This window comes from Falco peregrinus, chromosome 8, assembly GCF_023634155.1.
Source record: "Falco peregrinus isolate bFalPer1 chromosome 8, bFalPer1.pri, whole genome shotgun sequence".
In the NCBI taxonomy this organism is placed as follows: Eukaryota; Metazoa; Chordata; class Aves; order Falconiformes; family Falconidae; genus Falco; species Falco peregrinus.
The window spans coordinates 14,759,196-15,047,553 of NC_073728.1; the positions used below are offsets into that span (position 1 = coordinate 14,759,196).

General features: G+C 40.7%; 7 protein-coding genes across 25 annotated transcripts; 3 read left to right on the plus strand and 4 right to left on the minus strand.

The window, feature by feature from the left end:
• The first annotated feature begins 4,916 nt into the window (after positions 1-4,916).
• KLF7 (KLF transcription factor 7) lies at positions 4,917-117,243 on the plus strand. 6 transcript variants are annotated; one of them, XR_008748412.1, is made up of 8 exons: positions 4,922-5,439; positions 35,619-36,231; positions 54,528-54,651; positions 62,392-62,784; positions 63,428-63,512; positions 71,536-71,634; positions 76,421-76,583; positions 117,126-117,243. XR_008748412.1 is itself a non-coding variant. In XM_013298811.3 (4 exons), exons 1-4 carry the CDS (start codon positions 5,338-5,340, stop codon positions 62,441-62,443), a joined length of 891 nt encoding a protein of 296 aa, XP_013154265.1. In that variant the 5' UTR covers positions 4,922-5,337; the 3' UTR covers positions 62,444-70,584. The 6 variants fall into 6 exon arrangements, 3 of the variants coding, with proteins under 3 accessions (XP_055668037.1, XP_013154265.1, XP_027642015.1); XR_008748411.1 differs by having other exon boundaries at positions 62,392-63,512; positions 117,126-117,242; XR_003554268.2 differs by lacking the exons at positions 71,536-71,634; positions 76,421-76,583; positions 117,126-117,243 and having other exon boundaries at positions 63,428-70,584.
• CPO (carboxypeptidase O) lies at positions 104,841-119,708 on the minus strand. The gene is made up of 11 exons (XM_013298793.3): positions 119,562-119,708; positions 116,221-116,296; positions 115,676-115,800; positions 113,025-113,139; positions 111,151-111,252; positions 110,270-110,374; positions 109,504-109,614; positions 108,243-108,333; positions 107,464-107,666; positions 106,456-106,540; positions 104,841-105,237 (listed from the first exon to the last, which is right to left on the minus strand). Exons 1-11 carry the CDS (start codon positions 119,642-119,644, stop codon positions 104,969-104,971), a joined length of 1,365 nt encoding a protein of 454 aa, XP_013154247.1. The 5' UTR covers positions 119,645-119,708; the 3' UTR covers positions 104,841-104,968.
• Positions 119,709-131,839: 12,131 nt separating this feature from the next.
• On the minus strand, positions 131,840-144,265 carry FASTKD2 (FAST kinase domains 2). Of its 2 annotated transcripts, none has more exons than XM_055812653.1 (12): positions 144,192-144,265; positions 142,863-143,603; positions 142,350-142,453; positions 140,769-140,877; positions 139,169-139,292; positions 136,793-136,932; positions 136,314-136,486; positions 135,765-135,928; positions 134,596-134,817; positions 133,611-133,695; positions 132,416-132,530; positions 131,840-131,979 (listed from the first exon to the last, which is right to left on the minus strand). In XM_055812653.1, exons 2-12 carry the CDS (start codon positions 143,505-143,507, stop codon positions 131,860-131,862), a joined length of 2,001 nt encoding a protein of 666 aa, XP_055668628.1. In that variant the 5' UTR covers positions 143,508-143,603; positions 144,192-144,265; the 3' UTR covers positions 131,840-131,859. The 2 variants fall into 2 exon arrangements, with proteins under 2 accessions (XP_055668628.1, XP_005237127.2); XM_005237070.4 differs by lacking the exon at positions 144,192-144,265 and adding an exon at positions 143,863-144,015.
• On the plus strand, positions 144,210-175,418 carry MDH1B (malate dehydrogenase 1B). Of its 4 annotated transcripts, none has more exons than XM_055812655.1 (14): positions 144,210-144,351; positions 144,781-144,893; positions 145,837-145,971; positions 146,135-146,277; positions 146,937-147,439; positions 148,507-148,648; positions 149,573-149,736; positions 150,807-150,946; positions 151,662-151,746; positions 153,481-157,094; positions 158,050-158,162; positions 158,531-158,577; positions 160,720-162,622; positions 164,301-165,073. In XM_055812655.1, exons 1-10 carry the CDS (start codon positions 144,210-144,212, stop codon positions 153,510-153,512), a joined length of 1,599 nt encoding a protein of 532 aa, XP_055668630.1. In that variant the 3' UTR covers positions 153,513-157,094; positions 158,050-158,162; positions 158,531-158,577; positions 160,720-162,622; positions 164,301-165,073. The 4 variants fall into 4 exon arrangements, with proteins under 4 accessions (XP_055668630.1, XP_055668629.1, XP_055668632.1 ...); XM_055812658.1 differs by lacking the exons at positions 144,210-144,351; positions 144,781-144,893; positions 145,837-145,971; ... (5 more) ...; positions 151,662-151,746; positions 164,301-165,073 and adding exons at positions 165,293-165,378; positions 166,267-166,355; positions 167,036-167,107; ... (4 more) ...; positions 174,601-174,671; positions 175,318-175,418 and having other exon boundaries at positions 153,531-157,094; positions 160,720-160,794; positions 162,421-162,622; XM_055812654.1 differs by lacking the exon at positions 164,301-165,073 and having other exon boundaries at positions 160,720-164,286.
• Positions 175,419-175,757: 339 nt separating this feature from the next.
• Positions 175,758-179,375, plus strand: LOC129785039 (dystrotelin-like). Its single transcript, XM_055812659.1, is given in 5 exon segments — positions 175,758-175,816; positions 176,785-176,938; positions 178,186-178,666; positions 179,231-179,319; positions 179,322-179,375. Coding segments are annotated over 4 exon segments (774 nt in total). The 5' UTR covers positions 175,758-175,816; positions 176,785-176,788.
• A 2,492-nt stretch (positions 179,376-181,867) lies between these two features.
• FAM237A (family with sequence similarity 237 member A) lies at positions 181,868-189,192 on the minus strand. The gene is made up of 3 exons (XM_055812660.1): positions 189,127-189,192; positions 186,535-186,950; positions 181,868-182,372 (listed from the first exon to the last, which is right to left on the minus strand). The coding sequence occupies exons 2-3, from the start codon at positions 186,941-186,943 to the stop codon at positions 182,233-182,235; spliced, it is 549 nt and encodes a 182-aa protein (XP_055668635.1). The 5' UTR covers positions 186,944-186,950; positions 189,127-189,192; the 3' UTR covers positions 181,868-182,232.
• Positions 189,193-200,894: 11,702 nt separating this feature from the next.
• Positions 200,895-276,645, minus strand: ADAM23 (ADAM metallopeptidase domain 23). 10 transcript variants are annotated; one of them, XM_055812645.1, is made up of 26 exons: positions 276,280-276,645; positions 274,956-275,182; positions 265,322-265,398; positions 253,204-253,267; positions 248,675-248,757; positions 247,915-247,978; positions 245,524-245,596; positions 244,927-245,000; positions 243,955-244,020; positions 240,061-240,132; positions 238,285-238,451; positions 236,179-236,263; positions 235,286-235,376; positions 233,637-233,685; positions 231,537-231,636; positions 228,857-228,928; positions 228,003-228,089; positions 227,777-227,857; positions 225,909-225,959; positions 225,381-225,444; positions 223,667-223,772; positions 222,123-222,242; positions 221,012-221,180; positions 219,046-219,157; positions 215,782-215,872; positions 200,895-204,169 (listed from the first exon to the last, which is right to left on the minus strand). In XM_055812645.1, exons 1-26 carry the CDS (start codon positions 276,458-276,460, stop codon positions 204,121-204,123), a joined length of 2,475 nt encoding a protein of 824 aa, XP_055668620.1. In that variant the 5' UTR covers positions 276,461-276,645; the 3' UTR covers positions 200,895-204,120. The 10 variants fall into 10 exon arrangements, with proteins under 10 accessions (XP_055668620.1, XP_055668619.1, XP_055668622.1 ...); XM_055812644.1 differs by lacking the exon at positions 215,782-215,872 and adding an exon at positions 210,503-210,593 and having other exon boundaries at positions 276,280-276,644; XM_055812647.1 differs by lacking the exon at positions 215,782-215,872 and adding an exon at positions 210,503-210,593 and having other exon boundaries at positions 276,295-276,643.
• Positions 276,646-288,358: the final 11,713 nt, after the last annotated feature.

The following is a 288,358-nucleotide window of genomic DNA, read 5'->3' on the forward strand; positions in this document are numbered from 1 at the left end:
AGAGATGCTTCACACTGGGAAAGGAAGTTGTCTCCCTTTCGGCTGCTTGATATTTGTTGGGATTTTGGTTGTCGTCAGATGTGGACATGGGTACAGATGCACAGACACATTTGGGTATCAGGAAGTGGCAACTCTAAACAGCAGGGTGGCTTTTGAGCTCTCCCGCTGTGCCTCTGGCAGCCTCTTCCAGCCATGCCACCTGGCCATAAACCACCACCATGAGTCCTCCACTCCCTGGCAATAGCTTTCTGCATCCACTCCTGGAGAGGGTGCAGCTGCAAATCCAAGCACGCTCCAGCGGGCTTCTCAGTGCTCTTCCTCCCCTTTGATCTTTGCAAAGCTTTACCACCAGTGGCAACCTCAACCCTACCAACCTGCAGGCACAGGCACAGCCTCTTCCTCTCCAGGAGGAACACTGAAGAACCATCTCATCTGAACATCCCCATCACAAGCTGCAAGCACAGAAAAGCTGTATTAACTTTTGATCTGAGATGGGGGAGAAGAAGTGATGCAGCTGGCAGTGTAACATGCAGATGTGATGGTAAAAGAAACTGATAGCCTGGACACCTGGACCAACTTGTCTCTGCAGGAGAAATTGCTTTAGCACTTTTGTTGACTACACAGAAACCATAGGGTTTAAAACGGCATCATGAGCTGTGCACAGAGGATGTCTGTAGCTGTTTCACTGGTACCAAAGGAGGCGTATCCAGTGAAATGTTTGAACTACAAACTGATATACTACCCGATGGCTTTATGGCACCTTGTCACTGCCCAAACCAGAGCAGTGAAACACAAACCCAGCACCCCAAAGTCCCCTGCAAATCAGCCTTCCCTGTTAGGTCCTCACTACGTACCCCTCCCCATTGCTTCCGGGGGCAGTGGGGCTGGGAATATCACAAGAGAAAGCAACCAGAGCAACCAAAATTGTGATTCTGTGCACACCACTGGCTTGTAGGGACCCAGCAACTGCAGGGGGTCATTCTGCACTGCCAGCTTGGAGGGAGTAGAACAGCTTGTTGCCAGGGCTCCTGTGGCAGGCAATGAGAAATTCAAGCTCATCCCAGAAAACAGTGAAGTCACCTTTTCTCTTTCTCTAGAAAAGCAGAAGGAACAAGGAAATATTTTCTTTCCTTTCACTAGGACTAAGCACCCCCATTGCCCCTTGATGCCAAAAATACAACCCCTTCTTCTTCCCAGGTGCCAAGACCTATTGGTGCTATTGCACAACCAGCCATACCACCACCCTGCATCTTCCCCACATTTCAGAAGGTCACAGGAATGATGAAGTTTGGGGTCAGCCTAAAAAGTCCTCCCCCCACCCAGGCTATTCTCTTTACCCATTGCAGGACAAATCTGTGCTATGGCCAAAATGCCTGTCCTTACTCCCTGCAGGTCCAGCCTGCACCCTTTGCCTGAATTTTTGTGTAGTCCTCTGTGCCCTTGAGCCCAGCTGTGTAGCAGTGGGGAGGTATGGCTCCTCCTCCACATCTGATTGCATTGCTCTCTGTGATGGGTGGCGTGGTTGGGCCGGAGCAGGGAAAGTGGCTATCTGCCAAGAGTAAGGTCAGTACAGCCTGGGAAAAAAGAGAGCACTGGGCAGAAATTGCCTTCGGCTACCTCTGGGTTAGCGCAGGTAGATGCTACCTCAGGTGCTGGGCTGACAGCATTATACCCAGCATATCACCACATTCATTTTTTGTACAGACTCTTCTATTTCTTCCAAGTGACAACCCCATTCTGCTTTCTCGACTGACCTCCAAAGCAGAATATCCAAGACAATAAAAATACAATGTCTGCCTGGAAACCACCCAGGCAAGCAGCCAGATCTGTAGCCCAGCTCTTCACCTCAAGGCTCAGAGCCAAAATCCTGCCCTCAGACACAATTCCTCCTGAAGCCAGCCAGAGCAGCAGACCAGCATCTGCTCACCGGATCTGGCCATCAGTTACAGTGCAACGTGGGCAGAGTCCGGGCTCTTCGCTGGTGTCAAGCTCCACAGCTAAGAACAACCTTCACCCTGAGGGTGGAAAAGTTGCTGTCCCTACCGAACATGCGTTCAGCAGAAAGTTCAAACCAGACAAGTAGAAAGATTTTAATTTATTCAAATAAGAGCTGCTCAGTAGCAAGCAGAGGTGACTCCCATGGCAGAGGGGACTCTGGGCTGCCTGTATACACCAAGCTTTGCAACAAACCAAAGCGTGAGCAACCCACAGCTTGCACAGGCCAGGTCTCCTCTCATGCCAGTGTTAGAGGAGAGCTTGGACATCAGAGCACTAAACTTTCCACGTATTAAAATGGTAATTATGCTAAGCAAGGCCAGAAGTATAGCACCAAAGTGTTTTTCAGCCACAGGAATTACAGAATTTGAAGACAAAAATGCAAGTTTAAGTAGCTCATACCATAAACCTTCACTGCTTTTGTCCTGTATTTCCCTGCCTAGGTCAGAAAAAGCCTCTGCATATGCATATGGCCTTGTTCTGACAAGCTCTTAAAGATAAATGCTTATTGAAAGCTTTTTCTGAAACAGGTGTTTTTTACATAACCCTCTCAGGATGGGAGCTGTGTTATGATATCCAAGCGCTGCTTCTTTCCAGCTCCGATCACCTTAGTCCATTTCTCTCCTCTCCTGTCTTTAAGTTTTCCCTTCCCAAGGTGCCCAGGAATGGTGTTGCTTTGCCAGATTGAGGCATGCTTGGAATCGGTAACGATGGTCTGTAATACCTCTCCAGCAGTGTTTGCTGCACTAACTAACCTTCCCTCTCATCTTCCCACTAAAACATACATTTATGGGTGTATTTATGAGAAAGAGCAGTTTATTATTCACATCCAGCCCCACACCTAGCTTTTCTGCTAAGCTAAGGGTGCTGGAGATGCTCCTGTTGGAGACAACCTAAGGCTCCGTAGGTGAAGGCTGTGAAACAGGCATTGTTTATACAAGCAGCTCACAGGAGACAATCATCTTCAAGTGAGCTGCCCCTGGATCGTCAAGACCTGCAGCCTCAGGGCCAAAGCCTGAGCAACAGCCTCCACAACCCACCCAGCTGCTTCTGCAATGCAAACACCCAAAGTGTGTTTTTGCAGAGGTGAGATCATTTATTTGAGAAAACCACCTGTGCCCAGCCTCTCATGACGACTGCAACTCCTTCAGCAACTGCTTCATTTCCCCCTTTCCCTCTAGATTTTGACTCCTCAAACTAGAGCGTGCTGCTTACTCTGCGTTATTCTAAACTCACGGCAGCATTGCTTGCCAGCACCTAAACAAATTTGGGGTTGGTGCAGCCATCGTCCTTTAGATGTTTATTCTGAGAAGCTTTCTTCAAACATGGCTTTCAAAATTGTTAATGTGGTCCCAGTCTTGGAAAAGGCAATTTGTCTTCATCACCAAGAAAACACACCATTAGCACTGATGAGTTTTGCTGCCTCATACTTTCACATCAGAGTGGGACACCTGGGATGAGATGTGCATGTACTTGTGGCATTACACCAATTTATACCAGCTGAGCCCTGGCCCAGGCACCCTTACCTGGTTACAGAAGGATGACAATAGCAAGCAGAGACATTTTAGTCACTTAAGAAAAGTGTGATGCAACTACTCTAAAACCAGATAATTTTACCCTCCCCGGCAGCACCTGCTTGCCCCAATACCCAGTTCAGCTCACACTTGGTGACAACCCACCACAAAGGGGCACCAGGGCAGTGTTTGTTCAGCAGCCTGGAGGCTAGACAGAGCCCTGGCAGTGCAACTGATGGGACTATAGGACCCTCCAAATTCAAGAGCAACAAAGAGAGCTTATTTCTTCTATTACTGGACTTCCCTGCCCCCCCCCCCATCATCTTTAAGTGAGCACACTCAGTTTTGCAATCCTGCCAAAATGAGAAATGCAACTGTGCCCAGCGCCAGAGCAACTTTGGGGAAGCTTTGCATTGCACTAACCATTTAAGGTCAAACAGCCCATTAGCCAACCGACACTAACATCCAGAGTGCTCACAGCTAAATCTGGTTAAATGCCATGGTAGATGCCTTAATGAGCACACAAGCATTTCTGGAGGTAGCCTGGGCAGAGCAATGCTGAGGGCTGCCCATGCAGCCTCAGAAGCTGGGCTGCTGTGCTCTCCATGTGTGGGCACCAAGCACATGCTGCTCCCGCTCTGCGGGCACTCCCGCTCCAGTGCCTTCCAACACCCTCACCAGCCAGGCGTCTCTCCCCAGCCACCTGTGACTGGGTGAATAGAAAGTGCTTTTCTTGGCCCGGCCACCCCCAGGCCCTGGTACTCCAGTGCCAGTGGCGGGACAGAAGCTCCGCACGCACGGGATGGGCAGGCACCGCGCGGCCCCTTCCTTAGCGCGGCGCGGGACAGCCCGCCCGCCCCCCCCCCCCCCCAGGCCAACCAGCCCCTCAAAAGCAGCGGTCCATCCGCCGAAACCGGCAACCGCGGCCGGGCCGCGGCGCACTAACACCGCCGCGCCTCAGCCCGCCGCACTACACCGCTGTCGCGCGCTCCGCCGCCCTCTTATATAGCGCCCTAAAAATAGCTCGCCGCGCACCGCCTCGCGGGCCGCGGGGAGGAGGCGGGAGCCGCGCTGCCGACCAATCGGCACCGCCGACGGCGACACGGCACCGCCTCCCGCACCCCGAGCGGCGCTGCCATTGGGCGGCAGTGACTTCAGGCGCGCCGCGGGCCCGCCCCTCCCGCCCCGCCGTTTACCCTACATGGTCACGCGCTGCCTGAGTGGGCCGCGCGGCTGCGCGCTGAGGCGGGGGGGGGGGAGGGGGAGGGGGGGGTGCCGGGGGCGGGGCGGCCGTGAGGCGGCCGTGAGGCGGCGGTGGCGGCCGCGGGCGGGGGGAGGGTGGGGGGGGTTCCTAGGCCGGGTTTGCCGAGGGAGGGTGAGAGGAAAACGGGGAGGGGGATGTGGTCACCCGAAAATAAAGAGGGGAGGGGGCAGGGGAGGGCGGGCGCGAGCGCGCATGGCCGCGGCGCGGGGCTGCGCGGTGCGCGGCGGCGGGGACGTGCCCCGGTGCGGCGGCCGCGGGGTGCTCGGTGCGCGGCGGCGCCTCCCGTCCTCGGCCCGGCCCCCGGCCCTCGCGTCCCTCCGCGCTGATCCTCAACCTCTCTCTCTCTCTCTCTCTCTCTCTCTCTCTCTCCTCTCTCTCTCCTCTCTCTCTCTCTCTCTCTCTCTCTCAAGTGTGACTGAAACAAAACAAAGCCAAAGGGACGCTGGAACTATCATTGGTTGATTTTCCTCCTCCTTTTTTTTTTTTTATGATCAAAAACAACCCCCCACCCGAGCAAACAAATACACACAAAAGCAGAAAGAAAGGGTCTTGCTCAGCAGCAGCATGGATGTCTTGGCTAGTTATAGTATATTCCAGGAACTCCAGCTTGTCCACGACACCGGCTACTTCTCAGCTTTGCCATCCTTGGAGGAAAACTGGCAGCAGGTGAATCGTTTAAATTACTCCTGTAAATCTCTTAAGCGCAGACAGTCGATGCATTGGGGCTGCATTTCTGACTTTATTTCATTTTTGTTCTTTAATTCAGGGTTGGGTTTGGGTTTTTTTTTTCTTTTTTCTTTTTTTTTTCCGCGTGGGTAGACCTTTCAATCTCTGTATTTTTTGCCATGACAAACTGAGCAGTCCATTCAAATCTGTCCGCCTTCAGCCCTTTTTGAGCACACTCGGCAGCACCTGAGATCCAGTGGCATTCTTCAGGGTTTTGTTTTTATGATGACTACTATTTTGATTTTATTTTTGGGCTTTGATTTTTTTGTTATTGTTGTTCTTTTAAACAAGGCTGATTCCTTCCAGCCAGTGCTGAACAACTGGCAGCTGGTGGAAATGGAATAGATCATTCTTATTTTCAGGTAATTAGTATACGTCAATAAAAATTGTAGCTTAAATCAGAGGTGGGGGGTGGGCAGGTGTGTAGAAGCACTAGCAAAAGCTTTAAGGCTAAATTCTGTAACTAGGGAGGTGACTTATTTTTCCTTTTTGGTTTTTTTTTTATTTTATTTTTATTATTTAGAAGGTGGGGAGAAACACACACTTCTTGCTGTATCTTAAAACAATGATACCCTAGGCTGGTTCCAGTCAACCAGAGTGTTTTGAGGCACTGTAGGGTTAATATGCAGACAGAATTAGGATGAAGATGGAAATCAAGTATTATGAATGCATTAAAGTGATGACTGGTGGCGTGAATAAATAAGACCAAGGAGAAGAGTAGGTTACAGAGAAAAGAGTTGTATAAAATGAACTATGAGGCCAAATGCATAGATCTATAAATAGTTATCAGCTGGGATACTGAGGAAAAAGCCAAGGCAGGATTTCTTGTTATGGCAGGACATTGTGAGACAATCCTGTTTCTTGATGTGATTTTTCTGGCAGAGGTGATATGTGAGGTGAAATTCTGGAAACTAGTGTCTCTTTAAAGGAAAAAAAAAATCCGCTGGTGGGTAAGAATAGTGGAGTGTGGCTGGGATGACATGTGGTGCTAATGCAGTGCACGGACCCGTGGTACTATTGGTATAAGAATAACGAGCCACTGGATTTTATCTTGCCAACATTCACCTTAGTCTTGGCTGGCATAAGGGTCTCCAGTAAGTGACAGCTTGGGGTGTTCATTTAATTTTTCCTTAGAAGCGTGTATGGGGAGAAACATGGATGGTAGTGCTTCAGGAGAACACTCGGGCTGTAGCATTGTCATCCAGCTGGACCGGGGCTGGATCTTTAAAGGTTTACCCTAATAAAATTGTTTTGGCTTCAGCTTTGTGCGTGCATGTGCACACACAGGAGTGATTTATAGACAGCTACAGTGTGAACACATTCAGGATTTAATTTGCAAAATGACCAATCCAACTTTGCTTTATCCTCTGAGGGGGAGGGGATGCTTTTTGTTATTAATATTCAGCTTGCACATCCATGATGGTCACATCTGCTTTCCTTTTATATTTGTAACATGCTAATTAAACTGAAGAGGTTAATATAATTTCATTTTAAAAATTAATTTTGTAGCATCATTGTTGGGTTGGTTGCATATTCAGTTGCACATTAGTAACAGTCCAGACAGTCCAAAGCGGGATAATCTGTTGACATAGCCAGCATGCTTTAGGCAGTACTGTGTGTGATACTCTATCTCCTGCTGCCTTCTTTTATGCTTAGAAGAGTGGCAGTTTGTTTTATACAGTACAATGTGCCTACCCAAGCCCACTGTTACTATTGCAGAATTTGGACTTGCACTCTCCTGGTTAAACCCCACTGATTCTCCACGTATCTTTGAAAAGAGAGGTTGAAAATAATGTGTTACATATTCCCTTATCCCCCACAAATCCTCCAACCAGTCCATGATGTTTCATAATACATCCTGTATTTACAGTTTGTTTTTATTCCCCTGTTGCTGCCTGGACTCTCCTTGCAAACAACAGGCAGCAAAACATGTATCAGTGGTGGGAGCAGCTGAAGCTGGCTGTACAGAGCATGCTGTCACGCAGGCTTGGCAGACCCACTGACACAGAGACCCCAATTTCGTTCTTCTGAATCACTTGCAGATGTAGACAGGCCTTGGGGATTTTTTTATATTAGGCAAACTGTAGCAACTTTGGGACAAAGGATGTGTGTGCATGTGTGTGTGTTTCTAAAGGTATCCCTTAAAACTGTCGGGGATCCCTTAAAACCCCAGGGAAGAGACCTGACAGGGCAGCAGCTTACCCACGGGAAGCATCAGAATTGAGAAGCGGCAGCTTTAATTTTGTGTGAAAACACTTGAATGGGTCTTGCCTCTGCTCCTATGAAGAGCTCTGATGCCGTACCCGAGCTCCACAGAGGCTTCAGAGCAGTGCTTCTCCCAGCAGCAAAGCAGCACCCCAGGAGATTACTTCAGTCTCTTAAAAAGGGGGAAGTAGTTGTGTGGGTTAAGATCAGGCTTCCTTATCATGTTGTGAGCTCCAGTTGTGTTGTGATTAGTAGCTACTAGTGCTTGATGTGGTGAGGGAGGTTAGTCCGTGCCAGTTCCAGCTCCTAGAAACGGTGTCTACTGTGATACCATAAAAGATGCATTTACCCTACTGAAAATCAGAGCACACCTTGGGGTGACAGTGTTGACACAGTCCTGTCTTCCCCTGAGTTTGGACCATGCTTTTGAAGCTGCTGGTTGAGGACTACACAGCTGGGGCAGTTGCTCATGTTTCCAATTGTGAAACACCCATCACTCACAGAGGGCACTGACAGCACAGGCAGGTTGCTAAATGCTTGCATGCAGTCAGCTGATCTCTCCCTTTTTTCCTTCCCACTGCAAGAGAAATGTGAGCAAGTTTGGTGTCTGTTCTGACAATTAGCACTGGAGTTGAATGAGAGCAACCCAGCAATATGTACAAAACAAACAGATTTTATGTAGGAAGAGATTGTCATCTCTTGTGTAGGCTTTTTTTTTTTAGGAGGAAAAAATACAAACAAAAAAATCCTCACTCCACCTTGGACATAGTTTACGTTGTAAAAGTGGAAATACCAGAAGTGGAAGCTGGAACTGAATCTGTGATGTGTATCACGTTATTTTAAAACACATGTTTGGATGGGAGGGCTTGGGTTTTCGGCAGCAAAAGCTTAGCTTCACTATGTCCGCTTTGGGCGTACTCCTTCAGGCAAAACACTTTTGAGGTCAGGAGGATTTTTTCTTGGAGTGGGGAGGTCAGAGTCTAGTGAGTAATTCATAGCACAACTGCATCAGGAGAGAGAGAACTTTCTTTAGTCTTTGTTTAGCTTTTCCAGCAGTGTTGAGCTGCCACGGCACTGGGAGAGATTAAAGGAAGAGGTGGGCTTTGTGCATCGGAAAATGAAGCGTTTGCTGTATGTCAGCTGGCTGGTATCTCAGCATCTGTGTGTTTTTGCCTGGTGTTTCATCCTGGCTCTGATTGAACTGTCCTAGTTGCTCTGTCCCTGCGAGCTGACTCTGCAGTTCAGCACCAGGGTGCGGGGAGATTCCAGCACCTGCGTGGCTGCTGTGATGCAGCGGGAGGACCTCTGGCCACATATGCCATTGCTTGGGGGTAGCTGTCTGATGTGGCATCCCCGGGATTGGAAACAGACTGCTGGGAGAGACAGCACGAGGCTGAAGAGCACCTCGTTACTCTGCAGAGGAAGGAAGTGGGTAGGAGGCTGTTTCTCAGGGAGGCGACTGTGAGGAGCACAGCGCGTGCAGCTGCACGTGGTCCCACTCTCAGTGTGCCAGGCTGTAAAGGGGGAGAGCAAGGCTGAGAGCTGGGAAGGGCTGGAGATGGGGCTTCAGTCTGTTCTTCCTGCCGGGCCTTCACAATGTTATTGGGGGGGGGGGCGGGGGGGGTGTCACTAAAAGATCAGTGTGCAGAAGGCATCTTTTGTAGTCAGATGTGTCTTCCTAGGGGTAACATTTAAAATCATCCCTATTCTCCTCCAAAGGCCCCTTGAAGGACTCTGGACTCATCATCCTTGTGTGGAGAAGGGCTCTCTGATCAGGAGGCATTTGGGGGCTCTCTTCATATTCTGTGGGGGCCACAGGGCAGCCTCTAGCATGGCAGTTGCTGTAATGTCAGAGCACGGGAGCACAAAGAGCAGGGAGATGCACAGGGTCACCATGTGTGTAGCTGAGGCAGGTGTACAAAATCAGCAGGGTGTAGGTGCCAAACCCTGGCTTATGCTAAAAGAGCCAGCCTTTCCCACATGTGTCATTAGGCAGAACAGGTCTAATTGTCTAATTGGCTGGCAGAAGTGGAAATGGCATTATATTGTTTGCATGATAACAGTTGCCCGATAACATTTCCTCTTGCCTTGGCTGACCCAGCTGCTCTCAGCTGCAGCAAACAATGATCCTTCCAAGGAAGATGCACGTTTCCTGTAAAGCATAGGATCAAGGAAGCCTTTGTTTCACTCTTGACTCTGTCATGGAGCCTTGTTTGCATATTTTTAATCAATCCTTCAAGCCTCAGTTTTCCTCTTTCTGAAATCACTGACAACAATGATGCTAACACATGGTCTCTGCAGGGCTTGGGAGGCTGAATTTTGACCCATTCTGGCAAAGGGCTTTGAGATCCCTGTGCTGTGAGAGAGCAGAGTATCCCGAAGTGACTAATCTAGCAGAACTCTTACATCTTAATGCTGACTTCTGCTTGGCAGACAGGGTCATTTTCAGGCCTATAGGAAAAATTTCCACTGCTACTGGAAAGGAATAAATCACACCGGAGAACATTCCTGCCTCTCCATGCTCTCCATTGTTCTAGTTTAATGGCATAGTTGGCCACTACATAAACTAAACCATCTCTTTTAATATTGCTATTTCATCTTGGTTCCAGTCACAGTGTAACACATTTCTTAAGTGCTTATAGTACATCATACCTCTTGAGAATAACTTGCAGAAATGGTTGACTTCCAAGAACAGCCACATGTGTAATGCAGTGTATTTCAGACTCTGACTGCCGCTCCATTTATGCTTGCAGGCTTTCTGCTTGCTCCATGTGCTGAACGCGTGCTCCTGTCACCTTACAGAAAGAGACGGAGAAAGAGAGGAAAGACAAACTTGAAACTGCTCCCTCTATTGTTTCATGATTCCTTAATTACAGAATCTGTTGTTATAAGTGATTATTTCTTGGCATTAGGGAAGTGTAGAGCCCCACAATCCATGTTACATGTCTTAAACCAGCTGATTATGGGTGTGACTTGTGTCAAGTGATTTTGAAATGGGGTAAATACCTTTAAGCAATACATACATAACTGTAATGTGGGTACTCAACTAGAAAATACTTTCTTACTTGCTTGGGATGCTTAAACCCTCCATCCCCCAAGCCCACACATATCTGTATGTCCTATTGAATAGGCGATGTGTAGATTAGAGTAGGCTACATAAAAATCATGATCTGTAGCTAGTCTGCAATGTAATACTTCCATGTGGAAATGGCAGAAGGTCTCCAGTTCCAGGCAGTAATTTCACATTTAAACTCTCCAGGATGGAGGCAAATGGTATCTTCTGGATATTGTTGTATTTTCTGAGGCCTTGTCAAATGACTCTCCACTGAGAAAAACCCAGTGTGTTGCTTCTCCATTCTGCATTGAGAAACATGTTACAGAGAAGTGAGAAGGAAACTGCTTCTGTTTGACTCTGTAGCCGCATATGAACTACCTTGATTGCAATTGTCCTTACAAGACAAAGGGATTTTGCTCACTGGCTGAGCAGCACTGGTGTTCAGTACATTAAGCAATGGCATAATAGTACATCTCATCTCCTGTCAAGTTTGTCACATTCTGCAGAGGGAAGAAAAATGTTCAGTTTTGATCACCCCACTCAAAACCTCATAGAAAGTGATCCACAGGAATTGTAATTGGTGGCGGTTTTCCTTTTTGATGGTAAACCTGAATTCTGGAGAGTTAATAAAGGTGTTTTCAAGAATGGTGCTGAGTCCTTCTTTCCTTTCTGTTTCCTTGGACTCTCAAGTGCCTCCTACCTGTTCCCTTATGTATTCATCTATAATGCCCTCACTCCTTCCACACTCCCAGCAACACTCAGGAGCTGGGAGTGCCGTTTTTGTAGTGTCTTTCAGGCTCAAGTTGCAGGAATCACCCTCCTGAATTGCTGAATTTCTTCTCCCCACAGGTCTTCTTTGTACTATGGGTGATTCTGCCTTGGTCTAAGTGAATCTGGATTCACTTGAACTGCAGGTTTCAACTGATTCTGTAGCAAACAAACAAAAGAAACCTGCCAGGGAAAGAGCCTCCCCTCCTCCCAAATTTTCCTGGGTAGAGAACAGGTTTGGAGTACAGATGTTAACACAGGTGTATTCCTGAGCTTGATGCTGTTGTATTTGAGACCATCCCAGTTTTCTTCCATTGGCTTCAGTCTTGATAGGTGCTACACATGTTTTGAGTGTCTGAGTTTGGTACTCACTTGGCTGTGTGTCCTTCCCAGCGTTGCCACTTTGAGTTTAAAAAATCATGTGCCTGGTTCACAAGACACCGAGATTGTCTTTAAAGTCACAGACTTTCTTTTTTTCAGTTCGATGTTCCTTTTACTTTCCTTGCTTCTGAGCCACTTAAGGTTTTTTTTATTGTCTTTTATTCTCAAAAATAAACCCCTGAGGTTTCCAACACTTACTTGATTTCAGCAGCATTACGAAAATGCCACCATTGTGACATTTTCAGAGCTGTCAGTACAGAGATAGGTGTGTACATCAGAAAAAAGCCGGCGTATTGCTGTGTTCACCAGGCTGTATTTGCCATCCTTGCTCTGGCAGCAGCTGGCAAGGAAGGCTGCCTGGCTGTTCAGATTGTAAGGGTGCCTGTACGAGCAGAGTTATGTCTCATTTCCTTTCTTAGAAGAAGTCATTTCAGCCTTTAATACTGAAAGATAGTTAGACATCTTGGATTTAATCAGGACACCAAACCTTTGCTTCTCAGTTCTTCAGGTACAGGATGAGCTGGCAGCTCTTCCGTTCTCATAGGGCCGCTGGGAGGATTCGTACCAGGGGTTTGCGGTACTCGGGCACGGCGGCTGGGGCAGGAGAGGGTTGCGCTGGGCTGGGGGGAGATGGGCTGGGGGGAGATGGGCTGCCAGCCCCTCCGAAGCTGCTGGCCCAAATCCTGCCCCACGGGCTGATAGGTGCTGAAACTGCAGGACAGCTCCTGTGCAGGGAGCCCTCAGCGGGGTGCAGCGTCACCTCTCCAAAAAAATGGAATTAACGATCTGAAAGGTAAGCTTAAATCCCCCTTTCCAGAAGTCTGTGTTGTCTTAGAGACAACGTGTGCATAGCATTAATTCGAAGTCTTCTCTAGGTTTTTAAAAGGTGTTGGAGTTGGGTGCAGGGAGGTCAGGCAGGAAGGAATGGCATTTTTTTTGTTTAAAAGGTTTAATATATCAGCTCTGATATATTAAGCTGCTCTGATGCTCTTAATCCTTTTAAAGCAGGTACCCATCCTCTCCATGTTCTTACATGTGAAGGATCCTTTCCAATCCAGAGTGTTTCCGCTCACTGCAACTGTGTATTCATTAGATGTGTTCTTGTTTGGAGAGCTATTAAGTTCGTGTGGTATACCTTACAACATACACTAAAGACTCTGAGTCATTTATGCACAGACTGCATATTAATGCTTGCTGAAGGTCCAGCAGGCATACTTATTTAAGTCTCATAATGGTTTTGAACATGGTGTTTATAGGCCATGTCTCACATGTCCAAATCCTCTTGGTTATTTCCCAGCATTGTGGACCTGAGTGCAAAGCTGGGATTTAAATCATGCGTGGGGGTCAACAGCTCCTATTCTGCAAGGGATAGAGAAGTAGGCAGTGACACAGTCAAGCTGGGGAGACAGCGTGATTGATGGGGAAGGATGCAAAGGAGAAGGACGCTGGCTTGCGAGAGGCATTTTTGAGACATTCCAATTAGTGTCCTGATTCACAAATCCTGCCTTTAAACCTGCAGCCACTGAAGGTCAGTTTTTCAGGGACACTGACATAGGGTTGATGTTTGACCGTGATGGACCTTTGTAAACCAACATGTTCTGACAGTAACTGCAATCAATGGAAGTATCTCCATCTATATAATTTAAAAAGCCCTAGAAGCAGGGTTTATGATTTTTGGACAGGGTTGGCTTGCCCACCTGCTGCCTTTGCAGCTCTTGTGCTGCAGCTTCCTTCTCGTGCAACTGAAGTGACTGGAAATCGAAGTGAAAATGACTGTTTGGATTGTGCAGTAAGGAAAAATGCATGTGGCATGACAAGTAAATTAGATTTTTAAAATGCTTTCACTGCTAATAGGCTACTGTGCTGTTAGGCATTTGGTTTTAATCCTGACTCTGGAGTGGGCAAAGTTCACTGTCAAGCATAACGAAAGTTCTTTGTTTTGTAAACATTTGCAATTTTTGCTGACTTGTCTGCACTCCAGCCCAGGAGGGGAATCAGCATTGTGCTGAATTGCTCCGTGCTTGTGGGGGTGAAGTAGGGGACTGCCTTTAGTTGCCTGCTTTTATTCTCCACCAGGGCTGGATGGAAAACAAAGATTCCAGCCAGAAGAGGTCATGGTAAAAATGTTCAGAGGGTGGAAGAGTGGGAGGGGTGAGAGGTGCTCCTGTCTGCCTGCTTTTTGCACCCAAAATGGACACTGGCCACATCACAGCGCTTAGGTGTGATGTTAGAGACCCAGATCTGAGTCACTGCTTTGCTTGATTCTGGTCTGCCCTTGCAGATTACATCTTGGATGTGTGAAATTTCAGTGGATAACATGGTGGCTCCAAACGAAATGTATTCCAGTAAAATACTTTAGACAAAGCATTTGGAGAATCTTTGGTAGAAATATTTCAACCAGTTTTGCAGGCCCTGTTTTTGGTGTGAGAGACTTGGTTTGGCTAACATCGTGGGCTTTTGTTGTCAAATGCCTTCTGTTTCAGGGCTTGGGCCCCTAAAACTCAGTTAATTTTCCCCAGCTATTGGCAATTTGGCTAGTAAAAGGTATCCAGAGTCTGCATTCCTGGGACTCTTGCATCTTTTGAGAACTGCAGCCACAACCCTATGTGATGCCGTAAGCAATGTCTGGATACTTCTTGTCTCTAACCTGGGTGCCTGCTCTCCCTCCCTCTGGGCAAGGGTCTGGCAAGGCATGTTATTGCACGAGATGCACAAGAGTGTTGCAATCACACTTTTTCCTTAGATCCTTGCAACTGCTGGTCACTTCTCTCTCCTCTGCTCAGCTGCAGCCAGCAAGGTGCCGTGCAGGTTTCTTTGCAAGGACTCTGTGCACTCACCCTCCCCTAGCACCTTTGGCTTACTGCTGGGTCTGAGGTGCCCCACATCCCGGGGTGCAGGGTGAGGTGAGTAGCTCAGGGGCTTTATTTCTGTTCCTCTGGCTGCACAGCAGTTTGAAGGGTGCCAGCCCTGCAGAGCTTGCTGCCTGCTTCAAGCTGGTGAAAAGTGCTAAATAATCCTGGTGTGGGGCTTGTTTTTTTCTTTTCTTTCTTTTGGCCTCTCCTGTCAGCCTGGAAAATTTATGCTGCTCTGAAGAAAACATTCCACTCATCTGCAAGCTACTACAGCTGCCGTGTGAGTAATAAAGTATGGAAAGGAGGAAGGGAGAGGGGAGAAGAAAGATGGGAGCTGGTGTTTCATATGGAAAGCATCAGGCCAGGAGTGGCTTTGTTTCCGACACGTGGACAGTGGAGAGGCTGCATTTGCTGCTCAATGGAAAATTGATGGCAGTGAAAAGAAACCTCCCTTATTAGTGACTAGATCAGATGGGGATGAACTTCAGTATCTCTTGCTTTTATTTTTAAATTTGTCCACAATTTAAAATAATAAGGAAGAAGCAAAGGACACTGTTCTGACTGATTTGAGAATACAGCCAGTTTGGGCAAAGTGGCTTTTTTCTGTCTCCATCTGATGCTGCTGTCCTAGTTCACTGGTGGTGTCACAGTCCTCCTCAGCTGTGCCAGCACCTCAGAGTGGTTGCGAACATCTGAAGGTTGCTGTAAATCAGGTTCTTAGCAAGGTGCATGTTCCTTCTCTTTGCCTTTGGTTTCTGATCTTTTGGGATAGTGTGAAGTCAGGTTTGTAAGCTTTCTGCACAATGAACAGGAGCTTGGTTTTGGTGCTGAGAAAGATGGTTCTGATGCAACCAGAAGCCTCTGAGAGTTGGGACTTTAAGAAACATGTGAAAGAGCAGTGGGAGTTGGAGTCAAATAGAGTAAAGGGTGTTTCTGTCTGATCAGACCAGAGGAAGGAAGCACTTACAGTTTTGGAGGTCTCCAGTATCTTGGAAGAAGAGGCAGACTGCTGTAAGTGCTGATGTGACCCAGTGAAAGAGCTTGTAAGGTGTTCTCTTGCAGGTTTGAGAATTTCGGGGTAAATAGATGCCTCCTGGGGTAGTTTCCTACTGTCTACCGCAGGAAAACAGGGTAGACTTCTCTTAGCAGCACATCCCTTAGCTCTCCTGTGTTTTTCAAGTGAAAAGAAAGAGTGTGTATACATTGTTTGAAAACAGAAGGGCCTTGTTTAATCTGTGATTTTTTTTCTGGAAGGAATGAGTCTTTGGTGTTTGATTGTACAGTTAAGGTCAGGAGAGGCTTTCCTATTTCTTCCGTTGATTATAGGATGAAACCTTCCCAGACACAGGCTGAAATCTCTGTCTCCAGTGCTTCCCTGGATGAAGATGTTTGCTTGAATCAGTGCCTCAGGAGCTGGGGTGATTTGGGGGTTAAAGAAAGTAATGCAGGGGCCTTGCTCTGCTCCATTTGTGTGCCTCCAGAACAGCCTGGTCCCATGGCACCACACTGTACAGCACCATGCTGTACTTCTGAGTTGGCTGCAAAGCTCATGCTTTCTCTTCAGACAGCCCTGATTTTCTACTCACTCAAGACAGTTTTGTGTTTTCCAAGAGTGACTCCTTTATTAATCTTTCTTGGATGCTGGTAAATGAGTTTCAGGGTACTCAGTTGAAATACTCTGCTGAGTGTGCCGAGCTCATTTTGGGCTTTCAGAGCTTTGGTGGTTTGTTTAAAATGTGAATAAGCCTCAGTTGTTTGAGGGAGAACAGAAGAATGCCAGTGCAGTTACTTTCTGGTGTGAAGGGCTTGGTAGATGGGTGACTTCCCAGCACAGTTTCTCAGTGCTGAGAGGAATGGTAGGTGCACAGAGCCCTGCAAAGGCTGCATTGGGTTTTCTTTTTCTGACATGAGAAAATCATTTTACCTTTTTTTGAAGGAAATATTTGAGGGAGAGCAAGGGAAACAAGGTGTGGGTGGTTTCATACTCTCAGAGACCTCCTGGCACATGTGACTTTCAGAAGATGCTGAATACTTATCTTCCAAGTCCTGAGTGCCTGTCAAGCTGGACATTGAGTGGATACCCTAGGTTGAAGAGGCCTCCTCACTGGGACTGTCTCACATGGATTATCTTCATGCAGTGAGAGCTGTATCAGCTGCAAGGCCTGTAAGTCAGTCAGTGTTCTGTTTGAGCAAGCTGCATCTCTGGTCAGATGTTGCACTGTGGTATAAGATGGGAATTTCTGTCTCCTTTCCATTTCTTCATGTTTAAGTGGAAAAGGTCAAGGAAACCTTTGACATTCAGTTCTGAATGTTTTTTCTCTTTGTAAATGGGAAGAATAGTACCCACATCACGTTGGAGATTTCACATCAGTCAGTGAGTCACATCCTGGGCTGATGCAAACTGATGCAGATCTGCCAAAGTCACAGTGGTGATATGCGGATTTACACTGGCCTCGTGTCCATGAAGTTACTTGACACCTTGAAGGAGACTGGTCTACACAAATCCCAGGTCTTGTCAGGATGTGGAATAAATATCAGGATGTGGGCAGAAAACAGCACACCCATTTTAATGATTTGATTAAAACAATACTGCTGCTCTATGGCTCTCGTAAATGTATTTCCAGTGGTGTTGGGGGAAGGAGATACTCTCAAGTGCCATAATGAGAGAGTACATTTTTTAAAATGTTGCACAATAGGCCACTAAGTTGTGCTCTAGCTATATTGGCTTATTTCTGTTTTATAGTGAGCATAGCCTTAGGCATCCTATAAATACCATTTCTCTCCCCACCTTCAGCTAATAAATAATAGAAACTGTGCCGGAAAGAAATTTTCTTTCCGTGAAAGAGTGGGAGGTCCTGAGCTGCCCTCTATAAAACAAAGGATGTAGCATGATTTGCTTTCTTTGGTTTTTGGAATGAAGAAAATGTGGGGGTGGGAGGGAATGAGAAGGTGTTTCTAAGCGCTAAATGTGCTTCCCCAACACTGTAAGGTAGGATGATGTCTGGTGTGGGCATTGCTTCCCCCAGGACAGTAATACCCATCTGTGAAATGAAGACAGATGAGAGAGGTTTCTGAACAGTCTCAATGCATGGGAAGAAGGAAGGATCCCATTCTGATTTACCCTCGGGCTTTCACATCCAGCAGTGGAAACCAACCTGAAAGTGGGTGTAAATGAGCATCTGAAGGAGCCCTTTGTGTAATTCAGTGGGCTGTGTTGTCCAGGGGTCAGACTGAGTTATCAGAATGGCCCTTTCTGACCTTAAAATCTGCTTCTGAGTCAGTCCTCTCTGAGACCTTTTTGGTCTGTTTTAATGATGTCAAAAAGCTGTAGGGTAAATGTAAGTCATGAAGGGTCCCTGCATGTGCACATACGGCGGCCAGATACATTTCATTTCGAGACTCCATGACATACATACTGTGTATCAGGTTGGAAATGTGTCTCAGAGGATAGAACAGGTTTGTGGAGGTGGGGGCTTCCTCCTGCGCTGACTAGAATCAAAAGCAAGTCCATGTCATGTCATGTCACGTCATGTCATGGAGAGGGTGTGGGGACATATTCTGACTGCAGTTTGGCCACTAAGGTCAGAGGGGAGTCAGGGAAGACCTTGTGTTCAGCAATGGGGCCTTACTGGTTAATTTTGAAGTCAAATGAGATTCAAGAGCAGGCATTTTCAGTCACCATCATCATCCAGGAACTGTGTATATAAGCAGATCTGGTCCAGAAGCAAATAAGCTTGGAAATTAGCACTGTTAGATCATAAAATTCTGCCCAGGTGCCATTTCTTATTGTATGCCTCAGTGCTGCTTTCCAGTCTCATTTGAAATCCACCTAGCATGAAGCCCTGCTTTCCTTGGAAGCATGTACCTAATTTAGGGGAGGAGTATCTAACAGGCTGTTGTGCCTCCAACCTGAGTAATTCTTCCCCTTCTTATATCCTCTCTCTTCTCCATGAGCAAGTCTATTTCTTTATTTGGGTTCACCCTCTTCATAGCTGCATGGTCTGTGATGCTTTTCCCCCCCTTTATCGATATTAACTCTTTCAAGGATTTTTATCTAAATGTAAAATGAGACCCCTGCTCGTTGACTGGAGATTATAACACCGACTGTGGAACAGATGTGATAAATAGTAATAAATGTGCATGTCCCTTTCAATTTTGTCATACTTTCCATCTCAGTGTGCCTTCCAGTTTTGCTGTATATCAGATGCTAAGAATGTGTCCTCAAAGCTATATCGGTCTTCTCTGTGTCTTTTCTGTTCTAGGTCTCTTTTCAGCCTTACTGGATCTCTGCTTTGTACTGAGTATGAGTGTTGTGTTGATGTTTCTTCCATAAATGCATTAATTTGTCTTTTTCCAAATTCAATCTCAAGGATTTATTTCCTGCCCCTGCGTGGTTTTCTTTATATACTGCCTCTGTCTCTGCTGGCATCACATGAAAATTTAGCATTTCCTCCTTAAGGCCTTTTCCCTGCTTTTCTTCACAATGAAAGCTTTTTATCAGTTTCCTTAGTTTTCCAATTTGTTTTTATTAAGCATGTTTTTATAGTGATGGCTGCGATCCATCAGAGTAAACAGAAACAAAAAAATTTACGCCAAATTTTTTTTGTTTGTTTAAGGAAACAGATCAGACTTTAAACGGGATGAAGTCAAATTGGGGCTGATGACTTGGTGGTAGGTGGTTCTAAGTGCTGGCTATTGACAGAGAGTCGTGGAAGATCTCAGCATTTTGAAGAGCCTAAAAACACAACACAACTGTGGGCTTGAAAATCATGTGGTGGTATTAGTATCTGGAGGAGTAGGGTTGCTGTGAGTTGCTGCCCTTTGTTTGGGAAACAGTATCTATGTGCTGGTTGGTTAGTTAGTTGAAGCCCACTGGTTTTGTCATTGATGGATGCGAGGTGGGTGTTTAACCTGGATCAAGGGTAAAGGACCCTTGAATTTTGGTGCACACCCAGCACGCCTCTGCCCTTCTCTTCAGCAAAGGGGAGCTGCTCCAACGCAGGTAGGGAGCAGGCCTGCCTGAAACACTGCAGGGTCAGTGGCAGGGTCCCACCACCATCCCTCTGGAGGTCCCCACCTCTCCCACCACCCACTGAGGTGGGTGGCTGTGGTGGCCTTGAGCAGGGTGGCTCCCTGCCACCCTGTCCCCGCCATCTTAAAGGGGGATTTGCCAAAGCTGCTAACGTAAGGCTAAGGAGTCTGCCAGAGCTGGGGGGAGCATTAGCTGCTCTGTGCTGCAAGGCACTGGTCAATTCGCTTGGTGGGTCACCCCAGGCTTTGGACCTTCCTGCTGTTTGTCTGCTGTGCTGCTTTTAACCATCTCTGCTCCTTTGAGTCAGCTTGGGCTTGCTTGCACAGCAAATATTTTCCTGGTGTTTCAGAAGGTGGGTGATTCCCTTTCCTTCCTGTGGAGGAGAAAAGCCGCTTGTCCCATACAGGGTGTGCTGAGGTTGTAACAGAACAGCGGGGCCTCGTCAAATAGCAGTGAGATGCACAGCTGGCTGTGGGCAGCAGGGCTCTGCTGTTTTTGCTTAGTTCTGCCTCTGAAAACTTCTCACAGAAACTGTCATCTTTCTCCCCTTTATTCAGCAAACTCTTAAGCTGTGGGTATCCCTGAGGGGATTTTGTGTGGAACATGAAGACTGTAAAAAAACAGGTCCTAAACCATGTGCTGTTGCTAATGATCCTGCAGACCAGCACTTTAAGAGCAGAATTTTTTAACAGAAATTAAGGACTGAAAACAAAGAAATTAAGGACTGAAAACAAAGAAAGGACCTGCTACAATGAGGCATCACGTTGCACCATACATACAACTTGATGGTGTGATTGTGCTGGTCTTCATCCTGGGTGTATTCTTCCATCTAATGACTTTCTGGAAGAGTTGAAAACAGAGAGGTATGCAGAAAATCCACTGTCCATCCAGATGTTAATCAGTACAAAAGTCAAAGTTCAGAAATAAAATATGAGGAAATTGTGGGAAAGCAGTACTCTCTGTGCCTACCTCTATTTCAGTACCAGAGATTGTGCCAGCAAATTTGTGCAGTATGGAGCAGCAAAAATCCTCAGCAGTCTCCCGATAAGTCAGAGAACCTGACAACTACAGTCTTGGAAGCAAAACGTACAAGTTGCCTTTTTGAAGCTCGAGTTTTCCAAGAGCAGTGACCAAGCTCCGAGCTGTTTCAGCAGAGAAAAATGCATACCCTTTCATCCAAAACCCAGAGGTTTAGAGCATTCAGATGTCTGTTTGATTTGATGGTTGGGCTTAGAACAGATAAGATGCTTCACAGCCATTGCCCCTAGAGAGCAGGGAAGCTGTAGCACACCCATTTTACATTTTACATGGGAAACTGGGGCACCCAAGAGCTCCGTTGTCGGAGAGAGGAAGTAAGAGCAGAGTTTGAAAAGGATACCAGATCTCTGATCTCCATTTTAATTAAATTGTTTCTGCAGTTGTCTTCCCTGGCAGTTTAACTGGTAGAATGTGGTCTAGTGGAGGAATTTTTGGCTGCAAACTTGACAGGAGTGTTTTTCTGGGCCAGATCCTTGCTTAGTGTAAATTAAGATGACTCCACTAGCTATGATTGCGGTGCTAGCGATTTACTCCTCCCTCTGAGAGTTTGCCCCAGGTTTGCAGGCAGTGGGCAGGTGGGCAGTGTCATATAATACGTTCTTTTTAATTTTAGTCTGTCTAGACACTTCTGCAGCACCCCATTCTGGGAAGACTACGCCAGCAGCTCTGGAGCAGCACCGCGTTTTTCTGGTGAGAAACGCTTAGCAGACAGTGTGGAGGTGGCCTGGTGTGCTCAAACTCAGCGTTTCAGCCCCCTGGTGCAGGGTTTGGCTTTGATAGTCTCGGTGTTTTTTGGTGGAGAGATGGCAGAAGGGCTTCATGGCAGGATTTCTTCCCTGTGGACAAGGAGTGAGTCTGTCATTTTCCCTGGTTTTGGCGATGTGTTGTCCCAGCTGAGTGCTGGAGAAAGATGGCTGTTGCCGATGCAGCATTTCTGTGGTAGTTTTTCTTTCCAGCAATGGATGACACACCTCTCTTTGTGGCTAAAAAGGTCTTTCTCCTGGTTTTAAAGGCCATTTGCTAGTCTTGTGTTTATTATTACAGTCAGTCCTTCCTGCCATGCTGTCGGTATTTACCACACAGCCTTTAGTTTCTCTGCTATATTTTCTGTCATGCTGAGTCACCTGGCATAGGGGTGGTACCTCCGTAGCATTTTTCAAACTTGTCATGAGGCACACACAGGACCTAGTTTTTACAAAATCCTCAGATTTGCTGTTTGTGGTTAAGCAGGTCATTAGCTAGGACTGTTTTTCTTCCCCTTCCATTCTTTTACCAATTCCCAAGTTATTCACCAAGATTGTCTGAACTGTTTTTGTCAAGAGCCAAATGCAGGAAGGCTATGACTCTGGCTGGGGCAGCGATATATACCCTGTAACTAGCATTACTTCTGCCTGAATCCAAAAGCATGTAACCGAACCCCCTAATCCTCCTAGCCATTTTACAAAATTTTCTAACCATAAAGTCCTACCTTCTGTTGTTAACCACCTACATTTATGTGTCTATGCCCAGCCCCTAAAAGGAAGTGGCTTCATGGCTGCAGAAAACAGCAGAAGATGGGGATCCTGCAGTCATTAAAAACAGCATTTCTTTTTGAGAAAACCATAAAGCAGGCACTATTTCTGGGATTCTACCTGAGCTTGATCAATACTAATGAAGCAGAGCTCTCCCCAAAAAGCAGCTTGCATGGCAATGGGTAAGAGATTCTTTGTGCAATCTTAATGATTTTGAGAGAGACGTTTCCCCTGTGAATTGCTGTAGGAGTTTGCACCCCTTCCCCCACACTCAGCAGAGGGAAGAACATATGACTATCCTCATGTAAGGTAGCGCAGTGTTAATAATGCTGCTGTATTGATCAAACCGGACTACTTTGTCACCAGGGACATCAGGGAGGATTATTCTGACTTCTAAGGCTGTGCCTCCTAAAGTGTGTTTTCCAGTCTTTTCCTTAGGCGAACGAAGGGTGTGTTGTGCTTTTTGTCTTAGCCTGCAGGAGCAACGCTTTCAAAAGATTTCATGGTGTTCCACCATCCGCTGTCTCTATCATTGTTGCTCTCAGGGCTCCCACCTCATTCCCACTCAGAGCTGGACTGTCTCAAGTTCAAAAATGCATTGCGGTGAGATCCAGTTGTTTGCCCTTGGAAGGTGCCTGGAGGAGCAGCTGCTGGCTGCTGGAATGTGGATAAACACAGGGTGACGGGAACAGGAGAGGCTTCCTCTTTGCTTAGAAAGTGAGCAAAACATCAGTAAGGAGGCAGTGTAGAAGGAAAAACATGTGCAGGGTGGTTTTGTTCCCTCCGCCGGCTGATATTCATGACCTTGTTAAAAAGATCAGTCTGCTTCAGAGACTGCATGTGGTCATTTTTAAGTGTAGGGAGAAACCAAATGTGGCTTTTATTTTTCCATCTGATAAATTGCCAATTGCAGGTTTTACTTACAGAACACTCTGAGTAGTCTGAGAAGAACACGATCACCTTGATATTATATTTATGAGTAAAAATGGTATGAGGCAAAGAAAGCTCTTAGCTCTCATGTAAAGAAGACTTTTAATGCAGTTTTTGCTTCCAGGAATGCATCATTACTCGTAGCAGGGAAGGGACACATTAGCAAGCTTGACAGGAGGACTGAAATGCCTCGGGGCACTCAGGGGCTTGCAGGGGCAATTTGACATCGTGCTTCTTTGACAGGTGTCGCAAGCTTGGTGCTGGATAGTGATGGGACATCTGCAGAGTAGGGAAGGGTTAGAGACATTTGAAATGGAGGAAAACACCTGAACCTTGCTCTGATGATGGTGGGAGCACCTCCGGGGCTCTCTGAGCAGACCCCACGTGTTCAGAAGTGCTGTGATTTGTTCTGCAGGGGCTCAGAGTGGCAACCAAGTCATGAGTCATGTCTGGAAAATTCTGTCCTGAATGTGTAGGCTACCAATAGTGCCAGCCGTAGCTAAAGCAGCACGGTTTGAGTGCATTTCTCTCCCTTTTTGAGTCCCAGTTCCTGGACTGCTGGGTCTGAAGGAGATCCCTTCAGCAGCCCTGGCCACCACAAGGCATTTTGGCTCTTGCTTCAGCTCTGAAATCATGCAACTGCTTGGGAAGCACAACAGCTTGGGAAGTGCAACCACTTGGGAAGCGGAGCTGGCTGGAGGCAAAGCAGCAAAATGCTCCCAGGAATGTTCCCTGTGAAGCAGAGACTCAGCCTGTGGTCTCCTCCTCTCCCAGCATAAAGGTTACCTTCATATGTTTATAACCAAAATAAAATTGCTGCTCCTGAAAGCTGTAATTTGTATTTGGGGGAACATAATATTTGTGTTTAGCTATTACGGGGATTGTACCAAAGCACAGTGACAGAGATCTGAAGTGTTTGGGATGATGATAGCTGGCAACAGACTCCACCTTTGGGGGCTACTAAAAACAATTTAGTTAAGCAGTATCGATTGTAAACAAAATGCCAGGGAAGATTGGTTGTACTGTGAGGAAGAGGACCCCCCTCCTGCAGTGGGAGAGGCTGTCCTTCCTCAGTTCCTCCTCTTCTCCTTCCCACAAATCAAGCCAAGAGAGCCTGGCCACAGTCTTCCAAGCCGTGACACTGGAGACTTCCATCCCATCTCAGAAAGACAATAGAGGGAAGGAATGGTATACAGCCAACACACGGAGGCCGTCTTATCTTGGGAGATGTTGCATAGGCATAAATAGAGTGGAAAAGGGAAATCGGGGAAAACAGGACACTTAAGGTAAACTAACTACATTTTTTAATGTCTGAGTTGGAAATACGCCAGATAACATGTCCACTGTTGGGATTACAATGGCTACAATATGTTTCCTCTTTTCCTTGTTGGTAAGTGGGATTTGTTTGTTTCCTTTCTGGAGAGTGGTGAGGGACCGCAGTCAGTTCCTTCTAGTGCGTGTTTGGTAGTGAGCTGGAGCTGTCTATGGCAGTGTAATGGGTAAGGCTGTAGGGCTGTGAACGTGACATCTTCCAGTTCCTTGCGTCATCATTTGGGCCTTTTTGTCTCAGGGAAAAACGCAGTGTGGAGTTTCATTTGGTTTACTCATGGGGGATGCTTATGGATGGGGCCGGAAAGCCAAAGGCCTCACTTAAAGCCTCTCCGCAGCGTGGGTGCAGGCAGAAGGGATGCTAGAAGCCTTGCCAGCAGAGAGATGCCTTCATCTGGTGTCATCTCTGCAAGGTGATGCTGGGTGTTGCATTTGGTGATGTACCTGGCATTAATTTGGGAACCCTCCCAATTAATTTTAGGGGGAAAAGTGCCAAGGTAAACTTGAAGCAGGGTCTGGTGGTTTTGCACAGTATTCTCCAATACATTTCCAGGGATATTTTTCCAGGAGAAACAGAAGGTTTAACAGAGAGCGTGGAAGGGGACAGTGACTTGGCTTGACTGTGAGGCTTCTGCCCAAGTAAAGAGGGTTGTCAAGGAGATGCAGCATGAAGAAACAAGAGAAGGAAAGGGTGCTTGTAGGCAAAGATAGGCTGAGAAGAAGAGCCTCTTTGAGATCCTGGAGTCAGACAGATTGCTGAGCAGGGCTCACACAGGTCCTGTCCCATCCTCCACCTCCTTCAGGAAGGGCAGAGCTTCTCCTGGCCTCTGTTTCTGCTGATGCTTCATCACAGCCCCCAGCCCCTGCTTTTTACCAGCCTGTTTAGAGTAACAAAGTACCACCCTTTGGGCCTTTCTGCACTGTAGTCTCTGCACACTTGGGACTCTGCAGGTACCCTACAGGGCATCTCTGAAGGCATGTCACGATGGCTTATCATATAATTTGCTCCTCTAACAAAAGGCAGTCTTGTGCACAGAAGCATCTTGAATTAACCGTGGTGGCTGCTTAGATGCTGGGAAGTCGCCGTATCTTCCAGGAATACCAAGACATTGCATTCCTTCTAGGCTATTTTCTGTCTGCTTTGCTATTAATAACTTTGTCCTGAAATAGCACTTTCATATTGCAGCATATTAAAATCCATAACAACTGGGTGGGTGTCCACAGTCAACAGACCGAAGAAAGTGAGCCAGCGCAAGAGCCGTGGTTGTGTAAATTGGCTCACAGAGGTGTGCTGACTCTGAGCAGCTGGTGAGCTGACCTGCTGGGCTTTCTCAAGTCAATAAATGGCAGGGCTCTTAATGGGATCTCCCAGCTTCCTGTGCCATGCTGCAGCTGGTAGCCGTACAGCCTGCTGGAAATTGTGCTGACACATGGCTGATCTCGTGATCCTTTCAGGAGGAGTGAGCAGTGCGTGTTTGTAGCCCCATACAGTTCTGACAGCACACCTTGAGTTGCCGATGATATCCACAAAACACCCTGCCGGATCGACTTTTTGTTTGATCTAATGTGTTTTGGGGATACAGGTCTCCTCAGATGCCTGCAGGCAGCTGTCTGGGATGCTGCTGAGCAGTTGGGACAGTACTGGCAGGCACTTTACCAATGTGCTCTAGCAAATTGCTTTTAAAGAGGACCATGCTGCTTTTATTAGGGAGTGTAGAAGCCCAAGTGCACTGCCTGTGAGATTTGAGGCTGATCAAAATCCCTGGTGGCTAGGGTTTTGGAAAAAGAACCTTGGCAGAGCAGCATAGAAAAGAAAAGAAATGGAAAAACACAATTGGCTTTAGGGGAGCATCCTTTGGAGGGCACCTGGCTTTTGGGGGAGAGGCAAGTTTACCTGCAGTGGGACATTCAAGCATGAAGGCTGTTGTTTCTGTGCATAGATGATGAAAACTTTGGCCTAGAAGTGGCACAAACCATTTTTGTGAATACCTCCATACAGACTGCCCAAATAAAAATAATAAAAAAGGGGGAAAAAAGAAAGAAAAACAAGTATCAGGATGTCTGAAGTTGGTGTTGTTTTTAAATTCTTCCCATTTTTCCATTTGGGTCACATTGTTCCTAGTAAAGTAGGCAAGATTTGTAATATAAAATAACCATCTCCAGCCGTCAAAGAACATGTCAAATTCTGCTTCACATAAGCCACAAAATTAAATGGTGCTAATCAAGAGCAAAATTTCATGGAGTTTGAGTGTTGGCAAGGTCCTCAGCTGATGTAAACAGGAACCATGAAATCAGGGCTGCGCTGTGCTGATTTACCCCAGCTGAGAATCTGGTTGTGCTTCCCATCACTTTGTTTTTAGTCTGAGGTTTTTTTTTCTGAGTGCAATGGTGAAACTCGTCTTGTCTTTTCTTTTCCTTGCCCAGACTGGCATATTTATCACAGTAGCAGATGCATCTTCTTGCTCTTGTAAGATAACAAATTGCCCAAATTATTTAAAAAAAAAAAAGAAGAAGAAAAAAGCAGCAAATGGCTTTTTGTAAATGTGCTTGGACAGGTCACGTTAAAGTTTAAACTTCAGCCAAACAGCCTACTGCTCCCTGCGTGGCTGGAGGTGCACTTTGGTCCTATATGTTTATTATAATTTAGAAATGTTATAAATGCTTTTATATTCTTTTTTGTTCTGCCCTTGTTCTACAACACATTCCCCTCCTTCCTCCTGCTTCCTGTTTCCCAGACAGGTCCCCACCTCTTCCTCCCCACAGCCAAAAATAATACAAAAGGGAACACACAAAAGGCTTTTTGAGCCATGAGATGTGATAATGAATGGGCATCATGTACAGGGTAGATACAGTCGTCCCAGTGCAAAAAATGTTGATAGCACAAAATCGAGATGAGGAATTGTATGGTTTTGGGTTAGGAATTCAGTGTTATGCATCCACTTGTTTAATATGTTTTTAGGTCAGAGCAGAAGAGATGACTCACAACCCAGGACTCTTATGAAACATACCGTATGTTGAGTGTATTGATCACTTCTCCAGGTTTGATTTAATAAGCTAATTGTGAAGAATTGTGCTTATGAATGTGCTGTTGCCTGAGAGTGCACGAACACAACTGGTGTGTACATTTGTGTTGTCGGATGCTAAGGAGGAAATGTTAAGCTGTTGCTGGATGTTAATGAAACATCTCCAAAGAGTACATTTTTTCATTCATGATCCTATTCAGAGTAATTACAAGGAACCCAATTCTGCTGTGTAACCCCACTGCAATACTTTGTAAGGATGAATCTTAATTGAGGATCGAGACCTAAAATATTGCTCTGCTTTGTACATTCCACAGCCATCAGCATTTGCTCTTGCATATCCATTTCCTGTGAGAAGTTTACCACACTCTGGGGCATGCTTTGAACCTGATCCTTTGATTTCAGTGGGAGCTACGACTGGCAATTCAAGGAGCTAATTGTGCCTTTTTCTATTTATGATGCTAAATTAAAGCTGGTTCCAAACCAGACAGCAACACGTGAAATACACACTTCATGAAGTTTGGAGAAAAGTTTGCAGTGAGGGCCACTGGCCAGCTCATTCAAAGCCATTCAAGGTTGTTATATAAATAAATTATCTCTTCAGAAAGATTTTGAAACACACTTAGGTTACCTATATATCATTTCTCAAATTACATGGCTACTTGCCGTCTGGACTCATGGCAGCATGCAGGGCAAGTGCTGGTGCGCAAGCACACATGGGTTTTATCATATTTTCATACTAGCACAATGGGCTGCCTGCACTTTTGAATTCTTGATTTGGCTATCCTTAATCCTTTGCTGACATTGATGCTATTTTTTGTTGTTGTGGCTGGTTGCAGATATTTTTTCTATCTTTATTAAACAGTCAAAAAACAACAAAAGCCCTCCAAAGCCCTGGTTCAGTGTTTGCAGATTTCTTTCATCCTTTTTTTTTTTTTTTTAATCTAGATGCCTATCAAATTCAGCCACGCTTAGCTGCAGTCCTTTGTTCAATATCTCACAACCAGTGCACTGAAATTCTGTATGCTTAGAGCCCAAATACCACAGATTTTTAGTGAACAGATTTAACTTGTCCATTTAAAAGAATATTTGGTAGATAAGATATATTTCATTATCACTAAGTTTGGGAGCAAATCTTGATTTTTGACTCCTTGATTTTTAACTCCTTGGAGTTATGGGTTCAGACACTTTCTGTTTGAAACGTTAGTTTTACCACCTATTTCTGCTGGTGAAAATTTATGACAAAATTGGTTTTGATCCTTTGAGCTTTAGGGGCTGATTAAAATCTTTGATAACCCTGGTTGCATCATGCCCCAGAGCAACAGGAAAATGGCTTGTGTTTATATGAAGGTAGTGATTCTGTCGTAAGTAAATCAGTTGAATTTTTTTACCTTAAAATGTATCTTTTCTGAATGTGGTTGAGGCTTCTGATTTCAGCACCATTTATGCTCTGAAGAAAAATGCTGTGGAGAACATCCAGGGAGAAGGCCATCTGGGTCATGGTGGGAGAGTGTTCATTGAGAGTGCTGTTGTGCATGAATAACAGTGAATGGGCTGGTTTGGCTAAATACATTTCCTGGAAAGTTCATTCTTTGGGCTGAGACCAAGGGGGAAAATGGGCACAGGCCATTATTATATTGAAGAAATTTGCTAACAGGGGCTTGAGTCCTGTGTAGCATACTTAAGCGTTAATAGAGCTGTCCATTGTAGACTCTGGGGGCTGGTGAGGCCCATCCAGCCAGTGTTGGAGTGGACTAGCCTGGCAGCTCAGGCGTATGGTGAAGTTACCACAGGAAAACAAGTCTTTGCCTATCAGATTGTCTTTGCTGACTATCTGTGTGCTGCTTTTTGCTTTTGGCAAAAGCCTGTTTGTTGAGTATATAGTTAACTTGATTTGCTTCACATATACAAGAGATTAAGAACATGCATGCAGATTTTTACCACGAGTTAGCTGTCATTAAGTGTCATCATCTTGTACCTGAAAAGTGGTTTTAGCTGTCTTTTTTTTTCCCCGTGAACTATGTAATACATAGTGAGGTGTGCTGGCACATGACTAAGAGTTTTGTCTTAAATCTTTTGCAATAGAAATTATTAGCTATTGCCTGAAACTTTTTCTTACTATTCATTCATTTCAGACTGTGGTTTTCACATTTTCCCAAGTGTATTTTGCAAAACTACTTATTTTAATACTAAAATTCTGTTTATTTTATGCTGTCCCAAATGCTAAGCTTCTGATGTGCTACAGCTTTTTGACAACTAGCAACTGCCCAACAGAGGCTGCCAAGAGGAAAAGCTGGAGGTTTTGGCAGCTGGGTGGGAACAGATGACAGTCTTGGAATAGATGGGCAAGAGTATTGGGTTTTGTTGTTGTTCAGGAAGTAATGAAGGCTTTTTGCAGTGGAAAGAAGATGCGTCTTTCAAACCTTGTTTTAGAGTTAAGGACAAAAATAGCATGGCATTTCAGGGAGGGCAGGTGAGTTTTGAATCTCTTATTCCTCCTCAGGGCTGCCCCACAATACCCAGTTCAATATCTACCTCTGGCATCAGCAATGCAACTGCCACTGTAGCTCAAAGCTTTCGCTGTTCTGCTGAAGAATGAAATACTGATGCCGTGTGCTGGACCTGCTGCCACTGTTTGCTGTGAGCTTGAGTGAACTGTGGTGGCACTGACCTTAGAATTAGTGTTTTGGGTTGCCTTCAGGTTGGTGATGCTTTCTCTTCCTTTGCAGTCTTAATTTAAAGATGAGGCTCCTTTTTTACATGACAGTGGAAAGCAATGGGGTCATGATGGAGGCTGGAATTTGACCTTCACTATTGCATGTATAATTCCACTTTGCTCATATAAATTATGCTGCAAAGAGAGTCCTTACAAGTGCTGTAAACTAGTAGATCAGACCTGCTTGTCAACCACATTCAACATTTTCATTCTCTGTCACAGCCTGATCTAACTTAATTAGGTTTTGGATAACTTCCAAGATCGGTGCTTGATGTCCAATTATATCTGCAGTGAAATGGCACTTAGAAGTAACTAGCACTTCCAGATAAGAACTTCCCATGATCTGCTAGAAAAATCCAAATCAAGATGTTACAAAATACCTCAGCATCAATAAAACAGAGAAACCTAGTGAACATGTTGATAAGGTGTCTTCCCTGACTTTCTGTCCTTGAATAATTTTAAGTGTTTGGGCTTTGTTTTATCTTTGGCAGAATTTTGATGTTGCCACATAGTCTTCAGCTGTGCAAAATGCCCAGGAGTCTGAGTGCTGTAAAGACTTCACAGCACAGGCAGGTGCTTCTGAAGTGATCTGTGATTTTTCAAGAGCCTGTACGTATGGATCAAATCCTGATACATAATGTGGCTGCCGATCAAGACCAGTTCTTTGCAGTTCATTGGAGCAAGTTTACGTTTATATGCCGGGAACTGAGAGTTTGTGTTAGGTCATCAGTTGGAATTAGGTTTACCAGAGCTGTCTGAACCTGAACCCAGATGCCAAACTTGTGTCCCGGCAGAGGCCTCTGGCCTACGGGCATATCTTTCCCCCATCATTCTCTAAAGGGGAGACAGAGACATCAGGTACCTGCACTTCCTTGAGGCTTGGCACATTGATGGCAGTGGTGGTCCCAGTTAGAGCCTTCCTGCTGGTTGCTCTTGGGGGAGAGTGGAGTCAAACATCAGCATCCTGAGTGGTGACTCCAGCTCCTTCGTATCTGGATTTTGAACATTCTGCGTTGCACTTTAACCTCAACAGCTGGCAAGCAGCCTGAAACTTAGGCTCTCTGAGCCAAACCAAGTACCTGCAAGAGGGTTTTGTCTTCTTGTTGCATTTAGTAGCAGCACTGTCTTGATTTCTGCTGGCTGCAGAATTAGGTGAGTGCTAAGCTCTGCTGAAAATGGTACACATGTATCACATCTCTACTATCGGAGGCACACACTGGGTTTCTCCTGCTTTATATTTCATAGCGGTGAGCATACTCAATGTGTTTGGTAAATAATCTTTACTTTCACTAGATGGGCTTTAGATGTGCTCCAGAGGTAAGAATAAGGTAGATTAGAGGTCATACTTTTCTGAATTGACAGACATACTGAACACTGAATTTCCCTGCATCAGTGCTACTGCAGACTTTGAAAGGACAAGAAGTAGGTCCTTACCAGGCATAGGACAGCACTACAGTGGCTGTCTTCTGCTGTCTGAAGGATCTGGTGCTGCGCATGGAAGTGTCGTGGTGTGCAGTTTACATGTATTCTGCTGCTGTATGTGCCTCAGAGGACTGAGATGGTAGTATAATGTGGGGAGCAAAGGGGTGTTGAGTTACCGCCGTGTAGGCAGGAAACACACATCGTTTCTTGCAGGTGGTGGAAATGTGTTGCTGCTGGGAAAGTACGCCTTTTTGCAATTGTATCCAAAATTGTAAAATTAGACTGAGGCCTTGTTGACATTGTCCACATGCCAGACTGCCATCCTTTTCTAGCTGGCTTTCTGCAAGTATGTGGGGTCTCGCAAAGTCACATCCTATTATTTGTCAGCCATGAATCATCATTTCTTTTAACTGGCTAAATTGAGGCACAAGGTGCAAGGAGAATGACCCTTGTTAATGGGGGCAGATGGGTTGAAGTAGTGGGTCACTTTTTATCCTTAGCCTGTGAAACCGGCTTGACAGCAAACAGCACTTATGGATCTTCTCATGTTCCTGAAGGGGGCCGTTGTCTTCTTCCCATTGCAGTTTTTGAAGTCTTTATTGCTGTAAATCCTACAGGCACTGGGGAAGAAAGTTTAATACCCACCAAGTTGCCTGCAATGTAGCAAACAAAGAAGAATCAAAACTTAATGTCACATGTGACATGTATTACATCCATTACACAGAGTCTCCCCCCTCACGCGTGAGTGGTTAAGGAGAAGCTGGACATCCAACAGAACTATGACAAAAGCATGACAATAGCAGTTTGCTCCTGTTTTAAGTATCCTTGGACCATTTTCCTACCAGGCTGGCAGTGGAAGTCGGAGATCTGCAGGAGTTCACCATCATCTGAATCCAACAGTTTGGGTTCGTATGCCTGTGGATAGCGGTCAATATCCTGCTGCTCGCACAAAACATCGGTAGTTTTGATGCGCTTGCTAGCAAATAACTTTGTGGAAATGGAGATCAGAAGAACTCTCATGCCCCTCCTGATGGTCCACTGGCCTGGAGTGGGGACCTTAGTGGTCTCAACCTGACTGGTTTCTCCAGGTCAGAGCTCAAGACGAAGGGCTTAGCTGACCTAAAAATTGTCTTGCCAGGGCAGGAGTGAAGAAAGCAGGCTGGTTTCAAAACCCTGCCTCACCGCTCCCTGGATGATTTGGGCCAGGAGAAGGGAAGGTCGCGTAAGGTACTTGGCAGGAGCCGGGACGTACATATGGGGGAAGATGCTTTGTTTCTGCCGGCAATTGCCTGCTCTGGCAAATGCAGCAGCAGGTAGGGCCCTGGCGGGGGGTAGAGGAAGGGCTGCAGCCGAAACCCCTCGCCAGGCTTTGTCTGCCATGCAGATTAGGTGGAGGGCTTTTCTGGCTGGCGTTGCTAGGCTCTTCTCCCCTATTGACTTTGTGGAGAGGCTGAGGGGGGGTGGGAGGGAGGGACTGTATTATATTGTTTCTTTGAGTTGTTTTTTTCCCCCCTCTATGGGGAGATGGGCTTGATCCACTGGTTTTGGATTTCAGAGGCAGAAGGCAAGACATGACCAGCTGGTGTCTTGAAATGGCACAGGTGCAATGGCTGCGGGAGGGGGGAGCCAGGAATAATTACAGGTTTCTGAAGCATCAGGCTTTGCCTGAAAAGGGCTCATCGAGAAACTGCTCTTTATGGAAAATTAATGGTGAAGCTGGAAAAAACTGTCAGGCCCACTATTGTTGTTGTGGGGTAGTGATGCCTTAAAGGAGCAGCACCTCCTGCTCCACTCTCCTCCCCTCCACGGGCAGCCTGGAGCCGGCACACAGCTTTCTGATCCCACAACAATTGAAATTTCATGTCACTGTCATCAGATTTAATGGCCTTGAGTCCCTGTCTCTCTCACCCCCTGCCCCCCCCTGCCTTCCACCCCCAATTTGTGATTATGCTTGCCTCTTTCCTTTGGAAGCCTTGTATTTGTTAGGCCCCTAAACCTCTTTCTGCCCCACTGGGTGAATGCTAAGTGGACCAGAAAGCCCAAATTACATGATGTGGGGAATTCAAAAGCACCGCCTCTCCTGGTGGTGGGGGTTATTCCTGAAAGACTGTAGGGCATGTTGGAAAGCTGCTCCCCAAACTTGTTAGGTTTCGTCTAGAATCCACCCCAGCTAAAGCCATTCCTCACGGCCCCAGAAATGCACTTTAAAAAGAAAACAAGGGTTGCTTAAGGCAAGTACTAACCAATAAGTGTCCCACCTTCAGGCCTGTGTGCAGACACATTGTATAGACAGTGTCATCCCTCTGAAAATAACGCACATGCTAAAGTATAGCACATCTCACTTGCATATATTGCCATTCTATTGCTTTTTGTTCAAGTCCACCTCTACAGCTCAGGTCTATAATCAACTGTTATTTTAAAAAGAAACAACAGATGACTGTCTGGCAAATTCTGTTGTGAATTCTGGAACTCATCCCACCATGTTGTATCTGCAACCAGCAGTGCTGCTTCCTGGATGCATTGAAAGTGTTATCTTGCATTACCTGGCAGCTCTTGGAGAGCTGTGAGTTGGGCCTCTTTACAGTCCTGTAGATGGGATCTTTGTACCCAGAAGGCAGGAGTCTCTGTCTCTCCCGCAGTCATAGAAAACTTTTGTTTCTTGATCAAGTACTGGACTCTCCAGGTTGAGATGTAGTTGGGTCACCAGCTCCCATAGGCTTTTGCCTAAAATCCCTTTCTTCATATCTCTAGAAGGGTTCTCTGAGGAGTGTTTTTAGAGGTTTCTAAAAAGTATTAGTTAGAATGTCTCTTTCTTCAAGTCCTGTAAAATCACAGTGGTGATATTAAACCAGCTAGCCTTTCAGGCAGCAAGAAATGAAAAATAGCACTAATAAACTCCATTAAAAGCTCCTGAAACTACAGCAAATGGTTTTCTATAAACAATAAAAGTTTATAATGTTGGTTATGGAGAACACTGGGCAGCGTGTCGGTGCCTGGAGGCTTTATTGGGGCTAACTCAGGGCACCTCATAATAAGGTACATTCAAGTAGGAGGTTCACCCCATCCTCATGCCGATGATCACTGCTGTGGAGATGCAGGAACACGTTTTTATGTGGCAGCCTCTTTGGAACTTCACCTACTTTTTAATAAGGTGCATGTGCGTGTGTTTGTGTGCAAGTCTCGTGTCTCGTTTGGAAGCCACATTTGACCAGAGTGCCAAAAACCCTCTAAAACTGGCAGTAGGTCCGTTTTTTCTGTCACATCTTTCCTTCTCTCGGGCCCTTTAAAAAAGCTGTGGTGTCACTGGAAGTTCTCTATCTCCTATCTTAAAATGCTACGCTTCAGAATTGTGCCGTTTTAGGAACAGACTGGGCCCCAGCCAACTACACTGAGTTAAATTTGGAGTGAAATTTAGTGTTTGCGAAGGAATAGGAAGCAGTTCTTTGGAGAGGTGACTTTATTTGTATGTGGCCAGGCAGTGGGGCCATTAGGATAGTTTCATATGGAAGTGACTGCTGGCCAGGTTACACTTAAAATTGGGAAGGCCCTGGTATCCATGGGGCAATGTACAGACTTTCTTGAAAATGTAGTAGATGCTTTCTGTTGTATCTTGACTTCTACCATAATTTCTCCTACTGTTTGTGGATATTCCCATACTGTGTCTTGGAGGAGCATCAAACAAGTGCCAAATCCTCATGTCTCCCAAAATGTGACAATTTCATGAGAAGGTGCTGGCATGCATGGGTAATGTCTCTGAATGGCTCTGGACCACGTTGTTCTCCTGCCCTAGGTGGGAGCTATGCTGTAATCTCTTTCTAACAGTAGTTTCTCTCCCTCCCTTCTCCCTTCCCCTCCTGCAGACATGCCTGGAGTTGGAGCGATACCTTCAGACTGAACCACGGAAGATCTCTGAGACCTTTGGTGAGGATTTGGACTGCTTCCTTCATGCCTCCTCAGGCTCAGATGCAGAGGACAATATTCGACGACTGGATCCCATCCTTCTACCAGTGGAGACAAGTACGTGTGACAAAAGTGCCGACATGGACATTATCCTCTCACGGGACAAGCTGCTGTCTGAGACATGCCTCAGCTTGCAGTCTACCAGCTCTTCCACAGAAGGCTACACAGCTGTCAACCAGGCCCAACTCAATGCAGTAACCTCATTAACGCCCCCTTCCTCTCCGGAGCTCAGCCGCCACCTTGTAAAAACCTCACAGACTCTCTCATCGGTGGATGGCACGGTGACGTTGAAACTGGTGGCCAAGAAAACTTCACTCAGCTCCGTGAAAGTGGGTGTAGCAACAGCAACCGCGGGGACGATAAAAAGCGGGCAAAGTGACAGTGAACAAGGAGGTACAGGGGCAGACGCATCCCCAGAAAACAAGAAGAGGGTTCATCGCTGTCAATTTAATGGGTGCCGGAAGGTTTATACAAAGAGCTCCCACTTAAAGGCTCACCAGAGGACTCATACAGGTACTTACGTAGGATGCTTCTTTCATCTTGTCCTCCGCCACCTAACTGTAACCATCTCCTTTTATTCTCATTTAGAAAAGAAAAAAAATAATCTCTTCTGAAAGTCCAAGCTTCTGTCTATGAAACAGGGCTGTGGAAAAATATGGTAGGCCAGCAAATGTACCCATTATTCAACAGAACAGAGTTCACTGTCTACCATTAACCTGTTGGGTTTTCGTACGTCTTGTGGGGCTTGATGCAAAGTAATTTTAGAATATCTAAGCGATGTGGGTGTATCATGCATGTTAAAACTGTGGGCATGCCAGTTTGGGTTTTCGGCACTCATTTCCCCAAGACAACTTTTAAAATGTTAATTTTAGTCAAGTGTTAATTGCTTCAAATAGAAAATAGCGTGGGTAGGTTTTTGTTGCCTTTTGTATAGGGGAAAGATAAAAATGTATTTCAGATCTGAGATATGTGGTTTAGGAGTAATGTGTGCATGAGGGAGCATGTGTGTACATCCAGACGTGTAGGTACTGAGATGCACGTACCCTTGAGATACTTACGATCTTGGACTTCTCTGGTGATAAAATGCAGTGAGAACAAATGAAAGAATGACACGGAGTTTGAAAGGAATAGTGCAGGTAGAGAAGGAGTAGGAAGTATGGAAAGATGTCAGGCTGTTGTTTTGGGTAGTATTTACTCATGTTGCATGTAAGCTCTGCTGTATAAGCTTCTTGAAGCATACCGAATTGGCTTAGGTTGGGCTGTTCAGGATCCCCGCTCTCCTGTCATTTCTTCGTAGTCCCCAATAGCTTTTCAGTTGGTATTCATTGGCAGTAATAGCCGTGCAGTTTGTGTGCGTTGCTGCTTTGTTCTAAGCTTCACATGTGATGAGAGATGATAAATTCCCATTAGCACTGTCTTATCATGTGATTATTCTTGTTTCCAGAAGGATTGCTGTAATCAGTTTTCTCAATTTTACTGTAAAATGTGTGGTCTCTTACGATAACTGTACATTTAATTCACGATCTTATCATGCAGGCAGATTCCTAGAAGCGAGGTTGTTCTTGCAAGGTAGAAAATAACACGTTGGACCAGCGCAGTAAATCAAACAAATATGTGGGTTGTTAAGAGCGCTGCATCCATCAAATACTAGGCAGCCCTGTAAAAGTTACACAGTCTGAAGTATAAATCATATTAAGACATAAAAGGCATTGGTTTTGATCTTTTTATATGGGCTTTCTAGTGCTTTTACTGGGAATAGCCACCTTGCCAGGAGTGACCTCACTTGTGATCCAGTGATTTGAAAGCCAGTTAAAGTAGTGCAGTCATTTTAAAATCTGCAACAACATGGTCAGGAGGCTTCTTGCAGTGCTGCTGTGAGGCTGGCCCCCTCCGGGGCTGTCCGGGGGACATCCCAGCCAAGGCCTTCCAGCAGGTGACAGGGCTCCCATGAAGGCACAAATACAGAGCATGAGAGTCATTGACGCGGTGGTCTTACCTGTTCGGATGTGACCCCTGCATTCCTCCTCGAGCTGGAAGTGGTGGGTCTTACACAGCTTTTCCTGATGTTAGCCAGGGGCGTGACGCAATCACCTAGGAAGGGTGAACCTGTGGAGTTTTTCTGGCTTTTTCACCCGGTAGGTGGGGATGTGGACCAGGAGTCCTGAGAGAACTTGCAAATCCCACTACTCTTTCAACACCGCTACACTTTGGAGTCAAAACATTGCAACATTTTGCATGCTTTTGAACCCAGCCTTAGGTCTGGTTGAATTTTGGAATCTTGAGGTGAAAACCTTTCCCCTCAGTAACATCAATGTGTGAAACCTTATGTTTTACTGTTAATACGTGATGAGAAACATTTCTCCCTGGCCCTGTGATACTTTGTTGAATAGCCTTAGACTGTACCTAGTGCCATTGATGTGTATGTGTCTGCCCATCCACAGCAGTGCTCAACAGGGTGAGAAAGACAAGTCCACCTTTGCTGGCAGATGGGGAAGACCTGTATCAGATGGTGAGGCTGCAGCTGCCTGGGTGCATTGCCCGCACCTCCCGCTCCCAGCACATTACCTACCGGGTTCAGCTACCCCTCTGATCTTACCAGTTAAACTGTCAGTGGTTTCACCAGCCCCTAAACTATTTACTAGTGTCTGGGAGTGTTCCTGTTTTCGTCCACCAAGTCCTCAGCAGATAGCTTCGGTTGTTAGGAAGACAAAGGATAAGAACGAATACAAACCTGGATGAGGAGCTGTCCTGTCTCTGCAGCAATATAACCACCTTGCACCTGACCATGTCCTAGCTGTGCACAGCTGTGTAGAAAGCATGTCTGCATTTTGCGATGAGGACTGGATGTAGCCTTGTTGTTAAAATACATCTTTGGTGCAGAACCTGGAGCAGGTAGGCACCTGGCTCCCATTTATCTCTGTAGAAAGCAGATTGTGTAAACAGCTTTGAATATTTACATCTTGGGAGCAGTCTGAGCGGATCGTGGGGAGGGGTGTGATGGGCTTACCTAACTAGCTTAGTTGAGTCCAAAGCACAGAGTCATTCAGAGCTCTTCGTCCTGTTTAAGTGCTCTGTTCCATTAAAAAACACTGACCACTGGATGCCTTAAATCAGAGCTGGTACAATCAAGACATTAAATCTGTTCATGCTGACCTCTGCAGTGGGGTTTCCCTGGTAGAAGAGAGGGACAGAGCGGAATAGCTATGGAAATTTGGGACTGAATTATAAATGGCAGGGCTGCATCCTTTCCCATGCACACCTTCAGGGCTAGGGACAAGGACCCTTCTCCTCCATCGGTGCTTTGTTTTTTTCACGCCTGAGCTGAGTGTGCTGTGGGTTGCAAATGCATCCAGCAGTGCCAATGGATAGTAGCCACTTGGCTTAGTCAGGGACTGAGCCAGAGGGTCTGAAATGATTGTGAGATATTTTCCTTTGGCTGGTAGTTTGTTAGTATGTCATGCAAGAGCAGTCTGCCAGCGTGGGCTCTGTGTAGAAAGGTGTGAGTGCCCTGACAGACACAGAGCTCTCAGTGTGGCGTTCACAGGCAGGGAGGCAGATGCAGGCTGGTCACCCAGCTTGCACGTGTGAAGTCCGCTTGCTGGATCAAAGGGATTTACTGCAGTGCATGAAAACAAGAAAACCATGGGCTGGGGAGCTGGCGGGTGCAAGGCGGCGGAAGGAGGTTGCATTCCTTTTGTTCGTATGTAAGACTGACCAGACAGATGCTGGCTGGTGTTCTTCGCTGCTGCATGATGAGCCAGGCTGGGCTGGAGGCAATACAGACTGACAGCAGCTTTTTAGACTGGAGATGATCTTCTCTTAGCACTTTACTTTGCTGGGTAGCCCAGAGACACTCAAATCCCACCTTGCCCTTGGTGCATCCCCGTCCCCCACATTATTTTCCTGCATCTCATTCACAAGAGAATGAGGACAGCGTTTTAAGGCCCACCAGTGGTTGAACTGGTTATGAAACCACCTTCTGGATGACCTTTGGAGAGGGAAAAACAATCATCTGTGTGGGAGAGAATTTAATCAGGAAGGGAAAGGGAAAAACATTGTCTGGATGGAAAGGGAAATGAAAGTATTTGACTGAGCTCAAAGTAAGCTGGAGCATCTAAAGCGAAGGGTGTGTAAAGTTGCCAAGAGCAGTGGTGGGACTGACTGTCAGAGGGCAGTAAAGAAGCCACTCAGGGGAGAAATAGCAGCTGGGCCTGTAAACAGGAGGAAAAGGTGAGCTGTAGGTTTGGAAAGACCGTGCTGCCAATGTGAGGATGAGGTAAAAACATCTAAAGAAGGAGCCACCAGGACTGGCACGGTAATCCAACCTTAGCACATTCTCTCACAGTTATTCATGGAGCAGACATCAGTGCAAACAATGACATTTTGTATCTTTTGCGAGACAGAAATTTTCCTCCAGCCTTCACACATGCATGGAGGTGAATTGCCAGTGTAATGGAGAATGAAGAGGGAAGGCATTTGAATGAGCCAAAATCCATGTATAGTCACCAGTACTTCCTAAATTAGAAAACGGGATATTGCTGGCAAGTGTCTGGATAAGTCTAAGGGTGGGCTGGCCTGTGACCTGTGGAAAGATTAGTCATGGGGCATGGCTGTGTCTCCCAGATCAAAGACCTCTGGAGGAGATTTCTACCTCCTGACAAAACCATTCACATCAGCCTTCCTTGCAGTATAGGGGAGGGCATGCTTGGCATGGGCAGCTTTCTGGCCAGAGGTAAGCATCACAGATAAACTGACCAGGAAATCCTGAAGATTCAGATGGTGATAACAAATGACCTATAGAGGGTTCTGCTGGGGTTTGCATTTTATGAGTTCTTTTCTTCATCCATCTAAAACCAGGATCTGATACAACCTAAGCTCAAGCCTGAGAAACAGCAGGACGGCACCTCACATCTTTGGGTTTCTAAAGTCTAAACAAGTGGGAAATACCCATGTAAATTGATGTTACGAATCTACATGTGATCTTAAGATAGCACATATTTATTTCACAGTCAGGACATCTTGTTTTAAATTACATAGTTCTTTGATCCAAAGTGCTGGGTGAGAGTAACTAAAACAAACAAATCCACCCTGCAGAAAAACAAATCACTACATTTGCAAGAAAAAGATGAGAGACACAAGAGATTAGAAAGAGCATTAATGAACAGGAAGGGTTTTGAGATGGAATTTAAAACAACAGAGAGGAGCATTCCCAAAGTGTTGGAGATAGAAGAGGCAATGTCCAGAATTTGGAAATGATTGGAAAAGACCAAACTGAGGAGAGTAAGCTGGATGATAGATAAATAATAATAATAATAATAATAATAATAATAAAAAGGAATAGTAGAAAAAATAAAGACTATCTGTGTCAGTGATACCACATGAATGTGAAGCTACGTTGCTTTATTGTATTAGTGTGATAGCACCTGTGAACAGAAAGTCAGTGAAGAGAAAGAAAAATCAAATAGCCAAGCACAGTACCAATTCTGCAGGATGCAAGATTTTGTATAATGACTTAGGGGAAAGAATTTGGGAGAACAGTATAGATAGCGTAAGAGAAATGACAGCCAAAACCCAATATTTTTTGTACAGAGACCCATGGCTTCATAGCAAGTCCCCAGTGTGCAGGGCTGCAGCCCAGCAAGGAGACACAGAAGGACATAGAGGATGCTGAAGCTCCCACGGCAGCAGCTGTAGCAATGGGTGGATTTGCCACTGGAAACAAGAACAAGGGAATTGAGGGAGGAGGGGGGTGTGAGGAAGACCTTCATTCCGGGCTGGATTTGTTTTGGGGTACAGTTGCGTTGCTAAATTGGAAAGATACGTTTTGTTGTGGGTGGGGCTGGGATTTTTTGAAATTTTATGGGTAAAAGCATAACAAGAGTTTATCAAAGCTGATTAAAATAAGCCCAGCCTGATCATGAGCTCTTTAAAATTGTCTGGTTTTGAAGCCTTTTAGCCATTTTGCAAGTTTGGAGGGGAGTGTTGTGATTTCAATGTGGAGGGCCAGAGCCTCACTTCATTATTACAGCAAGAGCTTAGGCTGAGGAAATAAGCTTCGTGAACCTCCCAGGTGGCAGGAGGACAGGCCCTGCCAAAAGCAGCCTCTGCCATTTAAAACACCAGTTTTAAATGTGGTGTTCATCCATTGCTTAGTTGCCAATACCTGAATTCTCAGTCCCATGTTTCTGCTCCACCATTTGCCAAATCAATAGCACAGGACAGTCTTACTGTTTGGGTTTGAAAATGTAAATAGGTATTGTTTGTTTGTTTGTTTGTTTGTTTGCCATGTGAGATGAGTTTTGGCACAAGCGAAACCTACAAAGTGATGTTTGCTGTCTGTTCAGCAGCTGCAGGAGGGAGAGTGCAGGCACCTCTAAGTGTTGTGGCAGGCTGCCTCAGTAAGGCACGGAGGAGCCACCTCTGGTTTGTCATCTGGTGTTTTCTTTATACCCGTCCACCCCTGAGCCCCCATAAGTTACCTGGCAAGGGGGAAAATGATGGGGGTCACAGAGAAAGACTCAAATTAAAACCCTTCAACTTGTCTTCTGCCAATTTCCCTTTGTGTTGCTGCTGTCCCATGCTGGATCCAACTGGCAGGTTGATGGCGAGAAGCTGTGATTTTCTTGTCCATTTTTTGAAAGCACTGGCACTTCTGAAATATTTGAGGTCACACCAGGCCTGACAGAGATGTGTGCTCAGATACGCTGTTTTAGGCTAAGGTGGGCTTGCTGGATGGGGTGGGTCTGAGCGGACTGGGAGAGCTGAAGTGCTCTGTGAAGGAAAAGCCAAGTGTGCTACCTCTCCTCTCAAAAGCAGGTGCTGGGTCAGGCTCTTCCTAAGCAGTGTGGGCATCTGAGTCTGGGTCACACCTGGGTGAGCAGGCAGCAGCCTGGATGGGCCGCTCCTAATCCAGAGCCTACCTTTCACACCCCATGCAGACATGGTCCCACACACCTACATACTACCAGCAGCAACTTGCAAGCAGGAGCAGATGAACTGCAAGGCTTCGTGGAAGCAGACCTAAATACAGCAGAGGCATCCATGCTTCTGTCAAGGGCAGCAGGGTCCCGAATAAAACCGCCTATGTCATGGTGCCCGCTGTATCGTACAGACCACCTGTGGGCAGGAGGACAGCCAGGCCTGCATTAGCACTAGGAATAATGGCTGAAAAAAATTACTTAAAGATAGCTAAAGGGCAAGCTTATGATGCAGAGAGTGCAGGGTAGATTTAATGAACGAAATTGTCACTTTTGAGAAAGTGTATTTGTGTCTTCAGAAAACTTCTAACACCGCTCTCAAAAGCCAGTTGGTTACCACATGTCAAGTGTTGAATGGTGATGTGCTGCAGTAGAGTGAAATGAATGAAAGACAGGGATGTCAAGTGAGGGCAGTTTCAAAGACCACTGCAGCCATTTCAGAAAGGGGAGGACGAAATACTGCGTGGGACTTGCTTTATCAACAGGTCTCTGAGAGTGACCAAAACCTTTGTGTCACTGCAGAACCAAAATCTTTCCATTGGTCAGCTTTATACATGATCAGAAGGTTTAAAAGAATTAAAACCTTTAAAACATTGCAGGCCAGTTTGCAGTCCCACAGTCTCCATTTGCAGATAGGCACCCAAATGCTGTGGTAGGCAGATTTGCTCCTAAAGATGTCTGGCCTTCAAGACCCAAGACTGAAAACTGGGGCTGCAAAAGCTGAACACTGAAAAAACATTTGCAGGCGTGTTACCTAAGGTAATGATGACAAGCATGTGTTTCGAGATAAAAGCTGATCCCCAGCTGAGTTCTGAAAGAAAGGTGTCCTCACTGTATGGCAGTGCACATTCAGAGGCTTAGCAGGGATTTATTCCTTCCTCCCGTTACGTCTGGACTCTTACCACTGACAGAGAGAACTTAACAGATTACTTAGACAATTTCGCAATGTCATTCTAGTTTTTTATGATGACCATAAGCGATCATTAGTGCACTAGAAGCTTGTATTAGTTCTTGGAAATGGATGTTACAAAAATACAGGCATGCACATCTGCACGTATTTGTGTTCAATATGTAACTGCATGGAAATGTATTATGGTTAATTTTGCATAAACTTCCATTTGGGCGTCTTCTTGTTGGTCACCTGTAACTTTGCAAAGCTTTTCCTTCTTCAGAGTGAATTTTTCCACGTTTGATCTTTTTCCAGCGTGATTACTGTTTGTTATTTTAGAAGTTGGAGGAAAAATACTTGTGTTTTAGGAGAATGTGGCATGCGTGTTTGGGAGGGGCCGGGAGAAAAGTGCTGCCTTCAGTGTTACAAGTTTACCTAAAAACTTGGCCTGTGTAATGGAAAATAGTTTTTTAGTAGGAGACTTCTATCTCTGAATTTCTCGATAAAAATTAACTTGCTATAGTCTGTTGTAAACTGACTTTCATATGTGTGGCACAGGTGACAGAATTTTATTATTAATTCTGTGCAAACCCCACAGAACCCTGAAAGTGATTCTTTTCCTGGGCTTGCTTTGGCTTTGAATATGTGTTGGGAAATGTGTTTCATCCAAAAAACCTCTTTATTTTTTAAAATTTCTCCCTGAAGATGCAGGGTCACCCAGCAACGTAATGTCATAATACATTTGTGTCCTTTTGTAGTTACACTCATCTGGTAGCATGAATGACCTGGGTGGTTTCCAGCCGGGTGCTTATACCTCCCTTAGAGCTAAGGATGGATAATCGTATGTGCCTTTTTCAAAATCCCGATGAGGAAACTTCCTAGCCAGTAAAATTAATTGTCTTTACTCGCTGCCTTGTGCTCTAGAGACCAGGCTGCTTGGTTCACCAAGGTTTGCCCAGCAGTGTTGCCAAGAGCTTTTTACAGAGCCCTGCTCAGCGTGAAGCAAGGAGCTCCTGCTCTGCTGAGCACAGCCTGCCGCCTCCAGCCCCAGGACGGGGAGAAAGCAACGGGAAGGATGGGATCTCCCTCAGAAACATCACATGCCCGCCACCGTGTACGTAGCCCTGCCCTGACACCAGGGCAGCCTTCACTGGGAGAGCTTGCCACTGTATTTTAAGCCCCAGCACACGATTTCCCGTCCGCCTCCACTCCCAAATCCAATCCAATATCTGAATGAATGAAAGCATCCTGGGTCTTCCGTCCTTCTTTTTGTTGTTGACAAAACTGGAAAACAGAGAGGAATGTGTGTTATCTTCCCTTTGTGTTTTGTCCTTGTGCTGTCTCTGCCAGTCTGCATCATTGGTTTTTTTTTGTAATCTTTCTCTGATTTTTCAGTGGCAAAAGGGAGAAAATAAAGTGATATGTAAATGGTGAAAAACATCCGCACTGTAATACTTTGAATAAGCAAACCCCCACATTCATTAACAAAAACATAAAGCAAAACCATTTTAAATGTTAGCATTTGGAAAAGGGGATGTCTGTTCTTCTTAATTATTTTTTTGTTGTTGGTTCTCGTCTGTGATACATGTGTCTTATATTTTGCCTGGAGTATTTGCCTTTATATTTTGCCTGGAATTTCTCAAAAACTCTTGGCTTAAAGTGCAGGTGTCCAAAGAGCATGTCTTTGATACGCTGCTCCGGATTATGTAAATATGCGCCACGTCCCATAAAGGGCTGTCTTCATTGTTCACCCTGTGGGATATCTTATAAAAACAAAGGCAAAAAATATATCTCGGGGTCCTAGAAAAATCTGACCTAGTGAACTGCTGAATTTTTTTCCTTTTTCTTCTGTTCCTTCGTTTGCTGCTACCTTGCCTTGCATCTTTGAGCTCACAGAGCTCCACTGAATCTGAAACTAAAAGCCCTTATTAGAGGAGATTTTTTTTAAAGTTCTTGCTGCTCCTCTGGGGACTGAAGTAATGGCAGCTTGAAGCAGTGGAGAATGTGTAATTAGGGCAAACAGCAATGCCTTGCATGATGGGGAGAAGCAGGAGGAGAGGAGGGGAAGCGTGCAACAGCCCGGCATGCACAGGCTGTTACTAGGAGACCCCGGCACTAAATGCATGAGATGCAGGGTGCTAATGGGCCAGCCCGCCTGGGTACCAACCCGCCCTGCTGCACAGCTGCTTCTGCCCCCCTGTTGCCAAGCAACTCCATCCTTATTTTTTGGGGCTTTTTCTTTTTATTTTATCACCCTGCCCCACCCCCACCCCCCTTATTCTGAAGGCTTAATTGGGTAGTTCTGCTGCCGGTGTTGCTGCTGGGTGCCCGCCTGGGCCTGCTGCTCTGCTGCTGTCCCCAAGGCCTGGGGCTGGGAGAGGGTACGCTAGTAATTAATGGCGCAGAAGCACAGATTAGGTGCCCAGGCTGGCTCTGGTGTCTGTCCCCTGGCCCTGCTCCTTGCCATCCAGGAGCTTCCTTCTGAGAGGAGTTGCAGAGAAGGGGTTGGAAAAGGGAGCAGCGTTTCTAAGGCTTTATCATTCTCGACAGTAGTCTTGCATAGACCTAGGGGGATAAAGCATGGCGTTCCTCCCCACTTCAGCGCTCAATATGTATGGCAGTGGGTATTTGTTAAATGTGTCCTCTTAAGTAGAGTAGGAAATGGAAAATTTCCATTTCTTTGCATGTTGCTACATGCTTCGCTTTTCTCTGCTTTTCAGCTAGGCAAGTGGGCTTTGTGGATGTGTGTTAGGGGTGTGTGTGTGTGTAAGATGTAAGATAATGCTGCAAAAATTAATTTCTTTTTGTGTCCTGAACGGCTACATGCTGAAGACTGCTGCTGGCTTGGTAGACAAGCTTTGGCAAGGCCCTTAGGGACTAATCTGGGGCTTTGAGGTTGTGTAGAAAGACTGATTGGACACTGGGTCTGGTTCTTAACCTCTTTTCCCCCATCTCTAATATAGACATGATCAGAGCCATCTCTGTATAAGGCCACTGCTGACCTTTTCGGATGAAAGGAGCTGTATTTGTACATTGTTCATGGAAATGTACTGCTTTTACACTTGATCATCCCTGCCCGTCTAAAAATAGGTACAACCTTCCCACATTGTGTATTTCACAATCCTGTCACATTCCTCTTCTGCCCTGTACTGTCTCCTGCCAGCTTTTCTCTTGTGCTTTGTCACCCTTTCAAAGGCTTTTCCATCTTTCCAGCAGGTGGCAAAACTGTGAATAAAATACCTTTTTTTCTTTTTTCTCTTTTTGGGTAGAAAGCGTTGGTGAGCCACTTAAGCACTGACCACTGCCCTCCCTTGCATTCCTTTGTAATAATAAAAATAATAATTAGGCTTTCTATTCGCCAACAAAAATCAATTAGGAGTATATTGAGGAATGATAGGCTCAGAAAACTATCTGAAATTGATTTTTGTAATTAGTTTTACTGGTTGAGGGGTTGCGTGCACATACGCTTAGATGTTAGCATTGATCTCCAGAGGATGTGTGTATTAAATATCCTGTTCTTTCTTTTTGCTGAAAAAACGAACTTATTAATCTTAAAAAGAGGGTGATGGTGTTGTGCGCTGAGCTGTAGCTGCTCCCTAGCTTTTCTGTAACCTCACCAGTAGAGCAGCTGCCCGAGCCATGTGATGGTAACTTGCTGAATCTAGTGTGAAAGTGAGGATATTTAACAAGCAGCAGATCTTGGGCTGATCCTCTTCTGTGCCTCATATTTGACGAAGCGTGTGTATGTAATGAGGGAGGACAGGCACGGGTGTTAAGGAGGCCTGTCCGGTTAGATGTCATTTTTTCAGGAGTCCTTAAAACCCGATGTTCTTCTACAACATGCTTCTATTAAATATCACATCGCTCTTTCCATAGGAAGAGAGGAGTGACCAGTAACATTTTCTGTTGTGCCATGTGCTGCGTGCTGATGTTCAGCTAATTGAAAGAATTATGGCTCGGCTTCATTGGTATGCTGTGTATATAGCTTGTAAAGCTCTCAGGGACCCTTGGAGATGGAGAGTGCTACATAAATATAAAATATTGTTAATGTGATGTTCCACATTAGGTGTCCCATTGTGCTGTGGCGGACTTCCGTAATAAACTGCAAAGCAAATACGAATGCCTGCCTGGCATTCCTCTGCAAGGTGATCTGGGAGCCTGCTTCTCACCAAAAACCTCACCGGCTCCTAGCATTTTTGTACAACTTCTGGCAGCACCGACAACATCCTCATGGGCACCAGCATCTGAAGGATGCCTTGGGTCATCCCACAGTGACACCACTGCTCCCTGCGACGTCATGGTGCCAGTTACCAGACTGGGAACAGCAAGTCCCAAAAGGATTTCTCAGAAAAGGTGGTGAGGAAAGTTATTAAAACACTCTCTCAAAAAGCCGGTGGCACTATTTGAGTCTTCACACATTTCTTTGCACAGCTCAGGCCCCCAGAGCTTCCTCATAGGAGAAATCCAGGCAAGAAAACTTGCATTTCATTCCTTTTTCAGTTGTAATTTGCTGTTTGTCTGGTTCTCCAGAAACACCAATTTTGGAGCAAGCACAGCTAAAGCTGTCTTTCAATGCATATTTTTAGACATTGAGGCTTTTAAAACTAGTTTCATTTTGAATAGTTTTTAAATCACATATTTTAAAAAGGAAGGAAATTATTTATGTTTCTTTCATAAAACATTTTTTTGAGGGATCCTGAAACTATACGTGACCAATTCACAGCGAATTAGACCACATGGTGATTTTTAAGGGGGTGTTTCTGTTGTTTTCTTAAAGACACTTCTTGCATGCTAGTTTCTTGTAGTTATGCAACATGATATTAAGGAGCTCTTAAAACGTAGTACAACAAATGTCTTATTTAAATGTCCTTCAAAATGTGCATACAGGCTGGATTGGGGGTTTTCCCCTCAGTTTCTTTAAGCATTTTTAGCTAAATCAGTCATACTGACAACAGAAGTCGCATGACTGCACCACGTTTTAGCACAGAGAGGTATCAGCAAGGGTTTTGACAGTGATTCTCCTCTGAAGTTCATTGGAGGACTAGGGGCTAAAACTACTTGATTATTTTACTAAGTGCACTGTAATCAATGTATGTTTGTGGTGTGTTATTTAAGATGGGGTGCAGCAGAGGGGTAAGGAAAAAGATACAGGTGGATTGGATAGTCATAATATCTTTGTTTACTTTTAATTCTGTAAAGATACGGGGTGAAATTGAAGCCTTAGTGGGCATTTTCCCAATTACTTTGATGGAGCCAGGATTTCAACCCACAGCATTGCCAACTCTGTGATCTTATCGTTGCACATCCCCAAATCTGGAGGGTTTCCTTCTTACAGTACCTGCTCTTGAAATCCAGGGAATAGCGAGCAAACTCCTTTCCCTGTATTTCATAATGAGTATTTCTAGCCTGCAGGGTTGCAAAGAGAAGTTTAAAATCATGGCCCTAGGTTAGCTACAAAGCAGAAGGCAAATCTCTAAACATTGTTGTTTTCTCCTTTAAAATCTCATTATTTCTATGGGACACTGGACTCGTGACCTTTTAATCTTTGGGGTTGGCAATAAATAATGCAGACATAAAAGCTATAATATGCCCAGCCTCCATTGTGTGCTGTAGTTTTGTGATCATGACAGTGTCCTCAGCTGATCTTGGTTATGTGCCTCTGCGTCCTGCAAGCTAGTCTTTCTACTAATCACTCTTGTCGAAGCGGTCACTGTGAGATGCCTGTAGCAAACGCTGCCTTAGTCTTTGTACAAAAGAAATATCCCCTGGACCTAGAGGGTATCTGTGTGTGGGATGTAGATGGCAAGGACAGGGGGTCTCTGGGTTTTGAGAAGAGACAGCGTCCCCGCTGCTGTGTTTTGTGAGGGAGTATTTATTGTGAAGGCTTGTATAGGGTTTACAATCCAAGTATGTGTTGGAGAGAAAACCTGATGTTCTCTGTTTTGTGCCTGGAGAGCAAAGATAACAGCTGCCTGCAGCTGAGCTGCCTGCTTCGCTTCCTGTACCATCAAAAGAGAGAAATTCACCTCTGATTCTATTCTGGCTGGGGTCTGATGTGTCACACAGCACATGCCTTTGCCTCTCCATTAACTTGAAAAGAGCCATAGGTGGCTTTTTCAGACGATGGCTTTCGATATCTAAAGTTGCATGAGATGAAACTCGCCAAGGCTGCCCGAGGCTGGGAAATGGAGGGAGAAGTCCCAAGGACCAGTGCGGTGTCTCCATCACAGAACCAGCTCAGCTCTATCAATCACATTTTGCCCGGAACCTGCTGTGTGTTTACCATAGTAGTACTGCTGGGATTGTGTGCTTGGCTCTTCCATATTTTCAAATTATAAATTTTTGGCCTTCAAGAGAAAGCTATAGCAATAATTTGTTTATTTTTGTAACTAGATGCCTAATATTTAGAGTCTTGCATTTGACTTGGTCACCAGAGGAATAGTGACCTGATTTAAGGGCTGCCAAAGTCTGATGTTTTTTTGTTATGACTCATAAATTCTAACTTCACTATTGCATATTTCCCATAAATCTGCAAAGGTCTTTGTCTTCCAGTTACCAGATTGGACCAGTCTGGCTGAATTAAAGAGGATGGAGGGCCAGACTGTACTGAAGTGTGCTTTGGAGGTACTTTAGAAGCAGAGCTAGGTTGTGTGAGGTGCCATAAACAGAAGTAGAACAGAGAGCCTATTTGCTAAGCATCCCAGTCTCAGGGTATGAAAATACGCACGAGGAAGATGAGAAGATTAAAATGAGCTATGGACAGCAGGACAGAGCCACAATGAAAAGAGGCTGCTTCATGGAAGTACGCAGTAATGATGGACTGAAACCCTAAATCGTACCTAAAGGGCTGATAATGTTTTTGTACCACTAACCTGTCTGATGATAAGGTCCTTCTAGATCAGTAAGTTTCAGCACAGTGCACTGTGGGCTTGCCGACATGCGCAGGCTGCTTCTTGGGATCCTCAGCAGGCAGCTAAGGATGTGTCTGTGTGAGTGTTTTCAGGTGATCAAGCATCCCCTTCTGAGGTGTGCATTCCAGCTGCCCCATTCACTGTGCTTTGGTTCAGCCTGGCCAGAGTGCAAACTGGGTTTGGGATGGCCTGTCCCAGGAGGTGCTCTGCAAGTGCACAGCTGGCACAGTTCACTTACGGATGGGTTCAGGCCATAGGACCAGGCAGTGCTAGCCAGAAATAACACCCTGCAAACGTACGCAGTGTGGATGTTGGGTCCTGCATACCCACTGTTTCACTCTACAGCTCGCCTTTACTGTGCTGCACAGCTGTCTGATGCACATGTTGCTCCAGGAAACTGCAAAGTGGTCAGTAAGCTTGAAATCACTAAGTAGCAGTCTCTACCTCCCAGGGAAAAAATTAGAAAAAGCTGAAATCCACTGCTCTGGGTTGGTTGTAGAAGATTTGTCATAAGGAAATGGTGCATTGTTTTAATGCTAGTGCTTATCTCAGAGAATTGCATAATTCACTGCTTGAATGTATGTCTGCATTACTGGCTGCCTGCCCTTCCCAGGTGTGTTTGTGGATGTGTGAAAGCTGAACCAGCCCCACAGTGTGGAGCATGTTCTGAACTGAAACAGCTGAGTATTTAACAGCTGCATATCTGGGTATCGGCTTCTTTTCAGATGTGCATTGGCTGCTCTGTTCAGTGCATTTGTATAAATGTGGATTTGTGGATTTGTTTAAGCACCGCACAGATCCTTGTGTTGAGTAAAGGTGACTTAAGGAATAGAAGCTCCTTCTTGGGAGTGGCTCACAGGCATGAGTTTTAAGCGCAGTTATTAATTTTGAGGAATCAGAGCCTGAAAAGTCAGTGTGGCACAGTTCCGTGATGTTCCTATTTTTAATTGGATTTTGAAGCTTATAATTAATTTGTTAAAAAGGGGGAGATCCTGGCCCTGTAAAAGTGAGTGGGAGTATTGCCATTGCTTTCAGTAGAGGAGGATTTCACCATCGATCCTTTTATTCTTGCTAATCCTCTGCAACAACATAAGAACAGCCTGGCACATGGAAAGGGTCCTTCCCATTCCTTCTCCCTCCCATTGCCAGTAGTGAGGTAGGAGGACCCTCCCCCGCTTCTTCATTCCCATCCTTCCTACATATGTGCACCTTGGCAAGATACGCTTGCATTTCATCTTCTGGTAAGGTGAAAGCAGCCATTAAAGAAGCAGATTGTTCTTAGACTGCATGTGCAGAGAGATGCAAAGGTCTCTCTCTCTTCCTGCCCTCTCGTGGTTTTGAGTTGCTGCAGGAGGGCAGGATATCTAACCTCTTTGAGGTCTCTGGGTCAAGGAGCCAGCTGACATGGCTTTAAAGGTCACTGTGCTCCTTTGCATTTATCTTGTGCTATGCAGAGCACTGTATGCCAGCATGCTGTCTGGAGCACAAAGAGGTACTGTCTGACATTTTGTGGAATGGGGCTTGGGTCACAGAGGAGAAGCATGTGAAAACAAAACTCAGCTCAGGGCTGTGCAAGGCCAGACCAGGAACACTTGAGAGAGGAGCCCCTGCAGCAAGTAACTGAGATATGTGGCATCCCTGTGCTTGGCATTTCTGTCTTTCATAACTTATATATAGCACTGTACATTTTCAAAGCTCTTGATAAATGTTAACAAGCCAAACTCAGCTTCAGTCCTAATAGTTTCACAGAAAGCCCCGGATGTTTTTCCTTCACCCTTCTGCTCTGTAGGTGACAGTATCCTTCAGAGTGGCTGTACCTGCCAGATCTGGCTGAGCAGTCATCTGTGTTTGCAGTGTGTAGCAAACTTGTGCTGCGAGGCATTTTGTCTGCCTTGCTGTCTCCGCTCTAAGGTAGGCACTAGAGAGCGTCAGAGAACTGAGGAAACTGAATTACCATCGAGGCTTGTTTACTGACAGCTTTTAAAAATAATGCATGAACTGTTCAGACAAAGCCAGTGCACCATCACAGACATGACCAGAGCTGGGGAAATCCCTTTTCCCTGGGAAGGGAAGAGCAGTTGCAGTGTGCCAGGTAGGATGTCAAGTACTGGGTGGGGGAGAGAGCACTGCAGTTATCTGGGGCCAGCACTGGTGACAGTGTTTGAATTACAGTTGAGTAACCAGCCAGAAACAAGACGCCAGCACTTTGCTCGCTAACAAGAAGTTTCTTGCTCCCCCCCCCCCTCCCCCTCCCCCCCGCGAAGAAATCCTATTCAAAGAACAAAAGGCAAGTCAGCAGAGATGACCAGGCAGGCACAATCTAAGTGGGGTAGTGTTATTGCTGGCTCAGTCCATTGTCCTGTTGGGCATTTTCCCATGGTGGACTGTGGCACACAACAGAGACATCCAGGCTGGCCTTTCTGCACTCAGGGACTGAGGGACAAATGGATATTTTGGTGAAGTCTTGCCGGCTGCTCCCCCCCCTTCATTGCTTCACCCCAATGAATCCCTTAATTGAGCTACTGAGCCAAAGAAACTTCTCAGAGGCCAGCAAAATAGCTCAATTCCAGTTAACGTCTCAGCCCACTCTGTTGTTCTCCCTGGGGCGGATGACCACTGTGCAGCAGAGCTGCCTATGCAGTAAGTCCACAGAAACTCACCAGAGAACAGCTTTTTTTCCATGTATTTTGCTGCAGTTCTCTTGCCCTTTTCACTTTTCTTGCTCTTTTGGCCTCTCCAGTTTGTCACCTTGAAATACATAGGTCTCCCATAATCAGATCTCACTCCTTTACTTGCTGAATAGGCATGCTAAATATAGAAATCTGCATTTCTGCACTGAGAAATTGGTCTGCTGTGGCCAAGTGATTGTTTCACGTGACTCCATAGAGAGGTCATACAGACTGCAACTTCACTTTGGTCAGTGGTGGGTTTTTTAAGATCACGTTCTTAGCAATTGTAAGAACAAATAAATAAGTAATAATCCCTTCTCTGTTTGTAACTCCCAGCTTAGAAGCTTGGTAGTGAAACTGATTTCTTGACTGCATTTTATTTCAACTCCTTCCTCTCCCAATGCATCTATACGGTGCTGACTGCATGGGGAATAGTGACGTGGAGTTTATATAGGAATAGATGCACTGGAGCATTTGTTCTGGGGGGAGATTATAAGGTTGTAACAGAAGGTGTTAATGACTCCACAGATGTTACACCATAGCAAACTTTGCTTTGCAGACTGGTTTGCGTTAGAAGACAGGCAGATATGAACAGAGCAGACCAGAATCTCTCCTGTTTTATCACTATACTGTTTCACTGCCTTCAGTGGTACAGTTAATATTTTGGGGCAGAAGAACAACTGATAAAGGTGTAGTGCAAAAAGCCTGAAGGAACACCTGATTTAAAGAAGAAAACATTTCTCTTCTTGCACTCGCTGTCCTGATGCATGATTCCTTTGAACCAAGGAACAGTTTCTGTTGCCCAAAGCAACTAAAGAAGGTGCAGTCCTAGGGAGTAGCGGGCATGAAAGCTTGAGGTGAATGGATATGAGTCTGGCCATACAAGGGGTAAATGGCACCTGAGGTAAAGCATGTGACGCAGTGGTGGTGGCCACTCTGGAGTGGTGCACGCCTGCAGTGTGTTCAGGTGTTAGTACAGCCACTCACAGGTACCACAGTAATTCATCTGGCAAGGGTAGAGTGAACTGTAAAGCTGACTGAAAATCAGGCTCCAGCCACACAGCAGCACAGGCATTTGGGAACATTCTGAGGGCTTCTTTGAAGAGTAATTGACTGGTTTTGTTAGAAATGGGAAATAAGGTTGTGCAAGAATTTTAGCAGCAGTAAAATTTGGGCTGGATGCATCCGCAGTACAATGCATCACAAGCCCTAAGTTTGTTTTCCATCCCACACTGGCCATGAATTGTTTGATGGGCTAACCTGCCCGAGTGGGACAGAGACAAGGTGGGAGGACACAGGGCTTGCAAGTTGAGTGCTCCATAATCCTGCTGCCACGCTGACTGTTCTCTCCTCCCCTCTGCAGGTGAGAAGCCTTACAAGTGCTCGTGGGAAGGGTGCGAGTGGCGTTTTGCACGGAGCGACGAGCTCACAAGGCATTACAGAAAGCACACGGGTGCAAAGCCCTTTAAATGCAACCATTGTGACAGGTAATGCAGCCTTCGAACACGGTGTTCAAGCAACATGTGGACTTTGTGAGTGGCATGGAGCCACCAGCTCCTTGAGACAAGAGACCTGGCTTCTAGCACAGGGGGCCCTTCTGGCCTCCTGACCCACTGCCTCAATCCCCGAGCCAAGGAGGGGCCCTTCACTCTGCCCATGTCCTCTCTGCCTCGGTGGCCAGGCAGGCTGGCAGAGGGGGAATACTTCCTAAGCAGCCTAAGGTGTTTCCAGCCCACAGCACAAAGATGTGGGACCAGGCGTTAAGTCTCACTGAAGCCTGCCAGTGTCTGTTGTGGGCACAAGATTCAGTCCATAGGGCAGCTCTGTTAATGTTGTTAAAGCAGAGAAGACATCCAGAGGGTCCTAGACCACTTCAGTGATGGACCTCTCAACAAAGCATCTCCACAGCTTTCCGTCTGCTGGTCCTATGAGCCTGCTGCCCGCAAAAAGGCAGAGCTCCCGCTGTTTGCTCTGCTTCATGGACTACCCCAAGCACTACTGCTGGCTGCCTGAATTTTGGCAGAGTGGGCCTCACAAATACATGGGTGTACAAATAGCGGGGATGGGGAGTGTGTGTGGCTGTTGTGCCACAGGTGCCCCAAACCTATACGAAACCTCTAGGAAAAAAGCACTTAATTTCTATATATGATCTGATCATTGTCTTCTCTTACCACTGAGTCCAGGGCTCTGTGGTTCCCCAGATGTAACAGGAGAATCAAAAAAAGACAGAAAAGGGCATAATTTTCAAAAGCACAAGAGTGATATAGACACATTTACAATTCAAGTTCATGGGGTTGTTTTGTGTAGGATCAGTGATCTCTGCACATTCCTGCTAATTAGTGAATCTTTTCCTACAGTTTTAAATCTGACCCTTGACATCTGTTTGACATGGGAAATACTCTGAACCTTCATTCTCTGTGGGCCCAGATTTGAAAGCCTGATAGGTGCCCAGAGTCAGGGTTCCTGAAGAGCCTGTCATGCAGCAGTCCTCTGGGCACTCAGAAATGAGGGGCCAGTTTTGCCTGGTGGTGCTGAGCATCCAGCCGCTCCCAGCGTGAGACGTGTTTGCTGCTGCTCACTACCAATTCCTTTTTGCAGTCCTCACGCTTTAGCTGCTTGAATGAACAATGAGCTCGTCTGAAAAATCTGGTCATCCTTGCTTGGTGCTGAGTGGTTTTGAAAGCTGGGTTCTTTGAATTTAGAAACAAAACCAAAAGAACCTCCCCCTCCTCATCTCCAATCCCAATTGATAACAAATTAGGGTGGAGCAAAAGCAATTACCCCTATAATGACTCTTGACAGCACTGACAGGATCGAACAATGAGCACTTCTCCCCCTCACACCCTTCCAGTTGGAGATTGGCAGTGCCCTGGGTGAAACCTCGATCCACTATTGAGTAATCAAATAATGTGCTTGCATCTGAACATGTTATCCAGCTAATCCTATTTATATATATTTTTTAAAGAGGCTTAAGAAAATTACCCATCTTTTTAATGCAGCACTAAGGTTCTCTGCTCTGATAAGGAAATGTTTTGTAATACAATAAAGGCTCTAGGAAGCCTCTGGGTACACCAGACCAGCAGAGAACATGCGTGGAGAGAGGATGTGTGGGACATAAACAAGGGACCCCATCCTTTTATGGGAAGGAAATTTGATCATTTTCACATCCTGCCTTTCCAAGAGCTTCATCTCCTTAAGTGCTTTTCTGCCCTTGTCTCCCCTCTTCCCATCCCCCTTCCCCCATGGAGGACTTCCTTTTGGATTATCTTTTGTTTTATCCCTGGATTATCTTTTGTTTGCTCAGAATGAGGGGCAGGATAAACCAAGTAGGGACCTCTGGAGTTCTGCTTGTGTATCAGCATCTCTGTGAAGGAGAACAGTTACGTCCTCTGTAAATGTAAGGCATTGCTTTTCCTCTTCTTTCCTCTGAAGAGCATCCTGGCCCCCCTGCCCACCACCTGCCCACCACCCCTACACAGCTCCAGGTTTCTGTGTCAGGACAGACAATATTTTTAGCAGAGATCTAAAGAAAGAGCATTTTCAGCTCCCCAGTCTCTTTCAGCCCTTTAAGTATTCATTCTTCTCCCTCTACATACTATCCCTTCCTACCTAGTTTTTTTTTTTTCTTTGACAGCCAACTCAGTCACTGCAGTCAAGAGATATGTTCCTGCAGTCATCTAATGCATTTTCTGCTCCTCAGCTGAATCTGTAGATGAAGAAAACATATTTATTAGTAAGTTAAAAGTGCTGGAGATTGTGCAGTGTTGAACTCCATGCACATACCATCTGTCTGTGGTGGTAGGAGACAGATTTGTCTTTACTTTCCTAGTCAGTTGTTGCAAGCTGGTAGAGTGATACTGCCTGTTCTTTTGGCCCATTCTGCCATATCACTATTGTTCCTTCTTTTCTCATTCACAAATCTCTCTACTACCACCTATTGCAGGTATCACCTCAAGCAAGCACTGAAACATGTGCCTAAATCTGTCCTTAACTATTTAGGCAGACTTTCAATGTTAAAGACACCCCTTCCTGAGCCAAGGTTCCCAGCTGGAGAATAGTTTCTCCCTAATTGAACTGCTACCCTTTATTGCACCCACCATTATTGACAGGAGCTGTGGTCACTCCCTTAGACATCCTGGCTTGCTAAACTTTAAGGAGCCTTTTGGAGCTCTTAACAACACTGACACAGCACAAAACATGTGCCTGTTGTTCAGAGGCTATAACTTGGCAATCAGAGCATGAAAGTGGTGATTCACGTAGCAAAGAAGGGGAATCTTGTGTGCACAGTCTGGCTGCAATTCTCTTCCTAGGCTGTTTTCAGATGCGTTTGTGTCTCTGACCTTCTGGCTGACATCAAAAGGTTATTCATATCCTCTGTGTACAGGTCAATTTTAAAACAACAGAGATAAGATGTGATACTCTTCTGCTGTCCCAGCCCTATCCCAACACCGTGCAGCCCACAGATCACATTGTTAGTTATAGCTGGCAAACTACCACTGGTTTGAGAAGCACCATATGTACTGCAAATGGTGTGTGGTTTGGTGGCAGCAGGGGAGAAAGCAGAATCAGCTAAAGTGGTGTGGAACGCAGTGTACAAGTCCCTAGTGCCTTCAGACACCAGGGATGTGCTGGTTATTAGCATTCCCCAGAATTTTGCTCTTCAGAAACACAGACTAGGGTTATGTTCCTCACACAGTGCAAGCCCTCAGCACTCCGAGGGGTAGAGGATGACAGGTAGTTGCTTGTTCTGCATAAATGTGTTTAGGAGACAGCAGCATAGTGCCAGACTGTTGGGGTATATATTCCTCTGTGTGTGTGTGTGTGCATGTGCATGCACACGTGGTTTCCTTTTTGAAAGCAAGCTAACAGCATATTTAGCTGGAATGAACACATCCCACAGTGGAGAACCCACAGCTGGTAAGAAAGATGGCTGAGCAATAGTTTCTCTTCTCATTGTAGTTGCCTTCCCTCTTACTCCTGCAGAGGCTTGAGTGCCAAGCAATACCTTGTTGCTAAGGAGATAGAGCAAAAAGAGAAAAGAAGGCATCGTGTTTGGGAGCAAGAAATTTATGTATCACGCAACACTGTATGACTTTCAGAATTAGGGTATCTTTTCAAGCATAAACTGTCCTTTCTAAGAAGAGCTGGACTCGGGGTGGGACGATGGGGAAGATTGAGATGGGCCCATGTACAATATTCAGAGCTGATCTGGAACTGGAAGAGGTGTAGAGCCAGCAGTGTGGAGCAAGGTCTTGTCTCACAGGCAGGACTGGAGACCAGCAAGCTGCTATTTCTTAATTTGGGAAGAAAGGAATTTCCCCTGACAGTTTATCCTGTGAAGCCTCCTCCACTGCTGCCTGTAGTTGTACAAGGGAAAAAAAAAACGTGTCCACTAATCAATAGCTTTTTTTGACAGTGGGATTTAGCTGCAAAATTTTGTAGGGACTGTTTTACTGTTGAAAATAAATGTCCACATCCACCAGCCTTTACCAAAAGATAGAACTAACCAAACTGGTCAGCAGAATGTGGAGAATTAGTATTGTCCCATTTTATTAGCTGTAAACTAGCAAATACGGTATCATTTTATTAGCTATAAAAATATTCCAGGGCTGAAAAATACACTAGAAGCTAATACAGTGGTTTCTGGTGTGAAACAATGTATTGAATCAATGTTTTTAACAGATCTTGCTGTGCTGTGACTCAGCATACTTTTTCCTGGGTTGCATCTATACTAGAGACAATTGGAGAGGAAAAGCCATGCTTGGGTGGTGGTCTTATGACTAGTCCTAGACTGAAGTGCCAGCTGGTGCATGTCTTTTTGGCAGCCACTCAAGCTGTTGTTTTGTTTTGGCAGCCCTTGTAGCCCGAGCATGCTGCTTTCTCAGTTTAGACTGAGGAGAGAGATGTTGGTCCAAGGGTGTATTTTGGCACCCTAGGGCTAGAAAATTCTAGCTGTGCTGAGCCTGCTGTGTTGAAAGCCAAGTGCCCATTGTCAGATTCTTGTCTGTCTCACTGTGCTTCATGTAGGAGCTTGGAGGAATGCAGCATCCATCCTATTTTCAAGTCTTTCTTTTGAATTTTTGCCACTCTGAAGGTATTGACCCCCCTTGTAAGCTGCTACAAATCAGTAGAGGACAGCTGATTGAGCACAGCTATGCTTATCCACAGAAGATGACTGTCTACCTTTTCTTGCAAAACTTGCCTTTTTATGAGTTTCCTTTGTCTTAAAAATGTACCTCTTGATCACTGATCTCTGTGTGTAGATGCAGGTAGATTGCCCGTGATGGGGAATAATGCCAGCAGGACAGAAAAGATCCCCTAACTATTTAAAATCTCTTCATTTTTATAGTGCTTCTCTTTCTTAGCCTTTCTCTGCTTAGGGTGTTTATCCTCTGGGTATTTGCCTTTAGACTGAGTGTTCTTTTTTTTTATCTTTGAGTTTTGGCTTTTTTTTTGCTGAGTAGTAGTTTAATTTGTTCTTTTACCTTCTTTCTGAAAAATATGAAATACTCAGCTACTGCTTTTTTGGAAATACATTCAGTTCCCATGTATGAGCTATCCAGATTCTCACAATAAGCCATTTGGATATTCTTCAGACCAGTATCGGTGGCTCTTTTATATTCTAAATCTGTGGGGCAGTGAAAAGACATTCCAGACAACTCAGTTTTGGAAGTAGCTTTTCCTGATGCCCTCGAAGCCTACAAAAGCATTTTATTCAAAAGCCACAGATATGTGGGTTTTGTGTGATATTTATAATAGATTTTTTTGCTGTTAGTGAAAATAAACAAGCCAGTGTCTTGTGGCTTAGGGTGGAAAGAAGGCAAGCCAAGATTTGCAGGGAACTTGGAAACCTCCCATATTATAGTGCTCAAGTTGAAGTATCTAGTAGAAGTTTAATTTGTAAGAGTGTCTGAGTCCTGCCGCTCTGACAGTCAGGCTCCGTTTTAGGGCTTTGGGGTAGGCAGCCAGAACCACTGCCCACTTGTCCTGCGGTTTGCTCTCTGGTGCCACACGTATGTTTAATGACACTGTGATAGTGGATGTGAAATGGGTTGGTGCTTTCAATCCCATTTCTAATGGGTATGAAGTTGAAAAAATATTCTTGCTTATTGGCAGTCTTGATAAAATGGGGTATATATTGAATGACAGGGAAGGCAGGCACTCGTTCTCCTGAGAACTTACTCCCCTGATCACTCTGACAATATCTTGGTGTGAAGTGCCTGAATTTGGGCTGCTGTGAGTGCTGCTGTGAGCGCCCTGCAGCATGGCTACTACAAGGCAGCTGTTCTAGAATAGTAATTCCTGACTGACTCTTTGTGGTGTTGCTCTTCTCCTGGAGTAAGTCTGGTTTATTCTGATTATCATAACCCACTTCCCAAGTGGATTAAGTCATTTCAGAAGAAGGCAGTCATAAGCCTTTAGAGAGGGAGTTAATCAAGAATAGATACTTCATTTCAAATTCATGCCCTACCTTATTCTCAATTAACTTCATGTTTAGACCAGCCCTTAAACTCAACTAGTTCTCTAGGGTTGCCACTCTAAGTCCATCTCATCAGCATCCATCTACATGCTCAGAATATCAAAACATTAAGTTTCCTTATGAGATGGAGAAAAATGGCTTTGTGGATAAAGAACAGAAGTTGAAAGCTTAATTCCTGGCATATTTTTTTTCTGGTTTTACCACATTTGTTGTGTCATTTACAATTTCTTTGCCTTCTCTGTCTCTCAGTTTTCACTCTTACAAAATAGGGATAATACCTCATCTTCTCTCAACATCCTTCAGGGAGATAGCATTCATGAACATCCACATATTACCACCCAGATTCCCAGCAGAGAGAAAGGGAAAGATGTGTGGGCTGATGGATTGTCATCTCCAAATTCTGAACCAGCTTTCATAGAATCATAGAATCATTTAGGTTGGAAAAGAGTTTCAAGATCATAGAGTCCAACTGTAAACTTAACACTGCCAAGTCCACCACTAAACCATGTCCCTAAGCACCACTTCTCCACATCTTTAAATACCTCCAGGGACAGTAACTCAACCACTTCCCTGGGCAGCCTTTTACAATGACTGACAACCCTTTCAGTGAAGAAATTTTTCCTAATATCCAATTTAAGCCTGCCCTGGTACAACTTGAGGCTGTTTCCCCTTGTCCCATTGCATGTTACTTGGGAGAAGAGACTGACCCCACCTGCCTACAGCCTCCTGTCAGGTAGCTGTAGAGAGCATGGAGGTCCCCCTGAGTCTTCTCTTCTCCAGACTGAACAGTCCCAGTTCCCTCAGCTGCTCCTCATAACACTTGCCCTCCAGACCCTTCCCCAGCTCCGTTGCCCTTCTCTGGACACGCTCAGCACCCCTACATCCCTCTTGTGGTGAGGGGCCCAAAACTGAACACGGCATTCGAGGTGCAGCCTCACCAGTGCCAGGTACAGGGGAACAATCACTGCCCTGGCCCTGCTGGCCATGCTGTTTCCGATACGAGCCAAGATGCTGTTGGCCCCCCTTATCTAGGGAGTTTTACAGAAGACAACAGAGACTTTTAAGAGCAGTAAGTATTTGGCTCAATGAAGTTGCATTGTTTTTCATTTTTGTATTTCAATAGCATATTGGACTGTAATTACACTAAAGTGCATCTGACATAAGCAAAAATGACATCTTTTTTTCCAATATACTTTTTCATTGCGGATGGTAAACATGCAAAACTAAAACAAGACAAATGTAATTCTAAAAGTTTTCCTTCCAGTTTGGAGCTGGAAATGAGAATTCAGCTCTCAAAACTGGCATCATACCTCTGTGCTTGTTGCAGGTTCTGGGCATTTGAGAAAGGTGGTGTTTTTTTAAACTGGCGTTGCTGAGTACTTGAGCAAAACTGACTTGTTTTATTTCATTTTTTTACATGCACACACACGCTTACACAAAATACTTGATTTTATACTGCAGGTGCATACATGAGTGCTCTTCCCTGATGTTTGATGCAGTGAAAGCAGAGAGAGGGAGGGGAACAGAGAAAGAAGAGTAGCCTATTTAGCTGCCAAAGAGCCAGGATATTGGCCATCTGTGGTCACAGAGGTCAATCACACAGGGTTTGGTGGCAAACCATGCTTAATACAAGAGATGTCTCTAAACTTGGATATATATTTCCTCCTGTACATAAGGAGGAAGGAGCAGGAACCTTGTTTTCCCAAATCCTGTATTTATTTGATTTCCCACTTCCTTTATTTTGCAGGTGTTTTTCCAGGTCTGATCACCTCGCCCTCCACATGAAGAGACACATCTAAATATCAATCAGTTTGGTATGGATGTCATCTGAGCTGTGTTGTGAGATGAAAGTGGAACTCAAGTTACAATGTGCTACCTTGCAGGAGAAAGAACTTGATCACATGTAATCCTCTGTACAGAGACCACAGGCTCACACTGTCATGCACCCAATTATACTTCAATACGTACATTGGTTCTTCATGCCTTGCCCCAGCTGGATGGGAGAAGATGCAGGCGAGGAAGTGGTACAGAGGTGAAGTCAATGAGAAGGAACAGTTGCTTACAGTACTTCGTCTCTCTTGGATTTGTCTCCTGTTTCTGCCAATGGAAATCAGAGAAAACAGAGGAGGCTTCCCTGCAGGTGGACGGCAGTAGGAGGGGCTTATTTAACTTGCTTCTCAGTGCAACTCAATAGGAGAATATGTCGTCTTGAAGTTGCATATTTGTAGCACTAACTTTCTTTTTAAATAGATGGGGGGAAAACAATGACCTAGAAAACCAAATCCCAGTTTGGTAGCCAAAATTAACCTCTTGGTTCGTTTGTTCTTTGTCTGAGAATTCCTAATGTTCAGTGCGTCAGACTTCTCACAGACAGTTTGACCTGTCTTGGTTTTGGTTCTTCTTCCTAGAACTGAGCTATTGAGATCCTTTTAAGTCAATACCAGTGGCCTTAATGGCAGTAGACTGTGGAGTGACACTTGTGACACAAATATCCTCGTTCTGGCCTGAGTTTATGTAGACTTCACGGAGGACTATATTTTTGTTGGTTGTTTTTATTTTAATTTTTATTTTGGCTATTGCACAATGTATGCACTAGGGACTCTGGAAGCTGCTGCCATGATGGCTAAGTGGCCAAGGGATAAACCCCTGAGAAACAGCACCTAATATCTCTGTAGGCCTCACCTTACTGCCATAGCTAGGACTTCTTGTTTATTTGCTGAACAAAAAACTTTAAAAGCTTATTTGGAAGCTTAAACATTTTTTCTCTTTTCTTCATGAACAAGTGATCTTCAGAACTCCTTGTCTTCACCTGGATATCGGTCTGGGACTGGCCACACAGGCATGACTACAGGATTCCTTCCACATCATGTGAGCATGTTAGCCACAACCCACAGTGACTTAGTGATGAATTTTGTTGCTTTTTCTTGCTGTTCTTCTATTAACCAATTTAAAATATTAGACTTTTGTTTGCGTAAAGAGCACCTGCAGACTTTAATTTAAAGCTAATGTTTGTTGAGCATCTTACAAAAAAAAACCCAAGCCAAAAATCCTACTCCAGTGTCTTGAGTGGGAAATCGAGAACCTCTTCCAAGTACAGTGGCTTCACTCAGCGTTAGCCTTTTAAAGTCCTCCTTTTCCATTCATCAAGTTGATGCTGTAGCCCACTCCTAAATGAAAAAATGTAACAGTGTGAACGGTGAAGGAAGGGTTGGAATTTACATACAGCAGTGAGGCTTTTCCAAATGATTGTCTAAAGTATTATTAACCTAGAGGTCCATTTTGGCCTACTCTGTGAACCATCAAGAAGTGGAGGTCTCATGCTCACCTTGTCAATCCTATTGATAATTTGATTTTGTTGGCTCAAAGTGGATTAAAGTCTTCATTACAAAAGAAAAACAAAAACATCTATCTTACCGTAACTTGCATTTGAAACTATTTGGCACTGGCCCTGACTCCAAAGACTGCATTTAGGACCATAAAAATGGCCTATGCAAGCAGGCAGGTGGTCATTAGGTTGTATATTTTGTATATTCTGGGACCATCCCTACAAGATGTGTCTAGAAATGAAACAAAACAGCACGTGGTCCACAAATGGTTGCTGCTCTTTTATACTGTATTAGCCAACTGCCCTTCTTTGACTGTTTTGACTCATTGACTGTTAAATATTTCCCTTAATTTGTGTATTGGGAGGTAAAACTGTACTCTTGGGGGAAAAGAGAAAACAAGAAACTCGATAGATGTTTAAGAGCCGTCACCGGGATCCTTGGCACTTGAATTCTCAGCATTTTACAACCTTTGGTTCCAGTGAGAGATTGAATTTACTCAAAAGATGCTGAATTTCCTCACAGTTTTCACAAAACACTGTGACTGTCGACTGAACACTTTGGGGACAGGGGGGAAATACGATGTCTGGCCCATATGGCATGAAATATGGACCAAAATCTAACCATCTTTTAGGGACAATGATGTAACATTCATAATAAAAGCATGAGAGAGAGCAAGAGAGAGAGTGAAAGAAAGACAGAGAGAAAGAGAGAGAGAACGGAAATTGAGTTTATTCCAAAGATTTAAAACTAACTATACTCTATATGTGTATATATATATGCTTATATATATATGTATACATTTAAAAATTGCGGAGCACTGCTTGCTGACAATCTCGTATTTCTCTAGTTCTGTATTTGCATACTTTTTATGGCCATTCCACCCAGTTGTTCCACTGGGACTGAGGGCCCTAGAATCCAATTTGTGTTGGAATATATAGAGCATCCTGGCAGATGTCTAATGGGAACTGAAACCTCAGCTGTGTGAAACTGTAGAGCATCCAGTCAGTGCATTAGATTAACAAAAGGATAAGAGAATCCTAGACTTCCATTACTGTCGTGTCCTACAGTGTGTGCTCTCAAACCCACTACTATGATACTCATTGGCTGTGAACCTGCATAAATATCCTCCTTTGACCTCTGAACACAACTGCCTTTAGACATGCTATTACTAGTCTAAAAACCTTAATTATTAAGTGACAGTTTAAGTACCAGACTCTATTGAAAATGGAAAAAATCAAGCAAGATTGTTTATTTACTTCCAGTTGTCATTTATGTATGGTCTTGTTGACATCTTATTTAAATATGGTAGAACAAGGGCCCCATGGAAAAAAAACATGCTGAAATGTCTGATTATTTTGTTCTAGAGGCAGGCCTACCTCTAAGTCATGGATCCAAATAGCCTAAAAAAATTAGAGAAAAGAGGAATAAGAGACTTAACCAGATTTGAGGTTTCTCAGGCTCCCTCTGTGGCAGGTTTTGAACTCTGAAGCCAAATTTTGATGTTTGGGACCATCTCTTCTGTTTGTAAACAGAGATATTTTTCAACTGTGTACATGGTGTCCTTAGTCAATCTCTGGACTTCGGTTTTTGGGTGCTTATATACAAGTGTCTTAGTCATTACTAACATTTTGAACCACAGCTGGTATTTGTAGGAGTTGGAAAGACATAATTAGTGACACATTCCAGGATTCGTTTTTTACAGTAAGTTTTGTTTCTTTGCAGATTTTTAAGCTGTGCCCTTCAAACTTGTGTAATCTGTTACAGCTGGAACCTTTTTGGGCCCTGTGTCTCCTTCCTAAAGTTGTACAGTTGTCCTCTATTTGTAAACTATGAGTAGAAACAGACTAATGAGGAAAGGCTAAACCTCTCTGTAAGGCTTCTTGGAAGCAAGCTGAGGATTGGGTTATCCAGCTGTAGAAAGGAAAAGCTTAACTTTGTTTCCTTCATGCTTGTTTTATGCCTATTTGCAAAAGAGAAGCCTTTATAAGAAAGTCAGATTGTGATTTCCAAGGCCATGGAACTGTAGGATGAGAACAAATTGAGACAAAAATCTCACAAATACTGTACACAGAAGAAGCAACTAAAGCAAATGTGAGTTTTTGTGAAGAGCTGAATAATATTTTGGAGCAGAGCAGTCAATCATAGAATCATGCAGGTGAGAAGGGGCCTCCAGAGGCCATCTTGGCCGATCTCCAGCTAGAGCTGGTTGCTCAGGGCCATATCCAGCTGTGTTTTAAATATCCCCAAGAATGGAAATTCAACAACCTGTCTGTGCAAGCTGGTCCAATATTTCACCACTCTTATGGTTTAAAAAAAATAATTAAAAAAAATCCATGTGTCATGTAGGAATTTTCTGTGTTCCAGCTTGTTTTCATTGCCTCTTCCACTGTGCACCTCCAAGAGTCTAGCTTCTTCTCTACACCCTCTGTTAGGTATATGTAGACAGCAATAAGATCTACCCTTACTCTCTTCTTCCTAAGATTGGACCATGTCTCTCAGCCTCTCTTCATCCATCACGTGTTCCAGAACCTGGTCTCCATGGTGGCTGTCTTTTAGACTTGCTCCAATATGTCAGTAATTTTCTTATAACGGGGAGATCAAAACCAGACAGAATATTCCAGATCAAGATGTGCTTCATATGTTACAATGTTGATATAATTCATTTATTCTGGATTTTTCCATTATCCAGTTAAGACGAGCTATACTGTATGACAAGATTCTATTTTGAAAACTAACTTACGAAAAATCATTTAGGAAGTACCAGTATAAAGATTTTTCTAATCAGATTTGTTGTGTCTGTGTATAAAAACATGGTTATAGAAATGTGCTTTCTCTACTGCCGTCTTGAGGCCTGGCATGCAAAATTCTGTTTTACCAACTTAATCATTGCTGGTTTACCTTCAACTAAAAAAATGTATCATTTTAGTTGTACAGTATCAATTACAAAGACACATGATGCTGTTATTTTAGTTACTTTTTAGACCAAAACAACACTTCGGTGTGTCTTTGTTCTGTTTGTTTTCCCCCTTAGAGCAACCTAAAATATGACATGTATTTCATAAAGATTGGTCTAACAGAAAAGGGCATTCCAGAGTCCAGAGTATTTTTCATTATCTTAGAGTTGTTCTTTTTCAATACCCAGTACTCAGTCTAGAAAATTATATTACCTGGATAAAATGGCAAGTGAAGAAGAGAAGGGATGGACTGAAATCCTAGATTCTTTCAATGGCTTGGACGAGGCCCTGAGCAGTCTGATCTAACTAAACTGTTTTTTAGACAGAGGGTTAAATTAGGTGCCCTCCAGAGGTACCTTCCAACATTAATTTTTCTGTGTTTCTATGATTCATTTCAGAGCTCTCACTGATTAAATGTGTACTTTAAATAGTTCTTCCCAGGCTTGTGCTGGTGGAACAGACTGTAGGACAGGTCTGTAAGGTTTCTCTCAAACTCTGAGAGTTTCATCCTTATTAAACTTTATAAGGCTTCTTCATGAAGAACACTTAGGAGGAAATCTTAAAAAAAACAAACCCAAACCCTTAGCAAACCAGCCTGAAGCAATATCAGATCATGAGATACGCTGCAGCTGCAGGGACCAACCAGATACTATGGAAACAAGTTTGCTAGCCTGGAAGACCCATATGATGTCTCAAAAATGGTTTCCAGGACCTGAAACCTAAGCTAACATATATTTCTATAAAGGTGAAAATAAAATTATTGGGTTTTTTCATTCATTCTTAGTTTCCTCAGACTTTTGGAATTGGGTTTACTGTTTTTTTAGGTTAGCACACTTTCACTTAATACTTGGAAAGCACTGACCAAACACAAATGGGGAAGAAGAACCTGAATGCAAGAGGAGCCCCCAGGTCCTTGCTTTTGGAACTGTTTTAACTTCAGGAGTAAAAAGACAACTAATCACTAAGGGTGTATGGCTCAAATGGGAGTTGATCAATATGATAGTTGCAGTGACTGAGTGTATCTTACCTCTGACCTTTCTGATATCTACAGAGTCAGGCTTTCTCGCTCATTTTTACCTGGCCCTAGACAATTTGGGCTTTTTAGCTGTCTCTAATACAAAGGTTGCTCCTCCTCTTTAACATAGTTTGTTTATCTGTGTACAAAAGAGGTCATAATTGGTGCTTTTGACAAAACTGATGAAAATCCAATTTGCTTAAGTGTTTCCTTTTCTCTGCCTGTTCCCTTAATGTATGTCAAAACCTATAAATCTAAAAAATTAAAAAGAGGAAAGATTTGTAAATAATTTCATGTTACTAGGCCAGCACCCAGTGGATCAAGGGCTTTTATTCTTGATTTCATTCAGGACTTGGCACATCCTATCATTCCATCTAGTAAGACTGTTTTTAAGCTTTCATATCCTGGGTGACGCCTCTAACCCAACAATCTTTTAAAGTACTTTTTGCTGATTTCAGATTGAATTGCACTTGCAAAGATCCCCACATTTTGCAAAGAACAAAAAACAATGCTTGACAATAACTCTATTTAACTCTGTCTTGAAAAATGAAAATTATTTCCTCCCAAGATAGTACAACTACTCATTGACAAATCTTGCCTGTCTTTCATTAGCATTAAATCTACGCCTTCCTGAATGATCCTTTCCAGATCAAGGTTGGATATTCTTCTTACTTTTGTCACATTTGAGTCTCTTTTTATTGATAGTTTAGGGTGGACTACGGCAGTCTTTCTCCTCCACAGCTCTGCGCTGGCTTCAGTGGCAAGATTTAGCATTGTAGAACTGTAGAATCCAGCCTACCATGTACTAAGATGTGTCTTGTAAAGCTGAGACTTTCCTCCTCCCGTAGAGGAAGAAGTCCAAGACATACTTGTGCTATATAAGTTATATATATAATGATAGAGTTGTATATATAAATTATATACATAAAAATGTGGAGACGGGGGGATAGGCTGGCTTTATCACCTCAAGAATGGGTTTCCCTACCTGAAAATTTTCAAATGCAGGCATCATTTTTCAAACAGGATTTTATAATTTTCCTTAATGCTTGTTAATGGCATTTTTGGTGTAATAATTGAAGTTGGAACTCTTCACGATTTTCAAAATGAAAGCTTTGATGATTTTTTTTAAGTGCTTTGGTCCTAACTTCTGTATACTGCCAGGAAACATTTTCTCCACCCTGTCTCTGTGTGGGTGTGGATGTACAACAGTATACTGTATATACCTACACAGAAGAGGAAACTGAGCTACTGACTTACAGTTTGTAGTAGCCAACCGTGCCTATTGCTTTGATTTAGGGAGGGCACTTGCTGTTGCCATTGCATTTTAGGAATCATGTCAGCTTCTGTAGAAGAACTTTCAACATTGCTGGAAAATACATGTTGCTGTGTACCGTGAATGAGTAGGCTGCAAATGTGGGGATTGGGAGGGGAAGTGGGAAGGGTTGTGCGTGTGAGGGCTTAGCACGTACACACTAAAAGCGAGCTAAAATGGACAGAAAGGTGACAGTTTTAGCCTTTATTGTTGGGCTTTCGGGGAAATGAAAAGCTAGCACGCAGTCCCTGGAAGGCCTGATGGCTGAAGGGCTGATCTTTATATTTTGCAACATACATTTTACCCACCGCTCTGTATTTTAAACCCCAGGCCTGTCAGATTCTGGAAGTAGATCAAAACACTGGTTTAAACACTACTTTGTTACCAAGGCCATGTCTCTACCAGGGAAGTTGCCCTGTATTAAAATACCAATCTAGTTGCAATCACTTTGTAGCTGCACCTATTAACTTGATTGCCTGGACTGAGTTTGCATTAGCATCCTGTGCAGTTAAGCTGAAGTGTAGGAAATGCTTCAAGCAATTAGGATACCTCTACAGGAAGGTTCTTGCACCAACGTAAGTACCTAATTTTGAAATCACTGCATATAAACCATGACAACTTTTCTCTTAGAAACAAGGCCTTAGTTTAGCATGTCTACTCATCTAGTTGAAAAAATAATAATGCAGTCTGAGATTTTTTTTCTTGCTTTGCAAAGTGGCCTGTTTTCTTTCTTGTCCTTTGAAACCTTTCTTGCTCTCTACTACACATTAGTTTTTTGTTTGGGGGATATTTTTTTTTAGCAACAACAACAACAAAAAGTATGAATGCTCCTATTTAAACAAAAAAAAACAAAAACAAAACAAACAACATTGCTTGAAGGACTTTCATTTTGCACTATAATTTTTCTTTTACCAGATGTGTCTGACAAGTGCATTTTGGAGATGCCCTCGGTCACGTTCTCTCAGGCCTACTCTGGTATTTCTAATATATCACGGAAGTACCCAATCTTGTAGCCCTCAGTTCTGCCTTTTTTTGACATTTTATTTTTTTTAAGCTTTTTATATATATATATATATAAATATATTACTTTGTCAGTTTTTTTGCTGTACAAAAAGTCTTAAGATTTAAAAATATTATTTGTATTATATGATGGTGGTATGTTAATGTTACAAAATTATTAATGAAGAAAAAATTTATTTTTGTTACTGGTCTGTTTCATAATTCTTTTTTAAATTGGTATATTGTAAGATATCTATGCAAAAATGTTATGTGACGCATTTTTATTTAAGAATGTAATATGTGTAATAAACAGTAGAATGTGTTTGGCCCAACAGTGTTTAGTGTGCCTTGTATATTATTTCTTTATAAAAACTGTGAAGAGTGAAATGGCTTTTGAGTATCAGTTAAGGCTATGGTTCTGTAAACGGTTACTGACACAAAATATGTAACTTCTAAGTATGCTTTAGCTTATCAGAATCATATTTTTGGATTTAAATGATTTCTTTTTCTTTAATGTATTTTATACAGTTGAAGTGTCACTTATATTCATGCCATATCACATGTTACTTTTGGAAAAGATGCTCAGGAAGGAAGTTCTTATTCTTAAACGCCGACCAGACTTGGCTTGTAATACTGCTTCTGTTGGTGTCAGTGACTTCTGGTATTTGACAGTTTACACTGGTTGAAGATTTCAGCCACTATTATTTTTGTAAAAGACACAGAGAACACTTGTATTGCATTTTCGATACATTTTGTTGGTCAGTGGTCAAAACAGGACTAGACTTTGAGGCTCCTGAGCACTAGTGCTATGCTCTAGTCCATGTATCAAGAGTGCAGTATTGTTCTCTTTCCCTGGTCTCAGTCATTTAGTCTCCCTCTTTAATGTCTGCAGAGTTGCAAGCACAGTTGAATCCACCTGGATGCTCAAGTACTAAAAAGTATTTAGGCAGTAAAACCAGTAATTATGAGCACAATCACTTTGCAGTGTCACGGCATAAAATGAAATTACTTCTTCAAGTCAAGCTAGTATCCCTTTACATTTTTGCTGTCTTGTGTTCACGCACTGCAGCAACCTCAATGGGCATTGCATATGAATGTCCTATAGGGCTCGTCTGATGCCAGCTTGCTAGGTTTTATTTCTGGGACAATATGCCTCACTTTCCCTGTTGGGAAACCTGCTAGGACTGTTTATGTCAGACAGACAGAGGGTAGGGTTTCCCTCCTGACATCTGCGTCTAGAAGCCAGATGACCATTCTAACGTGCTGATTTATACTCCCTCTGTAGCTAATGAAGAGACACATACCCAGATGTGACTCACTCCAGGGGATGAGTTGAATGCAAAAGGAGCTGAGGTGACATCAAGCATTTCTGGAAAGCCACATGGTAAGTTGGAAGACGAAAGTTCCAGTGATGTCCAAGCCTGCTCTGGTCACTCAGGTTGTACCAGATGTTTAGTGATGGACATAATTTGCATTGTTTGGATGTATGCTAATGAATGCTCTTGAGCACAGGAAAAGGGCTCAGTACGGGTCAAAATGTTGGGCTTGTGTTCCAGAAAGTCAAAACCACACAGTGCTCTTGCTGCTTCAGTGTGGCCATGATACCTTGGTGTCTTACAGAGTGTGAGGCAGCCAGTTGTTACAGAGTTTTTGGCATCCTACCATGAAAATACAGGCTGAAAAAAAAAATGGTTTCTCTTGTAGATTGAAGTACTTGTATGAAGTAGGTATGAATGAAGTTATGTATGACACAGAATTCTTTCTGAAAATAGAATTTATAGCTTTTTTTCTTGTAAAGACAAGGTCCAGGTTCCTTCACCTTCTCTCTTCCTTGAAAACCTCTGGAAGCTTTTAGCATCTTGCCTGCCTTGAGCTTTTTGACAGTTACATGTCTATATGTCTAGGTAAAGATACTTCTAGCATAAATTAGTCCTCTGCTCTCCACCTGTGAGAGGGACTTCCAGAGAGTTCTGGAACAACCCCATTTTGAAGGAAACTTTGGGGCAACTTCTTTGGCCTGTATTCAACTGGCATGAATTGGAGGGAGGATTATCATTTACAAGTAAACATATAACCAGTTTGTTTTCCAGGAACTTCCAGAAAATACAATACATTACTATAATACACTTTGTCTTAGAAGCAAGTAGGTTATTAATCTGCAGGAATAGCTGTCAGACACTTCCCCAGCCTGGAGGCCAGAGAAAAGAGATACTGTGAAAGAACTTCTGTCTGAAATTGTTCAGGTAGCACATGGTCAAGCACCTTGAGCAACTCCCACTGTCAGGGTGCAGAGTTCTCTAAGGAAAGAAAAATGTATTCATTTCTAGGGTTAGACTACGCATAAGACCATCCTGTGGAGCTCATCTGATGCAAACTCATTGTGTCCAAACTTTGTGTGACTTTTCAGACACAGTTCCTCTCCTTCAAATGCATCTCAGCTGAAGCAGAGAAGGGCTGAAGAGTCCTCACCCCCTTCTGAGGCTGTAGGAGGCTGAGCGAGCACTGTCTAGGCATGACTGCAGCACGTGCTATCTGGTGGGCAGCTTACTCTAGCACATGAGGTTGCCATAGGCATTAGTTTCCTCAAGTATCTTCTTTTCCAAGCTACTTCAGCTGAGAAAAAGCCTTCCCATGAAACTTACAAATGTAAGTTTTTCTCCACACACACCCCTTTTTAAATTATTTTTGCTTTACCTCACCTTTTCCTAGTGAGAGTAAATAATGAGAGCAGAATGAAAAGTGAATGAAAGTGAGGGTTTGCCACCAGAATTATGCTATTTTAAAGCTTTTTACAAATATCTGTAATACTTCTGAGTTTAATTAAGTTTGAAATATGTCACTCAGTTTTGATAAGAAGTAAATAGTTTTTCATTAACAGTTTCTGACCACCTGGCTGGAAGTCTTTCCAGAAGCCCAGTTGTAAGCCATCTCTGCTGATGGAGAGCTTGTGTACCTCATCAGCTGACAAGTGCTGACAGCTGACAAGGGTTATCAGAACTATGGCTTCTAGGGGCCTTCTTGTCCGTGGCTTATCCATTGACTTCAGTTTTCTGGAGATCTTCTGTCTGAAACCATAACAGGCACATGCTGTTTCCAGAGATCCTTCCTCATGTTCCCCTGCAGCATGGTTTCAGATTCATTGTCTGCTTATATTCTGGTTGGTTAATGTTCAGTGATGGAGAGGCAATAAAACTGAGCAAGATGAAGTTGTGCTATACCTAGTTAGTCTTGAGTTTAAAATTCCTCAGGACGCTCTTCCAAATTCAGTCAAATTTACCTCTATCTGCTGGATTTCTGGTGGACTTTTTGGGGGTGGAGACTGAACAAAAGCATCCCAAACAGCTGGAAGGGTTACCTCAAATTCAAGTTGAGTGCCTCAAATAATATGGAGTGTGGGGACTAGAAATGAAACTTCCAATCCAGGCAAACACCTTCTGATCCAAGGCTCCTATCTGATATTTTGATTTTACTGAGGTAATCGGAAGGCACTTTTCCCCTCAGGATCCAGTCTATCTGGTGTTAGCAAAACTAGGACCAGAACCAATCCTGTAAGTAGACAGAAGTATGGTTGAGTGATACCATTTTAAAAGTATTTGGGGATATTCAGGAAGGTTCTTCGAGAAATAGGAAATTTCCTGCCCTTCAACAAAAGCCTTTTTACCCTTTCAACAGAAAACCGCAAAATAAATACAAGTTCCTAAAAGTCAGTGATGAGAACCCTGGCCTTCTGAGATGAATGTTTTGGTCCCTGAAGTGTATGCTTCTTTCGATCTCTTTCCTGTGACCCTAAAATACTGTGGCTAGCTGATGGTGGCAGGAGGAGCTGCTACAAGGAAGCTAATTTGGAAGAGGAAGGAGGGCACAGCCCTCAGGATCAGAGCAACGCCTAATGCTCTGGGAAACAGCAAGAGCTGCCAGGCTATAATCTAAATGCACTTCATGAGCTCTGGCACCAAATGGAAGGTCTCAGCTACAGATCTTTTATCTCCATGTGAAATCACATGAGTAGCTCCAAAGCATTGCCAGAAACACCCTGAAATCCCAAGTAACCATCATTAATAAATCTGTTTCTATGCTTTTTCTTTTCTGATGCTTATCTTATAAACATTTCCCTAAAACCTCTCGGGTCACTCTGAACCTCCTCATCTCTCTCCTTTTTCAGGTTTTCATGCTGCCAGATGACAGTTTCCCTCCTTAGCCCAAGACTATAACCACCCCTTTACGTTTAACTGATTAATTGATATTTAATGATTAAATTATTATTTAATGATAAACCCAGTTTTCTTCATTGCTAAGGATGAGTTACAGGCAGCTAAAGTAATCACTGTTTAGAGACCTGAGAAATAAAATTGTGGCTGGGTCGCCATGCACCTCAGAGAATATAACTTATGTACTGGTGAGTCAGTGGTGTGACACCCAAGGAACGTATGTGCTTGTCCAGTGTAGTCCTCCCTCGCTCAGAGACCCCATTCCTAAAAGGTTAGTTAGGTGTTCCCCCGGGCTACAGCACAGCCTGGATCAGGGGAGAGGGGCTCAGCGATACCCCCTACCCCCAGGAGGCAGACGGCTGCCATTTTGAGAGGCAGGGCCTGAGGCGGGGCCTCTCCGGCCCCTGCGGTGTGGAGGCGCTGAGGAGAGGCACCTCAAAATGGCGCCGCTCTCCCCTCAGGTGTCCTAGCAGCAGCCGGCCTGTCCCCTCGCGCACCTTTGGGTATTGATGGCGAGCACTAGGCTTGCTCAGTGCCTCAGCAACTGGAAATTGTGGCAGCAACAGCAGGAGCATTAAGGTTGAAGGGAAGTGTAGGGTGAAATGTTCTTCTGTCAGGTGGGTATTTTCCCGGCATGTGGAAGCGATGGCACCCTTTTTCCGTGCAGTGGTTCTGTCACCCTTCTGTCCCCATCCCATACTTCACTGTTTTGGCGTCCCTCCTGCAAAGCTGGCCAGGCTTTCTGCTGAGCCGTGAGGGTTTTCTTTTCACAGTGCTGGTAACCAAAGAACTATAAAATGCCACTGTGTTCTTCACGGTGAGGATTGCTATTAACCACTCATCTGCTTTTCTCTCAGCATTTGTGATGTTGGGTGCCTGCCCTCCCAAGCCACGACACGGATAAAAGCCAGCCACCTAGGCATCCACGGGTCACATTTTCATTACTAAATCCTACAGGGCTATAGCCTAGTTATTTGTACTGTTAAGTTGCTGGGATGGCCCTGTCAGCCAGACCCCACAACACCGCCCAGGGGGTGGTTCAGGGCTAGCAGGTGCCCAAAGGCAGCCCAGGTGTGGGCACTGTTTTGGGAGATTTTGTGGGGAAAGGTAAGAGATTTCAGTGGTGTGAGACATAAGCCATGTGGAGCCAGTCAGCCTCAGGGCCAGAGAAGGCCCCAGGTGTGTTTACTTGTCTGTGTGAATGCCACCAGCACTCCCACACAGTGCCATTCTCTCCAGCAGCTGCTGTTGGCCTCTTTCAATGACTGCAGCTGTCTGTGAGGACAGGGGGACAGGCTCACAGGAGGTGTGTCACTGTGATCAGGTGTTGCCTGAAATCAATTGATCTGTGGGGGGAGAAGATAGCTGTGCTGCTCTCGGAACACAGCCTCTGGCAGCCAGGCTGCTCTGGCTTGGTGCCTCAGATGTCTGCCACGGCGAAGAAGCTTCAAGATGGTGGCTGTGCCAGCAGTAGCTGGGATGGCCGCCAGGCTGGGCAGACCTCCTCCTTCCACTGCATGTGCTTGGTGGTGCCAGGCAGTGGGAGGTAAGCACATGCTCCAGAAGGAAGCTGGCCCACCATCGTGGGCAGGTGAAAAACACATCCATAGGCTGAACAATCTTGTTCAACCCCTGGGTAGTTACTGCCTGACAAACTTAAGGAGGGCAGTTTTCCCTTTGATGTTAGTGAGAATCCCACTGTACGCATACAAAGGGGAGAATGTACCCCTAATCAATCAGAAATCACTGGCAGCAGGTCACTGTGTCAAAAGAGTTTTGGCTGCACGTTCCTCACGGTTCAGAAGGGCCCCATTTCCACACAGGGAAGGACTTGCTTGGAAGCCGTATGAAAAGATGAAAAATAGTCAACAACTCTGAGAAAATTGCCTGTATGTTTATGTCAATTTAATGAAGAAATATACACTCCATTTTAAATGCCGCCTTCGTTTATTTTTTTTACAGAAGAGAAAAGGATGAAGAGGACACTGAAGACAAAACATGCAAAGAAAACCTCAACTCAAGTTTGGTTTTAAGTAGAGCAAGACGTTAGTGGAGCTGTATGGCAAGGAACTGTACCAGAATTTGGAAGTGCCAGACCGTACCTATACCACAGCAGATATTTTAGGTAAATTTAACTAAATATTATCGTCTTGTATTGGCTCAATTTTAGTGATGAGTTTAGTGAGGTTTTGTCCTGTGTATGCTCCTATATAGCACAAGTGTAGTATGCCCATGGAATTCACTTGCTCTATGGCTCTAGCAAACACACAGCAAGGTGTTAATATCTGCGTAAGACATTTTGCCTGAGGGATTCTGCTGTGAAAGGCTAATACTGGTTTCTTCTTTCGATGAGGCAAGTTCAATAATTAGCAGTAAGCAGTGGGGAGAGGGTTTTACTGACAGTAGCCAAGCCCAAGGAGGACAGTTTGAACTAACATTTGCTGTTACTGAATTCTTGCTAAATCCAGATTCTAGGAATTTACAATGTAGTCTGCAGAGTGTTTGAGTTGACTTTGACGCCAAGTTAGGAAAGGCACCTCTCCTTGAACAAAACCAAATCCACACAACTGTATCCATTGGTTACAATACCCTTTATTATAAGTAAAGCAACCAATTTTCTCCAAGGCATGGAGTGCCTTCATTACTCCTTGTGTTGATTTTTTTCTGAAAAAAATTTGTAAATAGTTTCAGAAAAATCCATTATTCCAGTAGAAGGATATGACCCTCAGACAGCTCCATAATTTTAATTTGTCTGATTATGGTGACATGCAGTGGCATGCCTTACAGTGTGATGGGACTGAAAACAAGAAGAGTCTGATGCCAAAATCACTTTCTGCTCATGATATTTTTGGGTTTGGTTTGTTTGGGGGAAAATTATGGCTGGTGAAAATATTAGATAAATCAAGGAAGTTTATGGTTCTTCCTTCAAATGCTATGTGCTTCACACCTGACCCAGAAGAACTATTTGAAATGAAGGACTAAAACCATCTCTGCACCACTTAAATTCAAGGCTTATTAATTCTAACTGCCTTAGCTGTGCCAAGCATCGCCAGCTGTGGAGGTGGATACACATCTGTTAAGAATCAGACTAACATCTATTTTGTGTGCTGGCAACTGTCAGAGTGAACAGTAATCATCAGCAGCATGATTACCACTTTATGTGTTGTCCCCCACATATGTGTATGTATTTATGGAATCATAGAATCAAAATCGTTTAGGTTGGAAAAGACCTTTAAGATCATTGAGTCCAACTGTTGTATTTACACATGTATTTAGGGATATATTTAGGATTATAACACATGGTATAACCTCCTGACCTTCCTGGTGGTACCATAACACAATCCTTGAGAACATTCTCCTACCCCCACCCCTGTACTTAATCGATGTGAGAGGAGAGGAACAAAGATCTTCTGAGTGTAATAATAGTATGGTGTTAAGAGGCCTTGTCTGCCAAGACAGATAATCCTATGACAATGTAAATCTGCTACTTCAGTCCAAATTCACAGGTGGAATTCAATGCCTAAGTATCTTTAGCCTCCAAGCAACTTCCTAAACCAGGAATAATAGCATTCCTCTACCAGACAGGTATACCTGCATTAATGAGAATATCAGATCTCAAAGAGACAGAAGCCCCAGACTGACTTCCCTGGCCTCACCTGTCTGTGCTAATCTGTTTATAACACCATGCTGTTCCTGGCTAATATTGCCTTCAATCAAACAATATCCTGTTAAACACTAACTTCTCCTTAGTTGACTGCTAAACCACGAAGTGGTAGCTTCAGTGGCCACACCATGGTACTCAAACACAGTAGGTGAAAGTACTGCGTTACCACAGTTCTCCTCCTTCTGTGCCTTGTGTTCCCTATTGTATTCATTACTGGATTTCTGTGATGCATCACACAGTGGTTGTGTGTATTCTGGGAAGGGCCAAGCATGTGCTTGTGAGCTGGTTGAGCTCTCCATCTCAGCGGGAGTTGTTTCTTTTCACACAAAGACATGTAAATTTAAGGAAGCGTGTGCATTTGAGTCTTGGCTGAGGCCATAACTGATGTATGCTGTGTGATACTGATACATATTTTGTGATGCCAGTGCACTATTACTCTCACCTGGGAACTGGAAGCAATACCAAGAATTCCTTGTCAAGGGTGACTGTGAGGATCAAATGTTTTGAGGGGGGCAAGTAACTGCTGGAATATTATTTGTTTGGTACTAAGCAGATTTTTTTGTTGTTGTTGTACCCATGAATTTCTGTTGCCATAAAAGACAAAAATATACCATGGCTTTCTAAGAAACTCTGACATCAGTGCTAATACACTGTGACCTGCTTGGGGAAAAGAAAGAAGATAGATATGGAAGGGGTTGTATGCTGTATATCCATGGCAGTGTTTGAGGGCATCAGTGCATACCCCAGTCTCATCCTTTCTTGGAGAATTGTAGGGTGCAGACATTAAAGTTAATGGTCCATAGATATATAGGGGAGCAAAGAAGGAAATTAGGGTAGCAATTATTCAATCTGATGTTTTCGGAAAGGGAGATCATCTCCAAAGAGAGGAAGATGTTACATTCCAGTGTGTCTGTGTAGATAGATTTTTATGGATCACTCTTCAGGGCTGAATACAGAAAAAAATACCTTTTTCTGAAAAGTTAACCCTAGCCTGGTATCTGATCTAAAGACCATTAAAGCTACTAGGCATGTTTTTAACTTAAATAGAGGTTAGGTTGCAACCTTAATTCTGTCCTGAATATGGAGATTTTTTGATTCATGCAAAACTTTCTTTATTTTGTCATACAATAAAATAGATTTTTTTAACAAACACCAACAAAAGTGCTAAAAGACAGCCAATCTAATTATAATATTTCTGTCAGCACCCATTCTTTTAGCCCCAGAAGGAGCAGACTCCTGCCACGGTTCTGCTCTTCCACATAGTTCTGATTTTAATAAGAACAGGAGGAGGCCTATAGAGAGCGTAACATTTTCTGCAGGGGACCAGTCCATGCCTCAGCATTAATAATGCAGCAAATTAATGGTCTTCTCAAAGAACTGCTCTTTTGTATGATGACAGCCCAGTGTGCCATATTTCTTACAAAGCTATAGTTTATGACTAAGATGCTGATCAGATGTTATACATACATTCATGTCACAGATTACCAAATGGCAGTAACAATGGAGATATCTTCCAAGTTTTACACAGACTTTTTCTTTGTTTCTCTTTTTTTTTTAATGAAAAGTTAATTCTCAATCCATCTCAAGCACTCTTTTTTTTTTTTCTTTCTTTTCCTCATCTAACCACCCCCACCCCCTCCCCCACCATCAATCTGTGTGAAATCTTTCCAGCAAGACCTAAAAAGATGTGATATCCTCTTGGATTCATGTTTCATGTGGAATCTCAAGCTGAGAGAGGCCTCAGGATAGAGCACTAACTGACAGGGGGACGGCAAGGCAGTTGGGATTGTGTAGGCGTGCAGAACTGAGGAACCAGGGCTGCTCAATATGTTTTTAATGAAACTAATAAATACAGCCATTGAATGAATAGAGCTGATTGACACGGGGAGTTCCTAGTTCCCCCCTTCCATCTGCAGCCTTTTCAGTAGCAGAACAGAATAAAGAAATTTAAAAAGAAACTGGGACATGTTTTTTCAAAGAAATGTTATACAAAATTGCAAGCAAAATGCTGGATAAAAGAAAATTGTTCTTTTTCTACAAAAAGCCTAACATGGTTTTTCCCATGTTCTTTCCACAGAAAAGAATCAAACCCTCTCTCACAGTTTCCAGTGAGCCAATGGAAAGATCAGTAATGGAATAGCTGAAAAAAATTCAAAGTAGAAATTGTTTTTCATTATCCTTTTCATGACAGGGGAAAAATTGCTAGGAAAAATCAGCTCTCCCACTGCTTTATAAAAAAAAAAAAAAAAAAAAAAAAAGAAAAGAAAAAAGTAGAAGTGAGCTTTGAAATGTCTTGATGATAAAGACTGAGCATTTCCAAGGGAAAATGCAGCCCTGATCTAATTATGGAAAGGGGCTTGCAGCCACACAGCTCTGACCTCATCACACCATGCAGGATCAGGCAGCGCATTGTCTGCACTGGGTAGGATGTGGGTAGTCAAGTCTTTGAGTAGAAGAGTGCCTGCATTTCCACATACGTTCTTTTTCCCCCATTAGCATGTTGACTGTGTTTTCAGTTCTAAAAGATGGGAACAGGGATGATGAATGACCTTGAGGACAGCTAAACTCATATCACAGTGGTGTATTCCAAAGTGGGGAGACAGGCAGAGGAGTTGTTTAAAAATAGGTAGATAGCCAAAAATAAATACTATCAATGTCTGCATACCACAAGCTTAAAAATAATAACAGGTGAAAGCAGAGTGTATGACAGTGGAAGGAGAACTTGACGTAATGGGTATTTCTGAAGAATGGGGGAGTGTCAAAAATCAATGGGATACTGTAATACTTACTATAATCTCTAGAGCAAGGACAGCAGGTTAGGTCACAGAGTGAGGGGGAGGAAAGGGACTCGGCAGTTGCAAGACACCATTGGATCTATAGAGATAAGATTTTAGTAGCTGAAGAAAACCAGATAGTAAAAAATCTATGAATTTATCTATTAATGGCTGACAAGAAGCAACTATATATTAGGAGTAAATAAAAGGGACCACAGTGTAATTCTGAGCAACATCCTCTGGGTAAGAAGCATACCAAAGAGTAGCTTTTAAAAATTTGGAAAGGGGAATTTTCTTATAAAAAATACACAATCAAATAGAGAAGCTAGTGAACAAGCCATGGAATTGCGAGTAAGGATATTCAGATCTTTAGGCTGAGCAATGAGTTATTTTCTGAGAAACTCACAGTAGATTTTAAAGACTAGATTATCTAATGCTTGTTTTTCTACCTTCCCACCTCACACCCTATTACACTGAAATATTTTCCAAGATATTCTTTCTTCTGCTGTTCCCTTTTATATCTTCCTCCCACAGAACTGTTATAGCAATATTCCAGCTGTTTTCTTGCTGCTGTGGATATGCACAGAAGACTCCCATGCCGTTGTATAGATGATAGACCACAATGCCTCAAAGTATCCCTGAGCTGCTTAACCTTATACAGTGCACATTGCAGAATTCAAGAAATTAAAGTTGTCTGGGGGGGGTGGGGAGAGATGGGGGGGCAGGGGGCTAGGGGCTACTCCACAGAGGTTTAGGTCAAAAATATGCACAAGGCTTTGTAGGAACAGAACCTCCAAATGTCGTGCAAAAGTGAAAAAAACCCCACCTGTATATTCATAGTCACAACAAGATTATTTGTATTTGAAAAATAATTTGGCCAGAGCCTGACTTGCAATGGCTAATATTCTTATTCCGTAACTAGGTTAGTCTTGCTGGCACTCTATTGAATCCCACAAATATCCAAATTAAACTGGAGCAGTTCAGAAGAGGTTTTCTGTAACTCTCACTTCTCCTTCTGGGTCCTAAGTAAATAGGTGCATGGTGTGCATCATGCCAAGTGGCCAGCAAAGCTGAGCTCTGACAAGTCAACTACCAATGCATGTCCCAGGGTCAAGCTCACTGGTATCAATGGAATTTTTGTCTTAACAGTGAAAGTGGATCAGAGTCCCCTCTGGGCTGAGCTGTTGTGAATGCCTGTGCTATTGATAGACTATTCTACGAGGATTAGTATTTTTTAAAGGTACAGAAAAAGGAGTCGGGAAGAAAAGAAATAGTAGTAGCATGAAAAAATATTTAATTAATTAACCTGCCTTCCCCAGTTCTTAGTTCTTTTCTTTTTTCTAGGGAACCATCTATTTAATTAGGGAGTTTTAATCAAATGAGTGTTTTTTGAAGATGCAGACAATTAGTACGCTGCTTGTCACAAGTTTAGCTATCAAGTGATACTTTTCAGGACTTATGCCTCCTATAGACTATCAAGCTGGAAACTTTGCAATGAAATGAACTTTCATGAGTAACCATTATAAGCACATGAGATTATCTTTAAGGAATTGATTAGATTTCTTTCAAATATTTCAAGTGAAATACACCTGAGATACTCCAATTCATGAATCACTCTTCTAGAATTTTGTTCTCTGGAGCTCAGATCCAAAATCACAACTTCTGCCAACCCCAGGGCTGGATCACGTTTCTGTGAAAATCAGAATCATTGCATTGGCTTTACAGGCAATACATTCAGGCTCTAAATGTCTAATTAAAATGTGAAACTTATTTGTCAAAATATTTTAGAAGTATTGGCAACGTTTTTCTACATGTGGGAACACTTTTTGCCATGGTCACAAAATTAGATGGGTATTCAAAAGATGTCCTGAAGACTTAGGAAAGATAGTTTTGCGTGGTAGTTTTATTTCTTCCTCTTTTATTTTGTTTTGTTTTACTTGCAATTTGTATGGCTCCTTGGGGCTAATTTATGATTTTCAAAAATGTGGTTAAGTAGTTCCTTTACAGAAGACAAACATCAATAAAAAAGCCAGGTTCAGTCTTATGTGTACTTTGTCCTCAGGCTTCCAGAGAAACTGAAATGGTTCAGAAGTACAAATTCCTGTTAAAAAGTTGGGAATGTGTGCTATTTTTATAACTTGTTCCTCCACCTTGTTATTTAAATAACTGCCTCCTTGCCTACCCACCATATTTAGGAAAAAGAACTTTGCACAGACACATTGTATATGACAGGGGGGAAAAAGGAGGGGGGGGGGGGGGAGGATATAAAAAAAGAAAGAAAAAGAAAACACACAAAAAGATTCCCATCTACAGAGCTGCAGAAGAGAAGACATAGCCTCCAGTTCAGGAAATACTTCCTGTTCCTAAAAAGGTGATTAATCATGTGCTTTAAGTGCACACTTATGTGCCTTGCAAATTTGGGGTAAAGGAGGAAATTGTGTGCTGAGTAGAACATCCTGGTTTTATTTCCTAAAACGTCTTCTTGTCTTTAAGATCTTGTTCTGTCTGACCAGACAACTGATAATCACAGGACAAAAATCGATCTAGGGCCTGGAGCAACTGATTGCCAGCAGGTCAGCTGAAGCGCATCCTGTGCTGGGGACTAATTGCTGGAGTTTTACAGTTGTTAGGGAATCTGCTGGGGAAGACTGTGAAACCCAGCATATGTATTTCTGATTTTATTAGTACAGGGAGAGAAACTGGGAACAGATCGTCATTCTTTACATTCATCCTCACTTGGAAGAATCTGGGTGCTAGAAAAAAAATATTAATGTACAAATTCTTATTTATATAGTGGTACCTTTGTATAGCTGGGTAGAAGAGCCTTCATTTGAGAATCAAGAAAAAAATGGTACTGACTTATAAAGTCATATAAATAGCTTTTCTGTAAATGTGAATCTGACCTCAAGTATTAGGAGCTCCAGAGTGAAAGTATAGCATTGTTAAAAAATAAAGGGGCAGAGAGGCTTAAGTTCAGGCATGTAATTGCTTTGCAGACATTCCGCATGCAAAAATAGAAGGTAAAAACTTCTTAGGAAAAGTAAGACAGTGTGATACATAAAGACATTTACCCCTAGGTAAATCGGGAGTAATTCTCCTGAAGTCAACAGATTGGTGTAAATTGAGTCTGGAGCAAAGCAGGAGTCTGAGATAATATTTGCCTAAGTTACCTCCCTTGTTATTGGGAGGATTGTCAGCTGCTGCCACATGTATTTGGAGCTGCAGCACAAGAGGATAAAGGGAGAATGCTTGAGAACTAATTAACAAGTTACCAGCTGAACGTGTCTCATTATTTTGAAATGTAAATGTTTTTCTTGATTAAATGTAGACCATTAGCTCTACTCTATGATAGAGGAAGTTTCATCAGAAGTGAAAGAAGAGGAAGCAAGGAGCTTTGTGGTGTTGTGATGGACATTGAAATAGCTGATCCATTGGGAAGTGTCACAAGAATGTACAGAGAGCTGTTAGCATGAGCTTTTATATTTGAACTTATCCTCTGCAACTGGAGTTGAGAGGCTTTTACTCTCTTCAGGTTATGCAGAAAGGAAAAACATGACTTACACTGACCAGCAGTTACCAATCAGTTTAATGACAAGACAAACTCCTATTCAGCAGGATCTTGGTAACGTTTCATATAAATATAAGTTCTAGTGTAGAACAGGCAAAAGTTTCTCCTCGGATCCTTACCATAGATTTTTATCTACTCCAGATGCCTGGAGTTCCTATTCATGAAAACAAATTTCTGTATGTGTAAAAAACCATGTGTAGTGGATTTAGACACATTCCCAATTGACTTGCACAAGAATAACCACCTATTTTAAACACCCACTGAAAGGCACATTTTTTTATATACAAGGTCAAATTCTATCCTGATTATAGAGCAGGATGAATGAAAAACATTGAAGTTAGCAAAACAACTATGGATAACAAAGCTGTCCTTTCAAAACTTCTGGTCCTGTGGTGTGGATTTCTAGATCTGAAATATGCAGTCAGCTTCCAAACAACCTCCTCTTGACCTATGTCAGGGAGCCAAGACCATAGCATTTGGATTTTGCAATCCACTTTTCTTCTGTCTTCTTTCCAAGTGCAGCAGGAGACTCCCCAGGTGTTTCATTACCAGAAGTCACAGTGATCTTCTGTCTACCTTGGGAGAGTGTTATATGAAATGCAGTTACCTATATATTGAATGACCAAAGGGCCAATAGAATAATCTGAAGTGTTACTCCATAGCTGTGCAGCTCAGTCACCCTGACAAAAATACCATACTCTGTGTACTGCAACTTTCATGTAAATAGCAAGCAATATTTTTCATAAAGTTTGTGGTGAAGGCTTTGGGTAAGCTGGCCAAACTCGCAATGATGGGGTTATGTCCAGCTCCACTACAGTGGTTATTGCTCAAGTTCTTGGGCTACAGAGAAAATCTATGTGATTTTTGAAAAGATGAGCCCCCAGAACAACTGGAAGGTGTCATTATATATTGGCTAGAGCAGAAAATAATTCCTCTTCCTTGTTTAACAAGAAACCACCATCTACTTTTCTCCTCATTCTGTCCAGACACACAGTCAGGCTTCATTTTACCCATTCAACAAATAGAACCTTCACCACTAATATGAAAACATAGGCTTGTGTCATGCTAGCACCAAGAAGTAACTAGGGGCAGGGTGCCCATTATGCTAGGTGCTGCACAAACTTCTAAAGGAAACTATCTGTGATAAAGATGTTGACTTCTTGTTTAAGACAAAGCATCACTACCCTGGGTAGGAGGAGGTGGGGAGTTCGGGGAATGCATGGTTATAGAGACGAGCTTTGAGAATGTAAAATTGGTAAAGATTTTGAATTCCTGCCGTTTCTGAACCTAAGGCTCCAGTAATGGGATACCAATAGGATAGGTAAAATCGCATTCCTCTGAAATACCTTGTCTTGTATTCTGGCTTTATCAACTGGCTAGCAGTTGTTTTCACTGCAAAGTGAAACAAAAAGTGAAAAAAACCCACAGTGAGCATACCAGATGATTTTCATACGTGTTTAATAGAGCACGAGTAAAGCATTATCCAAAATGACTTATACCCTCTCAAACAATGATAGCTCTAGGAAAAAGCAAATATTGACACTTCAATAATGTTTGCCCAGCAATCAGTGAGCGGTATACAGCACTCAGGGTGTCTTTGTTACAGGAATCAATTATGAAAATGGAGAGCTGAGGTCCTCCAATTAGAAGTATATAATAAATGCTGACATTATTGAAAATGTGCACTCTGAATCTTTCTGAGGCTATGCATTTATCCACATCTCAGTCAGTACCACTTGAAACTTCCACTCCAGTTGGCTACCTCCCAGTATCCATACCTTTAATTTTAATGTTATCTCCTATGTGTGAAAATGGATGTTTGTCATGCTAGATCCACACAGCATCCACCTGTTCTGCCTTCAAAAATGATCAGTACCAGCTTTATCAGAGGACATAGTCCTGCAGCTGAGGAGATATTGAAAATATGCTCCCAGAGAATGTTTCCTCCTATTCACATTAACTGCATAGTGTCCTGACATAGACTTCATACACATTGGTTACATGACATCTGTCTTCTTCCTACAAACACTTGTTTCCTTCTCTCTGCTTGACTGATGCTAAGGTTAGCCTTCCCGTGTACCAAAACATTGAGATATGAAAATAAAGGGCTGGAGTCTTGATTAAATTTGCCTTTGCCACTTCATACCACCAGTGAGGCAAGGGGGTCAGCAGTCCCTCTACACACAGTGAGGACTGGAGTCGCAGCTCTTCTGTGTCACTGAAGCACTTGAAGCAGTTAAGAGATTAGTGACTTGAACCCTTAATGTTCAGTGAATGAAAGCTGGTTCCAGTTGTTTGTGTCAGCAATGCGTGGGATAGAACTTCTTACAGGAGAGATTCAGTGACCACTCTAAACGACTCCACTGGGGACAGATTGTTGTAACGTCTGTTTCTTGGTGCTATTTTCTGATTCTGTTAGCATTCACGAATGTCTCAACATCTAGCATTTTTCCATTACAGCCTCTATAATTTGTCACTGCTTCTCCCAGGACAAATATTTGCTGTGGAAAGATGAATCTGATTGGCTTGTTTTTAAGATCATAGCCTTTTCTTTTCCTTCTTTTCTGATAGCTTCATGATTGTTTTTGGCAGCTGAGTCACAAGAAGATGTTACACAAAGGGTATTTAAAGTATAATGAGGTTCAATGGAGTTGAAAGCTAAAGTTCATTAGCCTCACATTTAAGACTGTTAGAGCAGAGAGTCTGTAGTGAAGCATTGTGTTTGTCATTTGCACAGTGTTTCTGAAGAGCAAACAGCATAGATTCTCTGGACACTTACTGGCTTCCTTTCTGGCCTCGCAGCTGATTTTCATTTGCAACAGAGTCCAATATTGCAGAATGGAGATTGATGGAACCGTTCAGCACAGTGTCAGCAAGTGTATGTAACCTCTGCTCTGACCATCACCAAAGTTACCAGGAGAATGAATCAGAAAGGATTTGAGCAAAAGACAGTCTCGGTACCATAGTGACCATGCAGTTGCTAAGGATGTGATTAGCACTCTGATTGCAGGAACGGGAGAGTTAATTGCTATGTCCTCGTTCCATTTCTCCGGGGGAATACCTGTTTGCCAATTCTGCAAGACAAAAAAAGAAACAAACCACCCTCCTTTTGATTTTACAGCATCTGAGGCCAGCACCTGTTTGACAGTAAACATCTCCATTATGAAACTAGAATACAAAACTTTTATCAGCTAAGTGCAGCACATGCAATGCTAGCAATTTTTTTTTCTTTTTTCATTTCTTGCTATATTTTCTCCTCCCATGCACAACGCACTCTTGCTCACTTCCCTTTGGAAGTTTGAGAGCCTTTTTTTCCCCCCTGTAAATCTGAAATTCAGCTATTAAGCTGAAGAAGGCTCAGGGAAATGAACTGAAATGTCTAGTGAGAAGAAAAATGGCACTGTAAGGATGGGATAAAAAAAAAAAAGCTCAGGGTAATAGAGATTGATCACTCAATCTGTCCGTGGCCTCAAATAAAACTGAGTGAATTTAACACGTTAAGTTACAGTTAAGAAGCTGAGTTGTTTCTGTGGATATAATATAGTTTCAGATTATCATGGGGAGCCATTTATTTATTTCTGCATTTGTGAGTCATTTAGGCAGTCTCTTTATGTGAGTGAAAATATGTTTATTTTCCCACTCCCTGCTGTTGTGTGTTCTATTAATATCACACTAGTTGAAATAGATGGGCACAGTAGAAACTATTTGGTATTGAATTTGTTTTTCAGATTTCTTTTTCTTCTCTTTCTCTTCTTCAGGCAGCTATTTTTATAAACCAGTTCAAAAGCCCCCAGGCACTTATAATACAAGTTTTCCTCCATTTTTAAAACACAAGGCTTAACCCTGCAATAACAATCCATGAGGATTCAGGAGCCTGTGTAAGGTCTATGATGTCTTTTATCCCTTTCAGACAAGATGGAGAAGATACTGTGTTTCCCTAGCTTTCCAAAACAAAGCATTGGGTACTCAGAAGTGGCTATAGTTCTGACTGCTTCTGTTTGATAAAATATTGTAAAATATATCAAATATTATAAAATATTTCCCTTATTTGATAAAAGATAAAAAGCTAGAAACTGTCCAAAGAGAAGCTAGAGTAAATAGAAAAAGGATGTTGCTGTGATATATACTGGTCCCTGTAGTTTACCAGAAACCACAATTAACATCTCCCCCTCCCTCACCAAGGTCATTCCTGGTAGATGCTGCCATAGATGCTGTTGCCCCTTTCCTCATGGCAGAAGCTAACAGGATGCTGGGATATATGCCCCTTTTCATACTCCCTATAACCTCTTCAGAATTGTTTCTCTTCTCTCTGCCCTTCCTATGGCTCCATTTGGATTTTACTCAAGTGTGGACATGCCAAGCAGTGATCTGGTGGCATGCCATGCTTGGCAGTGTAAGTAGAGACTATAATGAGGATGCTGAAGAGCTTGTTATGAGGTGAAGCACAACAGGTTTACAAAGGAAATCAGTGGAGAAAATTAATGTGAAGTGCTCCTAGCTGAGCCAAGCAGTTTCCAGCTGAGGGAGGTTACAGATGAGAGCTCAAAGTCCAGGAGCTGGTGCTGGAAGACCTGACTGTCAAATCTGACTCGGCAGTTCTTGCCTATGTTGAAATGGTGGGGGATTATAGCACCTGTACTTGATGGAGGTGCTCTCCAATTGGTGGAGGCAAGAAGATTGTACTGGGAGCTCCAGGCAGTTACCTGGGGGCTCCTGAACTCATATAAGCTGAACTGTGCTATTACTGCTGTCTGTAGCAGAAGCAGGATGGCACTGAAAATGAGATCGTCTTCACACCCTCAGCCAGCATGACCCAGTTAGCTTGCAGCAGGCATCAATCAGGATGTTTGCCTCTGCCTGTGACTGAGCAGTGAGTGTGACCTAGTGCCCCTGGCTAGGCTCTTGCTTTGCCCCCCATTTGTCTCCCCGTTATGTGTCACTCTCTCCTTTGTGCTGCATTCTGTCTAGGTAGCAAGGTATGTGCACTGTGGAAGAGGCACTGTCTTGGTTTTAAATGTCACTATCACATCCTGTCCAGCATGGCCCTGACCTCTTGGTGTTGGTCTTAAGAGCTACAGAAATAGAAATTAATACATAAATCCTCCCACCTTAACCATAAAGGAGGGGTGGGCTGGTCATGACCCCATGATGCATATTCCTACCTTCCCTAGGAGTCTGCAACCCTAGGTCATCATCCCATGATGGAACACACATTACCATCTTCTGAATGAAACCTCACCAGCTTTCTCCTTGTGGGAAAGTGCCTCTGTCTCTTTGTTCTTTCTTAATCGTATATTGTGGTTCACATACAACCCTTCTTATGTCCTTGCCGCTGCCAGTGGAAGGGCAGTAATTCTGAAAGGACATTAACATCTGTCATTTTGTACATGCTTCAGATAGATCAATGAAAGTGCCAGCTCTTTCAAAGATACCGCTGGACAGTAAGCAAATATTATGTAAAGTTGAAGAGCTACATAGACTGCTCTGCTGGCTTAGGCAAACAGATAAGAAGGCTTGAACAAGCTCCTGGAGAGGGTATCTAAAAAGACCAGTCATAGGGAACAAGAGATAGGAACAACAGACTGGAGGAGAAAGCAGGAAATTAAGGACAGCTATATTGGTGTCACTACTACTTTCCAAAAGTCCAAGGGAGATGTGTCAGCATCTACAAATAAGAGCAAGATCAAGACATGAGAACTTACCCCCTCATTGCCTCCCCCTTGCATTGAATGTGCTGGTATTATCTACATTCTCAGTCACTTTATTCAGCTGAGGAAACAAGCTTGGTGAAGCATGTCATGTCTTCCCCAGGAACAAATCCACAACATCTGAGTGTTTTTGATCTAGGACATAATTTTCCTTTGGTGTTACTAGCAAAATTGGTGGTATCACCTTATGAGTCATCTTGTACAGCAGCAGTTTTTGAAAGTGTTCTGCTTTCTAATGCTGCATATTTTTTAGTAAGTCTTTTGCCAAAGTCCTCAGGCCCTAGGAAGCCAATTTATAACACATTTCTTTTAAAATACATGTGCCAGAAACCCACACATTCAACATGTCAAGCACAGGAGCCTGACATTAAGTTCTTAAACCTGTGGCTGAGATCCTAAAAATAAGCACCAGAAATTTTAACTGGGATGAAATCTAAAGAGCTTCAATGCCACACCAAGAAATTATGTATTTAGTCCTTTTCAAAAGCCAGAAAATAACAAGAGACAGGGCTTGTAATGCAGGACTAATTTTCTAGCCTGTGTGAAATGCTTTACAGCATTTTACACTGGTTTCTCTTCAGAGTGATATCCATCCATTAGAGGACTGGACCAGGGTCCAGAAATTTTCAGCACTTCTTACTGTTGACCTGTTCTCTTGGCTGCAGTTTCACCTTCCTTCACAGCAAGGAGAGGTAGTGGAGTTGCTTTTTATGAGAGGGAGCAACTGGAATGTATCAAGCTCTTCCTAGGGGTGGATGCTGAATGAGTTGAGAGCTTATGGGGCAGGCCAACATGGGGGGCGCTGCTGTGTTTACTACAGGCCACCTGATCAGGAAGAGGAAGTTGATAAGGCCTTCTACAGACAATTGGAGGTAGCCTCACAATCACAGGCCCGGGTTCTCATGGGGGATGTCAACCTCCCTGATATCTGCTGGAAAGACAACACAGCTAGGCTCACACAGTGCAGAAAGTTCCTGCAGAGCGTTGATGATAACTTTTTGATGCAGGTGGTGGAGGAGCCAATGAGTCAAGGTACTTGTACTCACAAACTAAGAAGGACAGGCTGGGGATGTGAAGGTTGAGGCAGCCTTGGCTGCAGTGACCATAAGATGGTGGAGTTCGGGATCCTGCGTGGAGGAAGCAGAGCAACAAGTAGGATTGCAGCCCTGGACTTCAAGAGAGCTAACTTTGGCCTCTTCAAGGACCTACTTGGAGGAATCCCATGGGCTAGGGCTTTAGAAAGTAGCAGGGTCCAAGAGAGCTGGCCAATACTCAAACATCACTTCCTCTGAGCTCAAGATAGCTGCAGCCCCATGAGTACAAAATCAAGCAAAGAGGGCAAGAGGCCTGCATGAATAAGCAAGGAGCTTCTGGCTAACCTCAAACAGAGGAAGAAAGTTTATGGGATGTGGAAAAAAGGAAAAGGCCACTTGGGAGGAATATAGGGATGTGGTCAGAACATGCACGGAGGTGATGGGGAAGCCTAAGGTCCATTTGGAATTAAATCTGGTGAGGGAAGTCGAGGACAACAAGAAAGGCTTCTTCATATACATTAGCAAGAAAAGGATGACTTGGGAAAATGTGGGCCCTCAGCTAAATGAGGTGGGTGCCCTGCTCATGAAGGACACAGAGAAGTCAGAATTATTGAATGCTTTCTTTACTTGCAGTCTTCACTGCCATGGTCGGCCCTCCAGTTTTCCAGACTCTGGAGGTAAGAGAAGGAGTCTGGAGAAAGACTTTCCCTTGGTTGAGAATGATCATGTTAAAGACACTTAAGCAAAACTGAAACCCACAAATCCATGGGCCCTGATGGAATGCACCTCCAAGTAATGAGGGAGCTGGCAGATCTTGTTGCAAAGCCACACTCCATCATCTTTGGAAGGTCATGGAGAACAGAAAAGGTGTCTGAGGACTGGAGGAAAGCCAATATCACTCCAGTCTTCAAAAATGGCAAGAAGGAGGACCCTGGAAACCACAGGCCCGTCAGCCTTACCTCCATCCCTGGAAAAGTGATAGAACAGCTCATCCTGGAGGTCATCTCAAAGCACGTGAAGGAAAAGAAGATCATCAAGAACAGTCAACATGGATTCACTAAGGGGGAATCATGCCTGATCAGCCTAATAGCTTTCTATGATGGAATGACTGGCTGGGTAGAAGAAGGAAGAGCACTGGATGCTGTCTACCTTGACCTCAGCAAGGCTTTTGACACTGTCTCCCATAGCATCCTCATAGGCAAGCTCAGGCAGTGTGGGTTAGATGAGTGGACAATGAGGTGGATTGAGAACTGGCTGAATGGCAGAGCTCAGAGGGTTGTGCTCAATGGAGCAAAGTCCAGCTGGAGGCCTGTAGCTCGTGGTGTTCCCCAGGGATCAGTACTGGGTCCAGTCCTGTTCAACTTCATCAATGACCTGGATGAAGGGAATGAGCACACCCTTGGCAAGTTTGCTGATGATACAGGACCGGGAGGAGCGGCTGATGCACCAGAGGCTGTGCTGCCGGCCAGCGAGGCTTGGGCAGGCTGGAGAGCTGGGTGGAGGGAACCCCATGGAGTTCAATAAAACCAAATGTCAGGTCCTGGACCTGAGGAGGAGCAACCCCAGGCACCAGCCCAGGCTGGGGCTGACCTGCTGGAAGGCAGCTTAGCAGAGAAGGACCTGGGCGTGCTGGTGCACAGCAAGGTGCCCATGAGCCAGCAGTGTGCCCTTGGGGCCAAGAAGGCCGATGGCACCCTGAGGGGCATGAGGAGGAGCGAGGCCAGCAGGGCGAGGGAGGTGATCCTCCCCCTCTGCTCTGCCCTGGTGAGGCTCATCTGGAGCGCTGTGCCTGGTGCTGGGCTCCCCGGTTCGGGAGAGACAGGGAACTGCTGCAGAGGGGCCGGCGGAGGCTACAGAGATGGCGGGGGGAGTGGGGCATCTCCCTGGTGAGGAAAGGCTGAGGGAGCCGGGCCTGTTCAGCCTGGAGAAGAGAAGGCTGAGAGGGATCTTACCAATGTACACAAATATCTTAATGGCGAGTGTCGGGGGGATGGGGCCGGGCTCTTTTCAGCAGTGCCCAGTGACAGGACAAGGCGCAACGGGCACAAACTGCAACACAAGAAGTTCTTTCTGAATATGAGGAAGAACTTAAGGGTGACAGCACTGGGACAAGCTGCCCAGAGATCTTGTAGAGTTTCCTTCTCTGGAGACATTCAAAACCCACCTGGATGCAACTGTGCAGCCTGCTGTAGATGAATGTGCTTTAGCAGGGGGTTGGACTAGATGATCTCCAGAGGTCCCTTACATCCATGACCATTCTGTGATTTTATAAAATTAAAGGTGGGGAGGGAGGATAAAAATGTAAGGGGAAAAGAGGAAATTAATGGTAACAAGATTTATGAAGCAGACTGAGGTCTCCTGCTGAAAATGAGGTAGAATAGCCAGCAGTTATTATGGGGCACCATATTCATACTGGATTAGGATATGTACAAATAGGCTTGGCAGAGCCTCCCCAGGAAAAGGAATCCCTGAATTTGTTCCTATATTTAGACAGGGATGCAAGTATAATTATTATAGGACTGCACAGTCCTGATGTAATGACAGGGAAATTGTGCTGTTCTATGATTCTGTCATATAACCAACCCTCTGCCCCATAAATCATTGCCCAGTTACATTGTTCTGCTGGAAAAACTCCTGTTACTGCCCTGAAAAAATTAAAAATAAATCTATACTACCTGGCTTTTGGGGAGCAAACAGTGGCTGTGCTTGGAGAACTACTTCCCTGGCAACTCTTTATACTAGCAAAGCATGTTCCTTCTCTGTGGGCAGATCCCAGGAGGCAGAAGCATTCAGCATTCCATAACTTGGGATCACAGTGGCAGGGCTGGGCCTTGGCTTTTTAAATTTTGTTTTGTTTGGGATGGGGGGGGGGGGGGGGGGGGTTGCATGACTAGCAGTCTCCTAAGCAACAAAATGGGTAGGAAGAAAAATAGCAACTAGGCTAATTACAAAACTAGGGGAAATCCCAGCCTGAGTCATTGTAGGAAAGGGAATTAGCAGTCCCCTTGAGCCTTGTGATACTTATTCAACAGAAAAAGTTGCTCAAGATTTTCATCCTGTCACCTAATGAAAATGCGGGGTATGTGCTTAATGGGTCTTCCTAATTGTAGAGCAAAACTCCCTCCTTGCCTTGCCTTCTGCTTGCTTTTAAAAAAGCAGTATTTTAACAATTAAAGAGTGAGACAGTCCTCTTTTCAGCAAGAGCTAAATTCACATAGAAACCAGATTTTTTCCCCAGATTGGCTTTAAATGGGAAAAAAAGCCTGGCATTTGTACAGGCTGGCTCTTGCTTTTCAAGCCACAAATGGGAGCAGAATCTGACTCTAGTCACTTCCATAAGGACAGCTCCTGCATAGCTTACATCTTCCTCATTCCTCTACACAGGCCTCACCTGAGATCTGTCCTAAGGCTGACACTGCTTTATCGCTAAGCTTTTATGCTGATGTTCTAAGCATATTCCTACAAAACAGAAAGTTGTTCAGGTGTGTTTCTAGAGAGTGCAGTCATCAGTTCTGAATTAACACTTCCACATGAAGCTTCAGTGCAATAATAAGGTGTTTTGGTTTGTCTGACTTCCCAAAGAATCAAAGAACTCCCAGAAGAACCTTTGGCTGAACTCAGGTACGTCCAAAAAACAATACTGATTTATGTTGATGCCACCCTTGCTCTAAATGCCCTGCAGGTTCCTTTGTATTTTTGAGGGTTTTCAGCACATACATGACTTTAATTAACATGCATATGTTATATGTTGATATTGGCTTTTATTGTGTATGACTACATATTACATGGGTTCTCAGCATTTGAGCTTCTTTTCTCATCATCCTCATGGTTTGGTTCAGGCCTTTTCATGTTGGTAATGCAATTGAGCCAGCTATGTCTAATAATCCTCATCATTTTCACAGAAAACAGTAATACAACCAAGCAGCAGAATTAACGAAGTCTAGTTTCCTCTGAAATTGTGTCCCAGCCCACCCACAGTCTGTAACACACTTCTCCTCAATTTCCACCATAAGTGTGCCAAAAAACACCCTTGATTTCCTCCGCTTTCCTCTTGGAGGGGCCCCCTCCTGCTCTTTTCAAACTAGACCTAATTACTGACCTCATCGCACACCCCTTTCCCTTTTAAAGGCACTAACATGGGGTCTGTACTCCACACAGCCACCTTCTTTTACAGAGCTTGTAGAAACTTCTTACTTTTGTGACCTCTTTCACATTGCCAGTTTGGTTGAAGGCAGCTAGCTGGTTCACAAGTCATTAAGGAGAGGCTGAGAGATAGATAACATGATCTCTCAGGCCTTAGACCTTCTGGGAAAGAGGATAAAACCACAAGGTATTAGAGCCCAAGTCTTTATGTATATGGACCTGGGTTTTTAGAAGTGTCTGTCCCACAGAGCTGATGATTTTGTTGAGGAGTTATGTATGCTCCTGTGTATTATCTAATCATTACATTTTACCATCATCTACTGAGGACAACAGAAATATTTTAGTATAATGGTTAATTTGTCTAGTTGGCTGTGAGAGACTGAGGACTGCATTTAAACAAGATAACAATTCCCTTCATTTTTCAAACAGCTTGGAAGTTTCCAGGGACCTTGTCTGACTCCTGATTCCCCTCCCTTACTGTTCCCTGTCTTCTAAATTGGCACATGTTGCCAGAAGTGCCTGCTGCCCAAGGAGTGGATGGCATGGCTTCCTGTTGAGCTGTCAACATAGTTCTTTTAATCAGTCAGGGATTTGTTGCTGAATGAAAGAAATCTCCCCCAGACATCTTTCAAGTGAATGGTCTTCACAGAATTCCCAACCCAAGTTGCCGTGGGAAACTGGGTAAAAAGATTTTAGAAATCAAACTCTGGTCTCAAGCATGTTCGGATTTACAGGGTCAGATCCAGAATTGCTAAGGCCAGGAGAAGTTTGACCATGGACTCAGAGAGTGCAGAATTAAGCCCATTGCCACTTAGCTACCATGGTGACAGAAACCTGAGAAATTTCTGAGACACTGCTGGTGTGCTGGACTAATTTCAAACTTAAATTTGGAATAGTCTGTGTAGCAAGTTTAACATGGCCATTTAAATTATAGTCAACTATCTTTTCTCCTAAAATTTATTAAATAAAATATATATTTACATCTCGGAGGTACATTGTGGCTTTGCAAATTCTCTTCCTTTTCATCTAGAAAAAAAATGACTGCTCAACAAAGAGGATTATTTCCCTTTAAGCAGCTTCTGTTTCCACTCTCATGTTTGGAAAATGCTGCTGTTCTTCAGCGAAGAGCCCTCTGAGACACTCTGGCTTTTTGTGAGGTCAGAACTCACCTGCTTGCTGCAGTCTGCTCCTGACACATCATCATATTAATGTTCCTGGTGGGTTTCTCTAAAGCATCTGTATGTTTTGAAGCTGAGGAAGAGGTGGAGTCAGTAATTTCACAGAGTACTATAGCACCATGTCAACATTTGAGTTTAGTCCTCTTAAGTAAAACCTGCTGTAATTCATATATAAATCTAAGGTCTCTCAAAAAGTGAACTTTAAGCAGGGTGTATTTCACTAGAATACCTGTTAAACATACTATCAAATGCTTTTAATTATTTTTCTGTAGAAAGGCAAAATGAGAAATTTGCACTACATTGCTAAAAATACTATGTAAGAGAAATGTGATAGGCACAAAATATTGATTAGCTCTAGGATGCTATGTGTTTTTAAAGTAGACCTGTGCTTAAAAACAATTTATTTTCCTTTGAAGCCATTTTTCATTTTAAAGCTCTGTGGATCAGTTTGAATGCTACAGGGTAGTGAGTAGGTCACTGACTGAGACTCCAAAGATACAGGCCCATTCTGTGTTCTGCAGTCCATCTTGCTAGGTACTCTTACCCAAGCTGGTTTTCTTTTGCCTCAGTTCACATGTGCTTTGTTGAGTAGTTTCTCGTGCTACTAAGAGTAAGACTTTCAATAGCCATGTGGGCCTCACTGTGTTAGCCTCACTGGAGGTATTATGGTCACATAAAAGGTAATATTTTTGTGTTCAAAAACACAGAACTCCAAAAGAGTTCTGCAGTAAATGTCATTGTATTTGATTGTACAGGGAGGTGAAATAAATGGTGTCTGTCCCTGGAAGTTTACAGTATGGGAAAGTGCCATTTTAGCCTATTCAGAGAAGAAATAGCTTATTCTTTCCTGGTCACTTTTGGATCAACATGGCCCTTCTGAGAGGACCTTGACCTGGCAGAGGACTGAAGAATAACATAGCTACATCAGTGGGACTGACCAGATTGCCTAATTTGAGTGATCCTGACCATGGAGTAGGTATAGAGTTAGAACAAGTTTTGTCTCAATGCAATCTTAGGCTAGAGCATTCAGCTGAAGTTCCTGATTTTCCTTGGAAGGTAGTCAGGGAAGCCAATCTTCTGCTGATATTGTAAAGGAAACATTTAATAGATACAACATCAGATTCCTGGTAACCTGGTCAAAATCCACACGTTACAGCTGAAAAAAGCTTCGCAACCATCTTATCCTTACAGTCTGAAGGAAGCGACAATTTCTGGAACTCACTCTTTTGCAGTCCCTGGGACATTGTGGGTCACAAGACAGATAATTAATGGGTGAAGCCAGTTGCTGTCTGGATCCCTGAGAGTCCATGGGATCCACAGCAGTAACTAAGACCAGTAACACTTGCTAAACAAAACAAGTATGTATACAAAAAAATACATATATATGAAAGATGTATTTCCTGTGTTGAACAGAGTCATACATACTGGAAAAGGTTAAAAACTGAAGGTAAAGAACTCCACAGTGTGAAACTGGAGATGAGAGCTGGAGACTTTAATGACGCAACTAGGCAACCACCCCCAAGAAATGTACCCCGGAGAACAATCCTAGAAGGTAGATAGTCTTTCATTGGCCTTTTTGTAATTTCTGACTTCTTTGATTCCACACATTTCCATGTCTTTTAAATAGAACAGGGCTTCTATCAATCTCTTGATCTGTTCTCCTGGCACACACAATGACAGTCCTATGTGCAGATGGAGCCAGGGGAGTTTTACTGCCTTTTTTTCTAAAAAACATGTCCAAACTGCTTTTGGATTCACTGCTTCTCCACCCCCATCATTCTGCTACCTCTTCCCATTTCTTTGCTGCTTACATTGCATGACTTTTCTCCCACTTGTAAGGTATATGCTTTATTTTATAATGTTTCTCATGCACTAAAAAAAGTGCTAAGTCAAGCAGTTACCAGAGCTGGAAGTTCTAACCTTCCTCCAATTGGCAGAGCCGTCATGTAATAGCCATCATGTTAACTTTAAGTATAGATTATTATTATTGAGCTTGTATTACCTTGGCCGTTTGCCCAGCATGTCCTTGATAACTCAGGGTCACAAAAAATGACTAATACTCTGGTCCTACTCAATAAGACACAGGATCACTGTGATGAAAATGGCCTTAGCATTCAAGAGTCCTCTAAATTTGGCACTCCAAATTAAATTAAAAAATGGTTTAGATTGCTTTTCATGAATGATTGCTATTAACCCTAATTTCCCTTCTTGCCCCTTCCCAAGACTATTGTTGATTCCCAGTTGCTTGGATGCTAAAAATATCCTTGGATAGTATTTTGGGAATTTAAGGCAGTGACAAGTCTATGAAATTAATGGGATTCTGTAGGTAGCAGACAAAAGACAGCTGGATAGATTTCTTCATGCAGAAGTAGCTTGATACCTGCCTCTGAGGTGGGAGCAATGCCAAGTGATGCGTTTTGGCTGTGGACTCTTGTGCAGTCATTTCCCTAATAGAATTACATTCTCCTGGTGTGGGATGGTTTGTCATCCCTAAGCATGACCCTTTTATAATATTTCCTCCTCAACCGTTTGACACAGAGCTGTCTTTCCCAGATTTCTACCTCTAGGTAATGATCCCCTTAAGTGTTTTCAAAATCACACCATAATTGGTTAAGGTCAATGTCACAGGTAACTGGTGATGCAAACAACAGCAAATTCAGAGACAGTTCCAGCATCACAAGTGTTCAACCACAAGGGACATTGCTTCTCCCAAGGAAGATTCATTTTTCAAGTAAAAGCTAAAGCATAAACTCCCTAAAACTAAATTATATATATATAAAAAAAGTTAATTTGTTTCTAACTAGGTAGCTCGAGGGGAAAGAAAAGACAATTTGTAACATGCAAATTAAAGAATATGCAGAAACAGCGACTGAAGTGATAAAGAGAGAACTTGGAGTAAAGTGGTGTTTCTCATAGATTCATGTGTTTCTGTTTTGTGTTTAGAAACTAGGAACACAGATATTAAATACAAACTTTGGTTTTTTTGTGTTAGATGATGGCAGTGGATCCTTGTAATCAGTTGATTACCTGCCCTGGCACTAGCCTTTAAAATATATAAAAAACTATAGTTCAGTCTCAGGCTGGAAACCTCTGTTATGTGACATTGGCAAATAGACTATTACACCTAATTGTCAGAGTGTGCTGCCTACTCATGTGTTCCTTGCTGCCTGGTTATGCTTGTGTTCAGTATCTCCCTCGTTAGTTTTAGTCCTTCTTCCGCTCTGTGCCTCACTAATCAGAGCTAAGTAACGTTCATCAGTAATCCTCTTCCTCCTCAGCCCTCACCCAGGTAAAGCTGTATGGGTGTTTGAGAACAGGAGGAGATTGCATTTTCAAAATAAGGGCTGTTTCTTTTAGACACATGCAGAAGAAGCTAAAGCTAGAAAAAATGGCATTATTAGTCCATCTGTGACCTACCCATTTTTTCTTTCCCACTCTAAAGCCGGTGTAACTTACACCTTTGTCAGCACAATAAATTTCCATCATTTTTGCAAATGCTCTCCCTCCTCTAGGGATTTTCCGTTGCAGTTGGTACTATGCAATCCTAACCACCTCTCCCTAGATTACGTTGCCTTAATTTGAGGCATTCCCACACAATAGAGTGCAGCTGCAATGAGGATATACCTTGGGTCAGTATTCCAAGGTGAATTAAAAGGTGTGAGCATGACACTGCATTTACTCTTTCTGCTTGCCACTGGCTGTCTTGTGAATAGCACACTCATATTGTTTGCCAACTTGCAGAACAGAAGCTGGTTTTATGAATGCCTACCATGCGCATAAACAGACACCATGAGATCTGGCAGACAGAAGCAAGTGATGACAGGCTGTCATCAAATTATTCTTTTATATTTTATACTAACAAGGATCATCCAGGTTTGTTGGAAGGAGGATGCAGGAAATATGAAATGCATTTTAGATGAGATTTTCATTAAGAGTACCTGAGTATGGTAATTCTAATGCTTAATCGTAACCTCTGTTTATGTTTTCTTATTATTGGACCCCTCTCAGCTTAGTGGTAATGAAAACAAAGTAGCCTTGACCAGCCATTTATGTGGCAGGAAATTGTGAGCACAGCATGTCTCATCAAAGCAGTAGGTTCTTCTGTGGGTTTCGTGTATGACATACCTGGACATTGCATCTAGTCAAGAAAACCCAGCTGTGGATGAAGCCAAAAGAAGACACAGGGAATGAGACAAAGCTTACCAGGACCATGAATATCTACAGATTGTAAGCTGAGGGAACCCAAGACCAGCTCAGGATACTTTGATTTCCATTCAGAGCCTGACCCTTCTGTCTGAAGTAGTCCCAGGCTAGTTTGGAAAAAGGGGAGTTTTGGCTAGGGGGATTTGGGACACAAATGGTTAGGTCTTCAGTTGTCATAAATCAATACGTTCCCATCTACAATAAAGTCTGGAACACACTGAGAACATCTTTCTGTGTTTCTGAGCAGGTTTGTTCCACTGAAGATGGCTTCCAATTTTCATACACAGTCTAAGATGTTGAAGTCTGAGAGTTTTTCGCTTGGAATAGAATCTGCACGAAAGAGTAATGTTTCAGTGGATTTTGGAGCATAAGCAGTTTATCAGGAAGTAACAACCTGCATTACAAGTGCTTCCCCAGAAAGGTCAACTGACAGAGGTGTTTTGCACACTTCCCTCAAAATTGTAGGTCTTTGCTCTTCCATCATGTGATGCTCTAAGAAATGAGGCTACACACGTTCATTTAATATTATAGTTCCCTCGTGATATCTTCACTTTCCTTAATGAGGGCAGTGTTGCTAACGTGTTAGGAGCCTGAGGACTGTATCAAATTAACATAGCATGGAGGAGAAATTAAAGAGAGAGAAGTTCCTTACGTGAAATGGAATGAGATCACTGATGGCCCTTGCGTCAATCTTTATTTTTGTATTATAGACAAAATGTTAACAAGGATAATATAGAACACTGTTACTCAGAACAGGGATGCCTTTGTTTTTATTCAATAACCTGAATGACCAAAAGTAATTAATCCTTCAAAATACCAATTATATAATAAAGCATGCATGATTTGGGTGTCTTAACTGTGAGAAAGAAAGGGAAGGGGCATGGGTCTTGGTAAAATTATTGGGGAGAAACAATAATGAATAAAAGAATCTTTTAGTTTTGCATGATAACTTTTAGTTTTGCATGTGTTTACACATGAGTAAATTTTACACTGTTGTCTTAGTAGGATAATGCTATGCTGCTGCTAAGATGCAAGAAATCAGAATGCGGCTCTTTCCATACTTCATCATAAAGCAAAACCTAGCAAGGGTCAGAGAAAGCAATGTAGGAAAGCAGGAGAGAGAAAGGCAGACAATGGATTAATGAAGTAAGGGGAGATTCAATAGAGACATCCATACTATGTTTTTATTTAAAATTATCCTTTGCAAAACATGGTTGATAAATACACCCTCTGCAGTGATTTTTATCAGCCGTACATATCACTCCTCTACAAGCACAAAAGGTACACAGAGAAGTCAGCAAACTGGGAGGGTGTGTGAAATATAGAGCCTGTGTAATGTTTGTAAAGATCAATTTGCTGCAGCCTTGGCCTTTTAGTGGTTGTGGCTTGCTTGTGCTATCATAGCTCCTAAAAGGGGTTGTAAGCACTCATTGCAGGACATCTTGTTCTGCAGTGGCAATGGGGGCAAGGTGCTGCTTCCACACAACCTTCATTTGTGGTTTCACTATGCAAAGTGGGTGAATCATTGCTGACATCCAAGGAGCCGTAAGCCCAGGCATGCTCAGTGTACTGACAGCAGCAGACTCTTCTAGATAATGACTGTTGCCAAATATCTCATTTTTTTCTGGCAAAATCTTCTCCACTTCTATGATTCTTGGATGCTGGAGGCAAAATCTACCCTCATCCCCCTGCCTAGGTGCATGTACAGGGGCATCTTCCCCTGCCTGATGGTAGTTATTACAAGAAGAGGAGCTAATGAGGGACTGAGCCAGTCCAGAAAAAACTGCTAATTAACTTTGGGGCACACCTGGTTGTATCTCTTAGTGATAAATAATTCTATCAAAAGATACCCAAGATCAGCAAAACCAGCTCCCTTCCTCTCTGGATCTAGGCATACAGGCTGTGCCATGCCCCTGAATCCAGTAAAGAAGCCCTGACCACAACATTTTTATACCAGTACAGTCATGGATTAGGTTTGGAAAGCACTTTGTGGCAGCCCAAGCTTGGGTGGCTTTGGCAAGGTGAGCGTGTGGCTATCAGTCCCCAGAGGGCACTGCCATCTGCTGCTGGTGGCGATGAGGAGCTTCTCTGCTCTGCGTGCAAATGGCTATGAAATGCTTGTGGTCAAAACCCACTTGCTTAAGGACAGCTCATAGTCATAGGCCAGATGGACTTGTCTTGTCTCTTACAGTTCCAAAGACACAGTATACAAGTACAAGTGGCATCCTAAACTAAACATAAGTTTGGGGAGTGATGCTCCTGTAGGGAGAAGTGCTAATTAGTGATACCTTCTGCTACAGACCCCTGCAACAGACGGGTCTTACTGTAAATGAGTGGTTGGTCTGGAAGGACTATGCTCTGGGGATCCTGCAGGAGTCAAACAGATTTAGCTATATCAGTTGGTAATAATCTGTGAACAATGAACACAGGAGCTAAGATTTGTCAACTAACAGTACAGACAAAATGACAATAAGATGTGCTTTGGAAAAATGACAGCAAGGTTTTATCTTTTTTTTTTTTTTAAATCATTTTTAACAGTACCATGGTCAAGTGATTTGCATCCTTCTCTTGGCAGCATTGGAAGAGAATTGGACAAAACAATTTTCCAGGTTCTGCCACAGAGTCTTTATGAGGGGGTCTCTGAGTCAAGTCACTGAATCTTGCTGTACTTTATAACTTGAGGACAGTAATATTTCAGTCCTCTCAATGTCCTTTATCTGTGAGTTTTCTGGCAGAAGCTCTTGCTCTGCATTTGCTTTCACTGGCCTTCAAACACTCAAGGTGGAAAAAAAGCATTCTCTTCCCCAAAGTTGGAAAGATTTTGTTGAAAATCTCTAGTTAGAATACTTTTAATTTTCAAGTGAGATCTTGAAGTTTCCTAGGAAAGTCAGATCTCTCATACCTATTTTTTTACTTTACACACACACACACACTCCCCCCACCCTGCCCTGAACTCTTCATTTTCTAAGAGGGAAAAAAAATATCTATCCTATTACCTGTAATAGACAAGCCTAGTGGGCATATTTCTGGGATGCAGGTCTCCAGGATTCAAAAGCAGACGGAGTACGGATTAAAATAGGTCGTCTCTATGTTAGTGAATGCCCTGCACCCTCTGGTGTTGGCTGTAATAACACAGAAGCTCTTTGCTTGGTGTTTCCTTTCAAATGGCTCAGGCAGAGGGTCCCTTGCTCAATGGGCTGGAATGTTTCCTTTCCTCTGGCACTCCACTGAGTTTCCAGCTTCACATGAGGATCCCAGGCAGATTTCTGCAGGCTGCAAGCTCTCCCAAGTGCTGGAGAGCCATGCAACTGGGCCCCAGTCCTTCTGCAGAGTCAGCTGGAAAGGATTAAGGTGGTTTGTAAGAAAGGCACCCCTCTGTAAATAGGCTTTCTTTATGTACCATCTGTAATGAAACCCCTTAGGATTGTAACTTTAGGAGAGTATTTGTTGCCATCAGTCATTTTTGGAAGCTGAGGATGCAAAGAAATTATTCTCTGATCTGCTCTATAGGAATAGCACCCTGTCCTCATCTTCCCTCCTTTTCCCTTTCCCTTTTGTAGTTTTGAAGGATTTGGGCAGTTTCTATCTTCACTAATCTGACTGCTTCTAAGTGACAGGGGCCACACCTCTTGCCTGTCCCCCACACGCTTGCACCAGCTCAACTCTTCTGCTTGTTTCAGGCTGCTGTTGATTGTTGTCTGATTATGACTTTTCACCAGCTTTCAAGGCTCTGTATTTTCTGGTAAATCCCAGTGTGGTAGTTTGGAGAAGGAAGGTGGATGTCAATGAAGCTGTCCAATTTTCTGTAGTGGGAATTGGGAACATTTAAGTCTCACAGGCATCCTGCTAATGCCAGCAAAACCCAGGAGTCAGTGGGGTCAGGCAGTGCGGAGAATTGTGACAGAGCAGGACTGTGGCTGACAGAAGGGCTGCATAGGCTCAGGTGAGCCCCTGAAAATATGCTCAAGAACCAGGAAGTAATAGTGCTCTCTCCCTACATGTACTCAGGCTGGCTTCTTGCAGAGCCAGCAAGTGAAGGTTGGGAAATTGCCACAGCTCTTCATCCTTCCCCTTCCCTAAAACACAGCTATTAAAACCACAAGTAGATGCTTGTATTTTGTGTGATGAGCCTTTATTGAAATACTTGACATTTAGTTCCTCTGCTTGCATAATTTTGTCTTTTCAAAGGGACATTATACTTTCCATGGGAGTCTCTTGCTGGGTTGTCTAAGCTGTTTTTAAGAAACAGTCCATTTAAGTGCAACAGTCAGGCAAAGACTCAGGCCTAAGCTGCTGGAGGTCAGCATCACAGCCCCACCTGGGAAGTACTTCTGACCAACACAGTCTATGATAGTTGTCACAGCCAACATAGTCTCCTCACATGTGGGCTGGATCTGCTCAGGGGGTAGAACAAATCCATAAGTACCATTGTCTCGCAGTTCAAATGTGTAGGAGAAAGGAATGCCAATCATGTGAGCCCAGTCCCGTGAGGAGCCTGAGTTATTGTCTGTGAATTCAAAAATAGAGGGGAGATATTTGTATTAAGCATGGTTCTTTGAAAATACTTCTTTCTATAGTTAGTGCAAGATTATACTAGAATCCCTGAACTAAGCAGTAACTGTATATCACTGTGACATGGAAAGCAGAGCTTCTAGGTGCTGCAGTTCTTAGTTATACTAAAGGTCTTCCATGGACTTTCCTAAGGGAAACAATTATTCATAAGATAGTATTGTACAATAACAGGAGATGAGTTCCAGGGATTCTGTTTGTAGCATTTTACTGTGATTAGTGTAGGGTACAAGACAGACTGGCCATTTGTCTGTCCTGGTACTTAATTTCCTATATTGATGCTGCCTGCAATTTCTTTGTGTATTTGTGTTTAAGCCTAATTATGGTCCAGTCTGAAAGATTTCTAGCAATTCCCTGTATCATTGTTCATCTGCCTCCTGGATTTTTTTCTTACCTATTCAATGTAAGTACAAACCCTGGCTCAATGTAGTCATGGGCATGGACAAGTTACTTTATGCTTACACTGCATTGCTCATGCAGTAGGTGACTCATGCAACTCGGAGACTGGCACAGACAGATGCTGTGAACAGGCAAAACCGTATGGGTACTGGAGCCACCTGCTTACTGTTCTGAGTGACTAGCATGACTTATTGCTTACTGGGAAAATATTGGGTTTACCAGGCAGTCTCTAGGGCCCTCTAGTCCTCTGTGTAAAAGGCTGTCAACTAGTATCAGCTGTGATGGTGTGTTTGTGACATGGCTAACCAGTCTATTAGGAACAAGGCTGAAACCAACATACTTCACACAAAACTGCAGGCAGCTGCCATGTGATAGTGTCTGATGGAGTAACTATAGACCTGATTGGGATTTTAATTTTTGCTTGACTCCAGTGAAGACAAATAGGAGTTTTGCTGCTGACCTCAGCAGGATCAGGATGATTTATCACCAATCTCGTTCTGTCCCCTGTGATGTATCTGTGAGGAATTCATGTAGGAACTAGCTTCTGATCAATGCTTCCTTCATTCCTGCAGTCAGCTTTATAACGTACAGTGTTATCTTGTATTCAAATGACTGCTGCTTAGATGTTGCACCGAACCAGCCCATTAAATATTACTCAAAGAGGAAACTCAGCAAAACAGTACTTACTGATGCCTGTGACACAAGAATGACTCTTCTTTGAAAAACAGCAATCAAAGGGAAACATAAAGAAACTTACATAAAATTAAAGAGGTTGGTCCTACTTTATAGCTGGTCCCATACTTTTCCATCAGGGCAGCAGCTGCTTTCTCTGCAACATGCATCTGTAAGTTCAAAATAAGAACAGCATTGTCATCAGTGCCAGTACATTTGGCAATTTAGTTCGAGTGGACCAAAATTTCTGTCTCTTCCAGCTTTACATTTACATATGATCAGCTTTAAGTTTTGATATTAATTAAGGACTTTAGAGAAACCCATTAAAAATTTGGGCAAATTGTTCTTTATTTTTTTAATGTAAATTATGTTAAAATTTTACAAGTTACTCTGCTATTAGGTAGAGAACATATTTGCTTTGTTGTAAAGCTAGAGGGCTGTATTTTGGAGAATTAGAGTCTATGCTGTATAGCATATTGATACTGACTACAGCAGTGATTGATCTCTTACACTTGTTAAATTGTCATAGACTGTATCCCACCATCTTTAGAAACTGAGCCACAGACAGACTAAATGACTTATATGAAGTCCAAACCCAAGTCCCTCATGCTCTTGATTAATGCTTCCACTACTGGAATATTTATAAACATACATGTTAATGAACACAAATTAGAACACTCAGAAACTGAGGGGAGAAGTTATCAAGTAGGCACCTACTTTGCTCCCATTCTCCTAGTAAGCACATTTCCAGACACAGTCATGACAGCTGCGTGTGTATAATGTGCTGGCATCCAAAAGTGCAAACGCATTCTTTTATGCAGCAAGAACTTGGTGCTCTTCTCTACTTTACCTTGCATTGCAGTAACCCTATCTGTAATAGTTCAGTTTTCCTGATTTAAGATGAAGGATTAAGATTAATTCTGAGGCAAATAAACCTTGCTGATATTGCATGGAGCAGCAGTAATTCTGGGAGCCAAGCCCCTGAATAAGCCCAGCTCCTCTGAAGGAAAGGCAAGAGTCAAATCACATTGTGCCACATGCTACTGCCTGTACTTGTTTTCTAGAAGTGTAGAAGATGAATGTTTTGCCCTACCAGTTCTTCACTGTTACTTGGAGGTTTTGTTGTGGAACCGTATGGAGTGAGGATGCACTGTCCATAGGAGTGAATTGTTAAATAGCACAAAATGTCATTCTTCTTCCTTTTGATAAACTGAGCCACAACTCTTGTCTCAGGCTCTGATTCTGGTCCAGATCCACAGAAGATTTCACTGTCGCAGTTATAAGAAACACCAACACCTGGAGCAGAATACGAAGAGTGAATCAAAGGAGAGATGTAGAAACACCAGTTCAGAGGGAACAGGGAAATTTACATTGGAGTGTTAAGGTGTGTGTTTATATGGGCAGGGAGACTAGACAGCTCAGTGGGACTTCAACATTTTACTGTGTCGGTAGCAACTAAAATTTGCTACAAGACTGAAATATTTAACACATATTTACAGGCTGGCTGCAACAAAACCACTCTGACACCACCACAGTGTACCACCTGCCAGGGAAGCTTTGGAGACTCCTTGAAATTCATGACAAACGTAAATACTGGCTGTTAAGTGACTAACTCCTAACATTGCTGCCTAGAGCTGACGCTTGCTCCTGCAGTCAATTAGGAGTGTAGTTATATAAGCAGCAATTTTCTTCTCACAAAGAGAAAGCTAGTTCAAAGTCAGTGACTTAATATTGTTACAAACCAGGTTTTTATTTTTACATATGTCTTGATGACAACAAGATTCCTTTCTTAAGGACTTCATCTTATTTCAGGGACTAGTTATTACTCTTGCTTTACACTTGTGTTGTCAATCTGAAATACTTGGAACTTACTGCCCCAGGAGGAATTGAAGTTCCGGTTCAGATCTGTCCCGTAGCAGGTGCCATTCATATATGGAGCACGGTTTTTCCTCCAGAAACGATCCTAAACAGAAGTATCTTCAGTTACATAACAACTCAATGATCCATAGGACCCAGTGATAGTACAGTGTAAAATCTCCTTTATTTTAGACTTCTGCCTTCTGACTAACTCTTGCATTGTAAGAGTGCAACTTTCTGTACAAGGGTGATAAAGCTTAGTGACAGAACATTTTATCTACTACAGCCAGGCTGTCATCTTCCCCAAGCCTGCATGCACCTTGAAATGAGCCTCCTGAGCTTTAAAGAAAAAAGTGTGCTTTTTCTGTAGTACTCAACTGCTTCCATGTGGTGTTGCACTCCTAAGAAATCCTTGGCACTGTGAGGGATACCTCTGTGTCCAAGAGACAGCAGCTGAACTTACGTTTGTTTCAGTATCAAGAGGACGAATGTTTTTTTTTGTTAGCTAATCTTGCTGCTGCTCCTTGTTTCCCTGCTATACTCACTGTTATACTTGGTTCTCTGCAGACCTTCCTGCACTGCCTGTATGAGCTTCCCAGCTGAATTACCTGTGCATCTCAACTGCAACATGTGGTATGCCCCAAACCTGCCAGGGAATAAGCTGGGTGACAGCAGGATCCACATGGCGATAGGCTGAGCCTGTTGGACCATGCTGTGGTCCTGCATTAAAATGTGTTTTGACTGGGCCCAAGAGCCTGGAAACGTGATGAGAGTTGCTGAAGACCAACATTTTACATTATCCTCCGTATCAGAGAAGCAAGATTACTTGGGAGGGCACACGTATTTCAAAACCAAATAGCCCAATATTTGGCCAATTCTCCTCCTGTCCCAAGCTGAAAAGGTGCTTAGACTCATTTGCTGGTTGAGATCTCTTGCGAAGAATGACTCCTCCAGACATGCTTAACTCCATCAACCAAGCCTTGATCTGTTAGCAGGGAAGTAAGTACATCCCCCAACATGCAAAAGCAATTGATCCTGTGGTTTTGTCCTCTCTCCCCAAGGCTTATGACATTTGCTAGGAATTTTTAGCCCTGTAATCTCAAGTAACAGCTGATTTATAGAAAAAACAAAACCTCTTTGCCGTGAGATGTTTTGTGTGAGTAATAATTCTGTCCTGTTCTCTGTTTAAATATGATTGCTATGATTGTATCTAAAATTAACAAAACATGCTGTACACACGTAACTTTTGATCTAGACCTGGATTTTCACTACTTACTTTTTCCCAGGAATAGATGTAGCCATCAATATTGAGGACTGGCAAGATGTAGAGGTCCAAATTCTGCAGAAATCTGTTTATCTTTGGATCAGATTTGTAATTCTGAAGAATCTGAAAAGAAAAAATACAGAGGACTGAGCAGAGAATCTAATGGTAATAATGGGAAAGAGCTAGTTTAACCATCATCAGCAGGGAGTCACTCAGTCCTGGATATCACCATGATATCCAAGGTCTACTTGGTCCCCAGATACATTGAGATATCTACCTTTTGCCATTAACAAAGTGACAATGTTTTCAGTTACAGTGTACTTTGTATGGATACAGTCTTGCAGCTATGAAAGCTGCATGATGGCATACTTGCACACCAGGCACTTTCAGTACACATGGAACATTGCTATTTCCATGTGTACTGATTGTAAATTGTACACATGTTCATTGCTAGGGTTGATTTATTCCAAGGGGACTGGCTCTGTGATGCAGAGTGGCTTGATCCTAATGTCACTGTGGGAAACTGAGAGATTGCTATCAAGATCAGTGGCTTTGGAATCAGTTCAGGTGGAGCAAACAATGTGCTAGCAAATATTGTCCCATATCTCATCTCAAATTGTGACTTGGACTTAGGTCTCCACAGGTATCCATACTATGTACTAATTTTGAAATTCATATTTTAACAGAAAAAGCCTAATTCTTGAAGGCACAATAGAGAACTGAAATATCCAAAGTTATATGTCTTTTTTATTGTCTAAGTGGAAGAGTGAGGACTCACTTCTTTCACAAACCACTGGCAGAAGGCTGGAGAGATCCATTCTCTGGCATGAATCCCACAGTCCATCCAAATGATCTTTTTGGTTTTATCTGATGGTTGACTGATCTGAGGAAGTGTAAAAATGATCATTTGGAAAATCGTTACATTACAATAAAATAGCCTACCATAATACAGAAAGAAAAGGATGTGCCTTGATATGCCATTGAGCCATCTGAGATTATTATTCTTACAGACATCATTGTGAGAAGCTCTCCTTCCTAATAACCCCATCTCTGTAATATCACAGGGCAAGAGTTTTAAAGTGTCTGTTGAGCAGGAGTGTCAGTAAAACAGTTTCTTTTCATTTATATTAGTCAGTCATAGTACTGGTTGTTCTTACTTTGAGAATTTATTTATTTTTTTTCAGAAGAGGAAGCAAAAAGAGGTAGGGAATCTAATGTTACTCAGTGATAGGGACAGATTAGATAATAACTAACCCAATTATTAAGACTACGGTTTTTACTAGAGCCTCTGATAAAAAATGTCATAGAATACTCCTAGCAGAAAGGCTATATGCTGTAAAAAGTAAGAAAAACAACAAAACAGAAGTCTTTACCCTCACACACAGCTGTTGCCAAGCTAGTTTCAGCTTGATTTGTGTTTCTAAACAAGACTGCAGTTAAATTTGTTGTTTTCACTGGATAATAGCAATAGCAATGTTATGGTGATAGTGTATATGAAAGTTGGCAAATCTTACTGTACTGTAGAGGAGTAAAACCATCTCCTGTTATTTCGGTGAACTGGAATAAGCACTATCTTAGGAAAGATCTGAAACCTGTCTTCTCCTATGTACTTTTTTGTGAAGACACCTTTTATTCATTTTAAGAAAGTTCCTACCTTACCTGCAGATAATACATTGTTCGATTCTCAGTTGTCTTCCCCAGGTAGTGCTGAGTCACTAGCTCACTGTTGCTCTTCTGGATCTGACTCATCCATTGATAAATCTGAAACAGTGACAGAGAATTTTTGGTCCAAAGTGGGAGTTTTCTTCTCCTTCCCACCTCCATTTCCAGGTTAAAGCATTTCCTTTCCGTTAGGCAAGCAACATTTTCCTCAGAGCTTATTTCAATCTGTAATCACTTAACACTCATGGAAGGCTTTCCACTTGCCTCTGAGCAAAGGCATGGTTATATCTCACTGGATGTTAAAGATAACATCACTGCAATACAGCACTGACACTCTATTCTGCCATCATATTGGGCATCTTTTTGTTGACTTTATGAGACATGGAGCCACACCATCAAATCTTCAAAACAGTATTACAGTCTCTTCCCTATTAGTACTGATTTTCCACATCTGAGTTCAGCAGCAGTCATCGTAGAATCATAAAATGGTTTGGATTGGAAGGGATCTTAAAGATCATCTAGTTCCAACCTCCCTGCCATGGGCAGGGACACCTTCCACGTGACCAGGTTTCTCAAAGCCCCATCTGACCTGGCCTTGAACACTTCCAGGGATGGGGCATCCACAAGTTCTTTGGGGAACCTGTGGCAGTGCCTCACCACCCTCACAGTAAATAGTTTCTTCCTAATATCTAACCTAAGTCTACCCTCTTTTAGTTTAAAACCATTACCTCTTGTCCTATCACTACATGCTCTTGTAAAAAGTGCCTCTCCTGATTTCTTGTAAGTCCCCTTTAGGTACTGGATGACTGCTATAAGGTCTCCCTGGAGCCTTCTCTAGATTGAACCACCCCAACTCTCTCAGACTGTCTTCATAGCAGAGGTGCTCCAGCACTCTTGATCATCTTCATGGCCCTCCTCTAGACTGTTTCCAACAGCTCCATGTCCTTTTTATGTTGGGGGCTCCAGAGCTGAATGTGGTACTGCAGATGGGGTCTCACCAGAGCAGAGTAAAGGGGGAGAATCACCTCCCTTGACCTGCTGGCCATGCTGCTTTTGATGCAGCCCAGGATTCAGTTGGCTTTCTGGGCTACAAGCGCACATTGTCGGGCCATGTTGAGCTTTTCATCCACCAGCACCCTCAAGTCCTTCTCCTCAGGGCTGCTCTCAATCCATTCTCTGCCCAGCCTGTATTGATACTGGGGGTCATCCCCAATGGATAGGTCAAACAAATTATACATGAATATTGACTCTGCTCTCTCACTCTTATGATGTGGGTATGAGGAAGAGTATAGCTATGCCTTTGTCCAGTATAGCTATGCCTTTGTCCAGGCTTACCCACTAGTCTGTGAAACATGTCTACACACCCTGATGACATTATTCTCTCCTGAAGTGCCAAAAACCTATCCTTAAATTACTTCTTTCTACAGGTCTCCCACTGTTCACCTCGTCTTCCTCCCTGGGATTCCAGAGACTACAATAGTCATTGCACTTCACATTTGGCTCAGCATCAAACATCCTGGGGCTCAAATGAATAAATGCTAGAGATAATAAGTCATAATAGGGTAGAAAGGTAGCAAACAAATCAACTGAACCCCAGAATATTATTTGCAAAACAATATGGCTGCTTCACACAGAGTGTTTATTTTAGCCAGGGAGGAATTGGGTATTTAATCAAAATCAATGACAAATTCATGTTCAATTCAACCAGGCCAAGGTTCTAGTCAAAGAGTAAGGACTAATTCTGCAAAGAAGAAAGCCAGAAGGAGCTCCACTGACTTAAACTGAGCTTTCTGCAAGCACAGAGTTGCTCGCTATGCCATTTACATAATAGCAGCATCAAAGAAAGAAAGCAGACTTGGGTTCCTCTTTACCTCTTCCATTGGATGGTACTGGGTGTAGACATAACTTTCTGGGACCTGTCTGTGGTTGCTCCTCTCCCTTGGCATGCTCTGATCCACAAGTTTGTGCACATCAGGTATTAGGACTCTGAGCAGGGAGGGCAAAGGGGAGACAGAAAAGAAAACAATCCCAAACAGTTACTGTAGAACTATCACGGTGGGTACATTGCTTACATCAACAAGTGACAGGATTTAGCCTCTTTTGTTGTGGACTGTCTAGCAAATAAGTCACCATCAGCATAATGGTTGCTTTTATGTAAGACAAATTTCAAAGTACTGAGATTTTCACTGATTTTAAAAATAAAATAATAATTTTACCAGATTTAAAAAAAAATATTGACAATTTTCTAAAAAAAAAAAAAGAAGTTCAATATCTTTCTTTTCTTTATAACTTCTACTTCTGGAAAAAACTCCAAAATAACCACCTTTTGGGAACAGGAGAAAAAGTGAAAACTTTTACATTAGTGTTTCATTGTATTTTATGGAGATATTTTCAATTTGCAAGGACTTCACAGAAGTATTCATTGCAATTTGCAAAAATTGGAACAAACCCCCTCTTCCCTTCAAAAAGCTCTTGCTTTTTAGCTACAAATTAATTCAGAAATGAGTATAGCATAGGCGCGATTCCATGATCAAGGGAGTCAATAAAACCTTCTCCTTGGCTTCAGAGTGCTTTGGATCATGCACTGCTTTCTCACTGTAATCAGCCCCTTGTAACACTGTTACAAATCTGTGCCCATTGTAAATGATTGCGATAAGACAATTGCAAAGCCAGCTTAAACACTGTTGATTTCAAACACTCTAAGTGCTAATAGGCTATTCTGCTGACAGTAGCACTGATCCGCATTTCTGGAAACTGCACATAAGAAACTTTTAAGACTGGTTACAGCTGACTTTCACTCTGAGCTTTGATGTTTATTCACATCTGAACATCAAACTAAAATTCAGGCAGGGCAAATTCCCATGAACTGAAACCACACACACAAAATGCCTTATCAGAGCTCTGGAGAATTGAAATCCTAGAGTTTGACACAGTCAGAATATTAATGTCCTGATTATAATTTGTCATTTATGTCTCTATCATTATATACCTAACTGTCATGTTACCTTCCTTGCATGTCAACTGCCTTCTAAAAAGTGATTCCTGCTTTGAATCAGTTATAGGAACTTTAACTCTAACTTTGCCATACTTATCTCAACCCATTTGCAATACAAAGCCAAAATTTCAGCTTGACTTTAAATTACCCACCTCTTTCTTCTGTACCCTACACAAGGTAGATACAGTTCTGGCCCCAGTCCAAGGGGGGGTAGTGGTGGAGGAGCAAACAGCTAACTTCAGTTTAGACTTTTAAGTTTCCACAAGAATCAATCGAAGCCATTAGAAAATGAAGAGCCTTGATATAAATAAGAGGTTAAATATCTTCTGGAATGTTGTCTAAGTCCTGGATACCTAAACCTGATGCTAGATCATTTGTACTGGCTCCCACCTCATCTCTCTCCATCTCTGGTTGTCAGGGTATCACACTTACTAAAAAGAATTTGTCAGGCAAGATTCAGGATGTCAAGATCAGCTTTAACTCTAAACAGCTTTGAAGTGGCACCAATCCTCCTTTAACTGATCTTTGATTGCTGAATGTCAGTGTATGTCCATAGGCCGTTTGTCACCAGCCCGGAATGACTACAGGATTGTTTGTATGAAATATAGCTAGCTACTTGTTACCTGAAAAAGTCAGTTCCAAATGGGAATGGGACTGTGTGAGGAATAGATTTTATTTAATCCTATTTGGCTTTATAAACACTGTATTTGGATTAGGTCTTCAGGTTGGAAGTAAAAGCATGGCAGTTAGTGAAGATGTGTGGCTGGGTAGGTGTGATAAAGCATCATGGGCCATTTGCAGCTCATGGCTCCTAATTGTGTGTGCAGTGGGGACTTGCCACTCCAACCTTTGTCCCAGACTGGGATATCTCTGGCTGGCTGGTGGCAGAAAATTCTCACCAGCCTGGTGGGGGGCGCGATAGGGATAGGAATTAGCAGCTTTGAAGAAACTGGCTGAATATTCACTTTGAAAGGGCTCTTCTCCAAACCAGAAGAGCAATAAGAGACAGGGAAGGGAAAAGGGAAAAGGAGAGCTACAGAGGCTGTTTCTCTGCACTGACACTGATTAAAACTTTGGGCTCTCCAAAATAGGGAGGACCCTGTGTTCAAGTATCCATGCTTTCCAAGAGCAAAGCATGCTTCTATAAGTCGTGTTTGTACCAAGTCTGGCTTCCTGACTTCAGGCCAACAAACTGAGTCATACATCTGAGCACCATCCTCTGTCACTGAGAAGGCAAGAGTAGGGAACAAGACAGATTGGGCTGTCTCAGATCCTGGCTCCAAATTCACAGTCCAGGCCAGTGGGAAGGTGAATAATCAGGGCATAGGGGAATGTGTTTTTAAAACTCTAAGAAATATATAGTGTCTGTGCATTGGGTAGGTCAAAGTAAGTTGGAGGCACTGGGAACAAAGGTTGGGTCCTATCATCAGTACTTGCTGATGGTTCACTGGAAAGGCCAGGTCCTTCTGTGATAACAAGGAAGATTGTTAGAGCCAGCCTTTCCCATTAAGAAATTAGAGGTTGTACCTGTAAGAGATTATATGCTGAGCTAAGCTGTCTTTCACCTCCTGCACCAGAGGGGCTGGGACCCTTATGTGCAAGTCTTCTCCAGCCCAGATGTCTTCAGGCTGAAGGGGCTTCCACAAATCCAGCTGTGCAGAGAAGAAAGAAATGCACAAATCAAGCTCTGTTTCCAGAATGAGAAAGTATTATTTAAGATAGAGTAGCTGCATATTAATAAATGGAAGTTTTCCTTCAAATTCTCCCCTTAACTATTCTCCAGCCATCTGTTCATAGAGCATACAGCACAAGCTTTAATGCTTCCATTTATTCAGACACCACTGAGAAGGAGCAGCATCTTCACAGAGCCATGCAAGGAAACTTAACTTCTTCCCATACATTCCTTCAGGTAGTGGAAGGGCAATTCTACCCTACGCTAAGAAAAAAAAAGTTAGGTAAAGCTTCTTCAAGTTTATGTTAACCTTCATTCCTGTCCAAAGTTACATGTAAATCTTTTTTGCAGCCCAAGACCCCACTCTGCTCTTTGGGCACACATGATTATTCTTACTCACCAGTAAAGTGCTGCAAAGATGCTGAAGATGCTGGACTTGCTGAAATGTTTCTGGCACAATATGCAAAACCTGATCCCTGGAAATTCACCAGAGAAACAAGATCAGTTTTAATGCCTGTTAGAGTACTCATGATTTCATGAGTCAAAAGGAGGTATTTTGTTACGTAGAAGGAAGACAGAGCATATAACTGAGTGCTGTTCCAACAAAAACATGTCTGAGTGATGAATACCTGGAATGTTTTAGCTACAAATAGGACTAAGTGATGCAAGTTTTCTGTTGCTAGAGCGTTAGGTTAACTCTGGTTCCTTGCCAGAAGCAATTCTTTATTTACCATACCAGCTTCACAGAAGCCAACTGCTCACATGAGCCTTGGTGTGTGTTTCTGCCTTTGCAGGACCAGGGCCAAAACAAGATCATTGGTAGTATATAATAAACTATATATTTGATAAGATGTCACTTTTTTTTCCCCTTGTTTGGGAATTATTCAGTTATTCCAGATAGACTTGATGCTTTTCTGATCTACTTAGGCATGCAAAAACGTAAGATAGCCATGATAAGTGAACATTGCTAGAGCTTGAGATGTTCACAAACCACTTTCCATGAGAACAGCAAGTTTATTCTGCAAATAGTGAAACTGTGGTCTCTAGAACTGTGTATTCTTAGGAAACAAATATTTCTAGTACAACATCTATCATTTTATATTTCTAGAAAAGACACACAGATCCAGTATCTGAGTATATATTTTCATGAGACCCCATGAAACTTTCATTTACTACAGGCTTAATCTAAAAAAAATATTGAAAGTTTACAAAGGACAAATTAAAATGGTTGGAAATGCAGAAAAAAATAAATCTGTATGTTCTATTAAAACCCTTTTGTAATTATTTTTCTTAAATTTTTTTCAGTGTTCTTTCAGATCGGCTTTCCAGGACTGATAGCAAGTGTGACATTTCTAATGAAAGGGTTTCATAATGAAGAGAGGATTTTCACAACTACATTACATTACCGGAAGGTGAGATAGCAGTTATCCACTACTGATGTGATAAAATGGGGAACCCAGGAAATGTTCAGATTTGTTAGTAACCAATAACTACTGCTTCACGGTCTCCTTTAGTGACTTCAACAGGCCTTGGAGCCTTTACAGGACAAGTACAAAAAAAGAACGTTAAAGCTTTTGTAACAGAAATTCTTGTTGCAAAAGCCTTTCATTGCTTTTTATTAAAGCCATGGTCATTATGGCCATCAATATAATATGCTTTCATCATCTGAACTGCAACTGCTATCATTTGTGCTTCCATACACAAATATACAATTATCAGCTTAATACACATGCAAATATAATTCACTATTCATTCACATTATCCAATGAAAAATAGGGAGATTTGGGGGTTTTTGTATCTCTCTTGAAAATATCACCTTTGCTGATAGAGAAACGTAGAACTTGATAGTTAAAAAGGACATTTACAACTGGTTCAGGAGACTGTTAACATACAGGACACTCATCTGTGGGGCAAAATGATTATATTTGCTAACAATTTGGTACAGCAGCCGTAATATCTTTGTAACAAACCTTGTAGATGCAGGATAAACATCTTTGCTAGGAGAATAAACATCTCAGCTGCAGTTCAGAGTTTATTCTCTCTAAATGCCTGGGCTTGCTTTGCTCTTTGTCTGTCAGGAAGGGAAACAATATCCTGTAATATCTTTCTATCCTCATTGACATTATGTCTTAATTACACCAAATGAAAGAAATGCCAGACAGTCAGATTGCTGCCAGATGGCCAGCTCTTATTTACTGATAAACCTTTTACAATAGCCAGTGTGGAGACAAATCATTTTTAACAGTGAACTAAGATTAGAAAGCACACACTTGTTTTTGATTATGTACTAGGATTCTCAGTGGAGAAGTGCAAAGTCAGCCCATGTGACCACATGAGAATAACAGTTTTTTAAATGCTACAGTTAAGCTTTCTTACCAAATTAAAGGACTGTTCTCAGCACAAGTTGCATTTCCTTGAATGCTCATACATTAGATACTTCATTTAAGATGTTGAACAGAGTAAATGACAACAAAAATGGGCTTTACTAGTCATTTCATCTTTGTGCAGGTGCTGCCCACCCAAAGTCACACTGACCATTTGATAAGTGTGTTTTTAAATCTCATGCAAGTACTCAACAGGTTCAGTCTCAGGCAAGAATTAGAAACAAAAATGAACACTGCATTACCAAGGGTCTATTGCATTCTATTCAGTGAAATTGACAGGTTCTGACTGCAACTCTGATACTAATCTAAAGACTGAACATTATCCAAGGGAAATAACACGTTCTAAAGAGAGAAGTAGTGACTCTGTAAGCTTTGCCAGGAGCTTTGCTGGGAGAGTTGTTGAATGGGTATGCTATGAAGGAACTTACTTGCAGTAGGTATTCCTTGGTTTTCTCTCCTTTTTAAAAATCAAATTCTGGGGATATAATTAGTCTAGAGGCATTGAGCACTGGACTGCTTTCACTGTATACTTTAGAAAATTCTGTGTATAAAGTTTTATATGTGGATAGCTGGCCTCCACACTGTATTTGTGCCCCTCCTGCAAATCCCAGCTGCTAGAAAGGCAGAGTGACCTATCATTCCTTGTAAAGTTGAGGGTGAATGAAACAAAATAGATTAGATAAGCAAACAGCATAATTTTATATCATTCATTTTCTTGCAAAGCAGAACCACGAAAGGAGAATACAGCCAAACTAGACATTTCATACTTTACGAAAACATTAATCAATAATAAAAAATGTGATAATCTAATTCTCTGAACACTTAGGGGTGAATATTTTCTGGACCAACTCCACTAGCTTGTTTGTTTGTTTGTTTGTTGCTGTTACAGATTGCCAACAGGGGTTCTGTATCTGAGCTGCTTTTGAGACAGCATCTTTTTCACATAACCTCAGCTGGCTTTTATTAACGGATAAAAATTTTGTCAATCACACACCCCCACCCCCCACCCCCCGCTTTATACTCAGAAAAGGCATTTTATTCCTAAAGCATCTGATTTCAAAGTTCATTATGAAAGAGGCTAAGCCAAATGAATTTCAGCTAATGGAAGCAGAGCATCCTGAGGTGCATTTGAGGGGCTTTCTGTGTCTCCTATGGCTGCAGCCATATCTTTGCTGGCTTGGATATAGTTCACTCTTTCTTCATTTCCCATCTTTATGTTTTCTTTCCAAATTTTACAAAGCTTACAGCTTAGTAACCCTGTCTCCAGGTTTTCGGTTCATAATTATTATTATTCTTACACAGTTCCTGAGAATTTCACTGCATGCACAATTTTTCCTGATACTCCATTCACACTCACCCGTCATATTGCAACTTCAAGCTGAGTTTTCCAGGAATTAACGTCCCCACAGAAAAGATGATCCCAAGAAAAAGCCACATCATTGTGCAAAGAACCCAGCCCTGACAGTGCAGGACTACAGAGGAGGAGGATGGATTTGGACTGAACACTTTATTTGTACAATTCTAATATATAACCAGAGTTATCCTGGAAGAGAACCTGCCCTTGTTGAATCATTAACTTCACTTTTAAATAGTTCTACTTTTTCTTAATTCTCCAAGCTCTCTTCCACACCCCAAAACACAAAAATATACAAATAGCAACATTCCTACTGAAGCAATTCTTCTAAGAAGTGAGAAGGTTTTTCTATATGTCACCTTCAAATCTTTGAAAATGTTACATGACAAAGTTGGTAGTCATTGGAGAGAGTGTTACCTGCAAGCTCCATGGCAACTAGTGAAGATTAGCTTATAAAAATCATAGGGATGGGAAGAACAAGAGAAGAGTGGTAAAACAAGCTCCATCCTTGCTGTCCTCCTCCCTGTGTTTGTGTCTTTGTGGATCACTTCTTTGACCTCTTAACTGCAATTCTGTCACTTGCCAACCCAAAAAGAGGACATGAAAGAACCAAACAACATTCCTGTAAAAAGGAAAGATGAGGACGTCAGAGTCTTATCTAAACCACTTTCAGTTGGACCAGATCAGTCTCTGACCACAGACTATCAACTTTACACTATCATAAAAGGTGGTTTTGTTATATACTCAAAACAGTGGGCTGGTTACTATCCAAAATATTTAGTTTCTTGCTTAGTTCATACATTGAGAGTGAACAGTTGAATTCCTCCCTTAATAGACTACAGTTAGACATACAGCACAGTTCTTCAGAAAGAAATTGTTTCGCTCAGCTTCTCTTTTGCATTACCACTATCTCGTGGCGATTTAATGCAGAAAACTGCATGGATTTTGGGTGAAGAGAGTGCACTAAGTCAGTTTGTTTGTGTACATATGCAATGGACATTAACTGTAATTATGGTATCTTTGTAAATCTTTCTCAGCAAAGTATGAAGTCCTCTTGCATTACTACCAAGGCTGTCATCAAGGAAACAGGCAGCAGAACTATCCCACTATAAAAGAAGAACAGCTTAACTCAAAAATGTGTTCTTACAAAGCCAGGCTTCATGCAAGAGAATACATTCCTCTTCATAAACCGCACCAGACCCTTCCCATTTTATTTCCAGACACTATAACTTGCTCAACAGCCTGAACCTGAAAATGGCAACAGTTTCCCTCCATGTAGATATCCAACCCACAGTGACTTCCAGAAGAGCTGAAGGAAGTCCAGTTTACAGGATTAGAGGCAGCTCCATATGTGAGGAATCAGAAAAACAAACTCATGTTGGAAGACCACATTCCATATTGACACTCAGGACACCTGCTCAGATAACCTTTGCTTTTGCCTCATTTATCTCTTCTGCTGCTATGAGGTGGACTAATGTTTTGAAGTCTTCTGCAGTGTTGTGTGTGCCCTTTTAGCAAAGCTGGCTTTGAACTGGGGTTCAGTCCCTTGACAGGGACTCAGAATCTAGGAACAGGAAAAGTGGAGGCATAGAGGAAAAAAACAAAAGGCTTAATCTTTTTTTTTTTTTTTTTTTTTTTTTTCTTCTCTTGCCTAAAAGATGCGCACAAATGGAGCAAATCATGATTTGCACTAACATTCAACTCCAGCCCAAAGCTTACACCTCCACGCTGAAAGCGGAAGCTATTTATTCTGTGGTGAAAACATAACTCCTATGATGCCAAACAGTTACAAAGATAAGTAGGGTCAATTTTCTTAATGGGCATAGGATTCAGAAGAAATGACAGTTGCTTGCTAGGTCTTTGATTCAGATTCCTTTGAAGTCTAGTTGATTTTAATGGGCTTCAGATGAAAGTCCTGTGCAAATAATCATGGACATTTCTCACTGATTTAAAAAATGGACTTGTTTGGGGACTTCAGCAGATTTGTTCATAAGAGACAATACTTAAGTATGTACTTAACATTCAGCTTGCAAGCAGCACTGCTGAATGCAGAATAAAAGCCATTAGAGACATTATTCTGCCACCAATGCAAAAATATCTTGGGATGAGCGGTTAACTTCAACAAGCCTATTGCCCTCTTAGGCATAAATAATATCTCTCTCAGTAATAAAGTCTGTTCTTTGGTCAGGTTCTTACTGGCAGCTGCTTATCTTTCTAGCAAATGTGGAAGGCAGCTTAATCCATTTATTCCCTCCTTGAAAACTGTGTGCAAAAAGGCATGGGATGTTCCGGGGAGAGGAAAGGTCATAAACATATGGTACAAACATGCCATATGAAACCATGTGGTGTCCTTTCTTCCAAACAAGTCTACTTTTCCTTTCTTCCATACATTCTTCTTAGAGTTTCAGAGCATTTTTTTCAGCATTAGTTTAGCCTCTCAACTGCCCTGTGAGACAAGCAAATATTATTTCCACTACTTAAAAGATTAAGAAAAAAGGGGGAAAAAGTGACTCCCCAAGGTGACATAGGAACACTGCTGCAGAGCCAGGAATAGAATTCAGATCTCCTGACTCCCTGTCTGGTGCTTCCTTAAATATATGACCATCTGCTCTCCTGCTGGAAGTATAGATACTATATGCTGACTCCAACAAGCTGGCTGCTAAGCCTGTTAGTTTATCCTCTTTTTATCCCATACTGATATCATCTCAAGCTAAGCTTTTGGCCTGGAGTCAAAGTGATTTCCAGTGTTTGAGTGATTCGACCTGCTTGTTATTGTTTTAACCTTGCACCACACATATGCTCAGTTATTTGTGACTTATCTGCATACAGTCTGTGTAGCAACAACTGCAAGCTAGAATTGATTTTTTTAAAGATTCCATAGTGAAGCATATCACATGTTTTAAACAACTATCATCTAGCAGTGAGTTTGATCCTGGTAGGTGCCTGCACCCGGATTTCCTACTGAGCTGCATGTAACTTTCAAGGACAAAGAGCTTATTAAAAACGCAAAAATCTAACACACTTGTGTGTCTCCACAAACATCAGTTCATCATGTTAAGCTTTCCCAGTTCCACAGCTAAATCCCACGCTGACTCCATCTGAACTAAAAACCAAACTAGAACTAGATGGAATTCAACAAGATTGACGTTTTTTTAAATCATCACCTCGATTCTGAAAAAAACATCCTCCAGTAAATCTCCTCTCATTGCTGCAGAAAACTCACAGTATGTGTCCAAGACAGAATCATCACTCAGTAGGATCAATACAGTAGCATGCTGACTAATGTGCCTTAAATCCTAGTCTTCTGCTCCACTGAAGACGGTGGCTGGGTAATTCAGCTGTTTTACTGAAATATCCTTTGGTTATCACTGTAGCTTTACTTGGAGGAAGCACACAATGAATTGACAGTTGTGTTTCCCATTGACTTGTCATAGGAGATAGCTTATTCTGTATGCATTTTCTTTTTCTATGAGTGCTAAAAGATATTTCTGTCTTTCTGAGCAATTTTCAAAATACTCCAATTCATTCTACGATATTAAGTATATGGACTTAATTCTGTAGCATGTCAATATTCAGCAGTACATTGTGTGGTCCGCAATGTGAATCATTGCTCCCCTCAGTATACCAAGTCTTCATGTTTCACAGCTTTGTCAGAGAAAGGGTTTTCTGAAATTCTCTGGACTCCATTGTGATTTGACAGTGCTAACTGTTCTCAAGCTTCATTAGCTCCAGCAACAATTGTAGTGTAAGTGGGAATATACTGGAAGTTATGCTAAGTTATGACAATTCTCTCCTAGAGTCATTGTGCTGAGTTTTCCCTCTCTCTTTCTCTCAGGTTACACTGAAAACACCCCGTTAACCTTACATTTGAAATTTTAACATAATCTTAAACCAGAAAGAATTCCAGCCAACATACACTAGATTAGCATGACATTACTAGCAAATCTTAAAATTAGTTCCATTAAGCCAACCTTAAAAGTCCTTCAGATCACCCAGCTTTAGCTTGGTGGAACTAATTTGACAATTCGTACATGATCTGGTAATTTCAAGAGACACACATTTACAGATACTTTCAAAGGTTTCTCCGTAGTTTTTACAGCATTTATACACATGTATACTGATGTATTTTGAGCCAAAACTGGAAATATCAGTGTGTTGTGTCAGTGTGGGAAATAGCACCTGCCTTTTTTCTACAAGTCCCGTAATGCAGTTTTTAGACAGCATTCTAAAGTACCCATTCAGTAAGCAGTTCCTTATGGAAGTGGGCTGAAGCAGGCTGACAAAATCTGTATTGGTTTAATTAGGCTGGCTTCCTCAGACACGATTTTCTTTAACCAGGAAAGGAGAATGTCATTAGTGTATTGTCTTTCCTTAATTAATTGCAGGTGGCCTGGGTGTTTATTTTTTCTTCATCCTTTAGACAGCAAAATGTCACTGCTAAGAAGCCTTGAGCCGGTCCTTTAATATACAGTCTGAATTTGAGAGGATATTTACTACCTGTTACTGAAAGGTAACAAACACTATTGGCTTAGTTCTAGGAGTTAAGGGTGATCACCTTTACAAGGAGTTGTGCCCCAAACCCTGCAGTAGTATACTAGTAGTATATTTCAGGTGCAACAGTAAACTGCTGAACCCAAAGTCCATAAACACAAGCTGGCTTAAAAATAGCATTATTTGTAGTTTGATCAAAGGCAAGATTTAATTTGCTGACAGTTTTTAATGTGCCTGAATCCACTGTCAGAAAGACCAGTTAGATTTTCACAGTCACCCTCTCCAGTCCTGAAAACTTTCCCTCATAAGAATACCTTCTGATGACATAATTAGAACTTATGGTTTCAAAGGTATTGCTCTGGGGGAAAAGGATTTTCCTAAGTGTTTGATGCTATATTGATGTTCTGAGTGGGCAAGTATTAGGCAAGAATTCTTGATTCTGTGAAGAAACAAAACTTCTTATAAACCTTTAGCTGTCAAAGCAATATGTTGTTTGTTTTAATTAGGCATTTTTAAAGATGTTATATAACATTAAAAGCCTATCTTGTATTTTAAAATAAAATAATTACCTTTGTAAGTAAATAAACTCATATTATTTTATTGCTACTAGCAGAACTGTAAAGGACAGCAAGCAGATAAGTCTTTATTATTGCTTAATGGTTAAAAAACAAGCTTACTGCACTGTATTCTAGCATAACCAACAATATTTTTAATGAATTCTATTACAAGCATTAAAATACTTCATGATTAGATGCAAATATGTTTGTATACGATTTCTTAGACCCAAACAATATACACTATATTAACTTTAACTTAAGTAATTAACTTTTGCAGCTATAAAACATGTTCATATTAAACTTTGGTCTCCATTCTATCAACAATGATACACATACTTTGCTTTCTGTTTAATACCAGCACTACTGAGCATAACAGTATTGCTTGCATTATGCATTTCTGTTTGTACATCTATGCAAGTTAGTCAGTACTCCAAACACCTCAACCAGCATGAGGATCTGTTAAAAATGGTTATGATGTCCCTGAGGAATCTCAGTGATTATTATATGAAACAAATAGTACCTGACAAAAGATCTCAAAGCAGATCTTGTCTGAGCCAAACAAGTCCATTCTATGTAACTTACACTCAGTAGCCAAATTTTTGGTGTATTTTTGCAAATGAACCTTAAAGAATTTATGAGCCAGTTTTGAAGTCTTCTCTGTACATATAGGTGTGTCATACAGTACAAACAGCTTGTATTTTGGTGTCTTGATTTTGTAAAAAGTCATTGCTACTAGTAGTATATTGGGAAGGGACTGGGTAGGATAACTTTGAAGTGCTCGCAGTAAGGCTATTGACCAGGCTTGCCTTGGTCACAATTTTGGGGTTCTTCAGCAAAGGGAGCTTCTATTACAATTAGCCAAGACTTTCTCCGCTCTCATGGCTGAAGTATTACCATTCCTTGTACAAGGAGCAGATCTGACACATCAGCCAGCTCTGTCTGAGAGAGCTTACAAATACAAGCAACTCAGCATGGGGACATCCCCATTATACAGACAGGGAACACAGACACGTGGCTGTACTGGGACTGCATCTGCTTCCAAGCAGGGAATTTCTTTGACTCATGGCACTACCAAGATGGGTGCGAACACCAGGACTCAGGGTGCACCATGGGGACTTCCTGAGTGACTTGCCAGTGAGCAGACAGATAAATGGTGGCAAGCAGGGAGCTGAACTCAAATTCCCCATGTCTCTGCTAATACCTTAGTGTCCAATCATCTTAGCCTCTGTTCGAAGAGTAGCTTTGGTACCCTCATTGTTGTTTGTTTTTTCCCTCCCTTCAAATACTGAGTTACTAGATTCAGCAAATGAGTATCAAACCTACCACAAGCAGTGTAAAGTCTGGAAAGTTTTCTTTTTATTCTGCATCAGCAGAAATCAAACCAACCTTCATCCTTCTCAGTACTACCTTTTGTGGGGAGTACTGCCTACTGAGAAGGAAGTCTTCTTGCTTGACATCAGTGAAGCATTCACCATTTTGTACTGTTCCTTGAGCATAGACTGATACAGAGCAAATCTCCAAACATACATGCACAAACATTTTTTTGCCTGCTTAACTTTTCTGGTGTCCATCATTTTCCTTACATTTATACAGAAGTGACCCAGACTGAAGATTCATTTAGAAAATGGTGTGACCCTGGGACAAATTGTTCATTAGCAAAATGGAGCATATTCTAAAACAGCAGAGACAAATCCAGCAGCAGTCTTTGCCCTCTTCTTGCCTCATACACCACAGCTTACAAGGGATTTGTCTTCAGATTTTCCATAGAATTCTCAGTGTCAAGGAACTGTCCGTTGTTCTACTAAAGCTGATACCTAACTGCTGAGCCAACACAAAGGGCAAGTAACAACCCAGTATTGGTCTTCAGTATATATATTTTAAAATATTAAATAGTATTTTATGTCTCTCCTCCCTCCTTAGCTATTGTGTGCAATAATGTCTTAACATACAAATCTATAACCTCCTCCACAACAAGCTGCTGTATATTTCCTGAATCTCATCTCATCTGTGTCAGTAAACATCAAGACTTTAGTGGCAATTCTTACCATTTACACCAGCCTCTTTGCAGTCAGAGTCCAATCCACCAGCTGTTCCCTACTGCTGAAGGATAAAACTGGACTCCGTAACAGTTCAAATTTTCTCCTTTGAAGCTGTGGAGCCTCAGCTGGCGTATATTGCTGTAATGCCCCTTTTTTTTAAAAAATTTTTTTACATTACTTTAATTTAAACCAGTTGAATGAGCCACTCCTCCTTTCCCCACACTCCCCACACATTTCCCCACCTTTCTAAAGGGTGGTCAAGTATAGATGACATCTTATGTGCAGCAGAATCTGTACCATGAAAATCAAACAGGCAAATACCAAAAATTTAGCAAGTGCCCTTTGTGGATCGAACTGATAAGAGTAAACTATCGCACACACTTGGGAGTGACAAAGAGTGTACAGTAAATGGCCTCTCTCTGGAGGCATGGATAGAGTCCCTTACTTAATAGCAGTGAAAAGTGAAAAATTCTCCTGTTTACAAAAATTTGCATCTTGCTGCATAAAGCAAGAGCATATCTGGGTTTTGATGGGTGCCATGGCAACAATGTTACTGGTGTATAGCATAGGAGCATTTTTAGAGGGTGGGAATAGGATGAAACAAAAAGCTCACTGGTTATTTGTGGACACCAGGACTTTTGCTGCAGACCCAAAGACAGATTCTCCTTCTTCTTATTCCTGGGTGGCTATTTACAGTTACCACCACATTCATACTTTCACTTTATACTGCGATTGTCCAGAAATAATGAAAAAAAGGAAAAACCTGCTAAAACGAGAAGGACGGATCCTAAACATAGTTCAGAGTTCCGTTAGATTTGCATCACTTAAAAGAGAAGAACAATGCTACTAAAACCACTATGGTTACTAGCAAAGAGCAAAACTACAGGATTATGTGTTCAGTAAAACCTATTCTTAAATACCATAATTGCTTTAAAAATATGCATGTAGAGAACAACAGATAACCATGGCTCTGCTTTTGTTCTGAAATAACTAATTTCAGCAGATATTACCTAGGAGTGAATGCTCCACCTTTTTTGAAATCTACAAAACACCTGCAGTTCTTTTTTAATTTGTATATTCTAGTGTCACTAAAGAGGTATTGAAACTGGAACCTCATGCATGCAAGCTCATGTGCTCTGAGATTTGTGTGCAAAGAGAACAGCATTAACAAATGGCAATATGAAATAACACCTACTGCAATGACTGGGGGTGTGTGGGGTGGCGAGAATTAGAGGGAAGTCATAGTGTTTTCTTCTTCAGCAATTGCCCAGAGCCATATCTCTAGGTCACTGCATACAAAGCATTATCCAAACTCTTGCCTATGCACAAACAGTTGCAATACCTGAGAAACAGACTTTGATTCTTTAATTCCAAGCTCCAGTTTATTTCGATTCTGGTATCTTAACAAAAATCTTGTGCAGTGTACTTTTAGTCTCTCTTTTGTAGTCACTTTTGAACATCTTGGCCAATTTGAGAGCAAGGTGGAAGTTTTAAAGAGAGTTCCTGGGTGTATCTTGTGAATGAGTGGCTGGAATATTTCATACCCGGAGAAGGCTGGAGTTAGGGCTCAAAAGTATTTTTAGACATAAGCAAATCCAAGCAGGAGAGAACTACAGGCAATCAGGGTCTGCAAATCCAGCTGCTTACACTGTGTTTTTCCAAACATTCACTGTTCTCACTCTGCATTGCTTCACAAACTTTGTTTCATTTTTGCTCAGATGGTACTAGTTTATTTTCTGTTCACGCAAAAGCCTTCTTGACTCTTGCAGCCCACATCTTCTGCCTTCCTGTTTCTTGCTCTCATTTTAGATCTGTTCACACAAGAGCCTTCTTGACCCTTGCAGCCCACATCTTCTGCCTTCCCATTTCTTGCTCTCATTTTAGATCTGTTCACACATCCTGCAATGCTTAACATCATCCTTGGGCCAGTGAAATTTGCTATATAACTTACATTTGTAAATCCTTCTCACAGTGTTCGTGTGATACACAATTGATTGTGTGATACATGACAGTGATCTGAGTTTGTCACCCTTTTGTATGTTGATATCCTTCAGATGACCTGGAGAATTAAAAGGATGAACAGTATATGCATTATTCTCAAGGAAAAATTTACTAGATAAGCCAACTTTATCATGGCATCTTACTGTTTTGTAATAAGATTTTATGAACCAAAAAATGTCTAACAGCAAGCTGCATGTAAAAACCAGGAATCATAAAAGGCAGTATCTGTTTCTTTAAGATTAGCAGGACAAACTTAAGTCCAGTATTGCATAGCTTAGAACGAAGAAAAGATTTGTATGACTCTGCGTTTCAGACTTCTTTGTGGCCCAGGAATAAAATATGCTGCCTTCATACAAGAATCTGGTCAAATATATGGTTGCTTTGCACAGCTGGGTCCACTGTCTTTGAGTCATAGCTATGTAATTACTCTAAGATCTATACTTGTTTTATCTTCTTTAACAAGCCTTCAGTTCCTTGAAGATCCTCCCCTCCCTTAGCAATTTAGTTTACTTAATAGATTACTTATTTTCACTTTACACAGGGTTGAGAACCATGGCCTTGCTACAGATAGGGTAGATATATCTTTATTGAGTCAAACACCACAGCAAATGCCTGTGTTCCATCCATTAATAAGTTACATCCATAAGCTGTATGAAATAAAAGTCATATTCACCTTCCTGGTTCCTCACTCCTTGTTCAGAAAAAAATTCCAACTACTGCACTTACAAAGTGTTCCAAGTGTGAATAAAGGTTAGAAACACATGTTCTTGAGTCTGTAGGCAGACTGAAAATGCTAGAGAAAAGTGCTGCTTGCACTTGTTAGCTTCACTGGCAGGTCAGCTAAAAACACGTTCAGTATCTGTTTCACTTAAAAAGGGGGATTTTGCATCTTTTGCACTGAGCAATCCATGTGGTGACAAAACTCACAATTACAGGAGCAAAATTATTATTATTGATCTTCATTGGGAGTCTCCCACTAATTTTAATAAGCATGATTCAGGAGAGAGAGGAGAATGGTATTCTAAATACAGATTGTCATGCACAAAACAGGGGATTAGTTCTCCCTTACTACATGAATCGGACACCTGAGAAACCTGGGTTTATTTCAGACATTGCAGCAGAGTAGCATTTCAACAGATGTAGATTTGAGAAATGCACAGTTCTGAAGTCTCTCTTGGCAGCAGCTACATATTGCTTGGAACTATGAATCAGTGTAGGTGACATAGTAACGACTTAAATTATTGAGTGTAAAGCAAGATATTTTAATAAGCAAGGTGATCATTATGGCAGCCTACTACACTTCCATACTGCTTGTAGAAGTTTCCACCTACTCATAAGGTGTTTAAAAAAAGAAAGAAGAGGTGGTGATCAGCTAATTTAATGTAACATACTATGCCATTTTTTTGCCTACTGGTGGCTAATTCTGTCCAGACTGCTGGCACACGAGAGGACAGTATACTTCCCTGCTTGCTGTTTTGTCCCTGAAGAGATGGGAGCTACGTTCTTGCTACGGAGGACCTGACTAAAAAGCTCGAAGCAGAGGAAGCAGGTCCCCAGCTCAGGCAAGAGCCACAACTGACACTGCATCGGCTTGATTTGCAGGGCTTCAGCTTTGAACAGCACCAAATACTTTCTCAAACACAGCTCTGAGCACTACCCGGCTCTCCAGCAGTAGTTCAGACCTCCTCCAGCACAGGCTGGGACTATGAGTCAGTCAGCCAACTCAGAATATCTGAATGGCTCTGACCAGTCTGCCTCACAGATGTAGTTGTACAATGCTTTCTTAAATCAGCAGATCCAAAAAGGGGGCACAACAAACTTCACATCAAGTCAAGCAGACGAACTCTGCTCTGGCTGTTAAGCTTTACAATTACATGAACTCTGTTTTTCTGCACGTGCTGTGTTTCAGACTGAAATGCTTAAAGGGTCTGCTTTTTACACCAGACTGCTCTGACAACGCTTCTTCGGTTGCAGTTTCCTTCATAAATGCACACCATATTCTATCTACACGTTCCGCAAGAAGTTGGGCAGTGAATTTTAAGCGCATTGTTTCTTTTCACCTTAACTCATCATTGTAATACCTTAAGCATGTGTCCATGCTACCTCTGAAAGACAAAGAACGTAGTGCTCATAGCTTATCAAGTGAAGCAAGGGCACCACGGTTAGGTAGCACACAGTCACTGTAGAAAGTATTCTGTTTCCCTTCATGCTGATTGGGCTGTGGCGATGGTACAGCAAAACTGTGACTGAAGATCTGATTATTGCACAGAAACAAGCAAGCTGTTGTTGGCAAACGTATGTATTTTGAGCATCCCAATGCTTTCACTAAGTACTTCAGCAACTCCAGCACAACAAATGGATTTTATGAGTAAATGTTACCAAGACCGGGAAAAGTCTACCAGTTCTCTCTGCTCCTTCAGCTCAAAGGCCCAAAGCTGCTTTGAAATTCTAGAACTTCACCAAGTTAATCAATTCCACCACTATATAACAGGCCAGTGGAGATGCATCACAGTATGCAGTGAACAAATCTGAGTATTGCAACACCTCTTTAAATAGCTGGCGAGACGCTAATATCAGAAACAGAGAGCAAGGGTCAGTTTATAAATACATGCCAGACCTGTGTTTTTGTAGTAAGAAGTCTCAAAATCTAGTACAGGAGCAGTGAAGCAAAAGGTTCAAAAGAAAAAGCATACAGCTAACAACCATTATTGGCCTGAACTTATGAAAACCGGGCAAGACTGATTTCTTCTCACATAACTTTGGATATTTTAATATACCCTTCAGCTGAGTTATTTAACTGCTTTACCATCTATAGTTCTGCATAAAGAACACAGGGGATGGTGGGGGGAATCCTTCTAGTGCATATTTGCAGGACAGATTCCAACAGCACTTTAAAGTCACTTCTTTTCCCTGTGAAAGTGAAGATAAAATTTCTTTTCCCTTCCTAAAGCGAAGATAAAATTAAGAAATTTCAAAAGCAATAGATGTCAGGATGCTTTTTGGATTAAGTAGTTCCTTCCACTACAGAAAACTCAGTCAAACACACATACACACACCCCTCAGCAGACATTGTTCACTATACAAACTTTTCTCAATCTGTAATACTTTGGAGTAGGCAGTTATGTATAAAACTGCTTATCTCTTCTGTTAAAACCTTACATTAATTACACAGCGAAAAAGAGAGAACAGGAGATCCAAAGTTGTTAGTTTATTTTAATTATTGTCCTGCACAGTCACTTCAGAAAAAGGGAAAGCATCTTCTGAATAAATTTTTCCTTTCAAAAACTCAACTGCATCTTCATTTGTCATTTCCTGAAACTTCTTGTTCAAGACCTGGAAGAAAGGAAAAGGAAAGGGTACATTAATTCTGTTGTCTTTAGCAAACTACTCTGTTCCACAAACCAAGTGCTCAGTGATGGGAAGGACATAGGGAGTCTCTGTATTTTGAAAACAAGTTGACTTAAATCATTCATTCTATAAATATCAGGGAAATAAGCCAAAGTCACATAGGTTTTTTAGCTACAAAGCAATTCAGTGGCTTGATTTTTTCTTTCCCTGCTGAACTATGATTATATTTATTTTGCTGATAATCGTAAGTGGTAGCTTGCCTTTCTCCCCAGTGACACCATTACTACCTTCTAAGTAGAGGTGATATACAATTACCACTCTGGAGAAGGCTCACCATTCCCTGCAAGGCCTGTTCTACCAAACATACTCATTACTGTGCAGGTAACAGGACCAAAACAAAGAGTAACAGGACTCTTCTTACCAGAATCACATGATAGCCCAGTCTATTTAGATGTCGCTTCTTCACTGCCAGCTTCCCTTGGGGGTGCGTTGTGCCCACACAGAAGGCAGACAGAGGAACAAAGAGAAAAGCCAATCTACAACCAAGAAAAGCAGGGAAGACTCCACTGTACAAATGCAGAATACGCGTTTTTAAGACTGATTCAATGATGTCCTTTAACACTGCAGAATATATAGCTGTCTTTCTGACAGGCAAAAACGTCAAGACTGCACAAATTTCATTATTCTTTTCCTTTTCCAGACTTAAGTAATTTACCCTCTCTTCCATGAGCTTCACACAAGTACCAGCATCTACCAATCAAACCAATACAGCAGAATTAAGCCCTTAGATCTCCGCTTCTCCCACAATGAGAAGGAAGCAGCTCATTCAAAACTCTACATTATTTTGACAGCTTCTGCATTTACTATGATCCTTTGCTAATATTCAGGATCAGCTACTTCCTGCCATAAAAACCTACTTGGAAGGGAGAGGAAAGCTGAATGCCTTGGAAGCCTGACAATGAGTTTCTGTTAAGACAATCACTAGTTCTCCTTTTCCCAAAAAGCAAACCATACAAAATACTTTGCTGTGCAGTGATCCAGCACACAAATGTTACATATTACCCAATTCTACTTAAGCATTACTTAAATGATATATGTCCCACTTCAGTAACTGAGAGGTCATTCTTCTACACAAGATTAAATTAATCACCTAAAATGTGGATATGATGATCATTTTTATTCAAATTATGTCTCAGCAGCTGAATTAATAGCCATAACATACCATTGAGATGCATATTTTAGAGACTTAAGAGAATAACTGAATGTTTAATTGGACACACAATACTTGGAATTTAAAAACCGTAACGTTGCAATTTTTTTGAAAGGATTTCAGTTGTACTTCAAAACCTGTACCCATTACAAAAGTATCAGATTACTGTGACATTTCCTGACTCTTTCTCTGAAATGTTAAGTTTTAGCCTCTGTTAGAAGAAAGTAGTCAGCTGCATGAGGTGTTGCTCTGAAATGGCATGGCCATTTTTGTATATTGCAGATTACAAATAACAAGTCAGTTATCTACTTTGCTTCTGCAAATCAGTGAACCAAAGTAGTAACTGGATGGAGTATATACAAGTAAAACTACCCTGCTAGAAAAAATACGCAGTCAAAAAAGACACCTTTGAACACTTGAGTCAGCATGATCATCTGTTGCAGCTATTGGGAGCACTTTCTTTCTGTCTGAATCCATTCTGATTTCAAAATCTGAAACAAAATAACAAAATACTTAATACTGCAAGAGGATTATTTTCAACTGCTTTAAAATGAACACCTCATTTGCAAAAGTTAACAGACACTGTCACTGCTCTGTTTCTAATTGCTGTTCTCTAATAATTTACATATTATTGATGGCATTATTGATGGCCTCCCTGCAACAAATATAAACACCTATAGTTTGCACAACTCCAGAAAAAAAACATTTATTTTTGGAAACTGCAGATGTAACTTTATGGGAATGAAATCATCATTTCAAGAAACTAGTCTTGATCACAGTCTGCCCTACCTACTCAGATCTCCCCGTAGTATGATTCCTCATTAGAAGTATTTGGGAAGAAAAGTATTACAAATAAAAGAAAAATCTGTAATCTGGGTAGCTGGCAAAAAAATAAGTAATATAAAAATAGAAAAGAAAGCAAGTGTTACGAAATGATCACCTGTGAAAGGTTATATCCCATTTAATAAATGAAAGCAGAACCCAAACCTTAGCCAGAATTTCAGAGAAGAAACAAGTCAGAGAACAAAAGCAGGCTGCTGTTTGGCTTCATTTCTAATGTGACTTTGTACTAACATGTCGAGTCTCTCAAACACAGCTGGCCATATTGCAATTATGTACAATTAACATCTGCTTGCTGTTGCTTAACAAAAAGTCCAAAGCAATTTTGTAAATAAGAGCAATCATAAATTTTTAGTAAATTGACTTAAATACTTTAACAGAAGCATCCCAGAAAGTAGATTCACCAATCAAGGGCATCATTTGTTAAACGACTGTCTTCAAAGTGTTACACTTTTAATCACTTGCACCCTACACAAATTTATTATCACCTTATTATTTTGGGGATTATAAATCTACATTTAAAAGAATATGACAGTAATTTGGCTTCATACCAATATGATATTTATATGGCAGGTGAACATTTTGCTGAAACATGTTCTCATCTCCCAGAAGTTCTATCAGTGCCTCCCGAGCCTTTCTGAGATTAAAAGATACCAATGAGGGGAAATTATCAGTCAGCACAAATGCAGGCTTTGTGAAGGAAGGGCTATCAAGTTCCATACATGCTTTCACACAGCGAAGCATCACTTCCTTTTGTTCTTTGTAAAGATCATCTGAAAAAGACACAAAAAAAATATTACATCCGATGTAGCATCTCAGATTTTTTATTATCATTTATAGTCTGTTCTGGCAGAGGAAATGAATTGCAATATAGGAATCAAAACCCAGTATTTTTTTTCACTGAATATTATTGAGTATCTTCAATATATTGTTAAATATACACCATTAATTCTCTAATTATAATAATAAAGTCCATGGCTGGGACCTGCCCATTCATCCAGTCTTTCTCTCTACTGTACACAGCTCTGCGCATGAAAACCATTTATAAAATCCAGACCACTAGAAACCTATTTATAAAACAAAGAAGAGATATCAGACTTGGCCTGTCTGTACTATACTCTGTTTGAAACTGTACTTTAAGATTACTAAACTGCGCTGACTCTAAGCAGTTACAGCTTTACAGCTTTCAGGCTCAGTCACAGCAGGCTCACAGCAAGACAGTGTTTTACTGTAAACTGGATTTCTGCTCCACTGAACTACTCTACTGGTTGTACAGAATTGTAATGTGGAAACCGAATTCTACTACAAGTTCTTCACTGTAACTCAGAGCAGTCAAAAAAACCCCAACCCTTTTACTCTAGTGATTCCAGGTACTGTTGGTTCACAAAGGTTAGGACTTCCTTTGTTTTTAAAAATGCCTGAACATCTGGCTCTTACATTTCTACCATTTCCACAAATCTCATATCCACCTCTCTCCATGTGCACATCTACTATTAAACTGTTGCTATCATGGGTCTCAAGACAATAAGCCTGATGCCCTAGTGCAGAAACAGATCACTTAGATCACCATAACTATGTTAGTTTAGTCTTGAGGACTTCAAATTTAGTATTAATCATGTTTGCATTCTTCAATTTCTAAACTTTAACACAATTACAATCACTAACGTACAGAGGCAGACTATCACTTTTAAAACAAGAACATGACAAAATAATGCCTGACCTGACAGTATAAGTTCACCCCTGTTGTCCTTTTGCAGCAGCTCATCAAGTGCACGATGAGGAAGATATCCCAAGATGCAAAGTGAATACACTGCCTTCAGCAGTTCTGTGTTGGAAATCTGAGGGAGGTATTTATTCAAGCAGCTATGAAGAGTCTCAAAAAACCTTTTCCAAAAGGAGAAGAAAAGTATCTTAATACACAAATAAGGCTATATAAAAAACAGATTTCAAACAAAAATGCAAGGCAGAAATCTTTATTGTCTTGTATAATCATATATTCTGTAAACTAACATTAGCTTTTGATTGTCTTTGAGGATACAGCTACTATCAACAGATTTAGTAACCTGGTCAGACTAGAACCAAGGTCTCCATTTTCAATTACAAAGAAAAATTTCTATGTAGAAAAAACATGAAAAGGCACAGCAAATCTGCCTTACAGATTAATAAACCAAGATGATGATCTCTTTCACAACTGAAATCAAATACTTTGGTCAAATCTAACGACTACATGAAGAGAATGTATTACCAGGCATTCTAAGATAAAACCTACAGATGCTTTTGGCTTCTGGGAACATAGTTGAGTCGTGAATACACTCGAAGAACAATCAAAAGGTTTTTCAAGTTGAGAAATTCAGGATCTTCTGTCACCTTCTCCGCAAAAATACCCATCAGTTCACTAGGCTGAAAGCCAAGTGTCTCAAAGGCAGAAAGAAGAAGGATAATCTAAAAGAAAAGACAGTTTTATAAAGTCCAGAAAGCCAGTGAAGTGGATCCTACCTGTTGATTTCATAAAAGACATTTTTAATGAAAGAAAATTTTTCAAACTGTAACAGCCCATTTATTTCTTATTGCTGTATTCATCAATAAATATAAAAGCATTTCAAAAATTCAATGATATCAGCTTCATCAGATTGGTATTCCTAAAAAAATCTGTTCTGCAAAGTTCAAACACAAACATGAAAGGTAAGATGGAAAGTACCCAATGATATTCTGCTAGTAGCACTACAAATTATTTGGTCTCAAACTCACCTGTCTTTTGTCCCAAAGGCAGGCAGCAGAAGTAACATAGTCTGCTAATGCTGAGAACAGTTTTACATTACGGTACTGGAGACTGCTGCAACCTTCCAGAATGAGAATTAACTGCCAAAACGGAATATCATGGACATTCTCTGTAACAGAAGAGCATAAAATGGACAAATGATACAAAGCAATGGGAGTTGTAGGTTGGAGACATTGTGGGAACAGTTTGGCTAAGGGATGGAGGAGCAGAGAAAAAAAAATCAGAAAAGGAACTGCAGAACAGACTGAGAATAGTTGGGCAAAGTCAGCTGAGGTAGAACACACTTAGAAACAAAGGCAGAGGAAACCAAGTGAGCCAGGATCAGGTTAGAAGGGATGAATCAGCAAAAGGGGGCAAATTAACAGAAGCAGCAAGAAGATTGTGTTCTCAGATTCTTGATTTTAAGGACCTCCCTCCACTCAGCATGGAAACCCTGAAACTGGTCCCTTTAGTACTGATTGAGCCTTTGGGCTGTCCACCATGTCAGCTGAGGGAGTAACAGAAAGGTGGATTCTAAAGCTGCTGATAAATCAGAAACAAGCACATGACAAAATTTACATTTTTCCCCCATTTCATTTTACAAAATGGAAAGAAGCCACGAACATGAATCTATGTCTAAAAGGCACTAAAGCATTACTGTATACCAAACTGGAAAACATGGAACCATAACACAACCTCTTGGCATATGAATGTGATGACACAGATGAAGCACCAGGTGACAACAGACTTCTGCAAAAGACTGCTGCTTCATTTACTACACAAGACAGACCTACTCTTGAGATGAAAAAGATTAAGTACTGAAGAACAATGCTCTCTCCCGAACATTGCACTGTTTGCTGCAATGAGGGGCATACATGTCATAAAAGACAGTGACTGCAAGAGAACACAACAGTTACAGCAGCAAGAGCAGCAGCCATCAAAACTAGACTTTATCTTTCCCTCTGACAGAGGACTCAAGAGGATAGCAGGAGAATAACTGAATTTAACTCCTCTAAGTTGTCCTTAGTGACTTTCTAGGCTCAGCATAAATGCTGTTACTTCATTTCTTCAAGTGCAGAGTGCTGACAACTGCAATTGAAGCCAGTGAGATCTGTGCATCACAAAGTGACTTGTAATGCTAGGTACTCTTAAAGAAGGCAGGCTAACAGAATCTCGTATTACTGGACACTTTGACCTTAACCTATCTCTTCTGCATAATCAGGAAATGAATACCACCACTACTGGGTCACTCGTTTGCTGCTGCAAAAAATTAACTCAATTAGTATCTATGAAGTACACAGTTAATACAATTCTGGTCAGGTCCCCAGATACAGGAGAGGGGGCTACTTTCTTGAGAGACCCATCAACAGCATAGGACCTGGAAAACCTGATGGAGAATTCCTTTGCCCCATGGGCCTCAAAGCATGGCCCACCCTCTTCTTTCTATTCCATGTCCAGCCTCTGATAGGGGTCACTTCTGCCCAGAAATTAATCACTCTGTCCCCAGAGCATCATTTGCATGATGTCTGGCATATAAGTCCTGAGAATATGCACTAAAAAATGCAGAAAGAACTATTGAGTAGTTCCTCACTCCATATATCCATCTAGCCTACATACTAAGTGTGGTGAAAGTCGTATGGGAGAAGCCAGTATGTGTAATTAAAGACTGTGTCCTAACACATATGAGCAACCACGACAAATAAAGGCTGTACAAGCAACCCAAACACTCCTGGTTCATTTATGTTAAGAATGCTATTTTGCTATCTTAATGTTTTTTAGACACAAATTCAAATGTCTTTTAAGTGTGAATCAATACATACTGACCACATATACTTAAGAAATGTATTGTAAAGGTACGGGGAGAGGTGAAACCATTAGCGTTCATTTAATTTTTTTCTAGGCTACAGCACTAAGTCAGTTATTAAGCAGCATTCAATAATTAAATCCAGTTTATAAGGGAAACACTATGTTCCCTTTTGTTTATCAACTAATCACACTAAGCCACCAATCCATCCTGCGAGGTGTACACATCTAATGCAGATTTGTTTTAGAAGTTTATCTGAAATCTATTTTTTCTTGCTAGAATTCAATTCTTTTTCCTAAATTCTGCATACAGAAAAATGAAAATACATGTAATTCAGGTGAATGTTAAGAAGGGCAGACGACAAGAGCTATTTGCTTTCATTACTAATCAGTAATTTTCTGTCTTGTTGATTGTCAAATGGTTCCACATTACTATAATATCCTGTAAAACAAAGATGTTTCCTGAGTTTTAAAGGAAATCAGAAAAGGGAGATGAGACAATAATTAGGAAGAATTTGGTATAAGGAAGGGAAATTTAATAAACTTTTTTTTTTTTTTCTTACCCTGGATCTTTTTACTGCAGGCATTCAGGATTGGAATGGAACAATAATTCATTGCAACAAGAGCCAAAAACACACGCAGAGCATTCGGGGAAGTCAGATGGTCTCTCTCTTTCAAAACTGCCATCTAAAGTGAATTAAGAGTTTATAAAATGCTTCATTCTTCACGTATGTTATCAGTGCTTTCTGATGAAGGCATTTTCACCAAAACTTTCCCAAACTCCTCAGCCTGTTTAGACTTATATGAAAGAAACCAAGCAACAAACGGCAAAAGCAAAGTAACTACTCTAAATTTAATATACAATTATAGCAGATCAAGTATTCTAGAGCTGTGTCACTATACAAATTACCAGCAATTTGCCTTTATATTTTTTTTTAAAGAAGTCTCAGTAAAGCTCATTTGCAAATGCTGTGAATATGTATCCTCTACCAATTCTTAAAAAAATAGCAGAAATATAATTAGCACAGCTGACTTATTTAATAGTACTCCAAGTATTGTTTTGGATGCATGCAAAAGCTGTAAGCCTTCAAAGTGATCCAATAGCACACTGAATGGTGTATCTTTAATACAAACACTCAGCTATAAACGTGGGCTGAGGCACAGCAGGTCAGCTGTGATGCCTCAAAGAGACTTCATTTATCAAAGCAGTAATTAGATGGATATAAATTACATTAAAAATGAGACTACAAAGCACAGCGGCTATTAAAATACAATATTCTTACTGCATGCATATCAGAAGTTAAATACAAAATGTATCTACACCAGAAACTACACAATATTAAAAATATTAAAAATAGCACCATGTAGGCTCGGAAAAATTAAGAGCTCCCTTCAGTTAACATGTGGAAACGTTACTTTCCTCTCAGTTCCATATTGCACCACATCTTCAGATTTTAGGATTTACTTACATCTAACACACTGCATGAGCTCCCTGCACTGCTTTATTCTCGCCCAGTTTTCCCATCAGTGTTATCTTCCCTCACTTCCTCATGAATGCTACTACAAATTCTGACCTCACAGCTCTTCAGCTATATGATTAAAAATCACAAGGAGGCCCTGTTTGACAGAAGGTTTCAAATTGTCTTTAAATCAGGGGTTGAAACCCAGTACACCCTGCCATAAAACCCACAGCCTGCTCCCAGACACTGTATCTCTCAGGGGACCTTTCAGATACACAGGAAGATAAGGCCATGAGCTAGGCGAGTTCTCCTGGCACCTCGTTCTCAGTGGTCTAGCCCTGTACCACTACTGGACACAGCCCCATCATGATCTGGTTTTCTGTCTTGTCTTCCAGCCACAAGCTGGGCAAGGGAATCAGGGCACAGCCTCTAAGTGCTTCTATGAAATACCATGTGGCCAACCAAAAAACAAGAGGTGAGGGCACTGCTATTCCTTTTGTACCATGTCCATTGCTTTCTGCCCCCTTTCATGGTGAGATATTCCCAGCCTCCAAATTTATGTTCTTCCTACAGATATAGCTGGAATATGATTCACTTTATTATACTTTCTTCCCGAGTGTCTGGAAAGAACCATACACAATTTATAAACAACGCAAGAGCACAGGCTTTATTGAAGTAAAAATGAGCCTCCGACTAAATTTACCTCTAATTTCTTTTTCAGGAAGACTGGAGCATCTTTTCCCATGCATTTCATCAGGTTTTGCAGTATAAAGATGTCTCTGATACTCGGAATGCGCTGCTCCACTAGCAATCTGATGAAGAAACACACACAAGGCCTTGAGCTACAGAGAGTAACTTTAATAGACCTTTCCTCATTTCAGCAGAAACAAGTAGGTACCCTCATTTTCCCTCACTGATATACTCCTAATGTAAAGCTGTAATTCTCTGCTCCTCACCCACCTCCTTTTTTGCAGCATTGGCATAACTCTACATGATATACCTGCAGCACAGATATTTTGCACATGGAAATAATTACATGCTTTCTTAATGTTATCCTGATAGACGCATGTTGTCACCAATATATTAAGAGCAGGGGCACTTGACCAGACTGCACATGTGACTGTGCAGATGTGAGTGCTGTTAAGCCTCAAGGAATTAACACTCTTCTGCAGAAAAAAAGAGATTGCACATTTTTACCATAAAATCATCTATGTCTAGGCAAGTTCTGAAACCATTAGGAAACTTGGAGACAGATACTGACAACAACTTGGTGTAAGTGAGGACAAAAACCAAACAAGCAGTGCTGTGGGCTGCAGGAACAGAAGGGGATATTGTAACATAGAGGGATCATAAGCACAAGATGGAGTTCTGCATTCCCAGCACCTCCTTTTCTGGCTCAGAAGGAGGTATTGTAATTGTTTTGTCTGAAACACCCTTAAATATACCTGCACAACTACAAAAATTTGAATTGTCGCTTTCTAAGGCACTGCTCTGAAATTCATCCCTGCAGATACAGCTTCCTACAAATGGGCAAAAGCTCTAGACATCAAGACAGAAAGAGCTGTAGGTGGATCTCCTGCTTTCCACCAATGTACAAGAATGTACCAGCAGAAACTGGTTTTTGTGTAACTAACACACCCACCTTCTCAAAACTGGACCTGACACAGGACCAAAAGTACTAATCCAAGGCAAGTTTTGTGACAGCCTTAGTAAAAAAAAAATCTCATGGGAGCAAGGAGATTGCTTACCCACATAAATCTCATTGGCACAGAAAAAAATCACTACAGCCAAAGAAGTTATTCTGATAAACCACTACACACAAGGCCTTGCTGGATGCACAGCTAAAATCTAAACTTAATTTTTACTTACTAAATTAAAAGAAAATACTTCCTGGCTGTTAAACAGCATTTTTCATGATAAATCAAAATACTTCACAAAGTAAACTAGTCTCATTACCTTCTTTTTACACACTGATAAAACAAGAGGCATAGATATGTGAAGTGACTTGATCAACACCACAAAAAAACCAGAGTGGTGGAGCTGCAGTGAGAATATGAACCTCCTGCAGAGCAGTCTAGCACCCCATGCCATTGGAGGCCTTTCTGCTTGAAACTGCAAAACAATGTCTAAAATCCCTGTCTTGTACAGCTGTTAACTCATGTGATCATTTAAGTCCTAAAACCACAGCATGTCTTATGTGTGGACATCCACTCCATGACTTCTAAAAGACATATATTCAAACAACATTTAAATATGACACATGTGAAAGATAGGTTTTTCTCACTGTAATCCAGCTTGAAGAGCGCTCACATTCTTGTCTTTATCCAGCCCTGCTAAAGCAGTTGCCAAAACTGAGATACATCGGTTATCAAGTTGATTGAGCTTCTCCTGTTAAAAAGTTTTCAGTGTCAGATAACTTCAAACCAGTAAAAGTTTCAGGAAAGAAAAACTACTCAGTCTTAATCTGTACCTGCTGCCTTTTCTTTCCCTCCAGAAGTCAATTCATAAGCTCTAATTCCACAGTGACCTCCATGGTCTCACATCAGTCAAATTTAGTTGATTTGAAAAGGGTAATGATTTCTGAGACTTCTATTAAATCTGTCTGAAATCAGACAGTGGTTTCAAAAATGAAGGAAATTAGAAGTACACACAAATTAACTATGGGAGCCCAGTTTCCACAGAAAATGAGACTAAACCAGGGACATAACACAAAACTCTCTCTGATGCTACACAGCTTCCCAGAATTAGCCTCAAGGTTTCAGCCCAAACTCAGGAGAAGAAGGATCCTGATACTTACTTGGCACACTCTCAGCAAAGTCTGGACTAGGAGAGTGTTCTGAGGAACACCGAGGTTCACCATGGCATGCAGACTGAACACCAGATCGCCCCGTGTCATCCTTCTGGAGTCCCGCAGCAGCTGCTGACAAAGCTTGACAAATGCTGGGTGCTCAAAGATCAGCTGCTTTTCATAACGCTGCTGGTCTTCGGACAGGTTTTTAAAGAGCCTCCATACCGTAGTTAAACAGCTTGTAAAGTGCTTAGTGGAAACAGCAGACTCTGAAGCCAAGTCCAGTGCATCACAAGGACAGGTACATTTCCGGAGACTATTAAAAAACTGTTCGCTATGATCCATTACATGCTTCACTTTGAAGCTCCCAGAATCATCCAGCTTTTCAAGTTCCAAGGAGCACTGGGGAGCCTGCTGACTCACCAAAACCTCCGTACTTTTCTCTGGCTGTATTTTAGCACCTGTGCTAAAAACATCTGTCTTTTGAGATACAAATCGAAGAGATGATCCATGCAGAGAAGGAAAAATACTTAACCATAAAGTGTGTTTTCTTGTTGTGGCTGAAGATTTGGGAGCGAGCACAGAATTGCACCTATGTATGCATCTAACAGTATTTAACAAATAACTTATTTTATTATTCATTTTTGCTAGCATCTCATGAGTACATTTGAAATGCCAATTCGAAGTAAGGGATCTGATGAAATTCTACTAGTGGAAACAGTCCTGGAGAAATTGCAGAAGAGCACTTATCTGCAAAAACAATTGAAAATTATGGATTAGTTACTGGACTTACCATTCCTAAAGTTTCAATTCCATATCTATGCACATCTTTTACAGGAGTGGGGAAAAACACTTCGGGAAAAGATCCCTGGAAAAGGGTTTGCAGAGGGACTTCAACTGGGCCTCCTACGTTTTAGTCAAGTCAGCAGAAGGCGAACTCATCCTGGGTGTCAGCCCTTCGCTGTTCTAACCACGACACGTGCCGAGGGAGAGCCCTTTCCTCACCCACCTTCCACCGAGCAGACGCGCCCCCCGCCACGGCTCCGGAGGCTCGGGGCCACCCCCAGCTCCGGCGGACGGAGTCCCGCCGGGCCCGCCCCAGCCGCCCCGCCGCTGCCCCAGGGCCCGCCCGGCCGGGGCAAGGCCTCTGGCTTGCGGGCTCGCTTCCTGCAGGCGCCGGAAGGCTGCCCGGGGGCACGGTGCCGGGGGCACGGTGCCGGCGGCGCAGGCCCGGCGCCTTTCGGCGGCTTCGCACGGGCTGGGGACGCCGGCCGCGAGGGCGGGCGACACCGGGGCTGGCCGCCACCCGCCGCAACCCCGCCGCCCGGCAGCCGCTACCTGGCACGCCGCGGCGCCATGACGGCCCGGCTCCCCCGCCCCGCGCGCTCCCGGCGGGCCTCGCGAGAGGGACGGCGCGAGCCGAGGGACAAGCGGCGGCAGCGGCGCGTTGCTGCGCAACGGCCAGGCGGCCGGTGGAGGGAGCCGCGCGCATGGCCAAGTGGGTGCTGGCGGGTGAGGCTCCCCGCGCGTACCGCCCGGCCCGGCCCGCCCCGCACCTGCCCCTGCCCCGCACCTGCCCCTGCCCCGCGTCGCTCTAGAGAGCGGCGCCCGTGCGGCGCGCTGCCCCTGCCCCTTCTAGCCAGCCTTCTCCCCCCGGCCCCCGTCGGCGAGGGTCCTGCGTCACTAGCTGCTGTCCCGCCGGGGCGGCCTCCTCAGCCCCTTCAGCGCTGGCTGAGGAGACCGTTTCACCTCCAAAGTTATCCTTTCTTCGCTGGCTCATATGCTTGTCCTGTTTCTTTCTGGGAACTCGCGGGATGATGGTTGCGTAAGACACTTTTTTAATTGGAACAATGAAGAGACGTTTGACCTGTTACGCCCCTATCAGTCATAGTCACAAAATTTCCTGTTTGTGGTGTTGTGTTCCCAGGTAAGGCAAACTGCCCTTGCTATGCCAAGGCTGAACTCCTGGCTGACTATCTCCAGGCTAACTTGCCCAACTTCAGGGTTCACAAGATCACTCAGCACCCTGACAAATGGGAGGTAAGGGATCGTTAGTCGAGGCCTTAGTAGATGCCCCAGTACTCTACAAAGCAACGAATGTGCTTATCTGTAGTAAGTCTCTTCTTCCTCTGAATTAGTGTTTTGCTGTGTGGGTAGAGGTGTTGCAGAAGCAGCTTTGGCTGCAAAAGCTAGCCAGAGGAAAGGTTTGAATCCTGTGAGAGACTGGCATTCTTGTGATTCTTACCATGGAAGATGGGCACAAAATGTGGGTCAGCCTAAAGCTATGTTTTGTCAGTAAGAAGTTTATTATTTTTTTATTACAGGCTGCTCAGCCTGTAAATCTTTTGCACACTGCGATTGCATATGCCTTCAGAGCTGTTACTTGCCAAGAGCATTTCTGGCATTCAAGGGCTCTGAATTGCAATGAAAGTATGAAATTAAATCTCACGTATTTGTTTACCATGTGGATGGGTCTTCCTGAGTACTTTTGCTGTAGACATATTGCCATGTCTACACTGTAGTCCCTATAATGAACTGAAAAAACTGCAGTATTACTTCATGAGATAGGCAGTACTATGACGTTTATTGCCTTTTACATTTTGCTTGACACCTCAGCCAAATAACTGGAACAGTTAAGTGAACAGCAATTAACTAACCTCTGCAGCTTGCTTACCTTCTGCAGCTAAATAGGAATCCTCAGTTTACTTACTATTTCACAACATTGATGTCTTCAATTGACAATTAAGCAAACTTACAGCAGTAAAATCAAGTAGAAGTAAGACCTTTTGCTGAGTTTTGTACAGTGTATCACCATGTCTTGTTTTGTGTTTTGCACCATCTTGCACACACTGGTATGTGAGTAAGCTATGAAGGACCTTATTATTACGTATTGAGGAAATAACAGGAATGTTTATAGCTGTAACATTTAAGTTTTAAAAAATATTAAAGTGTTAAAACCTTTTGGTGGGAATGTTTACGTTAGCAGTGGCTTCATGACATTTGTGAAAAGAATGGATGGGAATACAGACAGTCTCCTATCATTTGGAGAGAACTTTTGGACCGTGGAGGGAAGGGTCTGCTTCTGGGAGGAGTTAATGACTTTCTGGAATATGCTCAGGTAATGAGCTGCCTTTAATACAGTAAACACATATTTTATGTTTTCTTATAGCATTATTGTTCTTTATTCCTCCTTCAAATGTAAAATAAAACTATCCTTTCTCATGTTATCTTGCTGTGTTTGGGTTGTCATTTAATTTGAGATCATCCTTTTTTTTTCTTAGCATTATTATGGCGTCACCTCAATGAAGTTGAGTGAGGAACTGTTAGACATTGCTAAGGAGAACCTGCAGGCACACAGTGAAATTGAAAAAGAGGAGGAAGAGATTAAAAGTCTTATCAAGCCTTTGCAGATCTGGATCACCAGGTGAGAGTAAAAAGAATATCTGTAAAGTTTCACTCAGCTTCAGAAGAAAGCACTTTTTCCTATCGCGTATAACAGGTGTAACCATCTGAAGTTATACATGAATTCCTGTAATTTGCTGATTTTAATTAGGTTCTGCACCCCTGAGTATTCAGTATATAATCTAGAAATTATTTCTACTTTTGTTGCATTTTGCACTAGTTTAAGTGAGGGATGTGAACAGGCAACATTTAGACCCCAGATCACCTTAAGGAAAAGCAAGTATTTACAAAGTCAGGAATTTTGTAGCACAACTATATTGCATTAAATGTTTTTGGAAATATTTAAATAAGTCTCTTGCAGTTCTACCTTTAGAAATTTCTGTATCTCTGGTGGTACTAAAAGAGCATCTTAAATCTGGTTCTTTAAAGACACCAATTTTTAAGTGACAGTATTGACTAAAATGTATTGGATGGAAAAATCTTCAAATGAAAAGGAGGACAGAGCTGTTCTAATTTTTAACCTGTTAAAATGACAGAAAGAGAGATAAAGGAGGCAAGATAGTGGTCTATTTAAACATAACCAAATACAAAAGAAAGATCTTTGTCTTTATTTATGTAATACTTCCAAACAAGCAGTTGTTAGTCTTTAACTATGATTTTTCTATATACTTCTCCTCTTAGTGCATCAGCTCCAATCTGTTATCAGCTGATCCCTCTGTTGGCAAATGGAGAGGTGTTTGGGATGACCACAGAAATCAGTATCCATTTGCTTGACACTGACCAGTTTAAGGAAGTTCTTTGTGGTATTGTAATGGAAGCTGAAGACATGGCGTTGCCACCCCTCCGCAGTATTTCAGAGCACACTGAAATAGATGAGGCTTTTATTCAAGCTGATATTATCATTGTTCTTGATGATGTCCTCTTAAACCGTGAAGTCCAATCCCTTGAGTGCTGCATCAGGGAAGTGAGTAAGATCTGTCAAGTGTATGCTCCCTTGATCGAGAAGAATGCCAAGAGTGATGTCAGAGTAATTTCATCAGGAAAGACCTTTGTAAACCTTAAGGCGATGATGATTATGACATATGGTCCATCCATTAAGCCTGAAAATGTCATTGCCGTTGCAACATCCTGGGAAAGTGCAGCTAAAGCCATGCTGGCCAGGAAGCTAAGCATGAATGCAGCAGGTGAATACTTTTTTATTCTGGTGGCATTTGGGGAATTCAGTGGATGAACACCTTTGTGACTATGTATTTCATTGCAGAACACAGTTGATGTGCATACAGAAATGCAAGCCCAGCAGTGCCCCCGCTGAATTGCATGGCTGTACAGAGTGCCAGGGTGTCACTAGCAGGTGCTGCCATTTTCTATGCTTATCTGGGTCGGTGCCTGCTCCCATGAATGTCAATTCTTTTGCTGACTTTTGGATGCAGCCATGCCATTTTGGTGTGTATTTCATGCTGGAAATACACCAAGAAGGACTAAGCAGTGTTGCAAATCATGAACTAGGCTTCAAGATTGCACTTGCACTCTGCAGCTGTTATTTTGGAGACACACTAGCTGTGAAGAAACCTGATATCATACTGCTGTGCAGATAATGAAAGTATAATAGAACTGTGTTGTAGTATTAGTTCTGGGTTAATTAGCTTTCTTTCTCAAGTCAGTTGTTACAGCTTGGTTATATTTGCACAGTTCTGCACTGCATAGCAGAAGTGTGCTCCAGGAGCCTGCTCAGTGTTGCAGGAGTAGGGACTGGTCATAAATGAGAAGTCTAAATATTTTGGAGCCTAAGAAAACAGAAAAGAAGTAAGTTAATAGGCTGAGTAGCCTATCAGCAGATTATCTGAGAAATTCCTTTTGTACCAAAGCAGGTAGATTTAATTTATTTTTTTTAATATATTTTTTAATGTTAGGCGTTCTGTATTTATGTTTACAGGATTTTAAAAGTAACATCACTGTATGTTTGCAATGTGATTTTTTTGTTGTTGTTTTAAAGAACTAAGTATTTACTAGGGTTTGCCTATTATGTACAATAACATGATATAAATTAAAGTTGCTTTTTCTGTTTGTGGTGAGGTTTCTGTTATGGAGAACCTTGTTGCATTTTTCAGATCAAATAATTTCTCCTATAAAGGCAGGACACTGAATTGAAGAACAATTCATCTTGAAAGGAACTTCTGAAGGTCATCTAGTGCAGTCTACATTGTGAAAGTATTTGTCTGTCTTTTCATTTCAGTTTTTCCTTCTGTTATAGGAGTTAAAGACGTGATTGTGTGGGGCAATATTACTGGTTCTAACTACATTGATTTGTCACATGCAAAACTTTATGGATATGACTGTGCTATTTGGGGCCCAGCTGATTTTCCACATCCTTTGTTGAATAAGATTTATGATAGGTACAGTACAGATTTTTTTTTTAAAGTAAAACTAAAAAAACGTCTTTTAATCTATGTTTATCTGAATGTGTAATAAACATCAAGAAGGGTTTTTGTTTTCAAGGTTTATCTTTACTGACTAGTGCTGTACATAAAGGAAAACTCAAGTTTAAGTACTTGGATGGTAAAAGAAGTTGAGTAGTTCCTAGTGCTATACGTTGTTCTGACTCTTCTGCCAACTTCGTTTGTAACTGTATTTTCCTACACATTAAGAGTGTTTCTCTTCTATTGTATGATGAACAGCCTATAAGAGGTAATGAAAGTCCAGGTTAGTGACTTAGATGTCTAGTATGCATGAGGAAACTTTGAAATAATACTAAACATTTATCTGCATCTTGAAGTACATGAATTCCATTGAACACATTGCCTGAGCACACTAATGTTGTCAGTTTCCCAAAATGGGCAATTTGTTAACATATATAAAAAGGATATCTGGCAACTGGATGGCTTCTTGTGGAAGGAAAAGTAGCAGAGAAAGCATGGGTGCAGTGAGAGGGCAGCAGATGTGACATCCACTCAGGCCTGGCTATATGGAACTCTCCAAATCTAGAATTTACTGGACAGTAGATATTTCTTTTGTTCAATACTTTTACTGTGCTGACCACAGAGGGATTATGGTTCATGGCTGGGTTCTTAGGTTATGAGAGGTTATGACTTGGGTAAATGACCTAACTTTCATAGCTAAGCAGTGTTTGTTCTTACCTTTTGAGCCTCTTTTTGTTTCTTTGAGTGCCTTGCCTTCAGCAGTGAAGTTTGAATAAATTTCAACTGTTCTCTTCCCTCAGGTTTAGTTATTTTTCCCTCTAGAAAACTACACTTCCTGAAATCATCTCAGGTTTTATTTTTTTCTCCCCCCCCCCCCCCCCCCCCCTTTTCTTGTTGTAGTGAATGGATCCATTCAGAATTTCTATCTGCACAGACTTCACTGAGTTCCCGGCTCTGTCATTATGTAGGAATGTTACCTGCTCATGCGGTAGCCACTGTACTGAGATACTGGTATCACAGCTCTCCTCCTGGGGAGATTGTTTCTGTGGGAATACTTAGTAAAGGTAAATCTACTTTTGCTTCACATATTCTTGTCTAGCTTTCCCCATATGCATAATGTTATTTTTTAGTCAATAATTTTAATTTATTAAAAACTTGTAAAACAAATCATGATGTAATGGGAGGCTGAGAGTTTGTTTCAGCATAAGAACCTCCAAATCTAAGCAGTTTTGCTCTCTAGAGCTTGTGATTTGGTACTCGCTTCTTACAATCATCTCTTAGTTTAATATTGTCTTGTTCCAAGTTGCCTCTTAGTCTGGTTTAAATGCTTTTCTGGTGCATGTGTTTTAGGCAAGAACTCCTTATAGTTCTTAGAGCCTAAGCTATAAAAGCATGTTCTTCTTAGGTAATGTTACAGTTCCATTATTGGTTCATGTAACTACCCAACAGCCATTTAACTCTTGTATGAAATAAAACTTTTTTTTCCCCTTTTTAAGATGTAAAATTGTTACAGCAATTCTGTTACAGCACAGGAAAGACATGAACCTGTTGGAGCAGGCCAAGAAGAGAGCCACAAAAATGATCAGAGGGATGAACACCTCTTCTGTGAAGAAAGGCTGAGAGAATTGGGGTTCAGCCTGGAGAAGAGCAGGCTCCATGAGGGACAGACTTTTTAGTAGGGCCTGTTGTGATAGGACAAGGAGTAATGTTTTAAACTAAAGAGGGCAGATTCAGACTATATATAAGGAAGAATTTTTTATGATCAGGGTGGTGGAACACTGGAACAGGTGGCCCAGAGAGGTGGTAGATTCCCCATCCCTGGACACATTCAAGGTCAGGCTGGATGGAGCTCTGAGCAACCTGATCTAGTTGAGGATGTTCCTGTTCATTGCAGGGGGGTGGCCTTTAAAGGTCCCTTCCAACCCAAACCATTCTATGGTTCATGTACATTTAACTAAAAGACAAAGTTACAGTAAAAGGGGAGCTCTTCTAGTCTTTGAAATGTACACTCCATTTATACTAAGATCTTACAGTTGCAGACTTTTGCAAGTCTGTAAGACTATCTTGACACTGGTGAGGATGTGTTTTTTGTTCAGAAATAATATGTTTGGGTCGTTGTTTCCCTCTTCTGCAGGTCAATTTTGCATTCTTGAAGGAATTGTCTTCTCTATGCCAGTGAGGTTCCAGAATGGTAACTGGGAAGTCATGACAGAATTAGAAATTAATGAAATGACCCAAGAAGTTCTGGGACGCTTAGCCCATGAGCTGGTTCAGGTGATTATTTTTTGTATCTAATAGTATGCCCATTCTGCCACCTATGGGTACCTTGCAATATAACTTTGTATACTGAAACCTTTGCTCCACGTTAGCTGTACAAACTGCACATGTGCATTTATGCATGATAAATACCCAGTATTTTTAAGTGTAAGGTAGTATTTATATATTGAAATGAACAGATGGTTGTTCTGTGGCTCAAAAAGGATATGATAAAATAAGTATACCTACGTAAGTGTAGAACCTGCACCCCTGAGTTCTGCATGCTTTGTGCAAAACAGAAATATTAGCTTTAATGTAATGTTTCTACATTCTGCGCTGCTGATGTTGATGTTGCTTGTGTGGTATTCAGCATAGTATGCCAGCAGATATATCTTTTGGGATCCTTATTGTGGTGACTCTGCATGAATGAAGGCCAGTTTTTACTAGAATTTTACTAGTATTTTTGTCAGAAAACATAAAATCAGTCAGCAGTAATTTTGTCATAAACTTCTTGTGAGTTAGTGAGGCAAAAATAATTTGACTAAATATTAAAATACTGAAAAGACTGGTCCCAAACTCAACATTCTAGCTTCTATCAGATTTTGTGATCTTCAGCCATACTATTAACAGGTAAGGATTATTTTATTTTAACGTATTTTAAGTTTGTGCTAGAAATTACAGTGCATGAAAAGAATGGGTGATATTAAAATTGTGTTTTGGGTTTATTTTTCAGGAAAAGCTCATTGCGCTAAAGGAAATAAAAGAAATGCATCCATATGCAGCTGAAAAAATCACTAGTAAAAAAATTTTGCATCAAGGTGGGTTTTTCTCCCCAGAAAAGATGAGATCAAGTTTTAAGTGGGAATTTAAGTAGTGCATTCTTACTTTATGTCCCTTTGGTTTAAAATGCATGTAAGAACCTTAGGAAGGAATATAAATAACAGTGCTTCTCTGATGTATGCTGGACTGTGCCCAGGGCATGGTGATAGGAAGGGCAAGCCTGCATGGTAGCAATGCTTTGTTAAGTTTCTATTGTGTCCTTCACAGACCATGAATATAAAAGCTGAGCACAAATAATACATTTAGCATGACACATTTTACCACGGGTTATTAGTAAAAATAGTTTTAACCTAGTTGAAGTACTTCCACCATGTGTCCTACCATATGTTTTTGAAGCTGTTCTTTACTATACTATTCTTTACTATCTAACAATAATGAGTTGAATTTCTAACAGAAAAAAAAATACTGTAAATTGGAACTCAAACTTCTCATTTTTCTATCTGTTACAGTACCAAAGAGTTCATTCACTATCTTTAGTCTATAAGCCAGTCAGAAGAAGAAAAAGTTGAGACATCCAAAGACAGTAGGCTAAAAAAAGAGATATTTCTGCTTTCTGTAGAGAAGGCAATCTTGGTAAGTGGCAGCCAGATCTGCCACTTCTTCCAATTAGAACAGATGAAAGATCTTTTAGAGATCCCTACATTATGAATTATTAAGCCATTTTGCTTTGTTAATGACAAACCAAGTTTATCATGACATAGTTTTTTTAAATGTATGATGATATGAGAAATTTCAACTAAAAATCTACAGAACAACTCCGATATACCTTCCTAATATTTAGGAGCATGTGGGAGGGCTATAGGCTACATGATACTGCCATGGCAAAACTCCCCTGAATCCACAATCTGCTTTTCCTGTGCAGAATATAAAACTCACATCTTCTCCAATGTCTTTCTGTGCTGCTTTTCCTACGTATTCTGCTTTTCAGGTTCTCTGTTCTCTTAAGATTATATAAAGGAAAGAAGAATTATTCATCAAAACAAGAACAGATGAACTTTAAAGTGTGTTTTATTTTTGTTTTCTCACTTTTCCCCAATTCTTAGGTTCTGAAATCCCTGTACTTTCCCAATGTTATAGCCATTTCTTTCTACTTTTAGGTCCTACAGGCCTTTTCCCTAGTTAGTTTTCTTTCTCCCTTCCTTCAGATTCTTTCCAGTACTTTTTTATCAGCATTTGCTATACTATGAGCTGCTCTTGTGCATTAAGGGCAGGCTGAAGAATGGGGAAACTACTTGGAGCTTGATGGCCAGGCCCTTTAGTGAGCACATAAGCCTTTTGGTTATCCATGCTTGTTTCTCAGGGAAGGACTACAGAGACAATAATATTTTCTTGATAAATGCAGAGTTGAATTATTCTACTGATCATGACCAATCGTGAGGCAATTGGCAAAAGGAAAAGTTATAAACATGACCTTGATTAATCCAGACAGGAGATTCCTGATTAGGTAGGAATGTCATTCTCTGTCTGCACTCTACTTGTATGGCACTGCTTCTCTGTGTAGCTGTCCCATTCCTCTTGCGACTGCTTTAAACACCAAGCAGAGGGCCATTCTGCTGCTAGCAGCTAACTGCTTAGTTATGGCCTACTCTTGTGACCTTAGTAGCAGGTGCTGTACTAGTTGAGTATTACCAAAGTGCCCTGCTTATCTTCTTGCATGTGTAAGTATTTTAGGAAGTTTGCAAAAATATGTGCTGTTTTTTTCTTTTTTACAGAGATGGAAGCCTTGTCTACTGGCTCATTTTAACCAGAGTTGTCTGGAGGAGAGAATGCGGAAAATTCCCATGCTAAAGCTATGTTTCCATTTCCATTGTAGCAAACTACAAAGAAAGGCTAAACATTGTCATAGTTTTTACAGTACCTTCCTCATCAAAAACCTGGAAATTGCAGGCAGAAAAATATTTCAAAAACAGTGTGAATGTAACATTCTTAATCTGGAGACCAAAGCAAAATTCCTGCCGACTTTAATAAGTCTAGGATTTCATTTACATCCAACAACTTATTTCTTCAGACCAATAAACTGTTTCAAAAACAATCATATTATAATAATTTTGAATGAGATTGTCACACACAGAGTGACAGTTTTATAACTCCAAATTCTTGTTTCAGATGTAATTAAACACAATACTTGCATAAGAATATACATTCTCAGGCAAAAACAATTTTCTAACACAAAAATTGAAGTGCATACATCTCCTTAGTGACAAGATCATTTTTGTCTCCATGTCTTTTATCTATTCAATGAGTTTCATAGGGACTGTTGATGTGTTTTAAGTCAAACATGCAATTAAGTCCTTGTCTAAAACAGAATTGATGAGGTACCACTGTCACTTGCATGTCTTTAGTGTCTTAAAAGATGGAGACTGTGTTAAATGAAATAGTATTGTATTTGCTAATTTTTTATCAGAAGTGAGTTTTTAAAGCAAAATAAGAAGTTTCATGTTCTTTGAATTATATATATGTAGTTGGAATAAATTCATTATTTCTGTTCAAGTGGAGGTTCCAACTCTGAACAGGGGTAACTTCTTACATGAGGAAACCAAGAGGAGTTCATCTGCTGTTTATTGGCTGATGTTGACAGAAGGGGAAAGGGTGTCTCACTGGTCTTAGAGAGAGGAGCTCGGCTGGGGTATCACAGGAAGTTGGAAGAGTGTAGTTTCTTATGTGAAATATACATGGGAGAAGCAACAGTTACAGGAAGTGAGATATTGTTGCAGGTATCTTCATGTAAGAGTTCACATGGGAGCTGGTAGAGGGCAGTGATGTAAGAAGTCTTGAAGAGAGTGGTTAGGAATCACTCATTTCATGAGGAAGTGGTCTCCAAGGCATTAGTTTCCAGCAGTGTGTGCACAGAAAATTGGCTGAGCCTCTGAGGAGCATCTGAAGGCAGATGTCTCAGGAGAGCATAGCCAGGAAGGATGCTACAGTAGTCTTTAGAAGGAAAGTTAGCTTCTCTAATGTGTCTTTACATTTGTTTTTTTCTGTATAGATTATGATTTGGCAGTCTTTTATTCTTTGAATTCTTTTATTCTGCCTGTGAAGATAGTAGTTCAAACAGACTGCAATTCAAACACCAACGCTGCACAGCTGTTAGTGAGAAGGAAATGAACTCTCTGCAATGTATAAGCAGGCTTACTGGACTTGCAAGTCACTACCTAAAAACCACAAACAAAGAATTTCGTCTCAGATGTTGGGAGGAGAAAGACAAAAAAAAAGTCTTTGACGTCTCTTGTATCCTAAATTATTCTAATTAATTTGCTTAGTGGGCTGTAGGGGAATTTAGGTCATTCCTCATGGAAGCATAATAGAATGGGAAAGTTTCTTTTCCTAGCTTTTGTTTAGGAGAGAAAGAAAGAATAGAAATAATAGGCAAGGTAAAATATGGTAACATATTCAAAGTTGGTTACAGTTGTAACACAGGAATTAATTTAGTCATCACTAAGTTTTTTTCTATAAGTAGTAAGTAATTTTTTATATACATTTTCTCACAAGTTACTGAGTAATGCTATGTATGCAGGACATTCATAGCACTGATGAATCCTACCACCTGGGTGTTAGAGTAACTGTTGAAAAATTTATGAAAAAGGGCTTTAAGATAAATGTATCTACCTTACAGATATTATATATATTCTGCATAAACCCTAGCATTTGGGTGTACTGGAGAGTGTGTAAGCTTTCCGGTTGGTCTGAACAATTCTTATTTTAGGACATTACCACTAGGACTTACTATTTTTCCTCTTTGTGTAGTTGTACCAACTGTTCATTACAGCACACTGTGCTTGGTGCATTGTTGTGCCAGCTTCCACCTCATTTTCAGTCTCTATAGCAACACTGTTTCTCAGCAACTGGGAGATGCTTGGTAAAGGCCTCTCAATTTAGAAATACTGCAATCCAACCATAAGAAAAAATTGCTTTGAAACAAAGATCAAAGAAGTTTTATCTTCAATAATTCAGGATATTTATTACTAATTAATTAGTGCTCTCTGTTTTGACTGCTTAGACAATTACCTGATACTTTGATCTGGGCCTTTGCAAGGCATTTGTTGTGAACAGCTTTCATTTAAAAGCAAAACCTGTAGAACTGTGTCTTGAAATCAACTTTTAAGTGCTATAAAACTACTGGACTACTTTGGTGGTATCGTGTGACTTCTGGGCCTTTAGTAAGTAGCTGAGAGAAAGGTAAGTGCCGTTACTGTATTTAAGAGGAGACAATAATTTCAGCCTTTGAACACAACATAGGATGTTTTCACCCTTCACAGGAAACAAAAGTAATTGTAGTTTATTTTATGCGTATTTAAAATATTGATCATACGTTGTTGATTTCAAAAGAAGGCAGGCCTCTGTAATTAAGTCAATTGATCTATTTGGGAGATTTCTGTCTTACTTGATCTGGTTTGTCTTTCTCTGTACTTTAACTTAATTATGTAACATGAATAAAAGTGCATTTTATTTGCTAAAGTACATACACTGAGAAACTGTGTAGGCAAACAAAATACATCTAAGTAATCAAACATGTTACTTTTCGTGCACATTCCAGTAGGATTCAAGAATAAGGCTACTCTTGTTCTGCACATAAAAGTATTTCTATTCATGGGACTGGGGTTTATAATGGTAAAAATGTATTTCCTGTACATTTGTAATTAATTTTAAAATTCTTTTTTGTTTTGTGGAAGCATTTTTAATTATTGAAGGACACATGTAGCTGAAATACAACACACTGACTGAAATAGTGTATCAATGAGCAGTTAGTTCAGATCTGATGGCAGGCAGATACTGCTTCTACTTTCATATTATGTTAATTATAAAGTAGATGTGCTACCACTGAAGTAGATCCTGTTCACCCAAGCATTCCTCCTCCAGTTAAGATCTGAGCTCTCCACAGAGTTTTGTGTATACAAATGTAGACTGTACATATGTTAATAAGGGCTTTCATAACTTTTTTGAGATAGGGTTCATGGGTATGTTGTTACGATGTTGCACAATGACAGCCAGTTTGGTAAAACACATAAACACATACTTTGAGACCATGAATACCCTAGTACAGGAGTACAGTGTTATTTATCCATGTGGGTGATTTAAAGGTTAGACATCGTGCTGTAGTGGATAGCGAGCTCATCATCTTACAGTAAGTATCAAGTGCTAATAGATTATGCATGCTATACAACTCAGTGAGGTCAGTGGATCTGTTCTTGAGTGTGCAAATTCTAATGAGTGAGTTCTAATTTAAGTGAGTTTAACTTGCATATTTTTACATTCATCTTGCTTTTTTTTTTTTGTGCCTTTGGTGGGGAGAAAAAAAGGAGGAAAACATGAGGCAAGCTGTGTGTTTGTAAGTCTATCTTTTAGGTTGCTACATGTAGCTTTCACTAAACACTTACGTTTAATTTGTTGCTTAGAATCTTCTGATTTCATTGATTTCCCTACATGGGCTTTTTCTGTCAAGTATACAGAGACATACGCTGCTGCACCTATTTTAGAAGTAATTGTATAAGCAAGGTTACATGCCTATGTAAATGTTGGCCAGAACTGCAGCCTTGCAGAACCCAGGGTCGAGTCCAAGATCTAAACCTTAGTAAGGAAAAAAATAGAATAGTGAAAAAGAAACATAGTGGTATTGCTTTCAAAGAAGGACTTTTCAGAAAAAACTCTGGCATTGTAATACTTAATGAAGAAGTTATTAAAGCAAACCTGTATCACATCATTTTCAGTATTTATAAGTTATTTAGAGACCCAAACACAAAGTTGCAGCTTTCACCAGTTAAAATGGTAAGAAGCATATTTATGATAGACTCAATAGTTACAAATCCTTGAGTATTTATGCTTTATAATTGGCTAGTATTCTCTCATGTTTGACAAATGGTCATGGACAAATGATCAATGACTCTTGGTGGGAAAATGTAATAAAGTGAACATTTGGGTAAGTTCAGATTTAATACCTAATTTATTATTTAAGTTTTAGATAGTTTCCAACTATTTAATTTTTAATTATTCTAGCAATTTCCTTTTTTTCCCCACTATAAGCCACATGTAGGCCTTTGGAGTCTCATGTGGCTTAAATCTGTTATACCTAGTGTTTTTCAACTGCAATATAAACTGAAAGTTAATTAATATACTGAATTGATATTTATATTTTTACATTTAAAAATATAATGTAGTTTAGAGCATTAATGAGATAAATCCTGAGTGGAGACATTCAGATTCTGTTATTATCAGGGACTCTTGCTTTCAGGGTTCTGTAAAGAAGTAGATTCATGGTTACACTTCCTTTTTCGCTTCCTTCTCAGCTCAAGAAGAAATGATGTCAGCTCAGCTGAAAACTTCAGTTCTGTTTGAAAATTTTACAAAATAAACTTGTGAGAAACTACAACCAATGAATCTTGGGATGTCTAGTGTAAAGGTATACCCTTTCTGACCTGAAATTATACACTATGGACTGTGTCGTAATCCTGTATGTAAACACTGGATTCTTCAATAGTGAAAGATCCCATTTCCTGTACTTGAAACTGTTCTGGGGACTGTTTTCACCCTGAGACAATTATGTAGTTACTAGAGTTACTCCTACTTTATCCTGAGCAGAGAGCCTGCAATTTTCTGGAGTTTCTCTGCACTTGGCACCAAAACTATTATGTTGCTTTATGTAAGTCTGTTTAGTTTCATTTCTGAATTGCATCCAGTAAATTGTTCAGATTAAAGGTTTGATTTGAATGGTTCGATATGTCTCTGTCTAGAAAATGTGGTTTTACACTTTGGTTTGTTTCATTATAGAACGCCTAATGCCATCTGTTCATTTCAAATGGATCCAGACTTTCAGGGTAAGGATTTTTCTCATTTTTTCCCCAACTTTTCTCAAAAGATATTTCTGTGTCTTTTTGAACAGAAACTACTGAATTGTAATGAAGTCTCACCATTTTCAGAATCTCTGTGCTGTAGCACATAAATGACAAGTTTCACAGCTGTGATGTCCTACCTTTATTTTTGGATCTGTCCTGGCACCTTCCTTGCCATTGTCACATTGGCTCGTGGAATAGTCACGTGCACAGGGGCCATGATCCCTAATTATAATATATTTTAAGTTTTTTTTCACATATTCTCAAATAGGCATGAATGATGGCCATAAACTCCCTTTTTGAGTGCAAAATCTTGACAGATACTTCATCTGCTACATAACAAGTAGCACAAAATACAGAACTAACAGGTAACCAGCTGGAGATGTCAGGAAACAATGCACTCTTTTCTATATGCGTAGCAATTCCTTTGTCACCTTTGCAAAAAATGGCATTTATGAGTCTTGAGGTGAAATTCTGCAGAATGATTACATGCTGGTTTTCTGTCTAAAGGGCAAGCTCCATTCCTATGAGAAATAAAGAGTTTAGTGCCCCTAAATAGCTTCTAAACTATCATTTATTATTATAAATAATAGTCCTGAAATATTTTGTATTTTATTTGGGCTTTTTTTTCTTTGTCTGCTGTTTTACTTGTGTGCTCTTGCAAGTTAATTCTGGAACTGTGCTTGGCAGGCACAGAATGCCCTGCTTTGAGGCCACATTTTGTCTGTAAGGATGGACTTGAAGTGAGTAGCAGATGGCTACTAAAACAGATTCCCTCCACTTAGAAAGTCATCTTGCACATGGAAGGTGTTTGAATTGGATCATGTGTATGTTTCTAGCATTTGTATTTGAAAATAAGCATTTGGAATTTAATCCACAGCCTACTGAAAACTGTGGGAGTCTTTCTGTTACTTTCAAAAGAGCTTTGGATCAGTTTACTGAAGAAAGAGAACTGATGATGCATGGAAGTCAAAACTCATTTTTCACATTGTATGACATGCTATGCTACATCTCCGAATAATATCACAAAACATAGTATGACAAGAGCAGGACTAAACAGATGGTATAGCAGATATTGGCTTATTTCTATATCTTAGGCAGCATCTGGGAACCAGCAGAGCCCATAATTTGCTGACTATTAACATTAGTCTGGTATATTTGTGGGAAACCATTGCACACAGATTGGTTCATTTCCAGAGTATACAGGTAAAGAGATTCCTGAGTTGTTTCTACTGGGTTATGCATATTTGTTGCTTATCTTTGACCTTAATCAACTGTGAGTAACTCTTCTTCTCTGAAGGACAGGGAGAAAGAGTCTCTGAGGACAGGGGGATAACTGATAAATTCCTTTCTAGTTTCTAAAGCTTTGTGATTTTTTAAGTTGTTTTTTTGTTTTGTTTTGTTTTGTTTTGTTTTGTTTTTGCCGGGAAGTTCTAGTTGTATGTGTAAAGTATCAATTATAGGTCATGTTCAGAGGCCCTGACTTCCCTGTCAGGAAAACATCCTTTAGTGACGTGAAAGGAATGAGCTGAAATCATGTAAGGATATGGGATTTAGTCAAGCAGCTTGAGTGGGGTTACTAAGCCGAGATGTCAAAAGCCAGTTGCTCTGGTAAATTGCTTATCTTTGCAAGAGTCCCAGATGTTGATCTTGACAGAAAATTTGTTTAATGCTTGAAACAACGTGCATCCAAAACAATAACCTTGCTGTGCAGATTGACAAACTTTTCCTCGCAGAAGAGCATCTCTGATCAAGAAACTGTTTTGCCTGAAGAAATATTATTTCATTATGATCTTGGCTAAAAGTATGCACTGTGCATATCCTTTTTTCTGGTCCATGGATAGACTTGATTCCCAAAGAAGCAGGTGTGCTGTCTATGTTAAATATTATTATTACAACTTGTTGTGTCACTGGTCACAAGAAGACCATTTTCTTCACAAAGCTACTGAAAAAAAGCAAAACCAAAACCAAAAACGTTTTAATTTTTTTATTTTTTCAAAATTTTCCTTCAGAGTATTGTGAGTTTTGACCAAGTCCAAATCTTATTTTTAGTCAAGCACTTAGTTTTTCTTTCTTTCCTTTTCCCCCCCCCACTCTATTTTAATGTGTGTTGTTTTTCTTTCACAGAGGCTTTCAATGATGTTCAGAGCTCCGTCTACAGAACAGCCCTAAAACTACGCTCAGTACAAAGTCTGTGCCGGTGTTAGTACCCGAAGAGAATCGTGTGCTTTGATAGGAAGAAGAATCTGTAAAAAAATTGTGTTACTGTCACCATCAGTTATTATGCTACTTTGCTCTCTCATTTTCCACCTGAGAATCTCAGAACGCATCACAAACACTTAAGAGCTAGATAGTACTTCATATACAAAATGATGTTTTTCCCCCCTTTTGAATGTCAGTGGAAGTACATTAGTAAAATTCTAAAGGCATAGGAGAATCAAATTATTACTACAATCTGTAACACTGCTACATAGACATCACTGGCAAAAATGAATCTTTATGTTATTCTCGTTAAACGTCAAATTCTCATGTGTTTCTTAGTAGCTGATCTATTGGACATAATCATAGACCATCAAAAATGCACTGGCATGCATTATTATTAATATTATAAGTACTAATTAGAACAACATAAAATATGATAGACCAGAAAACCCCTGGCTAGCACTCATTCTCCCTGCCTTTGAAGTGAGTGAGAACTCGGTGCAAGCAAAAATTATGGAGCAAGGCCCCAGTCACCCAGCTTGCTTTGAAATTACTGGATGTAAATTCCATATTGAGCCAAAAGGCATGGAAATCTTCAATTTTCCACCTGAAACAGTCTGTTGCTGAAAATGTACATTGCGAGTGAGGTCTTCAGGGTAGCACAGGAAAGATGACTAGTTTGTTGGCAATATTTTTTCATTTGGGCATGCTCTTCTGTGAATGTATTTAGTCTGATCTCAGCCCTGATATGGTAAATCTGCCTCATGCTATATCTTATAGCACAGGAGTACCGATTCACACAGATACTCGTTTTCATTAGCTCTGTTGCCTAGTCTTCCATGTCTCCTCTAGGCACTCATAGCACCTATCCAGCTACTCCACCTCTCCTTGAACTCTGATGACTGGAATTGCACATGGGTTGTAAGACTGAAATTCACCAGTATCTCACACTGTTTTCCCCTCTATGCTGGCAGGACCATAGACGACATACTCTAGGTTCTCTGGTTCTTCAGCTGTCTACAAACTTTCGATCTACTACAATCTTTCTTTTCTGATATTAATACTAATTGATTGTGCCTGCGTGGTACTGAATGTGACCTTTAAGAAGCCATAGCGCTCTCTTCCCACTGGATATTAGTTATTCCATGGCACTTTTAAAATACAACCTGTTTGCCCCTTTCTTGGCCATAGTGCCTCCCTTCTCTTTGTGCATGAGGAAAAGGCTTACATCAAAGCACATATTGTTTTCACAGTCCCAGGTGAGCTTTTTTCTGAAGTACTGAATGGCATGTAGTTTATGCTATCTAGACATAGAATAGAAGTTGGGTCTATAATTTGGATGCAGTTAATCATGCTGTTTTCCTATATAATTTGGATGCAGTTAATAGTGCTATTCTCTTTCCCTCCTACCTATCCCAAAATCACATCCAGGGAATTTTAGTTGAGCTGTTCTATCTTTGTAGCCTCACAAGTTTTGCTACATCCACAAGCACAGCAAGACCTTTCCCAGATTGTTTCCTTTTTACGTTGCATACTGGTTTAGACTTCATTTTACAGGCTTGTCTTAGCTAGCTTCCATTCATGAAAAGGCAGGGAAAATCATGCATTTCTCTCATTTTTCCACAGTAGATTTGGTTGACGTTTCTCTGATTCAGCACATCATATCAAGTGAACAGAGCCAGAGGGAAAAACAGATTTCTCTGAAAGTGCAGCAGATCTCTGGGATGCTGATGAAACTGTTCCAAAGGGTGAGATTAGAAAAACCAGGCCAGGTAGATCCAAAAGCTGCTGAATTCACATTGAGCCTGCTAACTACCATGTATGACAGGTGAGAGGAAGCAAAAATGTAAATCCATCAGAAAGAACTGCTAGACTAAGTCTATTTCTACCACTCTTTCACTGTTTCTGTATGAAACACTCCCATTTTGACAGTATTTTGCTTGGTATACACAATGGAAGTAGTTCAGCTCTAGGAATATGAGGCACAGAGCTTTATCAGAGAAAGAATGGTCAAATGTTTCCCTAATTAACTGGATATCTGGATTTCTGACAGTCCATACTAACTTTTCTGTGAACAGCTTTACAGAGAGTAGCTCTTCTTTTGGCTGCCAAGGTATTTTGACACACTCTTGAAAAAGAATCCATATTTGCCTTTGAATGACAGTACCTATGCATAGGTCAAGAATTTGCCAGTTGCTTTTCATTATTCATTTTTCTCCAGCTTAAGAAGTTAATCATGCAATTATGAAACAAAACTATTGTCTCATAGCTATGATCCCTATAGATCATTATATTTGTGAATAGCAGATAGTTTATGGGATTAATAAGGAAGCAGCTCACAGAGTGTACTTTTCTCACACATTGTTTTGAATAATGAATTAATTCACTAAAGGCAGAATTGGTTTGTGGTTGTACCAGATTTATAAGACAAAGGTTAAGTTCATTGTACAATTTATTCACCACAGGTGAAATTTATTCCCTTCTACATCAGAGCACAGTTTATTTTACTGAAAGTGAGATGTAAGTGGTCTCCAGTACTTTTTCTTGAATCACTGTTCATTAATAATTTGATCTGTACTGCTTGTGGTCCCATGTTGTGAAATTTTTTATACTTACAAAAATCAATTAAGGCTAGGAATAAACTGGTGTATGATGAAACCATGAGCCAGCAGTGTGCCCTTGGGGCCAAGAAGGCCGATGGCACCCTGAGGGGCATGAGGAGGAGCGAGGCCAGCAGGGCGAGGGAGGTGATCCTCCCCCTCTGCTCTGCCCTGGTGAGGCTCATCTGGAGCGCTGTGCCCGGTGCTGGGCTCCCCGGTTCGGGAGAGACAGGGAACTGCTGCAGAGGGGCCGGCGGAGGCTACAGAGATGGCGGGGGGAGTGGGGCATCTCCCTGGTGAGGAAAGGCTGAGGGAGCCGGGCCTGTTCAGCCTGGAGAAGAGAAGGCTGAGAGGGATCTTACCAATGTACACAAATATCTTAAGGGCGAGTGTCGGGGGGATGGGGCCGGGCTCTTTTCAGCAGTGCCCAGTGACAGGACAAGGGGCAATGGGTACAAACTGCAACACAAGAAGTTCTTTCTGAATATGAGGAAGAACTTAAGGGTGACAGCACTGGAACAGGCTGCCCGGAGAGGTTGTGGAGTCTCCTCTGGAAACATTCAAAACCCACCTGGATGTGACTCTGTGCAGCCTGCTGTAGATGAACCTGCTTTAGCAGGGGGTTGAACTAGATGATCTCCAGAGGTCCCTTCCAGTCCTGACCATTCTGTGAAACAAAGCAAGAAACATCAAAAGTATTTTATAATTTGTGTGCACTGGAGGGAAATAATTTAGAAGAATCTTGTTTACAGGACTATCCTTGTCTTTTTTCCTGGTTTCTTAGAACAGTGTGTCATTTTGTTCTTGATGTAATTTCTTTAAAAAAATTTCACAAGTCTCTTCCCATGTACATAGGATAGAAAAAGCTTCTTATAATTTTCTTCTAATCGTGTTTTCTCTTTAAAGGGCCATTCTCCACTATCAACACTGGAATGTATTTCATGGCAAGAGCACATAAGGGCTTTTCCATGTTTGTGTGGTAGCTTACTTAATAAATTTACACAAAACATCATAAAGGGTTTTGATTGTATACTTTAGCTTCAATCTTGGAATTTTTTCTGTGAAAGTTCTGGAAAAACTAAATATATACATTCAAAATTTAGAAACTTTTGATCAGTGATTTCCCATGCAGCACATACTTTAGAGACCATATTGCAGCTTTATGTAGTATTGTCTGTAAAAATGCAGTATCTAAACTCTTGAAGACAATTTCATGTAATGGTATTCTGAAGTGCAATACTGCTTTGTAGAAGTGATATCTTAAGTACTGAATTCCAGGATTTCCTGATTTATGGTTTCATGTCTGCCTTGTCTTCGCCTAAAGAGACATTATTTCATTAGGTGCCTAGGTCACAAACTTGGGTTCCAAATTAAGCTACATTTTTTATGATCTAACGATCAAAACCAAAGTCCTGCCTCTGCATATATCCCTTTGATTAAATTGAGTTGCAGTGAAATTAAAGGGAATCATCCCAAGAGAAGCTCAGTGCAGATCTGGGGCCACAGTGAAGCTGCCTGATGATAAAATACAATAACCAGATTCTAATCCTGCTTTCTCTTCCACATTTGGGAAAGCTTTCAACAAACGAAAAGCAGAATTTTTTAGGACATGTATTGTAAATGTAAAATTATATTTTACTTGGAATGTGAGGTCTTTGAAGGAGATGCTGTCTTTTTGTTTTCTGATTGCATGGTACCTTGAACAGTTAACTCTGTAGTTATGTTTGGTGACAAAGGGTCCTAGACATAAAATATCACTAAAATGTGACATCAGTTATATACATATGAAAGGATACAAGATTTGAAGTTGTCTTCCAACATAGCAATCTTTTTTTTCTTTAGAGGTTTAAGTTTTTACATTCTTGGTGAACGTAGTGTAACTTACATTATTTTCCTAGATCTGGAACAGGTTATATCAAAACTAGATCTGCTGCAGCTGCCCTAATTGCCCTTTCAGGAAGCACTCTACTGGCTAAATACAGAGGTGGGAAATATATGATTTTATACACTGCCTGAAATACTGAACATTGAGAAAAATCTCCATTGTAATTTTTTTACTTTAAGAGAGAATTCAGTTTTGCCACGCAAAAAGTAAATTATGTTGACTGCTTAGTTGTAGAGAAAGGCTGATGCAGAAGAAAACTTTTCTATCAATATCTGTAACCATCTTTGCATAAAGAGTGAGCCTCAGAACAAGTCATAGTAAAGTTTAAGTAGAGCTTAAAAATGAAGACAAATTTCTATTTGTCTAGCAGAAAAGAACAGAAAACTCCTAGTTTTAAATTTCATTGGATTAGAAACAATTTTGTGTATTTGAGCGAAGGAACTTTTAGAGCCCTTTTAACATTAGATAAAAATGCTTAAAGAACCAAGTATAGCAGATAACATGGTCCAGTGCAGTGTGCAGCACAAGGATTTCTGCCTAAATTAAATGCTCAAAATGCAGAACAAATGGGCCACAAGTAGCATATTTGCCTCATGCTCTTCTGCTGTATATTGTATATTTCCTCCCAAATTACAATTTGGAATCAACAATTAATGATTTAAATAGGGCATATCTTGTATAAACTTATTTAAATATTTTTCTTAAAGCCTTGAAACTGAGCCCATTGTTTCCTTCATCCATACCTGTCTTAACTACCAGGAATAAGGAATTGCCATAATTTCCTTATTTTCCTTCTCTTCCCCCTGCCTGTAGGAAGGAAGTATTGTCACAGCAGTCACTGAGTACCTGTTAGACAGTAAAGGGGAACTTTCTTGAGCGGTTTATTTGGTAGACTGCAATCATCATATAGATAATTTGAGAATAAGTAGCTAGAAGACATTTCAGGCTCTGCCAGAATTGCACTTTCTTTCCTCTGGTTGTTTTCAGCTTTCTTCCATTTTTATGCTGTCCATGATGGGAAGGTGGCCTTGATTACCCGTAGTGCCCTGAGAAGCCTACTAACAGACTTAAACCAGGTAATGCCACTGCAGTGCTGCTACACAACAGATCTTGTTGGGAGTATTCTAATCTAGGAGAAAAAAATACATGGCTGATACATTTTATGTTTGATTACGTTATGGGACTGAAGTTTGTAGGGCACTATGTTGACACAGGCAGCCACCATGCAAAATAGGTAAAAGAATCAGATTCTGTAGCTTTTCTCAGTCAGAGTAACCACTTGCATCTCAGTGCCTCTGTGCATTCATTTTGCCTGAGCTTACAGGTCCTGGGAACAGCTGCATACATCTGTTCCTAAAGCGACTTCAAGCTTCAGATGTCTGTACTCACTGGAATAGCTTGCACTTGCAAAAAAAAATGCCTAGCATACAAGTATTTCCAGCTGAACTGGTGCTCAAAATGAGATCTGAAAATGAATCCTGAGGTTCAAACCTAGTGTCCTTCAGCATTCTAATATGGCAACATAGTATGTTGATCCATTTCAGTAAGTGAGCTGGAAGTGAATCATTCTGTCACATACTGAACTATGAAACTGCATACTGATAGTATGAATATGAACAGGTTTTCTTCAGAACAGTACGTAAGATGGCATTTCTATAGATGCTTCACCATCTGTGTGCTGTCACCATCTCAGCAGAGCATGATGGGAACATCTGGGTTTTACTGAGGTGTTTCTGAGCCTTTCTTCTTGATGCAGATCCCAGCCATTGTGGGAGAAAGCTGCACTCTGTCTTGTGTGGAAAATGCAACTCACAGCTGTTTCCATGGGGTGAGTGAAGTTATGATGTCCTGGGAAATTATTCTGAATGTTGCTAGTGTATTAAAATTGCAAGTGTATCACCATATAACATCCACCAACATCTACATTTAAGGGGCAGGACTGATTATCAATCTCACAATATGGGAGGATCTATATTCATAAAAAAAGATGTTTAGTAAGATATTACTGAAGACTCTTGCATTTATTCCAAAACCTTTGGAACCCAGTAACATTTTACATGAATGGAAAATCTATGCTAGCAGAGTCCAATATCAGAGCTTTTTTTAGGAATTGTAGATGAGACACCAGTTCTTTTCAAGTAAATGGCTGAACTTGAGACATATATTTTTTTCCAGGTTCTGAATTCAGGAATTGTTGAAGAAAAATTCTTGTCTTGGCTGAGATCAGAGCCTGCTGTTCTGCTGTGGCTCCCTACATGTTACAGATTATCAGCCACAGAAATGGTTTCTCACCAAGCTAGATGCAGAGTCTGCAAAATTTTCCCCATTACAGGCCTCAGGTGCGTCAATAATTACTGTAGTCTATAGCATCCACATAAATAGTTCTTACCATTGTTCACATACCTTACAGGCTATAACTGCTGTATTAAGCAAAAAACTTTGGGCATAATCTAATTTGACAAGTAACACAAGGAGAGAGAGAACCATCACAGGCTAGTGCTCAAGCCTGCATCCTGCTTCTGTTTAGTTCGCTAACACAGACATGATTATGGAGACTTACGGAAAGTAAACTGGCAGTTCAGTGGTAAAGCCAATTAAACCCATGTAATTTCTTAGTTCTTTGCCCCATAATCAGGTGTATTAACTGGCTAGTTAAGTTATGCATCTTAGCATTTTACTCATCTAGGTAATGGTATAAAATAGCTTAATGGTATAAAAAGAACACTCCACACTAACCATTACCTACTGACCAGAACACTCAGAAAAGCATTTTACTGTTACTTTGTTCTCACTAATAGTAAGCTTGCAGGTTTAGTTTTTTGCAGTTTTAGTTTTATGCTAAGTTGCAAATCCTACATCAATAATGTAGTGATGTTACAGTTACATGAGAGCAGCAAACAGAGATAAGCTGGTGCATAAGAACGTGTAATTGCATGTAATACATGCAGGTGTAACTACATTCTCAAAAATGGTGCTAGAAAAAGCATTTCTTCCTTCGATTGAATTTTGATGCAGCAAATAATATCAAAATCATTTGTGGATTCTGGAGAATAGTCCACTGTCATTTGGACAAAATAACTCTTGGATTCAGAGAATGCTGAGGAAAGTCATTATTCTAATCAAGATTCTCCGCATTTCAGAACCCAGGGATCTGGATTTCCAGTAATAAAGTGCACTTACACCAGGTTCTTACTTGTGGAAAAGTAACTTAATCCTTCTATTTTCCCTTGCAGGTATCGCTGTCTGAAGTGTCTCAATTTTGACCTTTGTCAAGTCTGCTTTTTCACTGGCCGTCTCACCAAACCCCATAAGAGGTCACATCCTGTTGTGGAACACTGTGTGCAGGTAGAGTCCCGTGGTACTGGTTAATTTCCTTGTCCAGGTTCTTCATGGAGGCAAGTAGGTAGTAGACTCTTGAACTACATTGGTTATGAAATTATGTGTGTATTAGCCATAATGGCCATGACATACTAGCATTATTAATCTGGGAACAGTGAGTCAGGGAAAGGAAAAAAGGAGGCTTCTAACCTTAGGAGTGTTTTGTTCTGAAGTAACTGCCCAGAACCATGAAATGTCATAGTGCAAATCCTCTTCCCAAGGAGTTTTATGGCAAATTTTCCATTTGCAGATCATCTTTAAACCTGTGGAAAGGGCCCTCAGTGTGCCCCAGTGCTTCTTCCTCCCAATCCCGATGTGGACTCATTCAGAAATTAATTTACCCTAAAGCTGTACAACCTGCTTTGTTTGAGAGCTTTTCCACTTTATTGTAAACCTTTTGGACTCATTTGTCTCTGACAGTCAGAGATGCAGCACAGAGAGGTAGCGTGGGCCCAACTAAGCTCACCTACTTGGGCTCCATTACAGGGGCAACCTGTGCTTTCATCACACTAGTGGTGAAGTTCAGCACTAGGAATTTGTGTTTGGTAGATGAGCTTCTCCTTTGAGCAGGAGATTCCAGACCTTTCACACAGCAGCAGACAGGGATTTATTTTTTTTTTTTTTTGTGAATCTGTATAACAGTCTCTTCTTCTGTTCCAGTATATGAGCTGAAAAGCACCCATGAAAGTTTCCCCCATGCCTCATGGTCTCCTTCCTGAAATCCTGTCCTTAACATGAAAGATACCTAGGTAGCCAAAAGGAAGGGCAGGAGGGATCTAACAAGGCAGGAGATGATGCAACCTAGGTCAGGTTGGTCAGGTCAGCAAGATCACAGCACTTCCACACACAGCTTCTCACAACAACCCAATCAGATAAACAAAACATAGCCTGAAAGAAAGGACAAACTGCCATTTGAAGATGCCCTCACAAGAGCTGATGATATGAAGGTAAAGAACAAGACACCCAAATAAGGAGACAAAAGATTGCAATCACTGCCAGCTCCCAAAGGAGCTAAAGGCACATCCAAAAACCAGCGTTTGGTCACACTAAGAGGAACCCAGAAGGCTTAAGGAGAACTGGCATCTTCTTGTCTTCCGTGTCACTCTTAAGTCATCATGGCCATACCATATGTATACTTACACCTTGGTGTATGAATGCCAGAAAGGCTACTTGGACACATGTATGTTAGTGCCTGTGAGTAAGCATGAATGAGTGAAAGCAGGTTTGTTTTAAAATGAAGTTGCCTTCTATACTATTGTCTGACATTGAGCTTTCCCACATTGTTTCTGGAATATTGCAAATGGATCGCTGAACTTAGTTTCCTTTATGAAGTCCTACTCTTAACACTAACCCTGTAAATACTACTTTTGCGGCCAAAATCTATACCAAAATTTAAAAGATAAGCTACTCACTATGACAGATACCATTTTTGTATTTTTTATGTGGGACATAAAGCAATCAGTAGTAAGCCACTTTTCCCATATCTTCCACTCTTAGCAGATGCTGTTGGCTGGGTAAGTTTTCACGTTGTCTCTATGAGGGAGTGGGCTGTTGAGTGGGGATTTGAAATAATCAGCACTGGTTTTCCTTACCACGCTGACACCTTGTGGTAATGTTATTATAATGTTATTACCACGACGAGGAACGACTAGGAGTCATGCTGTATGTTTTCTTTGTGTTTTCCTGTTCAGTCTGTTGGGGCTCACGCCGCGTTGTGCAGAAGTCACTTCCTGGGACAGAATTGGTTTGTGTCCTCCTATAATACAGCTACTGAGCTTAGTTATACCCAAGTCTGACACTGCCGTGACAAATGGGAGTGTGGTTTTTACTGTGTTGTGTGAGAGGAGGACGTGAGGCACAGGAGGCTGTATCTATTAGCACTTCATACAAGTATAAAGGTACTTCTTCCCATTGGTCAAGAGGCAACTTAGATACTAGGCAGGTAGTACTACTGTGACTGTGAGCTTAATCACTGTAACTGCCAAAATCCTGCATTAGGCATTTCCAGACTGCCTGAATTTGGCCCAGGCAGAGTGTTTTGCTTTCCTAACAGAACTGGAGCCACTCTTGCCTGTGGTCATGCATCATCACCCACCTCAGCTCCTCTTCTAGGGCTCAGACAGCAGCCATGGGCCTCTTCAGTTGCTGAGCAGGTGAACCTTTGTGTTCTTATGTCTCGCCTTTGCCTCAGACCGTGTCTACTTGTGGGCAGCACCTGTTTGAAAATTCAATCCCTTCTTTATTATCCCTCATTCCAATAGGTGTCAGCAAAGGCGAATGCAAAGCACTTTCTCCGCACCATCAGGAACAACCTATTTCAAGAGCGCTGCAGAAGAAAGGAAGCTCAGAGAAGGAGGGCTCTAGAGACAGTGGAGGAGAGGCATTTCCCTACTCACAAAAAGACTTTGTGAGTTTCTGTTTCAGATAAGTTTATAATCTCTGAATAATGTGTCAGGCTGTGGGATACTGCTTGATTATATCCTTTGAGTAAGTGATTTTGTTATGACAGGCACCATGCCACAGCTTTTCCATTAAAAAGGGAAAGCATAAATGGGGAGTTGCTACACATTGTTCTGTAGCTTAACCATGATTACCATGCTGACAACCTAATGACCAGTTGTCTTTTAAAATATAACATGCTTGTGTCTTCCTTCCCTCCTTCCTTATGTCATTTCTTTCTCTCCATGCCATTTCTTATGCGCAGTCTAGGGTCAAGCACTGCAAATATTTAGTACCTGTCACAACTGCATGGATTTTTAGGCACCTCCTCTGACAAATGTGTTGGAAATTAACTGTGAATACTTTCCACATGTGATCCACAGTGTGTTCACTGACAGACATGCTGCTCAAGTCCCACTGAATTGCAATCCTGTGGGATTACTCACAAGAGTGAGTAGCTGATCTCACCATTCCAGTTCTTTCAGATCACTTCTGTTTTGTGTGCTTATATTTAACATGTATTTCATGTTAATGTAATCAATAATGTAAATCATTACTGTATTTCCACTGATTACAGTGATTAATAGTGAGCATTGCAGGTCATGTCGTGATTTTTCCCTATAGCTTCTCCTTCCTTGCTCTGAGATTTTGGTTGATATTTAGGTGTAGAAACTGAAAGGAATGATTATACAAGAGAAGCACTACAAAAATACAAAGGGTGAGATTCCTTCCTAGTTGTATAAAGACCTAGCAAGTCACACCTTACATGTGTTCTCCAAATGAGGCTTCCGTGGGACTGAAATAGGGAAAAAATGGTCATTTCTCCCTAAAAGAATCAATTTCTTCCTTGAAAGGAAGAAGGAGGAGAAAAATCTGTTTATAAAACTTGATTGTACTACACTGCTAGGTAAGTACATTGCTATTGGATACCTATTTTTTATATACATTAAGACCAATGGATGATAGTTACAGTGATTTTCATGGAGAATATCATTTTAGTGTTTGGTTTTTAGAATGTTGTCAAATGCAAAACATTTTCCATTGCTAGTATTTCTCCACTTCTATTCAGCAACAAAAAGTATTTCTTCCATTTGAATGTCTTTAATTCTTCTGTGAGCAATCAAGATTTGTCTGTAATTCTGTGGGATTTTTCTTACCTAATTCTTGGGTAGCAATGAGAGAAAGAAGAATGTGGGGATGCTGTACAGGTGTCACAATGGGACTGTAGGTATCTGGGCTTTTTCTAGCATAGAATGGACTGAACAGCAGGGTATCTGGCCCTTTGCTATCTTTTTGTAGTTGAATTTCCGAATATATTTAGCTCTTGGCTAAAGGAAGCAAAAAAAGAAAAGCAGCAAATTGTACTGATACTAAATAGGTGGAAAGAAGAACCTGTTGTTGAAATTCTGTTGAAAGAGTGGAATTTGTTTTCAGGAATCTCATGCCTTCAGCCAAAATATGCCAGCAGGCATAGCTAAACCATACTTCTTGCTTAGTCAATAGCACAGCTCTCTGTCTACTTACAGTGCATTAGTTTTATTTTGATCTTTCTGGTACAAAAGCCATGTAAGGCTTGATCCTTTCTCTACTCATTATTTCTCTGTTGGTATACAGTCTCCCTGCAGAACTCAGTGCTTCACCACTACCTGGCCCTGAAAACCTTTCTTTCCCAGTGGACAGACCTATCCTGGAGTCACCCAAGTTCATATCTGAAAACAGGATTGTAATGCAGAGGGGTGAGAATAACGGCAAGACACCAGAGCAAAGCAAGACAAAAGCCCGGGTGAGCAAAACATGAAGCTGTAATAGTGCTAAAGCTGTGAAGAAGACCTACCAAGTTAACTATCTACTTGCCTTCTAATTACCACTGAAAAAGAAATTTAATGGGCAGCTTCACCTTCCTGTTCATTTCTCACTTATGGAAAAAATGTGGAATCTGAAAACTTAGTGAAGCTTGAGTTCAATACTCTCCCAAGATTAGTGACTAACTCCTGGACTTCCATAACCTTCAGAAGCCTCTGTACAAATATTTGCTCTGTTACTTTTTTCCCCCAAAGTTGTCTTAGAGTAGCACATTAAAGACTAGCTAAGTCTGGAGTCCCTGGAGTCCTCTCTATTCTGACAGTAAAAGATGCCATCATGTCCTCCTACTGCAAGCAAATGTCAAGGAAGGATGCCGTAATTCTTATTAGACTCAGGCCATTTTTGTCACCATGGCAATAGCAAGAGGACAGAATGGGCCCTTCTCAAGGATAAACACGGAGTAGTGTCCTTTTCAACTAAAACAGCTCATACATAAAAGCTCTCCACTAAACCATTTCCAGGTTCCCTTGTATAGAAACAATGCTAGAGGAGTGGGTAGGGCAGTGTAGATAAAAATAAGTGCATAGCAGTTTTTTTATTTCTATATTTATTTGAGAGGTTGGTAGATCTGCACATACTTGGAATACAGGGAACACTGGGTTGTGTTCAAACCAGTTTGTGTCATCCACTCATCTTGTTCTTCTCAGAAGCCAAGGGTGCAGTAACTGAGAACTAGGCTGTGCATGTCAGGTCACTTCTTTGGCTGCTACTTCTGTGCTGCCCTTTGGAAGACCTATCTTTTAGGACTCTGATGCCCAGCTCAAGGTATCAGTGCCAGCCAGCACATATCTGCAGAAGTTGTGAACAACCATTGCTTAAGCAGATAATTTTGATGGCTGGCATTTTTCATTTTAGAAGACAGCGAGATGGGACTTGCATCCCTGTAGTAGGATTCTGTCACACACATTGCTCCCTTGTTCTTTTTCTCTCTGGGCTGAGAATTATTTTTGAGCAGTTTTGTACTGATTTCCAACATCTTATAGTGCAGATGATTTCAATGTTGATTAAAAGGGTGCAGAGTGTAAGTCCAGTGATAGCTTTTAGTAGAATCCATGAGCTTGGAGGTCCTGGGGATCCAGCTCTCAATCTCGTACTTTCCTGGCAGCCCTTATTCCAGCCCAGTTTATACCATGCCTCTAAAGCAAGTACCTGGGAAGTGTTTATCTGCCTGACTTCTGGGCTACTGTCCCCTGTGTGGCCCAGAGACTGCTGCTTCCATACAAAGACCAGGAGTTTCTCTTCTTTCTTCTATATCCAGTCTCTCCCTCCATCTCCTTGTCCCAAAGCAGTTGTGTGACTTGGGAGAGACTGTTCCCAAATCAGAATATTCAATTTTGCAGGAATTCCAGGGAATAAGGTTTTTGTTCTAATTTAAAACAAAATAATTCTCATACACTTAGAATTTGTCATAGGACAAAGAATTTGTGCTGTAGAGTAAATTTTCCAGTCCATTCTAGCAGCCATCAGGAATATTTTAACGGATCAGTTGACTGCAGTTACATTAAAAAAGTTAACTAGTAACTCTGTAAAACAGACCAAATCCCAAATTTGCCATGCCCTCTTACAGCAAAATTTGCTTAGAAAATGAAATTTTATTGCTGATAAAGTTATGAACAGATACTTTTCTCTTTTTTATTATAGGCCATAGCCTCTTTTGAAGCAGATGTTTTAAAAATGCATGAATCCATCAAAAGCATTCACAATGAGAGCAGGTAGGTAAATGCAGGTAGTACAGTGGCTGAAGACTGGTGGGTAATGCTGCTCAGGTGGAGAGTTAGAAGAGAAATTATCTTTCCATACTTTAGAGATTTAGAGATTTTAAAAAACATATCCTATCAAATGGGGATGAATGATTAAAAACTCAGCAACAAAATTGTAAATGGACATCACAGGAAAAATAATTTCTGGCAAAGCACAAGATTATGATTTTTTTTCATCAGCATTTCTGTAATTGTTAGTTTACATTTCTAAAGGAAATTTTTAAGGGAAAAAATGTATTGCATAAAAATATCAGAGTAGCACAGGTTTTAATTTTTTTCTGTGAATAAGGCTTAAACAAAACAAATTCATAATTCACATATAGTTTTTAAATCAAAGTAGGGTATCTTTCAAAAAAATATGCTGTCACATAGAGATTACAAGGCTTAATACAATAACTATTGGTAAAAATTCCATGACTTAGATTATTGCAGAAGTCCCTTCTGATATTCAGACCTTTGACATGACAAAAGTATTAATTCCTAAACTACAGGTTTCTTGGGTGGTTTGCTTGCTTGTTGGGCAAGTGGATACTGGTGTATGGGCAACAATGCTTACCTTTTTCTTTCACTTTTGCTTTCCCCTCCTTCATCTTTGTAGGTATATATGAATGTGCTGTAGATATAATCATCTCTGTGGCCACTGAAACCGATGGAATTACGGCAAAGTGTAGAATTTGATCCTGAATCTACTCCTTTTATTTCCTTCAGTATGTTAGGTTCCCTCTGTTCCTGTTTTGTTTCATTCTAATAAGTCAATGTATAATTGCTGCTCCGAATTCACACAAGGGCACACCAAGATTAGAGCAAAACAACTGCAGTTTCATTGTAAGTCTGCATCCTTACCTCACTCTCTGTTCTCACATGGGAAAACAGAGAGATATGGCAAAGATCTTCAGCTTTTGTTTAGATCAGCCATAGTTGAGATGGTATCTGGCAAGCCTGCTCCTGAAATACTGCATCACCCTGTGACCCAGAGCTTATCATATAACTGGGTGAATGACTCACACTACTCATGGGAAACTCTTTGTTCTTATTTGTAGATCAACATCCAGCATTTATGTGCCTATTCACAGAACTGGGCTCCGAGTTACTTGAAGGTAGTCAGCATTTTACTGTAAAGATCCCTTAAATGCTGTTATAAGGGACCACTGTAATATTATTTTTAATTTTAAAAGATCTGGCTTGCTGTCCCACTTGGACAAATCTTGCATAATTCCAGTGAAACTGATGGGGCTCTTGTCTGTGAGCCAATGCATACCCAAAATAAAGTGAATCAGATTAAATTCTGGATATAACTAAGCAAGGGAGTTAGCTATTTCAGCTGTGTGATATGAAGCAGTTGGTTTATTACTGTAGCGTTAACAAACTTTTCAGTCTGTCTCCACCTCAGCCAAGGGGAAGACAAAACTGTATTTCTACCCTGACTTTTTAGAAAAATCCCAACTCTAGAACAGAGATATGGGTGGTATTTTTGTCATACTGTGCCCTGAATAGGTAATTTCTAGATCTTTTCTGGTGTGTGTGGGAGGGCGGTACTTCTCATTGCAAAAACCACAGTATCTTTTCAAGAACAAGTGGCCTGTGCAGAAACTACTGGTATCATCAAACAAGCTGCACAGAATACCGGGAGCAAGAAGGAACTCAATAAAAGGGGCAGAGGCTCCTTTTAGTCCTTTGTTGCCCAGGGGGAAGCGGTGGAATCTTTTGCAGGTCAAGGAATTGCCCTAAGTAGTTTGTGTCTAGACAGAGGGACTGCTGTAATGTCTTTCCTGTTGCAGCCACCTTTGTGTGAAAGGTAAAACCCCTAGATGCAAGGCTCAGCCCTGGCCACAGTTCCACTCAGCTCATATCTTTCCTCATCTAGAACATTCTTGTTCTTATTAGCTCAACGGATACAGCCCAGTTCCTGAAATATGGGCCTCTAACACCAGTGAGAGCTGACAAAAATTTCCTGAACTGATGAAGAGGAGAAAGGTTTTGCTATAATGTTTGCTCTTTTCCATGACTGGATATATTTGTATATGTGTGATCTAGCAAAATTCCCACCCTCCCGTGTCCCTGGCAGGTACATGAAGAAGCAGTTCAACAAGTGGAAGGACAAAATGCAACTTCTTCACAACCGCCAGGAAGAAAAAAGCTGCAAAATAGAGGCAAAGCTCCAAAGCCTGAGAGCAAGTCATGAAAACCTGCAAATGAAGCTGCAGCAGATGAAACAAGAAGTAAAGATATAGTGATAAATATACCAGGATTCTTCACAGCTATAGGCAATTACTGAACACTAACTATTCCTTTTCCTGTAGACCAGCAGTCTTGATGCTATTTTCTGCACCTTCTGCTTGTCTGCTCAGTTGTCTTAGGTTCTTGTCTTCAGAGAAGGCAGATAGGCTCTTTGCAGCAGTGATTTTCTTGTCATTCTGTATATATTTAGCATCTAGCACAGATATTCATGTCTGGGATGTTCAGATACTACTGCAATGAAAATAATGAGCAGGTATTCCAATAAGAGTGAGAAAATTATTTCCAACAGAGCTGTTAGATACTTCATTGCAGTCTTTTCTTTAGAGAACAATCCTGTGTTGGCATTGAATAATAAAACACTCTTGTTATTCCTAATCGCTGTCTTGTACTGGGATGTAAGACAGACCTCTTACAGAAAATATTTCATTTCTTTTCAATTGTACTGAAGTATCTCTGAGGTTCTGAAAAAGCCCTTATTCGTTCATACGAATGCATGCGTATTACAACCTAAAGCATTTTTGTAGTATTTTCTGCAAAGCTGTTTTTAAAGTCTTTTTCAGGTGTGGTCAGACGTAAGAGAAAAGCCAGACACATCTGCAATGCACAGTTGGTCACTTTGAAATCATTTGCACATGGAGTCCAGTATGACCTGGCATGTCATCCAATCCAGTCCTGTCACAGGCCTGTCCACAGCACAGGACTGGTTGCATACATGCAGACAGTTAAGTGTCCAGCGCATGCGCAGTCAGCTCAGTGCATCCCAGTTACATCAGATTCTGTGTTCATGCAATGGATGGTATTTGCCATCATAGTTCTGTCTAGAAAATTCCAAGTACAATTGTGACACTGACAGCCAACCTTGTTTTGGAATTTCAAATGTTAACAGGTGTGAGGTGTTTGATATGTGTTTAGTATACACTTTTTCCCCCCCTTAGTTTCATTGTTTTTAGAAAATTTTCCTGCAAATTTACTCTCAGAACATTATTATTCAATGGCATTAAAGCATATAATGTCTTCAGATTGGAGCTGTGGAAAACTGGCCAAACTCAAACACAATGTTCTGTTTTATTGCAGGAAAATATTTGTGAAAAGAATTGGTTTAGTTCACTGGAAATTAAAAAAAATATTATTCTGACCCCAAATTATTTTTCTACCTATTTTACTACTACCAGAAAACCAAAATATCAGTTATTTTCACAACATAGTTTCTGTTTTTTGTCTATTGCAGACAGTGTTACAGTCATCAGAGCATCCTTTTGCACAGTGTCAGAATATGATGCCAAGAAATCCACATATCCTGCTGGAAAGGAGAATGCAAGGTGGATTAAATCCTGCTCAAATAAGATCTACTTCCAGAACATGTGTGGACTGGAAATCTTTGAATCCTCCCAGCTCTGCTGATAGAATGCAGCTTGTACAGATGCCTGTGGTTCCCACTGCAGTGGACTTTATGTTCTCAGAAGACCCACTGGAGTCAGTGTCCCTGCAGAATGACAGATTTTATATGGGACAGTATAAAAAAGCAAAAGAGAATCAAACATACCTGCCTGAATCGACAGAAAATTCCCTCAGTGGCATCGTGAGGAATAAAGTTCTTACCCCCACTGCAGTGCAGGTATCACCTGATGAGAATGAAGTCAGTGAGGAAGAGCAACTGCAGCAGCTAGTGATGAAACTGAAGAATGCATTGTCTCTCCAAGCCCAACCAGGTATATATAAGTTCTCCCAGTTATCTAGACTGTCGTCTCCCCTTCATCCAGTTTACTCTGTAATATTGTTCATAATCATTTTATCCTCAGAGGAAACTTGGAACTTGCCTTTGCCATTGTAGAAGTGCAGCTCTACACTTTAAGGTAGAACATACTCCTGTAAGGTGGAATATAGCCCCTAATATTGGGCTAATTTGAAATGGGATGAGTCAAAGCACGTAAGAGGAAATCAGTCTCAGCGGTCAATTAAGGAGCAAACCTATTCTGGTGAGGGCACTGGAGGTCTTTACTGTTGCCACTTCTGTGACATTGTAACTATGACTCTAGTCCCAGGCAGGCTTCCATGAGTACAAAATCCCTTTGTAACCAATGGTCTTACACAGCAGAGTTTTGTTCAACACACAGGATGCCTGACTTTTGGTAATGAGCATGCAGTAAGGAGAATGACAGAAAAAGCTGCTGTTTCTACAGAGTTACCTTAATTTAGAGATTTATAAAGAGTTTTTTAGGACTCTGGCAGCATTCAATTGCTCTAAAAGACTTTAAATCTGTTCTGGTTTTCAGCTCAACAGTCTGTTTTGCAGCAGGAGTTCTTCTCTACAGCTGAACGTGTTTGCAGTTCCTTTTCTGACCTCATCAACCAAGTAACTTCACCAGCTTGTAAATGATGGAAAAGACCATTCTCCTTACAGCTTCACTGAACTATTGAAGGTAATTGATGCTATGTCAGACTCTTTAAAGTGTCTCAGGTGTTGCACTGTAATAAATAAGCCAGCATAACAGATTTCTGCATTTACTGACTTCACCAGGAACCGTAAATCGTGTTAGAGAGCCATGTTCCTTTTGTATTGGTGGTTTCCAGCTGCTGTGCAGTAGATGTTGGCCCAGCTGATAAAAATCAGCATGTCTTCAATACTGTTACACTGGCTTTCACAAGTGCCCTCTCTTCTTACTGCTGTGTAATTGGTAGGTCCTTGTGTTTCAGAAACATTGGTTTTTTATGAGAGTTGGCTTGAGTCAGCTGGTTTCAGTGATGTATTTACTATCACATTGTTGTTTCTTAGACTAAAAGAGACTTCAGTCAGACTTCTCAATGCTTGATATTTACATATTCATATTTTTCTGAACTACTAAATTCATATTTAAAGATGCTTTGAACATTTAAAGGCTTTAGAAGAGCCTTTCCATTATTGATTAACTTATATATTAGTATAGAATGATTAAGAAGAATGTAATGTTTAGTATAGAATGGTTATTAAGAATGTAATTTTGCCTGCAGGATCTAAAATCTGAGAAAAGTAATTGTTTTCTCTGTTACTAGCACTTTGTATTTGATAGAACATATCTAAAACTTCCAGAGTATTAAAAATACTTATCAAGACTGTACACACATATGCAAGTGCATATATGCATGTAAGTAAACATATAAACTGCACAAAATTTGTAAACAGGTAGATGATTTGCTGTAGGTAGCAGAGACCTCTCAAAGAGAAGAAATTGCCTGAGGTAGGAGTTCCTTTAGGAAATTTATCACTTGCAGGTTTACTTGCAGGTTGTATCTCCTTTTTTATTTCAGCACAATTAATAACGCAGACGGTCTCTTTTACATCAGCAGTTTACAAATGTTCTCCACAGCGTGACCTATGCCTATCTCAGTTTTCTCAGTCATTTCTGCACATGCTAATCCTTTCCTGCTCATTTCCTCAAAGGCCAAATGACGCTACAGCCTGTTAATTAAGAAGCTTGCTGCAGCGGAGATGTATTGTGAATTTAAGTTAAACATCAACTTAGCCCGTAGTGGTATTTCAACATTTCTGTTGCTATCTGAAGGGAAGAAGAAAGCTGCCAGCAGTCCTTTCTTAGGAGATCCCGTGGTTACAGGTGGGACATATCTAAACTGGAAGCACTAGCCTCTTCCCAAAGGTCCCTGTGGAAAAAGCATCTGAGAAACTGTATTGGTCCAGATAATCTGTCTGGTTTTACATTTTCTAGAGCTTGAGAGCTTACGGGAACAGGTAACATCTGGTCTACTTCAACGCCAATCCTACTTGGCTGAGGCATCCAGCTGTTAACACGTTCTGTCAGTTGCCAGTCTTAATGGCTGAAGTACTGTGGATGAAGACTGTGTCCCTTATGTTGATGCAAAGTTGTGCACAATGGGGCAAAGATATATAGATGTTAATATATAATAATTCTATATTAATATAATCTAGATAATTAACAACAGTAGTACAGAAGCAAGCAGGTCTGTTGTGACAGTGCTCTTGCGTCCCTCCCACGTGGTAGCAGAGCGCTCTCACAGGCTGCAGCTGCAGGCAGAGGCAGCTGGGGAGGTGCTGCCGAGTAAACCATGTTCCTGTGCTTACCCTGCTTTAGTGTTCCCTCTTCTCTTGAACATTTAAACAGTTTGTTGCATGCTTAACTTTAAGCACAAATTCATTGCCATTGAAGCTGGTAGCTGTCTTACAGGTTTTTGTTTGCTTTCATAAGATCAGGTTTTCACCCAATGGGACTATGTTTAAGCTTTATTTTGTTCAGACCTAGTAACCATTTTAAGATTTCATTTACACATTTCTGCAAGTTGATGAACACCCAGCAACTGAGTTTTTCTTTAGGCATTTGGAAAAGAAAAAAAAACCCAGCCAAATATTATCACATTTCAAGGAAAGAAACATAGAATGCACAACCAAATGTAGTTGCCCTGGAAAGCTGAATTTTGTAGTTGCATTCAGCCAGGCAGGCAATAGAAATATTTCATTTCATCAAGGCATCAGATGTTACCTGCTGAAAGTTATATTGCATTAGTTTAACATCAAATTGTCTATTACAGCTGTAAAAAACAGTTAGAGGAAACTGGTTTATCTACAAAGAACTTATAAACTAAAGAAGAAGCAAATTCAAGTTATGTGTGAGAATTCTTTTGATTAAACACTTTAAGTGAAAATGTGTAACATTAAGTGGCATTTTTAATGACTAAAATTTAGGAAAAATACTGTAAAAATATAATGAGAAAGCAAACAGGAGCTGGTAAAACCTGTTAAAATTTATACGTTTTCTGGAAAACCAAAAACACTTTTTGAATGTATTTTTAATATAAAAACATGTACTGCTGTTCTTCAGTAGGATGACCTTTTTCAGCAGTGGTTGCTTTGTATGAGTATACAGCTATGCATACAATACGACATCAATCACCATCTTGACTCTAATCCTGTCTTGGAGCCAGTGGAGATTTTTGGCAACTTCCCTCTTTGCTTGTCTATGTCTTATTGAAGGGTCAGTTATTTCCTGCTTTGGCACCTGAAAGACAATAGTTTGAATAGTCACATGCATTACAAAATAGCCTGAGGTACACACAGATTGAAGAAGGCAATGGCTTATAAATCATGCAGTTTAATAAGGAAACTGAATTCCTAGGTAATTACAAAACCCCACAAGTCCAAGTTAACTATGAGCACTGTATCTCTGATTATAGGTCTTCTTCCACCATGTAAATTGACATCAATAGATTAAAATGCAAAAATTAAAGAGAAGTTAAAAAATATCTACAAAGATCTTGAACTAAATGTTTATATCCTCTTTTTCCCTAGCTCTCCAATGATTCTTCCAAGTAATTTCGATCTACTCTTATGCATGTGGATACTTATTAAATCTTCAAATGAGTTTTTCTTCTTCAGAACTGGTGACCTCTGAACGTGAGAAAATATCCCTGAAAAGTAACATGAAAATGCATATAAGTAATTCATTTCTAAACAGCAAAGAACAGCCGAATACTCCTCTGTCTTTATCTGCTGCTGGTCCCCATTTTATCAGCATTGACCCCAAACCTTTTGTTTGGTGGTAGCCATATCTCTACATTCACAAGTTGCCTTTCAGTGACAAATTACTTTTGTAATCTTTTCCTCAGCATAGACCTTTTCCTTCAGTCAGTAGAGCACTGAAGTCTGCTCACAGTCTTACTTACTGGCTTGTTATCAACCTACCTGCACAGTGGATGTGATCTCTTACACTGTTTAGTAGCACATTTGTTATTTCCTTGAGGAACTATGGGGCATTTTCTTTGCAATGATCTCCAAAAGCCAACAGGTTGGCTTTATTTCTTTCAGACACATTTGTCTTCTGAAAAAGTAACTGGTTAACATAGTATCTATTTATTTACCAGACCTCAAATACATAATACAGCAGCTTTCACCCCAGTGCCCTCCCTAGCACCCTGCAGCCCAGAAGAGTCAGGACAGTAAGTTGGGTCTGCCTTGGGCCAGGTGCAAGGGCTGATCTGAGCCCAGTTGCCTGCACCTGTGAGGGAGGTGCACACAGCTGAGGCCACTTTGGGTGGTGAGGTGGTAGAGAGACTGCTGGGTGAGGAGAGAACAAGCATAAAAGTAGTAGAGAGGGGTTTATGTTTGTATTCTTCAAAGGTTTATACTGAGGATGTGCTACATGGCTTCTTGAGGAGGGTCATCTTGTACAGTTGCTCTTCAGGAATATTTGCTGTAAGTACAAAAGCTATGTTTTCCTTGTGGTTTTAAGTCTTATTTTGGCTCATTAAAAGTTGTTAAAGTGACAATATAAAGACTTATAACATGTCTGACTCCATTGGAAATGTTTTTATGAAACCTGCTTTTTCATAGTGCTTTGGTTTTGTTAGAGGAAAGGGATGTGTTGCTAAAGATACCTTGGCTGTGTAACTGTAAAGGACTCTTCCCAACTTGTCTCAGTTTAAAGCTGACTAATGCTCCTCTGCAGGGTATCTAGGGAAGTTAAAATGCTGCTGGGTTAAGCAGAATGTTAGCTGGCTGGAGGCAGTTTGTGAGGTAACTCATATACAGGTGTTCTGATTTTGTCATGTCTTTCATGGGTCCTGTAGAGTTTGAAGAGTTATCTTCAGATCTGTTGGTAACTACAATCAGGAACCTGGTAGGACTAGAGCAGTTCAGAAAACGGTGCTTGAACCTATAGGTTTGGACCTGGGCTACTTCTGCCGCTGTCTTGGTATATACTTGGACAGACTTGTTTCCCAGAAGGTCAAAGTATGGGCAACTGTGGGAAATGTATCTTAGATGTGATGAAGTATTTCTGTTCAGTACTGCTGAGAAGCTTCACTGCCAAGGACTTCACTAGGTTTTTTGGCTTGGAGGGCTTTTCTGGTGGTGTTTTTTTTTCTTAGAAAAACTCTGTTCCTGATACTCAATATTGGCAATGACCTCATGGGGTTTTATCCTTTAGTTCTGAAATCTGATGCTAGAATAACACCACCTTAACATCGGCGTTTCTCTGCCAAGTACAGATCTCTGTTTTGCTTTTCCAATTCAATGATACGTTTAAGGAACTACAGTGAATGCAGCTTACAGATTGCTCCTGACTTATGATCCTGTTTGCCATCAAAGAAAGAAAAAACAACAACAAACCAACCATTTTAAAATGGTGAATATTTAAAGAGGAATAAGATTAAAAACTTCAGTATGGATCAATAAAGATGGTATCGATAGTTGAAAAAGTAACAGTATAAAGCAAAAAATCTTGCTTTTTTGTTTGACTTCTAGAACAAGCCTACTGAAAGCTGTTCATAGTCAGCCATGTAGATGTGCGGTAGAGTATACAAGGTCATTCAAATGCCACTAGTGCTGCTCTTTGGGCTAAGAAAACAGGCTTGTACACCTCTACGCATAAGAAGCAGTAATTCTATTCCTCATTGTTTGCTAGGATGCGATTTCTACCTGCGATTATTAACAATTGATTTCTGCTTTCACCGGTGAAACAAGGCAGTAGGGTCACAAAGATTAAAACAGTCGGCTTTGTTAAGAAACTGGGAGACTTGGATAAGAGGTTAGATAGCTCCTCCAAAAAATAAAATTCAGGCTGTAACTGCTATAAGCTGCCTGCTACTGACTGATGTTAATCAATTGTGCAGAGGAAACCAGATTAACTGATTACAATTCACAAAGCACAGAGGTAAAAGAATAGAGAAGGGGAGGAATCCTTGTTTGTCTTAAAGTGTGAATACTTACAGTGCTTAAAATCTCTCTGTATAGGAGTAAACTAAAGTCGGTATTAATCACAAACCTCATACTTTGATTCTTCAAAACGTATGAGACTGTTACCTCTTAATCTTGAATGGAACAAAATCTCATTGTTTAGGAAAACCACAGTGTGATTCAGACATGAAGAGACAGATGTAAACAGGCTAAGGGGGAACTTAGATGGTGATATTCAAAGCCACGATCTGAAAACAAAAAATCATCTGGAGTTTTAGCCTGCTGGGCACGCCAATTTTTGATAGTACTACTACCTCGTGTCTAAAGCTGTGTTCTGTTTGCACCCAAGAGTGCATCAGTCTGGTCAGGACTGAGCAACTGTTGCATTTGTGATGTCTGAGGCCACTTGGGAACCAGCAGGGGATTCCGTGCTGCCTGCCATCAGCATTTCTTGACACACATCTTCAAAGCTGCGTGGTAGCTCAGATTCTTTGCAGAGCAGAAGAGGATCCACTCCTTGCCTTTAAAATGCAGATAGTGGTTGTTTGGTTTGGATTTAGAAACTGTCCCTGTGTGCGTTCTTCAGTGTGAGGGGATTGATTCTAACACATCCTCCACCTCCTAGCTTAATGGCTAGGACACTCTTTGTAGGTAACCGTGGGGGTAAGGACCTCTCGATCCTTCCTCTCAAATCCTATCTTTCAATACACAAACCTCTAAAATTTGTGAGCAAGAGCTGCACTTTCCAGTGGTGTAGTGTGCCTGGGATGGAAGAATCCTGAGTTCAAGTCCCTTTTATAGAGACACTCTGGTTACTCATGAGTAGCTGTCCAGAGAGGTTCTTTACTATTCCCTGGATGTTCCCCTGAAGTCTTAGTAACTAAGACACTGATCAAGGAAGTGGAGATAAGTGTCTGACTCCATTCAAGTGGAAAGGCAGTTCTGCCTTCTCCCTGTGGGCCTGATGTGCTACACTGTTGGTGATGGCAGCAGCGCTTCTACCCCTCCGTCATATTATAGCACCTGTCCCTTTCTGAAAGCAGACATTCTCAAGGGGAGGATGCGTCTGTTGGTAGCGGGATCAGAACTGATGCCTTAGAAGAGACGGAGGTTTGGGAAAAACTATGCTCTATCTTCCTGCGGGGAATGGGGAGGCTAAGTGATGCTACTTTTTGCAGATCCTGCTGCTATTTGCCAGCTCACACCTTACTGCATGTGGAGACACATTAAGCCTGGGGATTCTGCTCTGGAGCTGGGAACCTGAAGATTAGGAATTACAGCATTTAGTGTCATAGGTACTGGTCTTCCTCCTGAAGCTGTAGCTGTGTCTGAAAGCCTGCATGCATCTGAGTCCTCGGTTTGTTTCCATTGTGTGTTGGGCAAAACTTACCAGTATAGAAATAGGAAATATCTAGTGGCTAACTACTAGATGGCAAATAAACATATCCTTACTCTTCTGCTGAAGGACTGCCACTCTCCTCAGCAGCACCAGTGCAACGCGTTCCTGGGGTGAGGCACCTCTCAGAATGAGGAATTCAGAACTAGCCTGTCCATGGTACAGTAGTGGTAAAAATGCTGGTGTGGAAGAATATATTTGTATGTTCAGTTGCTGAGCTGCCCTCTTTGTTTGAATCCTCTCCCGTGTTTTGCTTTCTGCTGCCCCTCCTCCCCCACCAAACTGAAACTTAACTTGGAACTCTAATGACAGCTTTTATCTGGAGGTTAAATTTTTACTGAAATCACTTTGAACATAAACGTAGCTCAGTATGGGGTTGGGGGCAGTTCTGCAGCACTGTCCTCTGTTTCTGTACTATTACCATATTATACAGTAAGCCTGTATCTCTTTTCTACTAGACTCTGGTTATTGCCCATGAGACGTATTAAAGGAGTAGTAACCTTGGTTTCTCCCTGTGAACTGAGAACGTAGAGTAGTGATCTTCTGTTCAGCTTCTGCTAGCTGCCTTCTCCCTAGGCCATGGGTTCTGGAGAGCACGCAGTCCACATAGATATCCCAGAAGAGCTGAGCGAGGTCCCAGAACAAAGCTCCATGTTTCAAGTTCTCTGATGATTTCAGGAAGATCATGAAGTCCCAAAAGCCACTGACAGAGTCAGAAATGCGAGGCTTCCTCATCTCCAGTAAGACAGCCGAGGAGGATTCCCAACACTGGGGATCTGCTCGCCCAAGAGCTAGTGGATCAGTTTGGCTATGGCAGAGGAAAGGTGACATGCAGAATGCTCCCATGATTAGCAAAGAGCAGATGAGTCTCATGTTGCAGTGGATTCTTCCTCTGTTCCCAAGGTCCATTGTGTCACTGAAATGTTAGAAAAGAAGCTGAAAAACTTCTCACTTAGATGCAAGAACAAAGCCCTGGTACCTTATTTTACATAGAAGGCGCTTCAGATGTTTTTAACTGTTTCTCTGCTCTTTAAACATCTGTATATGCTTTTTTGCATGTAGGAATAGAAATACTAGTGAAGTTGCATTACTCTGTAGCAGAAGCGTGTGTTAAAATTTGTTAATCGTCCTCAAATCCATATGATTAACTCTCTTATCTGGAACTTGTTCATACTGAAAGTTTTTGGCCTTTCCTGATTTACAGATCTCTAACCTTTTTCAGTAAAAATCCATTCCTTTTTACAGAGAATTTAAGCCTTTAGGCAGTCTTGCTTTCCTCAAAATTTTATGAGCCCTTTAAATTAGTTCGCAGACTCACAGGGATCTGTAGACAGCAGATGGAAAACTATTGGTTGAAAATGTGTTCTAATGAATTAATAGTAGGTTGCAAAATCATCCATTCAACAGGAATGTTTTACCTGCTAAAATGCAGAACAGTTTGAAAAAGAGTACAGCCACATCATAGCAGCTGTGTTGTACAACATGTACACATGCATATAGAATCAGAATAGTTTAGGCTGGAAGTGACCTTTAAAGGCCATCTTGTCCAACCCCCATCCCCCCTGCAATGAGCAGGGACATCTCCCACTAGATCAGGTTGCTCAGAACCCCATCCAACTCGACCTTGAATGTTTCCAGGGATGGGGCATCTGCCACCTGTTCCGGTGTTTCACAACCCTCATTACAAAAAAATTCTTCCTTTTATCTAGTCTGAATCTGCCCTTTTAGTGTAAAACCATTATTCCTTGTCCTATCACAGCAGGCCCTACTAAAAAATCTGTCCCCATCTTTCTTATGAGCCCCCTTTAAGGATTGAAAGACTGCGACAAAGTCTCCCTGGAGCCTGCTCTTCTCCAGGCTGAACAACCCCAACTCCTGCAGCCTTTCTTCACAGAAGAGGTGTTCATCCCTCTGATCATATTTGTGCCTCTCCTCTGGACCCGCTCCAACAAGTCCATGTCTTTCCTGTACTGAGATTTATATATAAAAGTACAGATGCTTATTGCAGGTCACTGTAACAATTGTCTGTTATGTTAAAATTGTGAAACTTGGAAAGTCCCAGCTGTAGTGAGAGAAATCCTGAGAATGATAATATTTTGGGGACAGAATTTCTTTTCTAGTATATGCTTCTAGTATTTCTAATATGACAGTTCTGTACACATTTCTAATGTGTAAGAGGTTTGGAGGTGGCTTTTAGTGTAGCTCACCAAACAAAACAAAACCACCCCAAAAACCCACCACCAACAGATCGTTCAAACAAAGGAGTAATACTAAAATTGCCTTTGAAGGATGGTTTTGCCATCTGGTCTACACTGGATAACAATTGAACTGGTCACTTTGCTTTCTCTGCCCCCCCAGCCTCTTTGGAAACTTTCTAACTTACAGAACTGGGTAAGACAAGGACAAGTGTTCTGGGTTTGTCAGAGGTGTGAGCAAAGGGGCTGCCCCGGCAGGGAGATGGCAGGGCGCTGGTATGAGGGTGGGTGCCATTTAAGGTGTGCTGTGAGTGGCACTGGTCAGGGCCAGTAGCCAAAAGCACTAGTCCTTACGGTCTGGTCAAACTCAAGAGGCATTTTGCTGTTAGTCTTCTGCAAAGTTCAGGATTTTTTTAGATGGCTGAGAGCTGAGGGGATGCTTAAGATGTGTCAGTTTACATTGATGTCCTACCTGTGCTGCAGTGAATGCTTCCACGCAGCCACCCACTCATGCTCGCGTCTTTAGGTCCTGTCTGTAAACCCAGGTTCATGGTGTGTGCTATCTACACCTGCTGGCTCCCACTTCTTTCTTTTCCTTTTTTTTTTCTTGCCCTTTTTATTTCCTCCTCTTCTCCTCGAGTTTAACCCCCTAGTCCACTCCCCATCATGAATAGTGCATACAATAATAATACTACTAATTAAAAAGTTCATTAGCTTATTCCTTAGCTCCTAGCCAGCAGAACGGTGATGTCGCTTACGGCGGGTCGCCGGGTCCTGCACCGGACGGGTGCCCACGCCGGCCCGGTGGGGCTGCACGCCGAGCAGCCGGGCAGCGCCGCGACTCTGCCGGGCCCCGGCCGCCCCCCGCCCGCTCCCGGCCCCGGCGCCCGCACTTACCTCTGCCTCCGGCGTGCAGGGCGGGCCGGGCAGGCAGGGCTCTCCGCGCCCGCCGCGCTCCTTAAGAAGCCGTAGCGGGCAGCCCCGCTTAGTCTTTACGTCAGGGCTCGGGGAGAAGCCCCCACCCCCGGGGCCCCGGCCGCCGCCGCCGCTCCCTCCTTCCCTCTGCGGAGCTGCCCCCGCTGCGAGCGCGCTCCGCTCTCTGCCCCGCCTGCCTCCCCGGCCCTCCTGGGGGGCGGCGGTGCTGCCTCTGGCCGAGGGGGAGCTGTGCGCAGGGGGCGAGGGACGAGTAACAGACCTGGGCACCTGGCAGAGCTGCAGCCATCCCCTTGCCCCCTCTCCTAGCAGTGCTGCCTCTGGGGGGGGCAAGGGTAGAAAGCAAGTCCCCCACCTCGAAGCTCAAGTTGTCAGGACCTGGCTCATTCCTCAGGCATCTTGCTCGCTGCGCTTGGCTGCTGGACGTCCCTCCACCCCAGAGCAGAAGTCTTGTGGCACGACTGGAGCTATTTGCTGGCTAGGGCTCAGCCCATGCAGCAGCAGGTCCGTCTCTCCTGGGAACTGAAGCAGAGACCCAAAGAAGAGCAGAGTCCCAGAAGAAAGCCAGTAAAGGCATTAACTGCAGCAGTGGGGCTGAGCTGCTCACAGCTCTGTGCACACAACTGTAGGTAAAGGAGAGCTACCTTAGAAGGGTCCCGGCTACATTTTCCCTCGGGGGGGGGGGGGGGGGGGGGGGGAAGTTGTCTATTATTGTTGCATTTTCTTTCTGTGAGGTTCTCGGTTGCAACCCCTCTCCGCTGCTACCATCTTGGAACAGCTGCAAAACCTCTGTATGCATTAGGGAAACAGGCTGAGCCAGTAGGCAAGTGGAAGGAAGCCACTGGTGAAGGGGCCATCTCTGAGTACATGCAGTGTGGAGGGGAAAGCGTAAGCTCAATGCTGCCTGTGACAACTCCCTCCGTGTTAGCTGTGCCTGCTGTAAGCACCCCCTCACACGTATAAAACATACAACTTGAAGAGCTGGGACTCTGGGGACAGGCTACTAACCAGTGTCAGGCATAACTTGTTTAACACTATTTGAAGCAACAGGGAGGGCAAGACCATTCTTTTTTTGTAACCGTGTAGTCTGTAGGCTAAGTCATGTAGCACTCTGCTGACTGTCTGAAGCCAGTGCAGCTGCACCAGTCCATACCAACTGGGCAACAGCCCATTTTTTTAAAGACTTTCACTGGCAGCTGCCTTCTGTCTTTGCACTTAGAAAAATAATCCTTTCTCTGTGAAGCAGCTGTGCTTCAGTAGCACCAGGCTTATCTTTGTTGAAGTTAGTGGGGCCACACTGGTCTGTACCAGCTGGAAAGTTGGCTGTTTTTCTGTTAATCTGTATCCTTAGAATTTATGTCTCTCTGTGCATCCAGTCCATGTAAGTGGAGAAGCATGTTCCTTTCCTAACCCATAATCTTAGGATGTACCTATAACAATAAAGGCTGCTGTTGATTTCTCCTGATACTTTATTTCCTCTTCTCAGTGAGCAATCAACATGAGAGTGTATTTTGTGTAAGTAGCCTTACTTTTTAACAAAAGCAAAGGGAACTTTTTGGGAGCAAGAGAATGTGTGGCTAGAACCAATGTAGTTAACTATATTGTAGGACCCGGGCAAATTTGCAAATGTTTTGTTTATTTCTGAAGTGTGGGGTTCGGAATGGGGGAATAGTGAGCACCAGCTCCTGAAACAGACTTCAGGAGGCACTGAAAAGTGCAACACCCTTGGAAGGAGCCCTTGCAAGGTGGCAGGGGGAAGCCTTTCATTGCATGTAGGATCTCCCGTGTTTTTCTCTGTGCTATCAAACGTGGGCTGTTCCAGCAGGCTTCCTTCTCCCCAGTTCCAGGGTTAAAATGATCCTTAAGCATTTTTTAAAAGTCTGCTCTGTGGGAGCTGATTCTGGGCCCACGTGCTATCTGGAGCCCCCTTGGCAAGTGGGTAACCAGTGCGCTTCTCCTAGCCTCTGTGTTTGGGGGTTGGACGGGGTGAGGGAGAGAAGGAAAGTGTGCCTACAAGACATGGGTGTTGTGATGTAACCTAAAGGCAGCTCCTGGGTAGAAAAGACTCTTGAGGCTGCTTGTGTTATTGGCTGGCCTGGGTGCAGGAGGCCAGAGCAGGACTAAGGTGGTGTAGGAGTGTTTTTTGCTGACATTGCTGGGTCTGTGGTACATTGTTGTAAGGACGCTGTCCCATGCTGTTAAGGCCAGAGCAAAAGGCTGCAGCTGGAAAGGAAAAAGCAAAATGTTTCCTGTGAGCTGATACATTTCTGGATTCATTGTTAAGAAGTGACTTTGAGTCCCCTTCTGGGGAGCACTTTATCTGGTTTTGGATCAAGAACGACATTGGTTTCATTCCAGTCAGAATCCTTCTGGTAGACCGAAGGGTGCTGAACCAGGGTTTCTCAGAGAAGTAAGAGTTTTGCTACTCAAGGGAAATACTGCTACAGACAAAATGCTCTGCTCCACAAATACTTCCTAAGCCCGCTATGCTTTGTTCCCTCTGAACCAGAGCACTCATATTCTATTTCTGGGAAAGAGGTTTTTTGATAATTGGATTCGGCACCTCAACCTCCTAGTGGAGAAGAAACATAGGACTGGCCATCTCATTCAGTCCCACGTACTCTCCCTTAGTAAAGCTTTCTGTGCCCTTTTTAGGCTATCACTAATCTTTCATTGCGCTGCATGATGTATTCCCCTGACAGCCAATGTTCACGTCTTCAGTCTCCATATCTTTTGCATGAATGTAATTCGAATGGGCTGTAGGTCATTTCCAGAGTCATTTGCAAAAGGATATTTCTGTCAAGAAAAGTTGATTCCTTAACTTACAGATAAGAGAGAGAGTTCAGATCATGTAACGCTACAGAAATGACGTTATTTCTACCACGAAAATATAAAAAGAATATACAAGCAAAAGTTGATCAGGTTATAGGAGTAGAGGATGGAAAGGGAGAAACATAGGAGGTTATCTCATTAGTATTTTTATTTTGAGTAAAAGCATAAACAACTGTGTGGTATTGCTTCCTTTCTGCATTTGCTCCCTGCAAACCCTCTGATGTGGTTCAACATTAGCAGTTAATAGGCAATGGCTTATGGTTGCTTGAGCAAAGTAAGCATTTACAAATTTAAAACCAAAAAATATTAAATCCAGCACTGAGACTGAGAGACAGCAATGTGTGACGGTACATACAGCTTGCCTGTTACTTCCATAAACCATCACACCTGGGCCCACTATTAAATTTTGTAACAGAATCTGCATGACGAAAGAAACCTGTTTAGTCCTTAATCCAAAAAATGCTCTGAAGACATAGTCTTAGCTGAAAGTTTGTGTTTTGCCGAATTGGGTTCCAAATCATCCCAGCTTTATTTGAAAGCTAGCTAAGTAATAGCGAAGGCAAAACTTGTGATTCTTGGGGGGAGAACCCAAACCCAAAAGTCTGTTAGTGTTTTAAATTCATGGTACATGGCAGAGACTTGATTTTTCGTCAGAATCCACAAAGGCAAAGTGGGGAATCTAACTCCCATTTATACCTTTTCAAATTCTCTTTTAAGCAGGAGATTAAACTGTGCTTAAAATTGGCTCCCTGACAAATATACCTAAGAGCTTCTTGGAAATGAAATACTTATGCTTGATCCAAAGTCTGTGGAAAAAAAATTATTAATTTTTAAAATGATATTTAGAGGGTTTTGAGTCAGGAGTCTGAGTGGACTCAGAGTTACACTGCTGCCTAGTGAAGAACAATGAAAGCCTCTAATTGCAAAACCTGTTTGAAAACTAGAGTATCTGTTTCAAAAAAATTAATTTTGGCTAGGAAATCATAAAGGATACTGTGCAGTCTGTATCCTATTAGCAGGAGGCTGATGTTTTGTAAGTGGAAAGAGGGACAAAACTCAACAAATTCTTCACCAAGTGATTTGGTCACACCCATACTCTGCATCCAGGATGGCTTGTGTAACTCTCGATAAGTAGTCTGTATCAAAGTACTGGTAAAACCCCCATGTCTTGATACACTTCTGATGTCAAATCTTCCCCCAATTTTTTTTCCTTTTTTTATTTTCTGGTGGACTGAATCTGCAGTCACAAAGTGTGTGATGACCCCCACGCTGCTCTAAACAATCCTCTGTATCCATTCTCTGTTGAAATGGCCAACAGGAAAGTCGGTGGATGTGATGTGACGCTTAACCGGTTCTTTCTGGTAGAGAGATGTAGTTACTTAAGCATAGAAGTATTCAGTGCTATACACTATTGTTTATGACCTGAAACATCTCCATGGAGTTAGCAGACAAGACGGGGGACGGGCAGGAGACCAGTGTGTTTCTGGGCCAGGAGCTGGAGCCTGTGGACGCCCTGGGATATCTCTGACCTGTGCCTGAGAAGTGGACTCAAACCCCTGATGACTTAGGCAAGCTCTGTGGTACTCTGCTTCTACTGTTTTTCTCCACCAGGATGTACTTCTGTGCTCTGGATTTCATGGAGTTTGAGAAGTGTTGGTGAAAATGGTCCTCTGAAGGTCTGTAGATCAAACTTCTGCTTGAAGCAGGTCTATTGCCAACATTAGATGAAGTCAGCTGTTGCTGGACTCCTGGCGGAAGTTTTTTTCCTACTTTCTAGCTTGAGTTTCCTAATTTGTGGTGGCTGCCTCCTGTATGGCTCTACCAAGAAGAATTTGGTTCTGTTACCTTTGCAATTATTTGAAGGGAAGTTACAGACTTTCTTTAGATCATCCCTTAGCTACCTCTTTACCAGGCCCAACAAGCCAAGTTACCTCAACCTGTCTTCATGAGGTAGCAGGAGCCCCTCTTGGTTGCCATCTGTTGTCTGACCCAGTGCAAACATACAGCACCGCCATTGTCCAAGTGCTTCAGTATCCCACCAACAGAGCTCGTTAGTGCCTCTGACTTGTCACCTTCTTTGGTGAAACCTTGGCCAGTTTTAAGTTGCAGTACTCTGGTATTTCTTTCCTGATGCGTGCTAGATAGAGCTATTTTCCTTGCCTATAACTTTAAAGGGCAGTTGTTCTCACTGCTGTTCAGTCCTACCCTTAAACTTGCCTAGAATGTAAAGTCTAATTTCTTGATTAATTTCTAGATTATTTGAATCCATAGACTTTTGTGCCCCTTCAGTTTAGAACACAGCTTGAGTTAGGATCAAATGTTTGTGGTGTTTGCCTGGAAATATCATTGGGGTTTTGCCACTTGCTGCTAACTGGTAATTGCTTGTGTAATGAGAGAAAGTGTGTGTACAGATCTTCACTGTGCGCTGGTGCTGCAGTTAGCGTTTCATTTAAGAAAACCAGGCCAAAGCCCACCTAATTTTTTAGGGCCTTTCTAGTTCTTAATCTCTTCTGGATAAATCTGATTTAGGTGATTATTTGTGTGGCATGCAAGCCATGCAGCGTGCCTTGTTTGTTCCCCTACTTGCCAGCAGATGGGTTGTATTCCTGTTCTGGTTTTTCTGCTGTGTGGCAGACATCTAAATCTTGGCACTTAGGTTTAATTCTTATTGCTAGATCGTCTCACCTGGTTTCAGCAGTGCGTGTTGAGGCCTTTTGAATCACTGGTGTGTTTTGGCCTTAGCATAAACGGGTCAAGTGTGCATTCTGTTATCTCCACAGGTTTTTGCTCCCACTAGAACTGCAGTTCCTTCTTATTAGAGATCTGTCAGTCTTCATTAAAGAAGTTTTCCTACCTCTCCTTGTCTACTAGCTTTCATGTGCAAGCAATTCTGTCACCAGGGGTGTATTTGGAGTGCTTTTCCATGAGTAAATTTAGGTGCCATTAGTCAGAAGTGTGAAGTGGCTTCTTCATGGACACTGGTTTAAATTAATGTGTGAAAGAGGTAACGTTTCTTGTGTTAAATACATTTGCCACAAGCTTCAAAAAGATACCTGGAGCAGGTATTTTACAAGTGCAAGCTAAGCAATGTAGGTTAAAAAATGGATGTATATTTTTGAAAATTTAATTTGGTGGCATGTGACAGTATAAACGCACATGACTTCTGTAAAGAATGTGACTGTGAACCTCCCATATTTCTATCCAGCCTGAAACATTCCAAGAAAATAATAGAAATACCCCAAACTGATTAATATAGTACCTTAAAAGTTAACTATTCATGACCTGTGGGTGAGCTGTCTCACTTTAACCATCCAGTGCAGTTTTATAGAGAGCTTTTGATTAATTTTAATAGCATCCAGACAACTACTAGTTTTTGAATGAAGGAATTAACTGCCATTTGGATGCTGCGCTGATATCTCTGTGCTCAAGAATAAAGTCACTGGTTCTTCCTGATTCCCCACCACCCCTGCTTCCCTGAAGTACTCGGAGCCAATAGAGAAATCCTTCTCACCTTCAGGCACTTGAGGCAGAAGTGAGAGTCACCCCGGGTATGTCACAGTTAAAAGAGCAGTTCAGTGAAATGTGCTTTCATAAAGCTCTCATTAACATCTAAGCAAGCAAGCCTGTTATGGGATCAATTTCTCCTAGCGCGTTACAGCCAGATCTCCTGGGGAAGAAAAACACTTTCACAGTGTGTTCTTTCTTGAAGGTGAGCAGGACTGTAGTGTGGTCTCTCCTACCCTTTCTGGCCCTAAGGGTGTTCCTTTCCTGCGGCTCTTGGGAGAAGAGGGTGTCTGGGCGTGCTTGCCCTAGGGCACCTTCTGTGCCAGGCCAGTGGGCCAGCCAAGCATGCCAGCCCTGCCACTGTCATGGTCACCCTGCAGCACTGGCGCTTCCCTGGCAGCCAGGACCTGATCCTGGGAGCCTGCACATTCAGATCTGAAGCTGTTTGGGGAAACTAGTCTGGAGGGGAACAAGGATATTCTGCCCCCTGTGAACGGGATGGACTTGTGGGATCTTCAGCTTTCATTAGTTACCTGCTGATTCTCAGTCCAGCAAACAATCTGCTTTATTGTATGTTCTGCTACTAGGGTCTGTCCTGGCCTAGGGTTCCTTGGCGCTCAAACTGCTTGCATCTCACCAAACCAGAGACATGATGCCTTATACATCTATTAATGCTACTGCTGTTGTCAGAGGAAAATGGTTGTTTACATGCAAAACCTGATTAGAAGTGTCAACATGTTGTCATGCATAACTTATTGGCAGGGAAATCTGCTGCCTTGAATAATTTTTGCAAGGGAAGTATACAGGATCTGTTATTTAGTATACTTAGACCACATGAAACCCATATGTTTTCAGTAAGGAACAGTGTGATAGAGGCAGATAAAGCATTATTGTTCTTCTTAAAAAAATATTTTTAGTCTTTTTTTAATAGCTCAGAGCACTCAGCCTTTGAAACACCCATATTTCTTCCACAAATGTACCTTTTGAAACCTTTTCTCAAAAGGGATGCTACAAAGGTGATAGTAGGGTGGAAATTCTGTGTAGTAAGTTTATCTTTAAATCAGAGCTTCTGGAGAGACTGTAGTTTGATTTAACAGGGTCCTTTCTCTCCTGTCCTGTTCTTAATCGGGCATGCCTAAAGGGCAGCATATTTCATGAAAAACTGTAACTTTTTTGAATGCCTGTGTGTGGAGTTGTCATAATTTATCAGCCAGCCAGCTCTGCCTAAAACCAGCTCCCTGGGCTTGGTGCTGAACGTCACCTTTGAGTAAGACAGTTCCTGTCCTAGAGATCTTACTACATTTGAAGTGAAAAATACCCAGGCAAATCGGAGGAGGGAAAACCGAAGGAAAATGTGATGGGACCTGAATCTCTTGCCTACCTGTCCAGCCCACTGATCCACCAGCATGCAGTCAGGATCCGGCCATGTGAGGGCATTATTTCTTTATTCCTGCAAGTAAGGCAGTTTTCATTCTTGAGTTCAGGACCTCTGTATTAAACAAAGGAAAACTTAAAATCTTTAATTTCCTGAAGCTTTTCAGCAAATGTTGGAGGGCATTATAATGGTTCCAGTTTCTTGGAACTGCTTTCTCATTACACAGAAACCCTAGTCAAGCATGCACCGTCTGTAAACTATGTTATTGTTAACAATATCTGTAAGAGTAACTTACAGATAATGGAGCAAGTCTTGCAATAGCAATACAGCGCTCAGATGTGCCTGAAAGGAAACGGGGGAGAAATGAGTGACTCCAAAGCAAATAGGCTTGCTTGTGCACTTTGCATCCATCTGATTTCATTGTTGTGCCACCCCTACTTAGAGCAGGGCATGTTGACAAGGGAATAGGTCTGAGGAGGAAATGGATGGTCAGCGTATGTCAAATGCCTACATAAATATATGAATGGAGTATGGAGGCTTAGACTTTGGTCCTTGTATTTTAAAAGTAACTTGAGCCTTCTCTTTGAAAGCGCCAACTGAGGCTGCTTAACACTACCACAAGCACTGCTACTGCAAGTTCTGTACATTCATTCTCTAATTACATAGTTATTGGTGTGTTTTGGAGCAAACTGGACTGCTATAAATTATGCTTTGGGAAGAGGTCCTTGTTAGGAAGGTAACATCTTTGCTCACTTAAGCTGAAGGTGTGAGCAGAAGCATACTTCGTGCGACTGCGCTAAGGCCAGTATTTCAGGCTTTGCCAAACTTAAGCGCAATAGACAGCTGGAGCTTTAAGTGTCCACAATGCTGCTGCCACGCAGCGTGGCACGCTGACCAGCAGAAAGCAGGGCGAGTGTCGTGCCAGCACACTCTGGGCTCTTCTTTGGCTTGACAGGAAAAGGTGCCATTCGGCACAGCTCCCATCACCTTCGTGTGAGTGTCCTCAGGATGTTGTCCATGGCAAGTCAAAGCTGCAGGGTCACAGGAAAATCAGTGGCTGCTGAGGGGAAGGGGGGGGGGGGTTCTCTCCCAAGTAAGAAAATACCTCTGCTGTTACAATTAGTGTGAGTTACTTGGTTGTGCTGCAGCTCCACAGGGCATCCAGGTGCTCCCCGTCACCTGGATTAGATTTTCTAGAATACCAAATGCCCCTTCCTGGGAACAGTAAAGCTTTCATGCAGTGATTAGGAGTGTTTCACCATTCTGTGACTTCATAGCAACCCAAGTAATACACATATCGGAGTCCCTGCTAAAGAGCAGGTACATAGTAGGTATCTAAAACCTCTACTTTTACAGTCTGAAGACCCCATCTAAGGAAAACTGTCCTGAGTTAACAAGGTCAGCGCTTATTCTGTTCCGAGGCAAGTGGTCAAATTTATATACTGGATCTAACATGTGAGGGCAGCATGCATAAGGATATATTCTTGTTTCCATATAACCATGAATACGTGCAAAATACTTTCAAAGGAGTCAAATGGGGAAACTTGGAGCTGTCAGCTGTTAGCCCAGTGCTTCTGGCAATTGATAAGGAAGCAAGTTTAGCACAGCTGCCATGAAGTTACCATGTTTTAATTTCTCTTAGATTAAAGCTTATGCAAATAGTACTAGGTTTGAGGTTATCTAGGTGCTTTTCATGCTTGAGTAGAAACTGGTCATCACTTTAGCTGGAGATAGGAAACCAGTCAAAAGTACCATTTGCTTGTGTCATTGTTTAGCTGGATACTGTCCGGGTATCTGGACAGAGAAGCAGCGTGTGTTTACGTGTGGGGACACTCCCTTTCTGCAGGAGAGGCAAACCTGGTGTTATGGAACCCCAGCATGTTACCAGTCTGTAATGCAGCAAGCATGTCGTGCGCGCACACCATGGCCATCAGTTACGGCATAGCTTCAGTAACCTGAACTTCCCTGTGTAGCTGCAGGGCTTCAAGCAACAGACAAAGCCATAGGAGTGCAGATGAACACTTACTGCTTCACAGTCCCAAAAGCAAATTCAAATCTTACAGTATTTGGTTGGATGGCTGAGGAAATCTGTCAGTGTATGATGTGTGAACAGCTGAGACAATTCTTTTAAAGTGGCGCAGCGCTGTGCTTATGAAGTCTGAGAACTGGGCTCGCACCAGGAGATTTGTTCCGGTTTCTGCCTCTCCACAGTTAAGTGTCAGCTAACGGTGGGTGTCCTGAAGAGGACCGGTGCCTGGGTCAGTGCTTCAGACTGAACCCAGCCTTTGCGGGGGGACTGCCGGGAGACCGAGGCGTTGGTTAGGTTAATGCTGACAGCAGCAGCTTCCCCCGGGTTATAGGATGGATGCTGGGCACAGCTGCACGCTGCATGCAAGAGCAGGTAAAACCATTGTTAGCTCCTTCGTGCTCTGAGTTACTAGCTTTGGCGGGGAAGCTCAGAAAGTGCCACACTAAAGCACTGCCTGTTACACCATTGGTGGTAAAGATAGGGGTGTCCCATGACTTTAAACAAAACCAAGCTCTTTTAAAAGGAAATGTTAGTAGCAACAAGTAGACTGACACTCAGTTACTGGGTTTCTACAAGTTAGGGCATCCTTAGTCATGCTACCTTCAGCAGTTTGTGGTTGCTCAAAAATAAGACATGTTAAGTGGACGTCTGTGCTAGTCTGATGTGGAGTCCTTGTGCTCACCTAGAGGCCCCAGTCCTCTCACGTTACGTGCTTCTGTTAAATAACTTATCCATCAAACCTACAAAAATGTGAATATGTGCTGCTGCGCTTGCTGAGTTCTGAACAACAAATCTCTGAGCTGAGTTATAGCATGTGCAGCTTTAAAATGGTTTTGTGACCTTTTGCTTTTAATAGTATTGGTCTGAGCCTCACTGCTACTAAAATTCCTAATTACTTATTTAATGTTTTTTTCTTCAAGCTTTCTGAGGGCACTTGAACAGTCTCTGCTGTACTTCTGACGGATGATTCACATTAAATTAGTTTTTCAGCTCTTGTGGGTAGGAATCTGTAGTGCATTTAGAACAAAAGAGGGTTTTTTGGGCTTGTACAACATGACTTGCTGTTGTGTTGTGTTGTTTGTTCCTAATGGTAAATGCCCCAGCAAGATTACTCTTTGGTATTTCGTGCTGTAACTGTGAAAGTTTTCATCATAACAATTTTAAGATATTTTCTTGTAAAATCAAAAGCAGCTATGCATCTATCTATATATTGCTTTTGTATTCATATACTGCAAAAGGCTTAACTCCTATTTTAGGAATGGCTGTCTACTACAATTATAGCCAAAATGTTGCATGTTCATATTGAGTTTACAGATAAATCCTCCTGTAGTCAAACAACAGGAAACAGAAGTGGATCTGTTAATGACAGCGTTCCCTCATTTGACAGTTCTACACGAGAAACATGCTTTCATACATAACCTTGGGAGATGCTAAGACAAGAGTGTATTCTGTTTCCCTGTCTGGAGCTGCAGAAAGCGAAAAAAATACCCATAGTTACTCGGTAACTTGTGTCATGTGTGCACTTAGTTTCCCAGGCTGGCTTCACTAGAGTTAGTCTGGCAAAAAAAACCCAAAAGGCAAACTGTGTTTCATTCAGTAGTCCATTAAAGTGATGGCCCTATTATTTGGTGGTTGAGGCCTTCAAAATGTTTTTTAAAATAATGACATAAGTTTAGACTTTTTGTAATTCCGTAATTCAATTTTTGAACTGCAGCAGGCTTCCCTCCACTAAGGCACACAGGCCTAACTTGGCGCAGTGGAGCCCCCCCGCTGCCCGCCTGGCCAGCCCTGCGCCTGGGGGCTGCACCTCGGGCAGCCTGTGGGCAGTGTCCCCTCCTGGGCAGGACCCCCCTGCCAGCTGGGAATCTTCAACAAAAGAAACCTCCGGTCAGTTTCCACTACTGTAAAGGTGGTGATATCTTGAGCACAGAAATAAAATAAAATGGAGAGAGTAAATAAGGAAAAAATGATTCAAAATTAAAAACTACTCCATTCCATGTTCATGATGTTTTTAATACTCATTTTGCTAAGATGCAGAACAAGGACTATTGAATTTCCATTCATTAGCAGCCAACAAGATATGAATGAGTATTAACTTCAAACAAAAACTGATTTATAACATCAAGTTGTGCACTTAAAAAAATAATTAATTACAAATAACTTTTAAAAGGAAGATTAACAGTGGAAGCAGTAATGAATATAAAACATGACTGATTAGGCTTAAAACATAACTTCAAGTATTCTAGGGCATTTCCTTAGACATTTGTCTTGAATTTATTTGTGCAATACCCATCTTTGCATAGTAAAGAAAAATTAGTTAAACTCTAGCCTTAAGTAATCTATTTCTTTTCACATGCACTTACACAGCTGTTAATGCCTAGCAGGATCAGATCAAATGGGTGAGATCATGCAGCAAACCGGAACAAGCTTATACAGTGACCACAGTTTGTTGTCCAGGTGAATAGGTAAACAATGGAGCAAATGTGCAGTGGATGAAATGCAGGCAGTGCCCACTGGGTCGTCTTTTGATGCTTTGTGATGAACAAATCAATGCTAGGTGGATACGTACTTCCCAAGGCACGGCAAAGGTGGGATGTAGAAAATCAATGCCTACCAAAACCGCTTTTTTGTCTGCCACCACAGAAAGCACTTCAGCCCATACCTACTCGGAGCTGTGTTGTCACTTGCGTTGTGTGCACACAGGACAGAAAGCGAATGTGTTCTTCCACGCACACGCAATGGCAGATGAGTGGAGCATAAATTCAGTCAAGAAATCATAATACCTATGAAACTGCTGGTGTAAATAAAAAAGTTACTCCAGCACTGAACATATGTACATAGTAACTGGGGACCACTGTGGTCTGATTTAAAACATCACATCACACACTAACAATGTTGTTTGTGAAATGCTTCTCACAGGTTTATTACACAGGTAGTTTATGTATATCCAGTTGATTCGACTTATTTTAATTTTTAGAATCTGCTAGTATTTCTGTTGTGGGTTACACCTGCTTAGGGAGCAGAACCCTAACAAAGCTGGGGATTATGTTCCCAAGCAAAGTACTTTTAGAGGACAATAATACAGCTGCAAGTATTTTTGGTTTGCCGTAAAAGTATTGTCATTAACTTCATTCTGCTTGAGGCCAGGCAGAAATTTTTCAGAATAAGATCTACAATGTGTATCAATGTTGACTACCTGTGTGCAGCACCTTTAACTCATAAGGTAGTGTCAATGTGATTACGTTAAAGCTGTTTAAAAACATTTAATAGTAACTGTCAACCAAGACAATATATTGCAGTTCTCTTGTGAGACCGTTTGATTGAACATTATCATAGTAAGAAATATAATTGAAATGAGATTTTGTAAGTCACAGGAAATCTGCAGCATTTTCTTAGTATTTTGGCTCTTAAAGCTAACTCAGGAAACGGATTTCCACTGAACAAAGACGGAGTAAATAGTGTAACTGGACTTCTGCTGTTACTAGTATCCAACCTTTAAATTAAACCCCAAACTACACAAGTTTTTAATTCTGATTGTCAGATGCAACAATGGAATTTTCAGGTCACTTTGCTGACACAAACTGTGTTACCTGGGTTTTAAATCAAGACGAGCAGGATGAGCCTGGCTGCACAGCTCTGTACTTCTGAGGGCCCTGCGTGAGACACCTCCCTGCCTTTCTCCAGCCAGATACACCCGGGCCAGCCCGGTTACCAGGGGCACCGCACTGCAGCCCAGCCCTTCCCTGCAAAAATCTGTTTGTGCACAAGGTGTACCTAGAAGTAATTGCAACACGTAACCCCCTGAAATTACATGGGATTTTGCACGCTTTGTGACAGTAACTACCTATCGTTAGCTGCGGGTCAAAGCTCTGCTTTTGCATTAGACTTTGGAAAGTGAGATGCATTGAAGAGACAGAGGGAGTGAGTTAGAAACCTCAGTCACCTTTGCAAGCTGGTTTGGGTGGGTGAGCAGAAGGCAAGAGAAGAAGCTTTTAACATTTTGTGAGTATTTTAAGGCTTATGTAAGTTTTTATTTTGCGGGATTGAGACAGGAAAAAAAAAGCAGCTATTGTTAAAAAAAAAAAAAAAAAGCTTGGCACTTCTGTGATTAGTTTGAAAGGGTGTCACTTGTCTTACACTGTATTACAGAAAACCTGTAACAGCCAAAAAACCAGTAATCCAGACTTATAGTCAATACATAGATATGCATTTATACATTTTAATTGTTTTTGGTTTCAAGCATACAAACTTCAGATCACATCTGTTTGGTGTCAGGACTCCCTGCATCTGCATGCTATTATCTGCCTTTTTTGAGCAAGCCCAGAACATCCGCTGTACAACATGCTACAGAAAAAAAGGGGAGCGAAAAGAACCCAAAACCAAACCCAACATCAAAAATAGATTTACATAAAGAATAGAACCTTTTTATATGGAAATCCTTTTCTCTCATATATATATATATTTATATATAATCTGTGAAAATGATACATCAAAATCTTATTTCCATATTTACACTTGTTCCTTCTTGGAAGAATTACACCCATCACTCGATAGCTTCCGTACCTGACAGACTCCTGGCCCAGGAGACCAAAACAAGGTGGACAGTGAGCTCACAGAGCAGGGAACTCTGAAGTCCAGCAGCAGAACGCACTGCGTGGCTGCAAAAAGCTATCAGAGCCTGGTATCGGCTTCCCAGTGGTTTGTATTTTTTGGGCTGCGGATTCTGCTTGGGGTCAGCTTGCTAGCTTGGTTGGTTGTATGTGAGCCATGCAGGTTACCCTTTCAAAATTAGCTCCTCATGCCACTGGAGTTTGGTAAGAAAAAGGAAGTCATGCGAACTCAAGTGAAGTTAAGAGTGCCAGCAGGCTGGGAAAAAAAATCTTGTATTTCATTATTTTGGAGCAGTTCTCTTATTGCACTTGGTCTGTGTGTGTCTCCTCCTTTGCTTGAGGAAAAAAAACCCACCTGATTTTGCGACAGTTTGCTTGTACCACTTGTCAGTTAATGTTAACAAGAGAAAGGTGAAGAGAGGAAGTATTTTGAACTTATCTCCAAAAAGGACAGTCTTCTACCACCTCAAATCCTAACATCCCAACAATGTGTTTACAGTTACTGTTTCTCATGTTCTTCCTTACTGATTTAGTTCCTGTGCAGCGACAGCAAAGACATCGTACCCAAAATCCAGTAGTGCAAAAGCAGCTTTTTGAATCGTATTTCTTCAGATAGGGCCTTGTTGACTTGGATCGAACCTTCGTTTTTTGACATTTCTTCCAGGTCGCATCAAAAGGAGGCGAAAAGAGAAAAATGCAATACATTAGTTAGATATAACAGGAACAAAGCCACTGCTGAGGTCATAGTAAAGTAAAAGGCTCACAGACAGTTGAACAAGTAGCTTTTCCAAGGGGTAACAATTTCAGGAATTTGGTGGCACGCTTTCTGTAGCATAGTATCTAGCACTGGTTTCATTATGCAGTTTAAAGATCATGCTGGCATACAGAATTCAATTATTTCCCTAGTACTTCAAGTAGTGCTCTAAATTTGTAGAAAACTTTCAGCCCACAGTACCGCGTGCATCCGCTAGGCCAAGAAAGCATGTGTACACCTACAAGGAATGAGTCAGGAGTGCCAGTGCTGGAGATACATAAGCACAGGGAGACCTGAATTTGCAGAGCAAGTGCTCGTCTCTGGCTGTACCAGAATACTGGAATTTTGTTTACGTATTTCAGCGTGACGGAAGAGCGAGTGCCTCTGTGAGCTCTTACCAACTATTGACCGTAACTGCTGTGAATCTTTAGTAAGGTGCAAAATACAGCAAAGACGTTGCATTCGAAGGAGACTGGACGGTTTTGTAAATTGCCTGATTAGAATTTGGTGTTAACAGTGATAGCAAGCTGGTCAGTGATATCCAGTCTCCTGCGATACTGATCTCCTATGTCCAACAGCAAGACATTAGGAAGCCACAACAAAAGTTGGGTGCAACCTCCCCAGTATCTGGCTTTATGTGGGGCATCAAGCAAGGGGCTCATGCATTTAGTTTTAACGTTGGGCATATGCACCACTACTGCCACCAAACCAACATGCAAAAAATACAGAACAGGAATTCATAAATTCCCTGAAACTACATACCAGCCCCAGGATTTTCTATTTTCTGCTGCCCTGCTAACTGCTACAATATTTATAAATACACTATATACAAGGTTTGCCTGGTGGTTTAAGAAACTAATGGATGTACGCAAAAGCAACTTCTTTTTGAGAAGACCTCCAGAGACTGGTAATTCTTAGCTATACTTTGCTGCTTTTTTTTTTTTTTATTATTTTCCCCTTGTGTACAAGCACCTACATTTTTACAAGGTGAATGCTTAAGAATTGCCGGTTTCTGAAAGATCACGGTATTCATCTTTCAATCATTTCCCCTCCAGGAGTACTGTCCTAATGCTCCTTTTGAATTAAGCTGACATTACTTCAATATCTCATTCTGTACTATAGGAAAATTTGAGATGAGCAAGTTATTTTTTCAGGCCAACTTGCAGAACTGCAGGGTGGGAAGTATGAATCTAATACAACTTGGTTAAATGTGAGTTAAAGCCTGCTTTGTGTCTACTTGTCCTGCCAGTTTCAATGGGGAAAGGACATGTCTGCTTCTCTTCCCCCTCTTAATACTGTCTAGCCTACTTGAATTCAAATACTATCAATGAGTGAGTAATTAGTCAGTCCCCTTAAATCATCAATGCATGATGTAATGCAGGATGTAATTTGTCCTCCTCTCAGGAAAGTAGTGTATTCCTGTTTGCTTGAAGAGGACAAATTATTAGAATATACACTGAACTATGCTGTTATCCGAGCTTATTTTAATTAAAGAAATGGACTTTAAAAGTCTTAGAACAAGATACAGAGGACAGAGGCTATGATAGCTTCCCAGTACGACTCTTGTAATAAAACTCATTTTGACTTTTATCCTATCAAATCTTTTCTAACCTGCTCTCTGCCTGTAAGGACCACTCAGTTAGGTGACAGCTCAGGCAGCACCCATGCCATGGGGCAACAGGCAGATCTGCTGCGCCCCCGCTGTGTGGTCTGTGATCTGTCCAAACCATATAGTTACTCATTTCCTAGTCTTATCCAGCAGAAATATGCACTTCAAGGAATAAGATACTAACCAAACCACTGCCTTTCTTCACTTGGGATATTCTGCGAACAGTGTTGCATGAGAAAGAAATATGTGAAGAACTGAAAATAACCTTTAACCTGAGAGACTGAAATAGGGAGCATCAGGTACAGTGTCAAGAAGGGAACGTAGCACACACAAGAGCCTGCCGCAGCTCTGCTGCAGTTGTAGCACTTTATTGAGGTAGGCAGTCGGTGTTACCCTGCAGGAACTGAAATTCTGTTCTGATTCCCCAACCAGCTTGAACAGCTTCATTCCAAATTACCAACCATTTTAATACACAAATGAAGACAGTAGTCTTAATTAAGTTGGCAAATAGAACAAGTTTCTCTTTTCCTCAAGAAAATTACAATAAAGAGAAAGGAAACCAGCTGAGTATCAGGTCCTGGATATTTGCACCTCTTTATAAGGATGTATCATACTAGTACAAGGTTCTTTTCAGCATGCTTCAGGAAAATGACGAAGCAGGGGGCAAGAAGAGTCCTTGATGGACAGACACATAGCAGAATTATGCTGTTCCCTAGTTCCTTGTTGTTTTATATGGAAGATCTTAGAACATGTAAGTGTAAAAAAAGAAGTTAATGTTCTAATGCCTCTTTAAATAATGAGGGTCAGCCTTTCTGTCTGTAATCCAACCAAAAAATGTGTCTCTAACATGGTCATCTTTACAAACAAAAAATATTTCAGAGAAGAAAAACTGAGTTCAAAAAAGGCTGAATGTATGCAAGAAATACCTTGCTGCGATCCTCTGCAATTTTTTTGCAACTAATTAGGAATGTGGTTACGCAGTACTTTACTTGCAAATCTGTGCCTTTGTCTGTGATCACAAAAATACCAAGCTTTACCAAAGTATTTAAAGATTTATCAGAAAACAATATTTTAACCACTTCAAACAGCCAATGTTTTCATAGGCATTCCTAAAGCATGGTTCAAATGCTGACGAAGAGCTTAAATAAATGATCTTTTGCCACAAAACTGATTCAAATTAACAAAATGAGGGACTAAAATTAGCAAGCTTAAAATAAGATGTTACCCTGCCATTTGTTCTAGTAGTTTGGGAAAAAAGTGAGAAAACGGCTCACATTTGATTCTACTGCTGCAGTTTGTGTAGTTGTGACTGTATGTAGGTCCATGATGCATGCTTTATGGAAATGCTGGTCAGGGACCGAAACCTCCTTCCCCACAGTCGCCAGCAGCATCCCACTGCCAGAAACTTTTGGGGTCTAAATGCATCTGCACAGACCAGTTAAAAACTTGGCATCTGTTATACTGGGTAAGTCTTTGGTCTGTCCATTAATCTTCCATTAAAGGGACAGAAAACCCTGCAGCTCTTCAGTTAAGAAACCACTGCTGGAAATAGAACTGTGCCTACATTCAACCCTTCTCTGCCAGCCCCTTTTGCATTCGATATAATGAGAAGTAGCTCTTCATGTGCATTTCCCCGTCACTTTTTCTAGCACTGCCTTTTAGCAGTATTGCTTTATTACCAAAAATCGCTTTAGTGCTGTTAAAATCAGCACCAAAAGCATTTAATTTGCTTGTAGCTTTGCAAAAGTAAGTGAATATATGCTAGGAAGCAAAGCAGGTGTGGGCCACTGGGACTGTGACTGCAGCCAATGCACAGAAGAACTACTCTAGTGGTAAGAACGTTCTTCCTATATCAGTCCTATATTAAACACTGTATATTGAAATCTTGCCCAGACTTGCTACGTCAAAATGAACTTCACGCTTATGAATGCCGTACTTCTGTACATTACCCAGCAGAGTTCAGCAGAAATATGTGGGACTCCCTTATTGCAGCCTAAACACCAACAGCTTTAAAAGTCCAATGCAAGGCTCAAGTGAAGTAAAATCTATTTCTTAACAAGGTTTCCACCCACAGCCGTTAACTCCAAGCTACCTGAAATGCGTAATGAGGCTCCATGCCCCCTAAAATTGTCATTTAACTTTTTTCTTTCCTATTCTAGCCACACATTTCATTAGAAAAAGTAACTAGGATTTACTCCTGAAACTGGAATTCTTTTTTTTTTTTTTTACTGTTTCTCTACAAACTTGCATCAAGCCGCCTTTTACACTTCCCCTCCACCCCCCCCCCCCCTCAGTTCATGAACAAAGTTTGCTTAGTTGCAGCTTACGTTTGATATGGACTTGACACCACAGTACCGTATGTTCATATGAACATCTGATAACCTGTGAAACAGAAATCACATCTCCCAGTTTGTAAAGCATTAGCTACCTTCTCTCATACTTGCAGAGACTAAACATATCACTTGCTTAAAAAGGAAAAGTTAAAATCCTCTTTAATTACCCTCACCTGTCCCTCCAGATATCTCTGAAGCAAAGTATCAGGGTCTATGTGTGCTAGCCCTGTGTACAAGCTGAAAGCTTTTTCTGACCCCCAGAAGAATCATGCACTTCAAGCTGTGAGCTAGGCCAGGCCAGTGTACTTGAGGTTCTGCTACAGAATAAACATTCGTATCTTGCTCTTTTGAGAGAAAGAGCTTCCAGAGATGTTTCCAATACAGATTTTCTACAGGGATAAACAAGCTTCTGCATTTGAGCAAACAAATGACACCAGGATGCAAAGCTGAACACTTGTGAGGGTAGTCTGAGAGATGTGGAGCACAAAGACGAAATAATCAATTAAAAACCGTATTGTTTCAGACAGGGAAGGATCCTTCTACAGACCTGCGGTGCTCGTGCAAGTTCTCAAGCACAGGTGGCCCCAGCCGGCAGCCAGGCTGCTCACACAGCTGCTAGCAGGTGCTGCAACACTGATGCCAAAAAGCAAAGGTTGTTAGGGCACAAGGCAGCTTACAAAGATTCAGGGAAGAAACTGCCTGGAGTTTTTATATTTTTAACTACTTGTACTGAGTTCTCAACAAATGCCCTTCTGCAGTACAAACGTGTTATTCGGGGATGAGGACTCTGTATCTGGAAAGTATACGAACTGCGAAGTAACAGATGTGTCTGACAGCAGAAAACTGATCCAGAAGTACAATGTGACCTTTTTTTTTTTTTTTCCCCATCAAAATCTAGCTTGCTTAATTCCCATGGGAACTTGCAATATCGGTGTTCCTAACATTATTGCTTTAAATATGTATGCATTGTTGTTCTCAGTATTTTGACAGAAATGTTAATGCAAACCTTGCAGAAAATTTGGCTGTATTTATTTAAAAAGCTAATTGCAGTGAAGTGCAGGGGGAAAAAACGCCCCTCAGTTCTGCAAATAACTGAAATTTTAATTTATCGCTCATGTGCTTTATTTGGGTTAAAAGACAACTCTCTCCTGTAATTTGCCTGTAGTAGGATATGGTAGAAAAACTGTAAATGCACTTGTACTAGTTAATGCTATAGAATATGTCCAAATATTACAGAGTCTGTAAAAAAGCATTATTCCCAGACTAGGCCTTTGCCTTTACATGGAAGAAACCTTTCAATCCATCAAATGAAAAGAATCCCAATTCCTTCTTGTGTTAACATCACATGCGAATCCATGTCTGTCGCTGCATACTCTAAAATACACACCTCATTTGAATTTCTGCCTTTGGACATACATTTGATGAAAGAGCATAGCAAATTAAAAATGCATAAATACTAAACTATTTCACTGTTTATAAATATGAAAAATACAAATCTCAGCCAGATGAGATGCAATGCAAAATATAAAGACTGTATTAAAACTTTTTTAAAAGCTAATTAAAACTAAAAGAAGGAAAATATATATATATTGTTTAGAGCTGCCCTGTAGTAACTTGTAAATACTGGAGGCTGGCCTAGGGGTATTTATTGTACAAGTGGACTGAATTTATTTAACTGAGAAGAAGCTGTAAGAAAAAAGAAAACAGCAGCTCAAGGCAAATTTATCAGCAGGAATTAAAGAGGCTTATGAAGATCATACACCCATGCTTAAAGATGGATGTTTTGATACATTTTGTATTTAATCTTCTCTTACTAAAGCAGATGAGGAGCACTGACTCCCCGAGCTGATGCACACAGGTCCTGCCAACATCAAGGGGACGCGCAGGGAGCATTCCTCCCTCAGAACAAGCGTTCAGAGAAAAATCAGTGCGTCTTTCTGAAAACACCAATGGTGACAGGCACTGTAGCCAACTTCTGACAACAAAGCTACTAACTGGAGGTGAAAAAAAGACCTTGCTCCTGAAGTGTTAGGGTGAACTGATGAAAGTTAAATTAATTCTTTTATTTTCTTCAACTTTGCACCCTGGTAACATCTGCTAGTTTCAAATCAGTTTCCTCCTCTTGTTCAGTGTGTTCGCACTTCTTTCCGTTTAAAGCGGTTTGTTACGGTTTAGGAGGGGAACACGACAGGATTTAACTTACAAATCTTGTAGCAGGAACTCAAAATTTAGTGATGTAAGCAAGAAATAGAAATGCCATAGCCACTGAAGAGAAGACATGCGGCATTGCTTACTTAAAGCCCCATCCTGTCCCCCCAAGGACAATAGCTGCTACCAGGATGGCACCAGCGATGGAGCCTATTATAAGATTGGTGGCACTAGGACCTGTGATAAAGGATTATGGTAAGACAGACATAAGAACCAACCACTTTATTCACATTAAGTGAAGCAACTGAAGGGTAGTCAAACAATTCAGGGAATACAGACAGCACACAAGGTGATGTCTCCAGACAATTTCAGCAAGCCCAACTTACTTATCTTTACCAGTAAGAATGAACAAAGCTGTTGGTCTCTACATTGTGCTACTTTGACTTCTACCATAGATAAAAACCAAGTATTTGACAGTAAATTCCATTGTGTCTAACTCCATTACCTAGTGAATGAACTGCCAGCTGAGGACACTAAGATATTAATGAAAAATTCCTCAACTCAAAGGAAAAAGTACGAATGCTGTATGACTACAGCAAATGAGGGGAAAAAATCAAAAAGCTTAACTTTTTCCATTGAGATCCTGAAAAGTGGTAGAGATTTAGGCTGAGAGCACATAGCCCCACTAGCTAATCAGAGTCCAGACTCCTTACAGTTACGTCAATGCTGAATTTACAAACACTTGTTTGACAAAAGCAAAGGACTGTATAATAAGAAGCGAAAGCTGAAAGAAAAGCTTTATTCCCATTAAGCTTTCCAAACATCAAAGCATCTCTTCATCATCCTCAAGAAGCTACTTAACAACAAAGTGAGGAAGGAAAGTGAGCAGGAAATAAGAGCAACAATAAGAAGCAGCACAAAATATGTTTGTGCAATTTTCTGAAGAGGGCAAGGGAACACCTAAATAAGATATTCATAATTGACCCGTAAGTGCTCTATTTACACAGGGCGGAGGAAAACTGACAATAGGCCTGAGTAACATTTTAATTGCTCTGCACAAAACTTTCCCTATTGAGCGGTCTTTGATGTAAAGCTAATTGCATCTGAGCTCAAGGCAAAATGAAACCATCCCAACAGTTCTTTTGCAGCATGTCACACACTTTTTGTTCCAACATTTACATATTCGGGAACAGCCTTCAAAAACAGTTCTTACCTCCTATCCCAGTCTCCCCAAACCAACACTTCTACACAGCAACTGAATTTTTCCTATTTTAAATGTTCTGAAACTGAGTTTGGAAAACTGTCAGACAGCCAACATAAGGAGGAAAAAGGAGCAGCCAGACATCAGCAAAGGAAAGAGGCAAGGGCAGCTGCAAGAGCTGAAAGTTTTAAGCTGTTAGGTCAGATCACACCACCTTCTGCCCCATCCCAGATGCTACAATAAGTACGTGCCCTAAATTACAGAATTTACTGCAGTGACCTAACTTCATGGCATCCATTACATGGTTCCGATATCACTGCTTCCGCAGATCAGATTAGCTATAAGAAAACCAATTTCTAAACATTGCTTTAAAAATTGCTTCCTGCAATTCCTATGCAGAGTATTCAGGAACATGAATAAAAAACTTGGACTGAAAAGAAATACAGTGAGCTTTACAGATATGAGCAGTGCACAAATTTGACAACAATAATTACAAGGTAATTTTTCAGAATTTGGAAGAACATATCTTATTTGGACTTACCTTTAAAGTCACACCTGGCTCGAATGAACAGGAGTGAGCATGGGGGAGGGTAAATGAATGCCATTCCACAGGCATTATATTCCCAATTAAGGCGTGCTTTCAACAACAGCCTAATGAGCTACTGTATCTGACTTGGATCTATGGCTTACTCTGGATTTCATCAAATTATTGCACATAAGAAAAGACTGAAAACACAGCAAGTAATTTATCTGTAATAAATTTCAGAAGCCTTGGGAAATTCTAAAGCTGATCTCTTTCTAGCCATAGAATGCTTTCTTCCCACAAAAAAGGTACAACGACTAACTGATAGAAACATAGTCATAACGTAGCTAAGGAAGTACCAAATCACCACTTTTTTACATCCCTTTTCTTACTATGTTCCCTGGTTGTTGAGTGTTCGGGAAGTGGGGAATCCATTTCATACTGCACATCAATTTAACAAACAGCAGTTTGTTCTTTCAATACAGAAAATCAATATTGGTTTTATTTAGTATAAATATGGAAAAATTCAATCAAAATTTAAACAGAAGAGGATAATAATACAAAACAATTAGGTTCAGTTAATAGAAAAGTTACTAAAATTATGTTAAATAATAAATGGGCCCTGATAAAACCACTTTTCAGATCTGAGCCAATTTTATAAAATGTCAGTGTCTAAAGAGGTTATGTTCATTTTTAACACAAAAAACCACCCTGAAAATCAAATGCCTGTGAGAATTAGGCTATCTGCCAGAGAGAGCTTAAGAGCAGAGTAAATGATAGATGGCTGTGGATAAAGCCACGTCCATTCCTCTGGAATAATTTGAAAACTGTTTCACAGTATGCTGGGAGTGGCAGCTCATACAAATGCAGAGAAACATCTGTATTTCCCCTAGCACAGAAACTGAAAGGGCTACATTCAGCGTAGAATTTTAGTGATAATCAACAAGACTATAATTTCATTTATGACTTTAATAGAAAAACAAAGCTGGTGGAATACTTAGGATTACTAAACAGCAACCACACATTTATGAGAATGGAGTCCTCCAATTAACGAATTCCAGTTTCAAAATACAGAGATTTAAGAGGATTATTGATAAGCCGTTCTAAGACCGTAACAGACTGCGCGTAAAAGTACTTACAATGGGACTACTTTTACATGTTGTACCTTACCTTAAGGGTGTATGCCTCATGTTTTATTAAGCATTATCAAGGAAATTTTATTATTAATAAACGAGAATATTGCTACCAGTATGAAGCCCACTTTGCATCAGGTCATTTTGGTTAGTGGAATTTATGAAGAAAAGTATGAATCAGTACGGTTCAGCTAAATAAGCCTCTCTAGTCACTGGACTCAGATGCTTGACATGCAAACCAAAAGTAAGAGGAAGGTTTTCACCACCACCACACTGTGGGGTCATTTTCCATCCAGACTATCACAAGATGCAGCACTGCTGGTGTACTCGTTCTTTCCACAATACTACTGGTATGACCTGCAGACAGGCTGACCAGGAGGAAGCTCCTGCAGCTAACGGCACTGCAACACCTGGCACACCCCCCCCTTCCCGCCGGGCGCTGCCTGCCTTGGCATGGCTACCGCATCATCTCTAGCCAGCTTTTAGGACCCTTGTAAAAATCCTGCCGAAGGTGTTAAAACAGAACATACCCATAATTTCAGTGGACTTCAGACCATTCCCTAAATCTTCATCATCATCAGATAGATTCTACAAGAATTACTATACACTGCTTTGCAACTCTGCTAGTTGTAGAAGGGGCAAGTTTGCTGCAGGTTGTCCCGCAGGTAACAACGCACTGTGGTGGTTACGTGTTCTTCTCTTGCCTGTCACTTTGCCAACCAAATCCTCTGGTTTAAGCTATCAAAGCCAAGTGTCCATTTCAGGATGAAATCTGGAAAAACACTACTCTGCCATTTTGTCCCTCATGATTACTAAAATAAATAAATGAAGCATTAAGAAATTAAAGTTATTTCAGCACTTTGAATAAAAGTTTGCAATTTGCAAGTGAAGTGGCGAGGAAGGAGGAAGAAGGGCAGGACCTGACATCAGGCTGTGACTAACGCAGCCTCCCCTGCAGCCTGACGGGGACAGCCACCAGGGCCTGAAGGTCATTAGGAACAGAAGAGGGTGTTTGTGTCCCCCACGTGCTTTCTTCAAAGCAAGCAACAGAAAGGCGCAGCAGCTTGCCCTAAATGGATGTTGTATCCGAAGGAACCTCCGGACAGAGAAAGGCTGATGGGGTCCAGGAGAGAGGAATGGATGGAAACAGAAAGAAGAATGAGTCAGGTATTGAGTGGTAAGAGCAGAGGAAAAACGAAGAAAAAGTGGAATTAGAGCAGGATACAGGAGCAAGAACAAATGGTCAGGGACGTGGGTCAGAGCTGAGTGGATTGAGACAGCAGGTAAGGGAAAATAAAAACAGAAGGGTACACGGCAGAACGTAAGCAAAAAGTAAATGGTCCTCAACGTGTAGGTAAAGTCTCTGCTCCACAATCTGGGTCCCAAACCCCTACAATCTTCACAGTCTTCAATTTTTAGCAAACAGTGGTAAAAGCCACCAGTAAAACACCAATCTGATCTTTCTTGAGCAGGTGATCTATTGCCTTCTACTTGTTTTACTGTTAGCTGTCCTGTGTGAGTGCAAATGTCTCTGCTCTTCTGAGAACCTAAAATGAGTTTAATCTGACAGTCCAGTTCAGCAAAAGCTAACAAGCTTGTATCTAGGGCTGCGAACTCAGACGCACAAAATGCTGCCTATCAAAAGGCTGCCTGTGCAGCTTTAGTTAGAACTGTGTGTGAACGTTTTTTCACACAGCCTGATTAGAAATCACAAACCGTCTTGTTACAGGTCCCCCTTCAGCGAGATGGCACTGTCACACAGCAGAGGTAAGAGGCAGCATTAGAAACACAGCGAAGCTGGAAATGTCAGAAGAGCAGAATAACTGCAATTTATTCTGTAGTTTGCACAGTAAATGCAGAATGAAGACAGAACTTCTACGGGCATTTTTATGTGGGTATATGTACACATACACACACGTATTTAAATCATAGTCGCTATCGAAACTGAGGTAATGGGCTAACACTGAAGATTACAGGTCCCTAAAACTATGAAAAGACAATAAAAATAGCTCATACATATTCTTTATATATGAATTGTGTACTTCAGCATTCTTCTGCCTTGAGGTAACACAATCCTAGCAACGGAACGTTCGGCAGCTCTGCTGTAAAACTGGCTGTCTATACTACTATCAGCAGCTTGCACCTTCCTAGCTAGATCGTGTGACCTGTTATTAGGCTGAAAGCCCCACACATTGTAACAAACAATTCCTGCATATTACGAAATAGTCCACGTTACTCAGTCTATTTTGCAAATATATAGAATCACAACCTTCCATTTCCCCCCATTGTTTTTATAATTTGGTGTAATGGAAACATTTAGACATTTAATTTTACCGTGACAATGTAAAAATTCACAAACTTATTGTTTTATGCCCCACATTATCCCAGACGGGAGAAGGTTCAACACTGCATGAGCAAACCACATGACACAGACACAGTCAAATCACATGACAAATACAGTCACCACATGACAAAGCTAACGGGGTAATACACAGAGGGCTCAGGTGCATACGGTTACCTCACACACTAGGCACCAAACATAAAACTCAAACTAATAAAAATGCTTACTCTATTCCCCACCCTGTGCCTCCAAAAATCACCCCCAAGGCCAGAATGGTCCCTGCCACTGCACCTATTAGCCTGTTAGTGGCCATGCTCACTGTGTGGAGGGAAAAGGGAAGATTTTTTAAGGAAATGATCACATATATGTCTGAAATGAAAACATGAAATAATTCCTCACAGGATTACTTTATACTATAATCCATCATCAGATAAACAATTAAAACTCCTCACAAATCTTTATTTACCAAACACTGTAGCTTTAAAAAGTCTGAAATAAGCTATATCTGATTTTCTTTGAATGCTTGCAAATACCGCAATGAGAAGTTTTCCTGTAAACGTAAGACTATTCCCTTTAGCTTGTGATTCTATTATTTATTTTAAAAGGGAACATCCTCCACCTACTGCTTACTTAAAACAGCCAAAATGTAAGTAAACCACCGGTTAGAAAACTTCTTTTTGATCACCAGAAACTTACTGTATCCATAATGTAACCAAGCAAATGAAAACTGTTTGGAAAAAGTTCCACTGCAGGAAAAGAAAACACCCAACTTTTCAATTCATTCCTTTACTAGTCATATTTTCCTTTGTAACTGCATTCATCAATAGGACTTTCTATTTATCTGTACGCCCTAAAGACAGGTGATACATTTTAAATGGAATAACCTACCCTAGAAATGTGCTTCACGTAACACTCTGGAATATGTTCAAATAGCCTCTCTTACGACATTGGCTTTATTTTTCATTTTTTAAGGGAACTCTTTTGAGAAAAAAACATCTATACGTTTTCTGTGTTAAAGATTAAAAGCTTGATAGATTCACTGAGTCATAAATAGAGCACAAGCAAGCAGCAGAATTCCCTAATGAGAACTTCTCCAAGGGACAAAGACTTTATAGCCTTCACATTGAATGAAGTCTGTTTTGAAATGGTTTCAAAATTTTTTCCTGGTTCATACATATACACACACACACACACAAACACACACTTGAGACATTTTGTATTAAAAACCAAACAAACACTATTCCAAAAAGTCAAACAAAGGCCTAATTCTGCAAATGAAATGGCAAAGGAAGAATCTTGTGTTCCTATGGAGTCCTACTGGCCAACACTAAAGTAATTCAAAGTTTCTGCAGCGGCAGAATGTAACTGCAAGAACTCTGTGTCCTCCAAAAACTGCTAGCGTGCCATGTAGGTCTGCTAGTGCAGGACACAGTAGGTTGCCAAGTTTAGAGTAATTGAAGACTCATGTATTGATACCAACATAATTAAGGACGACTGATTTTTTAAATCCTGAGATACAGTATGGAGCCAAAAGCAATGATGCATGATGAAAAGGTCTGAAAAGTACAGCAGGAGTAGCAGTCAATTGTCAGTTACCACAACAATACATACATAAATAGCAGTACTTCCTAGCTATACATTCTCTACCTTTAGTAAGAAAAAGGTTTGGATTTTTCACACCATAAATCCTAAGTCCATTAAGTGGATTTTCACATAATGAGTGTTCTGTTTCTGAAACGTAACAAAACTCAGATTTAGGGCTAAGGAAAAACAGGTATTTTGGTTTCTGTCTCAGGCTTGTAAACTGGGATATGACATCGGAAGTACTGGTAATAAGGGGAAAAAACATAATGGAAGCTACTTGAGTATGTTAGATCTTTACAGAAAACTACTGTATTCTTCTGACACCTTATGACAAAGGAATTCCTCTATTAGCACACCAAAAGACATTAGAGTAGCTGTCAGTATTCAGGCTCCTAAATTGATTTCTAGGTGATTCAACATCAATGAAGTACTGTAACAATGTAAGTAAAAATCATCCATCTTTTGAAATCATTGAGGCACCTTGTACAAAAACATGTTCTGCCTTTTTGCAGAGGACTGCATTGAAATATGCAGTCTAAATTTTATGTTTGTACCTACTGGCAGAAAACCACACACATACTACTCATTTAAGCCTTTTTCCCAGAATGTTTCAGCATCAACACACTAATTTTCATAAAGGTATTTCCGTTCTGAATTAGCTGAGTTAATCTGAATTACAAAAATCTAACCAAGAAAAGCATACCTTCTGTGTTGTCTTTCCTATAGATCTTTTTACAGAAGAGGGAATTATTTCTTAACTATAGGATTTCAAAATAGAAAATTAATTTACTCTTAGTGTCACAACTGTAAATACTGCTCTCCTCATCCACACACAAAGAGAAGTAACCAGCTCCATAGTGCTTTTCTCCACCATTTTTTAAGACTCTGTAAGCAACATTCCACAGTTAGAAGGTTTTTATAGGAAATGGAATAACAGGTATCAAATATATACCTGTCCTCCCTTGAAACCTTGGGTATTTTAAAGAGTAATCAATTAGATTCTGACCTCCAAGAATTACGTTTTTAAACAACTCTTTATCTTCTTTCCATCAGCCTTATATAAAGGGACAGAAGAACTGGAACCGGGACATAGCAGAAAAATTTTGTTTGGGTTTCTCAGTTGTTTACTGGGAACTTTATCTGTAAATGCGTAACACCGGAAAAATACAGTCTGATGTTGGACAATGTCCCGATGACAGGAAAGACATAAAAAAACTGGACAGCACAATCCAGAGACATTCTTTGGCAGAGAAGTCAGAATCTCAAGTGCTGTTCTTCCTCTTCAAAAAAGTTTTTTGAGCAAATACTTCCTCAGTAGCTCCTCTTTGTGTTTATACTTCATATGCAGTTGAAATACCTACTAAATACATAACAGTAAGCAATAATGATTGCAAAAATAATTAAAGTCCTTAAAATCTTCATGTGTTTTTTTTTCCTCCCATTGAAATCTGATCCAAAGCTTTTTTTCATGCCAGGGACACTCCACTTTTCCCTTTTTTTTTTTATGCCACAGCTCTCTGAATTAGCTGAGAACAACTAAGGGAACTGGAAATTTTTAGTAAACCATAAATACTCAATTATCATATAAATATTAAGTGCTACACTTAGATTCCATTCACACAGAAAATTATTGTAAATATAAACAGAGACTAAGAGATGAAGGAAGAAACAGAAAGTACATACCATTACGCACTGAACCTTCCCCAAATTTAGGTTAGAAAAATAAGTTTCATCAATTCTCAGAGCAGAAAGACCTACTTCATCTACACAAAGCAGAATTTTACCGTCTGGGTCTAAAGAGGACTGTACAATAGTATTCTCTTCCTGTATGCTAATTCTACTGCCACATATCAACAGAAAAATGTCACAAATACTTGAAAGGACATCAAAACTGAAATCACACAAACCCTTGGGTCCTTCATCCTTCTTGCTACCAGTATCCCTGATAGGATCATCAATACTACAGTCTGTCCCAGCCCAGGAGAAATTACAAATGCAAGTGGCTTCATTACTGCAAATCTGGAAAAGAAAAGAAATGACGGCAGTTGTTTGTTAACTACATTTTATGAAGTTTATTTAACAGGTAATTAGGCATTTAATTGACGGTATAAAACTTATCCATCTATATACTGTAACAATAGCACTGAGTGTTTAGAATGATTATAATACATTGATAACCTGAAAGTTTGCTTTTACCCACTAAATATACTCAGATGCTAAGAAAAGCAGAACTGTTCCCACTGGCCTCATCATCACTTGCACTACATACCTGTACAAATGTAAAACCCAGAAATTCTCATCCAAAAAAACCCTATCTAGATTAGTTAGATCTTCACTAACCAACTGTCTAGACTTTGAGCCTGGATGTCCAGAAGGAATATAAGCATTTGCATTTAAAAGGTTGATGGTTATGCTTTATAACCACTGATTTACAGTTTGCTCCTATGTATAAAAAATAGTAAGATTGTAATTGGTTTTGTCGGGGTTTTTTTCTAAGCAGCAATGAGGAGTGCTTGCTTGTCTTCTAGAGGGGAAACAGTTCTTCCTAAGTCTACATTTAGTTGAAAGACTTCTAAAAAAGGACTTAGGACTCACTAGAATTGGCAGTACGTTTATCAGATACAGGAAAACCTACCCAACCGACAAAACCTAAAATATCAGATCAATAGTGCGAGTTAATATCTCTAAATGTTCCGTATGAAAAAGAACATGGAATGTGTGGCTAGAAGAGGTTACTAAGGAAAAAGCATGACATGAGAAACAGACACAAAACAAAGAATGAAGTTTTGATGATGAGACCAGAATTGAAGTTGATCATTAGGCATCAGCTAATAATGGCATTTTTAACATTATGTTCCAGTGTCCAAACCCCAGAAAATAACGTACACACTGATGATTACAAGTAAGTAGTACATGTGATTTTTTAAAATCTAAAGTTTTATCTCAGTCTGCTTCTTAAATTAGAAAAATCTTACCTAGGAAGCTGAAGATAAATACATTTTATGGCAGGTTTGACCAACTGAAGTATTCTTTTAAAATTATGAATTGGAATAATCCAAAGCAAAACAAAAAAGGTAATAGTTCTCTCACCACTCATGCCACTCTCCAGAAGTACCAAGATAATTTCTAGATCTCCTAGATCCTTTCCTTTCCAATTTTAAAATTTTTCTTCTTGATTTTGAACTTAACCCTCTTTGAAGCATTCAAATTCATCTTCAATTGCACATAACAAGAAGAAAAAAAACCACCCTCCTGTATAAAGTCTAGCCCCTCGTGCAAGTATCTGTCCACTGCATCCCATAGTGGAAAGATTTTATCAGTATTACAGTTAAGAAATGGAACAGTGACTCTGTTCATCAAAACATACCTAATGTCTTAGACAAATGGACGTAGGCGTAGAGTAACAGAATATAATGTGCTTTAATGTAAAATGATCGACTGCATCTGTTCAAGAAGCATGTATCGTCTCTGTTGTGGTCCAACAGCTTAGAATTTTGATTATTTAAGTCATGAGGTATGAATCCGATATTATAAAGATGACAGTATGCACGAAACAGTTTAACTGAAGATGGCAAGTAGTTTGAAATATGGGTAGTACATTACAAGTCTTTACAATAACTGATGTCAAAGCTTTTTGCTAGTAATGAAAACACCACATAGATGTAATTGCAGAACTAATCTGACAGCTTTGCTTTCTGAAATTTTACCTATGCTTCACAGAATGGCAGCCTTCCCTTGAACCTAACACTTGCATTTTCAGACCAACAGGTGTTCAGAACAGTTTCAGGTAGAGAACTCTGCGGGGTGCATTAAGATCAGACATAGCAGAGAGAGACGGAGAAGCTTAGCTGCAAACTCCCAGTACAGACTCACCCCATGCCCGGAACAGACTTTTCCATTGGAACCAACAGGACAGCTGCTTATGTTCAAGGACTGAATTGGCAGGCACTTTTTGTCCAGACACATCATGTGAGGTCCACATGGAGCTCCATCCTCCACATAACCTAAATCTGTATCATCATCTAAAAGAACGTGAGCACCACTAGAAGAAACAAGTTTTAAGATACTATTAGTATTATGACTGGAGTCTTTTGAAAATATTAAACATGTCAGTGTAGATAATAAAAGCCTCATACCTTTCTCTCATTCAAGCATACAGACAGACTCACAAAATTAGAACGTTTTTCTGTCTGTCCACAGCACTGACAAGGCGTTCCGGTTATCCAGACTTCTTTTTAGCCTTATAATGACTTAAATACTCAAAAAGGACACCTTAGGCTTTGGGGTTTTTTTAATAGTCTTTGACGGGCCATGCTTTTTTTTTTTCTCTTTTCTTTCCTCCAAATGCTATGAAATATTATTGCTAGAAAAACGTAAAAAAACTAACTTCCCATGTGATGACATTTAAGTAAAAACACTAGTGGAATAACAGAAGAGTTAAGAATCATTGTTCACTCAGGACCTAACTATGTAAAAGTATTCTTAGCATGACAGCAATGTTGCCGATGTCTTTAAAATACAAATCCAGTATCATGCACAGTAGACTAAACCTCACTTAACTTGCCCTTTAACTGAACTGCAGCTTAACATCTTATCCTGCCACAACTCCAGTTTCACCCCTTTTCAGCCTTTACTTTCCTGTAGCTATTTCTCTGAGTATTTAATAATCAAAATCATTATGTTTAATATATAAGTCTTTGGCAATTGCAATTACAATTCCTCTCCCCACCCCCGCCACAAAATATAATGCTGAGCATTAAACTCTGAACGTTAAAGGTAAGAGTAATCAGGTGGATAACCCACATTTACCCTCTTTAAATGTGATCAAGCTTTTTTTTTTTTTTAATAGAAATACCACTCAGAATAATGATTTTCTGTAAGATATTCATTATCTAAGAATCCCACAATTTTACGTTTATGTTTACTTTAATTCAATTAGGTTTGACTGAGCAAAATCACGTTGGAACACTGCATTATCTTTTACCTGCAGTCCACTATTCGTCCTTGATGATAAAAAGAATTTGGGATAATTTCTCCTTGAACCTGACCAACTCGTGGAACTCTAGTAAGATTAGTACAGAGCAAAAAGCCACAGAAAACATCACTGTAAAATGAAAACATAAATCAAAGTTACTGAAAAAATATGAAATAAACTTACAAAAAAGAAAGAGTGGCAATGATGCTACTGATCACATTAAGTAATATATTACCATAAGTCACACACGACAGACTTTCAGAGTACCAGCCTGGAAATAAAATATTGGTTGATATAAATGACAAGAGGCAGAAACAAGTAATTATTCATTCTAAGGCACCAGTGAATGTTCACATGAACAAAAAAATTATCTGTACTCTAAATACAATACAATTAAGAAAAGCCAAATTGTACAAAGCTCTGTCATAGCAGGCTAAATTACATTTCCCTATCTCCAGCAGCTTGGATGCTGTAAGTTAATGTGATGTTTGAATTTTTAGATGAATTTTATTTCCCTTGCAGGACAACAGAACCATAATGACAGTCGTTAGCATGCAGTCTGAATTTTGGCAAAGAATCTGCTTTATTTGATCTTATTTTATATCTGCAATCTTCAATAGGAGGATATCAGCTTAAAACCTCCATCTCCTGCTCTAATTGTCCTAAGTCATAAAGCAGCTGGATGAATGCTGGAAATTGTATTTGTTAAAATTACAAAAATGGTAAACGGCCCTTCAGCTAGACCACTTTTCTGCATGTTTCTACTGACCAAGAAAAGCTTTTATACAATAGAGGGTTTTAACATACATATAACAACAACACTACTTTCACCTAAAGGAAAAAAAATTAAAAAGCCATTAAACAACTCCTTTCCTTATGATCCTATCTGAAACGTGAATTACATAATAAAATAAGAAAAAGATACTTGACAAACATCAAACAGTCAAAAGAAGGAGAACGCCATTCTGAGACTTAAATTCTTACATTCATACTTAAAAATTACAAAAAAGTAAGCAAACCAGGAGAAATTTAAGTCTATCCACTAATGGTCATTAACTTGAAAAGTAAAGATAATCAAATATCCATCTAGTAATGATCACCTGCAAATGAATCGGCTTTTTTCTCTATAGCATCCAAATGTCTAATAGCCCTCTCTGGGCAAAATAAAGGTTGGAACTAACTTCAAATAGCATAACCTGGTACCAATCCCAGAGCAAGCAAAACCAGTGTGTGTACTTGCAGCCTAATTTATCCCTGCCAAGTCTGAGGTGTTTGTATCTTATGAACTTGTGACTTTTTGCCACCTTGTCCCCCAGCTCCTCTGAAAGAATTAAAGTCCCAGCACATTCTTCTGGAAATCTGAGAATCTTTGTAAGTGTATTGCTGTCACCCATGGATTTGTCAGAATGGAACTTTTCAAGATGCCAACCTTGTGAGGGAAAGAAGATTCAAAATAATGCAAAACTGCTGAAGCATTCATGAAAAAGAAAGACAATTTTAAACCAGTATTCATCTATTTAAAATACAAATAATCTCTACCAAGCTGAACTTACTGTTTGCTACACTGAATCCATCGGTCTCCATCCTTTCCACAGTTTCCCTTTTTTGTGCCTTCCGTATTAAGCTTTTCATAACAAAATTTGTCAGATCCTGAAGACTCTGTTGATGAAGAAAGGAAAAAAAGAATGTACTTTCCACCGGCAACATGACAGCTTTAAAACTTGCATAATTTATTGCAGCAGTTCTCTGTATGTTTTTAATACAAAACACAAATCTAACCACATGTGTATGTTCACAGATAATATTTTCCAGTGACTACAGTGGGAACCTAGCAGACTGAACCGCAATACCTACAGATGGCTTTTCTAAAATAAAGCTCAAAGTTCAAAATTTGCTCTGAACTTTTAAAAAAAAGCAACCTCCAAAGTGCCTGTACTGCCTTGTGCGTCTGAATTTATCTGTGGCCTAATTTTTTTCACTTCATAACAGTTGCACATAGATTTAATCTAGATGTTTTCACTGCAATTATTCCTGATCTGTATTTCAGGAGATCAAAGTTTATATATATATATATATATAAATAAAACATATACCATAAGCATATGTTCTGACATCAATATTTATTTTATATAATTTTTTAGTTCACAGAGAAAAAGTTGATCAGTCAAGTTATTTTCTATGGCTTTTTAGGAGTAGAAATCTGAACTAACAGGTTTAAAACTGCAATTATTTACTAACAAGCTCAATTGTTTTTTCTAAAATCAATTAAAAAAAGAAAGGCACAACAATTATACAGAAGAAGATAAAATATTAAAGGTAAATAAGACAGGGTAGTTTTAGTAAAATGATTTGTACAGACGGCAACCCAAATATAAGAAAGATACAAATAAATCAATTAACAAAAACACCTAATGCCTTTAATATTATCAATAAATGTGAGGTGGAAACATAAAGCTAAAATGTTGTCTTCATCCAATTTTACACTTATATAGCATCTTTGTGTCGTACAAGTCAATAAATAGTAAAACTGTCTCACTCCCCTCCCAGAATGGAGTGATTCTTCTGCCCCAAACAGGCAGTGCCAGCAGTGGCAGTTAAGATTAGACAAAATGCACAAGAAAACATTAAATGCTGTAGCACGGGACATCCTGATAGTTCAGCTCTGCTGAACTGTCTCAAAGTCATTACACAGAGCATCTATCCCCTCTCAGCCACAAGCAAAATCCATTGCAACTGCAATTCTATTTTACTCAACACCTCTGGGCTTAAATTCATACTATGTATATTTAAATTCACACTAATTTTCCTGACTTGTAAGATGGTAGAGCAAAGAGAGGCAAGGTGGAGCAGCTTTAGCATGAACTACTGCTGGGATAATGGAGTTGACAACTGTCATTACAAAACCCAAACACACCTGTTTTGAACTACACCAGAAAAATCCTCAAAACATCCTGTGGGTGTTTTCCCCCTGGTAACAGTAATTCAAAGTTGCCAATACTTTGTATGTTTTCTCACCTAATTCCACCAGAGTCCAGCACTTGCTGCCCTACCTGTGTCTGCAACCGCATCACGTCAGAACAATCTCACTGTCAGCACTCCCAAACTCGAAATTTCACTCGGCAATCAAGCCACAGTTTCTCAATGCTGTCTATTCTACTGAGCAGAAAACTTCAATTTACAGTGGCAAGAACAAAAAATAAAAATACAAAACAAAGGCAGGAATGAACCAGAAATAAAATACATTTAAGGTAGTTAAAGTCAACCTACTAGATCCCCAGATATATTTGCACTGATTATCTCTTGTCTTGCATTCACCATTATAGCAACGACCCTAAAGAGAACACAACATGTTAGCAAGGAGAACTGAACACTATTTAATTTCCTTCCCCTCCCCCAACAAACATCTCAATTTGATTCTTCACACACTTAATGGGCTATATAATAGTTTTCATGGTTTTGGGTAGAGGGAGTACACATTTTGGCCCACATTCTCAAAGCCAGTTGGTGTCTATATGTACTGACATTTCAGCAGCAGCTTTATACCTCTCATTTACGAAGTTGTAAAGAACTTATTAACATGGAGATCTACATGTAAAATGTAAAGATATCAAGCAGATTTTACTCAAAGTAGAAATTTTTACTATTCATAGAGTGCATAAAGCAAAAGCAACATCGATGTCCAAAAGACAAAATTTATGAACAAATATAGAAGACAGGATTACAAAAGAAAAAAAGAAAACTTAATTTGGTTGATTTCTATTTGCTGATGTGCAGGGACCTTAAAACACTGCATACCTGATTAGAATCACAGGCATACCCATCTTGTTTATGAAGATTTGGTGGACACTGAAAAAAATTAAGAATTTTTTTTATCATGTTTACTGTAATAATACATCAAAGGAAAACACATGTAATTTTGCCGGTTTTAAAAGACAATTGCACACCACATAAAGGGGCCAAATAAAAAGATTAGTGCAAGAATCTTTATAGCTACAAATACAAATGAAAAAATGAACATTTTGAGCCATGAAATACAAGGTTTGATTCTAACTTTCTGCATATTCCAAGTAGAAAATTAAGGAGGTAAGGCACAATGAAAAGCAAAACAAATGTGTTCAGTAACAAGGTATTTCCTAGCCAGCATTGGGTCTGTGTTTGCAACACTGTTACTGCATTCATTGCAGTTCCACCAAGAAAGCAAGCCAGCACCTAGCTGTAGCCTACCAGTCTGTTGCTCACAGAGCTGCGGCTTTTTAATGATGTCAGGTTCTCTTGGCACTTTTCGGTATGAAAAGTCACTAGGTACAGAAGCCTCAGATTACTAAAGATAGGAAAAGACCATTCTCAAAGCTTTTCCTCAACAAAAAGGGACTTGTGAAGATTTGGAAAGGGTATGCTGCTGCAATGCGCCACATTAGCCGATACCTTGAGGGCAGCCTTTCTATCTTAAGAAAGCCCTTCTCTCTGCCATTAAGAATGCTCCATCTAGAGAATAAAAGATTTACAATAAAATTTCAGCAATATCTACTTACGTGTAAGTGTGGCTGTCTCAAATGATAATAAAAAAATACTTTATTGGCATTTACAATTACAACCAATACCCAGAGATATGTGGTCTATCCTGAATCTTATTCCCTTAAAGCTAAGAACTTGATGCAGTAGATTACTGCAGCAGAGTTACTAAGCTCCTATATACCCTTGATGCCAAATACTCAGTATCGAAAAGGAGCATGTATCACCTAAAGCAGTAAAGTTGCTGTGAAAATGGAAGATGTACTTTTAAAATTATCATACATGTGCACACTCTTAAAAAACGTAACACTTTACACAAGTCTTGTAAGAAGCAGCTGAGGGAACTGGGTTGTTTTGCCTGGAGAAAAGGAGGCTGAGGGGAGACCTTATCGCTCTCTGCAGCTACCTGAAAGGAGGCTGTCCTGAGGCATGTGCTGGTCTCTCCTCTCAAGTAGTAAGCGATGAGAGGAAACGGCCTCAAGTTGTGCCAGGGGAGGTTTAGATTGGATGCCAGGAAAAATTTCTTCACTGAAAGGGTTGTCAAGTCCTGGAACAGGCTGCCCAGGGAGGCGGCTGAGCCACCGTCCCTGAAGGTATTCAAAAGAGGTGTAGATGGGGTGCTCAGGGACATGCTTTAGTGGTGGACTTGGTAGTGTTAGATTAATGGTTGGACTTGATGATCTTAAAGGTCTTCTCCAACCTAAATGATTCTATGAATCTACACTCAATTAGTTGTAATTTTCAACAATTATATTTAAAACTATTTTATTACGTAAAATCCTAACTGTTACTACCCTTGAATCCATTCACATTTGCAGTATATTATTAGTACTTACGCTACAGTCCAGACAAAGAGTAAAGACAGATATCTGACACAAATACCAAACAGATACACAAACCCCCATGAGTTTTAAAAAACAAATAAACCTACAGAAGTTGTATTTTGACTCTACTTAGACTACTTTTTTGAGTTCATCATAGTTTATTCGTATGTTTAAAAAATTTTGTTAGGATTAAAAAACAATACCCCATAGTTATTTTGGGTATATGAGTATGCTATTTGTGAATCTGGATTTTATTTTTAAATTGATATAAAAATTAGTAAAAACAAGTATCAATAGTGTAAGCAGAGAAAGCTTCTGCATACATACCTGGCCAGAATCTCCAGTGCAGAACTCTGCAATATCACATTCATTCACTGCGTATCGACAGTCATAGCCTCGTGGGAAAAACTAGAAAATGAAGAATATAGCTCAGGACTAAGATTATATGTACATAATCCATTCCTTTTCATTCTATATAAAACACACTTTGAACTATAACAGGCTGCACATGACTTCCACTGACAAGAACAACAGATACTGCAGCAACACTCACAAGACATGATGTATTACAGCAGGGTCCGTCACTACAATGAGCTCCATTAGAAAGAGAGCACTTCTTACAACAGTCTGCATAGCATTCCTAAAGAAAACATTAAGCAAAATTTTTAGTTTTCCATTCTAAGTAAGTTTTTTCTTCACAATCTTTCCAACAAACTATTATATACCAGCAGATAAAAGATTCAGTCCAGTACCGATGACTTGAAATTACCAGCTGGGAAGAATCCTCTGCAATGTTCAAATACTAAAGTAAAGGGAAAACAGTGACATATATGCTACAGCATATACGGGGATTCGCACCTTCTGAAGCCTCTACACAGGTGTGGCATAGCCTGTGCCAAATGCATGCTGCTTAGTTAAATAGCAGAAAAAAGAAAACTAATTATGGGTGCAATTACATTTAAATACTAGAACTAGGACTCAAATCTACAGGGCAGATTTTTGCAAAAACATTATTGGAATATTTCTACTATAGAGAAGAAAACATTTATTTCTTCTGTCAGAACACAAGCAACATATCTCCAAGGCACCGATAAGGAGTCTACCACTCCAGGCATATTATCCAGGAAAAGTAAAGGGGTAAGCACTTCCACAGTGCAGTTCAAAAATTGCTGGGCAACAGCTACATCTTATCATTACTGTAACAGGAATTGTTCTGAGGACACACTTTGGTTTTGCACTCATTCTTACTTGAAAAAATGTTTTAACAGTCTTTTACTAAAGTTGTTCCCAAACAATAAGGAAAGCAAATTCATTTCCATAAATCATGTGATTGGTAAGGGAAGGGGAAAGGTTATCTTAAAATATTTTGCAAGAAGGACTTGTGGACTAGTATATAACTCTACTTGCCATTCGGAAACCACAATCACATTCTTCTCCTGCTTCTACGTATCCATTTCCACACTCAGTGGTTTCAAAGAGCTGAAAGCAAAAAAGCCCCCCCAAGTAAGAATACAACTAGCATCAAACGACTTTTCTGTCACACATAGCCCATTTCTGCAATGCTACAGAAACATGCTCTCCCAGAGAAAATACATGCTGTGCTACTGAAATGGGAAGGCAGCGTGTTTTTCAAGTGCTGCTAGCCAGAATTGTTCAGACATGGAAGATGTACAGCTAAATCACTAGAATGCTAACACTCTTTAGAAGGGAGAATACTGATCTCGGAGAATTATGATAAACAGAGAGACAATAAAATCATACTTAAGGGGATAACAGTTGAACTTCATTCCTATTCTACGGACTCCCATTTCTTTGACAGTTCCTCTAAGAAACCAGTCAGCAATATGATGTCAGTCTACCCAGGTACCCATACTTGCTCTTGTAACTAGCTACTGTCTATTCCAGTGTAACATGTCTGTGCACAAAACCAAAAAACATCAAGAAACACTGCCAAAATGCAGTTCTATGTGCCTTATTAGTAACTTAGAATAATGCAACCACACACAGATAGTGCTAAACGGTTAATCCTAGGACCAGATATATACACAATACAGATAAATTCTACAGTTCAGGATTATATAGATTCTATACTGGTTTCACATAATTTTGATTAAAGGTGATCTAAGATTTTTTCAGTCTTGTCACAGAAATAATTTCACAAAAAACTTGTCTGTTTTCAATATAATAATTCTACTTTAAAATCATGTAATAATATCAGGAATCTCCCATTTAACTAGGATATTAGCAACAAATACATTCATCACTAGAACATGGTTAAAATTAAAGTTCAAAGTTAAGTTCAAATGAGAACAGATAAATCTACAGTTAGATAAGGGTTAAAGGTGCAAGTAAACGTTCTTTCTCTGTGGGCTTAGTGGTAGTACCACTGTTGAGGATCATCAAGATATAAAACATAACATGTAATACAACACAGATTCGTTATAAATGTGAATGGAATTCTTCTTTGGTACTTTAGGAGGGGCAGGGAGGAATCGTAATGCCTAATCAAAAAGAAATAAAACATTGTACTTTTGTTGCATAAACCACACAGGCAATCACCAGCACCTAGAATTTTGGATGTCAGGAGCAAAACTACACTAAAGCAATACCCATATGTACTCTTCCTCACTAGCAATGTTGACAAAATTCAGAAAACCGAATTATTTTTTTTCCCTCTATAAGCCACTGTTACTACTACGCTTCAGTGTAAACAGCAAGAGATCTTATTCTAAACCTGAAATTCAGTTCTCCATCAGACAGACTTGGTTATCTGACCTATAGCCCATAAGAAAACAAAAAGGGGTCAACCAGAGAAATGCAAGAAAATAAGAGAACACACACAAAATTTCCTATGGAACCATCATATATATGTGGGAGCATAACTAAAAGATTATAATTAAAAATGACATCATGGTGACTGCTTAACACAACTATGCTTTATTACCTAAAGATTAAACACACCGTTTTCTATCTTACCTCCCAACCTCCAAATAATAGGATACTAAACATTGTAAGATTATTTCTCCCCGCCTCCCCCCCCCAAAGTATTTTAACTTCAAAGCTGGGAAACATTGACACAGATAACATATGAAGATAATTCACCAATTCTCCTGGGAGCATTTTCATGGAAATAAACCAGATTTTTATTCTGTATAATCAATTTGACAATTTGTTCACATTACCTTGCTAGACAACCATAATCAAGAAATGAAGCTGTGTTCTTTCTCCCTACTTACTCTTGTCTGTAAAAATTCTTACATTCTTATTCTGTAAGCAAAGATTGCTACCCTGGGAAAAGATTAGAAAACACTCTAACAAGCAAATTTTTTTTAGTTAATTGTTGTGCAAGGTGCTGGTCTACCAAAGGATACAGCACAGTAAACAGAACAGCCTAATAGTCTCATGTGGTATTAAATTCTACAAGGACAGCAAGTTTGACACCATGATTAAATAGAATATTAATACTTTGGATAGATCTTACTTTGCAAAAAGAGCCAAATGGAATATTTTTATACTACTCAGCTTTAGGAGGATGTCATACTAATACTGCCTTAGAAAAAATTATGACCTTGGTAAGTTTTTAGACAAAAAAAGCAATAGATGGTACAAGGAAACAGTTCTAAATTAGAGTTTGCTAAATGATGTACATCTGAAATTAAGTGAAATGAATTTAACTTTGAGAAAAACCACAAGCTGCTACTGTCTATATGAAGTAAGCTATTGATTTCTAATTCCTAGTGTGGTAGTTGGCCTTTTTAACAACCTCAGGCAAAAAGTCCACAAATTGAGTGTATGTGGAGCATGCATGACCACCTCACTTCTGGATTTACTCTGCGCTGTTTCCAGCTTAGTAAGTATTGCATTTATGCTGAAAGGGGATGTATCTAGCTATAACAAATCAACTGCAATATTTGTCATTATTTGAGCATGAAGAATTGATAGAAAACAAGTTGCATTCTTCTTCAGATTATTTTTAAATGTTATGGGAATGACCAGTCAGCTAATTACAAACAACATCAAGAAAATACACACACAGATATCTGAATGATTATGAGAGCAGATGGGTGTGAGTGAAATTATTTATTACCTTTGTTGGCCTATTAAAAAGACAGGCACCTCCCCCACGAAGTAAAAACTCTTTGTATTCTGCAATGCTGCATTTGGAGAATTTCCTGGAATGGTATACCCTAAAATGGCAAAGAATTAGCTGAGCAAATGCCTTGAAACAGCAACAGTTACTGAAGGGGGTGGAGAGATCACAACATTTTTTTAATAATGTAAACCCCAGTTTCTTACAACCACTGAGAGCAACAGTATGTCAGCTCACTCTTATTCTCAAACAACAATATCAGAACAGAAGAAAAAGTTTTTAAACATATTGCATTTTTATATTTCTATCATATGGATCTAGAGTATATGAAACTGTAGTCTTTTAATCTTCTGAATAAGGTGAAACCACATTATCAAAATAGCTGCTATTCACCCTCTCAGTTGCATGTATAACCCAGTGTCCTCTTGAGCTTGTTTCCCCCACAGTTTCACTTTAAAAGATGGATTACATTCCAGATCCCTAATCTCATGCCAGGGTTTTAAAACTGTTCATTAATCTGATCCCGTTAATAAGGTTATTTTTTAAAGTAAAACTAATTGTAGCCATAAGAACAGCTGTATAGGGTTCAGACTAAAAATCCACTTTACCCAAATTCATCTCTGTTTTTGGCCGCGAGAATATGCCCAGGGAAGAGTAGAGAACAGAGCACTGTACTACTACTTGCAGAAAAAATTTCCAGCTTCCAACGATTTTCAGCTCAATAACTCTCAGAAGGTCTTATTTTGTCTTATTTAACAATCTTTATTGCATTTTAGCATCTGCAAGGTGCTATAGCAGAAGTTTCACAGCTTAATTACAGAACAATGTCATCCTGTTTTTTCTGTCACCTACTTGCTAGTCTCATTTCATGTCTCCCTAGGTCTTACACTGGAAGAAACAGTAATCATGTGCTATGTTGTTCATGGTGTTACAGACTTCTCTCATATTTCTTCATCTCCAGCTTTTCCCAGCCCAATGAAAACATACTTTATTAGTAATTTCTCACACAGAAACTGTCTGATACTTTACTAGCCATGATTTGAGATCTGGAAATGAGGATTATTCACACTATTAAATATGGGGGTAACCACGCCATAATAAGGAGGTTCTCCATTCCTTTCCTAGCAGCTCACTGCTAATGAGCTGACATTTCCCCACTGAATTATTCTACATATAAAAAATATCTTCTGGCACTGATGGAGTTAAGTGAAAAGGCTTAACACTGCAGCTAATTATTCACTCATTTCATTAGTCAGCCCTTTTTTGGATTCTGGGTGACTGGCACTTTTTTTTACTGTTACCTTATCTACACAAAAGGTTTGTTCCGCGACCTCTTCTACTGGTATTTCCATCTGAGACTGATACTTTGATGAGTTCACCAGAAGAAGGAAGCTAGTACCTATTCTGATCAATGCCTTACTTTGGATGTCGGAAGCAAACTTACTGAATAGTTTTCTGTTACATTCATATGGTGGCTGACAATTACAAGTCTACAGGAAATCCACACAGTAATTCTGCTGAAGAACCAATTTCCAAATACCACATGAAGAAACTAAGCTCCTTCTGTCGTATTTATAAATAATTTTCTCCATGATTTTTGGCATCAAGCTTCCACAGTGAGAAAGAATGCTGAGAGGAAGTGATTTATAAGACTCTGATCGCTCAAAATTAGAATTCTGAAGGAATTGGCAGGGAAAAATCATTAAAATCTAGGAAAACTGAAAATATCACTTATGAAAACTGTATTATAACACTTTTCCAGCTGCATGTAAAAAGCATAACTGGATATATTTAATGAAAAATACACATTCTTTACTTTTCAATCATTGTAAGTGCAGCAAAGCATTAGTGATCACACTGCACTGCACTTCAAAATATAAGATTTATAAATAACTTCCTAAAATGTAAGTGGCAAAGGGAATGAATTGCTGAAAACTGAAATAATTGATCTGCATGTTTGAGTTGTTCCGACTGCTTCTGTTTTTTCATTTATTAGTACTAAAACACATGGACAAAACCCAATACACAAATATTTATGTCATACTGTAAACTATGAACTAATTCCAGAGCCCTTGATTACTGATAGTTATGACATACCCTGTTTCCTCCATGATGCAACCACCCCAGGATTCAGTGCAGTCACACTCTTCTCAGACAAGACCAAAACACCACAGAAAAGGAAAGCAGTTATAAATATGCTTACAATAAACATACTCACTATATAAATGGACCTCGACTAATTAATTATACAAAGATGGTTTCTTGGCTGTACAGATTCTAGCCCTAAAAGGGAATCACGCTGACTTGAAGAGATAATAATATACTTAATATAAATGTGGTACTTTCAAATTACCATATGTGCATGTTCTTAGACTCAACACAAAGTTTCAGGCAGTATAGAAGCTAAAAATAGCTGGCAATGTTCTTCCCTACATGCTCTCAAAACAGGCAGCACAAGGGTATGTGCAGTACCCATGATACTGACAATTAGAAGTATTCACATTTCCTCCTCCCTAAAACAGAACACCCTGAATAAGAACTGTTACTGGACAGGCCATGTTTTTTTCCCTTTAGTATAGCATTATTAAAAGTAATATGTGAATCAGCCAATCAAACATTCATTAGAAAAAGCAATTGAGTGAAAATGGATTTACAGTTTCCTTACAGTTATAGCATGTAAATCAACAGTAACCAAATTCATAAAATAAAACCAAAAGGTCACCATCTTATGGTTGATAAAAAGAAGTTACAAACTACCCATAAAAATTATCTATGAAAGACGTAGCATTCTTAAGAAGAAAGGTTCTGTATTCTAGTTACTACTGCAAAACCGTATTGTTTCTCCACAGAAAATATTCAGATTATTTATATAGTTATTTCTGCTCTATGCAGGTCTTTCATTAATCATTCACTATAAAGAGTATCCAAGTAGGGAAACTAAGCTATCATTTTAAAAACCTTTATCTTACAATTAAAAAAAGGTTCTGATTTCCAAATTATATGAACTATGTTTTACCTGTAATAAAAAAAATACAGAAAATATTTTAGCAATTTGCAAGTTTACACAATTCAAAAGCAAGGCTTTACAAACCAACATTCCCTAAACTTTTCCACATTGTTTCCCAATTCACAGATTTCTGAAGTGATTCCAAAATAAAGTCAGCATAATCATTCACATTTTAAAAGAAGCAGCAAAGACAGAAAGTAGCCAAATTGCTTACAAGATATGAGTGGAAAAACTCAACAATCTTCTTTAGCCCCAAAAGGACTTTTGCACTGTATGTGTTAAGGCCACATCAGTCTAATCTGGCTATGAAGCAGCAAGGTAACACATTGAGCAAATGTCACCCTGGACTAGGTTACAGTTTCTTACCATTTCTTCCATTATGTATCAGGTATTATTTTTTTTTTAAGAAGTCAGGGATAGTTTTATAGTACTTACAGATTTCATTACGATACATAAGGAGTTCTCAGTTAAATTAATGGTGTTTTTACCATTGTACCTTTGAATGTTGGTTATGAATCTAACCTCCTGACACAGAACATCACTAAGGTCATTGCAAAATGAGTCCTAAACTGGTAGCTCTTATTTTGGTTAAACTCAAATTTTGGTGCATATATTTCCAAAAGCAACAATTCTTGTTCTACAGTCACAGCAAGTTTGGTATTTGTTTCAAATACTGCAAAGGAGGAGCTTATATATTAGCTAAGGAGGACAGAGGAAGACTCCATGTCCATGTACATACTCGGTTTCCTGGCAGCTGGCTCCCACTGTATTCCGAGGTTCTGAGCAAGACTTTGTGCTAGTTCCTGTGCCATGGCCAAAGGGAGGCCATACTGCATTGCAAGAGGAGCACAATTAAAAAACAAAAACAACAAAACCAAAGCAAAGCAAAACAAAAAACTTAAGTTATTGTAATGAACACTACACCCGCTCATTCTGGCTTACCACAGACCTACTACTTCAGTAATTCTGTATAGCAAATCACGATTCTGTCTGCATATAATGAAAATAAACATGAGGAAGTATGCAATGGAAAAAAATCTTGTCTCTTTAACCTGAGGGAATCCCTGTCCACTAATTAACCTACAGAAAGGAGGCTGTTTGATATATATGTAATATAGTTTCATGTAGTATGATTAATCCATGTTAAAACATGAGATTTTCACTATCAATTTAACACTGCACTGAGGATAACAGTAATAATATCATCAACGCACAAGGACCAAATTTTTCTAGTTTTAATGTTAAAAAAAGATCAGTTAAGAATTACATGTCATCAGCACCTCAGAAGATGAAGCCTCTTACAGTGAGAAGACACAGAAGGATGTTCAGTGCTATATTTCAAATACTTCTGTCTGAGATTTTGGGGTCTAAATTTGTTAAATACACTAAAAGCAAGTTTAAGATGTTATGAAGAGAATAATGAGAGAATAATGCAGACAGGAGGAATGCTTTTAAAAAAGAAAAGCACAGTGTGCAGTAGTTTAATAATGATACAAGAAGGCCGGCTCTGAGAATCCTAACTTGTTAATATGTAAGTTACCTTTACAGCCCTGAATACTGAAACATATAAACTGTGAGGTTATAATCTACAGTTTCTATTTTATTTCACTTTAATTGTGAAAAAAAATTTACCTCATTCACTCCTACTCCTCTGGTCACAGAGCAAACCCCTCCAAAGTAACTTAAGCTGCTCCTTTTGTAATGAAATGTCACATTCCTTACAAACAAATAAAAATAAAGAAAAATAATACATTGACATAGGGCACCAAGAACTTATTGAAAGATCACACTTCCACACACACAATGATACACTGCATGCACATTAATCCTAATCTAGCATCAAAAGCAACTGCAAGTTTGTGAACAGAACACCGGCATCAAAAGAACCAATCAGATACAACCTTCAACAAAAATACTATTTTTATCTTTTAGACTCACAATCAGTCCCAACCCACAAACAGACCAAGCAGAGAAAGCTAAAGCACTAGATTCCTAAGAAAATACAATGATACTATTTCCTTTAAAAGGTAACAATATATTCCAAATTATAATCTGTCAGGAAATAATTCTGTACTGAAATGTATCAGTGTTGAATTATTTTTTTATTATACTCTTAATCCAAACCAATTCAAGTTCTAGTTTCAACTCCAAATGAAAGGACTGAGAAATATACCTAAAGGGAAAGTAATTCAACACTGTTCTTTAACTCTGCCTCCTTTCATTTATTCTTAATAAGTCCCAAATAATTCAGTTAAGTAAATGTAATCTGGAAGATATACATTATTCTATAAAATGTCTAGAAACTATTATGAATGATACCTATTTTAACTTCACAGGCATAATAATAAATCTGCACAGTCCTGGGCATGCATAACAAATGACCCTAATCTCTGAAAATGAAAACTTTTTACAACAGCAAAATCAATGTACCTTCCTGCATTTTTTAATGACAGGATACTCCATACAGGTATATATTTATTTTTGCAGAACACTCTGATAGGCATCAGAACTCTCAGATGACAGCTTAACTATACTAAACGCTTGAAGTTAGATGCTTTACAATAGGCAACCACAGTAAGGGCTGAGGTTGGTAGGCACTTTGGGGAATGGTCTAATTCAACCTCCTTGCTCCAAGGAAGCTCAGGTGGAACAGGCTGTGCATGGCCATGTCCCATTGGCTTTTGAGTATCTCAAATCACGGGCACTTCACAGCCTCTCTGGGCAACTTGTTCCAGCACCTGACCACCTTCACAATGAAAGGGTTTTTTCCCCCCTATGTTTAAATGGAATTTTCTGTATTTCAGTTTGTATTTGGAATCTTTCACTGTGCACCACTGAGAAAAGCCCGTTTGCCCATTGACAAACTCTTCAGCAAGGGACACAATACATGCATAAATGTAAATAAGACTGCATCATCATCAACAGTTTACATATGTTACAAAAAATGCAGTAAGCATTGTATTGCAATGCCTGTATTAAGGCAGTACAGCTATGACAGAAGCTGAAGGAAAGTCTTCATCCCCTATTTTTATCTTCCTCTGCAGAAACTGAGTAATAGGAGAGCCACACAGAAGACTTTTTTCACTCTGTCCTCATAGTATGCCATGCTGCTGGTAGAAGGCTTTAGATCTTTAAGCTGCACAGGGGACCTACTCTTCCTCCTCTTTTGTTTACAGTCCCCTGAAGTAAAAAGATACTGTTGCCCAAGGTTGATGTTGTGTCTGATGAAGTGGAATTTCCCCTCAAAATACACTGTGTCACAGAAAAAAAATCATTACTCCTCTAAAGGAGGAGACTTCCTATTAACAAATTATCACTGCAGCTACATGTGTGAATAAATATAGTAACTGGAATGCTCTTTTGGCAACACGTGATACCGTCAGTTCTGCCCTCTCCCGCTCTTTACTGGGAAAGCGGTACGTTACACACTTGATGAGCAGAACTAGCTGTCAAAGGCTCATCAGAAGACACTTCAAATATGTGACACTGTCTCCATGTTGCAAAGACATCCAAATTTCATTACAGATACATATCAACATGACTACAGTATACACTATGCCTATTAAAAATAGACTAACATGTTAAAAAATAGATTAACCTACCTAAGGCAGGCAGATGATGATTGATGTAGTGAATACCAAGCAAAAAAGTAAGCAGGAAGAGTCAGGTAGACCAAAGCAGTAAACAGAAAAGCATGTAAAACTGTAATAGTCTAAATCATTGTATAATGGTACATACGAGAGCAGGTGCACAGCATCAGCATGCTGTTTGATGTAGTGCTGTCGATATTTGGAGAAATCATGAAGCATCCGCAGAGGGTCAGGGTTAATATTAATACGATCTCTATCTGTCCAGGTTTCCACAGCAACAAGAACCACCCTGGTGTTCAGCTGTTCCTTGTATATCTGAAGGCAGAGACAGGACAGGCACAGGAGTAGAACACTGGGTCAAACATGCACAGTTAGCAAGCAAAAATAAAGCGGAAGGACAAGAGGGATAAAGCAGGAGGGAAACATGGGGAAATAGTTAGCTGGTAATGCCTTGGATTACCCAAAAGTTAATATTCTGGTCAACTTAAATTTTATGTTTTAGAGGACAAAAAAAACCCTTGCTGCTCCTTTTGTGAGCTGCTCCGTTTTCTTTAAAATTCTCATGTCAAATAATTTCACCACTGAGTTTTGCAGAAAACCTGTACAAAAATCAGCAAAGAAGAAATGTAAAGGTACACTGGGTGATGTCAAAGTAGAAGAAAAGAAAGATCTCAAAGACAATGAATAGCCAAAGCCAATTCTTAAGTCAAGATTAAATAATTTCTCAGTTCTCCAATATATCCAAAATTTAATTCACATAACGCTTGATTTTCATTTATGGTATGATCACTTCATGCTACTCAAGTAATGTGAGAAGTAAGAATATTAATCTTTCTATTAATTTTAATGTCACTGTAGTGACAGACAAGGAAATGACAATCAGGACATAATAATTACAAAACAGCTTTAAAATACCCATTTTAACTTTGTGCATGATACTGAAATAAACTGCCTCTCTCTTCAGGTTCAGGTCATCAAATGCCAAATTTTATTAACTAATATTATTCAGAACTTGCAAATCTACAAAAGATGCATTCCTTATCCAAAATAGACAGTCTGCCCATCAAGTCTTACATGGGACATGAGCAACACTTACTGATCATACTTCGTTATGATCTAAAAGCAGTCAGTAATTAATACATTGGCTGCCTAATGCATAAAATACACAAAAGGCAATTTAATTGGTCACTTCCATGAGGCACTATATGAAATAAATGCTTTTATTATCTTTTGTCAAATTACACCTACACCACACAACATAAATTGTAAATAACCTCCTGCAGTTATGACATTTACACTGAATAAACTAGCACTGACTACCATGCCAGTCTTGTACCTAGGCAGTATTACCCTTATAAAAACCTCAATGTATAATACTTCAGCTTAGGAAAAAAGGCAATAAATGTAAGAGCAAGAGAGAGCAACCAGCTAAGCTCAATTTTGTCCAAGAACTCTGAAGGAAAAAATAATATTAATATGCTTCAATCTGAGGGAGACACACTGAGAACATACATAGAAAATGATTAGTGACACGTAAGAGAAATCAATAAAGTTAAACCCCAGAAATTAGTGGATCAATAAAGACTTTACTTGTGTTTGCTGAGAGGAGAACTATTCCTGAAGCAAACAGGAAGGAAACAGATACTGAAAGCTTCTTAAAGTTTGAAATCCCCCATACCAAAGACAAACTCTGGCAGTTGCAAGCTTTGAGGAAAATGCCAAGGATAATTTGGTGGTTTCTTACACATTCACCTCAGGCTATTCTTCTGCAGAGGAAATGGAAATTAGTTTTTAAATATAATTTTTATAGCTGCTCTTTTTCTTTCTTTTTTTATCCTGGTACTTGCTAACATTAACTTTTTAAATACAGTGCTAAACTAACACAGTCAGTGACATAGTTTTCAGTAGAAACATTGATACTTACAGCATCTACAAGGTTTACCACAGACTTCGCAAAATTGTTTGTGTATGCATTTGAAGAACGGTGCTTTTTGAACTAAAAGGAGAAGAAAAAGTAGAACACAGTGAGAACTTAAATATTTATTACTAATTCTTTATTTTTACAGCAAGAAAGGAAAATGAATATTTTAGGAAAGAGTAAGAGAAAAATTCGAAAAGCTTTTCAGATCACACCCTGCATCTCATATACAAGAATCCCTGGAAGATAAAGGAAGCCATGTATGCTAGACAGCCTTTCAGATCTATAAAAGGAGCATTTAGCCACAAGAAGTATACTGCTCAGAATCAGAGTTCAAATGTTCAAGACAAAATTACAGGTAAACACGAACATAAACATGAGCTTAAAATTGAGAGAATGTTGTACCCATTAAAACTGTGCTTAACCTGACGAGTTAAATGTCAGACTGTACTAGCCACGTTCCATGACTGTAACTATGAGACACGAAGATGAAGCATTTATCACTTGTCCTGTGTACAGCTCTTTGCAAAGGCATCATTTCTCTACTATAGCACAAGACTTATGACAAGTAGCATTAGTGATACCAAAAAGCAAAAAGGAAGAGGGAATGAGTGGTAAAAGTAAATACATGTCTGAATGTGGATAGAGTTAAGATGAATATTTTAGGTTTTAATTTCAATTTCTTCATTACATTTCTATAGACTTAGATAAGCCATATTGCAAGTTCTGCCTCCTAATTTCTGTGCATGTCATTACAATTGTTTCCTGTCTTTCCTCATCCTGTCCCACAACTATCCTCTGTTCCAACTCAAATCTTCCGAAGATGTTGCTATGGTATCTGAATATGTTCAAAAAACTGTAAAGTTATAAACCAAAATTGCATTATGCAATATGATTTGCAGGCAGGAAAAATAAGTATTCAAAATTTCACAGAAAAGGAACACAAAATTGCATAGAACAAAGGGGTAAAAAGTCTTCTTTAAAAAACCCTTACTGATTTCAACTACTGGTTAAAAGCAACAGATCTCATCACCTCATGAACAAACGTTTTCAAGTTCCAGGAAGTGTCAGCTATTCCCACTCCAAAACACAGTACCCAAAGAGGCCTTGAAACAAGAGGGTCTGACTCTTCTCTGAGCAACTGAGTGGCTACTCTCATCAACTAAGTTTTATGATTAACTACCTTCCCAAATTAGAATTAAAAAACAGATAAACCCCCTGTTTTCCAGAATTATGCTTGGTGCGAAGGTCAAAGTAAAACCAGATAAAATTAAATAATTCTAAAATTAAATAATCCATTTCTCAAATTGAAAGTCAGGAGAGTGACACACACACAATCTTATTAGGTAACAAATTTTTCATCCCTTAAAATTACAGTTATTTTTGCACAAGCAATCTATTTTTATATGGACGAAATGCCACAGAGGTAACAAAAAGTTCAAACAATAATGACACTCATTCGTTTGACTGCAGGAAGAGAAATTTCTTACATATGCAGTTATTCAGTGTGAAGTTCCACAATGCTTCAGCACATCCACAGAAGACTTTAATACTCAAAGATCCTTCAGTGTAACTTTGCAGAACCCCCCTCCCCTACAACTATTCTCAAAACCAAGCACTTTCAGCTACAGTGCTAGTAGGTACTTACGATGTACACTGAGAAAAGTATGATGGGACTCTTGTTTGCTCCCTAGGGAACCATGACACCAGAACAAAACAAGGGGGGAAGGGTGGCTTTGGGTTTTTTATTTTGAGCCAATCCAAAACCTTCCCAGAAGTGGAAAGGTAAAATAACATGCTCTGGAAAATGTTTTGGTTTTCATGAAAGTATTTAAATGCCAAAATTAATAGCGATATACAACATATTATGTTTAAACACAGCTCCTCAACCAGAAATTAAGCTAAAATGCAACAGTAAAAAATGCAACAACCTAATTAAATATGTTTAGCTGTGTCTTTAGTGCTACAGGAAAGGAAAATTTTGTGAAAATGCATAGTATTAATCACTTAACAACACAATGACCAAAGAACCTTGCTGCAGGAGAAATCTGCCCTCTACTGGTAAGCAGAAAACCTTAGAAGTACATTTAGTGATCTCCTGGATTGGTGGGCTGTAACTCGTACTCGTGAACACTTCCTTAAGTATGTCCATTTTATTCCTTGAACAGAACTATTAATCTGCTTCTGAGTCATTGACAATCCTGAAGTAAAAGTCCTGATTGCTTGTGTTCTAACAAATAAAGCTTGAGAGGAGACAACAGTTAGTGTCTGTAACAAAGGTAGTGAACAAGATGGTTGTCCTTTAAGCACATCTGTAATACAGGACGCCAGAGGAAACACACAGACATAGAAATATTTTATCTTTACATGAAACACCAACCACAGACCTCAAAAAAGACAACAAAATGTCCATAACTTCAGTTACTGTGCCCCACCCCTAAACAACTAACTCCTGAGCACTCTTAGAATGGTTTCCTATCAGGTGGCTTTAGAAGTGAAAACAGTTGAAATTTCTGTCCTACTCTTTCCACCCATTCAAAGTCCGCTCCCCCAACCCCCCCCCCCCCCCCCGCCGAATTGACACGGCTTAAATATAGGTTATTTTTGCCCAGACTATTTCTATGATTTAATAAACAGATGAGGGAAGGTTGTATTATCTGTCTGCTCAGCACTGGAACAAGTACAAAATAACTGCATCCTGTTCTGTTATCTGCTATTTCTGGCTCTTTAAAATCATCCTTCAGTGCTGACAAAAAAGCCCACAACAACATAAAGCATTGGGAAAATATGCAGTAGAGCGAGAGATGCAAAGAGCTCTTACAAAAACTAAAAAGTTTATTTTGTTTGTACATAAAAGCAGAAACTTTTATCAACAGAATATGATTCAAAAAAAAAGGTCTTGTTCACGCAAAGTCATACCAAGAGTTCATGGTCCTTATTTGCCCCTCAGCCAATGAACAGCTGAGAAAGCTAAGTGAGACAAGGCATAATCAAGCTCTTTTTAGAGTAACTCAGCGTCAGTTGCAGTATATTCTTTGTTACTATAAAACTTTTAAACCTACACTGAGTAGTTTTCCATAATAGATATGCTCTAGTTAAAATGTAGCTGTTGGACTCAAATTTGTGATGCTTTTCAAAAAGGGCCTATAAAACAGTTGTTCAGGTTTCCAAGACTTATTACTCCCCAGCCCCCTCTCTCCTGATTTTTCGTAAGGGTAATACACAGGCACTTTGATAGCTTTACCTGGCATTATTAGTGAAAGCAGTAACATTTAAGTAACAAACGTCTCTTGGTCTGATTTCTTCCAGTCATCTCTCAAGACAAAAAGGAAAAAAAATGGGGTTTCCTCCCGCCCCCCCCCCCCCCCCCCCCCATTTTTTAAATCAAATGGCCAACTCTTTCTGAATTGAACAAACAACTTATCTTCCACTTCATTATGAATCTGGTTTGTAAGTGTGGAATAGTCAGGAAGAACAATCAGATAGTTCTGTCCACACGCTTTGCTGCATTAAAACTTAAATTAGCAAAATTGAACTCAAAGTAACAAGCTCTGACCTCTTTATTACTTTAAGGCTAGGATGTAATTTTAAAAAGTTTATAGCGTTTGTTCTGGACATAAACGTTTTGTTGCTTTACTTTGCTGGTTACAGGCATATTCAATTATCCATATGATACTAAAGTGTTTCAGACATATTTTGAATATATAATTGCTGTAGAAAAATCTTAGGTAACATTAAGCATTATTAGGTATTATGGCCTATACTGTGTCTTACAGTCCAAATGTTAGCAGCTGCTGCTAAATAAAATATTTGACCCAAAAGTAGCTGAAGCAGCACAGTGCTGTACATCAACCTACAAATTATAATCTAAAGGAAGATTACCTGAGTTGATACACTTACCATTTTATGGTCATTGACTATCATGAGCTCCAGATACTTCATTTCTTCAAAAATACCACGAGATACCTGATGGATTAAAGAAATTCTCTGAGAAGTCATGAAGATGTGATTTTCAAAAATAACTGAGCTGATTTAATAAGATTACCCATAAATATTACATAGGGTGTGTAAACCTGTAAAAACTGGGTCAGACATTCAACTAGGGTAAACAATGACAACTCCAGTAACTTAGTGAGTTATAACAAACACTAGCTGAGAATCTGAATCACATCATTAAGAATGTTTAATGTTCTTTTTGGTTCAGCGCAGAAGCCACCACTACCTCCCTCCTCCTCTCTTATTTTCATAAAGGAGAAAAATCAACACTAAAACCATTTGGTCTACTGTACTATTAATCAAAGATATAATGAGGAAGGAAGTTACTAAAAATAGATGCACTCTCAAACAATATGCTGTGGACTGTACAACTCTGTAAAGAAATACAGATTAATCTTTACCTCAATTATTTCTTGAACTGACACATATGCATGTGCAGATCATGAGGACTGTCCACTTCTGTTCTCTCAAAAACCCAGTTCTGGGTGTCCTCATTTGGATTTTTAATCATGCAACTTAACAAGCCAAATGAAATAAAGTCAGATATCTACAAAATAGCAAGACTTCATTCAGAATTATTCTTTATCCTCAAGTGGACTCAAAAATTAAAATTCTGAACTCATTTTCACTATTAAAGTTTTATTCAATTGATGTACAGTATTGCTGTCAATTTAGAAAGTTTATTCATTTTTCTCCAAATATTCTATTTTTAAAGAATAATCTTCTTGTTTTATCATTTGATAATTTTATTATGTGGCATTACGCTCCAAAAGTATTTGTTTTCCAAAGCCTACATTCTCTGAACATTAAAAAATCTGGAAATTAGTGGGTTTGGGTTTAAATATGGTCTTAACTCAAGGTCACACTTCTACTCACTGCTCTCTTTCTTCTCTTTCTCCTCAGCCACTGTAGTTCAGACAGAAAGGGCCATTCAGAACTAGATTCGGTGTCTGTACAAATTACAATTTAAGAATTTCATGGCATTATTTTAAACTGCTTACATACACTGTCCAAACCAAAAGTAGATTAAGATCACCACAATTAGAAGAGCCTTTGCTATCAAAAAGTTCATTTTTTAAAATCCACAAAATGTAAAATATATCAAAACTAAAGTAATTTAGAAATCTGAAGTTAAAAATAAAGCATGCAAGGGGAGGTAAAGAGATTGTAACTTCAGCTTAGAATATATGTTTTCTTCCATCTTGTGTCCTCCATAGCATTAATATCACTGATTAAATTATTTGCAGCAGAAAGCAAAATACAACTCTTCATGGAGGAAATCTTTCAGCTGCTTTTTGACAACTAAATTCCATCGCAATAATTGTGAAAAAAGTCAGGTTAGTATCTATTTTTCAAGTTTTTCTAAATAATCAGTAATTTTATATAGATTGCTAGCCTGATTTTCAATTTTTTCAAGTTATAGATACAATTATTTCCAATATTGAAAAACTCATAACATAAGCAAAAACATACCAAGGTCCTGCAACTGCTTGGAGGCTTGTGTTTCATAAGTTCTTTGGATGATATGTGGCCTACTTTTACTTTCCTGATAAGAAAAAAATTTGACATTTTCTTCTAATTAATAAGGCCAAGTGAAAAGTGAGGCACTTCTTTCAGTACTTATAATTTATATTATTTTTTCCATAAAATGCAAGCAACCATAGTACCAATTTGGCATAGCACTAATTTGAAGCAATCTACCTGCAATCCTGAGCAAATCACGGAGCCTCTCTGCTTCAGCGCATTTACTAGCCTACAAAACTGAAGTATCACAGATGTCTTAAAAGCCTTAGTGTCAGAGGACACAGACAACTGAATGCAATAAATCAAATGAGAAAGTATGTATATAGTTGAAATCTTCCTCCCCCAGACGAAAAGCAACTATTACTATTTATGACAAAGATCTATCTTTCTAATTGCAGCAAAATGCAAGAAACTAATCAACATGCTATCTTTAAGAGGATTATTTCACCCAGTTTTACTGGTGTATACAACACTTAAAAAGGAGAAGACTTTTAATGCATATATTCTTTAGAAGTCTGACATGCCCCAAATTACTACATTTTGGTATCTGTTCTAGAAAACAACTATCTTTTTTTTTCTGTAACACCTCCTCTGCAGAGCCTGCCAAAACAAGCAACTCTTTTCAAAGGGTCGGATGCTACTGTTCTGTAACTACCATAAGAAATACATAACGCACTGAAAGAAAATACTGCATATTTTTGCTGAGAGGTTTTTTTTTGGGGGGTGTGGAGGGATTTTAATACAGTATCTACTACGGTTAATCACCATTTAAGATTTATAACAAACAAACTACGTGTTGAAGGCTGTGTCCAAGATATTTATCTCATATAGTACAATCAAAAAATGAGCCTCTGAAGCTCTCTGTACCTGTATTATTTTGATCTTCAGTGAGTTTGGAAAAAATTTCATCTTCTCTGTCTTACCATTTAGAACTCCATGTGAATCCTTTGCAGAGCTGGCAGATGGTATCTCACTTTAATAACTAGAACTTTTGTTCTACTTCCAAGTTTTACTGAAACATCACATGGAGATCCTGGTTTCCTTTGTCCACCCAAGCAGAAAAAGTTAAGTTCTCCTCTGCCTACTATATGGATATTATTGTATAAATATAATATCCATGGATGTACTGTATCTGTGCTGTCAGTGTTCAGCCTTACAACCTTTATTAATATCTGCTATGTCAAAATGCATTATATAGCTTAACACATGGCATGCAATATTGGTCCTGAGGAGACTGAGAAATCTTTCTGGATGTACTATTTTCCTGCGTCTCTACAGTTTAATTTACAGGACAGTAACTGACTATCCAAATGATACTGATTCCTCTGAATGTTGATCCAGTTTCTTTTAAAGTATCAGGAGTAGAAAGATTTTCCAGAACTTTCTTTGGACTGTAAGTTAGCTTTATAGTCACTAAAATGTATCAGTTCTGCAGCATTACATTACTTGTCATATACTGGGAAGTACCAGAATGAGACAAGCTTGAGAGCTGTTATAGAGCATCAGAAATACATCCTACAGACCAAGCGGGGTACAAACCTTAAGAATTCTCTGTTTTGACGTTGCAGTCATTTCACTGAAAATTACTCCAATCAATGCAAGAGGTAGAAATTTACCTGGTTTTACTGTCTATGAAATCGAGTCAGTTCTATTAATAACTAAAGTTTTAGGAACAGCTGTATTACAATAACAATACTTAATATATTATTATTTTTGTACTCCAATTATCAAGACATTTCTGTAAATGCAGTCCTGCATGCTGATCCAGCATAGTCATATATCTGAATACGCTGGATCAGAATCATTTAAGCTATACAGTGACCACTGACTTAACAGATATGACCACTGACTTAACAGATATGAAGTTTAAGACATCCAGATATAATAATCTACTTCATTAAGCTCTTTGTGGAAACATGGCAGGTCAAGAGCAATCTGATCCAACTATGTAGAGATGGATGAATAAATGAATTCCAGAGATCCCTTCTATGAATTATAAATCCTTTAGTTCAAGTACTAGAGTGAATTGATAAACACTTTTTGATAGTCCATAACCATTTGCTATGGAAACAGTCTTATTAGTCTACTTTTAACATCTAAATGATCAACAGTAACTAGGAAAAGAAAGATTAAAGAGAAGCAGAGAAAAATCTTAGGTAGTTCATACTTATATAATTGTTGCCTTACATAAATTCCAGTCAAGTGTTTTAAAATACTTTTGTTTTTCATATGAATGTATAAGAGAGGTCATTCATTTATTGATTATTCTAACACTTTCATTTGCTATTCCTTGAGCACTCTCTTTCCCAAACCAAATAAATTACGTAAAAATAAACTTACTTCACTGTGGGTCAGATCCATCGGTTCTATCAAGTACAAATAAGTACTATCTTCAAACATGCCACTAGAACATGGAGAAAAAGAAGTGATATTTAGGATTACATGGCAATTAATTTCACTCCAGGATAGGATTTTTGACAAGTTAAAACCAAACTTGGGGCTGAAAACCTGATCAATATTAAAATACATTCCATATATGTTCACATTACTGCATTAGGCTAAAGCTAAGAATTTTTTTCTAAGAGATCAGGTGCATTTTAATGAACTAACACTGAACGTAAAGGCACCAAAGGGTAAAGATTTGACCTTGGAAAGGGGAAGACATTAGCATGCAGAATATAACCAACAGCTGAGTTGCACTTAACAGCAACTAATCCTAATAAGGACTAATTTCTTACATTTTTCCCTTGTACAATGTAACAGATCAATTTGTCTATTGGCTGACAGAATCATACATGAATACCGAGTATGCAAACTGCTGAAGTACAATTCTTGCTTAACTTTTACCATAATAAGTCCCATGGTGAAAGATTTATTTGCACTTACCACATGCAAAGGTTTCATGAGGAAGCATCAAAAGATTTTAATCTCAGTGATACTAAAAACAAATGCTAGCAGTCTGGTATACCTACTAATGGCATTTCAAAACATGAAAAATCTTTAGGCCTGTAGAATTTCAGTCCCTCACATATTAAGAGATAATACTGAAGAGTATTCATTAGTGAATAGCCTTGTTTGAAAAATGAGAATGTGCACTTACTGAAGTCCATTACAAGTTGAAAGAGCAGCTTTGGAATCCTTGACACCTCTGATATTTCCATGGTAGTAACAATGCTCTCCACCCTAATAATTTTTAAAACAATCACACACATAAAATTACACTGATTTAATGTCTGTTGCTTAAAATGAAGGAAAAAAAAAAGATCTAACACATTAGGTAAAATTTCAGAGAAACCAGTGACTGCTAAAGTAAATACCAATGACCAGACCTAGTTGCTTGGAAGACAAGAACTGTGCCCAGTGAAGGCTATTTATAAGTCTTCAAGCCATAACATGGGTTATTCTTTTGTTGAAGTCACAGCATTCTTGATCATTTGTTAAGTGCATTTCTTTGTTGCAAACCAATTCTGTAAAAATATTATGCAATGTATGTTACATGAGCATCAAATCATTTCTTGAAGCCTTCCAGGTCTGTTAAAATTACAAGTGATACTGTCAGTGTTCATCAATCACCTGGCATGCATTTGACTTAGAACTGGATTCACCAGTTTTGTCTTAGTAAAAATTCATCAATTAAAATGTTACATCATTAGACTATAGGTACCGGTATCACTAATGATGAATGAGCCAGAAAGTGAATCCAGTGCAGCAACACTGAAGCATACAGTTGCATTTATACTATACTACAAGTCAACTCTTGTTAACTGCATAAAATTCCAAATAGATGCAAAATCCAAATCATTCAAAAAAGGCATGATTTTTGTGTTTCTCTAAGTAAGTTGGAAATCATGTTTTAGACAAGGTCCTGCCTTTTATTTAAAAAATAGTAACATTTTAATTACCTACAAGTGTGTTTAAATTTTAGACTTAAATAAAACCCCCAAATTAAGCAAACTACATCCAAAACTGCAATCCAAACCCTCAGTTCTCAAAGGGCCTTATGATATAAAATAAGGGAGACACTGCTGAATGCTGCAATGCAAGATTCAAACAGTCAACTGATGCAAGGATTAGGCTGAATAGAATTGCTGCAAAATGTGCTACCAAATGGGTGTGCAATAAAGCTCTGTATAGTCTTTCACTTCTCCAAAAGAACGTAAGGGAAACTACAACATGTGTAATACATGGGAGGGGGGACAGCACAGAGCAGGAGACCAAAATACCACAGAGAAGAACTTAAAATATTAATGTTCTAATCCAGAAAAAACTTGGTCTGATGCCAGCTAAACTCTAGTGAATGCTACACATCCTCCTCTGAATTAAAAGTGCAGGTTCACTGGACCTGCCTGGTTCGCATCATAGGATGACCTAAATTGAGCTCTCCTCTCCTGAATCAACTAGCTCCTATCTAAGCCCTCCTTAAAGTGGGCAGACAATTTAAAGTGTGCTCAGAACACAAGTAAGACAGTGACAAGATGGATCCTCACAAAATAAGAGTTGCAGTGGCTTTCTTTTCAAACTATTGACCCTTACATGTCAATGTTCCTCTCTGGCTAATAACTACAGCACTCATCCCAGGTTTCCCAACTGCCGAACAATTTTCCCCATCACCTTGAGGAGAGTCAACTTACATCTCCTCATCTTCTAAAAGTGTGCTCTGTCTCCAAAGCTACTGGCTACTTTGCGTCAGAGCACCCTACATGAATCAAGCTAAAGCAGTGTCATTTTGTAGAAAACACAAAGATTTATGAGGTCAGAAAGAGGGAGCATGATACTGTACCCCAGAGGCTAGGAAATTCTAGCAGGAGGTCTTACTTAACAGCAGACTACAATAAACAAATGATTCACATGAGAAATGCAGCGATAACTGTTTTATCAAAGCATCATCTATCTACTCACATACAAGAATTGCTAGTGTTACAATAATTTTGTTAAGATCTTTTTAAATCTTCATTTTTTTACTGTCTGTAGTTTCACAGTTTGTTGTTTTTCTCTGTATGTTGTAATTCTCTTCTATGTAATACATTTGTGTGATTTAATTTCTCCATGTAATCAAAGTAGAGTTCTACTGGACTATCAAGATTTTTGTATTATGTGATTTTAAATAGCTAAATATGTATAAAAATCTAAAATCTTTAGTATATTTTTAGCATTTCATACTACTGGCAGCCACATGGCAAATATTAAATCCTTTATCTCTATTCTGATATAGAAACTAATTCTATCCTTATTGCTGGATAGCAGAATTACTAATCCCTAAAACTTCACAAATGGCTGAGGAATAAATTAATTTGCCTGTTAGAAGCTTACAGAACTACTTATCATGACTAAGAGTAAAATAAACTGGCTTCATAGGAATGTTTCAACTGAGTAAACAAGAGCGGTATGTGTATATCCTATGAACAGAAACAAAGCATCAAGAGCAACATTAACAGACTGTTCAAGCTATGAATGTTTAGAAAGAAACAAAGAAGCATTACTTTGGCTTTTCTAAAGAAAAGGACTAGTGAATTTAGAAGCTGTTCAACACCAGAAATTCTGCTGCTATAGGTCAGTGAAGCTAAAATGAGGAAAACTGAATGATACTGATTTACCTCATTTAAGTAGTTGGTCTTTAATGTCTACCAACAATAACCCCAGCTAAACTAAAGTTATACTAAAAACCCTTAAGTATGGTTGGCTCTCTCACACACTGTTTGAAAAACCTATCATTGATCATCAAAATATTCTTAATTCTGGTGTCGTGTCATCTGAATACCAACAAGCATATTGCATGCATTCCTTCTGCAATTATTAGAAGTCAAGGAAGTACCAAATTCGCAAGTACTCTTTAAGTATGCACAGCATTACTTGCATTTTGCATCTTACTTAATCTTATTTAATACTTAATCAAATTCCTAACAGACTGTTGTGCATAATTAAATCAAAGTACTACACAGAAAATAATCACTACATACTTAGCTTTCCATCAGTGAGAATGCATACACCAATTTTTAACAACTAAATCATGATTAACTTTCTCACACAAGTAGCTTTCCAAAAATTTTTTGCAAAAGAGAGTCATCCAAGTAAAGAAATTGCTGCTTGTTCTTCAGTGTTTTCACTCTAGTAATAAACTAGCCCTTTCTAGAAAATACTTTTCATCAAGATCTCACTTCTTTACATCCACATCAGGAAACAAAACGATCTTTTACTTACATAGGTCTAAAAAGGGTTGTAAGATACTGCAAAAGACCACGATACAGTCCTTATTTGATTTCCTACACAAATGGTGTATTTTTTCTGAACTTACAATGAGGCCTTTTACAGATTAATGTGACCTCAGGAGCTCTATTATTGTTTCTAAAGAAATCAGTTCCAAAAACATCCCCTAGGAAGTTTGTATCAAATTACTGCAGCTCACAAAGGTAGTCCCATTTGCTGAGTCTAAAATTCTAATATAATTTTCCAGTCAGATTCATGATTCAGCAACCGCAGTGCTGTATGCTAGTGCTGCAGCTGACAATTGCATGAGCTTGTCTAAATGCCAGAGGGAATTGTTTTCTTGCATCATTTAGCATTTTTGCCTATTTTGCAGAGTACTGAGTCTTAATGAAACAACTTTCTTAGTATGTTACATGAAACTATTTTTCTATTTTCAGTGGAAAAAAACAGAACAGCATATTGCAATCATTGTATTGCAATGTAATTGTTTAATTTTGCCCTCATCTGCAGTATATTGTTTTATTTGTGATTCTCTATAACAAGGGTGAAATAATGAACTAGACTTCTAATAATTGGACAAACAGTCCTGACTTGCTAAAGGCATAAATGCAACTTGAATGCTTGCTTCCCTTCACTCTAAGTAGAGATGTATTTCACATGTAATAAGCTCACAACAAATACTCCAGCATTCATACCAAATATTAAAGAAGTCATTCCTGAAAACATAGTTTATAACCTTCCTAGGAACCCACCAGTCCTCATTTTGTTATTACAACAAACAAACAGACTAATCTGGTTCCCTTAGGGCTGAACTATCTTGCATAACTTTAATCTCTTTGTCTTGGGATCAATAGCCTATGGCACTAAATGCCATTTGGGAACTAGTTTGACAAATAAATTTGATTGGATGTCAAGGAATATGCTGGTTTTGTAATAACTGAAACATTAACCTCTGGAGTTAAGTCTTTCATTTTCTGTTTCACAACTGTATAATTCTTACAAAGAAAAGTCACTGCAAGTTCTTTTTGTTTTGTTCAAATGTCTTACATTACCATTATCCCTTTCCCTTGCTCTTCGTGCTAAGGACATGTAAATAATTAATGAAGACTATAATGATGATGACTTCAACCCCTCCACCCCCTACATTTTACAAGATGCAATTGTTCTGGCAGTATCTGGATCATCCTCACTACCAACACCACCTACCACTGCCTACCCCCCACCCTGACACACAGCTTTCCTTTCCTGTACAATTCTTCTTGCATTACTGAGGTATTCTTCCAAGATTAAATCAGTTAGCTTGTATGCACGGAAAAAGGCTTCTGGTGGTTTTAAGTCTTGCAAAACTTTTTTCCATTTTTTTAACATTTTATTGGCATTATTCCTTCATAAAGACCATTCTGACAAATTTTAGGGGCACAGTACCTTAGAAAACTTCTGTTTTCCATCTTCATAGTGAATCTCCACATAATTGGAAGATAACAGGTCACTATCAAAGAAAGGAAAAATCAAGATGAGAAAAATCTGAATATTCTTTCTGTTGCTATAGATGGCTTCAGGGTTTTTTGTTAGAATTTTCAAACCATTTTTTCTTTCCTTGTAAATTAGTTTAAAAGAAATCAAGCAGCTTCCATCCATTAAACTATTTATTGAGGCACTGGAAATCAGAGTGTGTCACAGAAGGGGGAATTTCATTCTGCAATCTAATCCCCTGTATTTTAACTTTACAGTATCAGCCTTTTAAATATGCAAAAAAAATCCCATGGCTTTAGGACTTAGTTTTCTTCCAGTAACTGGTACTGACGAAATGTATATTTAGTTCATTATTGTTTTTAAGTAAGTTCTGTAGTTTATCTAAAAGTTAAACAGAGCATAAGGTTGAACAAATAGATACACAATTGTTCTGAAGACAAAAACACATACTTTACCTGTACCTCACTTTCACAACTGCAAATACTCCGGGTTTTTTTACAAAAAAGTAATATTCTTTAAAAAAAAACAACACCCCCAGCCTCCCCAATATTCTTTTTCTTCCTTTTGCTTTTTCTTCTCAGATTCTTATTTTTATCCTAACTCTGACAAGACAAATTTGTGAAGCATAAAAATTTCCCATACTGTATAATTTACAGTTCAAATTTCTTTTTTTTTTTTAATAAGATTAGCTAGCCTGTATATATGCTGGGATAACATCAATGCCCCATTCACCTCTCAGCCCGTTATAATCAGGCCTGCAGCACAGCGGCCCAGGGAGAGCAAAGCAATTAAATATGTTAACTGGCCCCACCATATACACAAGATAAGCATTTTACTTAATGTGGTCCAGAATTCTCAGCATTTTTCAAGCCTCTAAGAGTGTGCACCCTTCCAAATTTAAAAAAAAAAAAAAAAAATCATTAAAGAGTCTGATAGTGGTACATATATCAAAACAAAAATACTGTTGCTATGAATAAAAACCATCATCATTATGGAAGCCTGGTCTAACAAAATAGCTCTGATGGGAATTCACAACTAGCAACAACTTATGATAATGGATATTTCAACTCAGATTAGGCTATTAGCAATCCTGATAACACTTCTAACTATAGGACTACTGGCTTATAAAATCAATTCTTCATGCCACATTTATTAGACACGACATTTATCAGAGAAGGTTCTGCAGAAGTCAGTTACCAGTAGTTCTCTTAAAAAGTACTTTTTCATGGAACCAAGGGACCATGTTATGGGCACCCTGTGCCTGCAAAACCAACACAAAGAGCCATAAATAATTACTTAAGTCTCATCACTTGTCTTAAACTTCATTTTGATAGCAATATTTAATAGATATATTTTTAAAGTGCAGATTTAAAAATAAATCTAGTTGCAAAAAATCAATTAACTTTCTCTATTTGTATCATAGTAACCTACAAATTTTATGCAAGAGAATACAAACACTTTATAAATAGTGTAAGCACTTGACTACAACGCAAACATCCACTTCTTCAATGTGGCAAGGTTTGAAGCTTCTGAAAAGGATTACGTATACAAAGCAATTAAACTTTAGAGTGTTAATAATGTCCTTTTCTTCTTTGCATTTTTCATAGTTATTATGAAGCATAAGCACTGTCGTCTTCAGTACTTAACAGGTTAATATAGACAAGACTAGAGGTAACCGCTTGAATTCACAGTGACCATTTGATTTCCTCAGACCAATTCCAGTATCAGGATTTATCCGCCCATTTCCAAGTCAAGCTCACAATCCCACACCCCTCTAGCAACCTTACGCGACTGATCTCAAAACTGCTATCAGTGCTATCTAGTGCTTTTGGTATCTTGTAAGACTTATAGTAGGTGACTTCCAACTGTGTCTACTGACACACAAATAACTGTAGTTTAATTACTGCATTCATCTCCTAGATTTATCCCATTTCATGTGACATAAGGGCTGATCAAAATTTCTTTACTTCACCTTTTGCAACCTTTGCCGTTCTTCAGCTTCTCATTACTTCCAGCTGCAAAGGGATTTCTGATTCAAGTAGTAAATACAGTGTCCCACACAATATCTAACATGGCATGCTTATGATGGAATACTCCTATATATGCGTTACAAGCATAAAGCAAGGATGCAGCACAGTGGCTTTTCCAGCAGTCTCTACATTTTTTTCATTGCTGACTTTCCAATGCTACTGCCCTGTGAGATCTGCTGAATATAAGGCACAATGATGAAATTCTCCATAGTAAACAAATTATAGCCAGAGAAAACTGAGGCGTACTATTCATGACATACTGTTCAAACGTATGCCATAAACAAAATGCACCTGTAATTTGTGAACCACCCTTTTGCCAAAAGTAACACAGTATCTACCACCTAGAAGTTGGAGTAGAAAATCTATTGTAAGACTACTCTCTTTCACAAATCCATTTTCATGCTACACTGTAACAAGATATTTAACATTACTTTCTCATCATTATTATGTTACGCTGGTCACACAATCACCAAGGTACTGCAAGGGTATTTTCCTCTTGACATTTCCCACAGGGTAGCAAGAATTTTGAACTTCCCATTGAAAAAAAATCAGCCAGCTTCTCCTTAAACTGTATGCCTCTACCTTGGTTAGGTACCCAGATTCTGTACCTTGTATCACTTACTCTTATCTCAAGTATCTGTCTACCCTAGCAAACATCTTAAAGAAGACCTTATTTCCAATCATCCAGAAATCTCTCAAGTCTTTTAGAAATAGCTGATCTGAGACAACTATGACCTTATTCAGGGGAATAGGGGAGAACGGGAGGGGGACAGTATGTTTACAGGCATTTCCAGCACAGCTCTGCCAGTACACACAACCAGTCGCTTCTGTAACAAAGCTAGTCTCAGTCCTGTTCTCTGTATTTGTAGCAACATCAGTACAAACACATCCATAACTTATAAATGGTTAGTATTTAAGTGTGACATTGCAGAGAGTAGTCTAGGATTGAAAAAAATATTTGAATACTGCCACAAAGAAAAATCATAGAATTTGAGTAAAGGAGTTTGTTCTGTATTTTGCTAAAGCTCCAGGAATAACAACAGCTGTAAAAATAAGCATAAAGCTGCTACTGCAAATTTTCCCTACCACAACTTTTACCTGTTATTAATGCTGACAAATCTGACAAAAGACAGGAGAAGTTATTTAGAAAAGAAAAAAAAATGAAAAGAACTCATATTTTTCTAACACGAAAGACATACACAGAAGAGCACTGTAATTTCACCAGTAGGTGTGATGGGAACCTTTATGCAAGCGGCATCAAAAACAAAGGCCCAGAATACACAGAGCTCATGCAGAAGTACAAGAAGGAATGAGATACTGAACTCATGCATAATGGGTCTCCACATCACAAAATAACTATTATTCCTTCATTATCGTTTACAGAATGTCTAAATTTACCTCTGAAGGGCAGCTCTGAATTTCAGAAAATACATTTGTACCTCATCTACAGTGGAATGTGTTTTGTCACCTTTCAGTTGGTCCATTTACATTTTGATTGAACAGAAATGCATCCAGTACAGCAAATTTGGCTTTGCTCAATACTATGAGCACCAGAAACAGTGCAAGCTTTAATTGAAATAATTGTGTAAGTCATGATCACTTAAGTCAAAAGCATACTTAGGCTAGTGACACATTAGTATGATGCTTTACAGTGAACACATCAAATTGCAACATTCTTAATGAATGCATGAGAAAAAAATTTTTTTAGTCTGCCATGTCCTTTTCTATAGTTCCTCCCATCCTGCCTTGCTTGTCTTAAGAGAGCTGGTGATGCAGGACAGCTGAATAAAAACAACTACCTATCTGAGTTACATTGAGAGATGCTAATAAACAGCAAAGGGATATGCCATTCCCAGTAGCTGTTGCCTTTGAAGACACAGGCCAGCTGTTAAAAGCAAACAGCAGATGCTTTCTGAAGAACTCACATCCACTTCCCTGGCACGTATATTTCACTGCTGCTGTTTTCATTAGCAGGAGAGCTGCAGTGTGAAAAGTGGCTTACCTCAGCTGGCATCTAACTATCCTGATGAAAAGCATTGACTGGGGTAGGTAAAGGCTATGAGATGACTAAAAAGTTACCTCAAGTAACCAAGTTTGCTTCCAGGAATCTAGTACGCAGACTGCAGGAAATCAGACTACAGCTGAATTACCTTTCTTGCATGCAAAATAATCTTTATACTAACCTACTCCCAAGCAATATCTTTTTAAGTATTCTGAAATTATTCAAGTACAGTATGTACCAGTGTCTGAGCAACCTAGTTTAGCTGAATTACTTAACTGAACACACATCAGATGCTTCTGTCCATTTGACAGATATAGTTTAGTAGCACATAAAGATGTGAAAAACAAATTGAAACCATGTTACAGCATTCTCTTTGATCATCAAGACACTGTCACCTAATGAAATGGCCATTTGTAGCCTTGTTTCTATTACCAGTTTCAATTATAACCACCAGCTTTGTTGAAGCAACTTTTCTTACAGGAATTTACTATTATGTTTCCAGTATGTATTTTGAGTAGTCTTTACTTGATTGTTGTCTTTGAAGCTACTCTGACAAGAGTGTCTCCAATGAATAAATATACTGCAAATATTCATTGTTATTTTTTAAAACACAGCAAGGTTTCACTACTTACTACCTTGAAGGAGCTTAAAAATCAAAATGTGGTACGGGGATCAAGCATCTGTGTTTACAATTACAAGCAATTAAGAGAAACAACTGATGATCCAGGTGTGCAGGTAAACTTTCTCATAACTATGGAATCAAAGAAGGTCCACACTCACTTCTGCTGTTAATACCATAATGACTCTTTAACAGTGAACAGTACACTTCTTTAAAAATCACTTCTTGCATAGTCTTGCTCTTGTCGTTTGGTTTTGTTTGGTTTGTCTTTTGGATAGAGAAAAGGATGACCTGACAACAAATTTACTAAACTGAAATTACCTAGGTGATACTTTAAGTATTTTTTTAAGAGGTCCTCAAATGGGGAAAAGTCCAAAAAAGACTGACAGGAAAGTGTGTTCTGAAGTCATATAGAATGGTGCAGGAAATACTCCTGATTGTTTTCTGGACCTGTCTGCCTCCCTCAGTGCAAGAAGCACTGAGTCAGTTTAAGGGAGTTCAGACAAATTCTTCATGATCCTTTCTCTCATTATGTCCTGACGCCCTCCATATGAGAACAGAGCGTGTTCTATTTTAATGCCTACTTCAGCAAGCATTTTAAAAGTAGGAGCTTGAATATTAAGAACATTATGTTGCTCAGTTTCCGCCGTATTTACCTTTACCATAGCAATGAAGAGGATACTATGTGTGCTATATAAAAGGATATGAAGAAGTGAATAACAAGATGATATTACAGAAGATACAAGTACTGTGTCATGGGAAATACCTCCATAATAACTTGCTGATAGAACTTTCCCACAAAAGCAATCGACAAAATAAAGATTTCATTTAAACAACTTTTCAAGTTCATTCAGTGTTGCATTTTAATTGATCCCTTTCTTCCACCACCAGCTTGAAAAACAGGTAGTTTTGAATTATCAGTAAAAATTTTATTAACCTGTAGTGCAAGGTTGAGGGCTGCCATCTGTCTTTGCCAGAATGGTCTCAATCAGTGGTAACCAGTATTTGCCAAAGATTCCTTCATTTAAAGCAAGCTGTTTTACACACAAAAGAAACTTGGGTTTCTTCTCCTCTTAAAGAATTCACTAAATGTTGGGCATGGTCTGATACTTTGTGTCTAATGTTAATTTAAACCAACTCTTACTACCAAGGAAAAATCCAATGAGATGAGGATGTGGGGGTTTTTTGTTACATTTTACTTCTAATACTAAAACTAGTGACATAAATTTATTTATACTTATAGAGAGCTGACTTGAGCACTTTCGGACTAGATTAACTACAGCAGAATCAGAAATACATTTTGGTACTCCAGCAAACTAAGAGTTGATTTTTGTTCCCTTAATCCATGCTTCCATGTTGAACTATATTGCATGACTCTAGCTCTGTCATTGAATCAAGTTAAGCTCAGTGACATAGGCTCTTAGGAGCTAGTCTGATAAACTTAATTACATGTGAAGTATATACAGGCTTTATTCTAGCTCCACATGCAAAGATTTCAGCCCAACTATACCAGAATCTGAGAACCTAGTAATTCACTTCAGCATAAAGACCTCACTATTGAGAAGACTGGACAGTCTCAGAAAGACTAAAAAATCTACTAGATTAGAAAGATAACAGTTCTTCACCACTGACACATCACAGTGATTACATGTGAGGAAAGAGTAAGAACATAACCTAAGAAAGGATGCATCAAGTCAGACAACTGCTTTGCATGTTTGACAGCAAATACACACATGCAGCTATTTTTGAGGGAGTTTTCTCAGCACCCAGTGATCTGTGACACCAGGATTTCATTAGTGTCACATTTCATTTGTGCCAGTTAGTATAGTTGTTTTCAACATCCCCAGTAGATTTCTGTAAATTCTTCCAATCCTTTAACTCTTGTAAATAATTTAATGTGCAGTATCCTGTGACAAGATTTGCATTTTAATTTTTTTCTGTGAGAAGCATCTCCTTTCAAAACTCTTGTATTTGATACCTGTCATTGTTACATGGGAGAAGGAATAAACACCTTCATCCTGCCACACAGAATTTTATAGCATTGTCATATTGCCTCAGATGTGTATTTACCTTGCCATGAGCTTGCTGACCCTAACAATTCACCAAACCAACGGCTGTGTTCACATCTCAGCTGACAGGCATTCAAAACCCTGTTGAGATGGGTGTGAGACCCACAATTAAATCCAGGATCAGGAGGGCACAGAATAGCCTTTTCACTCCATAAGCAAGAAGTTTGACAAGAGGGCTCATGTTCACAACACCAATGCCTCTGCATTTCAAAAGACAAACAGCATGTCCTCTCAGGTTTTTGGTTGTGGGGTTTTTTTCACTTGGTTGGTTTTGGGGTGGGGTTTTTTGTTTTGTTTGGGGGTGGGGTATGTTGAGTTCTTTTAGTTTGGGGTTTTTTTTTTGGTTGTTGGGGTGTGGGGGTTTTTTTTAGACAAATTCTTTAAGATGCCTCCCAGATCCCATGTAGGAACATACATCCCAAAAGATCCTACATCAGAAAAAAAAAAAAAAGAAAATTGGAATTTCAAACAAATCAGCTTACACCGAGTTTCTTATAGTCTTGTTGAAATAAGCTTTGCTGTCAATGATTTTATTGATAGCCATTCTGTAGAATACAACTTTATCCATGCATTGCACAGCAGGCACAGGGATATTACTTAATTACTACAGGGAAATCCAAAACTTGAATGCTTGAAAGTCAGGGACTGCAACATTGATTTCTGTAGCTACAGTTGTAAGTTCTCCCCTATATATAGAAACAGACATATATACACACTTTTTATTTTAGAAACATTTCCTAAAGAGAAGGAGATGAGATAAGAAAAATGAGATCAGAAGAGAAGAAAAAATATTACAAAGACTGATCTGTAAAGTTATAGGAGGAATGAAAGAAGCAGATGACAAGGAGCTGGAAATACTGCTGAAAAAGAAGTATTTGAGACATTGAGCTCAGAGTACAAGCCCTTGATCGGTGGCAGGATTGGTGCTGCCTCCTACCGTACTCCTGGAAGAGTGAATGAGTAAAATACTACAGTGCACATTAGTGAACATACAGAAGTGCATGCATACATAATACTATAGAATACATATTTTTATCATAACCTTAGTGAAAGCATAGAAAAGAACCCTTGAAGAGACTTGTACTAAACACTTAAAATTACAGAAACAAAATACTAAGATAAAACAGAATAACTGCTTATAATGAGTGCTTTAATTTACAGCTGAACACACTAACTGAGAAGGAAGCTTCTTCATACCATCATGTTTTTATAATTTTTAAAACAACAAAAGAAAGCTTTTTCCCATGCCTTAAGAAGTCTTGAAAAATATGGAGATGTTTTAGTATCTATGTCTAAGTCTTTTTATATGTGAAACACCTACTGATATAAATGATAATTTAATAGGTTGCCTCCGGTTCTGGGAGTGACAAAGGAGGCAGTAAAGTTCTGTTACCTACAGCTGAGACACTCAAGACTGCACTTACAGGAGTACACATGCATTCTTGTAAAATCCTAACACTGAGTTCTTTGCATCTCATCTGTAACAAATTTTAAAAGGCAGACTAGAGTTAAATCTTGCCAGAGTAACATTATCACAGTTAATTTACACAGCTTATGTATATTATAGGATCTGTTCAGTACCCTAAATGTTTAAGCTTTTATTTAAGAAAATGTTATAAATATTTAACGTTTCCTTCTGGAAAACTGTAACTAGTTTTCTCATCTCCATTAAAGATTTTTCAGAAAAACCAAAAATCAAATAGATTCTCAAGTAGTCCAGTTACTGCCCTACTGGTTTTTAAATTATGCTAATGATGTAATCTCCTCTGGGACTATTCTCAGGTTAAATTCAGCCCTAAGAAACATACACTACAAGGAGTACACAACAATTACAAGCTTTAAACTGATGAATAAAAATCAAAATTGGCTGTTACATGTTGACTGTAACACTGCACATGAGACTGACTTTTCACAATACTCATCATATGTTAACGTCTCTAATATTTAAGTCATGTTACAATCAAGTGTGGCAGGCTTTTTGTTTTGTTTTTTTCTCAGTTCATGCCAAATATAACATATTTTTTATATGATCTCTTCAATGAACAGAAAATCCATTTCGCTGGAAATGGATTTTCCTGGAAAGCTGGACTTCTATAGGGAAAAGAAAGCAGAAACATACAAGCTGGGTCTAGTGATTTCCTCCCCCTGGCCCTGCTTCCCCTAAAATCTGAGATTTTGAGGAAAGTTTTCAGTAGGAAGGAGAGAATTTTTTGCCTTCAGTTTTTACCTTATGTTTCTGTCCAGCTCAGGTACCTAACTTCCCATTCCTTGTATGTGCCTCAGCCACCACAGTCCCCATGGGGGAAGGCTCTACATGGCCCCAGCCTCCAGTGCTGGAGGAGACTCCTTTATTTAGAGACTGGTGCTAAATCATCAGCTGAAAACTGCCAGACAATACACCCAGCTTCCCTCATCACTAAAAAAAACTCAGCAAGTAGACTTTTTTAATTCACTGCTTTTGGTAGTATTGCTCTCTAATGTGTTTTAGTACTACACTAGAACATAGAGACCGCTAGATTTAAACAAGACATAAGTTACCTGCAGAAACACGTGTTTCTGCAACACAACAGAAGAACAGCAATTTTACATGTTGGTGGAAAAGAGATCATTAGCAAGTAATTTGTCAGCACCTCACAGACATCTTTTTATGTATGTAATATATAAATGAAAAAATAAGAAATTTTTCAGATATACTAGGATCATTCATTACTCAAATACTAATGTAATGTATTAAACAATTACAACAAATGAATTGACAGTATTGTTTGAGGACAAAAAACGAATTTACTTAAGTTAATGAACACTTTTAAAGGATTTTTATATAAATTGGGTTTTAAGACAATGCTACACATTGCTTATTGCATAGGGAATTTATCAAGTTTGAGCAGACAATTATAGCTAAAGTCTAACTTTTCAAATAGGATTAATCGTTACCCCAGAGTACCTTATAATCTTTCATTTTTGTACCAAGAGCGTTAACCAAGAGATATGAGGAACGTAAGGCTGTCAGGTTTGTAATTGTTGGCTAACAGACATTCAGCATAAGAGACTAGGACAGGAAAAGCAACCATAAGCAGAACACACAAACCCTAATGAACAGAAGCTAAGAGTTCTGGTCTTTGTTAATTATCTCTGTTAGGTCACTGACTGACAGGCCACAGAAGGAGCCACTCACGCATGGCCTTGAAGAGGTTCAACCAGAACTTTTGAACAGATAAGAAGTGGTAAACAATGTCATCATGTGTCTCCTGGGAAAGAACAAACTTATTACAGCATGCCTGCACGGGCTTGTGCAAATGTGCAAACATTTTTATTGGTTGTTCAGGGGAAGTGCCAAAAGTGGGGAAGGTGAATGAGGACACAGCAAATGCGGGAAAATGGAGAGGAAGTGGCATAAAAAGGAGTCATTTGTGTAAGTTGCAAGTTAGTATGTTTGCTTGGTCCAGCCCTGCACCTGATCTCTACAGTCTGACCTGTTTTTATTGAGTCCTACTTGTAATGTTTTCTATGGGACTTTGCTCTCTATTCTGCGCAGGTCCGATACGCAAACAAGCTTCAGAGTCAGTCAACAACTATGAGGAGACCTGTATCTGGAAAGACTAAGGTCTAAGCTAGTGACCAAGTAAGAGACTTGAGGCCTAGACATGAATGTTTGATGAACTTAAAGCCTGTGTTAACATTTGAGTCTGTGAACGTGGGCATGCTTGTGAATCCAGAGAAGGCTGGTGCATGTTTTTCACTAGCAAACTTCCAATGCTCATCAGCTGGAGAACTTTATCAGGCTGTTTGTAATATTATTCACCCAAGTCCTGTTTGTTTTTATATGGGGTGCCAGTAAAGGCAATGTTTTTTTCTCTGTGATGGTCTATGCAACCAGCCATATCCTACGTATAGTGCCACCTTGTGAACGTGTGCTCAGTCCCTCTACTGGCTGACGTTCAAACAGGAACAATGGCAAGCAGACCAACAGGAGAAATTCCCTGTAGCTTAGAGGCCACTAGGCATAGATTCCCTTCATGAATACATCATGATTACTCCACTGGAATTACTCTGCATGAGTCCCACTCCAGCTCTCATAAAACAACATAGTCCTGCCCTACACTATAGTTCTTCCAGAGACTAGAGAACACCCAAGTATCTTCAAGCCTTCTTCCTCCCTCCATTGTCTGCACCATTCCCTGCCTTCCTATGAACTTATCTTATGCCAGCCACTCAAGGTTTTGTGTCCATTTCAAAATACGGAACTGCAAGCGCAATCTGACTTCAAAATCATGCATGGATGAAGGAAAATGTTTCCGGTTCACCTTAACAGCAAAACATCTAATAACTCATAGCCAAGCAGCAAAATACATGAATACATCAGTTCAGCAAATTTTATAAAGCAATAGCTTCCTGCTTTAATTTAGATTTAATAAGCTTGCATTTTTCTCCCTAACAAAACTTTCATTACACAACAGTTCAAATCAAAATAAAACCTCATACGGTCCTCAAGACCAGAGGAACACAGAGGTTTTTTTAAACCAATATGCAATTGCTTCTGTAAATTTGTTTCTCCTTTAAGTGCGCTGAAAGGCTCAAGGGCAGAAGAAGGGGCAAATGTACTTTTAAGCAATACTGTAGAAAATTTCACCTGTCCAGCATTTAGTACAGATTTTATACTTCTACCTTATTCTTGAACTTCCTCAGTGTAAACCTTTAGTGGCAAAAAAACCCACAACGTCATTAAAATGTTTAGAAAAACAGATAGCTCCATATCTTCAACTGGGGATATAAATAGACATGATACAAACAACTAAACCACCATTGACCTGTATTACAAGTCAGATCTTCTGGACCTGATGATTAAGTAAAATCGTCAGCCTTACTGGTAAACAGACTGTAGCTGCATCTTTCAGTAGAGCAAACCATTAGAAATTCCTGTTGAGGTGGGAACCCATTATTATAGTGATAATAGCATGTTTTCTACATCATTAAAGATGAGCCATTCATACAAGTATTTACAATATTTCTACACACTGACTTGAGCAGCTAAAACAACATCTGTGTGACAGTTCATCAGTAAGTAAAAAAATGCACAAGAAAATCCACACTTTTCAAGCACTACTGGTACTGGAATCTCTCTATCATCATTTATTTTATCATGAACAATAAAATTTTAAAGGTATTTATGTAACGCGCATCAGCAAGGGTAACAGTTACCTCGCTTAAAAAGGCTAAATGTTATTTTGTATTAAACTTGGATAACAGCATATTTTTTCACAGATCTTGAGATTTCCCATGCCCTGACCTTGCACTGTAAGTTAAAGACAGTAAGAGCCAGAAAGAAAGAAACCCCAAATTTTGTACTTACTTATTCAATGTGAGGTCAAGGATGAATTTGGAGCCAAAGGCCTCAATCTGGAAACTCGCCTGGGCCAGATGTACAGCCTGTAAACATGAACACACAGGAGTACTCTACACTTTTGCAGAATAACTGAAGCTGTCAAAAGAATCACCGAGCTTTATATACAACAAATATGTGATAAAGACCCATGGAAAACAAAGTAATGGAAAACATGCTTATTTTCATGAATCTCAGACATATGATAAGCTCTGCCCTTGTACCAAATTCTGATTCAAAAGGAATCTTCCTTACCTTTTTAGACGGTAAGGAAGAAAGAGAAGCAAATGGTACCTGAAAAACATGCTTTCAAATACATATTCATTCCTCACAAAAACAAGAAAAAAAAAAAAAAAGACCCACATAAATGTCTACATTTTGCCATAACCACATGGCTATGTAACAAAGTATAAGTAATGTAGTACACTGTTCCTTTAATTATATTAATGCATTCATTCACTTTAAAAGGCCTGAAATAATTGAAGCATTTGTAATACATAACTTCAAATAAGAAAACCACAGCAAGACTTTCATTACATGTTAAGAAAGTCTCCTTTCAAAGTAATCCCTTCACAACTGAAGGCTTTGTACTTGGCACCATAGCCAAACGAGTGTACAGAAGACTGATGCTGCCCAACATACAACCACCACCAAAAAAACCCCAACATTGACTTGTCTCGCATAGGGAGTTAACATTAACTTCCACAATATTCAATTTTTTTCAGATATATAAATATTATTCTTTAACCTATACTGTTTTATACTGAAGCCAAAGACATTGAAAACATGCTCATCTGCTTTCTAGAAAAATAAGGAGATTAGATATGATTCAAGAATTTCTTTTTGTGAAGACACTGTTCGAGCAGGGTGGAGGAGATTAGATCTGAATTTCATAGAACCTCTTCCCTGATAACGTTCTAATCAAATCATGCTTACTTATATACCAATTTGATACAGCACTAATAATTACATGAAGTTGGAACATTATGAATAAGACCTTTAATCAAAAACTCAAAAAAGCCCCACTTTAATTAAACACCACAATGAATCTTCAGGTATGTCACAAAAACTATATAAAATTAATCTCGTTTCCAGCATAATTTAAACAATATGAAGGCTAGCTTTTACAGCCCCAAGGTCTAGAATCTCAGTTGAAATGCATACCTAGTAGGAGAGGCTTTTCACTCCCTGCTCCATTTTTTTTGCACAGTGAAACCAAGGAACAAGTGTCACAAGCACCTTTTCAAGCACCTGTTTTTGTTGCAGGAAAATGGTTGGAATGAGTTTTGCCCACTTAGAATTTTTTTTTTTATTTTTTTTTTTTTAGAATTACAGGAGCTGCTGCTTTCTGTCTTCTCCACATGTAATGTTTACCTAAAATTGTGTGTCTTCATATATATGCCACAAACAAGACTTCAATATTAACTATTTGGAAAGTTTAAAAGCATGTGCTATTCCATTAAGATCATTCTGAAACATCAGAAATAAGAACCACAGAAATTTCTTAAGTACCTAGCATTTATTATGTTTTATACATACATATCTATATATATAATCAGTTTGAAAGTTTTTCAAAATATCCTGCTTGAAGATAAACATGGTAATTTTGACCATGTTGCATTTTTACATACAAACCATGAAGATTAGGTCTTACCTTTAAGGTAAGATTATCATTTACAGATCTGTGACATAACATTCCTGACACACATAATGTGGCAAAAAGTGACTGCCTAACCAGGATTTACTCAGTGTAGTATATCATTAATTATGTTACCAAGTCATTTTAGAAACAACACTAACTACCATCGATCCCAAAAACTATATTTAGCCAAGCTGAGCAAAAGGGCAACATCAAAAGTGACTATGTACTTTTTCCAGGGTTAGTTTAGAAATAAAAATACACTCTTTCTTTACAGTTCGATACAAGTGCAGCTTTTCTTTCACTTCTCATTATGCATTTTAGGTAATGCAGTCTGTTTTCTTTGAAACACTGTTTGGAACACAAGCAGCATTGAGGCTAAATAATCACCTGCAAGAGAGATACCCAAGTATTCTGTCTCCTACTTTAAATTTTTGTTTCTGTTACTACTGTGGTTCTGACTGCCAATTCCAAGCCAACTAAATAAGCCAAACTCTTGAATATCTTTCCTTTCAATAAGCATTTTCTTCATCAGTTAAGTAGATTGAATCTTAAGTGTGGAGGATGACATACCACCTCAAAAAATAAAACGCACTTCAAAAGCAATCATGGTGTACTGAAATGTGACAAAATCCTGAAACTTCAGCATATGACATCACAGATACTAAAAATGTACATGTATTAAAAAAACCCAAAGGATAATCTCAAGATCAGGAAATCCCATCAAGGGCTATTAAATCCAAAAGACAACTTCTGGTTCCCAGAAGATCCTGAGCCACAAATTGCTGGAGTCTGGGAGACCAGTCGAGGAAGTAGCACCCCACGACTGTTACACGCCTATATCCTTCCCCTAAGCACCTGCTACTGATCGCTCTCAGAAACAGCTAGGTGGACATCTGACATGATCTGCTATAGCTTTTCTTTTGTCCAGTCATTTTGTCCAGTATACATTCAATGATACATGTATATCATCTTTTAAGTTTCTAAGACATCAATCACGTATTCTTTATCTTTCTGCAATTCAGTATTATTTAAGTAATTTGCATTCTCGGCCTACAATATCCTAAGAAAAAGTAGGTTTAGGTGATCCTGTAGGTTTAGACAGAATATCATTGCTAGTTCTGAAAACAATTACTTCTGTATATAAAAGCACCATTTGCTATCTATTACTGTGCCTCACAACAGATGTAGCCTGTACACATAAGCAATTGCTGCAAAGCAGCTGACACTCATTTGCTACCCTGTAGCAGGGCATGTTCTCCACCAAACTCAGCTCAAACTGCTGGTTACAAAAAGAACACTGGATTTTAATACTGCAATTTAGCAAAAACACTGTTTTGATTCAGGTCAGTGGGACACACCGCTGCTACAGGAAAATACATATTTTTTTAATCCAGTTTAATAACAGATAACCACCCATGAAAGCTATAAACCAGAAATCTGGTGAAGGTAATGAGGCTAAGTATTCAATCCTGAAACTGACATTTTCCTGTAACAACTTAGCACAGAAAGATACCAGGGAAAAGTCACTAGGTGTTTTAGCGTTAACCCTAATGTACCATCATGATGGGAGGAAGCATTTCAGAAAAGCATCTGTGGAATTCTGTTATACAGCTCATCATTTCACACTATTTTTTTATCAGCCACTGTGTAATACAATGCCTAAAGTATAATCTGAAATACAGTGTTCTCTGATTGGCACAGAAATATAAATTCAAACAAGAATATAATGTAGATCAGCATATATTATGAAAAATATATATGGGCTGGATATCCTACCATGTCTAAACATCACCTTCTTGTACCACTTGTATACATGCATACGTTCACATCTGCATGAGTACTCTTTACTTACATAAAAAGGAGACCAAGTTCCTTTGTACATGTTTATAATTTAAAAACCTCTGTAGAGGTTCCCACTTTGACAGCATAAACTACTCCCATGGCAAAGCTGCAAAATTACATGTTTTTTCTGCAGCAAAGACCTACTGATGATATATAGAAGAGCTGGTTGAAGGAGGGTCTGAGACTAAAACTTTTCCTGCTCCAAACCCAAATTTTAGATGGGGGTGGGGTGGGGGAGAAAGGTCTTTTTTCACTATTCCAGAAGCTCAGATTACTAGTGTGGTCACTGTAATAAGAGTTTCTTCATACTAGGGACATACTAACACTGCTGTAGCTGCTGTGCAAAGCAGTAGCTCTCAGGGTTTTTTCCAAGCTAAAAATCCATAAAGAATTCCAGTTTGTTTCACATCAGTCATTATCTTGCTGTAAGTTTCAAGATAAAAATGGATTAGAAGGCTGTAACTGGAATCTCAGTTCTACTGATGCTTTTCACAACTTGAACACTTTAATTGTTTTCATTATTGCATTTGGGCATCATTTGTCCATAATCCACTTTCTCCAGACTTTCTATCTTTACTTTTATTGATGATAGTTATAAAAGTACTATATTGGTTTTACTTCCTTACAGTAAAACTATGCCACATGTAATAAAGTGTTATCCCTTCAAAAATAAGTTCTGTCACAAGTCTTTAAACAAAAGTAACAGCATTATTTAACTGACTGATAGTACCTATGGGTCTTTTGCTATATTCATACAGATACGATCTCCAAATGACAAGCTCATTGCTTTTAGAAATCCATTTTTGCATATAGTTCTGCTGACTAAAATAATGGCCAAATCTGCCTCCCTCATTTCAGCAGCTGGGCCAAGGGGTTTCATCACTGCCATTCTGGAATTAGAAACCTAAGTCAGATTTAGATGGATTTTACACTGTTAAAACATATTTTTGATCTTCATCCTGATAATAGTACAAGTTTAGTCACAAATCAATGTGATTTATTATATATTAGTTCCTTACTCTTCTTTTAGCTTGTTTGCCTATGCCCAGACTTCATACAAAAGCCATCCTTCTTCAGTGTCTGGAAAACACCTACTGTAAGGCACATATACCAAGATAACCTTCCGGTATTCATTGGAAATAAAGCATTCCATACGGGAACAGCATACATACATGCCACTGCAGCATGTAAAAACTCCTGCTTAAAACATACAGTATTTCAGGAAAGTTCATGTTGATGATTTATTTCTGGTTACTTTGAAGCACTTGAGTCTCAAGCCTTGAAGACTCTTCTTTGAAAGAATGGTTGTCAGCACACAAACGAAGGCTCAGGCCTACCTCTGAATGCAAGCCTAATGTTGGTCTTTTAACCACACAGACCAGAACCCACCATTCTCTCCCAACATGACATACTTAGTGACACTGACCTCTAAAATTCACATCCCCCTTGGGGTTTTGTTCGTAAGACTTTACAAAGTAGTGCATCCATATCTTGGGCCACTTTCCTGCAGTATCCAGCTTCCCCCAAATGCTAGAAAACCTATGAACTTTTTTACTTCAGAACAAGGCCTAACAAGTGCAAGTGCTGCACTACCTAACACTTCGCAACTTAAACCTTTTATAGGTTATCACTTGAAGCTCATGAGAGGACCCAGAATTATATTAAAATGGAATTTTTTTAAAAAGTACAAAGTTTTAGAAATACCACAACCCACATCTCAGCTAGGAAACCGATATGTGGTTCTACTTGAGAAGAACTTTGCATAAGGAAGACAGCCTTCTACTCCCATAAACCAAAGATAAGAAGACCTATTTCAACTCTCCTGTTAGTAACTACTGAAGATGCAGAGTCCATATAACCCTTCTGCATTAATATAAATTAAATATAGACTAGGAAACAAAACAAAGTACACAAAATCACCCATTTGCAAGTAACGTAAATTGAAGCTGCACCACAGAAAATTCTGGGGGGGGGGGGGGAAATGCAAAGCCGGCTGAAATACTACGAAGATTCTCCAGCAGTCTTAAACTCATACACATAAGCCACAAAATGCAGTCATTATTTTGACCAGTTTTCATTACATGGGGATTAAAAGTGAAGATCTGGCCTAATAGAGGCAAGGGAAGGGAAGAGTGTAATTAATGCACAGGATTTTTACCTGGATTTTAGTAAGAATTCACATGATGTCACCTCTTGAGAGATTGTTAACCCTATCTTTCATCTTTTACAAAATGAGTTTGCTTTTTCTTCAATACCATCTCCTTTACAACAACGATACCACTGTTTTTCATTTCATCTTAAGGATGCTTTCCCTCTCAACTTTCATACACTACACACCAAAGTTGCATAATGGACTGAGGCAGCACTGTATCTCGAACTTTAAAGTGGGGCAACACAGCAGGAAACACAGCATTCAGCCTGGCAGGACTACATTCTCTATTTAAATGACAAACAGCTGAGCTGAACAGAAACACCTGGGATTTTCACCTCAAGAAAGATAGCCCACAATGAATACAAATTTTTTGGGGGGTGGGGTGGAACTGTCTTCACAGTCAAAACTAATATAATACTTCCCCCTCCCCAGTCGTTAGGGTCTGCCACACAGTTTTCTTAATAACTCCCTCCTCCCCAAAATTACACAAACAGCTTAGAATTATGCACAAAGACACTGCTTCTTTATAGCTTCTGAGAATTTATGATTCAATTATCTAAAAACAATTAGAAACTGTCCAGCAGATAGTCTTCCTTCATATGCAACTCATTCAAGCTGTTTTTCACTCAAAATTGGGTAAGGTCGCCCTAAGCTGTGTTTCTCTGGCAATCCTATTCTCTTGAGACCCCATCTTGTGTTGCAAGATTTCTCCCCTCTGCTGGCAACCATAATGACTTGCTCCTAGCCTTTTGTGACAATGTGTGTCCCATGCAGTCCTCTTGCTAGGTCCTAATAATCTTGTATACACAGTCTGAGAAAATAAATCAAAAGAGTCATCTGGTTCAATAAAGAGATTACCAGTTCATTCAAAATGCTACCTCCATCTGCAGAAGTTTAGAAAGAGAACACAGGTGACTCAGACCTCTTCAGCACGTTTAAGAATTCTTGTCAGCTTCTTCAGTGTGTTTTTATAAACAGATGCTCATTTTTGAGCACTTCACACTAAAAATAACTTCAGAACTCAAAATCAGCTAGCCTTAATTTGACTATGAGGAAACAGGTATACAGTTTTTGGAGTCTTCAAGTAATATGTATTTAAAATATGCTTTTTTTAGAGCACAAAGATAAAATAGGTTATAGACTAGAACTCTGTCCATCTTGGAGATAGACCACTTAGTCAAAACTATGGTGAACATTCCTTTTTTTCCAACAGCAAAAAAAAGCTTCCGTGAAGAGTAAGAAGAAATAAAGGAGGTTCCACCAACAGTTTAAATCACATACACCCTCTCATTATGACGGCGTTTCACCGAATGAAAAAAAGGATAAAGAGGATCAATGCTAAGAAAGCGATTTATTATTTGAATTTTTGATTCTCTAGTACAATTTTCTTCTGCAGCCTTTTGTTTCTACATATATTTCCTGAAGAATGTTGCAAACCCTTACTTTGAGGAAGGGACTTTAAAAACCAAAATATTTTAAATCATTTTATGCAATTGTATTTCTCTAGCTTTACCTGTTTCTTCCCACATGCACAAAATGTCCTGTACTCTTCCCCTTTCCTTATAGTGAGTGACTCAGCATTTCTGAGGTATTCAGGCCTAATCCCACAAACTACCCATATGGCTTATATGCTTCTAGCCACTATAATGAAGTTCCACAGAAAGGTGTCTACTGAATAATGTCCATAGGGAGTATATCCACATCATATGCCTATAAATGTTATATTAAGGCTGACAAGAAAATACAGGTTACATGATGTATGGTTCCAAGAACAGTAAAAAAAAAGAAAAAAAATAGTATTTTTTCTTCCTCAGCTGTCCACTGTGTATGTATAATAGGTCATCATACTTGTCTTTACTTTTTTCACATGCTAAAAATTAATCCTAAATATAGACTTCTTTGTTTACCTAACCGTAAAGGTATTTTGGCTATTTCTTTTTATTACCAATGTGGGAGACAGCGAAATCCTGCAAGTAGGATTCATTACAATACAGCATTTAATTCTGGGAAAGGATAAAAGCAAGCACTAAAAAATTACAACACCACCACCCAAAAAAAAATATCAAAACCTTCTTGTATCTTTCACAATCCAATTGCACCATGTTTTCTTTATGGGTTATTTTCCTTTTAAATCCCAGGCAGTCTCCCTGCTCCCCATTACTTGCATGAAGAAATTACTTCATGCAAGGAAAAACACAAGATGAAAATCTGCAGCAGGAGGAAAGCCCTCCATGGTGCTCTGGAGGCAAGACATGCAAAAATCAATCCAGGCAAGGAACATAATCAGCCCTTTCCTTCAATTACATGGATCAAAGCAATAGAATTTTCATGCCAGAAGAATGAAGTCAACATAATGTCACTCTCCACGAAGCCCCAAGCTTAAAGAACTCTTCCTGTGGGAAAAACTGCAGTGTTAGCATTCTCTGCGCTTAAAAGGGACACAGTAAGTAGAAAGGAGATCCTCTTTACACAATACTCAGCAGCAAGCATACCCAAGGAAATCAATACCGATTCTGTCAGCACTGATTTCTGCAGAGCTTTACCCCAACAGGTAAAATATAAGGTAGGGCATAGGAAGGATAGGCAACAGCAGCAATATTCTTGTGGGCAATGCTGGGTGAGCGAAGAGACTGGCAGACATTCTCCTCCATGGATTCCCAAGAAAAAACTCATGTAGAAATACAGAGGAAGCACTATTCCCAAAGGCAGGTCTGCAAGCACTTACAAATCTCTTTCTTCCCACACACCCCTCCAAAGAGAACAGAAAGTCCCTAGTTTTTAAGTTTATTTAAAAGAGTGGTCTCACTTTAAAGGGGTATTAGTTCTGAATGTAGTATCCTCTTAAGTAGCTCCAGATACCAACAACTGAACAGTTTTTCTGTGCCGTCCATAACGTATTGGTCCATTCAGATGCATCTAGAGGTGCATACTGGTATGGCAAGTTCAGTAAGCTAGGAAGCAACCTTTCTTCCTCTGAAAACATCAAAACTATACAACCATCTCATCTTTTTTTCAAAGATTACACAGTGCCTCCGTATTAATTCCACGTCTGAAATGGTACATAATCAATATCAACACAAGTATATATAACACATAATAAATTAACTTTCTAAAATTTCAAAAAGAAATGCAATTCAATAGGTAATACCATACACACTCATGGGCTTGCTACCTTTTCTACCATGGCAATCTAGTCCTATACAAACCATCTTTACCTTTGCTTTACCTTTTTAACCTGTGGGAAGAAATTAATTTTTTAAATAAAAATCTATAAAAACAGGATGGAATCACTTTAAAGGGTGTCTCTTAAGTGATATAGTTTAGAATAGGTTTACTTCTTGCCAAGTTATTTCACAAAACCAAAATTTGTTCAACCCCATGCAATTTCAGAAAAAAAAGTTACTATCTGCATCTATGTAAAATGAAATATTAGATCTTGTCATTACAAATGAAAAATACAAGTATTATCTGACAAAACCCAGTAACATTTTACAGTGGCCTTCACTGATCATACACTGGCAGGAAACCAATACTGCGTTTATTAGGTAGTGCATGATACACTCAAAGCCAAGTAACTCGTACTGTAAGTTCAGGATTCTAAAGAAACTCCTTATGCAGACATTTTTGCAGTGTAGAGCTATTTTGGAAGAAGCACTGAGTTGATGATGGTATATCGTAAGTCAAGACACAAGATTCTATGCTGATCAAACAAGTCAACTTTACATAATTCCCATTTGTTTTATCTACAGTTCAGTGTCTGAACCATCCTGAAATTCAAAATAATTATTTTTAAATTAACACAAGGGAAATTATATTCTTGTTTAATTACATGTCCTCCTTTAATTCCTAAAAATGGTGGTAAGGACCACCATAAAGTCTCAAAGATCTACATAACAAAACATTCAAACAGTTCCACATCACATATTACAATTTTGAAAACTCTGCAGATGAGCCTCTTTTTACCCTACCTTGTCATGTTTCTGCTGGTGCCTTGCCCTGGTATTCAGGATATGGTAAGGGGTTTCAGAGTCTCTGTTGATGTAATAGATTAGTCTTGAAGGCAGTGTGACTTCTTTTTGGATTACATTGCTGTAACTGTTATTTTTACTGTTACTGCTTTTATTCTGTTGAAATGTATTCTCTTCATCTGCCAGTACTCCTTCTATATCGCCTGCCATTTCATTCCAGTGCAGGTCTGAGGAAGAAAGATATGCCAACCATGAATTAGATGGCAGAATGTGTTTGCTTCCATAAAAAAGCTACATAATTCAGCTTGCAGTATTCTAATCACTTAAGCAAACAAAAAGATAGCTTACTCATTGAGCTAGATCTGATTCACTTTTCACACACAAAATTATTTCAGGAATTATTTATTTAAATGCATATACATTTTCATATGCAGTCATGGAGTATAAATATTTTAATGCCTCAACCTCCAAGAGGAAAAAAAAAACAACTTAATGGATATGTAATTACCCCCTACACCCTCTTTGATAGCCAAGATAGTCCTCTTCTCTCTCTCAGACACACACATGCAAGAAAAAAAAAAACAAACACCACAAACGTATATCTCCAAAAGGCTAAGAACACTCCTCATGTTCTTAAGAAAAACTGAATTCACAGTCCATGGACACCGAATGCTAATCAATTCTCTTACATAATACGAAGTTTTCTGCCTCTCTCTTTATAACTTTGACAAGAACCCTTTTCTTCAGTGGCAGCTTTTCAGATGAAATCGGTAGCCTTTCTCATTAAAATTTCAGGATGCAGTCAATCAACGAGCAACGCAACAGTAATAACATGATGCACAAACCGACTATACTCAGCATTCCATATATATCTCTACATGCAATCAAAAGCAAACAAAAAGCAAGCCCCAAAAAAACAACCCCAAACAAATCAATTAGCTTCCCAGCCAGATACCCGTACAGATGCACCCCAACACACATAAAAACCACCTAAGCCTTTTTTTTGTCGCATATCTCACCAGCGTGTTTCACCCCATCCTCTACCCGAAACACTGCAGCACTGGCTTCAGGAGACCGGGGGGGAAACCTCACATTTCTCTCTTTTTCTGTGCACATGCCAGCCAAGGAAACATTCACCGAGCCCCGTTTTTCTACACGCCGAAACAGAGGCGCACACAGAGCTGGAAGGGGCGGAGGCAGACACCGTTCAGGGGAGAGGGATGTTACGGGGGTTTATCCCCCGGGGCGGCGGCAGCGGGGCCGGGGAGGGGGCGGACGGGCCCGAGGAGCAGCAGCCACCTCACGCACACCAGCACACACGTACCCCCGCCATACCCACCGGCGGCCGCTGCAGCCGCGCGGGCCCGGGGGCAGGAGGAGCCATGGAGGAGCAGGAGCAGCGAGACGAGGCGGCCGAGGAGCGGCAGGAGCGCGGGGCGGCAGGCGGCGGGGAGGCGGCGGCCGCAGCGAGGCTGCCGCAGGGAGATGCTGCCGGGCGGCTTCATGGCTCATAGCGCCCCGAGGCGGGGCGGCGCGGGGGCGGCCGGCCGGGGGGCAGCGCGGCGCCCTCGGCCCAGGAGGGGCCCGGGCGGGCGCAGGCGAAGCGCGGCGGGCGGCTCCCCGCGGCGGCACCCGCCCGTCTGGCTCCTCTCCTCAGCGTTACGGGAGACCGTTACCTCAGCGCGAGGGCGGGCGGGCGGGCAGCGGCGCGCGCGCACCTTCCCCTTCACACACACATCCCCCCTCCCCCCTCCCGCCCGGCTCCAACCGCCAACCCCGCGGCGGGCGCACGCGCACCGACCTCGGCCCACAGCGGGGCCGCGCAGGCGCCGTCCGCTGCGCCGCCGGGCGGGGGCAGGCGGCGGGGTGTCGGGCCCGGCCGGCGCTGCCCGCGGCGGGGGCAGGCGGCGTCCCGCACTGCCCCGGGGGGCGCTGGGGCTCGGCCTGGGGCGGGCAGGGTGCACGCGCGGGTCCGCGGCCCCGAAGCAGCTGCGCGAGGCGCGCTGGGAAACACCCCGCCGCCGCCTGGAACGCCGTGCAGAGCGGGCTGTGCAAACCGGCCCCGCTGAGCGAGGCTCGGCAGAACCTGCGAGGGATCGGTCCCCTGAGGGCAGGGGCCGGCCTCCGCGCCCGGGGCTCAGCGGGGGACGGGCGAAGGGGGATGCAACGCACTCGCAGCCCGCTGTGCGGCTGAGACTGCGGGGGGCCCTCCCCGCCACCCCTGCCCCTGCCCTCCCCTCTGCTCCCCGCTGGTGTGGAGAGCCAGGCTCCCCTCTGCTGCCAGCCAACAGATCGTGCCTTGCTTCCCCCTGCTTCCGTCCCTGTGACCGCGGCCAACCCGCGATGCAAGGGCTGTGGCAGTGGGAACCAAGCGTTACCAAAGCAGCGTGTCTGTACTGACACAGAAAATGGACGTGTGCACAACCAACACAAGACGAGCAGTGCAGGAGGGTGCACGGTCTGCACCTGGTGTACACCTACCCGTGCTCGCTGCGCACAGCAGCAGACACCGGACCATGAACAAAAAGACGTAGCAGTACATTTCTGCACAGTGAGTGGTATCTCTTATACTTCAGCATGCCTGGGGTGAGCCACCACTATGAAGAATATTTGCAAGGATAAAAATAACTTCAAACACATACGAGAAGATTAATCTGCTACTTTGTATTTGTTCCATGGCTTCAGGAGTTGGAAAACCTGAAGCTCAGTTCAGAGGCAAGTTTAGATACCGAGTTCTCAGTGCACATTTTGTCCAGCAGACTTCTAACACTCAAGAATAGATAGGTTTTATTTTGGTGAAGGTCTCACTGCTGAGGAAATAAAGATGTTTCTCCTTTTTGTCTGGATATTGCTTTTGTCAGTTTATTCCTTCTAATCTGAGTCTTCTGTGCACCACGTGGATTTCCAGAAAGATAGGAATTTTCTCTGCTTTGCATAATTTTCTTTAGATTCCAGCCAGAATTCATTATAATTGTTAATTTAGAAAGTACAAGCAGTTTAACAAATCATTGCTGTGTAGACTATTTCATAGAAATACTTGAAAAAAAAAATTAATTCTGAATTCTCATCCTGGTCCAATAGGTGCTACCTGTGGAAGCTCAAAATCTAAGCACTCAACAGCAGACAAACGCATAGAAGACACAGACCCATGAGATGACCAGGTGTGAAAAGTAACAGAAAACATGCCTTAGGATTTCTCTATTGTCTGGGTCTTGGGAGAAATATGTACCAGTTTTCTGTATAAAATGGCCTTCCTTATGCTTACACTCCCAGACACATTTCATGCAGCCCACATAGCCCAGCTGTTCCTCGTCATTAGATATTACTAGAACAATTCAAGCAACAGCATCTCCTGTTCTCCCCATAAACATATAAACAGATAGAAGGACCAGTCATAGTCACTGCATGTCAGTGCATCTAGCTCTAAAATAAGTAAATACAGTTTAAGAAAATATTTTAGAAGCAAAGAACAAAAGAGTAGAATGATAATACCATCAAAATAATAGAACCCAGAAAATAACTTTCACCAAACAACAAAAATGAACAAATCTAGCAACAACAAATCCCAGAAACACCTGCTCTCTGAAATGATCAGTTCTTATTTTTGCTGTCAAGATTTCAAGGGGAGAAAATAATGATTGCCTCTTTCTACAAAAGTTGTCTAGGGCAAAGATTTTGTAAAGTTCTTTTAATTCATGTACAAGTCTGCAACAGAAATAATCACCTGAATAACCATCTGAAGCAGACATGCCTACTCTCCCAGTTGCTGATGGACACGTAACTCAAGCTGTGTCTCATAAACCTACAAACCATCAAATACTCACACGCAGTTCACAGAGGGCAATCAGCTCAAGATAAAATTCCCCAATAGCAAAGACAGCTGCTTTTTTTTTTTTTTAAACCTGCTTTCATCTCTGAAAGACACTATGAAATAATCCCAGATAGATTGCACTGCAGATGTCTGAAAACAAAATACCAGAAGCATGGATTATCATAGCAGCATCTGTACCAAATGAAAGAAAAGGGAAAGTCCATGTCAGGCACACAGGAAACTGCTGGTAGTGCTTCAAGACTGGTGAGGGAGCAAAGGCAAACTATGCAAGGTATATACATGCTGTCAATCTGGGTGATAACTAAACTTCACATCACATCTCCAGATGATTGTCCAGAGCTTTTAAATTCCCTCCTCCTTTACCAGGATGGGGCGCGGTGAGCACATGGCGTGAAATCTTGTAATGCTACATTTCAAAGTAAAACAGGTTCAGATGCAAAACTGCTGATCATTGACAGGCAGTCGGGAAATAGTCCAGGCTCTGTTAACCTAATAGTAAAGATACAGCCATCCAACATGATCAAATGCCTTTTCTGATACCACCTGAAAAAAGAAGTCACCTTATCACTTGACTTGGGAAAGCCTCTATGCAGAATACATTTTTAAAGAACTTACCCCTTTGCAAGGCATAAATAATATTGATCTTGCTGAGTGAGCACAGTAAGACTGCGTCTTCCTAGGTAATAAAGAAAACTCATAAATTTCAGCAGTAGTCTCTTACCTAACACTTATTTCAAGAATCCAGTTAGGGCCTTTAACAAATGAGCAGATGGGATGTTCCTCACAGAGACAAACTGTCTACCATTTTAATAGAAAGGGGAATATTTCTGTTGCAGATGGAATATGAAAGAGACAAGTTCAGGAGATACAAACATGGATGACTCATTTATCAAAAAATTCTTTGCAAGGATGCTGTAAGTACACTGGCTATCAAGTTTACAATAGTGATGATCATTACAGAAGAGGAAACCACAATATCAAATATTCAGTCTAACAGGAGGTTAAGCATAGAAGACTCACATAGTTACTTTGGTGATAACAGGTGATACCACTTGGGCAGCTCAAGACTGGCCTTGGGTGATGAAGGATGTAACACCATAGGGAACAGGCAGCACAAACAGCAGAGGCAGCCATTGCTGGAATCTGCTATCAAGGAAGTGCAGCTGTCAAGTATAATTATGATTTATTCATATTACCATAGCATGAGCAGGCTCAGCCATAGACCAAGGTCCCGCTGTGCTCTGTGCTGTAAAGACACAGGACAAAATGGCAGGCCTGTTAAGAGACATTTCCTTTTGATTTGCAATAGTAAATAACCCAGCCAGTGCTGTAAATAACAGAAGAAACATAACAACAGCTCTAGGAGGGGTACCAAGCACACTACCGGTCTAAAAGGTAACTACACAGGGGACACTGAACAACAATAGGACCTCATTAGCTGGCACATAACTAATCCACATAAGCTGTAATATTGCATGCAAAAGACTGTGGTAGCCATTCTCTGTTTCTCAGCAGGGGCTTAACAGCTAAGACAAAGCTATACTGAAACTTCATGCCACTCGTATTTCCTTACTTCATATCACATGCAATGTGAGTACAGATAATTTACACTTGGAAGAAACATGGTAATTGCAATGAACAATGCATTACATCGGTATAACTTTTTCTTAATCATACCTGTTTGAATACTCACTGATTCTCCATATTCAGCTATTCTCAAATTGCTCCTCAGTCGTCACTGTGAGAATATTTCTATATGGTTATTACAATTTTTTTTAAAAAAACGTGATCATCTCTTGCTATACATCCCACCACCTAACAGCTCAGCAGCAGCCCAGCATTTAGTCAGAGAAGAATAAGTACTTTTCATTTATTTTGTTTCTTTTAGCTTCTTTAAATACTTTTTAGCAACTGGGGGGGGGGGGGGGCGGCGGCGGCGGGGAGCACAAGTGTTGCAGTAACACAACAAACACATACCACAAGACTCAGGAAACAGACCACTGGCTCTAGATGCTTCTGAAGCAAGCATCGCTTTCCAAACTATAGATCCAACAGAACAGGGTTTCCATGCTCTTCACTTTTCCATCTTCTTTATTTCAACCTTGTACTCTTCAGAGGAAGAGCTTTCTCCTGTTACTGTGTAGTTCAACAGAGCCCAAAACCCAGCTTTCCCCTCCAGGTACAATAGTGGAACAATGTACAATATCAGGCACAACACTATTTTAAACACAGTAATACTATAAAATAGAATACAGTAAAAATGCTGTTTCCCCATCAGAACTGCCATTCATTTGCCAAGATCTGTGTGCACATCATCGTTAACTACTCCTCTCACTAGTGGTACTACACCAATGAACTCATTTGCAAGTACCATATGCTGCAGCACACCAGGTTAGAATATACATACTGGTAAGGATATACTTGCCAGCCCCCTCCCCACAATATTGTGAAATGTTATTGATAAGGTCAAGTGAAGAAACTAAGATGATAAAAAGAACTTATCTTACCAACATTCAGCCAGGAAGAGAACACAGCTGTGCTGCTAATAGCAAACAAGTTGGAGGTTTTATTAATTGCAGTTCAATTCGTATCTAGGTATAACTTAGCATCAGTAATCTTCTGATTGAGGGAAAAAAAATATTTTAATAAACCACACCAGACTAATTTCAGCATTAATTCACAGTGTACTCAGTGTACTCTTGGATAATTAACTAAGCATTCACAGCCAAAGGATTTTACAAGTTGTTTAGTAGGATCCCTCAGCAACGTTTAAACAACTGCACATAAGTCATTGTATACAAGATACCGCAGTGAGGTATTTTTGCTGTCAGTGGAAATAATATGATACTAAAGGCTCCAGTTATTCACCATATCGTCCAATTTAGAGCAGCAGCAGAAACATGCTGGTCAATGAGGCTACCTAGAACACATTTGTCAGCTGTTCTGATACAGCTATACCTAGCAAGTAAAACACATGCCACCAGCAGAAAAAAAAAAAAATGCTTCTCTTCTAATAAGGAAGCACTTCTAAATGTGGCTGTGACATCAGCCTGCCCCTTGCTGCCCTTGCTGGCTCGTTTCACTTTTGTGAGTTAAAACGTGAACACAGCATCAAGAAAGAAAGATGGGGCAACAGAGGAAATCTTGCTTAAATAGGTGCTTTCATTTATATTTCCTTCAAACTAAAACCATGGAGTTCACATCCCATGGACTTGCCACAGCGAGCAAACACTTCCAGTTGGTAGGTTGTAAAAAAGCAGATTGCAGCTATTCCAGCACAGCGTTGCAAAGCGGAGGGAAGATATCATCACTCTTCCCCTGACCCACTTGCACATGCACAGAGGAGGAAAGGGCTGCACTGGATCTCTTGAGTTATCAAGTCTAGCCCCCAGCTACCACTGGCTATTCCGTCACACAGTTCCTTTCATACATTGCATTTAAAAGCAATTGGGGTTTCTGCCCTTCTACTACCCACTGGAAGGCTGTTCCAGAAGCTCATTATTAGAATCACTAAGTAAAATCCTCCTACCTCCCAGCCTAAATTTATTCATGCCTAACAGAAACCCATTTGTTCTTGTGCCAACACTAGCATTAATAGCTCATTCCCCCTGCTGGTAGAAATTACTAGACTCTTGATGCTTACAGCACCTAAGCCCAAGTGATAGGCAAAAATTTCATGAGACTGTAGTTGAAAACATAAAGGATGTTACCTTCAGCACAGAAATGCCCCCAAATAGCAAGGACTGCATTAGCTTGAGAAGCAGAAGGAACATGGCTGTGCCAGTACAATGTATACACGAGCTACTAAACCTCACCGGGAAACAGAATTTGCTAGCTACAGCTACTATTTACTACTTGGAAGCTGGTTCACTGGGCATGGACATGCAGCATTTAAAGGTTTTGTAGTTGCTTTTCTTATGTTCACCCAAAAATAAAATTAAAAAATTCTTCTTCTAGTAATTTGCAGATGCTAAGGCTGCTGCTCAAGTAAGAGACTTCTACACAGCCTTGCCTTCAACAGAGACACCTGTGCTGATGCTGCTGTCATCCTATGCTATAAAAGGTAGGTAAAAATGCCAAGAAGTAGCAATGTTAGTCAGATGAGGAAAATCCTGGCATTTCCATAAAGTGCAGCCCTACGAAATAGGGGGAAGAAAATAAATACAAACTGCTATATCCAATTAGGCAACCTGCCTTTTCTCCATAGACAAACTTGGACCAGTTTCCTTGCTCCTTTCCTAATTAGGCATAGGGATGAATCAGACATGAAACACACTATCCTGAAAGATTGCTATTTGAGGGTGTATCTACCATTTGGCACTGATTCCTCTAGAAAGCCATTTAGCTGTGATTTCTCTGGAGAGATGGTCTGAATTTTTGAGAAAAATCAATGCAAAGGTTTATCAAAGTGTTACACTAAAGTCCTAGGGTGTCCCCAACATATTTGAGTTACTAGAATATATTTTTTTTCATGTAAATAACTTTCAGTGTTGGATGCGGATCACAGATTGATGTGTTATCATCCCCCTCACCAAAGACCTTCTAAACGAATTTCCTTACAAGTTTGATATTCGACCACAGAAAGTCCTCTTTTAGCTTTTCCTCAACAATCAGTCTGGACCTATGGATTCCCAGATTTTAGAGGTCAGTCACAGATCTGGTGATTCTCATGACCTATCTGCCAAAGACAGCATCTGGTAATGTCAACATCGCATCAAAATTATGCGCAGATCCCAGTGAATGCTTTGCATGATTTCTGCTATTAATACCTTGAGCAGATTCTTGCTTTCTAAGGAAGCTCCACTAAATTTTCAGTCTCCCAAAGCACAGAAAGAATCACAGCCCAATAATATTTTACTAGTTTACTAGAGCTGAACAGCCAGGGCTATAACGCAGCTAGTAATAACACAGGGGATTAGTTCTGCTTTGTCAGCTTGGTACAAAGGCAAATAAGACCCCAACAGTCTTTCCTGATGCAGTGTGCACCCCTCAGTCTTCTTGCTAATTTTCTAGACAAAAATCTCAGCCACAAATCTCTAGAGCATAAAAACTTCGATTAATCCCCAAGTTGTCACAACCATGGAAGCGGATATTCCTCTCTCACACCCACAGAAGCCACACACAGCCTGACCATGTGGATTGTCCTTCAAGAACCCGCACTTGGGGGTGGTGAAATTATGCCCTTTACCTCGCTGCTTCCGTTCTTCCTCTCACCCACATGAACTCACACTTAGTCACCCTTCAAAAATCTTATTATTTCTCTATATGCATATGTTCCCCATGATTTTCTGGAGTTGCTTATCCCACTAGTTAACTATAAGTTTAAACACACGTTATTAGTTGTTACTATGGAAATGTACCTTTTTTTTTTTAAGACCTCCTTGGAAATTAAAGCAGCAGTATTTTATCCTGCATGGAGTATCTTTGTAGCATACATGATTGAAAAAGTGCTCGTTTTCCTGTACTACCCCCCACAAAGAATGCATTTATTATTCAAAAGCCATACTTCCAAACTAACTTTTTCAATTATTAGTTACAAAACTGCTTCTTATGGGGAATTAATTTGCTTTCCTCTCTTAAATTCCATCCATATCTTATGGCTAAGATATGCTCCAACTTTGATCATCTTTCAATTTCTCATCCTTTTCATCCTGCTTGTGAGCACCAGAAGCCCCATAAATAAAGAAGAAGGTCACTTTCTTTCTCAAGACTGTTGCCTTGAGAAACCAAAGGCTTCAATGCATAATGATGCCAGGACAACTTCTTGCTGCAGACGAGCTAAAATGGCATGGCAAAATTGTCTGTATGCATACACGTGCCAGCTAATGTTTGAAGTGAGACATCACCGAAAGCAGTTCACACCTCCAATTAAGGTTTGGTTGCACCAACTACACTATCACAGTTAGAGAACTTCACATAAATGTTAAGAAAACTATAGGTATACATTAACATGCAGCAGAAAATATTTGCTCATTGTAAGCAACTCCAGATAATTAGCTGCTCCTACTTGTAGCTGAAAGGGATCAGTTTGCTGATAATCAAAGCATTGCAAGCGTCAAGTGCCTGAGCAAGAACCGAAATCAAAAGAAATCTCACCTCTGATTAAACTGGGTTTCAGACCAAACCCTCTTCCCATAACAAACGCATACACAAAACTTGGATCACAGGGCTACAAAATAAAGAGTTTAGTCACAGAAACTTGAATTATTCTTTATTTTTATTACTGTTCTTATGTGCTGATACTGCATGTGGAGCTTAGGGTGCAAAACAATTTCTTAAACAAACAAACAAATACACTTCAACTGACAGAGTTTGGTGGATTGAAGCATTAAACAGCAGGGAAGCATGCCCAAAGGTACACAGCAGATTAGCTGCACAGTCCAAAGGACAGTCTGACCTCTGCAGGCCAAAGGCAATTCAAGGCCCTTCCCACTGGACAGTGTTTTCCTGCCTTTATATTATTTTAGCCCCATCCCAAAATTTATGTTGCTGTCCAACACAGTTGCATAATCAATGAACTTCCATTTACCAGAGATCCTGCTGAGCACAAAATGTCTCTTTTTCTTCATTCTGTCTACAGATAAATTGACTTTTCTTGTAGCAGAGAAAACTGCTTCTAAACAGTCACTGCCATCCGTTGGTTTGGTGACTGTTTAAGCAATACAAAACTCCTTCACAACATGGTACCTCCTACAGTCTTTGTGGAGGAAATAACAGCTGAATGGATATGGAGAAAGAGCATCACTGTAATAAAAAAAACCCAAACAACTTAGAATGAAAGCAATGTAACCAGAGTTATATCATCTCTTACATTATTTTGCCAATTAACAACGACAAGAAATTCATGCAATTCTTTTTCTGTTTTAAGGAAGGTTGGCCACTCAACAGCATAGCTCAAAATGTCAGCTTGCTTTATGATAGCTAAAGAATGACCCTAGTTTCTTGACCCCAGTTGTTTTAAACTTGACTTTCCCACTCTGCACTGCAGTGCAGCATCCAGACCGGTGTAAAATAGCACAGGTTACCACCTGGGAGCTGCCCTGCTTGAAACCTCTTCCTGGTTTCCACATGCATTTAATGATTTCTAGCGTGAGAGCAGCCCTTACAGATGTGGGCATATGGTAACAGCCCTCAGTCTAGGCTTAGATAAGCACTTGAACAGGTTTAAGTGCCATTTAAATACTGGTTTCTAGAACCCTTCTAGAATCTGTACTGGTAGCACTAATGTGTTTATCCAGTCAGGCTATAAAACATTATTTGGCTTCTATGAGCTGCCATGCAGCTGAACTGCAGAGCTCATTTTTAAAATATTTATGATAGTCCTAGCACTCTTATCTTTCCCCACCCCTCCAAGAGAGAAATGAAGAAAGAGTCTTACATTTTTGGATGTAACTGTTTTCTAGAGGGAACCTATGCACTGGGCTGCCAAGCCTGACTCATCCCTACAGACATATTTCTAGAAGAAGCATGCACATAGGACTGACAGCAGATCACAAGCTACCTCTTAACTTCCACAGAGATTTTATAGGTTTTCAAGCAACCTAGTAAAAATAAGACACAGTAACCTTTTCTTTACAGTGGGGAACATTAATAAAATTCTCTGTTGCTGTAGTTATGAAGAGGGAGGACTTTTTTATTCATAAAACTAGGTTACTGAGAAAATAATGTGCTCACACAGCAGAGGAATGCTCTCTGAGCGTGCAGATAGCTTATTTCCCAGCTTGCTACCACAGCTTAGACTGGACTGCCCCATTTGCCTCTCAGCTATTCCCATCCAGTTCTGGTGCTGGACTCGCAGGGCACCCAGCAGCAGTGACACAGGCCAGGGGTGATGGACCCTGAGAGCTTCTCTACCAGTATCACCATGAGCAGAAATGCGACCTTCTAGAGGCAAGTGAAAAGAGTCAGCACTGAAACGTTAGCAGCTGGTATGTTAGGAGCATTAAGAAGGGAAACAGCGGGTGGTAACAACAGTAACTTCTAAAAAGCGCAAATAGTGGGTAAATAAGCACCTTCCCTTGGGTTTTTTTTTTTTTGCTAATGCCACAGTATCAGCCAGAATGGGTTAGTATTGCCCATATCACCTATAGGCAGGGAGATCCTCCCAGCTGGCTTACTGTCACAGAGGAGCTTGGAGGAGCTCACAATTGCTGCCTCTCCAGAGGCTAGGTTGCCATGTGGCATCCACCTTGGGCATGGATGGGAGGGCTTGTCTGGTGCGAGTCATCTTGGCAGAGTAAGTCCCTGGGTAAAAGACTCCAAGGGTGTGTAGGGAAAAGGGTTAAGCATCGTGCCCGAGACCTGCAGGGTTTGGGTCTGGTGGCCTTTGCAGGAAATACAAAGACAAGAATGTCCCCAGGTGACTGGCTGCCTCCCAACAGCCCAGAAGGCTCCCCACCACACGCTGGAAGGTAGGTATGTGGGCCAGGCACCAAGCTCCTTCTCTATTCCCACTGCCATCTCCAGCCTCTTCTTTGGAGGAAACTTCACAGCCAGCTGAAGATGCTGGTCAGCATTTCTCCAAATTCCCCAGCTCCCTGCTGCCAACCAGATCAGGCGCCAGCACCCCCAGCAGACTTGCTGTTGCAGCAAGGTCACCGGCACACTCACTGCGGTGCTGAGTGGCAGGGCAGGGGCAGGGAGGCTCGGTGGCCGCAGCAGTGGGGTAAGGGCAGCCAGGTCTCTGCAGGTGCCAGGGCGAGCACAGCGTCCCTTTGTCTTTCCCATCCCTTGGCTTCCTGTCACGTTGCTGTTGGAACTGAGGCACCTGCGAATGAAGGTTTGGGTCAGCGTTAGGAGTGCCTACCCTCTTTGAACAGCTGAAGGAAGGGGAGTTTGCTGTTGCTTTCGTGGTGGAGCATCTCGGTTCCATCAAGTGATTTTTCCTGCATCGGGCAAGTGGTGTTTTTCCTGGCCTCTTTCTGGCTCCTCTGCTGCAATGCTATGTTGTCACCTCGATGGAACTGCAAATGAGACAAGAAGTGCCAAGTGCTCATCCAGTGACCCTCATACCATGTCTTTCACAGGTCTCAGCTGGGTCAGGAGGAGACACAGAAAGATCCTTTGCTGCTTTCCCTGAAATGTGTTTTGATGGAAGCAGCTGTAATCTCTTCCCACGTATCCTGCCAAAACCAACCTCCACCCAACACAAATCCCTGGTGTGATCTGAACTAGGCTGACAGCAAGCCCTGTTACTTTTCCAATTGACATTTGGAGACAGTAGAAATTTCTGGCATTTTTTTCATTTTTACAGTAAAGATGTCCTCAAGGAATTTACACGGATATCTTTTTGCATTACCTTCCCCAGCAGACATTTCTATCCCAATATGAAAGGCAGCTGAACATCTAGAAGGCTTTTTGCTCAAGGCACATAGTAGTTAGCACACCTTGTGCCAGGAGGGAGAGGATTAGACTCTCCCCAGCCATCTGCTGAATATGCCTTGCCAATGTCAGAAGGGTATTTTGCTATATAAACTGCACAAGGCATATATCCGTATACAATTTTGAAATTTACTAATTTTCCATTGAAAATAAAATCTGGTTTTGCATAGCGCAAAAAGGAGAGGTGGCG

Coding starts and splice junctions, on each gene's coding strand:
- CPO (XM_013298793.3), bottom strand. CDS start 119,644: ATGATGTGGCTTTTTCTTGGGATCATCTTTTCTGTGGGGACGTTAATT. Junction 115,801..116,220: donor ATCTTTGCAGCACTTTACTG/GTGAGTAAGAAT, acceptor TTCTCTGCACAG/CTGGATTTGTGGAAGCCCCT. Junction 113,140..115,675: donor CAGCATATAATCTCTTACAG/GTACAACCTCTA, acceptor CTCCCTGCTCAG/AGTCCTAATACCTGATGTGC.
- FASTKD2 (XM_055812653.1), bottom strand. CDS start 143,507: ATGCTAGCAAAAATGAATAATAAAATAAGTTATTTGTTAAATACTGTT. Junction 140,878..142,349: donor GCTCTTCAAGCTGGATTACA/GTGAGAAAAACC, acceptor TTTCTTCATCAG/ATTGCTAGTGGAGCAGCGCA. Junction 135,929..136,313: donor CCCAGAAGCCAAAAGCATCT/GTAGGTTTTATC, acceptor CTTTTGGAAAAG/GTTTTTTGAGACTCTTCATA.
- MDH1B (XM_055812655.1), top strand. CDS start 144,210: ATGACGGCCCGGCTCCCCCGCCCCGCGCGCTCCCGGCGGGCCTCGCGA. Junction 148,649..149,572: donor TTGAATAAGATTTATGATAG/GTACAGTACAGA, acceptor TTCTTGTTGTAG/TGAATGGATCCATTCAGAAT. Junction 151,747..153,480: donor TAAAAAAATTTTGCATCAAG/GTGGGTTTTTCT, acceptor TCTTTTTTACAG/AGATGGAAGCCTTGTCTACT.
- FAM237A (XM_055812660.1), bottom strand. CDS start 186,943: ATGGACCTTGGGAACAGAGGAAGAATCCACTGCAACATGAGACTCATC. Junction 182,373..186,534: donor GTTCACAGGGAGAAACCAAG/GTTACTACTCCT, acceptor GTTACTTTTCAG/GGATATTTTCTCACGTTCAG.
- KLF7 (XM_013298811.3), top strand. CDS start 5,338: ATGGATGTCTTGGCTAGTTATAGTATATTCCAGGAACTCCAGCTTGTC. Junction 5,440..35,618: donor TGGAGGAAAACTGGCAGCAG/GTGAATCGTTTA, acceptor CCCCTCCTGCAG/ACATGCCTGGAGTTGGAGCG. Junction 54,652..62,391: donor AAATGCAACCATTGTGACAG/GTAATGCAGCCT, acceptor TTTATTTTGCAG/GTGTTTTTCCAGGTCTGATC.
- ADAM23 (XM_055812645.1), bottom strand. CDS start 276,460: ATGAAGCCGCCCGGCAGCATCTCCCTGCGGCAGCCTCGCTGCGGCCGC. Junction 245,597..247,914: donor TGGATCTGACCCACAGTGAA/GTAAGTTTATTT, acceptor TTTTCTTATCAG/GAAAGTAAAAGTAGGCCACA. Junction 228,090..228,856: donor GTGATTGTGGTTTCCGAATG/GCAAGTAGAGTT, acceptor TGTTTTCTTTAG/GAATGCTATGCAGACTGTTG.